At 41.2% G+C, this 288358-nt stretch overlaps 3 protein-coding genes across 4 annotated transcripts; 1 reads left to right on the top strand and 2 right to left on the bottom strand.

Annotated features, from left to right (window-relative positions):
* Positions 1-12222: 12222 nt before the first annotated feature.
* LRRC8C (leucine rich repeat containing 8 VRAC subunit C) lies at positions 12223-95871 on the bottom strand. Its single transcript, XM_089668910.1, has 3 exons — positions 95648-95871; positions 16166-16307; positions 12223-15041 (listed from the first exon to the last, which is right to left on the bottom strand). Exons 2-3 carry the CDS (start codon positions 16301-16303, stop codon positions 12777-12779), a joined length of 2403 nt encoding a protein of 800 aa, XP_089525036.1. The 5' UTR covers positions 16304-16307; positions 95648-95871; the 3' UTR covers positions 12223-12776.
* A 51975-nt stretch (positions 95872-147846) lies between these two features.
* LRRC8B (leucine rich repeat containing 8 VRAC subunit B) lies at positions 147847-208018 on the bottom strand. Its single transcript, XM_089668909.1, has 5 exons — positions 207941-208018; positions 184251-184363; positions 169336-171474; positions 164374-164662; positions 147847-163055 (listed from the first exon to the last, which is right to left on the bottom strand). Exons 3-4 carry the CDS (start codon positions 171454-171456, stop codon positions 164396-164398), a joined length of 2388 nt encoding a protein of 795 aa, XP_089525035.1. The 5' UTR covers positions 171457-171474; positions 184251-184363; positions 207941-208018; the 3' UTR covers positions 147847-163055; positions 164374-164395.
* A 205-nt stretch (positions 208019-208223) lies between these two features.
* On the top strand, positions 208224-278792 carry KYAT3 (kynurenine aminotransferase 3). Of its 2 annotated transcripts, XM_089668906.1 has the most exons (14): positions 208224-208333; positions 231209-231309; positions 232329-232387; positions 238724-238868; positions 244669-244818; positions 246981-247067; positions 249887-250012; positions 252167-252287; positions 255384-255460; positions 258928-259017; positions 272013-272199; positions 274750-274823; positions 275622-275708; positions 278562-278792. In XM_089668906.1, exons 2-14 carry the CDS (start codon positions 231211-231213, stop codon positions 278613-278615), a joined length of 1356 nt encoding a protein of 451 aa, XP_089525032.1. In that variant the 5' UTR covers positions 208224-208333; positions 231209-231210; the 3' UTR covers positions 278616-278792. The 2 variants fall into 2 exon arrangements, with proteins under 2 accessions (XP_089525032.1, XP_089525033.1); XM_089668907.1 differs by lacking the exon at positions 231209-231309 and having other exon boundaries at positions 208240-208333.
* The last annotated feature ends 9566 nt before the right edge of the window (positions 278793-288358 follow it).

Below are 288358 nucleotides of genomic sequence, written 5' to 3'. Positions count from 1 at the left end.
GTCTAAATGTAGCCCAACGGAAATCTTAGCTTTTTCTACGAGAACGGGTTTGCAGACTGCCAATTCTGCCAATTGCTTCCAATTTAAATAAGAATATTTTTCTAAGTTGTTAGGCTTGGTTCACACTCTATGTGGGTATGTGCTGTGTGTAAATTGCATGCTTTTCCGAACCTGCATCAAAAATGTGTTGCTGTAAGCAACCATTTTTTCTTAATAGTACTTTTATGCACTGAAAACTGCAGAATGTTGTCCTGTGCTGGGAACCTCATATCACTATGGGGTTTCCCTGTGGCTGCAATTTTGGAAAAATTAATGGGACCTTTACCCTTAATTTTCCAAAGGTACAGCAGCCTATTCATATGTGGCTTTTGGGAAATCGGCATAGTGTGAACCTAGGTTCAGAAACCAACTGAAACACAACTTTAGAGTCTTTGCTGTGAGCTTTGAGGATATTTGAGAATGAATAACTTCATATTGATGGCAGCTAGAGAGGTGAGTGATAGCTTGTTTTAAAGGGTAACTCCATGTTTGTGGGGGAAAAATCAGCAAATAAAAAAAAAATAATATACCATAGCATATACAATTGCTACAAAAACCATACTGCAAGTGAATGTTTTTAAAATTACCTTTTCTTTTTTCTGCGGCGCTGTATTTTTCTGTAGATTCAATGCAGTATGGCAACCTAGAGTTGCTCTGTACACCATTGGTGTATAGAATGCCCCCAGAAAATAAATTTCCAACTTGTGTGATTGGCTCAATGATTTTCCCAGAAATCTGCACTAAGATTCAGATTTTAGGAATCGTCAGCAACAAAAAATAGTTTTTTTTTGTGAGCTATTTACAAAGGGTTAATCATTTCTAAAGGGATGCAGACCCTGCATTTTGTGTATCAGTTGATTATTAATGAAAAAGTAACTCCCATTCAGATTAAATCTGCAGACAACAGCCATTTCTTCAGAGCAGATACAGGTAGAACTCTGCAGCGCAGTTTATAAAAATATCTGTAATGTAAATTGATAACCCAGACGGGATTGTTTTTTTTCTCAACAAAATTGGAGATACTCGTGTTCTTTAAGTTTAGGCTTGGTTCTTTAGTGGGTTCTTTAAGGGCCCATTCATTCTTTAGTGATCCATTTGTGTGCTACTTCGCATATAATGGGGGACATTTATGAAACCTGGAGCAGGTGTGCATTGCAACCGATCAGCTGTCTTAATTCTTGTGTCCTGAATGATCTTCCTTGTGTTCTGTGTTGTTTTTGGCTTCTATGTAGATATCGTCTTTCCTGACTTTCTGCCTGTTCCTGACTAAATCTGAATTCTACCTGTCCTAATCTTGTGCCTGGTTCCTTCCTGACTAAAACACTCTGCTGCCTTCCCTAATCCTCTGCCTGGTTCTTGACTACATCTCTCAGCTGCCTGCCCTATTCCTCTACCACCTGCCCTAATCTTCTGATTGGCTCTGACTACATATCTTTGCCAACTGCAACAGTCTTCTTGCTGGTTCTTGACTACAGTGCCTTGAAAAAGTATTCATACCCCTTGAAATTTTCTACATTTTGTCAGGTTACAACCAAAATCATACATGTATTTTATTGGGATTTTATGTGATATGCCAACACAAAGTGGCACATAATTGTGAAGTGGAAGAAAAATGATATATGGATTTCAAAATTTTTTACAAATAAATATCTGCAATCCATACATACAGAGAAACCAAAACAAATAAGTTTAAAATTTAAGTTATGTGTAATAAAATGGAGTGGCACAGGGAAAAAGCAGGTAAGGTGCAAAAAGGCATGGAAAGCCAAAATCTAACAGCAATTAGAAAGCAATCCTGCCCCTTGTGCAAATTAGTATCAGCTGGTTCAGTCTCAAGTGATGGCCTATAAAAAGGTGTTTCATTATCAAGGTTTCACACAAGAAACATCTCTTGATAGGTAAAACCAAAGCGCTCTCTCAAAACCTTCGCAAATGTATTGTTGCAAAACATACTGATGGGATTGGTTACAGAAGGATTTCTAAACTTCTGAAAGTTCCAATGAGCACTGTTGAGGCCAAAACCTGGAAGTGGAAAGAACATAATTTCACCATAACCAGCCACAACCAGGTGCTCCTCGCAAGATTTCTGACAGAATGACCTGGAATTAGCAGGTACAATTGTTTCAAAGAAAACAATAAGCAATGCACTCAACAGCCATGGCGTGTATGCACGCTCACCACGCAAGATTCCATTGCTGAAGAAAAAGCCTGTTGAAGCTCAGTTAAAGTTTGCTGCACAACATTTAGACAAGCCTGTAAAATACTGGGAGAACATAGTCTGGTCAGATGAGACCAAAATTAAACTCTTTGGATGCCATAATACACATTATGTTTGGAGGTCAAATGGCACTGCACATCACCCCAAAAACACCATACCAACAGTGAAGTTTGGAGGTAGGGACATCATGGTGTGGGGCTGTTTTTCAGCATATAGTACAGGCAAACTTCATATCATTGAAGGATGAATGGAAAAATGTACCAAGACATTCTTGATAAAAATCTGCTGCCATCTACCAGAATGGTGAAGATGTAACGAGGGTGGACATTTCAGCAAGACAATGATCCCAAGCACAAAGCCAAGGAAACTCTAAATCTGTTTCAAAGAAAGAAAATAAAGCTTCTAGAATGGCCCAGCCAATCACCTGTCTTGAATACAATAGAAAATCTATGAAAAGAACTAAAGATCAGAGTTCATAGAAGAGGCCCACAGAACCTTCAAGATTTGAAGACTGTGTGGAAGAATGGGACAAAATCTCACCTGAGCAATGCATGTGACTAGTTTCTTCATACAGGAGGTGTCTTGAAGCTGTCATTACCAACAAAGGATTTTGTACGAAGTATTGAAAAAATTTCAGTTAGCGTGTTCAAAAACTTTTTCCTGTGTCATTCCATTTTATTACACATAACTTAATTTCCAAACTTATTTGTTTTGGTTTCTTTGTATGTACGGATTGCATGGGTTGTTACCGACATGTGGTGAAAATTCCATGTCAATAGCACCTTTAGAAATATATTTACTTAGAAAAATGGTGATGTACTCAATACTTATTTTACCCACTGTATATATATATATATATATATATATATATATATATATGATATTGTATAAGAAGGCCTGGCTCGCAGTCTCCGCTCCAATTCATCCCAAAGGTGTACTATTGGGTTGAGGTCAGGACTCTATGCAGGCCAGTCAAGTTCCTTCACCCCAAAATTGCTCATCCATATCTTTATGGACCTTACTTTGTGCACTAGTGCGCAGTCATGTTGGAACAGAAAGGGGCCATACCTAAACTGTTCCCACAACAGATGCTGACGAGGAGGACTCTAAGATGATGTAACACCAAAGAAGTTCTCTGCCAGAAACTGAAGCCACTTTTAGCCCAATCTCCTGTAACCATTTGAAAGCAAGCCTGGGGTCCGCATTGCCTAGAGAAATTGTGTAGCCTCTACAATCGGAGCTAAGTAACTTTTACTATTGTATACAGAGCATAGTTTTGATAGGAAGTAGGTAGAATTTTTCTTGTTATGGGTATATCTGTCAGTCTTGTATTGTTTCCTGTAATTGTATTAAGTTGTATGTACAGCATTTTCATTTAGTAAAAATATTTTTAGGGTCCAGGTTTCACCCATCACTGTGGGCATACCCTTGAAGGGGTCTTCAATGTCTGGGTTCCAAAGGTATGGCCCATGGCCCTGTATAAAACTCTGTGGCTAACTACACACATTGCACCAAGTGCCAAGGTGAGCACCAAAACAGGATCCAGTGGACAAAACAACATTACACGCCATCCCCACAATGTAGGGCCTGAGTGTAGCTGCCAAGGTTTTGCCATGGATGGACTGCTACTTTTGTTGTATTAGAAGACAGTGAAGAGTTGTTTGAAGAATCCGAAGTAAAATAATAATATTAGTTAAGCTAAGAGTTTTTTCTCTGTAAAGGAGAATGGGTCCATCACCTTAGGACACTAGCAAAGAACTGTGGACTCACAAAGTGGCTTAGGGTTATATGGATATGACCAGGGGTGTGTCCTCAAAAGCTTTGTCAGTATCCACTCACCTCTCGGTACCCAGGGTCTATGAATATCAAGCCTGCATCCTACACTTTACAATTAAGATAAAAAAATGTGTTTGCTGAAAACTAACTGGATATTCCAGAGAACGTTTAATTATTTGGGAAAAGTAAACAGCAGTATGTGTTTAGGAAAAAAAATGTCAAATGAGTTCCATACCATGCCAGGAATTTATGCAGCAGAATGTCAGCATATTTATCTATGACCGAAAATGTATAAAAAGTTGGATTATGCAACTTTCCACAGAAGAAAACAGTAAAAAATCTGCATTTTAGATTAGCCAAGTAAAACTGGATATTCACTATTGCATTTTTAAAAATTCTTTGTATATTTGATGACTGAATGAATGTTGTTTGAAAGTACTTCAAGATTTCATTTGGTTTTAACATTCGATTTTGGAATAAATATAATTTCCTGAACGAAAACACATACACTGTTACAAATCTGTTCATTCAAGAAAAATTTTCCATCCCACTCCTTTGAATTTTCTCATCGCTATGATCAAAAACGAACTTCAATTTGATCTCACTAATGATTAGAAAATCGAATAAACGTTATTAAAACAAAACATTTCTAACAAATAATACTAGTGTATAGCCAGCTTTAGAGTTTATATTTCATTGTCTCATTGAAGTGCTGTGGAATGATCTGAGACAAGGTGTTCAAACAACACAGTCCAAAAAACACATGAACTGAAAATACTTTTGCATACAAACATGGGCCAAATACTTCCTAACTGCTCCAGAATGGGGTTGAATTACTAAAGGACAATAGACTGCACTTTGCAAGTGCAGTTGCTCCAGAGCTTAGTAAATGAGGTGAAGCTTCACTTTGCAAAGAATAACTAATCACATACAAGGAAAATAAAAAACAAAACAGCAGATTTGCTTGCACATGACTGGCTGATGGATGTCAGCAGAGCTCCCCCTCATTTACTAAGCTGTGGAGCAACTGCACTTGCATAGTAAAGTGATACTAAACACACACTGTCGGAATTACATTATCGCTTCTCGTTCTGTGTGTGGATGATGGGACTGTAATTATTTTAATAAAACAAAAACCAAAGGTAGGGTAGGAGGAGGAGCTTAATCATGGCGGTGTGAGAGAGGGCGATGTGAGCGCTCTCCATAGGATGACCGCCCTCCTTCCCTAGATGTTCCCCATGGAAGCTGCAAAGGTCCCCGGCTAAGAACTTGCGGATGAGGGGGGGTCCTGAGAGTGAAGCGGTGGAGACGGAGCTGCGGGAGTCCTGGACGGTGAGACGGCTGGGAACCTCTCGCTCGAGATTGCTGGGAGTGCGGGTGACAGGAGGCAGTCACGTGACCCGCCGAAGGGGAGTACTGGGAGATAGAGAGGCCGGCTGGCTTCCTGATTCAGGGGGAGACGCCGGCTCTCTCATCGACAGTGTAGGTGGACCCGGCGCATCGATCCGACTCAGCAGGAGAGGAAGGAGAGAAAAGCGGCTGGCCTTCTATGGAATCGAAGCCGCTGTTGTAGAGAGGTCCATATGATTGTCGGTTACCCAGGAGTGAAACGGACAGAGAGAGAAGAAAGGGACTCGGAGAAGCCCCCCCCCCTCCTCTTCTACCCCCTCTCCCCCCCCCCTCCAGTCGAAGGGATAAGGAGCAGAGCCACACCAGAATACTGAGAGCCTCACTGGAGTGAAGCAGTTGGAAGGAGGGTGAGTGAGAATATCTGGACTGTATATTAAACTTGTTCATGGATAGTTTCTTGGTGTGGCAGGAGAAGTATATATAGAGAAAAAGGGGGGACTACCAAATAGGTTGAAGAAATTAGAACTCACCTAAAGGACTTATTGTCAGCATATACCTTAAAGTGTAAAAGAAGAGAACCTGGATACATTTTAAAATATGAAGAGCAAAAATAGTAAAGGGAATGGCCCCAAACATGCCCAATCTGGAACAATTAGAAAATTTACATCCCAAGGTAATGTGACCCCAGAAAGAACTCAGGGGGCAGGTGAAAAAAGTATAATGGAAAACAGTATGGATAAAAGCGCCAGATCTCCAGTGGAAATGGATAATAACCAACAAATAACAGGGGAAATAGAGTTAAAAGAAAATGAAGGAGAACTACAAATCCCAAATAAAAAGGAGATGGCAGAAATGTTTAGAAATCTGGAAAAATCAATTAAACAGGAAATGGGAATTATTCGGAAAGATCTGGGACATCTCTTGACTAGAGTAGAAGAAACAGAAGAAAAAATCAATAAACATGCTCAAATTCTTCCTGAACTGAAAAATCAGATAATGGAGATTAGGCAAGAACAGAAAAAATTGGGATATAAATTGGAGATACAAGGTAATATGCACAGGAAAAATAATCTCAGGATAAAAGGAATTCCGGAGCTTGCACAAGATAAAGATTTAAGAGAGACGATACAAAAAATTTTAAACTCCATTATGGGTAGATCTAGAACAGAGACATTCCTATTGGACAATATACATAGATTAGGAAGGGCCCAACGAGATCGGGCGGAAGAGAGACCGAGAGATGTAGTGGTTCAATTTAATAAAATTGAAGAGAGAGAAGAAATATGGAAGAAGATAAAAGGAAGATATAATATTGAGTATGAAGGAAAAAATATACAAATCTTTGCAGACTTGACACCTGAGACATTATGGAGAAAGAGATCATTGAGACCTTTAATAGAACAGATGAAAAAACAGAATATACAGTATAGATGGAGCGGCTCAATGTGTCTAATCGGATGGAAGAATGGAGTTACTGCATACCTGAGATTTCCTGAGGAATTGAGAGACTTTTTTGACAAACTTAACATCCAAAGAGTAGGGATTCCAGGTTGGGAGGTAGAGGGAGGGGAAAATGCCGAGGGAAAAGAGGAATGGCAGCAAGTTAGAAGAAAGAATAAAGAAGGGATGGAAAGGGGAACATTGAGGGAAATGGAGGGAAGGTGAACCGTACAAGGTTAGAGTTCTACCTCAGGGCTAAGATCCAAGTGTGACAGTAAGCTCACAAAGGATCAGATGGCAAAAAATAGGCCTGGTGGGGGGGGGGGGGCGGTGGAAGGGGGAGGGTGGAGGGATGAGAGGGTTGCCGAGGGGGGAGGGGGGAGGAGGATGTTGGGGAGGGGGGAGGGGAAAAGGGAGGGTTGTGGTGGGGGAGGGGGAGAAGGATGGCATAGGGGGAAGGTTTTAAAAATACTCTGCATAAGGATGAGATGTATACAAGAATTATGGAAGATATAAAATTTATAACATATAATGTAAAAGGGTTGAATAGTCCTGGGAAGAGATTTAAGCTATTTAAGGAGTTGCAACATAGAGAAGCCTCGGTAGTGTTTTTACAGGAGACGCATTTTGAGATTAAATCAAATAAAAAATTAAATACTAGAAATTATCCAACATGGTTTTATGCAGATTCTCCAATTAAGAGAGCTAAAGGGGTGGCAATTGGGTTTGCTAAAAATATAAGGTGGGAGGTGGAGGAGAGAGAGACAGATCCTGAGGGGAGATTCTTGTTTTTGAAAGGTAGATTGCAGGAAGTAGAGTGTACAATAGCGAATATTTATTGCCCAAATAAGAGACCAGAGGTATACCTGAAAGGGATATTAAGAAAATTGAGGGACTTTAAAAAGGGAAGACTGATAATGGCAGGAGATTTGAATTTATGTCTGGATCCACAGATGGATACAACTTCTCGTGTGCAACGAGAGGGAGGTAGGTCTATGAGGATCTTGAAGAAGGAGATACATGAGGGTCAACTAGTGGATATATGGAGAATAATGCACGGAAAGGAAAGAGACTATACCTTCTTCTCTAATGCACACGAGATTTATTCGAGATTGGATTATATAATGGTAGAACATCAACTTATTGAGAGGGTGGTTAAAGTAGAAATAGAGACAATGACTCTCTCAGATCATGCCCCAGTTATAATGAAGGTAAGATGGGGGAGACAACTGACAAGAGGGGTAGGATGGAGGTTAAACGAGGCCCTTCTATTAGATCAAGAGACAGATCAGCAGATCAGACGGGAGATGGAAAGATATTTTCAGGAGAACGAAACAGGGGATGTCTCAATGGCCACTGTCTGGGAGTCCCATAAGGTATATATTAGGGGTATATTGATTGCGCTAGGGGCAAAAAAGAAAAGAGAAAGGAGTAAGAAAATGACAGGGCTCTTAAAAGATATAAACGACCTGGAACAAATCCATAAAAATAGAATAACATGTGAGATAAGACAGAAGATAATAGGAAAGAAGAAAGAATTGGAGATATTAATGGAAGAAGAGAGGAGGAGAGTACTCAATAAAGTTGCAGGGGAGAGGTATAGATGGGGAGATCGACCAGGAAAATATCTAATGAAAGCCCGGAGAAAAAAGAAAAATAGAAATTACATAGAAAAAATAAGAAACCCCAAGGGAGAAATGGCTCACTCTACTAAAGAGATTGGAAAGGTGTTCAAGGATTATTATAATAAGCTGTATAATATTAAGTCTCAAAACCTAGTAAATAATAGTGAAAATGAGAACAGAGAAAAAAGAAAGGCATACTTAAAAAATGCAGGACTACCAAAGATAGATGAAGATCTATTGAAATCCCTGGAATTAGAAATCACACAGGAGGAAATAAAAATAGCACTAAAAGATACTAAGGTGGGGAAAAGTCCTGGCCCAGATGGATATACCGTGAGATATTATAAAAAATATAGTGAACTATTAATACCAAAATTGAAGGAATATATGAATGCCCTGGGTGGAGAAATGGAGATTAGACAGGAATCCCTACAAGCCCATGTAACACTTATACATAAGGAAGGGAAGGATGCTACTCAATGTTCGAGTTATAGGCCAATTGCACACCTAAATGTAGATACAAAGTTATATGCAAAGGTTTTAGCAAATAGGATGAAAGACTTAATGCCAGAATGGATCCAGGGAGATCAGGTTGGTTTTGTATCGGGGAGGGAGGGTAGAGATAACGGAATTAGAACTCTGTTGTTGATCCAGAAAGCTAAGAAAGGGAAAGTCCCGGCAGTGGTTCTCTCGATCGATGCTGAAAAAGCTTTTGATAGAGTAAACTGGAGCTTTATGATGGATACCCTAGAGATCATGGGGGTAGGTGGTAGAATGAGGGAATGGATAGGAAAATTGTACAAAACACCATCCGCGGTTATTTTGGTTAATAGTGAAAAATCTGCGCCTATAAGGATGTCAAATGGGACTAGACAGGGATGCCCACTGTCCCCATTACTGTATGTGTTAACATTGGAACCTTTGTTAGAAACAATTAGGAAGAACGTAGATATAAAGGGAATACAAATAGGGGAAACGGAACATAAGGTGGCAGCTTTTGCAGACGATCTGTTGTTTTATGTGGGTAATCCTAGGATAACACTCCCGAATTTAATAAAAAGCTTAAAAAAGTATGGAGAAATATCAAATTTGAAAATCAACCCGACAAAAACCGAGATCTTGAATATAAATCTCCCGAATAGTGAGAAAGAAAAGATACAAAAAGAATTCCCTTTTATATGGAGAGATAGAGAGATAAAATACTTAGGAGTTAAACTTACTGCTTCATATACAAAACTGTATAAATTAAATTATATTTCCCTTTTAAACGAGATTAAGGAGGAATTGAAGAAATTGGGAGGAGGAATCCCTTCCTGGTTAGGACAAATAAATCTGATAAAAATGATAATTGTACCCAAAGCTTTATATAAATATCAAATGATCCCAATAAAACTCCCAGAGGCATTTTTTAAAGAAATTAAAAAGATGATAACAAAATTTATATGGAAAAATAAAAAATCTAGAATATCGTATGATTTGATGAGTAGAGGTAAAGAGAGAGGGGGACTGGGAGTGCCAGATTTTAGGAGATACTATAATGCTGTAGTTTTAACAAGAATTTGTGATTGGACACACAATATAAGGGGGAAAAGATGGGTGAAGATAGAGAATGATCTGAGTGGAGTCGACCTGAGTAGAAATATATGGGCACCAGCACAATATAGAGGCTTAAAAGAAACCACGAGTGTGTTTACCTTGAATGTCTTAAAGGTTTGGGATAATTTACACAAGTATATGCATTGGGATTTTAATTCACAATTAATGTCACTAAGGAATATGGAGTATTTTCCACCAGGTATTGAGGGGAGTATGGGAAAATGGATCAAAAAGGAAGACATTCAACTAAGGGATATTATGGATGGACAGAAATTGAAAACATTGAAAGATTTAAAAAAAGGTGGAAGGGAACTTTTTATTAAGATTGATGAGTGGAAATACCACCAATTAAAACACTTCGTTGAGGGTCTTCCGAAACCCATAAGAGGGAGAAAGGAGTGGAACTTGTTTGAGAGGTTGTTGGAATCACGGGGAGATGGAAAACGGGGCACGGCAAAAATTTATAAAATTCTCACTGAGTTAGTCACGGAAGTAAAACCAAGCTTTATAGAAAAATGGGAAAAGGATTTGGGGGTAGAGATAGATGAGGATAAACAGAGGAAAATATATAGACTTACACACGAGAACATTAGCATGAGAGAGGTGGAGGTAAATTATAAGAGTTTAGTAAGATGGCACATTACACCAATAGTGGAACACAAAATGGGTGTAGAGAGAGCACAGGAGTGTTGGCGTGGGTGTGGAGAGATTGGTACGTGGTTTCATATTTGGTGGGAGTGCCCAAGGATTCAAAAGTTTTGGGAGACAACGGTCAACTTAATAGAGAAAATCTCAGGAATAAAGATAGGATTAGACCCACAAGTGTGCTTATTACATAAAACAGATTTACCAGTGAATAAATATAAAAACTCGGGTATATGGTACTTTGTGAATGCAGCTAAGGGTTTGATACCTAAATTCTGGCATAGTGTAGAGGTTCCGAGAGAGAAGGAATGGGTAGAGAGAGTAAATCAGATTAGTAAGATGGAGAAACTGTACTATATCCAGGAAGATAAGATGGAGATATATAATAGGAGATGGGAGAAATGGGAAGATTTTGTACACCAAATGAGTATACATGAAGTAATGTTAAGAGAAGATTCTTAATTTTATAGGGAAGGAAGTAAGAGAAAAATGCAGAGTGGGAGGGTGGAGGGATGTGGTAGGGTGTAGGGGTAGAGGTAGAGGTAAGGGAAAAAGAAGAAAAAGGAGGTAATAGAAAGAGAATAAGAGTAAGAATTTTATATGAGAATGTAGATGAAATGTATTGTTATGTTCTTCTTTCTTGTTCCTCTTTTTTCTTTTTATATGTAATTATAAATATGAAAATTTAATAAATATTTGAATTAAAAAAAAAAAAAAAACCAAAGTACCTTCCTAATCGATATACAACTGTCACATGATCCAGCCTGTCTGCAGGGAAACAGTGGCAGGAGGACCATCTAGTCACATGTTTAAAATAAAAAAAAACACCTGTGGAATACAGATAAAATAAACAATCAAGATCACTAAACTGTTTTAAATTGTCACACAAATATATATTTGAAATCAAATCTTTATTATTTTTGGCAATAACATGGTATGGGCAGACTTCTGCCAGTCACAGGCTGTGCCATGCTCTCCAGCCTGTGTCTTTGAATAACAGGGCGGTGATGCCTCCGTCAATCAAGATGTAATATCCAACCCCTATTGTGGTTAGCTGGTTAGTGGACATTGAGGAGGAGGGTGGGCTGTCATTTACCACTTTGTATACACCCACATCTGTCACTCTATAGCCACATGGGCTGCTCAGATGTGATAGGGTGGAAATGCAAAGGTAAAATTACACTGTAAAACTGAGCATGTGCAGTAGCTGCCAACACTGTTCTGCAAAATCCTCAACTGCAGTGGGGACATGGAAAGGAGGGGGAGATAAACAACAGTAGGATCATTCAGGTTTTTTGCAGAATACAGAAAACGAATCCCATAGTGACTGAGTGAGTATGAACAGCATGTAATAAAGCATTTATTGATAGTTTTTTTAATTATGTTGGTTTATGACACTTCAAATAAGACTTTAGCGAAAATCAGAGAGAATTTTAGAGCCATTAATGTAAAAAAGATAAAAATTTTCAGGAGTTTGCCCTTCCCAAGAAGGCTAGCAGGATATGAGCCAAATAATAGACATGAATAGAAAGCTGTGTAAAACTTAAGCCTTGTATTTAGAGTACGCATTTTGATAGTCTGCCTACGCAATCACTTTAAGGCACAAAATAACATTACATTTTTTGGCATTCATTCACTTCACAGAAAAACAAATATAAGTAATAAGTAATGTATCAGTGACGTATTGGTCCCTATAACGGTAACAGAAAACACAAAAACTGTACAACAGGATATGGTCAAAAAACATTAAATGTTTCTCAGAGCCACATACAGTACCTGAGCACCTAAATATTCAAAAGTCTAGCATGTCCATAAAATGTATATTGCCCTGCAATAATTTTTAAATGCCATATGTTTAAGGTCAATATGCATGATGTGTTAAATAAAAATAACAAATTTTATACAGGAGTAATGCCCACTATGAAAGGACCAAGTCAGGAAAATAAAATCATAAGGCAGTTTAAAGTCTAAAATAAGGTGTAGCAAGAACGCTCATAGATTAACAGTAGTTTGTGATTTTAATTCCAAGGCCAAAAAGTAACAGACCAATGAGGTAGTGCTGACAGCTGCTGACAGACTACCAAGTGTTACTCTGATTTCATTTGTTCTCTAATATCAGATGGAAGTGTCTCAAACAAAGAGTCTTCTACAATAAATCCATTTTTCTTCAGGGATCTACAGTCCCCGAGTTCTGGCGGTAAAGACTCAAAATGATTACCTTTAACGTCCAGATGAGACAGGAACACTAAGTTTCCAATTTTTGGTGAAAGAGAGCATAAGTTATTTTTTCCAAGCTTTAAAGTTTTCAGTTTTTTGCAAAAGTATAGTTCATCTGGAACGCTTTCTACTTTGTTGCAAGATATCGAAAAAAACTGCAAGCTTTGGAGAACCCCAATCTCAGGGGGAATGAACCTGATGTCGTTATAACACAATTCTAAGTGTCGGAGTTTGTGACACAAGAACAAGTGAGAAGGAAGAACTTCAATTTTGTTATTGTTGAAGTATAGCTGTTCCAAACTGGAAAGTTTTTTTATGTGTTCTGGGATGTAAGTAATACTGTTGTGCCAAAGCTTTAAGGTGGTTAGTTTGCGCAAGTGTTGAAAACTGAGAATTTCTTCAATGGACTTGAGATTATTTTCCTTCAGATCCAGTCCTTGGAGTGATAACAGACTGAAAATAGCATGAGGTATGCGCTCTAAGTCACAGTGTATAAGTTGCAGCTCAGTCAAATTTACCATCTTCTTCAAATTGTTCAGCATCACGAGCTTGGTGCCATCATTATGCATACACAATTTTTGAAGATGTCCAGCAACATCAACAGCCCCTTGAGGAATTTTAGATAAATTACTTTTGATAAATAGTATTTTTAGACTCTTAAGCTCACGGAAAGACTCAAGGTTGATGTTTTTTGACAGATCAGGGCTTAAAGAACCAATGAGATAGAGTTCCTCTAGATTCCTTAAGCTGTACATCCAAGGTGGAAGTTGTTGAACATCGTCAAACTTTACTCTTAGTATCTTTAGGTTTTCTTTCAGAAATGCCAGTGCTGCTGTGTGAATTTTGATGGAGCACTGATACAATGTCAATTCTTGGAGATTATCAAGCTGAGCAATTGTTGCTGGTATCATGACGTTATTAAGAATTTCCAGCTTTAAAGACTGTAGCTCTGTAACCTCAAATACAGTATCGGGAAGACCAGAAAGCATAAACAGTTGTAGCTCCAAACGGTTGGAGGCATTTGTTTGTAACCTCTGCCTCAACTTATCTGCTGTCCATTCATTATTCAAGTTTAACTGCTTCAGTTTGTTTTCACTCACTTCTGAAAGGAACACAGCAAATCTTTTTGAGTACAGTGGGTCATACTGATCAATCATATGAAACAAAAAGGCAAAGTCGTTCTTGACATCCGGTATGTCATCAATTCCAGTCTCCTGACGAACATATTCAAAAGAGTATTCCCTTAAGGATCGGTAGAATAACCAGTAAAGTGTATAAAGGCACGTTAAACCATACACACCAACAAAGCACAGGTAACAAAAAGATAGCTTGGAGAACAGATGTGCCATTGTGTGGTTACAGGAAAAGTTGTTATAGCCGGTCATGTCTTGTATATCAACATTACAGTCCACTGTGAATTGTACTTTTGAAACAAGTGCACTATTATAGCAGATAATAATGAGGAATTTAAGAAGTTTTAAGATGGTCTGACGAACATACATGGCATATAGCAAATCCCCTTCCTCAACATGGAGCCGGAATTTTTTTACTTTTTCAAACAAGGCCTTGGCTTGCTCTCCTTCCTTTTTGTCCAGGGCCCCTGCAGTTGTTTTGTCAACCACAAATTTTTCTGGTATGGATTTGAGTGACTGAGTCTTAACAAGGGGACTCTCCACAGCAGAAGGGTTACTCAAGGACTTACTCATAGTATTCTTTCGATTGTCCTTCTCCTCTGGATCCTCACCAGACACTTCAGATAATGCTCGTGTTGTCCAGGGGGAGTCAAAACACTTTCCAAGTATGGAAATAAAGTGCTCGATTTTTGAGCTTGATCCGGGAAATTTGAACCAGAAGTTGCTACATACCATAAAAATTAAGGTGTGAATTAGCACTAAATAGGGGAAATACTTAGCGTACCAGTGAAGAGCACGCTCGTAACAAATTTGATTTATAAAACTGTACTGTTGAAGATCCAGATCTGTTTTTAACCCTTTCATTTCCACAGTCGCAGAAGGTGTTAATGGCTTGGGAGCTGGAAGAGGCACATTGAGAACAGGACTTGATGAGTTATAGACAGAAGTGTTGTGAACTGTATGAACTCTTTTTGGCAGACAGATTATCTTGTCCTGCATGACCTGAAAGTGAATGGTACAAAAGAGGTAGAATGTTTATTTAGGAATGACTCAATGTTAACATATACCAATACAAAGATACCATATATCATGGTTGTATTTTCTTAGATATTTATCCTTTTGCTTTCTGTTTCCAAGTTCGTTATATGCCAAAGTATACATTCCCTATTGACAAATGATTGTTCTGTAACAAACAGCACTTTATTTAGACAAAGAACAGTGAAAGTGCAGTAGTCAATAGCAGTGTGTCAGCTATCCTTTCATTCTTTTGTCTGCCCAAAACTGATAAGGGATGATTTCTAATTGGTTGCTAATGGAGCAACAATTTGCACACCATCACTGCCTTCTACATTGTCCTATCAAATAAGCCCAGTCATATGGCTCAGTGGTCAAAGTATAGCAACTAGCAAACTAGCATCACAAGACTGCTAAACAGATGAAACAAATGGCTCCTAGAGCTATGGCTACAATCTCTTTGCTACTAACAGATTTAGCCACTTGTTGGCAGCAATGTCATTCTAACGAGATAACTGTCACCAAGCAGTTCAATCTTTTAGTGCCAAAGGGGTTTCATTATCAGTGTAGCTGTAGGCTTATAGGTAAGCTCTGCCAAAAAAAAAAAAAACCTGGATGAATGAGCACAGGAGGCACAGCAGACAGCAGCATTGTCAGTCTGGGGGGAGAGTAGTGCTAAATGTTTTAGCACATTTAAATACAATAACAAATTGAAACCAAACTTCAGCTCACACTTTTTGTTACAGCAAACAGTTTTTGAAATTGAATTGAAACCCACACTTTATTTGTGTGTTACTGAAACATATAAAACTCAACTTCAGTACTGCCCATACAATAGATTATGGTGTGTCATGTTAAAAATAAGGTGCATGCCCAGTTTTCTTTTTATTGTCTTGTGTTGACAACTCATTCAAAATGAAAAGATGGCCTTAATGAAGGTTATCGCATACAGTACCATGTGAGGGAATGCACCGCAACACTGGTAGATGTGAAGTGGTCCTATGAATTGTAAGCTTTAACACACTGACATCCACCCAGAACTGAAGTATCACTTTTGGTTGGACATGGCCCTTAAGTCTTTACTGGCTATAGACAATTGATAAGTCGAGTACCTGCAGCGTACAGCCGAATACACCAATCATCAGCATGGCCACAGAGAGATATTCGGTGAAGACGTCCCACCAGGGCTTTAGGACACGAAACGCTGGTTGCTGTTCCGAGAACTGACGGAATTCAGTGACTGGAATCATTTTCCTAAAAAAAACACAAATACAGATGATATAAATCAGCCGCTCTCAGTGACGAGCATGCATGATAAGATTACATCTAAACTACAAGCCATACATTTACTGGAAATGATAAATTCACAGTCTAAACATACTGGAGTACAAAGATTAAATCTACATGCCCTGACGTTAGAACTTCCAGATCCTAAAAGTGCAATTACCGTTTTCAAACCTTGACACATATTTTACAGCAAGAAACAAAAGAAATTACAAAGTTTTAAAAGTACAGCTGATTATTATCAAGCTGATGAAACCTAAAACTTTGCTTTTATTGTTCAATTTTACTGTTAAGTGCAATTCTGGCTTGGAAAAGGATATTAAAGGAAATAGAATTATACTGCACAACGTTTCCTTTTCATTTACTGGACTTAGATTGATTGTAAAGAATTCCATCTCACTTTTAAAAAATAACAAATATGTCATACTTACCTGCTCTGTGCACAGAGCAGTCCCGATCCTCCTCTTCTGCAATCTAATCAGCTGTACTTCAGTGGTAAAGTGCGAACAAGCAGCATACTGATTAGAGCAGCAGAGAAATCAGTGTGCCTATTTTTTTCAAATTCTTTATTTAGAAAGAAAGTATCTAGCAAATCGCATCCAAATAGGAACAGCAGAAATATCTTATAAAGTACAAAAAAGGAAAATACCGTAGAGGTCATTTACAAATAAAACAACACAAGCACAAGGTATAAAATACAACTTGAAAATGTCAGACCATACTGAACAGTGTATATAAATTAGTGTAGCGCTTAAAAAATACCATAATTGTTAAACTATAACAAAATTAATGAATGTGACCAGTGCTGTAATCTTCACAGTGCTCTTATGCCACTAATAGCACTTAGACATTAATAAAACCATCAATATCAGAATATAATAATAAATGTGACAAGTGCTGTGGTCTTCTCAGTGCTCTAATACCACTGAGTAAGAAATAAGACCATAAATCATTAATAATTAGTGATAGTGTCACTTAAAACAATAAATAAATCAATAAATAACAGGTGACGGTGCCACTTCAACTTCATTCAATGTCCAATATTCCTATTGACATTCATCTGTTCGAAGTGTTCTTGATAACCATGCATAGTGTGTATAAATAGTGCCACACGTGAACCAACACACTCCTTATCCACTTTGGCTGCAATGCCTGCTCACCTCCTTCCTGCGACCCCAAGGGGCCCACAAGCCTTTAGGATCACCCTGGATCCTCAAGATTCCTGGTATTGGCACCTTCCTGATATTCCTCCTATCAGGTCTCCTCCACTCCTTCACTGCTATGCCTCCCAGGCTCCTCACCACCGATTGTCTGCAAGCTCTCTCTCACAAAGACAGTGAGTGAAAAAACAGATCCTCCATTGTGTAGTATTTCCAATCAATAGGGTTTATTCATAAATCGCAACAACAGGTGACTTACATTCGGTTGTACAGTCTCAGTGCGTTCCTCTCTGGGTAAACTGCAACCTCTGATAGTGACTTCCTGATAACCAGGAAAATGGCGTCCCACACCGGAAGTGCGACACTCCGGATACCGGAAGTAGCGTCTACGTATTGCCTACGCGTTACGTCACGTACCTCGTGACTTCTTCCGTAGAGGTCATTTACAAATAAAACAACACAAGCACAAGGTATAAATTACAACTTGAAAATGTCAGACCATACTGAACAGTGAACACTGTATTGATCAGTATACTGTGATTGAATCCTTCACTATTCAATCACAGACTGGGGGAGGGACAAGACCTGGAAATGTTAAGTTGCTTTCACACTGATCCATTTTTCTTCCACTTTTGTGTTAAAAAAATCAGATGAAAAACATGTGACCATATATTCCTATGGAACTCTTCACACTGATCTGTTCTGGGTCTGGTGCATTTTTTAAAATCCTGCTGGCTGCATTCTTGGTGCAGGTTTGGTACGGAAAATGTGGCAAAAAAGCATCAAAAACACACCTGTGTTGCGTTTTTGGTGTGGTTTTTGAGTCACATGTCCTTTAAAAAACGCACTGCACATGCGATTAAAACACGTCAATATACGTTTTTGCTATGGATTAGTGTGAAAGTGCCTTACCTAAGTGAATCAGAGAAAAATCAGGTCTCCTGCACTGTGCTCAGGAGCTGAGCTGTGGAAATCCAAGAACTAGATAGACAGAAATCCAAATCTTTTGGTGAATAAGACAAGTCCCTTATATCTATTTTAATTGTGTATTAGCTGGAATTCAGCTTTATCTAATTTGTTCATAGTGAATGTAAATGTGCCAGTACTGAGCTTTGGGATTTTTTGTCCCCATGCTGATAAAACCCAAATCATTTCAGGCATCAGTTTCAATATTTTATAATTATTTATAATTTTGCTTCTAGACTAGTGCATCTCAGACACTAGGATCACTATATTCCCATAATACCATGCCTTCTGAACATTTTTATAGTATACACGGCTGAGAAGAGATTTTACTGTGCGCTTAAAACAATGGTCTCCAAAATGCAGCCCCTGGGCTGAATGCAGCCCTTTGCTTGCCTCTATACAGCCCTCAGGGTACTATTCTTTCCACTGACACCAACAATGGGGCATTTTCCTTCCATTACAAGCAATGATGTGGCACAATTCCTCCCACTAATAGGAACAATTAGGCACTATTTCTCCAACTAATACCATTGATGGGGCACTATTCATCCCACTGACATCAACGATGGGGCACTATTACTCCAACCAATACCAGTGATGGGTCACTATTCCTCCCACTGACACCAATGATGAGGCACTATTCCTCCCACTGACACCAGTGATGGGGCACTATTCCTCCCACTGACACCTGTGATGGGGCACTATTTATCCCACTGACATCAATGATGGGGCACTATTCATCCCACTGACATCAATGATGGGGCACTATTACTCCAACCAATACCAAAGATGAGAAACTATTCCTCCCACTGACACCAATGATGAGGCACTATTCCTCCCACTGACACTACTGATGGGGCACTATTCCTCCCACTGACACCTGTGATGGGGCACTATTCATCCCACTGACACCAATGATGGGATACTGTTCCTCCAACCAATACCACTGCGGAGGCACTATTCCTCCCACTGACACCAGTGATGGGGCACTATTTATCCCACTGTCACCAATGATGGGGCACTATTCATCCAACCAATACCAATGATGGGGCACTATTCCTCCCATTGATACCAATGATGAGGCTCTATTCCTTCTACTGACACCAATGATGAGGCACTATTCCTCCCACTGACACCAGTGATGGGACACTATTCTGTCCACTGTCACCAATGATGGGGCATTATTCATTTCACTAATACCAATGATGTGGTACTATTCTCCCAAATAATATTAACCTCCCTAGCGGTCTGATTATGTAAATATTTCTGTGCTCAAAGCGGTAAATTTTTTGCATGGAAATAAGTTGTTTTTTTATTGTAGTCCTGTAATTTTTAGGAATAACTCACTGAAATCTGTCCGAACAAGAGTCTAGTAAACATCCCGGGTATGACAAAATTAAAAACACAAAATCATAAATATAATTTAATAAATAATCATTAAAAACAATAATATAATAATAATACATTTAATTCAATCATGTAATCAAACCAAAAACACTGAAATTTGAAATATAGCGCCAAGTTCGCACATCACTGAGCAAAGTCGCAAAATCGTTTTCAGTGTCTGATGACAAATTTCCCCACGAATCATTATCACTCAATTCTGCAAGTAGTTCTAATTTACTATCGCTGTTCTCTAGCTGGTCTAAAACCGCTTTTGACCTAAAGGGACACTTTTTGGACGCCATGGACATTTCTCAGTTTCCAGGCAGAAAGAACAGACAAAATGCAGGCAGGGCACAGGACAAAATGTATGTGAAATGGTTTGATCAGGGGCGGACTGACCATTTGGGAACTTGGGCACTGCCCGAAGGCCCGGGGTCAGTAGGGGGCCCCATGAGATGCCCCTGGTACCTTTCATAGGCTTTTTTGGGTGTGGTTTGAGTGTGGGCGAGGACACAGGGGCCCCATGATCCCCTATTTGCCGGGGGCCCCATGGGTTGTCAGTTCGCCCCTGGGTTTGATACAGTAATGTAATACTATCAGATTTTAGTGTATTTAGTAAATGCCACATTTTAACATTTTTTAATATCCCGCCAGTTCCGTCCCCCATATGTCCCGACACTCGCAGGGAAGGGAACCCGGAAGACGGATGCCGGCATTAGCCGGAGGAGATGGCCGGGGATGCTGCAGGGGGGACATCACGGGAGCGCAGGACAAGGTAAGTGCTGGAGAGATCCCTGAGCAACGCCGCATGGTAATCCTGAGTGTAGCTCAGGATTCTGCTTTTGCTACTGAAAGTTAACCCCGAGCTACACTCGGGAATACCGCCAGGGGGGTTAATGATTGGACACTATTCCTCCTTCCACTGATTACAAGCACTATGTCATTTTTTTTTTTACTCCCTCTGACGCTAAGACATTTTCAACTCCCACTGGCCACTCCGGCCCCCCTAAAGTCTGAAAGATAGTAAGCCAGCCCTTTGTTTAGAAAGTTTGGAGACCCCTGGCTTAAAGGGTTAGTTCAGCTTTACCAAAAACAATGTCTATGCAGACGGGACATCTGCAGATAAAAACAAACTGTGCATCTTTAACCAAAGTTGAATAATGCCCTTGCTGTACGTGTTACATTACAGTCAATAAGGTTGAAGTAAAGTGATACCAAGGCCTCGTGAAAATTGCAGCTCAAAATGTCTGTTTTACAGACCTTTGATGTTCTTCTTTCTCTGCCTCTAAAAGCCCCTGCATGTTAGCCCCTGTATGTGTCCATGCACACATAGGCATTTACAGGCGTTTAGAAGCAGAAAAAAAAACATCACGTGCCCGTTCTGGAGAAGAATGTTTGGGCTGAGAAAATCTTCAAATGCACATCAGCATGCATGTTTATGCACATTCATGTGTTAATACATACTAACGGCTAGCATTAATTCATGTTCTGGCCAATAGAATGTATTAATGCCAGATGCGCATACACATGCATGCAAAAACACGGCTTTTACCATGTTTTTGGAGTACAGCATGTGTGTGTTCCTTTGTAATCCATGCATACTAAGCAGTGTGGTAAATATCACAAGTCATGCTCACATTCCAACTTGGTTCAGAGGGAAAAAAAACAAACTACAGCCCAGGCTATTCAGCGACATGTACATTTAGGGCTCCTTTCCCATGGGGCGGACTCTGCCTGCAATCTGATTGCTCACCAGGGGATGTGTCTGCTGATCCCCACTGAGCAGGCAGATGACAGGTCTGTGTCCACTCCGCTTACACAGAGCAGACATGGACACAGCCCGCTCCTCTCTATGGGAGGTCAGATGTAAACAGACCTAACAAAAAAGGATTAAACAATAAGGATTAACAACATTTAAAGGGTACAAGCCCCCCCCCTCCCCTCTTGGACACCCACTCACTAATAGGTATTAGCATGGTTGTCTGGTCAAGGGAGTGCCTAGTTCCTTCACTACCTGATCAATTTATATTCAGTCGTGCCAATATACTGGAGTGCTCCTGGGCTAGAAGTTCATGTCAGTTGGGAATTGTTACATTTTCTTTGGCATAGCTTATTACAGCAGCCATGATAAATGCCACTTAAAGCAATGGTGTGTCAAATAAAAAATTAAGGTGTTCATCAGGGCAAAAGAAACACTGCTCACTGACTGCCCTGCCACTACACACTGTTCACTGACCGCCCTGCCACTACACACTGTTCACTGACCGCCCTGCCACTACATACTGCTCACTGACCGCCCTGCCACTACACACTGCTCACTGACTGCCCTGCCACTACATACTGCTCACTGACCGCCCTGCCACTACATACTGCTCACTGACCACCCTGCCACTACACACTGCTCACTGACCGCCCTGCCACTACATACTGCTCACTGACCGCCCTGCCACTACATACTGCTCACTGACCGCCCTGCCACTACACACTGCTCACTGACTGCCCTGCCACTACATACTGCTCACTGACCGCCCTGCCGCTACATACTGCTCACTGACCGCCCTGCCACTACACACTGCTCACTGACCGCCCTGCCACTACATACTGCTCACTGACCGCCCTGCCGCTACACACTGCTCACTGACCGCCCTGCCACTACACACTGCTCACTGACCGCCCTGCCACTACATACTGCTCACTGACTGCCCTGCCACTACACACTGCTCACTGACCGCCCTGCCACTACACACTGCTTACTGACCGCCCTGCCACTACACACTGCTCACTGACCGCCCTGCCACTACACACTGCTCACTGACTGCCCTGCCACTACATACTGCTCACTGACCGCCCTGCCACTACATACTGCTCACTGACCGCCCTGCCACTACACACTGCTCACTGACCGCCCTGCCACTACATACTGCTCACTGACCGCCCTGCCGCTACACACTGCTCACTGACTGCCCTGCCACTACACACTGCTCACTGACCGCCCTGCCACTACACACTGCTTACTGACCGCCCTGCCACTACACACTGCTCACTGACCGCCCTGCCACTACACACTGCTCACTGACCACCCTACAACTACACACTGAGCACCCTGCCACTACACACTGACTGCCCTGCCACTACATACTGCTCACTGACCGCCCTGCCACTACATACTGCTCACTGACCGCCCTGCCACTACACACTGCTCACTAACCGCCCTGCCACTACACACTGACCGCCCTGCCACTACACACTGCTCACTGCCTGCCCTGCCACTACACACTGACCACCATGCCACTACACACTGATCACCCTGCCACTACACACTGACTGCCCTGCCACTACATACTGCTCACTGACCGCCCTGCAACTACATACTGCTCACTGACCACCCTGCCACTACATACTGCTCACTGACCGCCCTGCCACTACACACTGCTCACTGACCGCCCTGCAACTACATACTGCTCACTGACCACCCTGCCACTACACACTGCTCACTGCCCGCCCTACCACTACACACTGACCACCCTGCCACTACATACTGACTGCCCTGCCACTACATACTGCTCACTGACCGCCCTGCAACTACATACTGCTCACTGACCGCCCTGCCACTACATACTGCTCACTGACCGCCCTGCCACTACACATTGCTCACTAAACACCCTGCCACTACACACTGACCGCCCTGCCACTACACACTGACTGCCCTGCCACTACATACTGCTCACTGACCACCCTGCAACTACATACTGCTCACTGACTGCCCTGTCACTACATACTGCTCACTGACCACCCTGCCACTACATACTGCTCACTGACCGCCCTGCAACTACATACTGCTCACTGACTGCCCTGTCACTACATACTGCTCACTGACCACCCTGCCCTACACACTGCTCACTGACCGCCCTGCAACTACATACTGCTCACTGACTGTCCTGTCAGTACATACTGATCACTAACAACCCTACCACTACACACTGTGTAAAAAGTCTGTTTGATCCTGTCTTCTCTGCCCCTCCGCTTGTTGAAATGACCACTTGATACAAACTGAATCTGTGGTCACATACACATGCTCAGTTTGGTGTGTATTGCTAGACAGGTTTTTTTTTTTGGCTTTGGAGAGTGCATGTGATCATCACAGGGCCAATCAGCACTGTCCAGACAGAGGTCAGGGGGGTTCACATCCTCCTAGAGCAGAAAGAAGACTCCTCCTACAAGCTTTAACCAGAGCTCTGCTGAAGTCCCAAGACTGCTCTAACTCCTGATGAGAAAAGGTATATGGCAGTTTATATTTACTAAACTAATGGCATTTCTATGTTCTGTGTACTGTGGTGGACCAGATATAGCGGTCCTCGGTTTAGTAACACTTTAAGATTTTTTCCTTTTGGGATAAAGGTTTTACATGAATAAATAAAACCTGATCATTGGAAGCACCTGTCAGTGGTAAATGGTTTGTCTTAGCCCTCTTACTGCTACATTTGTAAGGGAGCATATTCTGTTGAAAAACAACAGATTTACTGACTGGATCACCAGGTGAAAATAAAGGAGAAGCCTAAAATAGAAAACTAATGCAGCCACCACCTCTAAGAATTGGTAAGCTACAATAAAATAAATGTTTGTTTTTTGGATTAATACTGTTTTAATTAAAGTATGGCAATGATATGCCTTGTGTAAAATCACATCCATTTTAAATGAATGCCCCACCCCTAATTAAAGTAATTCTCCCACAATGGCTTGCTAAAAGCACAGTGAAAAAAGGCTTCCCTAAAAAAATTTTTTTAATTTTGGCAATTATGCCAATACAAAAAGTTCCAGGGGGTGGGGAATAAAGATTCTTAGGATGGGAGCATGCAATTTTTATATTATTACTATTATACAGGATTTATATAGCGCCAACAGTTTGCGCAGCGCTTTACAAAATGAAGGCAGACATTACAGTTACAATACAAAATGGTGCAAGAGGAAACAGAGGGTCCTGCTCGTTAGAATTTACAATCTAGGAGAATGATTAATTCACTGAACTTATGCCCCATACACATAAGAAAATTGTACGAAAAATTTTGTGGAACCACTGATTGAACGATTTTCTCTTCATTGATGAGCAGGATGTTTTAACCGATGACGATATTGTGAACAAAAAAATCTGGTTGAACAACAGTGAAAAATGTTGTCTTTTTGCATACGAACAACTGATTTTCTATGCGGTGGTATGACGGTCGTACAAAAAAAATCTATCAAGCGCTATCACACGAGTGGAAACAGAAGATGACCCAGATGTTTATGTCCAAGGAATCTTCGTAAACACAAACGAAAAATCCAAATGTTAAAAGTAGATTGGCCTAATGAGATAATGAAACCAGAATTCTGCATATTATATTTTATGTATCACTATTTATGTATATAGATAATGTAATAAACTATATTATACTCATTGCTGTTAATTGTGTATATCGCTCGTTCTGGCCGGAAGGGCGTGGCTACAAGGTCACACACACTGCATCACTTCCACTTGTAGGAAAGATGTCAACACTACGTATTGCCTGACGAATGATTTTTTTTAGATTGGTTAATGTGGGCCACGATTTTGACCAATGAACAAATGAAGGAACACCTCTCGGTTGTCGGATGACTGATCGGTCGATTTTCTAATCGGGTGTTCCCACCTTAAGGGTACAGAGGTAAGTCCTACTTACTCCACTGCTCTACTATCTTATGCACCAGTTGGTTTTCCATGAAGGTCTTCTTTTGAGAGACTAGAAAACAATTTATATTGTATATTAACGTACAGGAGGTTTATCCTATTACTTTAATGTAAAAAAAAAATCTCTTGGTCAATGGAACTAAAATAAATTACAGAAAGGAAGTCATAAATATATCCAGTTCTGAATGACTGATGTTTAGAAATAATGCATCCAGCGTCACTCTGCCTCCCTTAGCTTTCTGTTGATTACATTATACAGTATGTTCAGGCTAATACAATCTCATCGATTTGAGAAAGATGAAAATTCTTAAAGAATGAATACAGAAGCTCTATCAAGAGTTCAAGATAAATGTATTTGTATTAATAGCCAAACGAAAAAAAACAGTTGGTAATTATATTACCATATTTTGCAGGCTAGTAGTCTCCATGGACATGCTTATATATATTTTTTATATAAATCTGTAACTGCAATACCAATGTTACATGGAAAGCTCCAGTTAATTTATGGATATTTCAAGTCCGGGTGGATGTTGGTGGGTTACATGAACAAACAGCTTCTTATATTTCCGAGGAACTGCAATAATGAGGGCTGCTCTCTTGTTACAGCCATTACAAAAGCTCGCTCTCTGTTGAATTCCAAATGTATTTCATATAAAGCTAAATAAAACAGACAAGTCTCTGCTGCAGTAAGATGCAAGGGGTGCCGAATCAGGAATTCTACAATAGATCTCTGAGACATACAACAAGCTAGCAGGTGATTAACCCCACCAGCAAAATATTATTTTCAGGAGATCTCAACAATGATATGTTCATAACATGTGGCAAACAAAAAAAAATTGTATAAAATAAAGTTGTGATTAAGAAGTTGGTGTGTGGAGTGGGAGCAGACATGGTTGTGTCATACAGAGCACCTACCAGGAATCTGTACTGGGTGCACTTACAGACGCCCTGGCTACTGCAGCAATTTTACACTCTTAGTCCAAGATATGGGCAGTAGAGTGGCCAAATGGTTAGAACTCCTGCCTGGCAGTACTAGGTTCGTTAGTTCGAATCCCAACTATTGCACAAGCTGCCTGGAGTTTGCATGTTCTCCCTGTGCCTCCGTGGGTTTCCTCTGGGTACTCCGGTTTCCTCCTATACTCCAAAGACATGCTGGTAGGTTAATTAGCTCCGGTCTAAAAAAAAAAAAAATTGGCCCTAGCATGTGTATGTATGAATGTGAGTTAGGGACTTTAGATTGTACACCCCTTGAGTGTTAGAAACTGATGTGAACAATATATATGTAAAGTGCTGCATAAATTGAGGGCGCTATATAAGTACCTGAAATAAATAAATATGAGCACTGCAATTCTGATACAGAAACACTTCCTGGAGTGTCAGATTGAGTGATTTCCATTTGCCCACAATACCCCCTTCCCCTCTTCCTCCAACATCAGTGTGTTTTGGCTGCAAGTACAAAAAAATGTTCTGAGATCAGTACTGAAGGCTGCTGTATAGTAACTGACAAAGTAGGCATATTCGATCAGTGCTGATCAGTGTGTTCTAGTGGGGGGGGGGGTCCCCCTGTCAGAATACGATAGTACAGAGGGGAAGATCGCCACATTAACATTGCTTGTGTTAGTACAAAAAGGAACAGGAAGGTGCAAATATCTAGTGCATAATCAGCAATTTATTTGTATAAAATCCAATAAACACCAAGTGAAGGTAGAAGAGGAAAGAACATTAAAAGCACAAGATGCCACAGTATGGAAACCGCGTGTAAACATGCTAAGCTGGCAAGCTGACAGGTTTTCGGGGGCGCACCCCCTTCTTCAGAGCTGAGCCTGGCTTCCACTGTTTCCACACTGTGGAATTTTGCGTTTTTAACATTCTTTCCTCTTCTACCTCTGTGAGTATTCACTTTTGTTGGATTTTATACAGATAAATCGCTGGTAATGCACTAGGTGTTTACGCCTTCCTGTTCTTTCTTTTTGAAGTTGCTACAAGATCCCTTATCTGAGGAGGGCCGCACCAGTTATGCCTTCCCGGTGGAACCTATGGTCATCCATTTTTGATTCCTTCTATTAGTGGCTGCATTCTGAGCACTGGGAGTGGCTGTTTGTGTTATGTTCACTTGTGTTAGTACGGCGATCTCCCAGTTTTTTTTTCATTCAGCCTGCTTTGTTGTGTACCAAGCTTTAGGCCTTCAGTGTCATGAGCATGGATATGACCTTTCCTGGAAGTGACCAGTTCCCAGAGGGTAGAGTCTAAGAGATAGATGGTGCTCCACAAGAAACCCCCTGGACTTAGCTGCAAACTACCCCCAGGTCAACCAACAGGTCCTCCATTTGTGAAGCTGGGAAAGTGCTTGTAGAGCATGAGAAGTGGCCAACTATAACAGATAGTGAACCCTAGCAGGAGGACTGACACACTGTAGCAGGGGCGGGCTGACCACTCATGGAGCCCCCGGGCAATAGGGGATCATGTGGCCCGTGTCCTTGCCCAAACTCAAAAAAGCCTATGAAAAAGGTACCAGGGGCATCTCATGGGGCCCCCTACTGACCCCGGGCCCTCGGACAGTGCCTGGGTTCCAAATGGTCAGTCCGCCCCTGGACTGTAGCATACTATTCGTAGCTGGATAGGCTAGTAGCAGACCACAGCAAGACCAGTGGTAGCGGACTGCAACAGGATTAGCTGGCAGTGACTAGCAGACTGAGGGGGGTTCAAGTGTAGTTAGACTCACTGCTTGAGGACCATGGCTTCTCCTGCTTGATTTTAGTAAGTTGCTCTCTTCACGTGATGTGGCTGTAACTCCTCAGTTAATACCTAGAAGTGTCCACAGCAGTGAGCAACAGATGAGGCATCAGTGCTAGAGCATGCAAAGTAAGTGCCTATTACATTCATGGTCTATCTGAGTGAAAAAAAAATCTGTCCGGTCTCTAAAAAAACTTATAGTACTCCTGTAGCTAGAGAAGGGAACTTTTTCTTGGCCTAAGGTTTCATAAGGGCACTCAGGAGTGATGTTTGATCCTTATAAAGAAAAACATACTCTTTAATCAAGTTGACGTACATTGATGACTTTTTTTTTTAATAGATGCAAATCATTTGCCAGCAAAAGCTAGAACTAATATATCACAATATGACTGCTAGAAGTGCCTCAAATGACTGGAAATTATATAATGAAGTATAAAAAGCCTTAGCATTGTTCTCGGTTAGATAATGCATGTTCACCCCTGCACACTGCAGATAAGGAAGTCTGAATTCACAGGCTCCAGCAGGCCTACATCTCTGGCACAAATGAACTATAATGATGCTTAGAATTGACATTAGGATGCTATAGAAAATATACTTCCTGATATTTAGATTATATTTCACATACAGTGACTACAATTTCTACAGTAATCCTCTTCACATTATCCTAATAAAGGAAATGACATGTCCAATAAGGCTCATTTTAAAAACTGAGCATGCAGATGATTTATAGCTGACAGGCTTTGGACTAGAAAGATCTATCAATTGAGCATTATCTGGGTGTCCAGTGTCTTTTGATGTATTGTAGGCTTGGTTGGCAGTAGACCCATATCACTGAACACTCTGCATGTTAACCACTTCACTACTGTGCAACTTCACCCCCTTCCTGCCCAGGCCAATTATCAGCTTTCAGCGCTGTCAAACTTTGAATGACAATTACCCAGTCATGCAACACTGTACCCATATGAATGTTTTATCAGTTGTTTGAGATAGAGTTTTCTTTTGGTGGTATTTAATCACCACTTTATTCTTTGATACACAAATAAAAAGGCAGAAAAAGTTTTTCTTAGTTTCAGTTATAACATTTTGCAAATAATCTTTCTACTTGATGTGCACTAATGAAGCTGCACTGATGTGCACTGATGAGGCTGCACTGATGGGCACTGAAGAGGCTGCACTGATGGGCACTGATAAGGCTGCACTGATGAGGCTGTACTGATGGGCACTGATGAGGCTGCACTGATGGGCACTGATGAGGCTGCACTGATGGGCACTGAAGAGGCTGCACTGATGGGCACTGATAAGGCTGCACTGACGAGGCTGTACTGATGGGCACTGGTGAGGCTGTACTGATGGGCACTGATGAGGCTGCACTGATGGGCACTGAAGAGGCTGCACTGATGAGGCTTATCCTGATGGGCACTGATGAGGCTGCACTGATGAGGCTGTACTGATGGGCACTGATGAGGCTGCACTGATGGGCACTGATGAGGCTGCACTGATGGGCACTGAAGAGGCTGCACTGATGGGCACTGATAAGGCTGCACTGACAAGGCTGTACTGATGGGCACTGGTGAGGCTGTACTGATGGGCACTGATGAGGCTGTACTGATGGGCAGTGAAGAGGCTGCACTGATGAGGCTGTACTGATTGGCACTGATGAGGCTTGTCCTGATTGGCATTGATAAGGCTGCACTGATGAGGCTTGTCCTGATGGGCACTGATGAGACTGCACTGATGTGCACTGATAAGGCTGCATTGATGGGCACTGATGGACACTGATGAGGCTGCACTGATGGGCACCGATGAGGCTGAACTGATGGGCACTAATGAGGCTGCACTGATGGGCACTGATGAGGATGCACTGTTGAGGCTGTACTGATGTGCACTGATAAGGCTGCACTGATGAGGCTGTACTAATAGGCACTGATGAGGCTGTACTGATGGGCACTAATGAGGCTGCACTGATGGGCACTGATGAGGCTGTACTGATGGGCACTGATAAACTGCACAAATCTGCACTGATTGTCATTGATGGGGCTGCACTTATAATCAGTGCCCTGATTATCTGTGTAAACAATTTGCTGACAGCCTTGCCGGTCATCAGCTCTCCTTTCATCAGCTCTCCTTTCATCAGCTCTCCTTTCATCAGCTCTCCTTTCGGCACACAGCCACAGCATGGGAGGAAAGGATTGGTGATAACTGGCAAGTGTGTTTACATCTGATCAGCTGTGACTGGACACAGCTGATCACATGGTAAAAGGCTGCTGTGATTGGTCCTTTACCTCAATCTGTAATCAGCTGTGTTCAACGGACACAGTGGTCACAGAATGTGCCTGATGTGCACCCCAGGAGCTGTAGCAGTCTTTTGGCCATAGTGCAGTCGGGAAGTGGTTAAAGCAGATCTAAACTCTAACTAGATGAAATTTAGTTTGTGTTAAGAGTGGTAAACGCTCTCCCGCAATTCCCACAGCTGCTGTCAGACACAGTCCTATGTCTGTTGTGTGCTCTACATAGCGTTCTGTCTGCAGGCACTACTCAGCCATTCTTTCTTCCCGGCCTGATCATCAATGGTTGCCAGGCAATGGCCCAACACTGTCAGCCATGCCTCTGCTTTTACTTGCTGGCAGGGAGGTGTCCCTATTGCTAGGCAGTGGCTCAGCACTGCCTGTTCCACCTCCTCTACCCTGACTGACCATCATATTGACCAACGGACATATTTGAACATCACAAGCGCAGGGATTGTGATAGCATTTGCTACTTGGTGCCTGTACCTTGTGCCTTGCTTTAACTCTGGACGGCGTCCATTACTGATCCTTGTCTAGATACTGATTACTCTTCTGATTAACACTTGCCCTTGCTTGGGTATGAATACTCTTCTGATTGCAACCTGCCCTGACCCTTGCCTGTATACATATACTCTTCTGTTTGCTGCCTTCCTTTACCCCCTTTTCTGGATAACAAACTACACAGTAGTACAGCCTCATCAGTGCCCATCAGTACAGCCTCATCAGTACAGCCTCATCAGTGCAGCCACTTCATTGCCCAGCAGTGCCGCCTCATCAGATAGTAATCTTCTATCAGCTCAGATCACTGCAAGCTGGGTATCCTACCAGTCCTGTTCATTCCTGCACACAGCATTCTCCTTGAATGTTACCATCTAATGCCCCCTAATGTGGTATGTGAACTCTCTTACGGTCGCAGGGGAGGTTGACAGTTCTGCGAATACAGCACTCCACCTTAAAGTGGTTGAAAATTTCTACATATAACCAGTAAAGTGACTGACCTCAGGTGATATGCAGAGATGGAAAAAAATCCTTCTGTATAAGTTGTACCTGTTTATCTACCGCTGTCCCTAAATCCATTCAATGTGCAGAATTTACACTGGATCTCTAAGCTCTGAAAAGCAAGGGGCGGGGAGCTGAAATTACATCGGTGAGAGCTCTGAGAGCTGATTGGAGGGAAGAGACACACACCCTTCACACAGCACACAGGAACAGAGCTGAGGCTGTCAACTTGCTCCCTCCCCTGTCATCATTTCTCTCTTGGTGTCAGGAAAACTTGTCAGAAGTGATTCATGCTAATAGCAGAGGAACAAGGCAGTAGACAGCAATGACACTTAGTACTCTGGATTAAGACCAGTGCACGCTATAGCGGGATAGGCTTTGATCATATATCGTGTCTGAGGTTTCTTTAAGTCTTGGGGGCATCCAAGTAGCAGCAAGCATACTAGCCTTATGGAAAAGGTGACTGCTAGAACTGGAAATGCACAAAAGCCTTGCTATTTTTACAGAACACGACTTGGACTGACAAGTCTTACAGTTTGCAGAAGCACAGTGTATTAAAAACTGCAATTTTTTTTGTTTTGAAAAAACTTTTTTTTATCTTTTGTTGCATCTGCTTGAACAAGGGCAAAATCACCAGGAGGCAAAGCTCAGTAAAAAAAAAACTATTTAAAAAATCAGCTTGTGTTGAAATACTCCCCTTCATTTCAATTCTGTTCCCCGCAGTACTTTTATACAACTAGATGTTCTCAATCTTCTGAGTAACTTGCAGCCATTGTAATTCAACCCACTTCCTCTGAACCCAGGATGTCAGAGACCAGCCTCCAGCTAGCACCCGAGAAAAAGACTGGACAGTGAAAGAGAAGCAACACAGTGATGACCTCATTCGTCTGTCACTCTACTTTCTCATCCTATTAAACATGGGAGAGAGGGAAGTGCCTACTAAGTGTAGCATAAGGACTGTTTATTAAAAACACAAAATTGACAACTCACATAGTTGAAAGTCAAATGGGCTCATCAATAGAAACTGCTGTCCTGTGTGTGATCTCTGTCCCTCTGTGCGCTGGCTGGTTCTGTATATCCCGATAAATGGTGGAAAGATGGCACCGCGAACATCTGACTTCCAGAAATCACGTTGGAATGCACGCTGATAGAGGTGATATCACAGAAGAGGGATTTTAAAAATTGGCTACGCTTTTCGGAGCATCTGCACTCCTTTATCAAGCCAGTTGGAGAAATTGCTGTTTAAGGGAATGGTGCCGTGAGAAAGCCACAACGACAGTATACAGAGCCAGCCAGAGCACAGAGGGACTGAGACATCCACACAGAACAGAGGTTTCTACTGATGAACCTGTTTTGACTTTTAACTATGTGAGTTGCCAATTTTGTGTTTCAACAGTTCTTATGCTAGGGGGTGCGCGCCACACCAGGTGACACCTATCACCCGGGGTGACACCGGACCCGCTCCCCGAAAAGGTAGGTTTTAAAGCAAGCCGACGATCCCTGATCTGAGGATTGAGCATAATGGATCGGAGCCCAATCCATTATGCTTCCGAATCCGCAGATCTGATCCATCTTGCGGGGATCGTCGGCTTGCTTTAAAACTTACCTTTTCGTGGAGAGATCAGTTAACCCCATATAGGTTGCAAGCCGACGATCCCCGCAGGATGGATCGGATCTGCGGATTGGGGAGCATAATGGATCGGACATATTTGGCATATTTGCTTTTTTAAAACAAAGGCAAGCCCTTAGGACCACCACATGATGCAATGCCAAGTGGGCACACCAAACTCACATCACTATTTTAGAAAGGGATGTGCCAGATTTGGGGGATTAATGCCTATAAAGGCTGTAACTGTGATGCTGAGGTATTTCTGTGGGGTTTATATACTAAAGCTGGTTCACTCAGGATCACGCGCACTTCTGCATAGAAACCAGTCAGCTTCCAGGTTTTATTGCTAAAGCTTAATTGAACAAGCTGAGGTTAGAAGCTGATTCGCTACCGTGCACAGTACCACCAGATTCTGAGTGAACCAGCTTTAGTAAATATACTCCACTATGTACAATAAATGGATTTTGCTTCTACATATTATTCTCAGAACAGTGCTTGCTGGAATGCCCTTGAAATATTTGTTACAAAACAGGTTGCTGGGTGTTGCTGATTCTTACAGCTGGTAGTCATGCTAACTATGTCCAACTGATTCATGTTTGGCAATTTAATCTTAATGTAATTGGACAGAACCACTGACAGCATATTAATAGACTTGTTTTTCAGAATAATGTGACAAAGCATAAAAACACATGACATCTGCCAAGGGAAAATGGCTGCGGTCTAAGCCATTTTATTCAGTTTAATCTGAGTAAAACAATTGGTTACTCAACAGCTGAAGTCTAGCCATACACATTAGATAGAAAGGATATGTTAGGAAACAATCTAATATTTGAAAAAATAAACTGCTCATTCTTAAAACTCACATAAGCCTCATCATTCAAATATGTATGGACGTGACTTTTGTCATCATGGTTGCTTTTACCAAAAAGATATCCACTAGAAATACAGTATTCCACAAATGACAATGTGTCAAGGATATCAATTGCAATCAAGAGCCTCCTATGGTCTGAAAACTGTCTGAAAATTTCAGAATTATTAATATTAAAAAAAAAATATCCATGAGTATGTTCAAGTTGACCATAAAATATACACAAATTCCATGTGGCGCCATTGTGTCTAGAGATTAACTTTTTGAATCACTTCTATTGCCAGCAATTAAACCACGTTCACGGCATGAACGTCATTGAGACAACACATTTTACTCAATGAATGCAAAGTATTCTCTGGGTGAGATGGAAATCGTGACTTCTGCCTCCTACACTCTACCTACCAAATACAAAGTGTTCCCTGAATGGCTCCCATGCCAAGCCTGCAACCTTGAGTGGTGCCTACTACAGTGATTTCCAGCTTCCATGGGGATCCCACAGGTATGGAACATACCTATTGGCCCAAGATGGACCAATCCAACTATGTAATAATTGCCATCCCTGTAACTCAGATTTAATTGCTTGCCTACCCCTACCAGGCCAATTCTCTCACTTCTCACATGCATGTAAAAATTAGCATTTTTTGCTAGAACTTAGAACTATATATATATATATATATATATATATATATAATATATTTATTTATTGCAGAGGCCCTGGAGAATAATGGGTGTTGCAATTTTTTATGTAACACGGTATTTGCGCAGCATTTTTTCAAATGCAATTTAAAAAAAAAAATACACTTTAATTCATTTTATTGCACACAAACACTATAACTTTTTTGGTAAAGTGTAAAAATTGATGTTACGCTGAGTAAACAGAAACCTAATGCTTTTTTGGAATGGCGCCAAAGTATGGTACTTCATAGGCGACACTTTAAACTGATGCTAGAATTATTGCTCTTGCTCTGACATTCGCGACGATACCTCACAAGTGTGGGGGGATCACCATTTACATATGCATGCAGGACCTAAATATGCATTTGCACGTAAGACACTTAACATTTTTTTTTACATTTATTTTGTTAAAAACTTCTTTTCACATGATCTCTTTAATTTTTTAATTAACTTTATTGTTATCACAAGAGATGAACAATATCTATTGTGACAGCATGGGCCGTGAAAAGTCCTCCTTATGGAGAGATCTGGGGTCTATTAGACCCCCAGATCTCTCCTCTGGTCTCCAATGCAGCCAGTCAGACACAGATCGGTCTAATCAGCTACTTTCCTTGCCACTAATGGCCAGGTAAACAAAGAACCAAAACTGGAAGTGACAGAGAGGCAGGAACAATGTAATTTCTCTCTGTGTAGTGCAGTTGTTGCCACTAGTTGCAGTGGTCCCCAGCTCCCCAATCGGAGAGGAGAGCCCAGGAAAAGCGCAGTTACTCAAATAATTTCTTAAAAGCCCATTGCCAGCTGTAAATTTTGATACTGGGGTAATGCCTGCAGGTGCCGGCATTATCCCGTTATAACTACTTCCCTCCCAGGATGTCATATGACGTTTACCCGGAGAAGTGGTTAAAGGAAATTGATGTTTTGTCCATTTAGGGCAAAGAAACAGGTTTTCTAAGTAACTCCCTCCAAAGCAGTACATAATCACTCTTCCTTCACTACCCCACTACTCCATTCATCTTCCAGGAGCAAAACAAGGAAGCTGAAAACTCCCTCATGCAGGCCATACATGGATTGAATTCCGCATGAATTTTCTTTCGAAAATCGATAATTTTGTGCATTTTGTAATCCGATGGTGCCACCAGTGATGTCAAAATTAAACCAACCAAGCCTTCAATTTCACCTTCTGTTGCTACAGAAAATAATTTTTGTAGCCAAGAAATTTATTTTATTTCCAGTTCACAGCTCATTTATTTTTGTTTACATTTCTGCATGATTCTCCCATCATTGATTCGAAATTTGTTCGTTTTCCAAAAAACTTTCACCAACATGCCCGATCACTCAAATTCGATGGTTACAAGAGAATCATCCATTTCTGTGATCCAATAATGCTGTGAAATTCAAACGAAAATCCTTAGAAAAGATTTTCAAAAGAAAATTCTTTCGGAATTCGACCCATGTATGGCCAGACTTACCGTTACCAAGTGAAGCGCTTGATGAATCACCAGGTACCAGCACTGTCAAATGAGAGGAAGGAGAGTGAGTCACATACTTCTCAATACCCAGAAGTATTGGTGTAGAGGAGAGAGGGAACGTTATGAGTATGTGTTTCTAGGAATTCCGAATTAAAGCAAACCTGCTGCCTTGCCCTCTTAGTCCTCATGCATACTGGACGTTTTTACAGTGGCTGTTTTTGGCTTTTGACGTTTTTTTCTACAGCTAGTAAGCCCCCCCAGCATGTTATCCTATGTGTCCATGCACACACAGACTGTAATCAACGATTTTTGGCAGGGACGTTTTTTGGCTGAAAAAAAAACCCAGAACAGAGTTTGTAGAGGAGTTTTTAGCTGTAAAACCGCTCTAAAGCTAAAAAATGCAAAATGCAGTAAAAAGAGGTAAAATGCCACAAACCAGCATTTCTGGACTTTTTTTGACCACAAAAAAATGCAGAAAAACGTAAACGCTGAAAAACACTGCTAAACGCTAATACAAAAACACTAAAAAGTTGAAAAACTCACATTTTTAATGTGACTTGCAGGGAGCCTAAAGATAAAACACAGGTTTGCTTTAAAACAGCTTTATGTAAGTCAGAGCCATTGATCTGTAGTTGAGGCTATATTATGTACTGCAAACTAGGAGTTTATAATTGGCCATAGGGGTATATGAGAAATAATATATTTCTTACAGAAAAAATAAAATCTTGTTTTTGGATTGATGATGGAAGTAAAGGCCTAGGAGTTCCTTCAAGTTTAAAAATGAAATTATATACTTTATAACAAAATGGAGAAAAATTGTAACAGAAGAGTTTAATGTCCCTAGCAGCCAATCAGATTTCTTGTTCAATATCCCCCCCCAAAAAAAATATATTAGGGTGACAACTCCACCTTTGTTTCACTTTTTCTATTCTCTGTTTTCATACTTTAATAAATACCCTCCTTCATTAGTTTTTGTCCTACAATGATGCTAAAGCAGAACTCCACTCTCCGAATCAGCATTGATTTTTGTAATCCTTATGCTGCTAGCATTAGTAAATAGATAGGAAAGTTTATTATATTTATTTGTTTTAAATGTTTTTTTGTTTTTCTTTTACCTCCTGGTTTCCAGGCCTAGACAAATGATATCATACATCCCAGGAGCCTATAGGGGAGAAGGAGGGGTTTGTTGAGCTAAGCACACCCTTCTGCCTGCATGCCTGAGCTGAGGGCAGATTAATTCCAGGAAGTAAATGCTACATGAATCATCTGCCCTTACTTAAGATGGCCATGGCCAGAAATGCTAGGAGGTGTTTTTCAAAGTGATTTCTCAGCAAAATAACGCATGGAGACATGGATGGATGGGTGAGTTTGCTTTGAATAACAAAAATGAATTAAATAGCGTTTTTTAGTTTGTGGTGCTCAGATACAGTGTCGTTCCACTTTTAAGTTGTAATGGATCATTATATTGTAATTTTGTGTCTAACAAAAATCAGTTTATGATGTAAACACGTTTTTTATGCAACAAAGGGGGGAAATCTTCAGTAACTTGCAGCAAAGAGGTCTGAGAAATACAGTGGCCTGCTTACTTGTTGAATAAATTCAGCTTCAGGAGTAAGTAAACATTTATATTACTCATAAATGGAAAAGGAAGCATATACACGTAGCATAAGTGACTAAGGCACGCTTCCTGCGGTCTCATTTTTTTCAGTGTTAACTGTTTGAGAAATCTACAATCTGCAGATCTCTGACACATGCAGAAATATAGTCTGTAATCAAACAGCCTTTAGAACATACAGTTAGGTCCATATATATTTGGACACAGGCACAATTTTAGATTTTTCAGGTATTTACCAAAACATATTCAAGCTATAGTTATAAAATGGATATGGGCTGGAAGTGCACACTCTCAGGTTTAATTTGTGGGTACGTACATTCAAATTGGAGGAAGGGTTTAGGAATTACAGCTCTTAAGGGGGGAACTCTTAAAGCCATCCCCTCTTTTTAAAGGGACCAAAAGTAATTGGAGAATTGAATATAATCATAAATAAAATGTTCATTTTTAATATTTTGTTGAAAATCCTTTACTGGCAATGACTGCCTGAAGTCTGGAACCCTTGGACATTACCAAAGACTTTTCTATCAAAAGCTCTTGGGTTGCTTTTGCAGTGTGTTTTGGATCACTGTCCATCTGTACTTCCAAACTAAAATTGTGTGTCCAAATATATATGGACCTAACTGTAAGTAGTTTGGATGGTCTGAATGGCACACTACCTAGTTACAAGGAGACGGAGGGTCAGTTGCACTCAAGATTGCAATACCCCACAATTCTGTTTCTACAGTTTCATTAACCAAACAGGGGTTATAATGTTAATATGGTGGTCCCAGGGTTAATTCAGGACAATATTTGGAGCTAGGTGCAGGGAAAATGAAAAATTATTTTATTTCTAAACCAGGCCAAGCCACCCGTACACACGCACTAGCCCTTTTTGTTTTATTTTTTGAACTTTTTTTTGGTATGACAGAACCATGTGTAGTGGCCATTAAAGTGACACTAAAGGCAATTTTTTAATTAAAATAATAAACATGTCATACTTACCTGCCCTGTGCAATGACTTTGCACAGAGTGGCCTGAACCTCCTCTTCTAGGGTCCCCCCGCCGGTGATTTTGGCTCCTCCTCTTCTCTGTGTGCCCCCATAACAAGCCACTTGCTATGAGGGCACACAGTGCGTATTGAGCTGTGTGTGTCTATAGAGCCACACTCCATAGGCACACACAGTGGGGCTTAGCCCCACCCCCCACTCCATCTTCACTGCATTCGATTGACAGCACCAATAGTTTGTGCTGATGCTTAAGTCCTGTGTGAAGAGGAAGAGAGGGGAGAAGAGATGCAGCCATGCGAAGTGCTGGATCTTCTCCACTCTCTTCCCCTTTAGACAAGGAAGGGAGAAGACAGAAAGCAATAAAGTGTTTTTTACCTTAATGCAGGGAATGCATTAAGATAAAAAACATTTTGGCTTTAGAACTATTTCAAAGCGGAGCTCCAGTCCAAATGTAAAAAAATAAAAGTCAATAGCTACAAAACTGTAGCTACTGACTTTTAAAAAGCAGATACCCCTCTATCTCTTGATCCAGCGGTGTCCTCACCACAGCCAGTTTCACCAGCTGCCCCCTTTCCCCCATCTTAAGTGTGGGCACCCGGCTGTGACAGCCTGGGGCATCACAGCCAAGTGCCCACTGTACATGCGCTGTGCCTTTTGAATGTACTCGTAGTATTCTGGGACTGTCACATGTCCCAGAAGACTACGGGGGGGACGACACGAGGACTTCTGCAGTGGAAGCGGGGGTACCTGTCAAAATCAGGTAACCACTCCCCGAAAGTGCCAATCCTTAACGGGCAAGGACTTAAATTGGAACTTCCCCTTTTTTTCCCTCTTTTTGTATTGGCTTGGGTGATACATGTTGCTCTTTCTGATTCTCTTGTGTGGGGCCCACCATGGTTCCTGCAGTTGATGGTCAGAAAAAAATTGCAATTGACAATTATCAAAAAAAAAAATGTGCGGGAAAAAGTATAAGTGGTTCTAAAGGCTGAAGGTGAGCAGAGACTCAGGAGCGATCCTGCTTGGGTGCCCCCATAGCAAGCTGCTTGCTGTGGGGTCACTTGGCAGGAGGGATGGAGCAGAAGTGATGGCGAGGGACCCGGAAAGAGGAAGATCGAATCTGCTCTGTTTAAAACCACTGTGCACAGTAGGTAAGTATGACATGTTTGTTTTTAAAGAAAAACAAAAAAACTTGCCTTTATTATCACTTTAATTCATATACTTACCTGATCCTGGCTTCCACCTGTGACAAAGGTGACATTGTTACCTTTTCCAGCAGGAGCCTGGGCATTGTTGAGTATCCAACATCTCTACTGCACAATTCTGGAGCGTCTTCTCACAGGTTTGCAGGTCCTCAGCAATGCGTAGGATCTCGATGTAAATGATGGTGAGATTACACTCGGCACGGAAGCCAGAGTAAGGAAGTGTAATTATTAATCTGTTTTACCTAAAGGCTTTTTTAACGTTCAGCAGAGTTCCGTCCATGGGTGGCCATGAAAAAGCAGACTGTGCGTGGTAGTGCGAGGTCCACTTTAAGGAAAACATCTGTTTGGCACAAGCTATTCCACCCAAAGTTCAGTGTTTCTACTGCATTACTTCATTGTTGATATAATATTGTTTTAACAGTATCCAACCTTTTTACAAGCACATTTACAATGTTATAAGGGAATGGAAATTCATTGACTTTAGTATTATAGTTTCTTGAAAATAACCGGCATTCTCCCTTCAAGAGCACATTACTTGAAGTATAACTAAAAAGAAACTTTTTTTTTCATTTTGGATAGTGGAGAGGGATAGGAGCACCTGTCTGGTTTTTACTGATGTCCTTTCCCTCTTTAGGGAGATTTACCCTTTGTATTTGTCCTGGTTACCCTAACTAAGATATTTAGCCTTTGTATTTGTCCTGGTTACGCTAATTAAGAAATGTAGCCTTTGTATTTGTCCTGATTACCCTTATTAGGGAGATTTACTGTTTGTATTTTCCCTGGTTACCCTAATTAAGAGGGTTACCCTTTGTATTTGCCCTGGTTGCCCTAATTAAGAGGTTTATCCTTTGTATTTGCCCTGGTTACCCTAATTAAGAGGGTTACCCTTTGTATTTGTCCTGTTTACCCTTATTTGGGAGATTTACCCTTTGAATTTGTCCTGTTTACCCTCATTAGGGAGATTTACCTTTTGTATTTGCCCTGTTTACCATTATCAGGAACAGTGAAAGTAATGCAAAATCCCAAATTTGGGGTTTTCCACAGGAATAGAGGGGAAATCTTCCAATGGGGACACTAGTTCTGGTGACAACTTTATGATGCAGTTTCCTTTGACTTTCTGTTTTTGATTATGGAACCAGAAGTGAAGGGAAATCTCCCCAATGTGACAAAGATGGCAAAATAAAGAAAAAAAAAACTGACAAGGGTTAACCCCTCCTTTACTCTCTCCAAAATTAATGCATTTAGTTCTACTTTAACCTCCCTGGCGGTATTCCCGAGTGTGGCTCGGGGTACAGTTTCATTACCACAAGCGGTAACCCCGAGCTGCACTCGGGCTTACCATGCGGCGCTGCTCCGCAATCCCTCGGTCACTTACCTTGTCCTGCGCTCCCGCGTTGTCCCTCCTGCAGTTTCCCCGGCAATGTAATCCGGCGGATGCCGGCATCAATCATCTGGGTTCCGTCCCCTGTGAGCGTCGGGACGTACGGGGGGACGGAATGGTGGGAAATTTGAAAATGACAAAAAGTGACATTCACAAAAATCACTAAAATCACATAGTAAAACATTACTGTATCAAAGCATTTCACATACATTTTGTCCGTAGTGCTTTGTCCTGTGCCCTGCCTGCATTTTTACTGTTCTTTCTACCTGGAAACTGAGAAATGTCTATGGCGTCCAAAAAGCCTCCCTTTAGGTCAAAAGCGGTTTTAGACCAGCTAGAGAACAGCGATAGTAAATTAGAACTACTTGCAGAATTGAGTGATAATGATTCGTGGAGGAAATTCGTCATCAGACACTGAAAACGATTTTGCAACTTTGCTTAACCACTTGCCTACCAGGCACTTATACCCCCTTATTTACCAGGCCAATTTTCAGCTTTCAGCGCTGCCGCACTTTGATTGACAATTCCGCAGTCATGCAACATTGTACCCATATGAAATTTTGATCATTTTTTTCTCACAAATAGAGCTTTCTTTTGGTGGTATTTAATCGCCACTGGGCGCTTTACTTTTTGCGCTATAAATAAAAAAACTGCAAAAAATTTGAAAAAAAAAAAAGTTTCTTTGTTTCTTTTATAAAATTTTTCAAACAGGCATTTTTTTCTCCTTCACTGATGTGCGTTGATGAGGCAGCACTGATGGGCACTGATAGGCGGCACTAATGGGCACTGATAGGCAGCACTAAAGGGCACAGATAGGCAGTACTACTGAGGTGGCACGGATAGGCGGCACTAATATGCAGCACTGATAGGCGGCACTGATAGGTGACACTGATTATGGGTACTGAGAGACGGCACTGACTGGCATCACTGCTGGGCACTGACTGACGGCACTGACTGGCATCACTGCTGGGCACTGACTGGCGGCACTGACTGGCACAACCCCTGGGCACTGACTGGTGGCACTGACTGGCAGCACTGCTGGGCTGCACTGGTGGGTGGCACTGGTGGGCAGCACTGGTGGGTGGGCACAGGTGGGTGGCACTGGTGGGCACTGGTGGGTGGGCACAGGTGGGTGGCACTGCTGGGCACAGGTAGGTGGCACTTCTGGGCACAGGTAGGTGGCACTGCAGAGTGGCACAGGTGGGTGCACTGCTGGGCACGGGTGGGCAGAGCTAGTGGGCGCACTGCTGGGAGGAACTTGCGGGTGGCACTGCTGGGCACCGATCATCAGGGCACTGATCATCAGTGCCCTGATGATCGGTGCCGATCACCGCTCTGACAACTGCCGGTTCTCGGCAGTACTTTCCTCACGATCTGACAGCGTGAGGAAAGTGCAGCCGAGAACCGGCACTTGCATTTCCCTCTGATCAGCGTGTCATTGGACACCGCTGATCACGTGGTAAAAGGCCGCTGTGATTGGCCTTTTACCACATCACGTGATCAGCTCTGTCCATAGGACACAGCGATCACGGAGATCGCCGGGTGCGCGCCCCAGGAGAGCGCGTTCTGGGAGGACGTCATATGACGTCCACCCAGAACTGGCCGGCCGCAGTGCAGCCGTCATTCGGCTATTTGCGGTCGGCAGCTAGTTAATGATGTGCGAACTTGGCGCTCTATTTCACATTTCAGTGTTTTTGGTGTGATTACATTATTGAATTCAATTTATTATTATTATATTATTATTTTTTATGATTATTTATTGAATTATAATTCATGATTTTGTGTTTCAAGTTTTATCATACCCGGGATGTTTACTAGACTCTTGTTCGGACAGATTTCAGTGAGTTATTCCTAAGAATTACAGGCCTGCAATATAAAACGCCAAAAAAATGCAAAATAATGGTACCGCTTTCAGCACCAAAAATCTGAAATAATCATGCCGCTAGGGAGGTTAAATGAAAAAGCATACCGTGTATATAGATGTCTACTGCTGTAACCTTCTTTTGCTTCCCCTGTGTGATGAGACACCTAGCTAACAGGAGGGAAGTCTCACTTTCGTCATTCACTGTGTGCACTGCTAGTAATACAGAGTCATGTCAGAGCTTACTGAGCTTCAAAGAGGACCAACTGTTGGTGCCCGCTTAGCTGGTGCCTCTGTGACTGAAGTTGCCAATTTATTTGCCGTGTCGTGAGGTCCAGTATCAAAGGTTATGACGGCATATACAGTTTCCAGGAAAACGTTGTCTGATAAGCATAAACGTGGTTGACATGGTCAATTGACAGAAAGGACATTATGCAGGAATGTGACCCGGAATAAGAAGCCAATTGCTGCAAAAGTGACTGCAGAGCTCATTCTCAGTCTTCCAAAGCCCATGTCCTTATAAACTGTGTGGAGGAAACTACATAAGCAAAACATTCACGGGCGAGCTACAATTGCCAAGCCACTAGTGACCGATATTAATGTTCAGAAAAGGAAAGAGTGCTGCAGCAACCATAAATCGTGAACTTTCGATCAATGGAAGACTGTAATGTGGTCCAATGAATCGAGCTTAACACTGTTCTCAACCACCATACATGTTTACATGTGGGGAACACTGTCCCAGGCTTACAACCAGGACTGTCTTGTGCCAACATAAAGCAGCCATATCTTGGTATTCTGCATCATCATCTTGAAAGGTAGAGCCACTGCCTGCAACTAAGTACAATTTGTGCATTCCATAGTGCAGACATTGTTTCCTGAAGATAGGACCATTTACCAAGAAAATAATGCTCTGATTCACACAGCTGGTGTTGTCAAATCGTGGTTTGACAAGCATGCAGACAAAGTCTCGTACCTTCCTTGGGCGCTGCAGTCGCCGGACGTCAATATCATAGAGCCACAATGATTAATTTTGAGAGAGATGTATTGTTGACAGTTGTCATGCTACTAGGTGCCATCATAACTGCTTGACTCTACTGCAAAAATGAAGAACCACAACTAGCCAAACATCTGTTGCATTTTGTGGACCTCCTTGGCTAATTTCCATCCTCTTCTTTTCTGCTATGCAAATATCAATCACCTGCAAAACTGTTCCAGCCATGATGCACAGCCTCAGAAACTAATGAAATGGTCCTGGAGGAGACTGAGTCAGGTACTTGAGCAGGTCAATAACTTGTCGATATGTGTGCAGGAGAATACCTTGGGGACCAGGAGAGCTGTATAAGACATCTGACCAGCTATGCAGACACTTTGAGATGCTATACTATGAAAGTGTAGATTTTATTGTCTTTAATGGTCTAGAGTTTGCTTTAAGCATTCTCTCCACCATTGCAACCCCTTTACTACTAATATTTCAGACAGATATATTAAATATTCTCAGTACAGTTTCAGAAAAAAGCCTTAGGTTTTAGTAGATGTTTACTCCCAAATAAATGTTTTCCTTAGTTTCTTTCTGTATTTCAGCAATATAGATGGTCACACCACCTTTATTAGGAGATAGACTTTCCAGGGAAAGTCCCAGGTGGCATGCCTTCTTGCTACAAAAACCTAGATTACAATGAAAATTGTACTTACTAAACAATTTCAACAAATCTTGAACACCTTTTTTAGATTATAGATCTGTAATATTATCTATTTTCTTTCTTACATACTATTCAGTCTTTCAGGATGGAAGTTCCCAGCCCCATTTATACCCTCCTGGTTTACATATAAAATTAGGTTTCACGAGAATCAGTTGAAAAATGTGAAGGAAAATGTTCAGGCTGGACAAAAATAAGCAAGCATCTGCAAATGTGAAATAGACAAGCATCTGTAATCCTCCTTAAAAATAAAAAACGAGTGATTTAAGGACTCCAGATTCTCATTTCACAGGTAAACATGGCTCTGCAGCCTCTACAGTACATGTATTCTTCTCAACAGGATGCTGCTAGACCTTTTCCTGTTAGTGTGAATAGACACGGTCTTGTGTTGCTAAAGATACTGGGAGTCATTCTACATTTCATTTTCATGCAGAGGGAAATATATTTTAGTCTCCAGAAAAACTGAACACTAAAATGATAAGGTACAATATCTATTTTGGCCAGCCACAGACATAACGTCACATTTCCTCAAGTGAAATTTTTAGAGTCAATCCAGTAATAGTATGCTCCAAGTGTCCAAGTTACTGTGGGATTTATAAATAGATACCTATGTGTATGTATATATGTATATTACAAACACTAACAAGGGGGTAGCTTGCGGGGATGTAGCACCGGCATCTCATATCCCTTCCCTTTACATCCCCTTATTAGCACTCCCAAGTAAGAATAGTTGAAGAAGTGCTTTTTTTAAATAAAAAAATACAATGGTTTATGATACACAGTGCAAAAAGCAAGAGGTTTCAGAGCATGGGGTTTACATCTACTTTAAAGCCCAACCCCGGGCAAAAAAAAAAAGTTTTCATATGCAGTGGGGCTGTACCCTCACTGCATGGATTAACTGCTCTGCTTGTCTGGGGCAAACAGAAAGCTTATACTTACCCAATCCTCCACTCCACTGGCAAACAACACTCCCCCAGGATCCAGCGGTGAGTTGTTCCTGATGTCCTTACATCCAGAGCAGGTCTATGGGCTTGATAATGTCAGGAACAGTTCACAGCACAAGACCGCTAGATTTCGAGGGGGGGCGAGAGCTACAGGGACTGGTCTTGTGTGGGGAGGATCGGAGTATTAGGTAAGTGTATCTCCCTTCTCCAATCCCCTAGACAAAATCAGCACTTCAAGTGCGGGCTTTAAAGTGTAACTATAGTGTTTTGTTTTGGACACCGTATGAAAAGGTCAAAACCCTTATTCATTTATTTTTTTGAAAGGGACAAATCTTTATCTTCTTTGTGATCACCATCAAAATTTAAATACATAGTTTTATTACAGCCAATCCAACACCTAATGTATATCAACTCAATTGAAATATAACACATGGGACCCAGCTTGCATCCAAAACCACCACACAAATACCACATCTAAACAAGCACCAACATCACAAAGTTTTACAGCAACCACACACCAGACCACACAATAAAGAAACACAACCAGAACAGCATCCCATACACAACTAAGTAAAGCACAAATGTCCCCATGAGGACATAATCCACAAGCTTAAACCAATCACATCCAAAGACATGGAGGACAAACAAAACCAAAAGCCACAGAGAGGTGCTGTATTAAAATATTTAATGGAAGAGGAAGCTGCTGAGGATTGGTACTGAGTGATACTTCCTTACTCATCCCTGCTCTTGGTCCTGTTACATTCCAAATCAAATGGGAAGGGGCAGCAACTAGATGAGGTAGCAGTAAGCTCCCATTCACACCTGAGCATTTTGTTGTTCATTATCCTTGGCGCAATAACAGTTAACATAAAGAATTCAATTTTTTTACATTATGCATGTTCACATCTCAGTTGCTTACAGCTCAACATGTACTTGAAAAAGGTATATGATCTTGCCCTTTTTCAGGAAGAATTCAAGCATTTTGAGCCCTACAGACTTTAATGGGAGCATGCAAAAACACGTGTAGCACCCTCCTAGGTCAGCTAGGGGGAGCTAGATTCCAGTGGTTAGTCAGGAGCTGGTTAGCAGCTCAGGTGTGATAGCCAGAGGTTTGTGGTCAGGGCTGAAAGACTGAAAGAATTTCCCCCTGATCTGAGGCTTTCGGAGTTGGGCCTTGGAGGCAGTGGGTGGATCTGAGGACTGGCTGGCTGCACTCTTGAGGAACCTCAGCCAATCCACAAAAGAAGGCTTGGCTGGGGGCTGGGACTCCCTTGGAAGTGTGAGAGCCTGCTCAGTAGCAGGAGAGGGTAGAAGAAGGAGCAGGAAGATGTGGGGGCCTGGCGGGATGGGGCTTGCCTGCGAGCCTGGAGTTGGAGAGGAGAAAAGCTTGGGACTCACTGACCCCTGAGAGAGGACCACCTGTATGTAGCAGCAGTCATCCCACAAGTTGTACAGGAGAGGATCTGAGTGAGTACACCTACATCCCCTGGGCAGATGGGGAAGGAGAACTCTGGTGGGAAACCAGATTAGACCCCTACTAGTGATTGTTACCAATTTAAAGGAACAGGAGCCAGCTCAGGAAGAATTGCTGGGTGAAGAGTTGATCTAGGGTCTGGGGTGATACAACAAGGAGTTGCTGGCTAGCACTCCAACAGAGACTGCATCAGAGAAGAGAAGCTTGTGAATAGTTCAGGCAGTTGTCCTCAGTTATCATTATAAGTTTCCTTGGGCATCCTATACCCCCCCTTACCGTGTCCAAGTTCTAATACCCTCAATAAAATAACAAAACCAACACTCAAGGACTAATTTACTGACTCCAGATGCAAGCTTGTTTAGAAAGTGCTGACTGCCTGGCTATGCGGGACTATAGGGGGACCCAATTCAGGAGCAATCCCTTAGGGTAGTGCTACACAAGTGATCCTGCCCTCAAAAAGCATCTGAATGGCTCATCACTTCTAAAAGATCATTAGAGTAGTGGGCCAAGGACTGCACTAAAAGGGAATCAACACCACTCCAAAAAAGAATATGCACAAAATAACAGCTCCCAACCAGGGGCGGACTGACAATTCCCGAGGTCCCAGGTCAGTAGGGGGCCTGGTGAGAGGCTCACTGGGCACAATTCACTAAGTGGCAACTTCTGTGGGAACCCCTCTGACAGCTGAAACATTAACACATGGTTTTTCACTACTAAAGTACCGCATGACTTGATAAAATAACTCATGCAGTATTTTAGTAACTTTTTTTTTTTTTCTTTCTTTTACATTCTTCAAATAATTTTAAAAAATGGCATGGTACCCCGCCTCCATCCATACCAAGCCCTTCGGGTTTGGTATGGGTTTTGAGGGGAACCCCCATGCCATATTCATACTCATTCACATGGGGGGAACGGGATCTGGGGGCCCCCTTGCTAAAAGGGGCTTCCAGATTCCGATAAGCCCCCTGCCTGCAGACCCCCACAACCACAGGCCAGAGTTGTGGGGAAGAGGCCCTTGTCCCCATCAACATGGGGACGAGGTACTTTGGTGGGGGGAACCCCCCCAAAAGCACCCCCACATGTTGAGGGAGTCTGGTATGGTTCAGAAGGGGGGCCTCGCTCGTCCCCCCCCCTTTCCTTACCTGCATGCTCGGATAAGGGTCTGGTATGGATCTTGGGGGGGACCCCCATGTCATTTTTTTTTTTTTAAATTTTGGTGTGGGGGTTCCCTTCAAAACCCATACCAGACCTGATAGGCTTGGTATGAATGGAGGGGGGACCCCACAACCTTGTTTTATTATTATTTTTTAATTATTTTTAATGCCCTTTCTATGCAGCTGAGCTGCAAGATATAGGTTGGGTGTTGTGTGGGTGTGGCTTGAGTGTAGGCCCGAGACACAGGGGGCCCTATTATCTCTTATTGCCTGGGGACCCCATGAGTTATCAGTAGGCCCCTGCTCCCAACCAAGGTAACAGTAAAGGTATAGTGGGACTTTAATTGGAGAGTTGTCTCTCAGAGAAGGACTAAAACTCATAAACATTGTAGTAAAAACCATCTATATTAGTATCACTCCAACCTTATCAAACCAGGTTGGTGATTACATAAAAAACCTATACAGGTAAAAGGATTTAAAAACATACATGCGTTATGGTTAAATGAAAACATAACCCCTAATATTTACAGCACCATCCACAGCATAAATACAAAAGGCAGTCCATAGACGAGTCAAAAACAGAACATTCTGTAAATCGAAAAACGAAAATGGTGTATACAATTGTGCCATCAAATGTTTTGTTTCTCGAAACAAAATCTAGCATGTTGGATCAGTCACTTTCGATTGCAACACGAACAGCGCATGTCGCAGCTGGCACACTAATGATGTGAAAAACAAATGACCAAGAATTTACATTCGGTTGTTTTTTTGTTTTTACTCATCTATGGCCTGCTTAAGACATATAGCTGCCCTGAAATAAGGCCTTGAACACAGGCCCATCGGATACACAGCCTATATACATATATATATATATATATATATATATATATATATATATATATATTACACTTTCTGTCACAAAAAGTTGTGGCGAGATGGCGATGTATCAACGCATTTCTCAATATTGCTTCATCAGGAGAGGTGGTATTCAATAGAGTATCCCATTAGGTTCTAGGCCAAAACCACCAAATAGCCTCCACCATGGTGTGGGGGAAAGCGAGGCCCAGAAACATCACCAAATCCAGTAGAGAGATAAGGAGACGTATGGATATTCAGGACCACAAGGTTCTGGTAGGAAGAAAAAAAAATTGCCTAAGAGTGCATCATTCTGGTCTCCAATTTTTGTTTAAATAAAAAAAATACCAGGAGAACTATATCTATAACTATATAGAAGCAGCATTGAACCTTTTGACTTTGCACTTAATGCCCTTTTGCTTTTGGATATAAATAGGATATTTAACTTTTTCTCAGTTTAGTAATCCTGTACTTTTCATAGCTTCCCTTTCAAAACAAATGTGGTCAGATCTATGATGCCATGCTGACTGAAACTAGTAGTTTTCTTTGTGTTTTTGCAGTCTGGCAGAAGACCTTTTGCTGATTTCATTTGTCGTCTAATCGAAATGACTGCAATGCATGTTACCGTTACACTTACATTTTGGGTAATATAAGGTATAATGATGTCTCTTATACTGTACTATAAGGGAATAGAAAGTACTTTATCTCCAATACTTCTCAAAGAGTAATCTCTAAGCATTTGTTATATTTACTGACTGTGTGATATGTCTATAAGCTTTCAACTTCATATGGTCACATTTGGAAATACTCAGACTCCCATACAAAGTAAATCAGAGTATCCTGTATTACACAAGATTGTGTAGTATTGAGTCTAAAATAGCCTTTCTGAATCCTAGGGGAGCACAGAATAACCTGGTGATGAGCTGTGGTAGGAAATGCATCACTCTGCTTTTGAAGCAATCCCACATAAGGCTGGAGCCATTTTTTTACAGGCGCTGTAAGATGGCCATTAACAAGTTTTTTTAGGAAGCTGTCAAACCTTTTTCCATTAAGTGGCCTACAACTTAGAGGAAAGATGTGCAGTGCCCAGTCTAAAAGCCATTGAAGGTTTCTCAAATTCACAATCTTTACTTCATGTTTTAACTGAAAAAACCCTATATTTGTTCGCCCCTCCTGCTCCTATTATTATGCTCCTACATAGACCCCAAATGCAGGGTGGACCGTCTTCCCAAATACTGGACCACCACCAAGCTGGATGGTTTGCCTTTACTTTTTTGCAGGGTGTCAGTGCTGCATTGCCTTTACACTGCATCACAGGAGCCTGGTGACAAGACGTGTAAACAATTCCTATCATGGCACACGTGTGCTGGGGCATGAGAGATAGGAAGGGGTATGGATACCCATACAGAGTTCTTTTAGTTAAAAAGTAAACTTGTACTTTATTAAAAATCTAAGAAACATTTTGCAGAAGAGTTGGAATTAGGAGCAAAAGCAGAAAGCAATAATGGTCTTTTTTTGCCTTTGTTACAACTACAGCACACAAATGTTCCTCCCCCAAGGATCTGTAACAGTTCTTGGGCTCTGCAGCAGCCAATCAGCTTCTTCATTCCATCTTTAGAATTAAGTACAGATTGCTAAATTAATGTGTACACTACCCCAACATTTCATATTCCTGATATGTGCCTGCTGTTCCATGTACTTGTACAGTACCTTGAAAAAGTATTCATACATCCTTGAAATTTTCTACATTTTGTCATGTTACAACCAAAAATGTAAATGTATTTTATTAGGATTTTATGTGATAGACCAACACAAAGTGGCAGTTAATTGAGAAGTGGAAGAAAAATGATAAATGATTTTCAAAGTTTTTACAAATAAATATCTGAAAAGTGTGGTGTGCATTTGTATTCAGCCCCCTTTACTCTGATACCCCTAACTAAGATCTAGTGGAACTAATTGTCTGCAGAAGTCAGCTAATTAGTAAATAGAGTCCACCTGTGTGTAATTTAATCTCAGTATAAATACAGTTGTTCTGTGAAGCCCTTAGAGGTTTGTTAGAGAAAATTAGTGAACAAACAGCATCATGAAGGCCAAGAAACACACCAGACAGGTCAGGAATAAAAAAATTTTCTCAAGCTTTGGACATCTCATGGAGCACCGTTCAATCCATCATCAGAAAATGGAAAGAGTATGGCACAACTGCAAACCTACCAAGACATGGCCATCCACATAAACTGACAGGCCGGGCAAGGAGAGCTTTCATTAGAGAAAAAGTCAAGAGGCCCATGGAAACTCTGGAGGAGCTGCAGAGATCCACAGCTCAGGTGGGAGAATCTGTCCACAGGACAACTATTAGTTGTGCACTCCACAAATCTGGCCTTTATGGAAGAGTGGCAAGAAGAAAGCCATTGTTAAAAGAAAGCTATAAGATGTCCAGTTTGCAGTTTGCAAGAAGCCTTGTGGGGGACACAGAAAACATGTGAAAAAAGGTGCTCTGGTCAGATGAGACCAAAATTTTAATTTTTGGCCTGAAAGGAAAACACTATGTGTGGCAGAAAACTAACATTGCACATCACCTTGGACACACCATCCCCACCGTAAAACATGGTGGTGGTGGCAGCATCATGTTGTGGGGATGTTTTTCTTCAACAGGGACAGAGAAGCTGGTCAGAGTTGATGGGAAGATGGATGGAGCCAAATACAGGGCAATCTTAGAAAAAAAACGGTTAGAGAGTCTGCAAGACTTGGGACTGGGGCAGAGGTTCACCTTCCAGCAGGACAACGACCCTACACATACAGCCAGAGCTACAATGGAATGGTTTGGATCAAAATATATTCATGCGTTAGAATGGCCCAGTCAAAGTCCAGACCTAAATCCAATTGAGAATCTGTGGCTAGACTTGAAAATTGCTGTTCACAGACGCTCTCCATCCAATCTGACAGAGCTTGAGCTATTTTGCAAAGAAGAATGGGCAAAAATGTCACTTTCTAGATGTGCAAAGCTGGTAGAGACATCCCCAAAACGACTTGCAGCTGTAATTACAGAGAAAGGTGGTTCTACAAAGTATTGACTCAGGGGGGCCGAATACAAATGCACGCCACACTTTTCAGATATTTATTTGTAAAACGTTTTGAAAACCATTTATCATTTTCCTTCCACTTCACAATTATGTGCCACTTTGTGTTGGTCTATCACAAAAAATCCCAATAAAATACATTTTTGGTCGTAACATGACTAAATGTGGAAAGTTCCAAGGGATATGAATACTTTTTGAAGGCACTGTACTTTAAAGCAGACCTTTATTGCCCAGATCCACTTCAGCTCCCTGCACCCCCCCCCCTCTTTTTTTCTGGCTTGTTTAGTTTTTTTCTCCTTTATTGATTATATTTTTTGTCTGGCCCCCACCTCCATTGCTATTCTCACCTGGGCCATGTCACATATTCTAGGATTCTGCAAAAGCAGGGACCCACAGAGGCCAGTGGGTGGAGTTGGCATGCGTCACTGGGGGGGTTTGTTGCCTGAATTTTCAACAGGCAGCCGGCTTCCATGATGTCCATGATTCCTACTCTTTCCTCTCCCATTGCACAACAGAAACATACCTTTCCAGAGAAAACGCTGTTAAAGGTTATAGTTCTGGTCACGTGAACAAAAACCAAGGTCATATGATAATAATCCTGCTGATCATTATTTTGTAATATAAATATTTTGTTGAACTCATGGGCACATAAACCTTCATTTAAATACACTCTTCAACAGCCAGAAAGAATATACAGTAAATCCACTTTGTTTGCATCAAATGCCTTTGCAGACCCAGTAATTACCTTGTAAAAGTAGCAGTGATATTGTCAATATGCTGTACATAGCCTTTGCAGAGAGTAGAGCCGTGGGAGGGACCCAGAAGGCCCACTCACTACAGACTGCCTTCAAAAAACTACAGTAGGGGGTGGAGACAAGACCAGTCACCCTGGACAAGAATAGAGAGCAGCACTGACTGGTCTTTATTACAGGAAGACAAAGTTTCATACTACTGCACAGATCTGGAAGAAATATGCAAAGCACATCAAGATTCAAGTTATAATACATGTGCCTCTAGTATTTAGGGTATATCTGCTTATCCAGGAGTTCAGCTTTAAAACCAAATTATTTTCTGTTCAGATTTCCCAGCTACCTAACGCTTTTAGATCGTGTTATACTCCTGGGACAAAGAAGATTTGTACTTTATTAATGTTTTTTCCAGAACTTGTTATAGTTTCAGAGCTATCTGCTGTACTTTATTCCCTGGAACAGCTTATGTTAGCAGACATGTTTATAGACATTGGTCCTGTAGTTGAGGGATAGTCGTGTACTTATATGTCATGGCTGCCACTCACTTTGTCTTTCATATTCCTGGTACATACCACATTTGCATGACTGCTAGAAGCACTAACATCCTTCTCATAACCCTCTGTACCTTTCACAAGTACTGCTGTCCTGTGAGATAATGAAACTTTAAAAAAATCAATAAGCTTTTAGTTTTCATTATGGAATATAAATTACATTGCCAGTACATTTTGATTTAAAATAGAACTCCAGCCAAAACTTTTTTTAGTTCCCAAATAGATTGGAAAAGGGATTTTATTGCTTTTGGTGTTTCATTTAGGAGGATTTTTGTTCATTTGCTGTTGTCTTACTGCTAAAAAAAAAGACATCTAGCCTAAGGGGACAAAGATGGCAAAAAAATATTAGTAGGGTGAGGGGAGGCTGCCTATAGGGAGATTTCTATCTTACTCATTCTATTAGGCCTCATTTAAACTAGTGGTGCCTTCTGAAGAACAATCCGCTGTGAATTACTTTTCAGAGAGCATTGAAAGGCGGTGAGGAAGTGTTATGTTATTTTTTTTTAACCCATAAAAAAACAAAAGCCAACACTGCATTGTATACGTGTTCAGCACAGCCCAATCAGTACTTCCCTCCAAACACAACAGGGTGGATCATTTTGACTGCGCCGGAATGCAACGTATCACATCCCTGTCATGTACATCCCCCCCAGCCCAAGGGAGAGTGGTTGAGGGGGTGGTAAAAACTCTGTGTATTTTAATTTATCCCTTATCAATCAGCTCAATACAACATTTAAAGCAGAACTAAACCCTCTTATCCTTTTCAGCCAAGGAAGTTGCCATCAGCAACCTCTGTTTGTTCTGCATCTACCATGGTGCTGCACATGTGATCAGTTATGAAAGCAGCCATTTGATGGTTTGACAGTTTGGTTGAGAGCACAAGCAAATGCGACAGCTAGCATTCCCGACATGCTGGGAATGTAACTGTTTTTTTAAATCATTAAATCAAGAGGTTTAGTTTAATGTAACAAAGCCTTCCACAGGGTTGTCTGCTACTGCTGTGCTACTTAGCTAACTTATAGTGCTCTGTGGTCCTTTGTCAAGCATCAAATGTATACTTAAATAGAATAGTAAATAGAAATTGTATACATATATTAAAAGTAAATGATAACATTGTTTAAAAATATCTAAATAGTAATAAATACCCCCCCCCCCACCATTAAAGTTTCCTTTTGAAATGACAACCAGATCTCTGTCAACAATTTTTTTTTATAAGAATATATTCATCATTATTGCCTTACTTCAGCCAGGGCGGTGAGATTCACAGCTACCCAGTCTACAAAGTGTTACATGTGCTATTATCTCAGTGCAGACTTCATCCATATCTTCTGGACTTGTCCAGCTATTAATGACTATTCGGCACAGGTCCTGCACCCTGTTTATACGATTACGGCCATCAGGGTGACCTAGGACAGTGGTGGGCAACCTTTTTTTTCAACTGAGCCAAATCTCGCCAAAACCACGATTGAAATTTATTTTGAGAGCCACATTTTTAAAACTGAAAATACATAGGATGGTACACTGTTTTTAGTTTCAATAAGTTTTTATAGTAATTCATCCCCCATAGTAATTCATCCCCCATAGTAATTCATCCCCCATATAGTAATTCATCCCCCATAGTAATTCATCCCCCATATAGTAATTAATCCCCCATATAGTAATTCATCCCCCATAGTAATTCATCCCCCATAGTAATTCATCCCCCATATAGTAATTCATCCCCCATAGTAATTCATCCCCCCTATAGTAATTAATCCCCCATATAGTAATTCATCCCCCATAGTAATTCATCCCCCATAGTAATTCATCCCCCATAGTAATTAATCCCCCATATAGTAATTCATCCCCCATAGTAATTCATCCCCCATAGTAATTCATCCCCCATATAGTAATTCATCCCCCATAGTAATTCATCCCCCCTATAGTAATTAATCCCCCATATAGTAATTCATCCCCCATAGTAATTCATCCCCCATATAGTAATTCATCCCCCATAGTAATTCATCCCCCATAGTAATTCATCCCCCATATAGTAATTCATCCCCCATAGTAATTCATCCCCCATATAGTAATTAATCCCCCATATAGTAATTCATCCCCCATAGTAATTCATCCCCCATAGTAATTCATCCCCCATATAGTAATTCATCCCCCATAGTAATTCATCCCCCCTATAGTAATTAATCCCCCATATAGTAATTCATCCCCCATAGTAATTCATCCCCCATAGTAATTAATCCCCCATATAGTAATTCATCCCCATAGTAATTCATCCCCCATATAGTAATTCATCCCCCATAGTAATTCATCCCCCATATAGTAATTCATCCCCCATAGTAATTCACCCCCCCTATAGTAATTAATCCCCCATATAGTAATTCATCCCCCATAGTAATTCATCCCCCATATAGTAATTCATCCCCCATAGTAATTCATCCCCCATAGTAATTCATCCCCCCTATAGTAATTCATCCCCCATATAGTAATTCATCCCCCATATTAATTCATCCCTCATATAGTAGTAGTAAGTAAGTAGCAAGTAGTAAGCCAAGTCCCCCGTGTCAATTCACTTACCTTTGCTCCGCGCGTTCTTCTCGCCGTGTTCCCGCGCCGTTCCGGTCTTCAGGGCGGACTGTGAGAGGAGCCTAACTCCTCTCACATTTGTCACGCTGCCCCGCCTACACACATCCTGACAGCCAATCACTGGCTATCAGGATGTGAGTGGCAGCGAGACTGGCCAATCATTGCATTTGAGCGCGCTGCCCTGGCTGGTTTTTTTTTTGGATCACGCTCCGCGGGCCGGATTAAAAGGTCCGCCGGGCCGTAGTTTGCCCATTGCTGGGCTAGCTGCAGAGTCCTGACTTTTGGGGCGGCCGCCCGAGAGGAGGGAGGGGAGTGGGCGCCCGGCACACAGAAGAGCCGCATTAAAGTGTGTAAAGAGCCGCATGTGGCTCGCGAGCCGCGGCTTGCCGACCACTGACCTAGGAGATTGGTTACTGTTTAATGGGCCTTGTAGACTTCTTGGCTGCTGGAAGAGGGACCAGAACATTGCTTAATATTTAACGTTTTTCTCCAGAAAAGCTATTGTCCTTTACTGGAAATCCCCTACATCACCGACTCTATATAAATGGAAATCTGCAGTAAAAAATGTTTGTTCCTTGTATAGAGCCATACACAACAGCAGAGGTTGCTCTTCCAAATTTGATAAGGTGTGGCCCCAATAGCTTGAGAACCCTGACACTGCAATTGTGACTTGACTTCCTTTTGTATTCTGATTGGAAGGTAGGGCACTGCCCTACATATTAGGGTCCTTCTTTATGCGTCACTGACTTTCTGACTAAAGTTGAATTCCACCTGGAGACTTCCTATGGGACTTGTCCTCTGCTGTTTGGGGGCTTGATGTTTGTTCTGTAGTATTATGTCCTCTGTGGGTTTACAATGTGCTGTCTAGTCCAATGTTTCTCAACCTTTTTTTCAGTCAAGGCACCCTTTAAAATTATGGGTAGTATTGAGGCACCCCATTCTAAAATGTTAAAAACTATTCCAATTGTTTTATATAATGCAGCAACAGCCACACATCTAGGACACCCAACATTAGAGGTGATTCAGTCTTCAAAAGCAAATACACTTTTGCCCACTGGTTCTGAGCAGTATTCCAGTGTTTCTCTTCTCCCTCAGTTTTTCTCCATTACTGAGCTGATGTGACCCCAGCACTGATGGAGAGGGGCAAGGGGAGGGTCAAACTAGGATGCCGTGCAGGTAGCTGAAATCCTCCTTATCAAGTGATGATGTCATTGGTTGTCAGGACTCGGCTAGAAGGTTGTAATGGTGCACAATGAAAACCTGGGCTTTGTGTAACTAAAAGGCAGGCTTGTTCCATATGCTGGCTTGTATACAAGTATTGGGCAATTTCTAGACATTTTGCCAAGGAAGAATCCTGGGCACCCTGGTTGAGAATGACTGGTCTAGTCTATTTAGCGCTCTATTTTGTGTGTAATGTATTATCTCTTACATTTTCGTTGATTATGACAAGAGTACGAAGGGATTGGAGTACAATTTGTTTTTGTTACTTTCTCTGTCTTTTGTAGATGGACTCTGTAGTTTTGTACTTAATATATTCAATTTTATTTTTTGAGAACTCAATAAAATAGAATTTATAACAAAAAAAAAAGAAAAATAGCAACACAAATAATGTGTAGGTTTATGTAAAAACCTACAAGTACCAGAGAAAAGTCAGTATTAGCATATTTACTATATGTACTCCAGGCATATGGGTTCTGTACCCACTTCATATCTTGCGTCCCAACAGGCCCAAGGTAAAACACTGCATGCAGTACTTTTTCAGCCCTCTAAAGGGCATAGATAGCATTTGAATAGTATTTTTTGAAACAAATAAGATTTCAAATGCTACAAACTTTGAGTTAAAGTTCACAAAACTGTGTGTGAAGGTAGCCTCAGTCTTGTCCCATGTATATAACGTCCAGGTACACTTGCAGAAGTTATAATTGTAACTTCCATTAATGAACATAGCTGAGTAAGTATGAATTCGAAAAAAGGACAGTAATCATGATGCCACAGTTTTATGATCACCCAAGACCTAGTAGTAGAAGGGCTGGGTACACACCAAGCTTGCTATGACATTTAGTCATGGCTACATCAGTGGCTGTAAACACTGCTCGTTGTCTAACAATATAGGGCTTTTCAAGTGCAAACTTAAACTGTAAAGCCATTTTAAATGGCAGTTTTCTTTTTGCTATAAACTTTTTTTTAATTTTCTGGAATTTTTAGTGATGATAGCGGCCAAGTCTAAATTTTATTTTCCTTTTATCTGGATTCCCAATTTCAGATCATAAAGTACAACACTTAACATGCTGTAAAATATTTGGCAGGCATACTGAAGTGAATTAGCCATAAAAGCCTAATGCACAGACTGCAGACAGAACACTTGTTTGGATTCAACTGACTGCAGTAAAGTCCCGTTGGGCATATCTGTTCCTCATTGTTGCAAGGAGATTTTTGCAGAGATACTTATATATATGGACGTATATAATTTTAAAAAAACAAGACAGAATTAAAGTCTCTTCTGTTTTTTATTGATACACCCCAGTTTAGATTGGTCCTAAATCAAAATTAAACTTATGTTTTAGGTATGAGCAGCAGGAAGGTCATCATTACACTGGTCCCAGTCATGAGTAGAATCATGTATTCCTCTGGATATTTACTTTGTGCAAGGAAGGCTTTAGGAACTAAGAGTCAGAGCTGAGAGGCCCCTTGATGTCTACAAATTCTGGGCTGTCAACTGCCTCATATACTGTCTACCATCTTCTGAGTGTACAGGGACATCAGGTAGGGGAATTCTGATCCCAGCACATATACGTTAAAGTGTCAGTCTCAGACAAAGCAAGGAAAGCTAAATAACGGAACTTAAAATTCTATTTCAAAAGACAGTTGACAGAGCTATATTTAACCTGTTGCTGCCTGCACAATACATATGCGCAGCGGGAAAAGGGTGGGCTTTAACATGTCACTGAGCAGCCAATGTTTCAGTGCCAAGAGTGCGCTCCCTGCACACTCCCAACACTAGGACCGAGATGTCATAAACAGCTCTTGGTCCCCACTAACATCTGGTTGCCAACAGAACCAGCTCCTGATCATGTGACCACTGTGATAGCCAATCTTACCCCCCAGGCCTTCAAAACATCTTAAAGGGATGCCGGGGAGGGTGGGAAGAGGTTAAACTGTTTGTAAAGGCTCCATGTTTTTTACCTTCATGCATTCTATGCATGAAGGTAAAAAACCTTATGTGCAGCAGCCCCCCCCTAATACTCACCTAAGCCCCCTCTCGATCTAGCAATGTGCATTGGAGTTACGGCTATCCCGGGAGTCCATCTTCTTATCGGCTGACATAGCAGCGGGAGCCATTGGCTGTCAATCACAGCCAGTGAGCCAATGAGAAGAGAGAGGGGGTGGGGCCGAGCCATGGCTCCATGTGTGAATGGACACACGGAGCAGCGGGTGCCCCCATAGCAAGCTGCATGCTGTGAGGGCACCTGACAGGAGGGAGGGGCCAGGAGAGCTTGCATATCAGTGAATCACAAATTAAGTTTGTGATGAGGGTGCAGGAAAGACCCTTATCTTAATCTTCAAAAAAATGTGGTTACTCTTTAAAGCGGAGTGAAACGCTGGAGTTTTCTGCCCAGCCTTTTCTGGGTGCCAGCCGTCTTCATTGGCTAATGTGTGACGACATCACTCCTGCGCATGCTCAAGAGTGCAGCTCAAGTGTACATTCCAAAGAAGACTGTGAGCAGGCAGGTAAGTTTCTTTTATTGCATGTCTTTCTGAAATAAAGAGCCAGCTTGCTTGCAGATTTTGAAAGAGGGACTGCAATTCTGCTTTAGCTTAGGTTCAGTCTCCCGCAAAAAAAATGTGCATTTATTATTTTTGTCAAAAAGGTGAATGATTTATCCTTTAAGAATTGGAAAACCATACGCAGTTGAGATTGAAAATCAGGCAGTTGACAGAACACAACTCATCAGAGGGGCTCTCAGTTCCAATGCTCATTCTCAGAATAGAGCTAAATAAGGGGGTAAATATACATATTTTCAGGAAAGCCAGCAGAATTGTAATATTATAGGATAAAGGGCCAAGTCACATCAGCAATCCCCTCTCTAAGAACAATACACCAAAAACAGGATCCCTAAGGCAGGCCATACATTAATCATTTTTTTCTGTTCAACCAGCGGATTGATTGAAAAAAAATGAATCAATTCCCCCATCCATACATTCATTGTGGATGAAGAAATCTCTCCCTCTGAGCTATTGGAAGGCTCTCAGCCGACAGAATACAATGATCAGTATTGCTTTCCAGCTATAGCTGGTGGAACTAATCGTTTGGGAAAAAACACGACAGGCTGGCTGTACACAAATCGATTGATAGATCAAGTTGTGTAAAACCAGCTAGCCCATACATGGATTAAAATTCAGCCAGTCCCTGCTGAACGGAACATGTTTTGATTCAACTATGGCCAGCTTAAAGCGGAGCTCCACCCAAAAGGGGAAGTTCCGCTTTAAGCCTTTGTCCCCTGCTCCCCATTAAGGATTGGCACCTTTGGGGAGCGGGGGAGTGGGTACCCGAATTTGACAGGTACCCGCTCCCACTTCCGCTGCGATGGCCTAGGTGAACAGAAGCGGAAGTTGTCCTCCTACCCTCCCTCCCCGTAGTCTTCTGGGACATGTGACAGGTTCCAGAAGACTAGAGGGCCTTTCACAAAGTGCAGCGCTTCTTGCACAGGCACAGTGGGCACCGGGCTGTGAAGCCGCAAGATGTCACAGCCGAGTGCCCACACTGAAGATGCCAGCGCCAGGGAGAGAAGACAGCTGGTGAAACCAACGGTGGTCAGGATACTGCTGGACCGAGGGACAGGTAAGTGGCTGTATTTTAAAAGTCAACAGCTACACCTTTTTGTAGCTGCAAACTTTTATTTTTTTTTTTCAGCTGGAACTCTGCTCTAAGAGAGCAGAGAGAGCATTCACCGGCCCTATGGTGAGCTCACTCCCCAGCAAGGTGTTATTCTATGCATCCAGGTACACTACTTTAGGCTAGTAGCATTTTTTGAGCTTCAGATTCTAGGAGCAGAAAAAAAATTGTTTTTGTAGAGCTTTTTGGAGTGTTTTTCCAGCAGAAAAAGATGCTAAACGCTGCTAGATGCTACTAAAACGCCCCTAAGAGCTTTTTTCTAGCTTTTTTTCTCATTTTCCTCTACATGTACTGTAAAAACCCTAATAAAATGCTAACCCCCCTAAATGCTTCTAAACGCTACTATTAACAGCATTTTTTATCCAGTGTTATTTAGCTTAAAAAAAACACTAGTGTGCATTTGTTAATGTTCAAATTTATGCACGTGCTCGCTGGTGACTGGTTATCTCCAAATCTATAATTGAAAGATTACTGCACTGCATACTATGAGAGCTACGGGAAATCTTCTCCAACATTATCAGATTCACACTGTAACTAGATCAGGATAATTGCTGCTATGCAGTAATGATGTCATACAAACAGACAAGATTACCAAGCACTTTTGGTCACACTAAATATATGGCTCGCTGTTAAAGTACGCAGAAATCCTCAGAGCAGTGTGCAGGCTCACGTCCACAGACATGTCCTATTGAGGGGCATTTAAACTGCAGGTAAAGCTGGGCAATCATGACCTTTTCTTGCTCGTTTTCCATTTGAATGAAGCAGCATGTGTTCGAATGGCAAACATAGCATTTGACATTAATGCCTGTCGTCATGAGCCCCTAGAAAGTAAGGATTATATTTATATAATATAAACCCCTCTCCCAATAATTTCCTATGGCTTGTCATACATATCTGTAATAAATAGTGTATTCTTCTTGTATAACATGTTATGCAGTCTCAGTTCTGTCACTTTTGAATAATTTCATATCAGGGACAACAATTAGACATTGTAAGATCTTGGTGCAGGGACTTAGATGTTAAAGTGATATTAACTTCTTCACGCTGGCGCCTCCTGGCCCTTTAAGGGGTTTCAGATACCAGGAGGCTGGGCGGGGTTTTAGGGTCATGCGACCGCTGTGATTCGCTGTCACGGCAATCGCATGATCGGAAAAGGTCCCAATCGCAAGGAGTAGATTGGGACCTTTTTGTGAGACACCGACACATGTGCGGTGCACAGGGCACGTGCTCTCAGTACATATGTGTTTTCAAATGGTGTGCAAATATGCGGTCACTCGGCGTCAAGGCCCAGCCACCGAGAGGCTGTATATTTGCCTACGGTCGGCATCAAGGGGTTAAAGACAATTAATACAAAAATAACACATGTCATACTTACCTGCTCTGTGCAGTGGTTTTGCACAGAGCAGCCCTGATTTTGCTTTTCTTGGGTCCCCTGCAAGTGCTCCTAGCCCTTCCCTCCTGCCTAGTGCCCCCATGCAAGCAGTTTGTAATGGGGCCTCCCGAGCAGACTCACTCCCGAGCCGCTGATTTGCGTGTCTATTCACACACAGAGCCACAGCTTGGCCCTGCCCCTTCTCTCTGGTTCCCGCTATTTTCTCAGCCAATAAGAAGGAAGAGTTCTTTTTAGAGCCAAGGCTCTTGTACACATAGCAGGATTGTAATGGGGCTCAGGTAAGTATTAAGAGGGGCTGCTGCATACAGAAGGTTTTTTACCTTCATGCATAGAATGCATGAAGGCAGAAAACATTGAGCATTTACAACCACTTTAAAACTGAACTCCAGGCAAATCAATAAATACACCAATGAGATGCATATAAAACACCAATTTTATCTGCCAAGAGATTGGTATTTTTGTCCATCCACTGCTGAGATTTACACAGTTCTGCCACACAGACATGACCATTCTCTGCTACTGTTTAACTTTTAGTTACAAGTCTTTTCCCGCCTCAAGCCTATGACTAGGCACATCTTGTACGTGGTGGAGAGAAGGAACAGTGATGTCACTCTCTCCATCCCTTCCAATTAGAGAATGCTTTACATTCAGTGAAACAATACAAGGTGTTCTATGAATCACGGCAGTGTCATGCAAGCAACCCGTGTGATCAGTGTGCAGAGCGGAAGCCGCTCACACAGAACAGCAGCAAAGCCCAAGACTGGCTATCACTGTAGTAGCGCTGACTACTACAGTGATTTCTAGCTTCCCCAATGGCCCATCAGGTATGAGATATGTATACTTATATTGTGTCAAGCTGGAACAATGTCATTATGCAATACAGATCATTTCTGGAGTTCGGCTTTAAACAGTTCAGTAATCGGCAAGTTGCTTAGCCCAACGATTTCAGCATGGGGTGCTTTTGGCACCAGAAAAATAATCCAATATTACGAGGTTTTTAATTTTTTAAATTTTAAGGTTGGTACACACAGATTGAGATTCAGATGGTTCAGCAGGAACCCTCCGAATTTCAATCTTTATGTGGTCCTCCCTGGTTGACAGAAGTTGATTGTTAGATTGGCTTCTGTCAAACGGGACTATTGGAAAACCATCCAATCGGATGTAGTGCTGATCAGTGTATTCGGACAGTGGAGGCTTTCCAGCTGTCAGAATATAGTAGTGTAGCACTACCCCCTTAGGGATTGCTGATGAATTTGAGTCCCCCTATAGTCCTGCACAGCCATTCATTCAGCATTTTCCACACAAGCTTGCACTCAGAGTCAGAAATCAGTTCTTGAGTATTGGTTTTGTTTTTTATTGAGGGGATTAGAATTTGGATAGGGTAAAAGGGGTATAGGATGCCCAAGGAAACCGGTATCTAAGGACAACTTCCTGTACTATTCACAAGCTTCTCTTCTTCAGCAACACAGTCTCCAGTGGAGTTCTAGCCAGCAGCTCCTAGTTGAACCTCCCCAGACTCTAGATCAGCAATGGGCAAACTACGGCCCGGCGGACCTTTTAATCCGGCCAGCGGGGCTAGGCTCCTCTCACAGTCCGCCCTGAAGACCGGTGTAGCATGAAAATCTGTCTCCTATGAGGATCTGTCCCCCTCGACGTATCTGCGCATGTGCCGGAGATCGCCGATCGGCTGCTAATGCCTGAAACTGGCACATGCGCAGATACGTCGAGGGGGACAGATCCTCATAGGAGACAGATTTTCATGCTACACCGGAACGGCGCGGGACACGGCGAGAGGAACGCGTGGAGCAAAGGTAAGTGAATTAACACAATATGGGGAATGAATTACTATAGGGGGGATGAATTACTATATGGGGGATGAATTACTATGGGGGATGAATTACTATATGGGGGATGAATTACTATGGGGGATGAATTACTATATGGGGGATGAATTACTATATGGGGGATGAATTACTATGGGGGATGAATTACTATAGGGGGGATGAATTAATATGGGGGATGAATTAATATGGGGAATGAATTACTATGGGGGATGAATTACTATATGGGGGATGAATTACTATATGGGGGATGAATTACTATGGGGGAGGAATTACTATATGGGGGATGAATTACTATGGGGGATGAATTACTATAGGGATGAATTACTATATGGGGGATGAATTACTATGGGGGATGAATTACTATATGGGGGATGAATTACTATGGGGGATGAATTACTATAGGGGGGATGAATTACTATAGGGGGGATGAATTACTATATGGGGGATGAATTACTATATGAGGGATGAATTACTATGGGGGATGAATTACTATATGGGGGATGAATTACTATATGGGGGATGAATTACTATATGAGGGATGAATTACTATGGGGGATGAATTACTATGGGGGATGAATTACTATATGGGGGATGAATTACTATATGGGGGATGAATTACTATGGGGGATGAATTACTATAGGGGGGATGAATTACTATAGGGGGGATGAATTACTATGGGGGATGAATTACTATAGGGGGGATGAATTACTATGGGGGATGAATTACTATATGGGGGATGAATTACTATGGGGGATGAATTACTATGGGGGATGAATTACTATATGGGGGATGAATTACTATGGGGGATGAATTACTATATGGGGGATTAATTACTATGCTTACTATGGGGGAATATTACTATACTTACTATGGATGACACATACACATAATTCATCTACTCTTGGTCCAGCCCCCGGGTCCAATATATGAACCCATTGCGGCCCTCAAGTCAAAAAGTTCCCCCCCCCCTGCTCTAGATGAACTCTTCACCCAGAAATCTGGAAACTCCCTTCCTGAGCTGGGGATCTGGCTCCTTTTCCTTTAAATAAAGTGCACAGTCACTAGCAGATGGATATTATGGTTTCCCACAAGAGTGATCCTTCCCCTATCCGCCCAGGGGGTGCAGGTGTACTTACTTAGATCCTTTCCTGTACAACTTGCAGGATGGCTGCTGCTACCAGGCCTATCAGGTGGACTGCTCCTTCCCTGCCATACAGGTGGTCCTCTCTCAAGGGGCCAGTGAGTCCTGAGCTTTCTACCTCTCTGACTCCAGACTCGCAAGCAGGCCCCATCTCACTAGGCTTCCTGGCAACCTCCCTCTTCCAGCCTCACATCTTTCTGCTCCACACTCCCCCCCACCACCACACTCCTGCTACCGAGCAGGCTCTTCCATTTTTAATGGAGTCCCAGCCCCTTGCCAAGCCTTTTGTTGGGGATTGACTGAAGTCCCTCAAGAGTGCAGCCAGCAACTCCTCAGATCCCCCCACTGCCTCCAAGTCCCTCCTCTGAAATCCTCAGATCAGGGGGAAATTCCAGAGGGGTTGGCCTGCAGAGTCTCTCAGTCCTGACCAGACTTTGTCCCCTCTGGCTATCACACCTGAGCTGGTAACCAGCTCCTGACTAACCACTGGGATCTAGCTCCCCCTAGCTGACCTAGGAGGGTGCTACACATGTTTTTGCTTGCTCCTATTAAAGTCTGTAGGGCTCAAAATGCTTGAATTCTTCCTGAAAAAAAGCAAAATCATTTACTTTTTTCAAGCAGGTGTTGAGCTGTAAGCAACTGAGATGTGAACGGCATAATGTAAATCAATGGAATTCTTTATGTTAAGTGTTATTGCACCAAGGATAAGGAGCAACAAAATGCTCAGGTGTGAATGGGAGCTTACTGCTACCCCATCTAGTTGCTGCCCCTTCCCATTTGATTTGGAATGTAACAGGACCAAGAGCAGGGATGAGTAAGGAAGTATCACTCAGTACCAATCCTCAGCAGCTGCACTAAGAGGGGGTTACATTAGCATAATGGGAAGAACTCCTCCATCCACCTTCCTTGTGTGGATGAGGGAATTAGTTTGCTTTTGTTCTCATTTGACCCACCAGCTAAATAGAAAAAAAAGTGCATATACCCAGCACCCCCAAAACCACCCGCAGCCAAATCACACTGTTATTACAAGACACGCAGGGCTGTCATTCATTCTGAATGGCACCCCCATGCATCTCAGCCCGCAGAGCATTTGTGGGTGTGAGAACCACAGCAAAATCGCATGGTCAAAAAAGACCATGTGGTTTCCCTGTGGCTGCATTTTTAAAAAGGTGCAAGCACCTTTTTTTCTGCAGGATATATAGCCACAGCAGCCCATTCAAACAAATGGGCTGCCATGCCTGAGCAAACGCAGGCTGCATGGCTATCAGTAGGGTAAAGGCCCAAATTTTTTTACCTTAACCACCTTCCGTCCGGCCGTTGTATATAAACGGCCAGATGGTGGCAGTGCAGGGTCGGGTGGCCATTTATAAATGGCCTCCCTGCCCCCTGCTTGTACGTGCTCCCTGGGAGCACGCAGCACCGTGATCTGGTGCCCGCTGTGTCCTCGGGAGACAGTGGAACACCGATCGTCATACGGGACCTCTGTGCGAGGTCCCGATCATGTGATCACTGATTGGCCAATCAGTGATCACATGCAGAGTAGTAAGCAAGATGTCACTTCTGACATCATTGCTTACTACGTGTGAAATCTGTGAATGATCACAGAGGTCACATGGTACAAGGCTATTCACAACAGCCTTGTACCATGTGACAAGCTGTGACCAATGACAGCTTACACAGTATTTCTCAATGGCTGCAAGAATGCAGCCAGAGAGAAGGAGAAATGATTGCTGTTATAGCCTTTATGAGTATAAAAGCAATCAGTGTAAAAAAAAATAAAAATCTTCATCACCCCCCACAAGTAGTACAGTGTCACCATGGTGACATTGTACTGCTAGGGTGACAGTATGTAAAAAATAAATAAATAAATAATAATATAAAAAATTTAAATAAAAATGTTAAAAAAAAAATTTTAAATTATAATTTTTGGTTATAAACTAATTTGGGTTATTTTTTTTCACTAAAAAGATAACGGAATTAATTTTGGCCAAGATTTATGATAAAATATTATTTATTTGCAAAAGTTTATAAGAAAAACACTTGTTTTCAAAATGTTTGGACTTTTTCATTTACATAGCAAAAAAAAAAAAAAAATCCCAGTGGTGAATAAATACCACCAAAATAAAGCTTTATCTTTCTCAAAACAATGCTAAAAAATTCATATGGGCACAGTGTTGCATGACCGTGCAATTGTCAAAGTGTGATAGCGCTGAAAGCTGAAAATTGGCCTGGACAGGAAGAGGGTAAAAGTGCCCGGACTTGAAGTAGTTAATGCATTCTCTGCATTAAGGTAAAAAAAAGTCCCAGTAATTGTATCGCTCCCTCTCCCCCTGTATATCTTAATTCAGCACTGTGCACATCTGCAGTGGCTCTCTCCTCTCTCCATTTACAGAGATAGCAGTGGGAGCCATTGCATCCTGCTGCTGTCAATCAAATCCTGTGAGCAGAGAGCAGGGGGTTAGGTTGAGCTGCGTTGTGTGTATCAATAGATGCATACAGCTCAGGATTAAGCCCATAGGTGCACTCCCATAGGAAGTGGCTTCCCATAGGGGGTGCAACCAGAAGAGGAGGAGCTGGAGCACTGGCAGGGGACCCCAGAAGAGGAGGTGAAAAGTCTCTGAAGCCCATCCCTCTACTTTCCTGTGTTTTATATTATTTTGCTAATAATGGGAAACACCACTGGAAGTATAGGCAGTGTGACAAACGTCTGCTTCTGTCCGGTGCTTTGTGAAATCTTATCATACAATCTTTTCTTGCCAACTCATTATGGGTGTGTGATGTCACTTACATAACTGAGAAAGCCTTTGTCTATGCCTGATGATCTGTTCAATCTAATGGTCAAGGAATGTCATAAGCCAGAACACATCTGCTTCCTGAGGAAAAATAGCAACAATGCCATTGTTCAAACTAAATAGATCTCGACAATCAATAACACCCTACACTCTGATAATAGCCACTCTGCTGGACTGTTTGCCATACTTATTGGAAGCACATACATTAAGTGCTGGTCAGGTTATTCCCTCATTCCAGATGTTTATGATGAAAGCAGGGATAAAAGCAAATTAAAGAGATATTCTGCAAGGGGGACACAACTGTTTTGGCCCCCAAGTACTGTCTGACCTACTGACTCACATGCCACCATGTTTTCTGTATTTTCAGAAGAACGAATGTTTTAGGCCTCATGCACACTGGACATTTGGCCATCTCTTCTAGACATCTTTCCTCCTGGCAGCGTTATGGCAGAAAAAGCGCTTGTAAATGCGTGTAATGCATTTAGCTGCATCAAGTGCTTGGGCATTAACTCATTTCATTGGCAAAAGTAATAATTTTCTGGCCACTGAAATGAATTAACACCCAAGCACTAAATGCACCTAGCGTTAACATGCATTAGGTGTTTTCTTCTGCCAAAATACTTCTGCTGCTGGATGCGCTGACAGTGGAGTTTTTTTCTGCCTCTAAACTCTCTTAAAGGCCTATGTGTGCACGGACACATAGGCTAACATGCAGGGGCATTTAAAGGCAGAAAATAAAAGAGAAAAACTCCGGACACCTCTAACAGCAGCGCTAGAAACATCCAGTGTTCTTAAGGACTTAAAGTAACATTAAGACTTTTTTTTTTAATTAAAATATTAAACATGTTATACTTACCTGCTCTGTGCAATGGTTTTGCACAGAGTAGCCCTGATCCTCCTTCACTCTTCGGCAAGTGCCTTCATAGAAAGCCCATGGGGGCTAAGAATATGCATGCATCATACAAACTAGGGGGAGTACAACTGGGGGATTCAGTGGTGAGAAGGATCTGGGAGTTCTGGTAGATCACAAGCTTAATAATGGCAAGCAATGCCAAGCTGCGGTTTCTAAAGTGAGCAAAATCCTCTCTTGTATTAAAAGAGGTATAGACTCCAGAGAGAGAGATATCATATTACCCCTGTACAAATCATTAGTAACACCTCATCTGGAATATGCAGTTCAGTTTGGGGCATCAATTCACAAAAAGAACATTGGGGAACTGGAGAAAGTACAGAGAAGGGCAACCAAACCGATAAGAGGCATGGAGGAGCTCAGCTATGAGGAAAGATTAGAGGAACTGAATTTATTCTCTCTTGAGAAGAGGAGATTAAGGGGGGATAGGATCAACATGTATAAATACATCAGTGGTTCATATAGTGAACTCGGCGTAGAGCTATTCACCCTGAGGTCATCACAGAGGACAAGGGGGCACTCTTTACATCTGGAGGAAAATAAATGTAATCTCCAAACACGGAAAGGTTTCTTCACAGTGAGAGCTGTGAAAATATGGAATAAACTCCCTCAAGAGTTGGTTCTGGCCAGCTCAGTGGATTGCTTTAAAAAAGTCCTTTCCTAGATACACAGAATATAACTGGATACTAACATTTATAGGTAAAGTTGATCCAGGGAATATCCAATTGCCTCTCGGGGGATCAGGAAGGAATTTTTTTCCCTGCGAGAGTAAATTCGATCATGCTTTGCTGGGCTTTTTACCTTCCTCTGGATCAACTGTGGGTGTAGGATTTTAACTTTTTTTTTTTTTTTTTGTATGGTTGAACTGGTGGACTTTTTCTTTTTTCATCCAGACTAACTATGTGACTATGTAACCCAAGAACTCCCGAGCCACTGTCTATTGACACAGACAGGGTTGCTCGGTCTCACCCCCTCTCCCAATGGCTACTGCTGCTATCAATCTGCCCAGTGAGGAAGGAGATAGTGGCAAGAGCCGCTGCTTTCATGCGCATTGCTGGATCAGATTGGGCTCAGGTAAGAATAAGGGCGACTGGGGGGATCCTGCATCACAGAAGGGTTTTTATCCTAATGCATAAAATATATACGGTAAAGAAACCTTAAGGCTTTAGAAGCCAGCCATACATTCATTATTTTTTTTCTTCAACCTTATGTAAGGAAATATGATCACTTTAAGGAACAGTTTGCACCAAGCCCGCACATGAATCACACAGAAATGGGCTGTGCGATATACAAGTGGTTATGTGTGGTGTGATTTCAGCCCATTTATTTTGAATAGGCTAAAATCACACTCACCGCACCAAACGTAGTGCATGCACTACTTTTTAAAACGCACTACAACCGGATTGCATGATACAAAAGTACCATGCGATCTGATGTGGGCAGGTGCGGGCAAATGCACTGTACTTGCACCCTGTGATTAAGGTGCCGTTAACTTTGTACTGATGCCCACTGCAGATCGCAAATGGAGTGCATTTTGCATGTGGTCTGAATCGCACAGGAATGCACAGAGCGTTCCTGTGCGATTCATGTGTGGGCATGGTGTGATTAAGCTCTAAATATCATACAAACATAAAGAAATACATCCACTGGTACAATATTTGAAGCCTCTAAAATCATCCTAATACATAAAAAAAAATCCTTGTTAACATTCCTGAGAAATAAAAATTAAAGTGGAATTACATTGTATCTGAGCACCACAAACCAAATGCACTATTTATTTCAGTTATAACATTCAAAGCAAACTCCCCCTCCATCCATATGTCCATGCTTTATTTTGCTGAGAAAAGCACATCCCCTAGCATACCTAGCTGTGGTCATCATGACTAAGGGCAGATGATTCATGTAGCATTTACTTCCTAGAATCCATCTGCCCTTAGCTCAGGCATACAGACAGGAGGGTGTGCTTAGCTAAGAACACTCCCCCTCTTCCTGAAGACTCCTGGGATGTATGATATCATTTGCCTAGGCATGGAAAATAGGAAGTAACTAAAGAAATGTAAAAAAAAAGTTTAAAACAAGTAAATATTAATTTTTTTTCTATCTATTTACTAATGCTAGCTGCATAAGGATTCAAAATATTCAATGTTGATTCAGAGAATGAAGTTCCACTTTAAATAGTCCTTTTCAACCAAGTGTTTTCTTGTATATACACAGGTCAGCCATAACATTATGACCACAGGCAGGTAACATGAATAACATTGATTAGCTCATTACGATGGCATCATAAAGTGGGTTGGATGTATTAGGCAGCAAGTGAACATGTTTTCTGAAACTAATGTGTTGAAAACAGGAAAACGGGCAAGAATAAGGATTTGAGTGACTCTGACAAGGGCCAAGTTGTAATGGCTAGATGACTGGGTCAGAACATCTCCAAAAAGATCTTGTGGGATGTTCCTGGTCTGCAGTGGACAGAACCTACCAAAAGTGGTCAAAAGAAAGGGAAACCAGCGAACAAGCAACAGAGTGGTGGGTGGCCAAGGCTGACTGATGCAGGTGGGGAACAAAGACTGGCCCATGTAGTCTGATCCAACAGAAGCGCTACTGTAGTTCAAACTGGTGAAGAAGTTAATGCTGGTTCCGACAAAAAGGTGTCAGAACACACAGTGTATCACAGTATGTTGTGTATGGCGCTGCATAGCTGCAGACAGGTCAGGGTGCCCATGTTGACCTGTGTCCACAGCCAAAAATGGGTATGTCTGCATCAGAAATGGACCACAGATCAATGGAAGAATGTGACCTGGTTTGAGAAATTCAAGAACGGTTTGAGGAACACAATGAGTTCAAGGTGTTGACTTGGCCTTCAGATTCTCCCGATCTCAATCCAATCAAGCAACTGTGGGATGTGCTGAAAAAATAAGTCTGATTCATGGAGGCCCCACCTTGCAACTTTCAGGACCTAAAGGATCTACTATTGACATTTTGGTGCCAGATACCACAGCATACCTTCAGAGGTCTAGTGGAGTCCATGTCTCAATGGGTTATGGTGGGTGATCATAATGTTATGCTTGGTTGGTGAGTATTACGTTAGTTATCAACAGTTCCCTCCCACATTGTCTATTGTGAATTAACAATTGTGCACCCAACTCCAAAACAAACATGAATCTTCTTACAACAGATGGAACAAAGTATCTTCTTTGTGATTATATTGTGAATCCTTAAGCAAATAAAACTCCAAGTGCTCTCCCCACACCTGTACTGGGTCAGACTCACCAGAGCTATAGGCCTTACCAGATTTACAGAAGTTCCCACGTTTCCCTCCTGTTCCCTTCACTGTCTTGCATTACAAGGTGGTGCAATTAAAATAAAAACAAATATCCACATAACCTAAAACTATTAGGCAGATATTATAAATTGTTTTCATTTAACAGGAGTTGAATGATTAAAAATGCGTTAATTCCCGATCCTCGATAGCGGCCAGGTGATGGGTAGATCGCATCTCTGCATTGCCAAGTCCAAGATAAACTGCACCTTCCCAGTTATCGTATGTGCTCTCCAGCGCCTCAGGAAATGTTCAGCCAAAGGAAAGCCAAGGGAACAAGGACAGCGACAACCAAAGGAGATGCTTCAGGGGTGCAGCCCTCCTCAGATGGGGAGATCAGCCACTAGATAAAGAATAAACAGGTGGCGCACACACCTAGTGCATTATCCAAGGTTTATTGAAAGGTATAAAAGATTTGCCTTGGGAGCAGAGCTCCACCTCCTCTACTTGTTGTAGGGCGACAAGAACTCCTCACCCTACAACAAGTAGAGGAGGTGGAGCTCTGCTCCCAGGCATTTAGCCATGGTTATTTACCGCTTGACCTTCATACAGGCTGGTCAGTAGCTCTGAGGAAAGGGATTCGTCCCCAAAATGCATCAGCAATTTGACCACACTGACAGTTGGAACACCTTGCTTGTCGTTGTGGCCATCGTCATTATGCAAATGATTTTTAGATACATGCTTCGTCTGTGAGTAATTTTTTATCTTTTATACCTTTCAATAAACCTTGGATAATGCACTAGGTGTGTGCGCCACCTGTTTATTCTCTGCACCTTCCCAGTGGTGTACTGGGCAGACCATAGTTACATAGTGAGTCTGGCTGAAAAAAGACAAAAGTCCATCCAGTTCAACCATTAATTATAATCCTACACCAACAGTTGATCCAGAGGAAAGCAAAGACCAGCGTGAGAAGTCAAGCAGAGCAGGGGAGGAGATTGCTGGTGGGAGGATCAGGAAAGAAGAGAGCCTGCAGATGGAGCAGGGGAGGAGAGAGCATGGCAGGTGGAGCAGGTGAGGAGGGAACCACCAAATGGAGCAGGGGAGGAGAGAGACAGCGGACAGAGCAGGGGAGGAGAGAGCATGGCAGGTGGAGCAGGTGAGGAGGGAGCCAGCAAATGGAGCAGGGGAGGAGAGAGACAGCGGACAGAGCAGGGGAGGAGAGTCGGCGGACAGAGCAGGGGAGGAGAGACCATGGCAGGCGGAGCAGGTGAGGAGGGAGCCAGCAAATGGAGCAGGGGAGGAGAGAGTCGGCAGACAGAGCAGGGGAGGGGAGAGCATGGCAGGCAGAGCAGGTTAGGAGGGTGCCGACGAATCAAGCAGGGGAGGAGAGAGCCACCGGACAGAGCAAGGGAGAAGAGAGCATGGCAGGCAGAGCAGGTGAGGAGGGTGCCGGTGAATGGAGCAGGGGAGGAGAGAGTCAGTGGACAGAGCAGGGGAGGAGAGAGCATAGCAGGCAGAGCAGGCGAGAAGGAAGCTGGTGAATGGAGCAGAGGAGCAGAGAGCCGGTGAATGGAGCAGGGGAGAAGAGAGGCAAGTGGGTGGACCAGTGAAGGAGACTTGCTCTGGCACTGAGCTCCTCTCTCACAGAAGCAGCAAGTCTAGGCTCACTGGGGTTGTTGCAGCTGCCAAAGTTGCTTTACTGCTGTGTAACACAAAGAAAAGTCAGCCCCACTGAGCCCACACCTACTGTGATGCTTCAGTGAGAGAGGTAGTTCAGTGCCAGTGCAAGTCTCCTCCACTGCTCTGGACTTCTCAGTCTCAGCTGGGTGTCTTCTGTTCTTGCAGTTCCGTACCCTGGGGGGGTGAGAGGAAAGGGATGAAAGGGATTTCTATATTGAGGAACCTGAACTGGGAAGGGGGGTCTGTACTGGGAGGGGGCTGTGTTGTAAAGCTGGTTCGTCTGTACCAGACAAAGTCTGTACTGAGGGAGTAAGAATAAAGGGAGGATAAGGGATGTTATGTCTATCATGAGGAATATGTGTGGGGAGTGATATGCACTGAGCAGAGGGGGTAATTTTGGTGGTACTTTGTAAAGTGGTCTGTGAGTTAGGGCTTGTTCACACTAGTGGTTGGGGGGCAGTAAAACCCCTCAGCTGACCCGCATTTTTACTACCTATCAACCACTTCCCCTTTAGCTGCAGAGCCAGCGGCCAGTGGTGTACACACACTGTGGTCAAGATGCTTTGGTTCGTGGCCACAGAAGGAATTATAGGTCTTTACTTATTATTGGGGGCTTACTAGTAAATGTATTTTTCCATAAATAAACAAAAAGGTGCACCTCGGAGATCTTTGTTGTTCAGGTAGATCTCCCCCTCTTAAAAGTTGCCTACTACCCCTGCTTTAAATACTGAGCTGAATTAATCTGTGTTACTTGTATCTGCCTGGAGATCAGCTTTAAGTTGAGGGAACTTTGTTTCTGTAGCATAATTGCTGCATTTAATCCAAAGCATTAGTAACTCTGTGAATGCATTCAATAGTTGCCCAGAATGGCTCTTTATTAACAGAATGTACAGTAAATAACAGCTTTCACAGGTTCCCCATTCAGTTTAGGAGTGTTATGCAATGTCATTTTGAGAGGGTCTACCTATACTGTGTATAAGCTTTCTCACTGAGTTGTTAGTAATACACTTACTACAATGTTCTCCTTCATAGTGAAGATCATAGGTATTACCTAGGACTATTCCCGGAAAAGAAGATTGAATCATTGGACCTCTCTGAGATTGTTAAACACTTCAAAATCCACTTCTGAAAAAGAAAAAAAACCTTCCAAATGTCAGCAGTAATAGTTATTTCCTGAACTTCATCCTCTTTGGTCTCCTTTTATAATACCAATTGTTCATACTGATTAACGGCTTCAAAAACAAGTTCTGAGCTGGTAAATATGTCCAAGGATATTATTAATAATTTCCATGGCAACTGCAAAAGATTCATTTTGTGGAACAGCATGGATGTGTTTTCTGGGATCCCCGTAGGGCAGACAGACATAAAACCGAAGAAGAGCTTTCAGAAAGTCTGTCCTAAGAATCTCTGTATGGTGTCTGAACGTCATACTGTGTGACCACATCAACAAATCACTCAATTTATTTGAGACATGAGATGGCCCTACAAGTCAGATGTCACACTATACAGACAATTTCTATAATGACACAACACAACCTGCACACAAGAGCTCCATGAAATATCTTCGGAAAAGACAGAAAGAGAGGTAGGCGGAATATGTTGAATATACACTCACTTAATTAGGTACATCTTGCTAGTACCGGGTTGGACCCCTTTTTGCCTTCAGAACTGCCTTAACTCTTTGTGGCACAGATTCAACAAGGTGTTGGAAATATTCCTCAGATTTTGGTCCATACTGACATGAGAGCATCACACAGCTGCTGCAGATTTGTCGGCTGCACATCCATGATTCAAATCTCCTGTTCCACCACATCCCAAAGGTGCTTTATGGGATTAAGATCTGGTTACTGTGGAGGCCGTTGGAGTACAGGGAACTCATTGTCATGTTCAAGAAACCAGTTTGAGATGATTTGAGCTTTGTGACATGGTGCATTATCCTGCTAGAAGTAGCCATCAGAAGATGGGCACACTAGCACCCAGTTGTCTGATGCTGCTGTAGCCCATCTGCTTCAAGGTTCGACGTGTTGTGCATTCGGAGATGGTATTCTGCATACCTTAGTTGTTGTTATTTGAGTCACTGTTGCCTTTTTATCATCTCAAACCAGTCTGCCCATTCTCCTCTGACCTCCAACATCAACAAGTCATTTTTGTCTACACAACTGCGGCTCGCTGGATATTTTCTCTTTTTCTGACCATTCTCTGTAAACCCTAGAGATGGTTGTGCTTAAACTCTAGTAGATAAGCAGCTTTTGAAATACTCAGACCAGCCCATCTGGCACTTAAATTCCCTTTCTTCCCCATTCTGATGCTCGGTTTGAAATTCAGCATGTCTTCTTAACCACGTGTAGATGCCTAAATGCATTGGGTTGCTGCCATGTGATTGGCTGATTAGCAATTTGTGTTACCAAGCAATTGAACAGGTGTGCCTAATAAAGTGGCCAGTGAGTGTACATACTGACCTCTCTACTGTCTTTTTCAAGATCTAAGTCTACTAAAATCAAGGCCTTAGTACAACAGTACTGTTTGCTCAAAGCTTCAGGTCCTACATTAATTTTGAAGATTTCTTTTTTTTTTTTTTGCATATAAAACATACTATAAAATAGGAGTGTCAACAGAACAGCCAAGAAGAAAAGGAAAAAAAACCCTAAAAAAAAGCTCCACTCTACAGTGTAGTATGGAAGTCCGTGGCTGCTGTAAGGGGTAAAGTTACATATATACAGATCTTTGCATTTGAGTAATGTGCCATGAAGTAGGATGGCCACCAACACATCCCGCCATCCAGAGTCACCCCCGAACAGCCAAGGATGTCTATGAAAATAAAAAAAAGGGATCAGCCAAGGTTAAATCAAAGAACAAGGCCAAAACCCTTTAGAAGCAACTATCTTAACACATGGTCGCCGTAGCTGAATTTTCTAACCACTGGGGCCAAACTTTGTCAAATTTAGTCAGACATCCTCGGCTGTTGTAAGAGGCTTTATAAGGGAGAGCTGAGTCAACTCTAGACTTTAACCTGTCTAAGCATGGGGGAGAACAGTTTTTCAGAGGAGGACAACTGCTTTCTGCCATAGTATAACAAAATAATCAAAGATATTCTAGTGACCTTTCTATGGGCCAGAGGATCCACAAGACCCAACAGACATTTGGGTTCTACATTTAAACTGGCCATTCACCAGTAGAGTTTTGTTCAAAAATCTTTGTTTTCAAGATGTTTGTTTGATTTTTCAGTGGTTAGTGGGGTCAGAATGATGTTTGTTTTCCACTGCAGTGTTGGGAAATTTGAAAGAAGCGGGATGGAATTTTGTCTCAAACAAAAGATATTCTAACTGTGAATGTGGTTTTTGTACAATAAAAAATGTATACATTATAATGAAGATGATCTAAGCCAGGGGTGGGCAACTGTGGTCCTCCAGCAGTTGCAGAACTACAAGTCCTATGAGCCATTGAAAAACTGACAGTTACAAGCATGACTCCCAAAGGCAGAGGCATGATGGGACTTGTAGTTCACCAACAGCTGGAAGGCCACAGTTGCCCACCCCTGATCTAAGCACAAAAGAAACCTGTTTAATGCATGTGGGATCCAAGGGCTTTCAAACAAAATTTGTTGACTTAATTGTGGCAAGATCAAATGCTCTGATCAACCATTATTCAGAATTTCTGTATGACCATTCAAACAAAATTCTAACCATATATAACCAGCTTTAGGTACTGTGAACTTCTGAATAGAATTCATTTTTGTAAATGATGCCCCATTCCCTCTGACATTTAGATCTCCAGGCATGGTCATACATTCAAAACCCCTAAACTTACAGGGCAGAGTAAAGCAATTCAGTTCTGGGACTACAATCCTCAATCTCCAAGGCAGCAACCACATCAATCCCATTTAGGGGTTAGAAGATACTGCCCATACAAAACAAAGGGCAGGAGCACCTCTAGGAGTATATTCCAGATGTCCAAAGTGGATAGTGCTCACCATCAATCACGGAAAAACAAGTTTGAGAATAAATTCCCTCAGGAATCTTCCATGGATTAGTACAAATTAGTACATTAAGAGGGAAAGGCTCACCTAAGTAAGTGGCCATGTAAAAGTATCATCTTGGCAACAATGCTTTGTCAAATGTAGTAAGTAGAGCAGAATGAATGTAGAGGAACGATTCCACAGAAACAGTAGAGATTAAAACCTCCAGTTTTAATAAGATTAAAAGGAAATATTTTGTGTTTCAGGGTGACCTTACTCCCTCTTTAGGAGTTGTCTGGACAGAACGCATTTTTCTTTCAATGTTCTCCTAGCTCAGATCAGGGGAAGCAAATCGTGGATTTGGCCCCATCAAGGCTACAGAAGCCTTGACAGCTAGGTTCAAGATAACTTGAAGGATTGTCCCAATTTAGGAAAGAGATTGCTTACCAGGGAGCCCAATCAGAAACAAGTTGTCCAATTAAGGACAGAAAAGCAAATCAAGCACCTGGTTAGTTGCAATACTCTCAGTTTCAATAAATCACCTCCACTAATCCTTTGGACTATGTAATAATCCAAAACCTAACAAGGATATCTAGATAAGACAAGCTTTTTGAAAGCCTGCAACACAAAATATATTCAGCCAAAAAAGGTATCGCTTTTTTCACATTTACACACTCAAATTGGACCTATCCTCACCTTGGATCCAGCGATGCACTGTGCCGTATCTCACCGCCCGATCGCTGCAATCTTTGAGCGGCTGGCTTCCAGGTCTCAATTGCCAGCTACTGTCATTGGCCTGTCAAAGATGGCGTTACTCCAGCACATACGAGGGAGTTTGTCAGATTTGTCATTGCTGCATTCGTACAGTGAGCTGTGCAGCTCACTGTACAAGGGGCGGACAGGCAGGTAAATACCTTTAATGCATAAGAGACAAAGCATGTCTCTTCTGCATTGAAATTCCTGCTTGTTCACCCATTTTTTTACCTAAAGTTCCACGATATTGATGTAATAATGAATATAAAACTGAAATAATGGGTGACTTTTTTATCTGCCTGGAGTTTAGCTTTAAGAGAGGCAAGAAAACACAGTACTTTTTTTTTTTTTTATTTCAACTCAATCCTCCTGTACACAGAGAATCCCTTCAAGCATAGTGGACTAGTGTTGTCTACATGCACTGCAGCCATTAAAGAGAGAAATATCAAGCAAATGCCAAACTTTTTTGTAACTTGTTCTATAGTTGTAGCATTTTTTTATTCCTAAAATATGATGGCAAAGTAAAATTACAGTTGGCACGTGTATTAACAAATGCGTAAAAACTTGAATGACCAGTTTGTTTGTTTTTCTTTTGGGGGGGGGGGGGGTTTGCTATGTTGAAATCTTGCTGCAATCATATCTACTTAATTTACATGCTCCTAATCAGTTCTATGAGAGGAAACACAAACACTCCTGCCCACATCAACTTGTGCAAGCAGCACCCACCGAAAAATGACTGGAAATTATTTTTTGTTCAGTCAGATGTGGTCAACATGTGATCACCAAGAGGTCACCACACCGCACACCGTGACCACTGCTACAGCAGCTGCACAAATCAGGGGTGGACAAATTAATATGGAATTTGGGAACCAGCCTGTCCAATCCAGGAGCCAGCAGGGGTTTTTTTTTGGGGGGGGGGTTAGGAGCTAACTTCACTGACAACAACAACTAGAGAAAACCTCTATAATTCTTAAAATGCATTGGTTTTCTGACTCCTGAGATTTGTCCAATCCTGGCATAAATGGTTTAAACCCTAATTCCCAACATATGGCTGGAGTGGACTCCCATGTGTGGCCTGCTGAGGGTCAGGAACCAAAAGCTTTACTTGTCCCCAGGGCTGGCCTCATTGCAGCACCTACATGCCAGTTGCTGCCAGTGTGTAGGCTTGCTGATTTTTACCTTCCCACTGGCTTCCATAGTGCTGGCCAAACCCATGTAAAAATCAGCAGATGCTGCAAATTCCAGCTTTGTGTTCCCAGCTGTAGAGGGAGTCAGCCTACTGAACAGCCCTAGTCCGCTGCGGTGAGATAAATGCATGTGTTTACATGTGTTGTGTTATATGTTAACATGCATTGCCTTAGGGCAGCCTTTTATTTCAATGGCATGCCCAACACACCACAATGGACCAAAAATCATGCACGCAGTATTTTCCACAATGTACATTGCAAAGCACCACTGTAAGTAAGGTGCATTGAGGTATCATGCAGAACATCATGTACCATACGCTGACACAATACAATATTACAAAATTCAGTATAGTTATCTGTTTCTTTATATATCTGCCGTCTGTCTGCAAAGGCTTGTTCACACCACCACATTAAATGCATTAGCGCAATTCTGTGCCATTTATTCTGAAAGGATGTGCTTTAGCACTCAGCAACATACTAACATCCATTGCACAGCCAAAAAATGGTACATGCACCATTTGTGGCACTGCACTTTAGTTACTGGAGTTGTGCTACACTGGAACACACATCCATCAGCAAATGCAGTGGGGTGTTACTGAAAATGAATAGCACTATACTATACCATCTAGCAAGGGTTGGTGTGAGTTACATGCAGTAAGATGGATTGACTGGGCCCTAATTTAAACACAAATTCAATTGTAAGATCCTTTGGATGTGTTAGGAGCCACACTTGTGGCCCTCTGTATTTACCAGACTGATCACCAATACTCAGAACTAGCTTTCCTCAACCTTTTAAACATGGAGGGACCCTTGAAATAACTTTCTGGTCTCAGAGAACCCCTGCTGAAAATCACTATATCTACAACTCATAATACAGTAGTGTGATAGTCAGTGGGTAGAATACTCCCTAAGCGTAGTACACACGGGCTGAATGTTGGGTGGCATTGGCCGGTTCAATAGAAACTGTCTGATATTCGTTCGGCTGGCTTCTGTTGAAGGGGCATGACCAAAAAAGGTCTGCCAATCGCCTCCAGATCAGCACTCTCTGAAAGCGCTGACCAGAGTGTTCTGGCAGAGGGGCTGCCCACCCAACCAAAACACAATAGCACAGTGGCTCCTCCTTGGGAAGCATTACCACCTTACAGATAGCTAAAAAGATCATTGGTGTCAGTGGGAGTCCAAGGTAGAAAGTGCTCATTGCTCAAGGAACCCCTAGCAATCTCTGGAGGAACCTTGGTTGAGAAACCATGTAGAGCACCTTTCAAGGAACAGGCTCCATAGACACAAGATTGACGTATGATCTGATCATTTTGTGACTCAGGGCAGCACTACACTGAATTACAAGTCTACCTAAACTTTTTTATCCAGTTTTGTATAAAGCACGGAAGTGATAATCTGATGTCTCATGGGTGATTCAGCTGCTGGAGGCACATGTTAGTAGCAAAATCACCCAGAAGCACCTTCCACTTTCCTCTATGGAATCACTTCCTCTCTGGCCATAAATACACGAGCAAAGAGGCTGTGAAAGCCCACCTACCCAGCAAGCAAGGAGACTACTCCATAGAAACTGATAAACTATCTTATAGTGAGAGTGGAGTAATGAGCTGTCACGAACGAAAGGGTTGCTCATGTGACATGGTCTTTAGAACCTCAAAAAGGTTTCATCTTTCTCTGAATCCACTTTCAAAAAATGTCCTCCCATTCCCTGGTCTGGTAACTGGAATCCCAATAGATACCCAGACAAATGATGAAAGAGAGACGGTAAAGACTCTTTCAAATTTCTATTGTCTGTGTCCACATGGACAGATTTACCTTTGCCACCTTACAGAAGAAGTGAAGGAAATGTTCCTCAAAGAGGGTCATAGTCAAAAGTTACAGCAAAAAATTTTTTTAAGTACTTGCCCTCCAGAGGATTTATCCCTCTTCCTGACCAGGCCATTTTTCGCGATATGGCGATGCGTTACCTTAATTGACAATTGCGCGGTCATGCAACACTGCACCCAAATTAAATTTATGTCCTTTTTTACCCACAAATGGAGCTTTTGGTGATATTTGATCACCTCTGCATTTTTTATTTTTTGCGCTATGAACAAAAAAAGACCGACAATTTTGAGAAATAAACAATATTTTTGACTTTTGCTAATCAACATATCCAGTAAAAAAATGTAAAAAATCTAATTTCATCATAACTTTAGTCCAAAATGTATTCTACTACATGTGTTTGCTAAAAAAAATCCCAACACATGTAAATTAATTGGTTTACGTGAAAGTTACAGTGTCTACAAATGGCGGTATATATACTGGAATTTTTTTTTTTAAATTTTTACTAGTAATGGTGGCGATCAGTGACTTATTGCAGTCCCATCCCATAAATGCAAAATCACGTGTGTGTGTATATATATATATATATATATATATATATATATATACAAATTGGTCCAAGTTGGACCCATTAAACTATGTAAAAACACCATACCTAGAATTCTTCTTTAAAAGATAAGTGTACTTTAAGTCAAAATGCACTTATGCGTTTTGCCTCTTTGCCCTGATCTGACGTAACCCACCCATCCCTACCACGATTGTACACCTCAATCTGATAGCCATTGACTCCAGTGTATTGGTGACACACAGCACCACAGGTCTCACTCTCAGGGCCACACCTATGTATTACGGCCCTAAAGTCATCGTATGGGCTGTATCCCTAGGCTGGAGATGAAGGGATGTAGTTCAAGACAACCCCATAGAAGTATGTCAAGATATAATGCACAGGTTGCGGTCAGTATGTAAACAATCACAATGAGGCAATGGTTGTCAGATTTAGGTAAGTATACTTCTGTGAAGGTGGAGGATGAATTAGCTTAGATCAGGGTAAAGTGGCAATGAGGAAATTTGCACTTTGTTATAAAGTGCATTTCCTTTAAAACACAGGCAAAATTTAAAAAAGTAATATGCACTACTATCATTCTATGTATTATCAGAAGTGTTATTGCATTAGCAGTCTTAAAGTGGTTCTAAAGGCTGAAAGTGTTTTACCTTCATGCATTCTATGTCACCCCTTATACTTATCCGAGCCCGATTTTTATCCAGCAATGTGAATGAGAGCAGCAGCTCTCCCCGGTCTTTCTGTCCTCATTGGCTCCCACTGCTGTCAATCACCACCAGTGAGGAGAGGGTAGGGCTAAGCGGCTCAGGAGCAAGCATGTGCAAGTGCCCCCAGAGCAAACAGCTTGCTCTTGGGACACTCAGTGGGAATGGGGGGGACAAGGAGCACCAGTGAAGGACCTGAGAAGAGGAGGATCGGGGCTGCTCTGTGCAAAACCATTACACAGAGCTGGTAAGTAAAACATATTTGTTATTTTTTGTTAATACTGAGCCTTTAGTATCACTTTAAGAACTGATTTGTAGCCATTTCATAAAATGGTAACTGTAAGAACTCGTTCCCACTATTTGCAGTGCCTGGTAGTTTTCCTGCATTTGCTCAAACCAGTCACCACAAGGGCACCTAGAACACTGACATCAGGTGGGTTTACTGCATTGCAGAAATATATTGACATGCTATATTTTTCTCAAACCCACCAGAGGTCACCTGAAGTCATCATCTGATTTTAATAAAGTTAAAAAAACAAAAAGGAAATAAAAAGTAAATAGTGCGTGGCATTGTTACAATACTGGTCTACTAAAAATTAACATTTTAGCATGGGAGTAGTGTGAACAGAATATAATCCTTGTAAAGGAACCATGGGTGCTAAAAGTACTCAAAGTGGTGTAAACTGTCAGCCGAAAATTAAAAAGTGCAAAACTTCCAAAAAGAAGCCTCAAGGTACCAAAAAATATATGATCAAACAAAAATATGTATTCTGGGAGTCCCTAGACACCAAGTGAATGAGAAACTAACAGGAAAAGGACTAGTTGTGGACTCCAGCTGAATGGGAAATTCCCCATTCCGGTTGAGTCCACAACTAGTCCTTTTTCCTGTTAGTTTCAAATTAAAAAGTGCTCAGAATTTATTTCCATGTACTCTATATTAGATTGCACTTCCTTCAGTTTTCACATCTCCATTTCCTGGCAATTCCAGTATCTCTTTACTGAATGGAGGATTGAACGGACACACAGGGTCCCCTGTGTATATAAATCATGTACTACATCCTCACTATAAGAATAGGAACCTTCTAGAGTGATAGTGCTGAACTATACATTCCTATTAAAATATGATACCCCAGTAACTTCACAAGTAGCCAATTCATGAGATTCCTTGTCGATACGACACCATGGCACTGAGCGACAAATACATTTAAAGGACCATTGAACTTTTATAGAGAGTTATTTATAAAATGACCAAACACCTTTCCCACTTATTAACAGTAGCATATACTGTACGTATAAATCCTTATGGGACAAAATGAACAAGCAGTCTGGTGGGGGAGCAGGAACAGCTGAATGATGTAGTGTTCTGGATCAATCTCATATCTTTAAATAAAGGTGTTCAGTACATTAACCTCCCTAGCGGTCTGATTTTGTCCATATTTCTGTGCTCAAAGCGGTACATTTTTTTGCATGGAAATATGTATTTTTTTTATTGTAGGCCTGTCATTTTTAGGAATAACTCACTGAAATCTGTCCGAACAAGAGTCTAGTAAACATCCCGGGTATGTTAAAATTTGAAACACGAAATCATAAATTATAATTTAATAAATAATCATAAAAAATAATAATATAATAATAATAAATTTAATTCAATAATATAATCAAACCAAAAACACTGAAATTTGAAATATAGCGCCAAGTTCGCACATCACTGAGCAAAGTCGCAAAATCATTTTCAGTGTCTTATGACGAATTTCCCCACAAATCATTATCACTCAATTCTGCAAGTGGTTCTGATTTACTATCGCTGTTCTCTAGCTGGTCTAAAACCGCTTTTGACCAAAAGGGACGCTTTTTGGACGCCATGGACATTTCTCAGTTTCAAAGCAGAAAGAACACTAAAAATGCAGGCAGGGCACAGGACAAAGCACTAGGGACAAAATGTATGTGAAATGGTTTGATACAGTATTGTTATACTAGGTTATTTTAGTGTATTGAGTGAATGTCACAATATGTCATTTTCAAATTTCCCGCCGTTCCATCCCCCATACATCCCCACGCTTGCAGGGGACGGAACCCAGATGACAGATGCCGGCATCCGCCGGAGTACATTACAGGGGACACTGCAGGAGGGACATCGCGGGAGCACAGGACAAGGTAAGTGATTGAGGGATCCCGGAGCAGCGCCAGCTCGAGTGTAGCTCAGGGTTACCGCTTTTGGTACTGAAACTTTACCCCGAGCTACACTCGGGAATACCACCAGGGGGGTTAAAACAATGATATATCTAATGTGGAATCCTTGAAATAATGTTCTGGTCACAAGGAATCCCTGCTAAAAATTACTTCATCTGTAGCTCAGTGTACATTAGTGTGATGGACAAGGAAAGGAATGATCCTTACCTTTGTGGTCAATAGGAATAATCCACCTTTTTACATATAGCTAAATAGATGATTGGTTTCAGTGGCAACGTATCTGAGTGGGTAACTGCTCCTTGTACAGGGGACCCCTAGCAATATATAAAGGAAACCTAGCGCTCCATGGAACCCTGGTTGAGAAAGGCTGATGTAATGTATCATCAGATTCACATTTCAGGCACCATTTACTAAACTAGAATGGGTGGAACACTGGATAATATGGGTGCTATACTTAAAGCTGAACTCCAGGCACAAAAAACTTGAATTTATAGTCAACCTTCATTCATTCAATCAACTGCTTTTTTTTTAAATACTGTTTATTCTTTTTTTAATTGTACAATACATAAACATACAAAACACACAAGAAAAAATAAGCGGGGTCCAAAACCTGGCCTATCTATACAAAGATAACCTATGACCATGACCCCCGTGCACCCACCCTTCATTTTCAGACAGTAACATAAACGGAAAGGAGAAAAAAAAAAAGAAACACAATCAAGGGATTATAGCCTATATATACCACAAGGTACCCTTCCATCAGAAGATCATATGACTAGAGTGTAACCCCAAAAGGATCCTTCCTCTGAACAGCCAACAAACAATCAAGAGTACATTACTCAGTGGCATGTAAACCAAATCAATTAGTTACGAGTCAATGGGAAAGTCTCATCCAGCTGTAGACGTATCCGCCAACCAGCACTGCTAAACCATATTAAATTTTCATGGGCAATATTGACTGTTTTAAATCCTTATGCTGTTAGCAGGCTTGTGGATAAGGGGGTACCACCTGTCCCCATTATACAGGGCCCAGGCTAGCAGGAGGGTCAGGCAGCTGGGTGAATTGGATGTGGGCAGGGAAGGTGATAGGCATGGTGGTGGTGGTGGTGGTGGTGGTGGGGGGGGGCAATTACTGGAACCGACCACCTGTATGGATCTCTCTGCAGCAGCAAAAGCTGACTTATTCTCCTCTTCCTCCCACTGACTTTCAGCTGCCGCAGAGAGATCCATGTAGGGGATCAGTTGCACCAATTCCCCCCGCCATGCCCATCACCCTTTCTGTGCACTGTACATTTCCCCCTGCTGCCCAGGCCTCCCACTGACTTTCAGCTGCCGCAGAGAGATCCATGTAGGGGATCGGTTGCACCAATTCCCCCGCCACACCCATCACCCTTTCTGTACACTGTACATTTCCCCCTGCTGCCCAGTTCCCCTGTGTGCCCCCACACCTGCGGTGCTGCCGGGTTCCCTCCTCACCTTTGTAACGGCAGCTGCAAGCACACAGTAGGATCCTCCAAGATGGAGAGTGAGGGAAGGTTCGGGTAAATATGCCTCATTTATCAGCCACTTTCTTTTCTGAATGAACACAATGAGTGAGTGCTACCTCCCAGTATACCTAATGTCAGAATTACAATATACTCTGAGAAACTGGCAGCTCTAGCTGTCAAAAAGGAATCTGAATCAGTGTTTATAACAACACTGGGCAGAGACAATTCTACAACGATACAATGTAACATAATGTTACATGTGTATCTTTCTGTTCATTCACATGCAGATCAAAGGGCTTTACTTATATCTGTAGATGATGCCTGACAAGTACAAAAAAGTTGTTTTTGTTTAAAAGAAAGTTCCTCTGTTTAACCCCTTATTAACCACTAGTTTACTCTAATCAATCCTAAGTAACTGCTTAGTCTCCTTCTCTATTAAACTATTATTTTCCTGCAATTATTTTGTTTGTTTCTATTTTATTAACTATTAATATTTAAACTTTATTAATATTTTACACATTTAACATATATTTACACATTTCCTATTTAAGGCAAATTCACACTATTGTTTCCTATGTATCCCATTCACACTGCAATGCAGCCTTGCACTGTACTGCAATAAAATGCAGACATGCTGCATTTTAATGCATCATTTTACTGCATTTTAAGGAAGACATTCTGCATTATATTGCAGCGCACCAGCCTGAATCACACTGCAATGTCAGGCAGCGTGACACATCCTGCCGTACAACATTGCAGTGAATGAAGTGTATGTTTTGTACACTTCAAATAAAGCTGGTATAAAACAAAGAAAAAAGAAAAGGAGATGGTGTGGTGTGCGGAATCGCACACCACACTGCCCCCTAGGCAGACGGCAACGCAAAGTTGCTTGAGCACTGAATCGCTCTGGTTCTCTGCAATTTAACTCACAACCAATGTGAATTCACCCTTAAATAAGCACAAAATTAAAAAAAAAAAAAAAAAACATTTTATTTTGTTTGTGTGCGGTGCGATTGGAGCCATACATTTTGTATGGCTCTAATCACACCGCACTCGCACCAAAAACGTGCAGGACCCTTTTTTTGGTCCGCACTAGAATTAGATCACATGGGTATTCACACCCATGCGATCCGATTCTGCACATAACACCGCGTTTTACGGGCCACTTTCGGAGTGTTTTTAACTTAACATACACACCCACAGCGGTTTGCATGAACGGGGTGCAATTCTGATGCAGTGCGGAATTCGCACTGAAAATGCTGCAAATTCCGCACCGCATCAGTGTGCACCAGGGCTTAGTGTAATTTTAAACAGGACAAATTACAGTAAAATGTACACATTTTATGTGCAGTTGCACTATTTATTTTTAAACTAACATTGATCAAAACAAAAAAGAAAAAGTGTGTTTGTTTAGTTTTGTTGCATTTTATTGTCTAAGGATTGCTTAATCACTTGCAATCCAGAGGAATTACCCCCCTTCCTGACCAGGCCATTTTTTGCGATATGGCACTGTGTTACTTTAACTGACAATTGTGCGGTCGTGCAACGCTGCACCCAAATGAAATTTACGTCCTATTTTTCCCACAAATAGAGCTTTCTTTTGGTGATATTTGATCACCTGTGTCTGTTATTTTTTTGTGCTATAAACAACCAACAATTTTAAAAATAAAAATAATATTTTTGACTATTTGCTATTAAACATGTCCTTAAAAAAAATAAAAAAATCAAAATTAGTCATAAATTTAGGACAAAATTTATTCTATGACATGTCTTTGCTAAAAAAAAATCCCCATACGTGTAATTGGTTTACGTAAACGTTATAGTGTTTAAAAATGGCGGTACATATAGTGGAATTTTTTTTCTACTAGTAATGGCGGCGATCAACAACTTATAGTGGGACTGCAGCAGGCATTCTGACACTGGGGGGAACTGACTTGGTGTCACTGACATCCCCAGTGACACCAATACAGTGATCAGTGCTAATAAAAAAACACTTACACTGTACTAATGGCACTGGGCAGGAAGGGGTTAACATCTGGGGTGATCAAAGGGTTAACTGTGTGCTGTTTTACTATGTGTGCTGTGAGTGTGTTTCACTGTAAGCACACTGCTTTGTATGGCTCTGCATAGCAGAGCCACACAAAGCAGCGTGCGGGAGCTGACAGGGGAGAGATCTGTGTTGTTTATACACAGATTTCTCCCCAGTCGGTAATACACTAACCCTAACATTATTATTATTATACAGGATTTATACAGCGCCAACAGTTTGCTCAGCAACAATACAATAGTTCAATACAAGAGGGTTAGGAGACCCCTGCTCCTTGGAGCTTACAATCTAAGATCTAACTGTAGCCTTTAACACTTAACCCTAGCCCAAGCCCCTAACTCTAACATGCGACTTTGAACACATCAAGGTTTCTACACTACTTAGATGCAACTTTGATGATACTTGAGTGCCAGGGAGTGTAAAGTTGCATCAAAATCGAACTACATGAACAGAACTGTTATACTTTCCTATTGGCAAAAAAAAAAAAGCATCATAAAAGCATAAAAAACACAGCACTTGGTGAAGTGGTTTAACTGTTGAAGAAGGCATTCTCAAAACTTTGGAGAGCACTTTACAAATGCCTCCTAAACATGGGGAAATTACACATGTGTTTTAATGCCATATGTGATTCACAAACACGTGTCTCTGTTTAATGCCTGTGTAAGCTCAACCTAATGCTGACTGTATCAAAACCGGAGAATCTATGTTGCCATTAACCTTCTGATACTCTTTAACAATGAACACACTCTGGCCTTATGCACAGAGACATCAAAATACATGCATTCAGATACCTATGGAGGACATTTCTAAACACAGCTAGAGCCATGCAGTGCTTTGCCATGGCTGAATTCACACCTAGACATTTAGCTGCATCTACTGCATTCATTCTAGCTGAGTTGACACAACCAAGGATTTTGTGCATCCTGGGACTGTGCAGCCTGGTTTTCTGCAGCTAAACCTTCCAGATTTACCCCCCTTCATGATCAGGCCATGTTTTGCTCTATGGTGCTGCGCTACTTTAACTGACAATTGTGCAATCATGCAACACTGTACACAAATTTATATAATTTTTTTCACACAGAGCTTTCTTTTTGTGGCATTTGATCACCACTGGGTTTTTTATTTTCTGCGCTAAAAACTATAAATAAGACTGAACATTTTGAAAAAAAAAACAATATTTTTTACTTTTTGCTATAAAACATCCAATAAAAAAATTAAAAAAGCAATATTTTTTACTTCTTGCTATAAAACATATCCAATAAAAACATTTGTTTTTTTAATTTCTTCATAAATTTGTGCAACAATGTATTCTGCTACATGTCTTTGGTACAAAAAAATTCCAATAAGTGTATATTGATTGGTTTGCGTGAAAATGATAGCATCTACAAAAATGGCATAGACAATGGTAACAATCAGTGACTGTGATAGTGCAGCGGCAATCTGACACTAACTTACAGTGGGTGGGAATGGACTAACTGACACTAATATAGTGAGCAATGTTAATAAAAAACACTGTACTAATGGCACTGGACAGAAACAGGTTAACCAGTTCCCAACTGCGCAGTGCGGGCCAGCTGTGCAGAATCATGTATACGTGATTCTGCTTTTCCAGGTGGGGGGGTGCGTGTCCACCTACCAATGCTGTAGTTGGCTTCCTTACATGTCAATCACTGGCAGGAGCAAGTAACAGGAGAGAGATCTGTGTATGTAAACAACACAGATCTCTCTCCTGTCAGTGGAGATGCACCACTTTTTATCTCCCTGCAAATCAGGGAATAAAAACCAGCACATCCCCTAGTAAAACTGCACACAGTACCCGTAGTAAAACAGCACACAGTTAACTCTTTGATCGCCCAAGATGTTAAAAACATGTAAATGCAAGTGTATCGAGATGCAGGATTAATGGATTTGGAAAGCATAACATTTGTTTATAGTTCTCAGATCCAATCCTCCTGCAGGAGTCCCATGTGCATGAGGCCTAGGAGTCGGGAGCCATGGATTCCCCTAAGCTCACATTGGCAGCATGACTGCATTGCCCCATGCAAGAACAAGGCAATTTGCCTTTTGTCCTGAGGATCCAGATCACACCACTATGCAGCATTGGGTGTGCTGAAAAGACAAGGACATGTTGCATTTTTGCACAGCGTGTTCCGTCATACTGTAAAGCATTGCAATGCACATAAGAATCACATATGCCTTAACCACTTGCCGTCCGGGGACAATTTTGACATTTTTCACATACAGTTGTGTTCAAAATAATAGCAGTCAGACATCACTAACCTGATCAATCACTGTTTTTAGTAGAAATTATATTTCTACATGGCAAATAATTTACTAGCAGGTGTAGTAGAGTAATAGAAATCCAACAGACCCAACAGTCATGACATGCATGCTGCTGATTCTGTGTAATTGAATCACTAATTGAAAGGGACATGTTCAAAATAATAGCAGTGTGGAGTTCTATTAGTGAGGTCATTCATTCTTTGAAAAACAGGTGGCAATTATTGCCCTTATTTAAGGAAGGAAGGCAGCAAATGTTGTACATGCTGGTTACAGTGCATTTCTCTCTGAAATTCTGAGGAAAATGGGTCGTTCCAGACATTGTTCAGAAGAACAGTGTACCTTGATTAATAAATTGATTGGAGAGGGGAAAACATAAAGAAGTGCAGAAAATGATAGGCTGCTCAGCTAAAATGATTGCAAATGCTTTAAAATGGCAACCAAAACCTGAAAAACTACCATAAGAATAGATAGAAGAATAGCCAAAAGGGCAAGGACTCAGCCAACAATCAGCTCCAGGAAGATCAAAGAAGGTCTAAAGTTACCTGAGAGTACTGTTACAATTAGAAGACGCCTATGTGAAGCCAAGCTATCTGCAAGAAGCCCCCGCAAAGTCCCACTGTTAAAAAAAAGACGCGCTGAAGAGGTTACAATTTGCCAAAGAGCACCTTGACTGGCCTAAAGAGAAATGGTGCAACATTTTGTGGACTGATGAAAGTAAGATTGTTCTTTTTGGGTCTAGTGGCCGGAGACAGTTTGTCAGACGACCCCCAAACACTGAATTCAAGCCACAGTACACTGTGAAGACAGTGAAGCATGGTTGTGCAAGCATCATGATATGGGGATGTTTCTCATACTACGGTGTTGGGCCTATTTATCGCATACCAGAGATCACGGATCAGTTTGAATACATCAGAATACTTGAAGAGGTCATGCAGCCTTATGCTGAAGAGGACATGCCCTTGAAATGGGTGTTCCAACAAGACATGACCCCAAACACACCAGTAAACGTGCAAAATCTTGGTTCCAGACCAACAAGATTGACGTTATGGAGTGGCCAGCCCAATCCCCAGATCTTAATCCAATAGAAAACTTGTGGGGTGACATAAAAATTGCAGTTTCTGAGGCAAAACCAAGAAATAGAGAAGAACTGTGGAATGTAGTCCAATCATCCTGGGCTGGAATACCTGTTCACAGGTGCCAGAAGTTGGTTGACTCCATGCAACACAGATGTACAGCAGTTATCAGAAACAGTGCGACTACAACTAAATATTAATTAGGTGATTCAAAGGAAAGCAAAATCTTCAAACATTTTTCAGTTTATATAGTGGATGTTTGAGTTTGTAAAGAAGAATACAAACACTGCTATTTTTTTGAACAGTCTAGTATTCACTTTTCTTCAATTATTTTAGAGGAACAACACAAATTTGATATATTTTTCTTCATGTTTTGATTTGGAATAGAATGTGTAGTGTTCCCAATGCATTTGTGTGGATGGAAATAAAAGCTATTAGAAGGACTTTGAGCTTTATTCACTTTTTTCAAGACACTGCTATTATTTTGAACACAACTGTACAAGTTAAAATCAGCATTTTTTTTTTTTGCTAGAAAATTAATTAGAACCCCCAAACAATATATATTTTCTGAAAGCAGAGGCCCTGGAGAATAAAACGTTGATGCAATGCACTATATTTGCACAGCCATTTATCACATGCAAATTTTCTGGAAAAAAAGACAACTAAATGCATTTTAGTGCACACAAACACAATACCCAATTGTTTGGTAAAATATAAAGGAAGATGTTATGCCAAGCAAATAGACACCAAACATGTCAAGATTTAAAATTTTTCACACACGTGAATCTCCATAGGCAATGGTTTAAAAGCCTTTACAGGTACCAATTTAGAGTTGAACATGGGCTCTGGTGCTAGAATTATCGCTCTCACTCTGATCACTGGGATACCTCACAGGTGGTGCAAACACCATTTACATATGCGCGTGGGACCTACCTGTGCATTTGTATTTGGGCGTGAGCACAGGGGGACAATTTAACTTTTTTTTAAAATGAAATTTATTTTTTTTAATGTTTTTTATTTTTTCTTTGTTTAACTTCATTTCTATCATAAGGGATGAACAACATCCCTTGTGAAATCTTTGGCTGTGACAGGTCCTGCTAATGGAGAGATCTAGGGTCTATTAGACCCCTGAATTCTCCTCTGCCCTTCAATTCAGCTGATCTAATGGAGATCGTGTGAGTTATGGACAAGATAATACCCACTGTGTGGTGTGAATGGTAACTAAACAATACTACCAACAGTTTATCAACAATAACAGCATTATCAGATACAAGAAAGGTAAGTACCAAGACAGTGCAACATTTGTGACATAGAGCAACCTTTTTCAATGATGTTCATGTGAAGTCTTAGAGAACCCTGCTAACAATGATTATATTAAAAATATTTCTACAGCTCATGAGGCATTAGCAGGAACAGTAAATTGTAGATATAAGATGAAATGTGGCATACATAGTGTATGTGACTGCTCCATATAACAGAATTATTTTCATTAATAATGACACATATAATTATAATACTCAGGAATTTCAGCAAGTGAAACCGGTAGTGCTCCTTCAACTTGATGGTCAGTGAAAAAGTGACCCCTTACATGGGTGTCAGTGGGAATATTGCTTCTTATACTGGGAGGGTCAGAGGGAAGAGTGCTCCTTACATTGGGGGTCAGGTGAAAGAATAATCTTTACATTGGAGGTCAAGTGAAAGAATACTTTTTACATTGGGGGGGGGGGGGGTCAGTGGGAAGAATACTCCTTACATTGGTGATCAGTGGAAAGCATACTCCTTACATTGGGGTGGCCAGTGGGAAGAATACTCTCTACATTGGGGGTCAGGTGGAAGAATACTTCCTGCATTGGGGGATCAGTGGGAAGAATACTCTCTACATTGGGGGTCAGGTGGAAGAATACCCCTTAGATTGAGGGTAAGGTAAAAAAAAAACTCCTTACATTGGGGGGTCAGTGGGAAGAATACTCCATACATTGGGGGTCAGGGATAAGAATGTTCCTTACATTGGGGGGTCAGTGGGAAGAATACTCCTTACATTGGGGGGTCAGTGGGAAGAATATTCCTTACATTGGGGGTAAGGTAAAAAAAAACTCCTTACATTGGGGGGTCAGTGGGAAGAATACTCCTTACATTGGGTGTCAGGGGTAAGAATGCTCCTTATATTAGGGGGTCAGTGGGAAGAATACTCCCTACATTGGGGGGTCAGTGGGAAGAATATTCCTTACATTGGGGGGGTCAGTGGGAAGAATACTCCCTACATTGGGGGGTCAGTGGGAAGAATACTCCTTACATTGGGGGGTCAGTGGGAAGAATACTTCCTACATTGGGGGGTCAGTGGGAAGAATACTCCCTACATTGGGGGGTCAGTGGGAAGAATATTCCTTACATTGGGGGGTCAGTGGGAAGAATACTCCTTACACTGGGGGGTCAGTGGGAAGAAAACTCCTTACATTGGGGGGTCAGTGGGAAGAATACTCCATACATTGGGGGTCAGGGATAAGAATGTTCCTTACATTGGGGGGTCAGTGGGAAGAATACTCCTTACATTGGGGGGTCAGTGGGAAGAATATTCCTTACATTGGGGGTAAGGTAAAAAAAAACTCCTTACATTGGGGGGTCAGTGGGAACAATACTCCTTACATTGGGTGTCAGGGGTAAGAATGCTCCTTATATTGGGGGGTCAGTGGGAAGAATACTCCCTACATTGGGGGGTCAGTGGGAAGAATATTCCTTACATTGGGGGGTCAGTGGGAAGAATACTCCCTACATTGGGGGGTCAGTGGGAAGAATACTCCTTACATTGGGGGGTCAGTGGGAAGAATACTTCCTACATTGGGGGGTCAGTGGGAAGAATACTCCCTACATTGGGGGGTCAGTGGGAAGAATACTCCCTACATTGGGGGGTCAGTGGGAACAATACTCCTTACACTGGGGGGTCAGTGGGAAGAAAACTCCTTACATTGGGGGGTCAGTGGGAAGAATACTCCCTACATTCTGGGTCAGTGGGAGGAATACTCCCTACATTGACCTAATGATATGGGAGGTGTGTGGCCCTCGGGGCCCCTGTATACGACCCCATACAGGGGAGGGCATCCCTCTACAGAACACGGAGGAACATTTAAAGGAGCCAACCTGTAGCTGTCAGTAGAAGTTGGATGGGCCGTCCATGTGTCACCCAGGAGGACAGGACTGCCATCATCCAGACATCAGAGTGTGATGAGGAGGACACATGGCCGGTGTATGGAGGACATTCCCGGACACACAGGACCGCATACAGCCCGCTCCGGGCGGCTCCCCTCATAGAGGTCAGTGTACGGGGCCGGCTGTGTACACAAACTTCCCACTCACCCCGATCCCGGTGGACTCGTCTATAGTACACGGCTCCGCTCTCAGCCGGTCCTCATGTCTGCCCGGTGCGGTTTGACATCGTGTGATCCTGCCCGCTGCCCGCTCTCCGCCGCCTCCAGCCTCCCCTCCTCCCTCCTCTCCGCTCCTCCAGGACGATGCGGCCGATGCTCAGCCCAGCGGTGACGCATCCACTCCCCCAATACAGAGGAGGGGGAGGGGAGGGGGGTCCGGGCTCTGGTCTGCCCCTTGTCACCAGCTCTGTGTGTCCTGAGTAGGGGGGGGGGGGGGGATAGATAACAATATGAGGAAAACGGAAGAATCTGATCTATTTCTGCCTCAATGTCATCTACAGTATATGCATCATTATTAGGATGAGACGAAACCAATGCCAGGCTGGGAAGTTCTATCACCAACATCCACATTGGATCACTGACATTCACACTAGATCCCCTAACATCCACACTAGATCCCCAACATCCATACTAGATCCCCAACATCCACTCCAGATGTCCAACATTCACACAAGATACCTAACATCCACACTAGATCCCCTAACATCCACACTAGATCCCCAACATCCATACTAGATCCCCAACATCCACTCCAGATGTCCAACATCCACACAAGATACCTAACATCCACACCAGATCCCCAACATCCACTCCGGACACCCAACATCCACTCCGGACACCCAACATCCACTCCGGACATCCAGCATTCACAGCGGACACCCAACATCCACACCGGACACCCAACATCCACACCGGACACCCAACATCCACACCGGACATCCAGCATTCACACTAGACACCCAACATCCACACCGGACATCCAGCATTCACACTAGACACCCAACATCCACACCGGATATCCAGCATTCACACTGGACACCCAACATCCACACCGGACATCCAGTATTCACACTAGACACCCAACATCCACACCAGACACCCAACATCCACACCGGACATCCAGCATTCACACCAGACACCCAATATCCACACCTGACACCCAACATCCACACCGGACACCCAACATCCACACCGGACATCCAGCATTCACACTAGATACCCAACATCCACACTGGACACCCAACATCCACATCGGACATCCAGCATTCACACTAGACACCCAACATCCACACCAGATGGCTAACATTCACACCAGATGCCCAACATTCACACCAGACACCCAACATCCACGTCAGGCACACAACATCCACTCCAGATGCCCAACAACCACACTAGATACCTAACATCCACACTTGATACCTATCATCCACACTTGATATCTAACATCCACACTAGATACCTAACATTCACACTAGATACCTAACATTCACACTAGATACTTAACATCCACACTAGATACCTAACATTCACACTAGATACCTAACATTCACACTAGATATTTAACATCCACACTAGATACCTAACATCCACACCAGGGGTCCACACTAGACTCCTAAAATCCACACTAGACTCCTAAAATCCACACTAGACTCCTAACATTCACACTAGATACGTAACATCCACACTAGACACCTAACATTCACACTAGATATGTAACATCCACACCAGACACCTAACATCCACACTAGATACCTAACATCCACACCAGGGGTGACAACTCATGGGGCCCCCGGGCAATAGGGGATAATGGGGCCCCTGTGTCCTTGCCCAAACTCAAAAAAGCCTATGAAAAAGGTACCAGGGGCATCTCATGGGGCCCCCTACTGACCCCGGGCCCTCGGGCAGTGCCCGAGTTTCCAAATGGTCAGTCCGCCCCTGATCCACACTATACTCCTAACATCCACACTAGACTCCTAACATCCACACTAGACACCTAACATTCACACTAGATACCTAACATTCACACTAGATACCTAACATTCACACTAGATATGTAACATCCACACTAGAAACCTAACATTCACACTAGATATCTCCTAACATTCACAGTAGATACCTAACATCCAAACTAGACACCTAACATCCAAACTAGACACCTAACATTCACACTAGATATGTAACATCCACACTAGAAACCTAACATTCGCACTAGATATCTCCAAACATTCACACTAGATATCTAACATCCACACTAGACAGCTAACATTCACACTAGATACCTAACATCCACACTAGATAGATACCTAACACTCACACTAGATATCTCCTAACATTCACACTAGATAGCTAACATCCACACTAGATACCTAAAACCCACACTAGACATCTAACATCCACACTAGACACCTAACTTCCATACTAGATACCTAACATTCACACTAGATATCTCCTAACATTCACATTAGATATCTCCTAACATTCACACTAGATACCTATCATCCACACTAGACTCCTAATATTCTCACTAGATATGTAACATCCACACTAGATCTCCTAACATTCACACTAGATTCCTAATATTCACACTAGATATGTAACTTCCACACTAGATCTCCTAACATTCACACTAGATAACTAACATCCACACTATATTCGTGGCTATGTTCTCTTTCGGAGAGACAGAGTAAATAGGAAAGATGGTGGTGTCTGTCTGTATGTGAGAAGTGATCTCAGAGCGAGTGTGAAAGAGAACCTAGTTGATGGAGAGTGTGATGAGGCTGAAGTATTATGGGTGGAACTGCACATGGGGCTGCGTACTACAAAGGTAATCATTGGAATTTGTTATAGGCCTCCCAGTGTTAATGAGGAGGTGAAAACTCAGCTCCTTGCACAGATCGAAATGGCTGCAAGGGCTGGGACAGTGATAAAAATGGGGGATTTTAACTACCCGGAAATTGACTGGAGTAATGGTACAGCAGGAAAAGTTAAAGGGCAAACATTTTTAAACCTACTACAGGACAATTTTATAGTACAGTTCATAGAAGCCTCTACTAGGAATGATGCTCTGCTGGACCTGGTAATCTCAAACCATGCAGAGCTTATTATGAATGTCCATATAAAAGAACATCTGGGTAGCAATGACCATAAAATGATTTCATTTATTGTTAGCTGTAAACAGCGAGCACATACGGGAAAAATAAAAACACTAAATTTCAAGAGAGGTAATTTTCCAAGGCTGAGAGCTGCTCTCCAAGACTTAGACTAGGAGGGAATATTGGCATTGATGAACACAACACAAAAATGGGAGTTCTTCAAAAAGACTGTATGTGAACACACTGCAAAATATATTCCCATGTGCAACAAGTTTAAAAGGCTAAAAATCAAACCTGTGTGGCTTACGGCCAAAGTTAAAAAGGCTATAGATAATCAGAAAAGAGCTTTTATTCAATATAAAAATGAAGGAAAACTATAATCATTTAAACATTACAAAGAATATAGCAGGATATGCAAAAAGGAAATAAAGACTGCAAAAACTGAAAACGAACGACAGATTGCAGAAGATCGCAGGACCAACCCTAAAAAATTCTTCAAATATATTAATAGTAAAAAGGTCCAGTCCAAGCATGTAGGCCCTTTACAAAATAATCTAGAGTGGGTGACTGGGGACAAAGAGAAGGCAAATTTATTTAATACCTTCTTTAGCTCTGTGTATACAAAGGAGCATGGGGGAGCTCTTGTCCATAATGGGCATGGTATTGACACAGCTCCAGATGATCCACATTGGCTCACAATTGATATGATCCAAAAATATGATGCAGAATAAAGGTGAATAAAGCACCTGGACCAGATGGCATACACCCACGGGTCCTTAAAGAATTGAGCTCTGTCATTTCAAAGCCATTGTTTCTAATTTTTAGGGACTCTAATGACTGGCATAGTACCACTGGATTGGCGTAAGGCCAATGTGGTGCCAATATTTAAAAAGGGGTCAAAATCTTTACCAAGTAATTAAAGACCTGTTAGTTTAACTTCTATAGTTGGGAAGATACTAGAGAGTTTAATAAAGGACCACATAGATGAGTTCTTGCTAGAAAAAAATATTTTAAGCAACAGACAGCATGGATTCATGAAAGACAGCAGTCAAACAAATCTGATTTCTTTTTGTGAGGAAGTGAGCAAAACCTTGGACAGAGGGGTGGGGGTGGACATGGTATACTTAGATTTTGCAAAAGCGTTTGATACAGTTCCCCAAACATGGCTAATTTGTAAGGTAAAGTCTACGGGCTTAGAAAAATCCATAGGTAAATGGATAAAAAACTGACTAAAAGATCGTATTGAGAGAGTAGTGGTTAATGATTCATACTCTGAATGGTATGGGGTCATCAGTGGTGTACCCCAAGGTTCAGTGTTGGGACCTTTTACTTTTAATATATTTATAAACGATATAGGGTCTGAGATTAAAAATCCCATTTCAGTCTTTGCAGATGACACCAAGCTGTGCAGTGGAATAATGTCCTTACAGGATGTCTTCAATTTACAAGACGACCTCAATGCACTGTGTAATTGGGCAACTATGTGGCAAATGAGGTTTAATGTTGATAAATGTAAGGTTATGCACTTGGGGGCTAAGAATATGCATGCATCATACATACTGGGGGGGTACAAATGGGGGAATCAATGGTGGAGAAGGAGCTGGGAGTTCTGGTAGATCACAAGCTTAATAATGGCATGCAATGCCAAGCTGCGGTTTCTAAAGCGAGCAAAATCCTCTCTTGTATTAAAAGAGGTATAGATTCCAGAGAGAGAGATATCATATTACCCCTGTACAAATCATTAGTAAGACCTCATCTGGAATATGCAGTTCAGTTTTGGGCACCAATTCACAAAAGAACATTGGGGAACTGGAGAAAGTACAGAGAAGGGCAACGAAACTGATAAGAGGCATGGAGGAGCTCAGCTATGAGGAAAGATTAGAGGAACTAAATTTATTCTCTCATGAGAAGAGAGATTAAGGGGGGATATTATCAACATGTATAAATACATCAGTGGTTCATATAGTGAACTCGGTGTAGAGCCAGGGGTGGACTGACCATTTGGAAACTCGGGCACTGCCTGAGGGCCCGAGGTCAGTAGGGGGCCCCATGAGATGCCCCTGGTACCTTTTTCATAGGCTTTTTTGAGTTTGGGCAAGGACACGGGCCCTATGATCCCTATTGCCCAGGGGTTCCATGAGTTGTCAGTCCACCCCTGTGTAGAGCTATTCACCCTGAGATCATCACAGAGGACAAGGGGCACTCTTTACACCTGGAGGAAAAGAAATGTAATCTCCAAATACAGAAAGGTTTCTTCACAGTAAGAGCTGTAAAAATGTGGAATAGACTCCCTCAAGAGTTAGTTCTGTCCAGCTCAGTGGATTGCTTCAAAAAAGGCCTGGATTCTTTCTTAGATACACAGAATGTAACCGGATACTAACATTTATAGGTAAAGTTGATCCAGGGAATATCCGATTGCCTCTCGGGGGATCAGGAAGGAATGTTTTCCCAGCAGGTGCAAATGGGATCATGCTTTGCTGGGGGTTTTTTCCTTCCTCTGGATCAACTGTGGGTATAGGATTATAACTTTTTTTTCTTTTCTATGGTTGAACTGCATGGACTTTTTTTATTTTTTCAGCCAGACTAACTATGTAACTAGACTCCTAATATTCACACTAGATATGTAACATCCACACTACATCTCCTAACATCCACAGTAGATACCTAACATCCACACTAGACTCCTAATAATCACACTAGATATGTAACATCCACACTAGATCTCCTAACATTCACACTAGATATGTAACATCCACACTAGATCTCCTAACATCCACACTAGATACCTAACATCCACACTAGACTCCTAATATTCACACTAGATATGTAACATCCACACTAGACTCCTAACATTCACACTAGATATGTAACATCCACACTAGACTCCTAATATTCACACAAGACTCCTAATATTCACACTAGATAACTAACATCCACACTAGATACCTAACATCGACACTAGATACCTAACATCCACACTAGATATCCTAACATTCACACTAGATACCTAACATCCACACTAGATATCCTAACATTCACACTAGATACCTAACATCCACACTAGATATCCTAACATTCACACTAGATACCTAACATCCACACTAGATATCCTAACATTCACACTAGATACCCTAACATTCACACTAGATACCTAACATCCACACTAGATATCCTAACATTCACACTAGATACCCTAACATTCACACTAGATACCTAACATTCACACTAGATATCCTAACATTCACACTAGATACCTAACACTCACACTATTTTATTTATTTCAGGTACTTACAGTATATAGTGCCGGTAATTTTACGCAGCGCTTTACATATATATTGTACATTCACATCAGTCCCTAACCCTCAAGGGGCGTACAATCTAAGGTCCCTAACTCACATTCATACATACACATACTAGGGCAATTTAGACAGGATCCAATTAACCTGGACACTGATAGAAGTCACAAGACTGCTCTAACTGTTGATGAGAAAAGGTATTTAGCAGTTTAGGTATACTAAAATAACTGAAACGGAAAACGGAAAAACAGAAAAGGATGTAGTCCTTATCAGTTTTTTTCTAGACCTGGATGAAATTGTAGGTAGGAGAAGGTAAGTGGACATACTGTAAGTCCGTTTACATCCACCTGCCCATTGATCTGCATAGAGCTTATGATCTCCTGAAAATTGGCAGACCTGATCAGAAAGCCTATGTGAAAGAGTCCTTCAAGTGTAAGTTCATTTTTGCACAAAAAATGAAAAGATGAATTAAAACCCTACAATCTCCTCACCCCCTACTGGTTACTACTATACTTACCTCCATCAGTGATCAGTTGTCACTACCCACACAACCAGTGCAGTGGCCCTGGGATTTGAAAGCCCAGCTTTTCTTCCCCTTCTTTCCTCAGGGCTTCCAGAATGGATCAGAGCAATTTCAGTTGGTCCAAGTGGTCACATACCAGCACATGACCAGTCACAATTGTTCTGATCTGTCCCAGAAGCCCTAAGAAAGAAGAGGAAGAAGTGTGCCTTTGCTGTGATTGGTATTGGACAAATTAGAAAGTTGCAAGTCACCATACATAGGGCTAATGAGCCCTTAAAATAGAACCAAAGACAAACTTTTTTTTTCATTTTGGAGTATAGGAGTTTTATAGCCTCATAACATTTTTCTTTTTGCCGTCCATGTCCCACTGGGGAGATTTCCCTTCATTTCCTGCCCCATAGCTAAAACAGTAAGTGAGAGGAAATCCCTAAAAAGTGGGGGAAGCCCTGGTTGTCACCAGAACTAGTGTCCCCATTGGACGGTTTCCCCTCTATTCCTGTTCTGGTGGCCTCCCAAAGTTTGCGATTTTCTTTCACTGTTGGTGATAATGGTAAACATGACAAATGGAGAGGGTGAATCTCCTTAATGTCAGCACAGACAGCAATAAAAAGACACTGGAGGAATACAACTCTCGTAGTTGAAATATGAACCGGAAAGAAACACCGGATCGCATGAATTGGCTGGAAATCACACCACAATGAATTGCATAGGAATCACACAGGAATGTGAACCACATTTCTGTGTGATTCAGGCGTGAACCGGCCTTCAGGTAAAGAAGACATATTATTTGACAGAACCAAACTGGCTGCAATATAATCCTGACAGCTGTTCTCATTCCTCTCCACTCTGACCAACTGGGAAAAAAAAAAAAATTTACCTTTGTGAATGGCTAAACATCAAGGTTCAGATATGCATATGTTCTCCAACATCAGCAGCTCTGACAGTCTCATGTTTCAGACACTGGAGGTCAGGGGCAGACTGACCATTTGGAATCTCGGGCACTGCCTGAGGGCCCGGGATCAGTAGGGAACCCCATGAGATGCCCCTGGTACCTTTTTCATAGGCTTTCTTGAGTTTGGGCAAGGACACAGGGGCCCCATGATCCAATTGCCCGGGGGCCCCATGAGTTGTCAGTCCGCCCCTGCTGGAAGTATACAACTCACACACACATGCATATGGACGTACAAACTGATAACAAGTAAACAATCTCCTGTGTTTGGAAGTGGGATCTATTGATAACAGGTGTCTGTCTTCCCATCGTGGCTCTAATGGTCAAGCGTTGCCTTGGTGCCCTCCTAAGACTGGGGATGTCTGGATACACGAAAATCATAAAACAAGACAGAGGGCGCACTGGTCTAGTACTTTATCCCTAAAATATGTCTTTTATTAATACAACGAAGGTAAGTGTTATACTCACAAACAGACAGATGCATAATATCTCGTCATAAACAGCAACCTCCTATCTGCGATATCTCGTCACAAAATGCGACAGTAGCAATCCAGTTGGCTAACGCATTTCGAAGACTTGCCTCTTCCTCAGAGGATATACAACCCTGTACACAGTCTGTGTCCTGGATTGTACATCTACACACTTGCGCTTAATTATGCAAGTACCAACGTATACCCATATACAGCCAAATACAGTCATTGCTCTCTCTGGGTGACTATACGCAGCACCTAGAGCTCCCAGGCAAGGAAATACATCAGAAGTCTGGTTGTACAGCGCAATGAACTCATGTGCATGAGCCCTGTGTAATCAACTATGGCACCCCCTACTCAACTATGGTCCCTGTCAGCACATGTGCAGGAAGTGTTGGTTGGCTGTTCCCCCTGCAGAACTTTTTGGTTCCATCCACCAGCCCCTATGATACTACAGGACACAGCAGAGACATGTGAGTTGGTGGAAGAAACCACAGCGCACAGCAGGGAACATTTCAAGACTGGTGGCATGGGTAAAGGGACAGACAGGTATTTTAATTGTGGCCACACACTTTTTAATTTTATTGTTTGATTGCTGTGCGATTTGAACAAAATGATGTAATCAGCAAACAATTGAATAGGCATAACTTCCCTTCCTATCATTTTAGATTGGATTTAGATTGGATTTAATCAAACTGAGTTGATGGGTGGACAATTATCAATCATGTTTAGATTGTAATCTCCATGAGCAGGGCTCTCCTATTCCTTCTGCATTGAACTGTATTGTAATTGTACTGTCCCCCTTTATATTGTATAGCGATGCGCAAACTGTTGGCGGTTATTACTGCACTCACTGACATCAATGTTGGGGGTTATTATTAAGCCTACTGACACCAAGGTTGGGGGTTATTACAGCACTCACTGACATCAATGTTGGGGATTATTACTGCACTCACTGACATCAGTGTTGGGGGTTATTACTGCACTCACTGACATCAGTGTTGGGGGTTATTTCTGCACTCATTGACATCAGTGTTGGGGGTTATTACTGTACTCACTGACATCAGTGTTGGGGGTTATTACTGCACTCACTGACATCCATGTTGGGGGTTATTATTAAGCCCACTGACACTAACACCAATGCTGGGAGCTATTAGTACTGACAGTGAAACCAATGCTGGGGGTTATTATTGCACTCACTGACAAGAATGGTGGGGGTTATTGTTACTGACACTAACACCAATGCTGATGACTATTATTACTGACACTGACAACAGTGATGGGGGTTACTATTTCATCCACTGACACCAATACTAGGAATTATTATTACTGAAACTGACACTAATGCTGGCAGTTAATATTACTGCCACTGACATCAATGCTGGTGATTATTGTATTCCAACTTCTACAGTGTTCAATGCAATACATTTCAAAAATGCAGCAGGACTGAAATTTGTGGCCTTTGAGGTACATATGGTCCATTCATTTTGATCTATTTGATTCATTCATTCATTTGGAATGGGCCGCCTAACTTAATGCAATGCACCTCAGTTCACAAAAAGGGCTGCTGTTGTTGAAGCCTTTGGAAGTGTCAGGGGACGCATTTTAAGCTCTCTATAATTTTCAAGTTGACCACCACTGCACTAACCAATTCATTTAAATTGTTAGATTTTTTTTTTTTTGTACTATCAGTTGCTTTATATATGAAAAAGCTGATGAAATGATCTCACATGATTTATTGACCGCAAATAAGAATACTCTTGTGCTCTTGCTGGGATGAAGTTGTATGAGGCGCCAGTTTACTGTTGCAAGTGGAGTTTTATTAATACTTTATGGCATTATGGTTTACAGGGAGGCTCCAGCACATAAAATGTTTACATGATTCTGTTTGGTCAATTTGAAAATGTGAAGCTGAAATTCTATTAAAGTGATGGTCATTGGTAGCTATCAATCAGAATACATACATAAAACATAACGACCTTAGTTTATATTTCCACTTCTAAAAATCTATTCTTTGCTTAAGCTGAAGTTTAGGTATGCCTGCTGTAAAGGAAATTTGTAAATTCTGTATAAAATTGTATTTTATTTTGTATGCTTTGCCTGTGTATTGTACACTTCATTCCTTGTGCACACGGCACTAATAATGTTTTGATTACGGTTGCATTCCTTCAAGTCCTGATTAGAAATTAGCCTGCCTATGTAACACCCCTGGTTACCATAAAGGGGTAATAATAATGTGATACCTATGTAATCATGTGTAAAAAAAAACTTCAAACGCACCAAATAAACTGAACAGTGATTTAGAAAGATACTGAGTGTATCTTCTTGTGTCTCTTCCCTACTGCAATAGTTATTATTCATTTGGAACCACTGATCAATATGAGGATAGGATTTGCCTATCTATAAAATTTTCAGTATTAATTCCTGAACACCTGCATAGTTACATTTGTCCAACTTATACCTGAGCAATCCCTGTGGAAATTAATTAGTCACCACTACTACAGTAATAGTAGTCATCTAGGTCCAGAGTGTTGCTCACTCAGCTCTGTTGCCATTCACAGAGTGCCTTGAGTCTTCTTCCATGTGTGCAAGACATTCTCTGATTGAACAAGATGGAGATCATGACATTACTACATCACCTCTCCATCTGAGAATGCCGCTATTACCTGCAATTACTGGCTGTCAAAAAGGTGGCAAAGAATCGCATTGTATTATACAGCAAGGGTAGTTGTCAAAATGCAACAATTCCTATGTAAAATGACACTCCAGATAGTCTGCAGTTGACATTGAGTAAATACAGTACAATGTAACAATGTATTCTTTAATTGTATTCACTATTACAATCATACATAGATCAAAGGTAATGTCAAAAGCTCCTGCACATGGGTGTGGGAAACAGGGAACAGATTTTCAGTGGAACCCAGCTAACATGAAAATACCAACGGGTAGGCCATGTTTGTCTGCTGTCGTATATGACTGGGGAAGTCCAGAGGCAACTGCAGAGAAAATAAAACAAGAGTGCCCCAGCATAGCGCATTATCCCAGATACAAGTTCATCAAAGATTTGATAAGATTATACTCACGGACGAATGAACACAAATCACATAGTAAATCACATAGCAAGTAACAGTCACTGAATGTACATTCCATAGAGAGCCAAAGGCCCCGACATCAAAAAAGTGCCATCCGAGGGCCAATTAGAGCATGGCACGTTTTGAGGGAAACTCTCTTCCTCAGAGATCAAAGGTAACCTCTGATTGGCATACTACAAAACTTATAAGTAAATGCTGTAATATATATATATATATATAGTATTTGTTTATGTAACCCTATTTAACCCCTTATTAATTACACTAATTTTCCCTCTTCTCTATTATTTTTCTTCAGATTATTTGTGTTATTTCAATATTTTTTACTGTCAGTATTATTTTATTTCTGCTTTTCATTCCTGTGTTTATTTTTTACAGTGTCACATAACAACAAAATGCGCAAAATAGGAAAAAAAAAGCTTTTATTTCATTTGCAAATAACTTTGCCAGTTGCTCCAGAAACATCATTTTAGAACAACATTTATAATAAAATGTATATTTTTTATTTACAGTAAAGCTACTTTTTTCATCAAGGGCCCATTCACACCCGAACATGGTGCCGTAACTTGCGTTCCATGCCGATTTCCTGTGCTGCACTCCAATCGCACTGCCCTTGTGTTCTGCAGTGGGTGTGCAAAGTTAAGGACACCCCAAATGCACGTTGCATTGCCCACACCAGATCGCATGGTACAAAAGTGGCCCTCTACTCCAACGATTGCTCAGGTGAAACAAAAGATGACATGGTATATGACTCATGAAAAAATGGCTCTAGTATTTAAAGATAAGTCTCACAAATTTGAGAAGGTTTGGTCCCCATGGATAGGATATTATCTACCCAGAGATCTTAATAGGTCCTTACTGTTTGTGTAATAAGGACTATGACCCTATTAACTGGCATCTTTCTCTTTCTCTCTTTACCTAACCCTTCTTTAGTTGGCCATACATGGTTCGAAATTCAGCAGGTACTGGCCGAATTTCGATCAATGTATGGGCAGGGTGGTTGTACAGAAGCCAATCTATCAGTGAACTTCTGTACAACCACCCTGTCAGATTTTTACCGCTTGATCAGCAATGCCAGCTATAGCTAACAGCACTGATCAGTGTATTCTGACCGCAGGGAAGTCTCAGTAGGAGGATTCCCTCATTCACATTGAATGTGTGGATGGGGAAATCAAGTAATTTTTTAAATATTTTGTTCAAACACATGAGATGGCTCATACTGAAGACAATGTTAATTAATGCCTACATCCATTACAGTTATGGAAAGTAAATCGCTTGATGGGTGACCCATCTATGAGATACGTGAATAGCACCACTACCGGAGTGGGGGGGGGGGGGGGTCTGACCATTGAGCCATCATCCATGCAAGGACTGAGGAAGAATAAGTGGGTACCATCAACAAAAAGGTGCAGACGTCCTTTACAGGTTTGCAGGAGTTAGAGTATGAGTGGGATTCTCATTTTTAGGTGAAGGTCTGCTTTAAGTTGCATGTGTTGGAATATATTGCCAGCTAATACTGATCAGTATCCAAGATGCTGTGAATTATTTTAAATATATTTATATATTCCGATTAATAGATAGATGTTCAGTTCCTATGTAATATATGTAATATTTAAGTTAAAGCGGAACTCCACCCAAAAGGTTCCCCCCTCTTCCACAGCCACATTTGGAACTTTTTTTGGGGAGAGCGAGTACCTGCTTTTGACAGGTACCTGCTCCCACTTCTGGTCAGATCACCACAGCGATGATCAGCCTCTTCTCCTTCCCCTGCAGCCTTCTGGGACACATCACAGGCCCCAGAAAACTGCGGACCATTCACAAAGTGCAGCACCACCTGTGCATGCGCAGTAGGAAACTGGCTACGAAGCTGGAATGCTTCAATGCTGGTTTTGCATTTTGCAAGAGGCTGGCTCCTGCACCTGAAGCCAAATGAAGAATTAGCTTGGGTGAGGACATTGTTGGATCCCTGGACAGGTAAGTGTCTTATTATTAAAAGTCAGCAGCTACAGTATTTGTAGCTGCTGACTTTACATTTTTTGGAGGGAGACTGGAGCTCCTGTTTAGGATACAACCCCAGTTATATGAGCAATTATCCTTTTGATGGTATGCTTTGGACTCATTTTATTTCAATTAAAGTGGTAGTAACCTCTGATTTTAAACTTGTGCCAACAGGTAAGCTTCTAATAAGTCTTACCTGTGAGTGCCATGAATATCTACTGTTATATCTGCTGTTTAGTAGATATTCACATTTGCTCCAGCTGATGATGGTACTATGCATACGCAGTACACTTTGCATTCAGGGCCCTGAAGAGAGAGAGTGCATGCTGAGACTCCCATGCACAGGGCTGGTGCTAGAATATTTTACCAGCTACTTGTGCCCCCCCCCCCCCAATAAATAAATACATTTTAAAAACAGTAGAAAATATTAAATCAACAAAACATGAAACTGCTAAATTTCTTTTAATTTGCAAAAATAAGTGCCATAAAATGCCACCAGTACCAATATGCAAGACAAAATCAGTATCACGCACGGATTGTATCTGTGGCTGTCAGTGGCAAAGTGACAGTTGCAGTGAGTGGAGGAGGATGGATTCACACTCTGACAAAACACTGTGATAGCAGGCAGCTGAACTGAGCAATCCCACACAGTGACAGACCCGACACAATACACCACCACCAACATTGATACAGAGCAGTAGGCACTAGAAGAGCAGGCTGTGGGATCATGATGATGTCATCACTCATTGGCACATTGCACATGTGATGGAGGTCTGGCCGGGTCACACTCACACAGACATGAGACATCAGAGTCATTACCTTCCTCCGCAGGTGCAGCTCCGCCTCCACTGATGAATGTAAAGAGAAGGGCTGGAACTGTACAGCGATCAGCAGCTGCCAGCCAGCTTGCAGTAAGGGACTGAGTCTGAGAGGAACACTGGAAGGAGCAGCAGCTCAGCTGCTACACTGGCCCCAGAGACCCAACATCTTTCTCTTTCCTTTCTTCCACTCCTCTGCTGCCTGTCCTCTCAGCTGAAGGATTATTCATGATGCCTACACAGAGAGAGTGCTGGTCTGTGCTTTACCCAGGCGCCCCTAGGTGGCAGTGCGCCATAGGCAGCTGCCTAGTTTGCCTAATGGAAGCACTGGCTCTGCCCATGCACATGCGAGAGAGTGAAGTCATTATGCCTTGGCCATTCAAATGGCCAGGGAGTGCTACCCTGGAAGGAAACCGGGCAAAGATGCAAGTGCTAGGAGCAGTGACACTTCAACACTGGAGGGCTTTGTTTGTAAGGTAATTCTGTCACAAACCTGTAGAGGGCCATTTAAAAAATGAATAGAGTTTGCTACTGCTTTATAACAGCCACTAAGCAAAAGAAAAGGGTTGCTGCAAATAAACCTTCATAAAACACACCACAATAATTTATAAGCGCAGACCAGATCATGAGAAACAAAATTCAATTGTGAGACAGGTAAATTCAATATCTTTGTCTGCTGTATCATGTTCTGGGAATAAACTCAATTTCAGATGGTCAGGGTACAGCCTAACAGAATTGAAACCCTTCTTATTCGGTTACAGAATCTAAACAATACATCAACAAGTATGGAATTTAGAAGTACATCCCAAACTGATCTTTCAGTTTTGGTTGGGCAGTGTTGGACTGAATTATCTACTATCTTCAGGGCAGCCATCATAAATTTTGGGGCCTTTTACACAGCTTTAGGCCTGGGTCCCCTCGGGCCTGACCACCAATATTACCACGGCCCTCCCACTGGTCATCCCAACAAGTCTTTCACTGCACCCACTTTTATTTTAACACACTAACAACCTAATATATGAAAATGAAAAGTGTATTTCAAGTCATCAGTGCACCTACAGATCTCTATATAAGATCCCCTGACACCTACCAATCTCTATATAAGACCCCCCTGATACCTACCAATATCTATATAAAACCTCCAAATACCTACCAACCTCTATATAATACCCCCCCCCCCCCCGACACTTAATAACCTCTATATAAGACCTCCAAATACCTACCAAACTCTATATAATATCCCCTGACACTTAATAACCTCTATATAAGCCACCTTAACACCTACCTACCTACCTCTATATAAGACCCCCTGACACTTACCAACCCCTATATAAGACCCCCTGACATCTACCTACCCCTATATAAGGCCCCCAGGCATCCACTTACCTCTATATAAGACCCCCTGACACTCACATATCTCTATATAAGACCCCAGACACCTACCTGCTTCTATATGAGACCCCCTGACACCAGAGAAGTTTGCTGTCAGTTGGAGGATCCTGTGAGGGAGGACATGGTGAGGAGGACACACCACTTTACAAAATCTCTGTCACTTCAGAGGAGCTTCTATCTCCTATATCATCACAGAGGAGCCTCCATTTCCTCACACTCAGGGTCCTTTCACATGAGCGTTCTGTTTGTTTCATCAGTTTAGTCACGATTTTTCTAAGAAAAAAATGATCAGTTTACATCAGTTTTTTAAAATCCCAGAGCAATTTTTTTAATTTTTTTACATTTTTGGTTTACAGGATTAAAAAGTAATTTTAGGCCTGAAGATTATTTAAAACCCCCAAACATATATTTTCTGTAAGCAGACCCCCTAGAGAATACATTTGTGGTAGTTCTAATGGTTCATGTCACTTGATATTAGTGCAATTAGTTCCCTGGTTGGGGATCGGGTTTCTGAACGCCCGGGCTCCTCTGGACACCTGGGCCCCCTACATGTTTACTGGTGCCCCCCCTGGCTATCTTTGGAACTTAGAAATAAAATATAGCAGCAAGATCTCTGAGCTACCAGGTCAGTCTAACTAGTGTAACCATTAGGATATGTTAGGTCTTTTCATGAATTTTACATGATCATGCATGCAGCAGGAAGAGTAAGATCCCATTACATTTCTAGTCTTAAAGGGTATTTCCACTTTCGCAGTCAAATTTGAGAAAATCCCACTAAATGTTTGTGATGTGTTCCCATTCAAACAGCATACCTAAAAAAAATATATATTTTTTACCTTTAAGATATGTTTGGCTGATCGCAAGTTCTGGGCATCCTCACAGTGTCTTTGTTCCCACACAGAGTGAGCTATGCTTCAATAACATACAATGCAGAAGGACAGCGTCTACATTTTTAACCCTGTGTTAGGGCAGACAGTGTTCAAACCTAGTTGACAGCTGATATTGAAGAAGTGTGAACACAGCACATACAGGATTAATTATGTGAAACAATACTCAACAGCCCCCTCCCAAACATTACAAAGCATGTTCAAATGTTTAAGAAATTATAAAGCACTTAAAGAGGTAACCAGCATTTTTACAATATTTTCTAAGCCATGCTGTGTCAATCAGAACATGCAACAAATATAAAGTAGGTGTTATCCCAATTTGACTGCAAATGTGGATATACTCTTTACAGCTGAACTCTTGGATAAATACAAACACTGCAAGTTCTATTCTCATTTAACCTGGGGGATTATAAACAAGCTAGAATACTTACCTATATCCTCACTTCTCCTGGCTTATCTTCTCTCCATTTCTGCAGGTTGTACACTGCCCTCTCATAAAATACATGACTGCTGGCCCTTCAATGGATGTGATGACATCGGAAAGCCTGTGCCATCTAGTCACACAGAGTGGTGTAAACCTTCAGGAGCAAGGAATAAGGTAAGTACTGAAACTTATTCTTCTACCTGTAGACTTAAAGTGATATTAAAGTCTTGATTTTTTTTGTAAATAACAAAGATGTTATACTTTCCTGCCCTGTGCAGTGGATCTGTACAGAGCAGCCTCTTGTCGGGTCCCCTGCTGGTGCTCCAGGCTCCTTCCTCCTGCTGATTGCCCCCATAGCAAGCAGTTTGCTATGGGGAAACTGAAGCAGGCTCGCTCCAGAGCCGTGGCTCTGCATGTCCATCTGCGTGTCCATTCACACAGAACCGTAGCTCGGCCCTACCCCCTCGCTCTCCTGATTGGCTCACTGGCTGTGATTGACAACAGCAGAAGCCAATGGTGCTACGTCTGCCAATCAGGAGTGAGAGTCCTCGGAGAACCAAGGCTCATGTGGACATTGCTGGATCAAGAAGGAACTTAGGTAAGTGTGGGGGGGCTGCTACACACAAAATGTTTTTTACCTTCATGCATAGAATGCATGAAGGTAAAAAGCCTTGAGCCTTTAAAACCACTTTAACAAAGTTTACCCTTGCCATGCGGGAAGGCTCCACTGCAAGAGTAATTTTTGTTTGTTGTCTGCAGTGGTGCTTTTACTAAAAGAATGGGGCTGTTAAAAAGCAAGTATCACTGGTGAATACATGTGGTTGTTAAAGTGCTTAATTGTTATTTGGACTGTAATTGATAACTGCTGCGGGACTTCTTCCTTTGTTTCTGCTATTATCCTTCTGCAGTGTGGACAGGGTTGAAATGAATATTCATTAATGCAGAAGTGCAGCAGCCATCTTTAAGGAGTCCAGTTTACAATGTTCATCAATAGATCATCTCCACTGCAGGGGACAGCGATCTTGGCTGGGTTTGTTGGGAGAGACCTCAGGGAAGCATAAAGACTTCTCGTCGCACAGAACTTTACCTCAGAGACCAGAAACCTCCTTACAGGGAGGGTGTGAGGTGTATTTTGGATGCCTGGTGACATTAGACTGTACTAGAGAGGGGCATCACAGCAACATATATCCTTGTATGAGGACTTGAACTGAATCAGAGCACATATCCAAAGTCCCAGAAGAGGTAACCCTGGGTTTGGTAAGAGACTAACATCGCACAATTTAAGCTGTTGTCTGCTCGGAACTGTTGTGCTTTCTTCAAGGGCCCCAACTTTGCAAGCAAATGCCTATGTTTTTTTCTTTCATCAATCACTGGCCAGTGGAATAAAACTGTGACTTTTATAGAAAGTTATGACTGTCTTTATATACTATTGCTGGGTAAAAGCATTTCTGTTCTGTTAATTACTGATACTCAGACTACTGCATGTGTTTAACAATATCTCTCAGAGTTACACTGTTGCCTTATTGATTCTATAAGTACACTTGCTAAACCTCTCTTCTCTTAGGCTATGATTGGCTTAATAAATTATTTAAAATACTTCAAGGTATGGCGGTAAGGGCTGGGTGAGCAAGGTGTGTCATCTTTTGGTGAGCAGAGTTTGACAAAACAGTTCAGCGGCTCCTCTGAGAATACAGCTACATCATGAATATAGGAGTCTAGATAATGTAACCAACTGATATTCTGCCAAAGCTGAAATATGGTGAGTTTTTATGTCACAAGTTCAGGGGCTGTCATTCTGATTCTGGCTTTACTTCTCTGTGAGTCTCTGACATGGTACAAGCATGCAGATAGTGAAAAATCTTAAATTTAATCCTGCATTCTTGTTCTAGTTAGTAAGAGTTAGAATGACAGTCCTGAATAAATGCCTGTGGCAGTTGCCATGTTTCTATCCTCAAGGTTCAGATTAAAGATGTTTTAGCACAATGACTGAAATTGTTCTCACAACTTGGTACTGACACCACACTATATGATCTATTTAATAAACATTTGCTGTGTGAATGTCTCAAGCATCCATACAGGCATCTCAAATTATTCTCCTATTTTGTTTAATATTTTTACTTCCTGTGGTCAGCAGCTCCATCTAGTGGCCATAATGAAATGTTTTCCTGAAATATCCTAATCAGGAAAATACTGCATTCTGTCCACTAGACCAAGCTGAAAATCATAGGAAGTAAATATATTACAGCACACAAATTACAGGGATTATTTGTGACAGCTGTGCACTTGCTTGAGACATTTACACAATGAACGTTTCTTAAACAGATCCATATGCATCTATCCAGGAATAGACACAAAAAAGCCAATGGCTCTTCCTTTAGACCATGCATATATTACCCTGAATAGAAGAGACCCTACCACTGTACCTAACCCTTTCAGGATCCAATGAAAGCAACATACCCTTGATTTTAAATTTTGTTTTTCTTTTTTTCTTTTTTTTTGCTTAAAGTGAACCACTTCTAAGATTTGTTGTGCCATTGCAGAAGTCACACAGCTGAAACACACACACGTATGGCCATCTTGCCACTCTGTAGCTTGGACAGGGTCTGTCTCTGTTAGGGTTTCTCAAGGCAAATTCACTTCATGCTCCAAGCAAACCACTAAATACACAGTTGAAATACACATTCTGTAAATATTGTATATGCTCTTTCGAGTATCTCATTTGAACCCTAGTTGCTCTGACAAATGTTTCTGTGGGTGTCACACAGTTGGAGATATGTTGTATATTTGGTGGACCTGCTCATTTATGACATGTTCTGCCTTCTTAGATAATTATTTCACAGAGATATTTCTAAGAACCATTGGCAGACTCTCTTGCATACTACCTTTGGATCATTGAGTAAATCACAAAATACATTAACACATCATATTTTCTTCACAGCTAAGCAACAGACCATACCATTTCCAGAACTCAAGCAGAGGGTAGATAATATAATGGTAAATGAGCGTCCATGAAGTCTCCTAGAAGACAAGTATAAGACATGTTTACATATTTGGGACATCTGGATACAGTTACACCAGCCAGACATGGATATTGTTAGTCTTTGATTTCTCTGGTTGGTTTGGGAAGCTGGTCTGTCCCAGAAGATGGGCTTGTGGCCCAAATCGATTCCATACTCATTTTGTTTGTTGTGCTGTTGAGACTGTACAAAGCAGAACCCATCTCTTTCTGTCCTTGTCGTTACATTTCCTACCTTTCTTTTACTTTTGCTACTAACTACATCCTTACTGATGGTAGTCTCCAAAATGTTAGGAAACAGCCTTTGTATATATATTTCCTCTACAGGTTTTCATACTCAAAGATGAATTCTAGGTATGGCATTTCTTTTTACATATCTACCTTGGTACAGCTTGGACCAATGTAATTATGTATTTATTATCATACCTGTGGTATTCCTCTAGTTGGAAATCACTGTAGTAGACTCTACTACTCCAGTGACCTCCACTAGCTTCTGGGTCCCATGCGGAGTGGCTGCCCTTTTGCATTGTGAATACAGGAGGTTGGCTGCTTGGCACAACCACCACTCAGAAAACGCTTAGCATTTTTCAACCAATGCAAATAGTTCTCTGATTGGACGAGGTAAAGAGCGCAACATCACCTCTTTGCCTCCACCTCTCTCTACAGCCATAGAGACCTAATATAAAGCTTAACTTTGTACTCCTTGCTCCCCCCTTCCCCTCAATGACCATTTTCTCAGTTCCTGAAGCCTCAGCTGGCAACATTTGCTTTTTTTTTTACTTCTTAAGTTGTTGTCTGACTGTTCACATGGATCGTTGGGTCTTCATTCTGCCTAGTTCATGCTCCCAAAAGGGCCATGGCAGCCTTTCCTTATTCTTCTGGGTTGAATGATCCTGGGTGTAATTTAACCTGGAAGAGTGAGGACATATTCTGGCAAAGAAGAAATATTGCAGGGTATTTCTCCTGATGGAAGATGAGTATTGTACTCAAGGCTGCTTTTTATAATCATTGTGTGTGTGACTAAAATAAAAAAATGTCAGTTTCTGAGCTAATATCACATTGTGATCACATCAGATTAGGTGGTTGTGAGTGGTTACCAGGAGGATAGGTGCATTATGTAGGCTTGCTTTGCTGATGGCACTCTGAGCACAGTTAAATCAGAGCTCCACCCAAAAGGGGAAGTTCCACTGTAAGCCTTTGTCCCCCGCTCCCCATTAAGGATTGGCACCTTAGGGGAGTGGGGGGGGGGGAGTGGGTACCCACTCCCACTTCCGCTGCAATTGCCTAGGCGATTGGAAGCAGAAGTTGTCCCCCCCCCTTCCCATAGTCTTCTGGGACAGGTCCCAGAAGACTATGGGGCCATTCACACAGCACAGCTCTTCTCGCGCATGCGCAGTGGGCTCCCGCAAGCTGTCATAGTCGGGTGCCCACACTGAAGACAGCCAGTGAAACCAAACTGTCCCAGCCGGGTGCCCACACTGAAGACAGCCAGTGAAACCAGAGAGAAGACGGCCAGTGAAACCAGTGCTGGTGAAGACACCGCTGGACTGAGGGACAGGTAAGTGTCTCTATTTTAAAAGTCAGCCACTACAGTTTTTGTAGCGGCTGACTTTTATTTTTTTTTTAGGTGGAACTCCACTTTAAGCTGATTCATAAATGTATACCTACAGCCTTGAACAGCACTTATTTTAATTCTGAATTTTACATGGCAACTTGAGAATCTTTAGGAATAATTTATCATTAAGAAAATTGCTTTGAGAAAAATTAAATGGTTGTCATTGCTTCTTAATATTCTAATTGCCTTGATTCTCTCATTTAAGATGGAAAAAGTGTGTGAAAGTACTGACTCAGAAAATAACGAAGCCACTGATTCATTATTTTCAGGAAGGAATGTCAGCCTCCATACTACTTTGGGACCCAGTTTAACCTTCAGCCTAAGGACTCACAAGGTAAGGGGGATTTCTAAATAAATTTAAGAGATGCAAAATATTACAGTAAAACAGTAAATCTGTACTCTATGCAGATATAAAATACATAAATAATAATGGTCTCATCAGTGTGCTGCTTCTTCTTTTGCTGTCCAATCATAGGTTGGGGTCTGTCCAGGATGACCTGGGCTCATGGAAAGTTTATTTAATAATACTGGACATCAGGCTGAGGACATCTAGCGGCAGAAAAAAAGTACTAGAGGGGAAATTTCATATTTGTTTGTTGAATATTGCAGCAAAAGCCACTTTTGTTAGTTTATATTGTAATAAGCTATTTATTTTATTGTGTTATTTTTTGCTGCAGCTCTGCTTTCAAGAAATTTGGTATTTAAAACAAAAAAGTAGGGTACATTCACAGCTATGCATTTCAAAACACATTGAGAAGGTGTGTAAAAGACATGATGAGTTATATACCATGCTTAAGAATAAAACAATTTTTATTTTCATATTTTAATGTGTCGCCATTGAAAAATGTGTAGCCCTCTTATAGAGGAGGTGTTAGAACAAATGGCCCTCCCCAGACAGTATAGTGTACTTAACCTTTAGGTAAATAAGGGAACCAGAACCTTTGGTAAGTGGAAAGTGGATTTGATAATAACGTTGGCAGTGCCTCCATCCAGGACAGAGCCTCTGCAAACAAAAGGGATTCCCTTCCTGAGAAATTGACCAGTAATCTAATCAGAGTAATTGGGTGCAAAGGAACTACAGTAGCCAGCATATAACATTAACCATAAGTATAAAGATGCACATCAGTATGGATATAATACAAGCTTTATATAAGAAAAGATTAAAATTAATACATACATCCAATGTACAAACAGCAGCAAAGAGCCCAACAGGAGTCCTGGTGGAATTGTGCATATATACCTGGGTATATAAAATTGTTAATATAGATACCTCCAGATGAATGTTGCAGCAGAGTTCAGCTGCAGAAGCCCCTGAGAATGAAAATGATGATGCGTCCGTCTTGGTGGAGACCTGAAGACAAGATCAGTGATCATGAGGAGATCCTCCAGCCACTGCCCAAATAGCCTAGAATGCAGCTTCTCACCAGAAGAAACTGTGGTGTGGCACCGGAACTCAGAGTCAGCCCATCTACTCTGCATCTTAATCCCTTGTATCTTCTAATCTGCCATGCAGCTGGACCTCTAACTATCTTTGAACCGTTGGATGCCTAACCTGGCTCTAGCCTATGCTGGTTAAATAACTAAAAAAACTAAAACTAGCTGAATATTCCCAGAACAGAAGGGACAGGGTTATTAAAATAACAGTAGCTGTATTCAAACTCTATTGCAATGGACAGGTTCACCTAACAACATCCATTAAGGTGACCACTACACATGCATACTCTATCACATTCTTAGCTATCTGGTATAGTGCATATGAGATAGCAACAAAGGGACAGATATACTTCTTTCACCAGTCTTTAGATAGAAGCTATGGACTATAGTAAAATATTAAACATAGGAGTGCTTGCCTAATAATCCCTGCTTCTGGTTTGGATTGAGAACGGTTTTTCCATGAACAGGACAAGTGGACTCGGACTTTCCTTTTCTTCCTCCTTCTGGGGTTTTCAACACAACAACCCAGAGACAAGAAATGCTGTACATTAATAACTGTGTAACATTAGCAGCACAAAGAGTTGAGCTGATGCACCACGCCACTGCTAAGAGGTCCAGATGCAACTTTATTCCATTAAAGATCAGGAGTACAATTCAAAAAGTAGCCAGCACATTTCAGAGGTCTAAGTGTCCCCTTCATCAGGACTTGACTGGCAACAAAGTGAACAAACCACAAGTGAACTGGACCTACAATGATATTTTTTTTCCAGTGTGAATTATCTGCTTCCCGACCGCCCTATAGCAGATATACTGCTACGGGGCGGCATGGGTGTGCAAAATCATGTATATATGCGCGATTTTCCATTTCCGGGTAGGGGGCACGCGCACCCTACCTGTGCCACCATTCGCAGCCGTGGCTGTCATTCACCTGGTCCTGGCCGTTGATTACTCGCCGGCGCCCGGTGATTGCCGAGCATCTCTGATGGGGAGGAGAACTGTTTGTAAACAAAACAGTTCTCCTCCATGTCAGCTAGTGCACACTGCTTTGGATGGCTGTGCACAGCACAGCCATGCAAAGCAGTGTGATTACAGTGAAGCACAAACACATGGCTCCATAGTAAAACACACCCACCACACAATTAACCCTTTGATTGCCCCTCATGTTAACCCCTTCTTGCCCAGTGCCATTAGTACAGTGTCGGTGCTTTTTTTTAGCACTGATCACTGTATTGGTGTCACTGGGGATGTCAGTGACACCAAGTCAGTTCCTCCCAGTGTCAGAATGCCTGTTGCAGTCCTGCAGTCCTGCTATAAGTCGCTGATTGCCGCCATTACTAGTAAAAAGAAAAAAATTACAGTATATATATATCGCCATTTGTAAACGCTATAACTTGCACATAAACCAATTAATTTACATGTATTGTGATTTGTTTTAGCAAAGACATGTAGCAGAATACATTTTGGCCTAAATTTATGGCGAAATTCGATTTTTAAATTTTTTTTACTGGACATGTTTAATAGCAAAATGTCAAAAATATTGTTTTTTTCTCAAAATTGTCGGATTTTTTTTCTTATAGCGCAAAAAAATAAAAATCACACAGGCGAAAGACAGGCAAAAGAAAGCTCAATTTGTGGGAAAAAAAGGACATACATTTCATTTGCATGCAGCGTTGCATGACTGAGCAATTGTCAGTTAAAGTAACGTAATGCAAAAATGGCCTACTCAAAAAGGGAGGTAAATCCTCAGGAGGGCAAGTGGTTAAACGCATGGGCTAATCAGCTTGTTTGGAAGTAAAAATACAGACAGCAGAAGGCAGTAGGTCCCTACAGGTGTTAACATTGTTTGACATGCATTATAATGTGCATTAAATAGAAATGAATTGTAATGTGGTTGAACAGCTGGTGCTCTCCTTTTGCTCTCAAAATTTGGGAAGGTACTTGATATACTCATGTACAATGTAGGACAGCTGGTCCAGAATTGTATATGATGACATCAGCAAGGGAGCAGCCACATGACTAGAAGAAGAAGATGGCTCATACCAGTAAAAAGATCAAAAGTTATCATTACATCCTTTTTTTTTTTTTGATGCGAGAGTGCAGTTAACAAATATCCACAACATTTGACCAATAGAACAATAAAACATTAAAAGCAGTTTGTTAGGTAGTTTGAGAACCAGGTATCAGTGCTGGGTCAAAGGATGGACATTAAGAAACAAAAAGACAGATGGCAGTTGGGCTTACAACTAACTACCAGATGATGGAAAGAGGAGAGGCTTTAGCTGTTAAAGTATAAAATATATATTAATTTTAATTGGAGGGTAGGATATCAATGGCAGGGTCACTGGTTAACAGTCTGGTTTGAAACCATTGTGTATATTGAAAACATTGTACTATTGCTTGCTGGGTATCTGTAGGCAAGGTTTGAATGAAAGATTCCCAGATATCAAAGAATTTTTGGACCCATGACTCCTTAATGCAAGGAGGCCTCAACCCATTCCATGCAGAAAACATAAGAGAGTGTGTCTATAAACAAAGAAATGGTGGGGGGTCTGGGTAGATCCACTTATGTAAACTAATTTTTCGTGCTACAAGGGTGTAATGCAATACTGGACTAAAACACCAAGAACAAGTCACATACACCACACAGGTACGATTTAACCAGCATTTACACCATTATTCTAAGCATGTGAGAGACCCACTACCAAATGAACACCTGCCCTGGCACGTCATAGCATTCACTCGGAAATAACAGAATCCAACTGCAACATTCTTGCACTTGTCAAAACCTCCACTTTTATTATCACACAACACACAGGAGGATATATCTTATAGTCATCACAATCTGCATAATAACACACACCAATAATAATGTGAGCATTAAATAGACACATCTTTTGACAGCGTCACAGCATAGAATTAATACATTACCAAAGCTACCGGAAGACGGGAAGGAACAGACCCCAGTGGAACCATAATACATAGTGGGTCGCAGAGAAGCCTTTAAATAGGGGCGGACTGACCATTTGGAAACTCGGGCACTGCCCGAGGGCCCAGGGTCAGTAGGGGGCCCCATGAGATGCCCCTGGTACCTTTTTCATAGGCTTTTTTGAGTTTGGGCAAGGACACAGGGGCCCCATGATCCTCTATTGCCCAGGGGCCCCATGAGTTGTCAGTCCGCCCCTGCCTTTAACACAACCAATTCGATGAGCCCATATAGCCTTGGAAAAATCTCAGCATCAGAGTGTCTCCTTTCGCATAGGAAGGCTTCAAATTTGACAGAGTTCAGGCCTCTCATTAAATACTCTGTTAAATTCTTCCAGCAACTTTCCTGAAATGGGCAGGCACCACGCCCACCTCGGGATGAGTTAGCAGAAAGGTTCTGTTAGTCACACCCAGCCACTTTACTGGCAAACTGCGTCTTATCTCATAATATCACACTTTTGCCACAAATCAGCTCCGTATCTACCCTTAACTTAAAGATTTCTTACTTCTCAAACAAGTAAACATTTTTAAACACCCAAACAAGTTCTTATCTAATTTAAGCAGTCTAATGTAACATTCCTAGATGTCACAAACACGTTCAATCTCACAAACACTTCTTATCTGTTTTAAGCAATCTAATGTCTTGTGACTCTGTTCCTTTAGCCTAGAGAAATTATATCAATGTCATTTTTCGTGCTTCTGGCATTTGGGCACCGATGCTTTATTGAAAAAATTCCCCAAGAAACAAAGGGTCAAAGGCCAAAACATTTCATAGGCATTACAAAGGGATATGACAGTTAGGAGTTGTTTATATCCTCTTGAGATTTTAAATCCTGGTATGTTGATTAGGCCAAAGAGTTCCCATTGAGGGGTTAGAGGTAACTAGTTCAAGTGTGTGGTAGCTTATTGCACAACTGTGTTCCAAAATCATTTAATCTTGGGACATGCCCAGAAAGCATGGAACAAATCTGTTGTCTAGTCTAGTTTAATTGTCCACATTTTAGGCAGCAGGAGAAGCTTAGGCCCATAAGATATGAGCAATGTGGAGATATATAAGAATGATGGAAAAATTGAAGCATCATCTCACAGTACATTGTAGTTTTGATTATTCACCAAGAAAAACATAATGATTTTAAAAGTGTGTCAACCTGAAGTTGGGAGAAAGTCTTAGGCCATTTGGTAAGACCAGCTATAGTGGAGGTATAGTCCAGCGGCTGCCAGAACAAATTGTATATGGTGGAGATAGCTTTTTTACTTACTAGGGTTTGGACTTATCATTACATCTTATATATTTTCATATACAAGATTTTAATCTGACCACTGTTAGAGGTCAAGATGGCTTTCTTACCATCCTGTATAGCAAAATTGTTGAATATTGAACAGGATGTTTATTTCAACTTCCTCTGGACCAGAGCTGCTGGAATTGGAAGAGGTTGAACTTCATGACATCTGTCTTTTTTCATCCTCAGTCTGTAACTATATGAATCGGATGTCATTAGAAGAGGCTTTTCATTCCAATATACTGCTTTGCAGAAATATCTCCATATGTTCCTTATTATGGTTGATTAGTGTATTTCAGAGGAAAACATTGCATAAGTTTGCCTTGTGAATGCCTCAACAAAGCTTTCTAGATATCAGAGCAAAGAGCCAAAACTGAAGTATTAACAGACACTATCTAAGCTGAACAGTTTTCCAGTAATAAATACAATGAGTAGTCCTGGAAACAAAAAAAAACAAAAACATTTGTCTTCAGCACTTTGTGTTTTCACTTCTGAAGTATAGCAGCCCATAGATGAGTCAGTTTTTTTTCAATCAACCAGTGGGTTGAATGAAAAAAACTTACTGGATTTCCCCATCCACACACGCAATGTGGATGAGGAAGTCCTCCCCTGTGAGCTACTGTATTCTGAAGAGAGACTTCCCCGCCATCGGAATATACTGATCAGCATTGCAGGCTACAGCCCACAGTGCTGATCAAGTGGGGAAATCTGTAGATCAACTTCGATTCAATTGTAGTGCCCATATATGGACTGAAATTCATCTGGTCCCTGCTGAACCAGCTGAATTTTGGTCCATGCATGGCCAACTTAAGTGGTGTGATTCTGATAACTGTCCTAGAATTGATTATCTGTAGGAAAGGCTGATCATTTTCGGCAGTGTAACTCACAATGCTGTATAGGGGATTCAGTTTTAACAATAAGCGCCTCTCGGCATCATGGCACCAAGCAGCCAAATATTTGTGTACCATTTAAAAATACATATGTGCTGAGAACGTGCGCCCTGTGTGCTCCCAGCACATATGTCCGTGACTCACGGAAAGGTCCCGATCTCCCCTTGTAAGCGGGACCTTTCATATGACAGTAAATCACGACAGTCACATGTCCCTGAAACCCTCCCGGCTTCTGAAACCTCCTAAATGGCTGGGAGGTGCCAGCACAAAGGAGTTAAAGTCATTAAGTAGTCTAATGATTCAATAGGTGAATGTTACAAGCATTCATCCAGGCTGCATAAACTTTCCCCCATTTTCTCTACCACTATGACTTCCTATGAGCATCAGCTCCATCTAGTGGATGGGATGTTTTCTAAGTGAGGTAGATAAAAATTTACTGCATTTTGGCCACCAGATGGAACTGACGTTCATAGAAAATGATAGAACTAGATAAAATATGGGGACATTTTTTTCTTTTATTTTCACCTAGTGATCCAGCTAGTAATACACTTCCTGTGTTAGGGTGGCTACATTCCCTCCTCCACTGTATGAATGAAGAAACAAGGTAGACACCCCTGGACAGCAGCATTGTCACCCTGTAATATTCGTTGTAAGACAGTCTTTGATAAAATGACACTAAACATTGGATTTAAAAAAATCTATTCAAATATATATTCTTAAAGCAGAATTAAACCTTCATTTTACAAAGACTGCTGACAGGCAGGGTTTTGATGACAGATGTGAGCCTAATAATCTGTCCTGCCATACATTCTTCTTACTGCCTATCCTCAGTTATGTACACTAATTCATGCACAACTCCGAGTACTGGAAAAACAAGCACACAGGGGGCGCAAACACCAAGGTTTATAGGAAAATTAAAAACAAAAAACATACTCACAAAAAGAGATGCATATAAAAGCCTGTAAAACCACTGAGATGGCTCAACGTGATGGCACAGTACCCAACTGGTCATGAAGTGTGTCCCCTTCCTCAGAGCTGGAGCAGACAAAGCATTATGCCCTACTATATATGTGTGTCATAGGTGCCGCCTATCGAATAGCTTCTTCCCCCTCAAAGGGGCAGGGGATCAGTGACAATGAATGGCCCTGAGGAAGTCGTGTGATTTGTGACGCAACGCGTAGGACAGAAGCGTGGTGACGTCATTTCCAGCACCGACAGCAGCCGCCATCTTGGTGCACCTCATTGTAATACATCTTTGTGTTATTGCAGTTTTTATGCTCTTGGGTCTGCGGACCCTGTGTTTTTATGTGAGTGGGCACTTTGCTGTTTTTTTCTTATTTCAATAATTGTCTTTGCTTACTACACTATGGGGAGTTCTCTGATTTAATCTTCCATGTGGGGGCCATTTAAGAGGAGATTTTCTGGCTTTTTTTCATGAGGGGACATCACTACTGCTGGTACGCTCATGAGTGTTTACTGTTTTCCGCCAAGAGGATTGCCTTGATTACTGCCGAGGGGATATACAGGAATAGGATCGTTCTGAGTGTATGTTGAAGCCATTTGACCCCTGGAGGTGAGCGTGCACACTAGCTGGTAGTGGATTGCTCGTTGCAGTGGTCACCGGATTGTCACATGTTTTGAAGATACACAGATCTATTAGGACTGTGCACAGTAGATTTGTATTTTTCACTTTGTTTTCACATGGTTTATGCACATGTCACGTGATTCATCATCATCCAATGTTTATATTGTTTACACATTGGATCATGATTATTGATATGTCTGTTTTATGTATGTGGTATGTGATTTATTAATTATTCTCTGTTCACTTAATATTTGATTGCTCATTTTATATATTTATTTCATTTGCACTTTTATTATTATTTTTTTGGTTCATTTGTCACAGGGTTTGGATTTCCCCAGTTATTGGGTAGCACAGCATCATTTTTTCCATGCACTTTTAGGACACTATTGGTATTATAGGTAGGTGCTAGCAGCCATTCAGTTTTGTTTTAGGGGATTGGCAGTGCAGGAGGAATATTTATTGTAATGAGAAATTAAAGATTTAATTTAATCCAGCTCTGAGGAAGGGGACAAGTCCCTGAAACGCGTTAGCAGGCTGACTTCGCAACCAGTTGGGTTCTATGCCATCATGTTCGGCCATCTCAGCGGTTTTTGCATCTCTTTTTGTGAGTATGTTTTTCGTTTTTAATTTTCCAATAAACCTTGGATAATGCGCTAGGTGTTTGCGCCCCCTGTGTGCTTTTTTTTCCATTCTTTTGGTTGATCCCTCAGTCAGAGGAGGGCTGCACCACCAAGACCTGGTTCTGAGGCTAATAACATGTTTGATTCCCTAGTCTGTCTCCTGGCATTCACTCCTTTAACCACTTCAAGTCCGGACACTTTCAATCCCTTCCTGTCCAGGACAGTTTTCAGCTTTCAGCGCTATCACACTTTGAATGACAATTGCGCGGTCATGCAGCACTATACCCATATGATTATTTTTAGCATTTTTTTGAGACAGATAAAGCTTTATTTTGGTGGTATTTATTCACCACTGGGATTTTTATTTTTTTTTGCTATATAAATGAAAATGTCCAAAAATTTTGAATAAAAGTGCTTTTCTTATAACATTTTTCAAATAAATAATATTTTATCATAAATCTTGACCAAAATTTATTCAGTTATCTTTTTAGTAAAAAAAAAATAACCTAAATTAGTTTATAACCAAAAATGATAATTTTTAAACATTTTTTTACATTTTTATTTTATTTTTTTATATTATTATTTATGGGTTTTTTTTACATACTGTCACCCTAGCAGTACAGTGTCACCGTGGTGACACTGTATTACTTGTGGGGGGTGATGAAGATTTATTTATTTTTTTTTTTACGCTGATTGCTTTTACACCCATAAAGGCTGTCATTTCTCTTTCTCTCTGGCTGCATTCTTGCAGCCATTGAGAAATACTGCGTGAGCTGTGATTGGTCACAACTTGTCACATGGTACAAGGCTGTTGCGAATAGCCTTGTACCATGTGACCTCTGTGATCATTCACAGATTTCACACATAGTAAGCAATGATGTCAGAAGTGACATCATTGCTTACTACTCTGCATGTGATCACTGACTGGCCAATCAGTGATCAAATGATCTGGACCTCACACAGAGGACCTGTACAATGATCAGTGTTCCACTGTGTCCAGAGGACACAGCGGGCACCAGATCGCAGTGCTGCGTGCTCCCAGGGATCTCGCACAGTCCAAAATGGCGGGCGCCGTTTATGAACGGCAAACCACCCCTGGACTGCCACCGTCCAGCCGTTTATATACAGCAGCCAGTCGGCAAGTGGTTAAAGTGCTGGAGAGGTTCTTTCAGTACAACTCACAGTACATTTAGGGCACCGCTGTGTGCCATTATGAAGTGACTCATATGCATATGTGTGGGAGTGACATCATCGTGGCCCAGTCATTCAAGAGGCTGAACAGAGCGAACCCGGAAAGCAGGAGGGCCATACACAGGTTAAAGCAAAGAAAATTGCCCGATTCCTACATGAATGGAGTCTGTGTTGGAGGGGGAATCGCTCCCACTGTGCTATTGTATTCTGCCAGTGGATAGCACAGGGAGCCTTCCCTACCGGCAAAATACAATGATCACTGCCGGTGGCTATAGCCACCCGTAGTGATCAAGTGAAAAACCCAACAGACTGATCGTACTGAAGTCGATCTATCCATTGACTTTAGTACAACCAGCCAGTTCAAAGATGGATTGAAATTCAGCCAATTCCTGCAGAATGGGCAATTTTCGATCCATCCATGTCCAGCTGAAAACCAGGAAAAGATGGAAGCACCTAGGACCAGCCAGGGCACTGACAGTGCAGTGCTGAAGGGAATTGACAGATAAGTCTGCCATAATATGCTAAAATGCAGCATAAACCTCCTGGGGGCCCATTTGAAAAAATAATATTGTTTAGTTTAAAGTGTTACTAAACCTGCAATAGTAAAATCTGTCTGTATATGCAGTAAAGTATGCTTGTTATGCTCACTATGGAATCTGAGGGGTTAATTCTCTGCATTGTGTAAAAAGGCTGTTTGATCCTGACTTCATTGATCCTCCCCTACTTCCAGTGTCCCCTAAATATCTCCTGATAGAACAAAGGTTTGGAGTCACTCTGCACATGCTCATCTTGGTGTGTATTGCTAGAGAGGTTATTTTTTTCTTGGGAGAGTTCATGTGATCAGCGCAGGGCCAATCAGCACTCTCCAGCCAGATGTCAGAGGTCCTGCATCCTCCTAGAGGAGAATGAAAACTCCTCGTACAAGCTTTAACCAGTGCTCTGCTGAACACTGATAGAAGTCACAAGACTTTTCTAACTGTTGATGAGAAAAGGTATTTAGCCGTTTGATTTACTAAAATAATTGCATTTCCATGTTCTCTGTACTGTGGGAAACCAGATATAGTGGATTCGGGGTCCTGGGTTTAGTAACACTTTAATTCCACTTTACTTCAGGAAAGTCCTTTCTATTGCTCTCAGTCTCCTCCAAATCTCCAAATGTCTTTTCTTTGTTGCTGTGACTTGACTTCCTGTTCTTTCTCAAAGGTGTCACTGCATGTAGGAAGGTAGTCATCCTCTCTTGCTCACTCCCAAGATGGACTATACACTATAGGATTTGTAATGTGCACATTGCCACAACTAACATGCACTTTTTGTTCCAAACAAATGGAAGTGAGAGGGAAAAGAGAGGTTCGGGAGTTCACGGAGGCCATTACAAGGAGGCAGAAAAACACAGTAAGAAACAAATTCATGAAAATAGATTACAGGGCAATTAGGTAGTGGCTGTGTATGGATTATTTTTCGAGAATAGGGATTTAATTTAGTGTCACATTAAAGGTCACACAATCCTTATTTTTTTCTGGCCACTTCAAAAATTTGGGGATAAATCAGAAGCGGTTATTATTTCAGCATTGGACTGCTTTCCATTGAGAGATCACTGTAATCATTAATGGCGTTCATTCATGAATAAGTATCCCTTATTACTCATTGGAATGATGTCATTTCCTTCTTAGCTAAATCTGATTTTACATGAAATCCTTCTCTGCATCCATGTATTGTGCTACAGCTGTTTTCTTACACTTCAACAGATACACACAATAAATAAACGTCACACTGACAGGAAATAAGTATTGTTTCTTAAAGGGCAAATGTCACTTATTTGAAGGGAGTCCACGTGAAGTGATTTTTGTTGTGACTTTCACATTTTTACATGCTTGCTGAATGTCATAATGACATTTCAGATTGTAGCTTCTCCCTCTAGTGGCTGTCTGTATGTGTGTAGGCACCACAGTGACAGGCTAGATTCACACCTAAGCGTTTTCTGCAGCATTTTGCAGAAACGCAGTACAGTCCATTTAACATGATTTCCTATGGGACATGTTCACATCTGCGCATTTTCACCCAGTGCGTTTTTTGGAAAGGGTCAGGGACTTTTTTGAACACAAAAAGTTGCATTTTTGGTTCTGTAGACTTCAATGGAAACGCTGCAGAAAAGCATGTATTGTGTTTTTGCTAAATTTTTCCTGTATTTTTAATGCGTTTTGCATTTTAAATCTGCCTAGAAAAGTAAAAAAAAAACCCTGCAAAATGCATCACAAATGCAGCAAAAACGCGTAAAAAAATGCAGGGGCAAAAACCTTAGACAAACCTTAGACAAGGTTCACATCAATGTAATCCATGTTTGCACGGGCATGGAAGCCAATTCAGTTGATTGGACTGCTATGCCTGCAGTTTCATAGAGGAAAGAGGATCCTGCAAGTTTTTTTTTTTAGCTAGAAGGCTGAGTAGCAGCCTGAGTGATAGTCAGAAGGGTCAGATTCGGATCAGGGCTGAGAGGCTCCGCAGATCAGCTCACTGATGGCTACAAAAAACTGGTCACTGACCCAGGTCTATAACTGGCTTTTTCAACAGTGAACATGGACGGGCATCACATATGAAATATAAACAGGGCTACCCTGTTCAACTTACCAGCCAACCCCAGTCTAATAATGGCTTTTTTCAGCAAGGAACATGGATAGGTATCACTTATCAAAAAGGGGGATAAGAAAGCCAGTTCAAACTGCCAGCCAGTTAGCCAACTATCAGAAACCAAATTAACCTAAGAACATGCGTTTAAAAACTGGGGTTTAGTTAGCACACATTTGCAAATACATACATAAGCCACAGAGCCACATCACTGCACCCTGAGTATCTGTGGTCCTAACTCTATAAATCTTGAGAGTCCTCATTGATTATTTTTTTAAATTTATTTTTTATTTTGTTATTATTTTTAATTTTTTATTACATTTTTTTCTCTTTTTTAAGATTTTTTCTCATATTTCACTATGACCAAAGTAGTATAATGTTACCATAGTAACATTGTACTACTTTGGGGAAGTGATCAGAATTACTTTGCTATAAGCAAGCATTTACCTGAATGACATCGATTCATTCGGGGTTTTTTTTGTGCTTAGCTGTTATTTGGCCATGGCTAATCACATGACACAGCTGGGCTGTGATTGGCCCAGCTTGTGCATGTGATCGCTGTGACCATTCACAGCTAGATACACTTGTATACAATGGATGGTATGAAAGGAAGCCATCCATTGTATACAACTGTCATGTGAACTGCTGTGATTGGTCACAGCAGGTCACATGGTACCGGCAACGGGGCCGGTACTCAGATCTGTCATCGGCCGTGTCCAAGGTACACAGCCAGTGACAGATCGCACCGCAGAGCGGCCCTGCGGGCAGACAAACTCCGCATGCCTGAGACGTCCACCTGGAGGGACGAGGTGTTTTGCAGGCTGCCTTTATACTATTGGCCAGGCGGGAACCGGTTAAGATGTTTTGCATGACGATGGCCTTGTATTGTTTTTTGAACTGTATATGACATATGGGAGATGCCAATTGAATTGTTATTAAATCTACCAGCATTACCTCTGTGAATATGAATATATACAGTAATGGACCAATGAATAGTTAATAAATAGTGCAAAAATACAATATGGCTGCTGCTGTTACAAAGGTTCTATAACCTTCAATGAGTATTTAAACAAACTTACAGCACTGCCCTCTACTGGTATATACTAAGTATTACACATACCACAAAATGCATACACATTTCCAATGACTTCACATCAGTCCCTTGGAACGCATGCCGAGGTGGCATTTCCGGTTCGGCATTTTGCCTTTTCACTACTTTCTTTGTGAGTGTATTTTAACTTTCATATGGTTTAAATTTTAAAAAATGGATTTACACTATATAGATTTCTCTTGCTGTCATTTCTGTATACAAATACTGAACCTTAAAGCGGAGCTCCACCCAAGAGGGGAAGTTCCGCTTTAAGCCTTTGTCCCCCGCTCCCCATTAAGGATTGGCACTTTGGGGGAGCGGGTACCTGAATTTCACAGTGCTTCCCACTAGGCGATCGGAAGCAGACGTTGTCCCCTCCCCACTCTCTCCCCGTAGTCTTCTGTGTCACATGACAGGTCCCAGAAGACTACGGGGCCATTCACAAAGCGCAGTGCTTTTCACGCATGCGCAGTGGGCACCCGGCTGTGAAGCCGCATGCTGTCACAGCCAGGTGCCCACACTGAAGATGGTGAGGGCACAACTGGACCGAGGGACAGGTAAGTGTCTGTATTTTAAAAGTCAGCAGCTGCAGTTTTTGTAGCAGATGACTTTTATTTTTTTTTTTCAGGTGGAACATTGGTGCAAAGGAGTGGTGGATGATAAAGAAGAATAAACCCCAGCTTTCTCTATCTGGAGAAAAAAAAAATAATTTAAAAAAAAGGTTTTGACTTTACATACATTATATATCAAATAACAAATCAGATTATTATTTCATGTACTTATGTAGTGCCATCAATTTACGTAGCACTTTTACATACAGTATATATTGTACATTCACATCAGTCCCTAACCCTCAAGGGCATACAGTCTAAGGTCCCTAACTTACATTTATACATACAAGGGCCAATTTAGACAGGATCCAATTAACCTACCAGCATGTCTTTGGAGTGTGGGAGGAAACCAAAGTACTTGGAAAAAAGCCACGCAAGCACAGGGGGAACATGCAAAATTCAGGCAGGTGGTGCCGTGGTTAGGATTTGAACCAATGACCCGAGTACTGCCAGATGGAAGTGCTAACCATTTAGCCACTGTGCTGCCCTACATTCACTGTGTTTTAGAAACATTGCTTATTAGATAAATTATAACCATATTATAATGATCTGTGGTATGTAATTTTATATATTTTGTGCAACAATACCAAATTTTCAAATGATAGTGATACTCAATATAAGAGATAAAGCATAATTATGAAAAGCCCCGATTCCAGATCCCATGTACAGCACATACCAGTGCTCCTTTTTTTCAAATGCCACTTCAGCTTGCCATTACATATATGCAGCTTAGAGGATATGATCACAGAAACTGCTGGCCCCTTGATCTCCCTCCTTTCAGCCACTGCAACTAGAAAAGGAAGGAGCACACAATGCATGCATGTAGTTTGATTGAGCCAGAGCAACCACTATGGGAGGATACTTGTAGCTTCCATCCACCTTGCAAAGAGAGAAGAAATCGAGGACCCAGAAGTTTCTGCAGCAAGCCCCCAACCTTCATGTGTAATGGCAAGCAGGAGTGACAGTAGAAGCAAAAGGACCGCTGGTAGGTACTATTCTGGGGATCTAGAACTGCATAGGGGGCTTTTAAATGTTGCAAAAGGTGAACTTACACTTTATGGCCTCATGCACATGGGACGACAAAAAGGCCGCTTTTACAGACATTTGACATTTTTTTTTCTGCCTCTAAACCCTTCTCTATGTTAGCCTATGTGTCCATGTGCACATAGGCATTTAGAGGCAGGAGTGTTTAGAAGCAGAAAAAAACCATCACTTGAGCAACATTTGGGTAGAAAACCTCCAAACGCACATAAACACGCATTAACACGATTGATTGCTCCTGTGGATAGGTGTCTTTTATACAGGTAACAAAATGAGATTAGCAGCACTCCCTTTAAGAGACTGCTTCTAATCTCAGCTTGTTACCTGTATGAAAGACACCTGGTAGCCGTAAATCCTGCTAAATGATAGGGAATCAAATATTTATTTACCTCATGAACATGCAAATCAGTGCATAATTTCTTAGACATGCATTTCTTCTGAATTTTTTGTTGCTATTCTGTCTCTCAGTGTTACAATACACCTACCATTCAATTTTTAGACTGATCATTTCTTTGTGAGTGGGCAAACATTCAAAATCAGCAGGGGATCAAATACTTATTTCCTTCACTGTATTAGGTACTATTATGTAATCAGTGTTAGATAACAGATCATTTATACACTGTTAGGACTTGGAAGGCAATGTGTGAAGTCGGGAAGTTGACAGGGCAGCAAAAGTGATGCTTCAGTTAACTTCTGACACTCAAGCTAAAGTGTCAAGCTCAAACAAAGCAAATAAAGCTAAATAAGGGGGGATATGTAAACTTTCAAAAGCAAGTCTGCACAGTTAATTTGTGGTCAGATAAATGTGATCCTTAGGTCTCATTCACACATCTTGACCATGGTGCCACAAGTATACTGCAGATGCCTGCAGCTGGGATCAGGGCTGCTCCTAGAAACCACGGGTCCCCATACAGCCAACCGACAGGTCTCCCACCCCCACCCCAAAAAAACAGTTAATTATGCTTCAGTTATAAACGAACACAGTGAGTGATTAGTACCAATCACGTGCTGTGATCATTTAGGAAAGGATGGGGCTGGTATATGTGACAAGTGTCTCACTCTCCATCCTGAAGGATCATGTGCTTGCAGCTGCCGGTGGTAAGGAGGGGAGGGAAGCACTGAGGATGTGGGAACACACGGGGGGCCTGGGCAGCTGGGGGAAATGTATGGTGCAAAGGGAGGGTGAAGGGGGTGGTGGGTGGAAATTACTGTAACCAATCCCCTGTATGGTTCTCTCTGCAACAGCTGAAAAACAGTGTAAGGGAGAGGAGAAGAAGCCAGTTTTCAGCTGCTGCAGAGAGAGTCATACAGGGGATGAGTTCCAGTAATTTCCCCCCACCGCACCCATCACCCTCCCTTTGCACTACACATTTCCCCCTGCAGTAATTGTCCCCCTCCCCACCATGCCAATCATCCTCCCTGCCCACATCTGATTCATTCAGCTGCCTGTACAGGAGGACTGGTGGTACTCCTTTATCCATGGCCCTGGCTGGGATCCCAGGTGTTCCAATCACCAAAGGCCGCTGAGCCTATACAACTCAATGACAATGCAATCTGCCTGCATCCAAGGTCAGACATCTGTCCCTAACCACAGATCACTGCTGGATGTGTGATACATGCTTATACATGCTTACAGCCACGAACAGCCCCGGCTCATTTCAGCCTGTTATTGAGTTGTACAGGCTAAGCAAACACCACTGATCTGAAAACCTGGGATCCTAGCCAAAGCTGTCTCCTTCACACTTGCTGGCTGCCACATCATGGCCAATTTGGGGGCTTTAAGAAAACTATATGATATGAAACTTGTTAAATGTTTTGCATATGGTTCCTGCAGCTGATGCTTTTAAGATATGCATCTAAACCCTAGGTTTTCAATGTATTTTTAGTGAATACATATTTGGGTTTGTATTGCAGTTTTTATCTCAAAGTAATTTTTGATGAGACTTCTTACATTTTTTTTGCAAGCTTGTTCTTCCATATTTTCATAATGTATTCATAATAGATATTCAAAGTTTAGCCTCTAGAGGGAGTTCTTAGTGACTTAGTTCAATGGTTTTTGTCTCTGTTATACTTTAGAGATAAAGAGGCTGATTCAATAAAGAAGTAGGAATCCTTGCTGAAAAAAAATTGTATGAATATTTACTTCAATTATCCAATCACTTAAATTTAACATAACTAGAAATTTGCTTTTCACATACATGGATAATGAAGAGAATATTCATAGGATTGTTTGATGAAATGATTTGATATATGATGAAAGGACTAAGCTGTGCTGTGTAGAGTTCTACAGAAGCTCAAGGAGGTACAAGCTTGAAATGGAGCCCAAAGTCTTGTGGCATCTTTCACCCCTACCTTCATCCTGTGGGGATCAGCTGGTTCCTGCTGAACTGGACAATTTTTGGCCATGTGTACAGGGCTTAAGAAGCGGCTTCCATCAAACGGGCATACAGGAACCAGTATTCAATCAGTGCTTGCAGCCAACGGATGTACCAGCATCTGGTACTTAAGGATGTCTTGGGACTCTTGAAGGATGGGCTCAGCAAATGTATGAAATGATCTATCCAAATGATTGAACTGGACAAATCATACAGTTGGGCCTAATGTCACAATTTTAGATTTTGTAGTTTTGGGATATAGGATTTAGCCCATTCCGGGATTGCTTAAAGGATAAGTTCACCTTTTTGGACAAAAATATTAAATGCACATTTGTTTGCAGGTAAAAAATGTGCATTTGTTATTTTTGTCAAAAGGAGCCTGGAAGGCATTGCACCAGTGATCAGTAGATCGCTGATGCCATGCAGGTCTCTTGAAGATCTGTATGGGATGTACGGTCAAGCAGATAGACTGGCAGGTAGCTTCAATAAACTACTACGGTGCTCCACAGCGCCATGGTAGTTCATCGATAACTACAAGCCGACAGCCGCTAAGGCTGTTGAGACTTGTAGGCACTCATTCACAGAACTCTGTAAATGAGTGACACAGTTGTGTGGGCAGAGCCCCGCACGGCCGCGCTGTTTTTAAATCTCAGAGGCAGTACGGGGAGACTTCTCCCCGTATTATCTGTCAGAAGGAGGGGGTTGCCGGGCATGGCTGCAGCTATGGGAACATGTTACATGTTCCACCCTAAAAACGGGTGGAACATGTAACATGTTCCAAAGGTGAACTTATCCTTGAAACATTGAAAACACAGTAATTATTTCCACATGAAAAGGATAGAAAGTTATTATATATTTATGTAAATTATTACATTATTTTAGCACAGCCTATAAGTAATCAGCGTTGAATTATTTATTCAATAAATACCATTTTAAAGGCAAGTTCAGTTTGAACACATAAGTTATCTTGGATTGTTTGCCAAATTAATTTCTTTCTAGTTTCTGTTGGGCCAGTGACCATTTTTACATAGCCAATTGTTCCACGGCAATGGAAATAATAACAGGACAATTATAGCTATACATGACCCTGGGGAATAAACAAACATAACAAAAAACAAATAGTTCAAGATAAGAGTAGCAATGAGTAATTAAAAATATTTCCTCAAATTCCAGATTTACGTCATGTTTACATCAATAAAAATATAACAAATAATCCCAAAATACCGCATTTGAAGTTTGGCGAGGCAAATTCACAAAGCTGAGATCTGTGAGGAATTAAAGAGAGCTATATATAGAAATGATGTGTAAGAATGAAAATATGCAAAGAGAACCCGGAATCCGGTCATGTCTTGTTGAGTGATCTTTTCAGCACCCCCCATAGTGTGCTGATTTATTAAATTTAAATCTGAGCCTTTTTGAAAAACTGAAAAATAACCCCAAGCTTGTGTGAAGTCTGTCCTCTTGTATTACCTGGGGGCCTTAAAATGGTAGTAAAGCCAAACACTAACTATTCTAAAAAATCCCCCCGCGCTACGTATCCTGCATACCCTGTGTAAAAAAAAGATCTGTAACAAAACAAACAGAAGGCACACCAGACTAGTGCATTGTCCTAGGGATACTTTATTGTATAAAGGTTAAAACCATACTCACACACAGTGAAGATGTGATACAACATGTCAAGCCACTTTCTCGTGGCACGGTGAATAGTGGGACCCAGAGTAATTCAACACCAAGAATACGCCATCCAAGATCTAAAAAAGGCTTACGCTCTTCGAGAGTATGCCTTCTTCATCAGAGCCTCAGAGGTGGTGTAATCCGTTTTCTGGAACCCGGACAGCATTTTCTTGGTGTTGGATCATTCTGGGTCCCAATATTCACTGTGCCACGAGATGGTGGCTTGACATGCTGTACATCTTCACTGTGAGTATGGTTTTAACCTTTATATAATAAAGCATCTCCCAGAGTACTGTGAATCCAACATGTGTGATGATGGCCCCACTATTGAAATGAGTAAACAATATTATGTTGGGTTCACAGGAGGACCGCTGCTAGGGACAATTCTCAAACATAAAGAAGGCTAAGTAGAATGTAGAATTTTTTTGGAAAATTTTGTATTTATTTATTTCGGGTACATATATAGCACCATCAATTTACACAGCAGTCTGCATATGTAATATACATTCACATCAGTCCCAGCCCTCATGGAGCTTACAATCTAAGATCCCTGTCTCACATTCATGCATGCTAGTGCAAATCTAGACAGGAACCAATTAACTTACCAAAGTACAAAAACATAAAAAACTCTATAGTACAAATAGAGAGAGTGATTAGGTCCCAAGCAAGAAGCCATAGTCTCTGTATGGTACATCCCTGTGTATAATCCACTTCTATAATGACTGCAGCTCTTCTAACAAGGTATTGGATGTCTCTGTGCACTAAAACAATAAACAAATAGAAGGCGCCTCCATCTAAGTGTATCAATTAAATTAAATACAAGTAAAGGGAAGGGTTAAAATGCACTCAAAAGGATGAGAGTAAATGGGCATATCATCAGTGCTTACCGAGGCTTGCCAGCATATAAGCAGTGATGATATGTCCATTTACTCTCATTGTTGTGAGTGCATTTTAACCCTTCCCTTTACTTGTTTTTAATTAAATTGATAAACTTACAGTGGGGATCGAAAGTTTGGGCACCCCAGCTAAAAATTTGTATTAATGTGCATAAAGAAGCCAAGGAAAGATGGAAAAATCTCCAAAAGGCATCAAATTACAGATTAGACATTTTTATAATATGTCAACAAAAGTTAGATTTTATTTCCATCATTTACACTTTCAAAATAACAGAAAACAAAAAAATGGCGTCTGCAAAAGTTTGGGCACCCTGTAGAGTTAATATCTTGTACTGCCCCCTTTGGCAAGTATCACAGCTTGTAAACGCTTTTTGTAGCCAGCCAAGAGTCTTTCAATTCTTGTTTGAGGTATCTTTGCCCATTCTTCCTTACAAAAGTCTTCCAGTTCTTTGAGATTTCTGGGCTGCCTGTCACGCACTGCTCTTTTAAGGTCTATCCATAGATTTTCAATTATGTTGAGGTCAGGAGATTGTGAAGGCCATGGCAAAACCTTCAGTTTACGCCTCTTGATGTAATCCCCCGTGGATTTCGAGGTGTGTTTAGGATCATTATCCATTTGTAGAAGCCATCCTCTCTTTAACTTCAGCTTTTTCACAGATGGCATCAAGTTACCATCCAAAATTTGCTGAAATTTTATTGAATCCATTTTTCCTTCTACTCATGAGATGTTCCCTGTGCCACTGGCTGAAACACAACCCCAAAGCATGATTGATCCAACCCCATGCTTAACAGTTTGACAGAGGTTCTTTTCATTAAATTCTGTGCCCCTACTTCTCCAAATGTACCTTTGCTCATTCCGGCCAAAAAGTTCAATTTTAACCTCATCGGTCCACAGAACTTGTTTCAAAAATGCATCAGGCTTGTCTATATGTTCATTTGCAAAGTTCAAACGATGATTTTTGTGGTGAGGACGTAGAAGAGGTTTTCTTCTGATGACTCTTCCATGAAGACCATATTTGTTTACAAACGATTTTATTGTACATGAGTAGACAGTAAAACAACAGCACATTGTAAAAGTGATATTGTCAGCAAAAACAAGGCACTTTTGAAAAGTACAATACATAAAAGTATATTAACATAACAAAGAAGATAAGAAAAAAAGAGGAAGTTACGAGTGCATGAAGTACGTAAACGACAAAGTAAGTTAAGTGATACATCCGTCAACAGTATATGCCAGCCAACCCCTACTGGGGATGTTATTAAGCATGCAATAAGTGTCTGCAATCTCTCCAAGACTCCCATTTTTTATCGTATAAGTGCATCTTATCTAGTAGGGTATAATGAATGCGTTCCATAAGCATTACAGTGTCAATTCTGTGTAAAACGGAGTCCAAGGGTACAACATTGGACCTCCAATGTAGGGCAATAGACCATAAAGTGGCAATACATAATGTATGTATCAATCTCAGATTGGCATCAAAGACCCCTGGGATATGGGCCCCCAATAAACAGGTCTGCATGGACAATCGTATCGGGGTACCCGACAGTGAGGCAGCCACCTCAGAAATCCTACGCCAGATCAAAGATATAGTCCGGCAATCCCAAAATATATGAACCAAAGTACCTGTGCAGTCACAGCCCCGAAAACATAGAGGGGACGTTTGTGGAAACAATACATGTAGTCTTGACGGGGTATAATACCATCTGGTTAGAACTTTAAGGGCCGTCTCATGAACCGAAAGAGATCTAGAGCTCTTGCATATATTATCCACCATGGAATCCCAATCCTCATCTGAAAAAGTGATGCCACAATTCTCCTCCCATTTTCGTCTGTACAAAGGGGGAGCATGAAAAAGACAGATCAAAAATTGGTGATAAAGATCTGAGATAAGACCCCTACCCCTGGGAGAGTCACGGCTGATACGTTCAAAAAAGGAAATCGGAGAGGATGGGGTAAGGCCAAAGTGCGCATTAAAAAAGTGCCTAATCTGTCTATAACGAAGGTACTCACGAAGAGGAACATCAAATAACACGCGCAGCATATCAAAGGTAATGTAAGATCCTCCTCTTTGGAAATCAGATAATCTGATAAAAGATCGATCATACCACCAACGAAACATGTGAGGGGTAGAAAAGGCTACAACAAAAGTAGGATCACCAAAAAATGACACACCTGGGGGAATAGGAGAGACCAAACCCAATTTAGATTTGTGTTTGGACCAAAGCGTCAGTGAATGGGTCACTATGGAGTTACGAAAAACAATCAATCAGGGGGAGATGTTAGACCATAAAATTCCCGGTAAATAAAAAGGACGTATCGACTGAGACTCAAACTTGATCCATGGGATTTGAGAGTTAATAGTAGCCCATTGTGATAATTGCGCAAAACGAGCCGAGAGGTAATATAGCCAAAAGTTAGGAAGACCGAGACCTCCCGTCCATTGTGAGCGATACAAAATGGATGAGGCAAAACGTGGATGCTTATGTCCCCAAATAAAATTGTTAATAGTCCGCTGAAAGTGATCCAAAAAGGTTTTTGAGACCGGAACTGGAAGTGCTCTAAAAAGATAAAGTAATTTGGGCAAAATATTCATTTTAACCGCCGTGACTCTACCCAGAAAGGAGATATGATAACCGTGCCAGATCTTCAGTAGAGTAGAGAGACGCGATACACATGGTGGATAATTAGCTGCAAATATATCCGAGTATCTGGGAGTGAGGTTAATCCCCAGATAAGATATCCTGTCCTTGACCCAGCGAAATGGGAAAGAACTACGGAGAGATACACTTAGGGAGTCAGGAACATTGACAGGCATGATCACAGATTTGGTAAAATTAACGGTGAGACCTGACACTTTGGCAAAATCGTTCAATACAGCACACAAGTTAGGTAAAGAACTTGTGTGTTAGTAATAAAAAGCATAACATCATCAGCATACATGCTCAGCTTAAAATGTGAAACTAATAATGAATAGCCAGAAATATCCGAATGTGATTTAATCGCCAATGCCAAGGGTTCCAACACCAGCGCAAATAAAAGGGGTGAAAGAGGACAGCTCTGGCGGGTACCTCTACCCAATGTAAAGAAGTCAGAGTTACAGCCAGGAAGCCTAATTCTTGTTTTAGGAGAGTCGTACAGGGCATGTATGCCTGCCAAAAACCCATCACTGAAGCCCATTTTCTGTAGCAAGGAAAACAAGTAGGGCCAAAGAACACTATCAAAGGCCTTGTTTATATCCAGACTCATCAACAGAACCTCTTTGGAATGTAATTTGGCGTCTTGAATAACATTTAGAGTGAGACGAATGTTATCAGTAATAAATCTGTCGGGAATAAAACCCGACTGGTCTGGAGAAACCAAAGAGGAGATGATAGGGGCCAACCGGTCCGCCAAAATACGACTAAATATCTTTAGATCATTATTCATGACCGAGATTGGTCTATAGTTTTGTGGCAAACAGTGGTCTTTCCGTGGCTTGGGTATTAGAGACATGTTAGCCAACAACATCTCCTCAGGGAACTTACCCCCCTGCAAAACATCATTAAATAAAGTTATCAAGTATGGAGCCAACGTAGAGGCAAAATGTTTATAATAGCTAGCGGTAAATCCGTCAGGACCCAGTGCAGTAGAGCGTTTAAGAGCGCTTATCGCATGTGTTATTTCCTCTAAAGTACAGGGGGCATTAACAGAGACAATCTGAGAGGGTGTAAGGGCAGGGAGGGGTATAGAATCCAGCCATGAGTCCGACAGAGGAACAGAATCCGACTGTGGAGGAGCTAGTAGTTTAGAATAAAAATTTTCGAAAATACCCAAGACTTCCTGAGGTAGAGATGAGATAGTACCCGAATTTGTGCGTAATTTATACACGTGTGGGGAGCGCAGAGAGTGGTTCAACTTCCTTGCGAACATGGTAGATGCCGAGTTACTATGTAATAGGAATGAGGCCTTCGACCAGCGAAGGGCCTTTTCAGTGTTTTGGGAAAGCAGGGCATTCAGTTCCAAGCGCTTTTGGGACAGTAGCTGTTTATTAAGTAGAGATGGATTAGCGACATGGCTTCTATAGTGTGCTTCTAATTCTCGGGTTAGAAGTAGTATTTGCTGCCAACGTTTTCTATTTCTGGATGAGGCCATGGAGATAAGTCGGCCTCGTAAGACCACCTTGTGGGTTACCCAGAGTGTGGCTGGGGAAATAATTGGGGTTGAATTAGATTGAAAATATTCCTGAAGAGATGTAACCACCTCCTGGCGAGAGTCAATATCAGTTAGCATAGAGTCATTAAGTCTCCAAGAGAAGGGAGTAGGTGCCAATACCACAAATGTGATAGATAAGGCCATAATACTGTGATCCGACCAGGGGCTCAAATGAATGCAAGCTACCCTAGAATTAGCTAGTAAAATCGGGGTACAATATATATAGTCTAATCTAGCATAAGAGTCATGAGGGTGGGAATAAAATGTATAATCCCTGGCTCCTGTGTTATGCGCTCTCCAGGCATCCACCAACTGGAGGGCATCTAGTTTCTTAGTAAGGGATTTTGGGAAAGCCTGGGAAGAGTGCGAGGGGGAACTACGGTCCAAAAGAGGATTTGCCACCAGATTAAAATCCCCACCCACCACTAGATGGGGGGACAAAAACCTATCCAGAGCACCAAAAAATTTAGAAAAAAAGGTAGCTTGTGCTGAATTCGGTGCATAGACATTAGCAATAGTAAGTTCTCGACCTGAAAGGGTGCCTTTAAGAATGATAAACCTACTGTCCGGATCACGATACACATGTTGAACCTCAAAGGGGAATGAGTTATGTAGAAAGATGGCCACTCCCCTACTCTTGGAGGAATGCAGGGTATAATACCCCTGCCTTTAAGATCTATGAAAATATGTCGGGTGTTTTGCAGGTGCAAAATGTGTTTCCTGTAATAAGATAATCTTGGCTCCCAGTCGTTTATATTGAAGAAAGGCCGTTTTGCACTTGTTTGGCGAATTGAAACCCTGGACATTATGCGAAACACATTGAATTACCATAGTAAACAGAGCTTGTTACTATCATCATAAAAGTACACACTGCAGGGATATCCCCTAAAAGTAATCGGCTAGACATAGAAATCCGCAGGTCTACAGCAGACAGACGTACAGGTGGCAGAACCAGCCCAGGGGACCCCCCGGCCCCAACATGGGGGCCGTGACGTCCACAGACCGACACAACACCATCCTCATGCACTAAAGTTTTGAGAAAAAAGAAGACAAAAATCAATAGAGAGGAGGTTTGAACAGCTCCTACAATTAAGAGGGTAACTGAAAAACATGGATCAGGCTGAAAATTTGTCATACCTGATAAAACAAAAACTTCAAATATTAAGGGGCCAAATGGGCCCAGACCCTGTCTCCCTAAAACATGGAAAACGGAACCGCCACCCCACGAACGGGCGGCGACACCACCGGCCATGTCAGGAGGCAGGGTGGGGTAACGTGTCGAAGAGTTGTGAAACCATAAACCAATGGGCGTAATTAAGTGGGACCGAAGACCCTTGTTATACCTTAACTCGTCCAGCTATCAATGCAAGGCACACATAATACTCAGAATTATAAAATTAACATAGCAGTAACCATAGAAATACACATCCTGACAGCGTAAGATATAAAGAGCAAAATCCACGTGTCCCAATTCTTGGTAAAGTCATAAAAGACAATAGGCAGGACCAAGGACTGTCAAACAATAGGTAATAGGCAAGTGAGAATGGACCTGTCAACCCGGATCCTGTCTGACTCTCCGTCTATCTCTCCGTGGAGATGGGGTATGCCAAATGGGAGAGATACGAGGGGTGGAGGGTGGACGTTGAGGTGATGGGGTATCCGCTAGGCCTAATTTGGCTAAGATTGCTCTACCTTCAGAAGGGGATGTAGCTATATATGTGCTCCCATTATGTGGAACTGTCAACTTAAAGGGAAAGCCCCATTTGTAGCGGATACGAGCTGAGAACAGGACCGTTGTGACTTCTTTCATTTTTCTACGTTTCTCCAACGTGGCCGGGGAAACATCCGGAAAGATTTGTAAGACCGAGCCTTCAAAGGAGATCGTTGGGGTATTGCGAGCAGCTCGGAGTATTTCTTCTTTGGTCAAAAAGTCCCTCATGCACAGGACAATATCCCTAGGCGGCTTGTCAGTAGGAGGTTTAAGGCGCAGGGCTCTAGGGATGCGGTCACAGGCAAAAGACCCAGGGTCACGATCCGGGAGGAGTGATTGAAATAATTTGGTCAGGGTTAAGGAGAGGTCAGACACAGACTCTGGGATTCCCCTGATTCGCAGATTATTCCTGCGATTGCGATTATCAAGGTCCTCAACCTGCGCCTGTAGTTGAAAAAAGGCTGTTTGTAAATGATCATGCTCTCTGGAAAGTTCACCATAGGCCAGGCTAAGTTCATCATGTTTGGTTTCTAAGCGGTCTGTCCTGGAGCCCAACGTGGCTATTTCCTGAGAGAGAACATTAGTGCTTTTATGCAATTCTGATTGAAATTTGGCGGCTAGTTTGGCGTACATGGTTTCCAAGCAGGACTCCAAGTCCCCTTTTGTGAGTTGCTGTGTATTTTCACTGACCAAGGCCGATAAAGAAGCTGTGGTATCCTGTGTGGGATCGGACAGGGATGCTCGCTCTGTATTGACTAGAGACATGTCACAAAGCTCGTGTGCCTTAAGTAGGTATGTCGTCAGGGACTTCTGGGCTTGTCCCTTTTTTTTCTTTGTGGACGGCATACAAGGAGTCTCCTGGGGGTGATCAACTTAAAATAGGATAATGAATGGAGATTATAACCCCAGGGGACCTATAACGCCCAAAATAGGTTTAGGGTTGTAGTTACTTGAATGCGGTTAGATCCATCTGCGAGGACATTATATTGTAAAAATATTTAGCAAGCCATGGAAAGGTAGAGAGGACATAGATCGCAGCAACCCGCAGAGATATCACACCGGAGCAGGATGATGGCACCAGATCCCAACTTAGGACACAAGAGGGACAAGTGGGAAGCAGAGGACCTCCAGCACCGAGCACAGTGCCCTCCAGGGAGACACCCCACGGGGCAGTATCTAGGCCCCAGTAGGCCTCTGAGCCCAACAGGGGCTGTGGTCACGGAAGACGGCAGGCTCCGAGGTCAGCAATGTGAGGCCCACTCCCCAAGTCACTGTGGGGGGAGCTAATGATAGGAGGGCACCCGCACCCCCTACTCACTGCGACCAGATGAAGGAGGCTCCTGACAGATGATGTAGGCCGCAGATGCTGCCGCCACCACGGGAAGCAGAAAAACCCAGCGGCGTCACTCCCCCAGTCCCAGCAATGCAGAAGGCGCCGCGGATGTCCCCAGGCGATCTCCCACAGCCCGGATGGCAGCAGGTACGGATGGGAGAACTGATGGGTGGCGCCGGAGCCCCGGCCCACGCGGCTGCACCAGGCCGCGGATGTCAGCCGCCACGAGGGGCGGAAATATCACCCGGGGTCCAACTCCCTGGGATCGGGGATACTACCCGGGTCCTCCGCTGTCACTCCGTGATCCGCCGCCGCTCGGATGGCAGCGGATTTAGAAGCTCAGCACCGGAGCTCCGGATTATGCGGCCGCTCCGGTCGCCATCTTGGACACGCCCCCCCATGAAGACCATATTTGTACAAGTATCTCTTTATAGTGGAATAGTGTACCACAACTCCAGTGTCTGCCAGATCTTTCTGGAGTGATCGTGCAGTCAAACGTGGGTTTTGAATTGTTTTTCTCACAATCCTGAGAGCTGTTCTGTCTGATATTTTTCTTGGTCTTCCAGATCTTGCTTTAACTTCCACTGTTCCTGATGACTGCCATTTCTTAATTACATTCTGAACAGAGGATATTGACATCTGAAAACGCTTTGCTATCTTCTTATAGCCTTCTCCAGCTTTGTGAGCGTCAACTACAGTATTTTCAGTTTTCTAGACAACTGCTTAGAAGAACCCATGGTGCTGATTGTTGGGGCAAGGTCAGATGAGTCTGGGCATTTAAAACCTTTGAGACTGACATCACCTGGTCTTCCCAGACGATGATTGAGAACAATCCATGACACTGGCAGGTCTCAGCTTTTGCAGACGCCATTTTTTGTTTTCTGTTATTTTGAAAGTGTAAATGATGGAAATAAAATCTAACTTTTGTTGACATATTATAAGAATGTCTAATCTGTAATTTGATGCCTTTTGGAGATTTTTCCATCTTTCCTTGGCTTCTTTATGCACATTAATACAAATTTTTAGCTGGGGTGCCCAAACTTTCGATCCCCACTGTAAATGGCAGCACCTTCTGTTTGTTTATTAACAAGTAACCTACCAGCATGTCTTTGGAGTATAGGAGGAAACTGGAGTACCCACACAGGCACAGGGAGAACATGCAAACTCCAGGCAGGTAGTGCAGTGGTTGGGATTCAAACCAATGACCCTAGTGTTGATAGTAATGTTATTAGGTGGTGTTCTGAAAATAAGCAATTACTGTTTCCAATATGACTTCTCTGGGCTGTAGATGTGTCTGTTGTTCTTTGTCCACTTTTACTTCCTCTACATAGATGTTTCTGTTTCAGTTTACCACTTTGGTTCAAATTGCACAGCATGTCATTGTTCAGTACCACTTGTTTTCATGTTTACCTAAAGCTGAACTCCAGGTAGATATAAGACACAAATGAATGCAACACTGTAAATGTTAAAGTATCATTTAATTTATTTTTAAATTCAAGCAGTGTAAGTACCTGAATGTTTCTTGAGTTAGCCTCTTGCACCATACTGTACACCCAAGCCCAACCATAGCAGGGAAAGGTGGAGGGAGTAGCATCACAAGGAACCAATAGGCTGTGCTGCAGTGTAAGGAGCATGCTTATAGGAGGAAAGCACTGTCCAGTCATAGGATGGGGAGGAGATATGTAAATAAAATTAACTACAGCAGAAAAAGCACTCAAGCTTTATGAGGGTCTGCTATAGAGAAGCATTTTAGGGAGGGAATTGTGGGTTTATGGGGATGTGCAGTGTTTTGTTTAAAGGATATGTTCACCTTTTGTACCCCTATTTAGGGAGTAACATGTTGTGAATGGACCAACCCCAGCAACCTCTCCCCCCCCAATCCCCTGTTGTGACAGCTAGCAGGGGATCTTCTCCCCCCCTGCTGTGACAGGTAATGTACCCAGTTAACAGTTGTTGTATGCACAGCCTTTCCAGTATCAGACACCTAGGTTTGTGTGTCCTTTGGCTTCCCCAACTAGTCTTCTTCTTCTTGCATGATCACTCACTTTGGCCTTACCAATAGAATTCCCACAGATATTGTCAGGTGGTTTAACGCTTTGTCAGTTTTTGGTGGACTGGATTTAAGTCCATTTGGGTTGATTTACTAAAGAGATATACAGTATGCTGTTCATTTTGCAAGGGAATTTTCACTGCAAAAGAATAATTTTGTGGAAGGAAGATCAAAAAAAGTATTTTTGATTTTTTTTGCATATGATTGGATGATATAAGTCAGCAGAGTTTCTCCTCATTCACCAATCTAGGGAAAATTACCTTGCAAAGTAAACAGACTATTTGCCTTTGGTAAGTCAACCTCATTAAGTCAATATTAGAGAAAGGCAACAAGCATTTTCATAAGGGGAGGTCACCAATGGCAGCCTTCTCTCGTACAAGTTTTCAATTGAGCTATTGTAAAGTAGAAATACATATGTATACCTACACAGAGACAGGTTAGTAGGCTTTGGGTAGGTCATTTCCCAGCATTTACTTTACCTGCAAATTATGTTATCTCTTACAAATTGTAAAATGTATAAAGTGATCTACATTCAGATAATAAACCACTTATCCACTGAAACCATTGATATCTAAGTCAAGAATAATTTTACTGTTCTAAGACAGGTTAGTAGGCTTTGGGTAGGTCATTTCCCAGCATTTACTTTACCTGCAAATTATGTTACTCTTACAAACTGTGAAATGTGTAAAGTGATCTACATTCAGTTAATAAACCACTGAACCAATGAAACCATCAATATCTAAGTCTAGAATAATTTTACTGTTCTAAGCAATAAAAGTAAATGGTATTTATAAGTGAACTATTCAAGGGACGGGTCAGTAAAAGTAAACTTTAGTCCTCATGCACACTTGATGTTTTGATAACGCTGGTAATGTTAGCTGTATGTCACATTAAAAATGTGAGTTTTTCATCTTTTTTAGCATTTTTGCTTTAGCAAATTGCATTACTTTAGCAGTGTTTTCCCGCGTTTTTCTGCATTTGCAGTTTTTAGCAGATTTTTTTTACAAAAAAAATCCAAAAACTCTACTTTGCGGCCTTTTACCACGTTTTGCTGCGTCTTGGCGTGTTTTTCAGCGTTAGAATGTTTTTACAGCTAAAACACTCCACATGCTTAATTAAACATCATAGAATACATACACAAGAATAAGAACATTTTTATAATCCCTCTGTAGAACAAATTATCCCATAAATCTGCAATCAGTGCATGGCAACAAAGAATGTTTATTAGAAAATAAAAGCACATAAAACTTTTATAACAGAGTTACAATATGACAGCAGACACATCAGCTCACAAATAGCTTGTTTTTAAAGTGTAAGACCAACTGATCTCCTTTTGCTTTCGTTCAGTACATTTCAGCCATTATTGACCAATAAAAGGACATTATTAATATACAGGACATATTAAGGATTAAGGAAACTAAAAGGAGTCTTACAACGTCAAAGCATAGGACTTAGGGAGAGTGTCTATTAAACCTGGACATTTTTTTCAGTGAAATGCCAGTTTAACACAGTGCAATATTTCTATTCTAACAAATAGAAAATGGTACTAAATGCTTAAAAGGCCAGTTCACTCCACAGTGCTATTTTAGTTACAAGTTGAACATGGCAACACCTATTTTGGTGTTAACTTTCATAAGGAGGTATTTCCCCACCCATTGGGGAGATTTCCACACTTCCTGTTATGCCACTAGGTTAGAAAGTAAAGGGAAATTTCCCCCAGTGGGTACGCAGACAGCAATAAAACAAACAAGAGATCCCTGTGCTCAAATCCCAACAGCTAGTGCATGCAGACAACAATAAAAACCCAACAGGGGGTCTAACCCTTCCCCACGCTATTCACCATTTAGCGTTGTATTGATTTAAAAATAAATAAATATATAAATTCAGAGCTATTAATCCTGTAAAATTGCATGTACAATTTTATGTGCGAATGGGGGCTATTCAAAATTGTTAGTAGGCTATTTTCTCTCCAGATTGCATAATATTAACTCAAACAGAATCGAATCAATCAGGAAAATACCACATTGTGGCCAATAGATAGATATGATAGTTATAGAGAATAAATACTTATTACAATGATTGTTGGCTCCGCCTAAAGGCCATAATGCAGTATTTTCTCAAACCATTTTTTTAATGAATAAATACCAATTGACCCGGAAAGAAAATATATTTAAAACATTGCTTGCCATTTCAAAGGATAAATAGCTGTGCAACTTTTTTTTATTAATACATCCCCTTAAAGTTTTGGGGTTTTATTTTAAGGGAGCAGGAAGACCACAGCAGTGAGGAATACCTATTATTGGGCAACTTCAAGAACACCATTTGGTGAGCTTGAAAAATTCTAAAGTTAAAGCCTATTAAAGGACAAATGTATATCAAACTGCAGGCCTTAAATAGTTAAAATGGAAGCAAACCTCAGACATGAAAAATGAGCAAACTTCCAAGGCATTGAGTCTGGTTCCTCTCTGATCTCTCTTCTCTCTGCATGAATCACTTTAATAGACTTTAAGTCGACATAACAGCCTCGAGGGAGAAAGCCTGCCCCCCTCCAGCACCCAACCCTTCTATGAGCCTGAGTACAGGGGGTGTGGCCCTTTCCCCCACTCAGCTATGTGATAACAGGAAACTCTGTGCTTTATCTCTGCAGTCTGATCCCCTGCCCCCTGCTTTGTGCTGCTGTTAAAAATCCTTTGATCTGTGTGTTTTAGAAGGCTCTACAAACTCGCTCCAGAAAAACAGGTACAACTTAAGCAGGAAGATTTTTCATCCCTCTGTATCAACTGAGGCTAGTCACTTTGCTGGGTATATTTAAGGGTTTACAACCACTAAACTCTGAAATGCCTAGTCTGCTTTAACGGTCTGATGCTTGAAAGGTCCCTTGCTGGAGCCAGCATCTTCTCCCCACCTTCTTCTAGGTGCTGGTCTTCAGCCATCCTGATTGGCCAGTGTGGGATAAGGTCACTCCTGTGCATGGACAGGGTTTGAGTCACACATACACAACTCAATATACATTCTACAGAAGACTACAAACAGGCAGGTAGGTTTATTTTATTCCAGAAGAGACACTGAATGTCTCTTTTGCAATAAAGAGCTTGTCTGCTTGCAGTTTTTCTTTTTAGACCTTAGTTCCACTTTAAATGGCGCACTGGAATAGAAGGGGAGTGGTGATCCATCAGGCTAAAGGAAAATGGCCAGCTCAGCATACAACCTCTCCAAACCATCTACAGTTTCATGTCAATGTACAGTCCTGATGAAACATTCATGAAGCTAGAGGCTATAGGCACTGCACCGATCCTGGCAGTGCTAACCAGCATTTCTGGTAATGAAAAAAGGGAACATGCTTTCATTGGGCCCCTGGATTGCAGATACACATTAAAAGAGCCCAGTTTTGGTTCATATTTTGATGCACATGACTTGTTGCACAATTTGCTGTATAGAGTTTAAATAAAAATGCTACAGAGAGCAATGGTGATGTGCAAAATACCTCAACGCATAGCAACCGATTACATTTCACCATAATTTGGCTCGATTAGTAAGGGCTCATATTTATGGGTGTTCTAAAAAACTTCTCAGAACAGAACACACTGGCGATAACATTACTTCAGCTATTTTTAAAACATTTCCGATGCCAGAGCAAAGTTCTCCAGGTGCACACAGGACATCAAGAATAATAAAGCATCCTTCAGGAACTGGAAATCTCACAGTTAATGCCTAATAAGCTCTTCCCAGATGCTTAGCAGACATTTGCTGATTGTTTATTCACTGTTCCATTGACTTGCATTACAGGCGAAGATGAAGCTATGCTGCTGCTCTTGTAAGTGTTTCCATGTACACACTTAGACACTTATATAATAAATATTAATGTAAGCCATTGAGCATTGAGTAGGCTTTCGGAAAATGCAAAAAGTTCTGCGAGAGGACACCTATGTGTATTAGCCCAAAAAGTGTAATATGAAATAAAAAAAAATAGACACTTAAAGTATTCCTAAAGCCAAATATATGTTTTACCTTAATGTATTCCCTGCATTAACCACTTCCCGTCCAGCCCATGTGTATAAATGGCCGGATGGGGGCAGTGCAAGGACGGGTTGCCGTTCATAAACGGCGCCCGCCATTTTGGACTGTGCACGCTCCCTGGGAGTGCGTGGCACCATGAACACCGATCGCCGTACAGGACCTCTGTGTGAGGTCCCGAGCATGTGATCACTGATTGGCCAATCAGTGATCACGTGAATAGTAGTAAGGAAGATGTCACTTCTGACATTGCTTACTATGTGTGAAATCTGTGAATGATCACAGAGGTCACATGGTACAAGGCTATTCACAACAGCCTTGTACAATGTGACAAGCTGTGCCCAATCACAGCTCACACAGTATTTCTCAATGGCTGCAAGAATGCAGCCAGGGAGAAGGAGAAATTAATGCTTTTACAGCCTTTATGGGTGTAAAAGCAATCAGTGTAAAAAAAAAAAAAAAAAATAATAATCATCACCTCACACAAGTAGTACAGTGTCACTGTACTGCTAGGGTGAAAGTATGTTAAAAAAAAAACCACAAAAAAACATAAATAATAATATAAAAATAAAAATGTAAAACAATTTTTTGAACAATTATAATTTTTGGTTATAAACTAATTTGGGTTATTTTTTTTTACTAAAAAGATAACTGAATACATTTTAGCCACGATTTATGAAGAAATATTATTTATTTACAAAATGTTATAAGAAAAACACTTTTTTCAAAATTTTTGGACTTTTTCATTTATATAGCAAAAAAATTAAAATCCCAGTGGTGAATAAATACCACCAAAATTAAGTTTTTATCTGTCTCAAAAAAATTCATATGGGTACAGTGTTGCATGACCGTGTAATTGTCAAAGTGTGACAGTGCTGAAAGCTGAAAATTGGCCTGGACAGGAAGGGGGTAAAAGTGTCCGGACATGAAGTGGTTACGGTAAAAAATATCCCACTAGTTGTATTGCCCCCTCACCAACACATACTTAGTCCTATTTCGATCCAGTGCTGTTCCTGTCTGAGGAGAGGAACACAGACCTGCACCACTGCACAGGACGCAGGGGCAGCAGAGGAGAGAATGGGGGGTAGCACCAAGCCATGCTGTGCGTATCTCCTAGATTGTAAGCTCGAAAGAGCAGGGCCCTCAAACCCCTCGTGTAGTGTATTGTTACTGTCTTGTCTCATGTTATGTCCCCCTTGCTACTGTACAGCGCTGAGCATACCCTTTGGCGCTATATAAATACTGTATAATAATAATAATATGGACGTACACAGCCCAGCTTGGGAGTGAGCCCACAAGTGTGCCCCCATAGCAAGCGGCTTGCTTTGGGGCACACACACAAGAGGAGGAGCCGAGAGAACTGGTGGAGATCCAAGAACGGGGAGATTCAGGGACACTCTTTGCAATACCAATGCATACAGCAGGTAAGTATAACATGTTTATTATTTTAATTAAAAATAATGATCCTTTACAACCACTTTAATAAGACACTATAATATTTTGTATAGTCCAAATCCAAGTTGCAGTAAGAGTGATACAGCAAAACCCTAGTGAATGGAGACAGTTGCCTGCGTTTGGGCCATTTTTGATAAGACTGTGATACAAAGCTGCCAAAAACTTACATATCAGAGATATAAATGAGCTCATCATATACACAGCATTAAAAAAATGAACTAATTTTACAAAAAAAAAAGAATTTAAAACTCAAAATGTAAGCGTACATACATATTTTCCATGGCATGCTTTTATATAGCTGAACATTTTTACAAAAGATAAATCTAAATGATTAAAAATGTTAATGTATTTTAGAAAACATACAGAAACAGCAAGTTAGTTTTATTTTGGAAAGTGTTAACATTCATTAGTGCAAACATTTCAGCTGTTACAATGGACAAGTAATACAACTGCATAGTAAAAGTAAAGTGGAGCCCCACCCAAAATGTTTAAAAGATATTTGGTGGAATGACGTAGGGTTCCCCTATAAAGCATGAACTGATTATCAGCGAGTTCTTCTCCCTCTTCTCTGGCTGTGCTGTGATTAACAGGGCTATGAGTTTAACTTTAAATAGCTATTCCTAGAATGTCTGTATATTCTTTTGCAGTTTTTGCAATACTCTAAGAGTTGGAGATGCCAAAATTAACCTAGATGGGAACCATGAAGTTCAGCTGACAACCAAGACATGGTAGCACAATCTTGGGAAGATTCTCTCAGTAGGTCCATGCTAGTCCTGCTGCTGCAAGTTTTCATGAAGGCTTCAGTTTAGCTTTTACATTTATTTTCCAAAGGGCAGCTAAGCTAGCACTGGAGTGCGATATGTGGTCTATGGGCAACAAACTTATAAACAGTGCTCTAGTTGAAAGAAGGACAGTTGATTGGCCAGTTGATACAATCAAGAGTGCATTGCATCTATCACAACACAATTCAATACCATGAAGAACGCTAAGAATTATTTGCAAATAACATAGCTATACTGAATATAACATAATATGCTAGAAACAACATGGCTATGAATTCTACCAGATGCAGGCCGTGCATTTCACACCTAGGCCTTCAGCGATGTCCTACCTAAAATAATGGTTAAAGCAACAGTTTAACCTCTTCCCTACCGTGCTATAGCCGAAAGACAGCTACAGCGCCGTTGTCTAGTTCTGGGACAATGTCCATGGACGTCATTCCAGAACACGCCCCCTGCGCACCCCCAGCGGCATGCCCCTGGCATTTTACCACATGATCAGCTGTGTCCAAGGACACAGCAGATAACTAGGTAACTACAGTTGCCAATTATTGGATGCACTTTCCTCATGCTGTAACAGTGCAAGGAAAGTACTGCCGATAACCGGCAACTGTCAGAGAAGTGATCAGCACTGATCATCAGGGCACTGATTGTCAGTGCCCTGATGATCAGTGCCCAGCAGTGCCACCCACCTGTGCCCATCAGTGTCGCCCACCTGTACCCAACAGTGCCACCCACCTGTGCCCTGCAGTGTCACCCACCTGTGCTCAGCATTACCACCCACCTATGCCCTCAGTGCCACCCATCAGTGCTGCCCATCAGTGCAGCATCATCAGTACCCATCAGTGATGCCCATCAGTGACGCCTATCAGTGCCTCCTATCAGTGCCTATCAGTACTGCCTATCCGTGCCACCTCATCAGTGCCCAGCAGTGCTGCCTGTCAGTGCAGCCTCATCAACGCACATCAGTGAAGGAGAAAAATTATCTCTTTGCAAAATTTTATAACAGAAACAAAGAAAAACTTATTTTTTCACATTTTTTGCTTTTTTTTTGTTTATAGCGCAAAAAATAAAACACCCAGTGTCGATTAAATACCGCCAAAAGAAAGCTCTATGTGTGTGAAAAAAATTATAAAAATTTCATATGGGTACAGTGTTGTATGACCACACAATTGTCATTCAAAGTGCAACAGCGCTGAAAGCTGAAAATTGGCCTGGGCAGGAAGGGGGTATGAGTGCCCAGTAGGCAAGTGGTTAAAGCAAAGGTGGTTCAACAAAATACTGACACAAGGGGGTGATCCTTTTTCCAACTCAGTGATTCTGTGTTTGATTTATTTTTATTTTTTCTGACATGTTGGTGTTATATCTTTCTCTTTGATGTTATTAGTTGCACTGAGGAAATATAGCTGGAAAAACAAAAACTGTGTCTGTCTTCATTTCAGGCTACAAAGCAACAAATTGTGATCATTTTAAAGGGGGGTGATTCTTTTCTATACTCACTGTATTTATTATTTAATTGACTTCAGATCATAAGACCAAGACTCAAAATAATGTATTTACACAAATCTGATATATCAGCTATTTTCCAAAATAATGTTAGAATTCCTACAATAATATTCTATTTTTTCCTTTTTTTTGTTTATAGCGCAAAAAATAAAACACCCAGTGGTGATTAAATACCACCAAAAGAAAGCTCTGATTGTGTGAAAAAAAATTTAATTTTCTTATGGGTACAGTGTTGCATGACCGCGCAATTGTCATTCAAAGTGTGACAGCGCCGAAAGCTGAAAATTGGCCTGGGCAGAAAGGGGGTATAAGTATCCAGTTGGTAATTGGTTAATTGCCATTTACTGTAAGCCTGCATTGTTGATTCTGAAAGCCTCAAGGCAGATTTCTTTGACGCTGGCAACATGATAGCTATCATGGCTGAAACAGGATTGGATAAAAGCTCTAACATAAACATACACTACTGGAAGCAGTGAAACCAAAAGAAAAGCTATGAAATGAACAGACTACTGAGAATAACACATTCATGGAAAAAAATGTAAGTCAGTGATACTGACAGTTTAGGCAATGTTTAAGTAAGCAGATGAGGCCCTACTGGCCCTGACAGCCCACCACTGTGTTCTAATCAGTGTGTCATAGTCGAGAACCAGGGGAGAAAACAAATCTCTGCTACTGTGATGCAATGGGTGCTTCACTCACTCTCCATATAAGCTGAGGTGTCAGTCATGATCTGATGGGATCTGATGGGATGAGATGGCAACAAACATGGCCTTGATAATGGACCTAAGTACTGGAGTGCATCTTGGGTGATTTCACATTGCAAGGGAAGCAGATATTAGTAACTTTTCACAATTTTCTAAATTTGTAAACAATTTCTGATTTTCAAGGAATTCTGTATCAAGAGAAATGGGTAGGCTTGTATTGCTGAAAATGTTCTTTGCCTGAATAGCTGGCTTCACGACTCAGGGATTCAGTGGCTTAGAACAAGTATGCAACAAGCGGAGAGCTCTTGATCAGATATTTTAGTTTTCAGATTCCTGTTGTTTTTGGCATGGAAGTTGTGGAAGAAGATATTTCAGCATAAATGAACTAAATAAAAAAATATGAAATAAACTAACCATTAAAAAAAACATTAAGTTAGCAGAAAAGTGATGGTCACCTACAGATCTTTAATCTCCATGTAAACCCTACACAGTCTTAACATAATCTGGAGTTGGGCTTTAAAGGGTTACAATTATTTTCCAGCAGACTGAGTAGTCAAATACTTACAGTTAACATTTTTATAATTATTTCTAAATGCTACACAGTAAAAACACAGACATACACACATGCACACATTTCTGCAAGCTTTGTTAATACAGTAGTACATTACACTTCAACTGCTTCCGCGCCACCCTATAGCAGAGACACTGCTACAGGGCACCAGGGGTGCGCAAAATCACACACATATATATATATATATATATGTGATTTCGCAGTTCCGGGTATGCAGCATGCACATGTGGCCTACCCGCTCCACCGTTCGCGGCCTCAGTTGTCAATCACCGGGTCCCGGTCGGTGATTTCTCGCTAGCACCCGGTGATCGCCGAGTATCTCCGACAGTGGGGAGACCTGTGTATAGACAACACATATCTCTCCCCTGTCAGCTTCTGCACACTGCTTTGTATGGCTCTGCAGAGCCATACAAAGCAGTGTGCTTACAGTTAAACACAGCACAGAACCTCATAGCAAAACAGCACACAGTTAACCCTTTGATCGTCCCACATGTTAACCCCTTCCTGCCCAGTGCCATTACTACAGTGTCAATGCTTTTTATTAGCACTGATCACTGTATTGGTGTCACAGGGGATGTCAGTGACACCAAGTCAGTTCCCCCCAGTGTCAGAATGCCGCAGTTCCGCTATAGGTCGCTGATCACTACCAGTACTAGTAAAAAAACCAAACAAATTCCAGTATATATATATATATATTTGTAAACGCTATAACGTTCACGTAAAACAATTAATTTACACGTATTGGGATTTTTTTTTTAGCAAAGACATGTCGCAGAATACATTTTGGCCTAAATTTATGATAAAATTAGATTTTTTTAATTTTTTTACTGGACATGTTTAATGTTAAAAAGTTAAAAAATGTTTTTTTCTCAAAATTGTCAGTCTTTTTTTGTTTATAGTGTAAAAAATTAAAAATGCACAAGCGATCAGATACTACCGAAAGAAAGCTCTATATGAGAGAAAAAAAGGACATAAATTTCATTTGGGTGCAGCTTTTCATGACCGCGCAATTGTCAGTAAAAGGTAATGCAGCTCTGTATCGCAAAAAATGGCCTGGTCAGGAAGGGGAGTAAATCCTCTGGAGGGCAAGTGCTTAACCACCAGACAGCAGATATCCGAATGACGGCTTTACTGCAGCCGGCCAGTTCATATGACACCCTCTCAGAAAGCGCCCTCCCGCGCGCCCCCGGAGGTGCGTTCCCGGCGTTCTCTGTGTCCTACGAACACAGCTGATCACATGATGTGGTAAAAGGCCAATCACAGCGGCCTTTTACCACGTGATCAGTTGTGTCCAATGACACAGCAGATCACCGGTAAATGCAGTTGCCAGTTATTGGCTGCACTTTCCTCACGCTGTCACAGTGTGAGGAAATTACTGCCAATAACCAGCAACTGTCAGAGGACGGATCGGCACCGATCATCAGTGCCCTGATGATCAGTGCCCAGAAGTGCCACCCACCAGTGCCACCCATCTGTGCCCAGCAGTGCAGCCCACAAGTGCCCAGCAGTGCCACCCACCAGTGCCGCCCATCAGTGCCACCCACCTGTGCCCAGCAGTGCCACCCACCTGTGCCGCCCAGCAGTGCCACCCATCAGTGCCCAGCAGTGACTCCATTCAGTGCCCAGCAGTGCCGCCCATCAGTGCCCAGCAGTGCCAGCTCATCAGTGCCACCTATCAGTGCTCATCATTGTTGCAATCAGTGCCAGCTCATCAGTGCCACCTCATCAATGCCACCTATCAGTGCTGCCTATCAGTGCAGTCTCATCAACGCACATCAGTGAAGGAGAAAAATTATCTCTTTGCAAAATTTTATAATCGAAACAAAGAAAAACTTTATTTTTTCAAACTTTTTTTTTTGTTTATAGTGCAAAAAATAAAACACCCTGCCTCAAGTACATACCACCAAAAGAAAACTCTATTTGTGTGAAAAAAATTATAAAAATGGTATATGGGTACAGTGTTGCATGACTGCGGAATTGTCATTCAAAGTGCAACAGCGCTGAAAGCTGAACATTGGCCTGGGCACAAAGGGGGTATAAGTGCCTGGTAGGCAAGTGGTTAAATGACATTTTGCACTAACCAAATTCTAGCTGTGGGCAAGATGCACAGTATGATACCTTTTGATCCAAAATGAGTTTTAAGTATATTATAAAAAAGAAATATGTTGTCTAATAAATGCTGTACTATACAAACTTTTTCTTTCCATTAAAAGTCCAGTCCACTCAAAATCGATACTTCAGCAGTGGAAGGATATTGATGGTATGAATCACTTTCTCACTTCTTAGGGCTAAACTATATGGGCAATTTTAAAGCGGAAGTCAAGGCATCAAAACACATGGTTCAATAGAAAACCCCCTAGTACAATAATTAAAAACCTAATAAAAAAAATCTAAAAACTCTAAAATGAGGTCACTTGACCCTGCTGGTCTACTTTCTATTTCATAAGATGCAGCCAAGGAGGAGAGATTGCTGCAGAGGAGCATGTTTCTAACGTGATGTAGTCACCTTGCACTGGAAGGACATTTTCTTTGAAAAACACTCAGTACGCATGACACAGGTAGGTACTATGCTGTCAATCAACCTATATGGGCATAAGGACAGGTGTTGATGTCACTGATGGCACCACAAGTGACAGAACTGCTGCCATTTTACTCTGGTGCCACCCTTGCAGCCCATAGGGACAGCAACTCAAATTGGGGCTGAAATTTAGTGCCTGACATATGAAGTATGCTAGAATTGGAACAACAATGAAAAATGTAAGACACATTGATTAGGGATATGAATTGCTACACATGAAAATAATTGCCTTGACTTCAACTTTTTATCTCATGCTACTGAGTGATTTAACTTCTTTTGGTATTCATCACATCACAATGCACTAAAATCAATGTGCTATATAATGTACAGTGCAATTTTTAACAAGTGATTAAAATAACTCTACTCTTCTTAGGAAAAAAAAAGCATATTCCTTGGCCATTTACATAAATTGCAAGGATTTACAAAAACTTCATTGCAGTCCTGCTTGTGACTGTTTGTGCTGGAACTTATACACAGATTCCACTCACTTTTATTTCTTGTAGCCAATTATTTTTTCCTGAGTGCTAAGTGGTAGGGTCTTCATTCTACAGTTACATGGTCAATCCCAGTATCGTATAAGAGAACATCTGCTGGCAACAACAGCTCTGGGAGAGTTCTGCAAACCAACACGGTACCCTTCCACCCCTTTATACAAGAAGCAATATTTAAGTGTTTTGGTAGTCATAGAAAATTAAGGTTGGGTAATTTTAATAATAAAAAAAGGCAAGTGTAGACATTTTTTTTCTTTTATTTTTACAGAATTGGCATTTCCCTTTACGAAGGACCTACGGTATATTGGGCCCACTTAAAATCTCTTAGTGGCATGAGATTCATTTACCCATGTAGCTTAGTTATTTTACCGCACAAGGCCTTTAGAGGTTTAAAAGTGATTCGTTGAGATCCTTCAAATAGAGTTCCTTTCTTTTTCGCCCTACCATACCACTCAGATTTACTACCCCTACATTCACTACATTGAGTCTTTACGGTCTTTTCAAAATGTACCAAACACAAAACAGTGTTGTTATTATTATTATTATTATTATTAATAAAAGAAGCCTGCTTCAAACATATAAAAATCTGCTCAGAATATAAAACAGTCACTTTTGTACATATTTAGTGTAATAAAACAAAGGCTTATTTCACTTTTGTATAAGGGATGAAGGTGCAGAGATGCCCCACATACAGATAGGCAATAAAAATAACAAAGCAACAACACATATAGGAACAATCAATAAAAAAAACTTATGTAAAAATGCTAGGTGAAAGAGAAGCAAAATGTAACTAAACTTCATAAAACATTCTTCCAATGTATCCTGTTAAAAAATGGAAACAAACGTACACTGACATTCATATATAAAAAAACAGTAAAACCATTGTTAGTAAATTATAACAAGTGCAACTAAAATATCTTAAATATACTAATGGAACTTATAGCACATGATGTCAATTACAATACAAAATTAGCATTAACATTTTTTATTTGATTAGATCACTCTGCAGGCTTAAAACCCCATAGTAGTAAATAAACAATAAATATCTCTATTAAAACAGATACTAATAAATGAACAAAAGGGTGGGTCAGGTTGAAATAGTGTGTGTCTACAAGTACCGTATTTTTCGCCGTATAAGACGCACTTTTTCTTCCCCAAAACTGGGGGGGAAATGTCAGTGCGTCTTATAAGGCGAATATGGAGCGGCCGGTCCGGTATTTCCACCGCGGCCGTGTCAGAATACCGGGCCGGCCACTCAGCTCTGCAGCGGGACCTTACCTGTTCCTCTATCCAGCGGCGCGCTGTCTTCCGACTTCTGTAGTGTGGGCACTGGGCATGACAGCTGGGTGCCCAGTGTGCATGCGCGAGAAGCGGTGCGCTTTGTGAATGGTAAGGCGGTACCTGGGACACATGACAGATCCCAGAAGCCGCCGGACCAATCACAAAGCGCAAGTGCTTCTCGCTCATGCGCACTGGGCACCCGGCTGTCATGCCGAGCGCCATTACAGAAGCCGGGAAGACAGCGCACGGCTGGATCGAGGAACAGGTAAGATCAAAGAACAACTCCGCGGAAGTAAGAACGGGTACCTGTCAAATTCAGGTACCCGCTCCCCACCTCCCCAAAGGTCAGCAATCATCTGTACTGTCCGCAGTCTCTGGTCATCCCTGTGCTGTCCGCAGTCTCTGGTCATCCCTGTGCTGTCCGCAGTCTCTAGTCATCCCTGTGCTGTCCGCAGTCTCTGGCCATCCCCGTGCTGTCCGCAGTCTCTGGTCATCCCTGTGCTGTCCGCAGTCTCTGGTCATCTCCTGTACTGTGTCTGCAGTCCATTAGTTCAGAATTTTTTTTTTCCTGTTTTCTGCCTCTAAAACCTAGGTGCGTCTTATGGTCAGGTGCGTCTTATACGGCGAAAAATACGGTAATTCTAAAGAACAAACAGATTTTAATTGCAAATCAAAATGAGAAGGAATAAAGTAATAAATAGAAAGTACCTGTAGGCTGGCAAATAATAATGGGAGATTTGTGAAAAAGTTTATAACACCCAGCAAGAGGTCAGGAGCTCTGTCTAAGTATAAATGATATATAAAAAAAAAATAAAAAAGGGGGCAGGGAGTAGGTGGATTGGGAAGGGGAAATAAGGAAAGTGTATGTGCTGCTCTTTTTAAATACGAACAGAACCTATCCAATAGAATATATAGAATCCTATAGCAAAAAAAACCTAGAGAGGAGGTGAAAGCCTGGTACACCCTATAAGTTTTTTTTGGTTCATCCAGTGGGTTTGACAAACGACATTAGTGCAGCGATCTCCCCTACTGTGCTATGTGCTATTGTGTTCTGACAGGGGGACCACCCCCCCTGCCGGAACTCACTGGAAAGTGCTCGCAGCCATTGGCTGCAAGCACTGATTGGATGCTGGTTGGCTTCTGGTTTTAGAGCATGCTCGTTTGACAGTAGATGGTTGCGAGATCGGGTTTCTTTTGGACAGGCAGACACACAGGCAGAAAGGCGGTCAGTTTCTACTTTAACAGCTGATTTTGGCCAATATTTGGGTCACATAAAATCTCTTAGTGGCATGATATTCATTTAACTATGTTGTTTAGTATGTACCCGACATTACACAAATATGTGCAGCAATCATACCAAAACAACTCAATAATCCAAATAGTATTAGCAACAAAAAAAAAAAAAAGTAATTCAAACAGTGCTTGCACTAGTGTTTAGGCCCCTTTCATATAACGCAGACTCTGTTATGATCAGCAGAGGACCTGTCCGCTGATCCCCTGCTGATCAGACCACAGCAAGTGGATGATACAGTAGGTCCATGTCTGCTCAGTTTAAGCAGAGCAGACACAAACCGAGCCCACTCTGCTGTACAGACCAGCAGGTGTAAGCGTACTCCGCTGTCTGTTTACACCCGAGTGCCCTCCGAACTTCCTAGATGGAAAGGGACAGATAACCTTTCATTTTTTTCCAGCGGACTGGATTGGATTGGAGATAGTCAGTAGATCAATAGGGGTGAATGGAGGGTCCAATCAGTTCCATCTGAAAAACTAACAGGTGGACCTCATTTCATTACAAGAAGTTGCTTTTCTAAAAACTGAAGAAAAAAATGTGTCAACATTGTCCTTCGCAACAAATCAGATATCAGCTATTCTTTTCTAACTTGTACATACAAATGATGAATTTGACATGATTCATTGATATGAACGACACTTTTCTACAGGTTTCCAGTTAGCTCAGTTTTTTCTTAAAATATTAGTATCATTGTATGCCAAATGTATTAAACTACGTCATTCAAATATGTTTTAAAGTCACAGTCACCATTTACAAATGTCCATGTACATAGAATATCAATTCTATTTTTATAAGAACAAAATACTGTTTTGTTTTTTTTAAATGTTGCATTTCCTTAGGGATTAAAAATAAACTACTGTAACTGAAGTCCAGAACCCACAGCATGTTGATTGAATTAAAAAAATGACATGAGACTATTTTAATACTGTTATGGTTAAAGTATGGCTACTTCATAATTACGTGCTCCAAACTGAAGTGTAATGTAGGCGCTGGAGCTGTGCCAAAACAGTTTGTGCAAAATTCTGAAAATCTGTTCCTTAACAGACTTAAAGTTGTTTCCTTCAAAGTCAATCATCTGCATTGTAGTTAGACTAAAAATGAAATGTGGAATCTGTTCAGGGTCACAGATAAGTCAAAGCTAATGAACTTTGCCATCATTTTCAGACTTCATAACAGCAACATATGTTTTCATTTATTAAGGTAAGCTACTCCAAAATATGAAAAAAAAAACACATCCAAAATCACAGGAGGAATTCAGAAAAGAAATAACACTTCAAGTATGGTTCCTGAAGATCTTCCCTCTGTGCAAAGTTGTGGCTATCAAAAGATCCTAACCAATACTGTTCTTTCATATTCTTCAGATTGGAAAATTCAAAACAGAAATTTCTCAAATTAAGTTATCTTCAGATGCAGAGTTTTATGGTTCCCAGCTTGAAGTTTCAGGGCTTGTAAATCCACAGTAAGAGTTGAGTTCAACATCTCGCAAATTTATTTTTTGATCTTCATAGTCATTTTAAGAAGAACCGTTACATCTGATTTGGATACACTGCCAAATGATATATTTGTCTAAGCTTTCAGATAATTATGGGATTTAACAGAATTTTCACACCAAGGAGATATTCCATTGTAGAATACTGTCAGAATTTTAGGCTCACAATTTGCTAGGATTTTGATCATATTTAGAAGTAAACTGGAGGCCCCAAGGATTCAGATTGAGATAAATATGACAAGACCATAGATCTACAATTAAAAAAAAAAACAAGATTTCAAATTAAAATTTTAAATTAGCCAATGGCTGACTTGTCACCAATCCCTAGAATTGTAAATAAAGTTCATTATCAAAGAAAAAGTATCTGCTAAAATTAAATGGACTGCAGAAGGAATTTGGCAATCTTTCTTGTCAGTAATACCTAGGACACATGATGAGAATATTGGACGAAAAACACCACTTTCAGAGCGATTGTTCGATAATCTGACGTTAGTACACAGCTTTCGAGAGCCAATCATGACAGTTCATGTGAAATTATCCGAAGGGCTAAGTACAAAAATTTTTTCTTGTACAATATCAGAACAAGCGTTTTTAATTTAACCAGTACAGTATTCATCTGTAAAAACTGAGTGACCAAGACCACACGTGCTTGGAAATGAAAGATTACATTACAATACAAAAAATTACATCACAAAGTTGTATTCTGTCTAATGAGAATTTTCGTAACTTTGGTAACCTATTCATTTTCGATATGAGACTAGCATGCAAAAAAAACCCAAAAAAACATGGATGATCGTTCGTTCGATATTCTTATCAAGTGTACAAGGCTAAAGGGACCAAGTTTAAAGGAACTATCCACTGCTACTGGAACACTGTATAGTTTATGTTAGAAAAAAGTGCTAATACTTAAATAATATGCCAGATAATTAAAGCTGACTTTCTAAGATTGGATGACATTCTTGAAAATATATAAAACAAGAAGGTTAGATGCTAGAGAATAAATAACAAATGTGATAGGTCTTCCGTGGAGCTATCAGAGACCTGTGAATTTTTAGCTGATGATAGAAGCAGGCTTGGGATAGGTGTTGAATAATCACAAATTCTTATTTGGGTTTAAGGACTTTTTTTTGTTCTTATTCAAATACAGTATGTTGTATTGAAAATTGTATCTAGATCTTTTTTTGGACAATGGCAATGGGATCTTCCAAATTAAGGACATATTATTTGGTGGCATGACAATATGGAAGGTTTTTGAACTCTTCTGACCTCTTTTCTGCTCATAAAAACAATCATGCCTTTTTTATCTAACTGCCACCTTGATTTTGAGCTTTATACTGCCGAGAGATATACAGTCAGTTTTGTGAGATTAGAACAAGCCTTTTTAGTTTGAAACTTTATAACCTAAAAAACTTCCATAAAGTGTAAAATCTACATCGCATCCCTTCCTTTTTTCCAAAAAAGAAAAAGAACATTTTTTCAGTGATGGTTACACATAATAAAAAACACTGTTAATTTGAGAAGAAGTAAAAACAAAAACATTTTAGAACTGCAATAAACAAAATACAATACCTATCCTTCACCTTCCAAATTCTTATCTATGAGAAGATTTGTAATTCTCCTTTGCATACAATGGGAGGGTATGCAAGACAATGGGTTCCACAATGATGCAGCTTGGTTTCAAAGACTGGCAGGACTCAAGTTCAGGAGGAAGGGTTTCGATTTGGTTTCCTACCAGCTCAATCTTAATAAGGTTTGTCAGGTCACCAACTTGTGGGGAAAGGCTGGTCAGGCTGTTTTTTCCCAGCAACAAATACTGAAGCTTGCTACATTTAAACAGCCCAGATGGCAAAGTTTCAATCTACAATGAAAAGAAGAATGTTAGTAATTATAGCTAAACCCAGCACATAAATCATAATTTGATTATATTTTTCTTTTCAGGGAAAAATACGGCCCTGTCACTTTACTGATGGCTCTTATGTCACTACAATACAAAAGAACTGGCAGAAGAAACCACAGCATGCGACGGGAAAGCACACACACATGTATATCTGTAGCGGCTGGAGGGCAGAAAAGAGTGGGTGTTTGAAGAGACTGACAGTGGAAAAAAATATAGATGTTCATCTTTTAGGCCTCGTTTATATGGGGCGATTGTATTCTTGCCCTGTGCAGGGTGTTCTGTGCATCCCCATGCTGGCTCTTGGGACCCAATGGCTGCACAGACACAGGCGATGCATACAGCTGCAGGCATCATCCTGGTATACTGAATGGGGAAAGAACAAAAAGAGGGCGCACAGGCCTAGTGCATTACCATAAAAAATGTTTAATAAAAAATAAAGTAGGTGTTGTACTCACAAACTACAATATAGTCAAGGCACATCATAAAAGAACAGCTGGATCAACACCGCGCTGAGTAACAGTCCGCAATAGGGAGTTTGTGAGTACAACACCTACTTTATTTTTTATTAAACATTTTTTATGGTAATGCACTAGGCCTGTGCGCCCTCTTTTTGTTCTTTCCCCATTCAGTATATTTGGATTCCCCCGGTCCATTTGAGGGCAGCAAGGTGTGCATGTTCCAGGACATTCTTAATGTGGTTGTAGCATCGAGTCCATCCCCAAGCGCAGGAGCATTTGTGTTTGCTGGTTCTTTATCATCCTGGTATAACCACTCAAAGTCCAGTGATGTACCAGTACGTCACTGATCCTTGTTGGGTGTATATGCATTGTTCTTTTTTTTTATACAGCCTGTTTGCTGAATGAAAAAAAGAGAAGAAATCTCTGCCAGAAAAAGTGTGTGGTATGCCAACCATTAGAATATACCTCCCTGCATCCACCCACTTCTAATGGTAGGCACACATGAAATGTGCCAACAAATATTATAAAATATACATGCCGAAGCATAGGGGCCATCCACCCACTGGCCACCCCAGGCCCCCATGCTTCAGCATATATGCTCTTTTTTTTTAACTGCGGATGAAAAATCTCATCCAACAGCGCTACACACACCACTGTACATTCTGAGAGCAAGACCCTGTTGCTGTCAGAATAAACAGTTCGGTGCTGCAGCTGAATGGTGTTCCTGCAAACAATGGTTAACAATAAAACAAAGTAATAATAGAACATTAACATAAACCAACAAGTGAATAGTGTTCCTGTAAAGCAAACGGTTGACAGACACGACATTAATGCACGTAGAGAAATGGGAAAGAGATATGGGAAGAAAAAATAGAGGAGCAGGAGCAGAGGAAAATGTTCACACTAATTCACGAAAATATTAGTATGAGTGAAGTAGAAATAAATTATAAGTGTTTAAATAGATGGCACATTACCCCTAACGTGGAGCAAAAGATGAATACGGAAATGTCACAGATGTGTTGGAGAGGTTGTCGCGAGGAGGGCACGTGGTATCATATGTGGTGGGAGTGCCCAGAAATACAGGTGTTTTGGCGGAGGATAGTTTATTTGATAAGAAAAATTACCAAAATCAATATAGGATTGGATCCAGAATTATGTCTCCTCCATATCTCAGAACTTTCAACGAAGGTATATAAGAGTTCGGGGATATGGCATTATCTGACCGCAGCAAAGAGTCTGATCCCCAGGTACTGGAAGAAAAGAGAGGTGCCAACTGAGGAGGATTGGATGGGAAGAGTAAATCAGATATCTGGGACAGAAATATTGTATTATACGTATGAGGGCAAGTTGGAGATATATAATAAAAAATAGAAAGCCTGGGAAGAATATAAAGCAAAGGTGAAATACATGAAGAGATAATTCTCCTGGAAGTGGGCTTAGAATGGAGTTTAGAAACAACAGAAATATATGGAGTAAACGAGACAAGAGAAAGGGTGGAGCGTGGGAGGGAGGGGGGAGGAGGGGAGGGGATGCGGAGAGGGAGGGGGGGATGTATGGGAGGGGGGATGGAAAAGGAAGTTATGTATATAATTAATTAAATTATATAAGGAGAAATTACTGTTTAGATAACTATTTTAATAGAAATGTGGAAATGATTTGTATATGATTTGAAAAACAAAATAAATATTTATAATAAAGACAGACACGACATCTTCTTTGGGGTGACCTTTGGGTTGTAGTACCAGAGATGCCATCCGGAAAATGCCTCTCATGCAGCCGGCTAACTGCATCTGGATTGAGGATTGGGCCACAGTGCCTTCTGCATACAAAAGGGCTGTGATGATCTCTTCCTGAAATTTTAGGAAGGATCCACTTTGTCCAGTTGAAACTCAGTTCGTCATTGAAACAGGTGTTCCTGATCTGATATAACTATAATATTTTGGATTTCCCCATCCATTTTTGTCCCTGTGGCAATGGTCACCAAGACAAATATGGACACAGATCACAGAAGAGGTTTCCACCCTACCCCACCTTATTTAAACCTAAAATAAAACATTTTGACCATGGATACAATTTAATTGGAATGCATGGATATATTGGTGGGATCCGGAGGTGCTCTGTATACATACCTGTCTCTATGTCCACATAATGTAAGTGCTCAAATGGGCTGTTTTGTGGCTTTAACCTAAATAAAGCATTATTACACTGTGTATGGTTTTTTTTTTTAGTTGTCTGATTTATTGTGACATGGAGGAGATGGGAAATTGGTAATGAGCTGTGTAAGTAAGATTTGTCTGCTTTATGGTGACATGGGGAAGATGGGAGATACTCAGAGGAGCTGGAATAATAAAAGAGACACATTGTCACCTTTTTAATAATTTAAGAGAGCCATGTATTCCAACCAGAGGAAGTGGAGGTGACAGCAGACGTAAACACCCCACCCAATGCATTTTGTCTTCAGGGAATTTTCCTGAAAATGTCTAGTACAGACAAAACTCTCTGGGTGGGCTTTTACCCATGACATCACTTACGCTTATGCTGGTTAAAACACAGGGCCATATCTGTGAGGGCCAGTAGCGCTGCATATGCATACCAGAAGGGCTCATATCTGTGTTTCCACCTAATGTAAGTGCACACTTAGGCTGCTTATGATTTTAACCTAAATAAAAAAAAATTAATATACTGTGTATGTTTTTTTTCAGCTGTCCGCTTTATTGTGACATGGAACAGATGGGAAATTGATAATGAGCTGCATAAATCAAAAGATTTGTCCGCTTTATGGTGACATGGAGGAGATGGGGGATTGGTAATGAGCTGCGTAAATTAGAAAAGAAAGATACTCCAAGGAGTTGGAAGAATAAAAGAGGAGCATTGTCATCTTTTTATTAATTTAATGGTATATACAATCCAGTGAGCGTTTTCACAAAAAGGGAGGTGTAAAGTGGCACTGGATTGGTTTTTTCAGCATATTGAGGGTGCACTTGGATGTAGGAGCTCCAGGATTTCTTTGCACTAAAAAGGGACATGTGAATGTTGTGTTAAAATGTCTCCTGTATTCTTCGTATGTCTGGGCTATGGGGAAGAGTGGCAAGATGGAAGCTGGGTCTGGCGAGTGGGCCTTGTGGATGCTACTTGTTGCCATAGTTAGAAACTGAGCCATTAGGAACTACCTACCAGATACCCCACAGCCCTAAAATTGACTGAGGGCCTTATTGACAGCCTTAATGTGTGCCAATAGTCAGGACTAAAGACTGTTTCTTAACAGTTGCTGTCCTAAGGCCTTTTCTTTTTTTTAGTTAGTTAAAAAAGTACCTCTTACTGTATCCCAACCAATCCCTTAGAGTGCACTCTATCCTAGTGTAGTTTTATCATCATTTATACTGCATTTAATGTAATGTGTAATGTAATTTAATATAAACCCTAATTTTTGCCAATTTAACATATTTATTACTCTGTCTAGCAGACTATGTCATAATCTTTCAGCTGTGTGCTTTATGTTCAATTCTAACCCATATCAATATATTAAGAGCATTTACCACTAAATGGGTAAATGTCTATTTACTGGTAGTAACCCACATCCTGGATAAAGATATTTTACACTTGTGTATTTATCCATGCGTGCAGAGATTTTTAGTCAACCAGATGTGTCAGAGGTTGTTCTTGGAGTCGAGGCACAGAACAGAAAACCCAAAGTCACCAAGCGGTTCCTTCAGGGATGGCGCTACACACACTTCCATCATAACTGGCTGCATAAACCTGAAAACACTGGGATTGTTTGAACTGAAAAATAATCAGCATATACTCACTCTTGTTCCACTCCTCTATAAGATCTTTCAAACATCTGTACTCCCTTTTAAAAAATTTAGATTAATCTATATGAAACTCCTAAATTGCAGATTGCTGATGTTTTGTTTTTTTTTGAATGCGTGTAATTTAAGCACCAGTAAATTAATGTTACAATAAACTTCCATATGCAATTTAACTTGAAACAATAAACACATTTTTCAGTTTATTTTTTATAGCTTGGCTGTGTTATCTTTTTTAAACATAAGCATACTTTTAGGCAAAATGAATGATGTTACTTTGCTTCCAAAAAAGATTATTAGTTTACTTACTATTTATAAATTCAAAGGAAATATTAAAGAACAAAAAAGGTCAGTGGTGAAAAATACTTACATTATTTTTTGTCAGAGCAAAATGCTGGAGATTCTTTAAATGTTGGATTTCCTCAGGGATGAAAGTTAAATTGTTGTAACTTAGGTCCACAACTCGCAGCTTACTGCACAAAAAAAGCTGAAGCGGAACCATTTCAATATTGTTATTGTTTAAGTACAGCTGCTCTAAGCTGGCTAGTGCACCAATCTGAAGTGGAATGTAGGCGATGGAGTTGTGCCACAACTTTAGGCAAGTCAGTTTGTGCAGATGCTGAAAGCTAATAATTTCCTCAACGGTCTTAAAGTTATTTCCTCTAAAGTCAATTTCTCGCAGTTCAGTTAGACTGAAAATGGAATGTGGAATTCGCTCTAGGTCACAGTTAATTAGTTCTAAGCTGGTAAGGTTAACCATTTTTTTCAGACTTATTAATATCAACAACCTATTTCCTTCATTATTAATGCTAAGCTTTTCTAAAAATGGCAACATGTCAGTAACTACAGGAGGAATCCGAGGAATACTACTATTCAAGGAAAGATTTATCAGGTTTTTCAGGTCCTGAAGACCTTCAATCTGTGCAAAGTTGTGATTATCAAGAGGTCCAGATAAATACAGTTCTTTCAGGTTTTTCAAATGAAAAATCCAAGATGGAATCTTCTCAAAGGAAGTAAACTTCAGATGCAGGGACTCGAGGTTCTCTGCTAGAAAGCTCAAAGCTTGTAGATCCACAGTAAGAGTTGAGTGGTAAATATGAAGTTCCTTGAAGATGACCAGCTGAGTGATCATTGGTGTAAGTTTGGCATCTGGTATGAGTTCTAACTTCATAACTTCTATTTCATTGAGTTCAAAGACATTGTCTGGCAACCCATTCAGCATGAAAAGATGAAGTTCTACTTTGTCCTTGGAGCTTCGGGTTAGCTTATTTCGCAGCATTTCCACTGTCCATTCGTTGTTCAAGTTAATTTGTTTCAGTTTGTTCTCACTAACCTCAGACAAAAATATTGAGAAACGCTTGGCGTACAATGGATCATACTGGTCAGCTAAGTGGAGCATAAATGCAAAGTCGTTTTGGACATCTGGGATATCGCTGTAATTACTTTTTTCCCTGACAGCTTCAAATGAATATTGTTTCAATGAACTTCTTAGCATCCACCAGAGGCTATAAAAACAAGCAAACCCATACAAAAACACAAGAAGGACATAAAATGTTGCCAAAACCTTAAAAATTGCAGCAAGGGAATAAACACACTGATACCTCTTGTACCCTGTGAAAGCTTGAATATCAACTATGCAGTCAATTTCAAACGTTATATGCATCAAAAAATACGTAACGTATGTAATAATTATAAGTAGTGCAGCAACTTTAACAATAATCTGTTTCAGGTATAGCCTATAGATGATGTCTTTTTGCTCAACATGAAGGCGGAACCGACGTACTTTTTCAAATAAAGCTTTGGCTTGTTCTCCTTCTTTTTTGTCTAACAAACCTGAAGCGTCGTCTTCTACTGCAGTGGCCTCCACCCCTGACTGTAGAGGCTGTTTCCCAGAATCTGTGTCTTCGGCGTTGGAAGATAGGGAAGTCAGTAGGCGTGACCTTTTGCGTGTCTGATTAATCACAGTTTGTTCTGCAACAGTCTCTGATAAAGCTCGGGTTGTCCAGGGGGAATCAAAACATTTATAAAGAATGGAAACAAAGTGTTCCAGTCTGGAACTTGTGCTTGGGTAGTGAAGCCAAAAATTGCTGCAGATGGCAAATATAATAGTATGAAGAAACACCAGATAAGGGAAAAATTTGGTAAACCAGTGAAGCTGTTTCTCATAGCACACGGCATCAATATAAGAATATTGTTGGCGGTCCAAATCTGTCTGTATTCCTGTTGCGTTACCTAATTTTCCATAGGAACCGGCTGGCAAATGAATTCTTGAGATTACTTGCTCTAGAGGATGTGTACACTGATTGTTCACTTCCGCTTTGCAGGGAAGACAAAGCATTCGGCTTTGCGTGAGCTGTAAAGCACCTGCCAGCACAGCAATCATCAACATGACCATAGTGATGTAATACCAAAACACGTCCCACCATGGCTTTAGAATATGATAGGAAGTCTGGGCATCTGCCAAAAACCTCAGCTCTGTGACAGTTATCATGGCTCCGGGCTAAGACAGCTGTAACAAAGAAATTTACAAAAGTTATTACAAGTAGAATTTGACATGACCATCATTATAGTGACACTGCATATGGTACATCTAAAGCAAAAAGTAGTCTTTAAATCTGAACTCTAGGCAAATAGCTAAAAAAAATACAGACAGCTGTTTTAGGAATTGTACAAGAATTGGTATTTCTGTCCATCCATTCCGGAGATTTACACAGCCCTGCTAGACAGCACAAGTAGGTTAGTGTCCTTCTGGAAGCCCTAGGGATCGGAGTTAGAATGAGGGAGTATATAGGAAAATAGTATATGTATAGGGAGCCCTCCGCAATTATTACGGTGAATGGGGAAAGATCGGAACCTATTGAGATGTCAAATGGAACAAGACAGGGCTGTCCCTTGTCCCCATTGTTCTATGTTATGTCATTAGAACCCTTGCTGTCAACGATAAGGAAGCGTAGAGATGTAAAAGGAATCCAGATAGAAACTATAGAACACAAAGTGGCAGCTTTTGCAGATGATTTGTTGTTTTATGTGGGAAACCTCAGGATAACACTCCCAAACTTAATGAAGTTAATGAAGGAATATGGGGAACTATCAAACTTAAAAATGAACCCAACAAAAACTGAGATTTTAAAATATAAATATCTTAAAAAGCGAAAGAAAAGATACAAAAGGAATTCCCCTTTATATGGAAAGAAAGAGATATAAAATATTTAGGAATAAGACTCACTGCTTCATATAAAGACATGTATAAATTAAACTATATTTCACTGTTTAACGAGATCAAGGTGGAATTGAAGAGATTAGAAGGAGGAAACCCGTCATGGATAGGATGCATAAACCTGGTAAAAATGGTTATAGCACCCAAGATCTTATATAAATTTCAAATGATTCCAATCAAACTTCCAGAAGCTTTCTTTAAGGTAATGAAAGGTATGATAACAAGATATATATGGAGGAATAAAAAACCAAGAGCATCCTATGAAATATTAAGTAGAAATAAAGAGAAGAGTGGATTGGGATTACCAGATTTTAAAAGATATTATAAAGCAGTAATGTTAGTGAGAATTTTTGATTGGACACATAATCTAAAAGAGAAAAGTTGGATTAAAATTGAAAAACAATTGAGTGGAACTAACTTGAGTAAAATTATATGGGTACCAGCACAATATAGAGGATTAAAAGATGGATCAAGTTTCTATACTTTAAATGTTTTAAGGGTGTGGGATAATTTGCACAAACATATGAAGTGGGATTTTAATTCGATATTAATGCCACTAAGAAACACAGAATTTTTCCCTCCAGGTAGAGAGGAGATAACAGGTAGATGGTTTAAAAAAAGAGGATGTTCAACTGAGAGATATATTGGTGGAGGGGGTATTGAGACCATTCAAGGAATTAGAAAAGGAAAAAGGTGAGATCTTTATTAGGTTAGATGAGTGGCGTTATCATCAATTGAAGTGTTTTGTTGTGAGTCTTCCGAAACCACTGAGACCTAGAAAGGACTGGAACTTGTTTGAAAAGTTGTTGGAAGCACGAGGGGATGGGAAACACGGTATTGCAAAAGTATATAAAATTCTCACCGAATTAGACACAAATCATAAGCCAATGTATATAGAAAAGTGGGAAAGAGATATGAGGATGGTTTTTGATGAGGATAAACAGAAGAAAATATATAGGTTATCTCACGGGAGTGTAAGTATGAAAGAGGTAGAAATGAATTATAAGTGTTTGATAAGATGGCACATTACACTGAATGTTGAGCACAAGATGAGTGGGGAAAATTCACAGTGGTGTTGGAGGGGATGTGGTGAGATTGGCACAGTATATCACATATGGTGGGAATGCCCAAAAAATTCAAGTATTTTGGAAGTCAATAGTTCACTTAATTGGGTTGATAACAGAGACTGACATTGGGTTAAAACCAGAGATTTGTCTTCTACACAATATGGAGTTATCAGTGAGTAACTATAAGAAACTAAGTATAGGGGGTTATCTAAATGCTGCAAAAAGTCTGATACCCAAGTTCTGGAGGAAAACAGAGGTGCCGAAGGAGGAAGACTGGATAGAGAGAGTGAACCAGATTACTAGGATGGAAAAACTTTATTATATGCAGGAAGGCAAGATGGGGATATACTATGTAAAATGGGCAAAATGGGAAAAATCTGGATTTAATGGGAAATATAGGAAGGTATAGAGTGATTTGATGTGTTGGATTTTCTTGCTTTGATAAGGAAAAATAGAGGAGAATGCAGAGTGGGCAGAGGGAGGTGGGGGGGAGGCAGGAAAGGAAAAATGGGATGGGCGGGTATGGGGAATTGTGTTACAAAAGTAATATAGAAATTATTTTTTTTTATATTTAAAGTGAATATGTTGGAAAGTGTATTTATTTGAAAAATTAATAAAAACATAAATTAAAAAAAAAAAAAAAAGTAGGTTAGTGTTCTGACTTTTTTTCTACTATAGTTATTCAATACAGCTAGGTCATCTCCCTGTCCCAAGTCTGTAAATGATCAATAGAATTTACACAGCCCCCTCACATAAAACAGCCTAATGGATGACACCATGTACAGTTACTAAATATTGTGATGTCTTCCCTCTACCCCCAGCCTTCTGAATGGAAAGTTAAAGACTGGCAGACTGATGAGATTCTCCCTCTGCTCATTCTGCTTACTCCTCCTTATAGCATATTTCTTGTTAACACATTTGCATGCCGGCTTTCAGTCCTGCCCCTCCCTCTCTCAGTCTGAATGGTGCAGTATAACCACTTCCCGACCGGCCGTTGTATATAAACGGCCGGACGGTGGCACAGTGAAACACCGATCGTCAGACGGGACCTCTGTACCTCTGTACGAGGTCGCGATCATGTGATCACTGATTGGCCAATCAGTGATTACATGCAAAGTAGTAAGCAAGATGTCACTTCTGACATCATTGCTTACTACGTGTGAAATCTGTGAATGATCACAGAGGTCACATGGTACAAGGCTATTCACAACAGCCTTGTACCATGTGACAAGCTGTGACCAATCACAGCTCACTCAGTAGTTCTCAATGGCTGCAAGAATGCAGACAGAGAGAAAGAGAAATGATTGCTTTTACATCCTATATGGGTGTAAAAGCAATCAGTGACACTACTGCTAGGGTGACAGTATGTAAAAAAAATAAAAATAAAATAAATAATATAAAAAAAATATATATATAAAACAAAATGTTTAAAAATTATAATTTTTGGTTATAAACTAATTTGGCTTATTTTTTTTTTTACTAAAAAGATAACGGAATAAATTTTGGCCAAGATTTATGATGAAATATTTTTTATTTGCAAAATTGTATAAAAAAAACACTTTTTTTCAAAATTTTTGGACATTTTCATTTACATAGCAAAAAAAATAAAAATCCCAGCGGCGAATAAATACTATCAAAATAAAGTTTTATCTGTCTCAAAAAAATGGTAAAACATTCATATGGGTACAGTGTTGCATGACCGTGCAATTGTCATTCAAAGTGTGATAGCGCTGAAAGCTGAAAATTGCCCTGGTCAGGAAGGGGGTAAAAGTGTCCGGCCTGGAAGTGGATAAGGAAAACAAGATGTTGATATCAAGTCAAATGTAGGTACTTAAGAGGGAAACTTCTCTTTCCTGGGGGAAAAAAATAATATAGTGTATACAATTACTACACAAGTCATATTGTAATTGAATGTTATTAAAAAATTACCTTTCCTTTTCACTCTGCAGTGCTGTAATTTTCTATGCAATATGGCTACCTGGATGAGTTCTGTACACAGATGGTGTACAGAGGGCCCCCCAAGAAATGCTCACTGATTTTGCCAGAAGTCTGCACTAAGATACAAATCAGATTTTGAGCATCCCCTGCAACAAAAATGTCATTTTTGGTGAGATACTCCCAAAGGGAAATCACATCTAAAAGGATGCAGACCGGGCTTCTTTTCTCATTAGAACCCTGCAAGGGCAGCAGATGATTGCTAATTAAAAATCCGCTCCCATACAGATTCACTCTGCACATGGGCACAGACAAACAAACAGCTATTTCTTCAGAATAACAAAAGGTAGGAATCTGCAACAAAGTTTGTTGAAATCCTTGCAATATACACTGCTCAAAAAAATTAAATCAGATTTAATTTTTAATCAGCATCAAGTCAATTAAACTCCTGGGATATTGATCTGGTCATTTAAGTAGCAGAGGGGGTTGTTAATCAGGTTCAGCTGCTTTGGTGTTAATGAAGTTAACAACCAGTGCACTAGATGGACAACAATGAGAAGACCCCCAAAACAGAAATGGTTTTACAGGTGGAGGCCCTGACATATTTTTCCCTACTCATCTTTTCTGACTATTTCCCACTAGTTTTGCAGTTGGCTAGGGTCAGTGTCACTACTGGTAGCATGAGGCAATACCTGGACCCTACAGAGGTTGCACAGGTAGTCCAACCCCTCCAGGATGGAACATCAATATGTGCCATTGCCAGAAGGTTTGCTGTGTCTCCCAGCACAGTCTCAAGAGCATGAAGGATTCCAGGAGACAGGCAGTTACTCTAGGAGAGCTGGACAGGGCCATAGAAGGTCCTTAACCCAGCAGCAGGAATGGTATCTGCTCCTTTGTGCAAGGAGGAACAGGATGAGCACTGCCAGAGCCCTAAAAAATTACCTCCACCAAACAACCAGAAACAGACTTCATGAGGGTGGTCTGAGGGCCCGACATCCGCTAGTAGGCCCTGTGTTCACTGTGACGGGCGTGGCATCAGACCCCTGACCTTCTCACCAAACTCGTGACTAAAGGACTAGCCAATCTAACACCACAATGTCACGTGCGCAACAATACCACGCCCACCTGCACGATTAAGTATCAGGATGAAATCCTTGGACCCACTGTAAGACTCTACACTGGCGCAGTGGGTCCTGGGTTCCTCTTGGTACACAACAATGCCCGGCCAGTGGTGAGAGTATGCAGGCAGTTCCTGAAGGATGGAGGAATTGATACCATTGAATGGCCTCCATGCTCGCCTGACCTACATCCAGTAGAACACCTCTTGGATATCATGTTTCAGTCCATCCGACGCCAGGTTGCACCTCAGACTGTCCAGGAGCTCAGTGATGCCCTGGTCCAGATCTGTGAAGAAATACTCCATCCATCGTCTCATTATGAGCATGTCCGACATTGTCAGGCATGCATACAAGCACGTGGGGGCCATACAAACTACCGCGTACCATTTTAAGTTGCTGCAATAAAATTGTCGATCACCGAGTCTCGGCCAGATTCCCCACCGGCACCCGGTGATCGCCAAAGAACACTGACAGAGGAGTGGCATGCTCTACTGATCTAGCATGCGGCTTTGTTTTGCTCTGTGTAGCAGAGAAAACAAAGCAGCATGCTTACACAGTAAATCACACCTAGCACACATAGTAAAACTGCACACAGTTATCCCTTTGATTGCCCCAGATTTTAACCCCTTCCTGCCCAGTGTCTTTAGTACAGTGTCAGTGCTTTTTTTTTTAGCACTAATCATTGTATTAGTGTCACTGGGGATGTCAGTGGCAGTGTCAGAATGCACGCGCAGTCCCGCTATAAATCGCTGATTGCCCCCATTATTAGTATTAAAAAGAAAAAAAATTATAGTGTAGACACTATAACTTTCACGTAAACCAATTAATTTACATGTATTGGGGTTTTATTTAGGAAAGACATGTAGCAGAATACATTTTGGCCTAAATGTATGACGAAATTTGATTTGTAAAATTTTTTGACTGGATATGTTTTATAGCAAAAAGTCAAAAATATTGTTTTTTTTTTTCAAAATTGTCGGTCTGTTTTGTTTATAGCACAAAATATAAAAAAAACAGAGGTGATCAAATACCACCGAAAGAAAGCTCTATTTGTGGGGGATAAAAAAGGACATCGATTTAATTTGGGTGCAGCATTGCATGACCTTGCAATTGTCAGTTAAAGTAACGCAGTGCCGTAATGCAAAAAATGGCCTGGTCAGGAAGGGGGTAAATCCTCAGGAGGGCAAGTGGTTAACTAGTTACATTTAGAAAATGCATTTATTGATGTACTAATGAATACAGAGATGCATTCATTTGTGTCTTTGATATCTTCCTGGAGTTCCGCTTCAAATCAGTGGACATTTGTTCCTCCTTGCAGCTACCTTTTGTGACATGGCTACTAGGATCTTTTTATCCCAAAATGTATCCTATCTGTTGATAAAACTTTAAAGCTGAAGTTTTGTCAAAAATAACTTTGCTCCTTAAGCCCTGGTTCACACCATCGCAGCTTTGAAATTGCGCTATTTTCATGCAAATTTAAAGCCGCAGATAAGTACGATTTGCACCTCCGATTTCATTGCGGCTTGTGACTTCATTCAACAGAGTCTATGCAAGTCACAATGAAATTAGAAAAAAAGTAGTGCAGGAACCTTTTTTATAGTCACTGTGGCGATGTGAACAGTTCTATTGCTGGCAATGGGGTGAGACTTGTCATGCGATTTGGAAATGTCAAATCTCAAGACACACGCACCGGTGTTAACCAGGGCTTAGCTGCAGTTACATCACTTACCTGTAATGCCAGGCAGCTGGATTCTTCAGAAATCTTCTTTAAAAGTAAAGCCCCATGTACACAGGACACTTCTGAACGATGGAAACTGACTGCTGGAAAACGTAGGTTAAAAAACGTCTGTTTACCTGCGTTTGCATAACGTGTTTTTGTGCATTTATGAGCGTTGGCGTTTAGAAGTGTTTTTTAAGATAAGCACAGGAGACCTTCCAAATGCCCAGAATACACTGAAAAGTGGTAAATTATTAATTATTTCAGACTGTTTCAGAGAAATACAGAGAGTAGAAGCAGAGACAGCAGTATGTGTTGAGATAATTAGGCGTGAGTTGCTCATTAACATGTCTTTTGTTTCCAAGGGTGGGAAAGGTGTCTGCTGGAGTGAATCAAGCTTGGTAGGAACATCCTGTGAACAGTGTTTTGTCCAGATGAGTACCTTGAAAATGCTTTGAATGCATTTTTCATGATGAAAAAAGGCTCTGGACAGCATTGGGAACTGGAAGAGTTAAAAAACATTTTCAAACGCAAACGCTTATAAACGCTATTTGCCACATTTACAAGCGTTTTGCGTTTGAAACGCTGATAAAATTGACTGCTGAACGCAAGTTTTCTGCGTTTTTTTTCCCAGGAAAGTGGAGTTACCCTTTAAGGAGGAAGCTGTAGAATTAAGGCATATCTTTTGTCAAAATGTAAAATCTTTTATTAATTTCCACATTGCAGATTGAATCTGTATGAGAGTAGTCTTATAATTATCAATCAGCTGCTGAGCCTGCATGGCTCTAATAAAGAAATTGACAGGGTCTGCATCCCTTTAGACAAGATTTCCTTTTAGGAGTATCTTACCAAAAGTGACATTTGTGTTGCAGGGGATCCTCAAAATCTGTCATGTATCTTAGTGCAGACTTCTGGGAAAATCAGTAAGCCAATCACTCAAGCAGGAAATTACATTTTTCAGGGGGCTTTCTGCACACCATCATGTACAGAATGCCTCCAGGTAGCCATATTGCATTGCATTTTACAGAAAATTACAGCACTACAGATTGAAAAGGAAAGGTAGTTTTTTAAATATTTAATTACAATATGAGTCGCATTTGTATATGCTATATGGTGTTTATTTATTTGCTATTTTTTTCCCAGAAAAGTGGAGTTACTCTTTAAGGATGAGGCTGTAGAAATAAGGCATATCTATGGTCAAAATTTCAAATCATTATTCATTTCCACATTGTTTTTTAAATTATTTCTAGCTGAAGTCTGATAGTCTGAACAACCTTGGTTGGGTAAACTTTCTGTGTGAAGATCCACATGTTAACTTCCTTGAATTCCATAAGACGTATTCACTATGCCCTGTGAGTAAGCACTGCTGTGTCACAGAATTCACAGAGCCTGCCTTATGAACTACAGCTGAGAAAAGGAGTTGTAGGAGGCGAAGTCAGTACAGAAATCACTGCTTTCAGCAAGGTAAATGGGATTTGTAGTCCTTAGAAACTGAAAGTAAAAAGCAGAGAAGTTGCAAAGCATGCAGGGAATCCAGGATGTTGCGGAAAGAGATGGCCAGCAGACAGGCAGCACTCACAACATGAAAGGAGATTTTTCGAGTAAGCTTATATTGGATGGACAATAATTACTATTGTTTGTATTATCATTACAATGCTGATGTTATAAAAGGAAAATGTATACTGTGACCACATATCTCCTTTAATGATTAACCCTGTCTGTACTGTACTGGCAGAACTCATTATCAGTTTTCTAGGTATGTTGTGTAAATCAAAGGTCCCCAACCCCTGAGACATGGGGCAGGCAAGTGAGGCTCGATCTGTATTGGCAGCTGCTCGTGTGGCCGTCTGAGCTCTGGGTCAGTGGAGGGGGCCCAGCTGTGGGCTGCGTGTGCGGGGGTCTGGATTCTTGTGGGGGTCTAGTTCCTGGTGGTCTGGCAGGGGTCATGATGCCAAGATGATGAGCCAGTACGACCAGCGCTGCCACTGCCACCCTCCCACCACCACAGGGTGCCTGCTTCCTCTTATCCCAGTGCCACCACTCCCTTTTCTCTCTGTGATCACATCACTCAGCCAATGTATATTTCATGTATCTGTTTAGCTGACCACATGAAGTCAAATTATTATTACAGAAAAATATTATTATTATAAAAATATATTATATTATTGCGAAAAATTATTATTGTTATTGGAAAAAATATTTCTTAATCTTTAGTTCTATCTGTTTGGCTGATCACATGAGCTCAATTTATTATTTTTTTTATAAAAAAAATATTATTATGGAAAAAAAAATATGTTTTTTTTAATTTTTATTTGTATCCGTTTGACTGATTACATGAGCTCAATTCAATATCACTAATAGTATTAAATAATGCTTGTGATCAGTCAAACAGATACAAAAAAATATTTAATAAATACAGTGTATATATTTTGTTTCAATCGAAGTAATAATAATAATATTTTCTCATAATAATAATAACAACAACAAGTTTAGCTCATGTGGTCAGCCAAACAGATACAAAAAAAGATTAAAAAATAAATATATGAATGGTAGGTGAGGTGACAGGCTGCAAACAACTGACCAATCCCTCAATCCCCCCCAGAAGAGGGGCTGTCTCCCGGAAGGCCAGGCTTTGGTGACGTGGAGGTACCACATTTGTCCAATCTGAATTGCTATGGTTGGATTTTATATGATTATAGATTCATGTGCATATTGTACCTTCTCCAGAAGGTCAACTGATCTCAGGGTAAGAATCCACTGACCATGGTGAAGTTTTATTTTGGCCAATAACTTTCTCACGCCACCACCAAAGATAAGCAGATGCAGGTAAGTTACCCTTTCCACCAGGCCATACAAATGCACACTGGGGTCACTAGAGCATGTACTTTTAGAAAATGATCCTTTTTAGAATATGAAGTTGGTCATTCTAAGTTTGGATGTCCTGCAGTGCAGACGTATACAATACTATTAAAATAAGCAAAAACAAGCATTGAATTTCCAACATTACTCATGTGAACCCACTATTTATGTTAGCATTACACTAATATTTACTGTTAGAGTATAATTCAAATAAATCTGTGTTTGTGTATAGCAAGCTTTTGTAATCTTCCTATCAGAACTCTCTAAAATTTGCACCGGAATATGTTGTTCATTTAACAGTTTCGGGTCAAATGTATTTCTTTATCACGGTTTGCTTAGAAAGGCAGTGCCAAATAAAGGAGCTGCCTGAAGAAGAGAGGAGAAAAGGGCAAATAGAACAAATGATTTACAATAACATTCTGAGTAATAAAATACCTCTTAAATATACAAAAAGGACATTCAGTGCTACTAACTCATTCCCCCAAGAATTAATCAGCATGTGCATGGCACTGCTTCTGTTTGCTGAATACAGCAGTAAATTCCCAGTACATCTAAACCTATAATCTTACTAGTTTTCAAAAAGCAATTCATTACACTTACAGAAATGTATGGAAACACACTCCTTCCTTTACATAACTGGAAATAACAGATAATGTGTTTGACTAGTATGCGGTGCTGTTTGAAAGAAACTCTGGGGCAGGGGCGGACTGACAACTCACGGGGCCCCCGGGCAATAGGGCATCATGGGGCCCCTATGTCCTTGCCCAAACTCACAAAAGCCTATGAAAAAGGTACCAGGGGCATCTCATGGGGCCCCCTACTGACCCCGGGCCCTCGGGCAGTGCCCGAGTTTCCAAAGGGTCAGTCCGACCCTGCTCTGGGGTTACTTTACCTTGTACGCTGGTGTGGGTCCATAAAACATCTAATCATATTAGATGATCTTCAGAGCACCTAGGGATCACCAAAACCCCAACATTCTAGTAGGCAATTATTGACCACACAGCTTTCTGGATGATAACTGTACTTCCCACCTTAGCACTTGGCGTTGGTCCCAATGGCCGATAGTAAGGTTTGAGAGAGTACAGAGGCAAGGATAAGAGAAGGTTGGTCAGATAAACAGGATGCTATGTGGTCAATAATTGGATAAAACTGCTCAGGCACTATGAGAATTTTCGAAAGCTCTGAACATAAACTGAGCTGCTTTAAGGACCTTATAAGACAGATGAACCCAGGGTAAACCTTAAAGGATTAGCTCACTCTTACAATATAATTGCCTATGCATTCCAGATTTCCCAATACACTAAAAACACTGCTCAGGTTTTGAAAAAGAAGCCTGTTTTTTATGATCAATCTGGTAAAAGCTGTCTACATAGACATTAACAATAATGAAATACAAAACAGAGAATACAGAATTAGGTTTAGGGGGGAGAAGAATAAAAAGGGGAGCACAATAATATCCACAGTAAACAAAAAAAGAAAGGGGAAAAAAAAAAGAGGGGGGGTGAAGAAATAAATAACGTGAAATAGGAAAACAGACAAATAAATAAACAATAACATCCTGAAGCTAGATGACAACAGTAAGTGACAGAAAGTACAAAACCCACGGCCTATATAGTATAGGCAAATCTAGACCCCAAGGAGGTACAGATAGCAAAGGCAAGGAGAGCAACAAAGTAATAAAAAAACTGTGGAAGGCCTCACCATACCCGAAAACAGAGACCAGCCCGGTGGGGGGGGGGGGGGTTGGGGGGAGGATGGGATGTACCAGTGATATCCATCGCCTTAGCTTATCCAGTCTAGTGCCAGGGGAAGGAAAAAAAGGGGGGGGGACTAAAGGGGGAGGGGGGGACAAGAATAGGTTCACCTGAGGAAAGATGTCCAGGGGGATAACAGACCAGTAGGGATCAGACAGAAAAGAAAACTCCCATTCAAGCAGCCAAGAGGTCGCGCAATACAGAAGATTTTCTGCATGTATGTCAGAGGAGCCAGATCTGGTGTCGAAAACTCTTTTTTTAAAGTGGAACTCTAGCTAAAATACAAAAGTGCAAACAGACAGAAATTTTAATGCAAAAGAGACATACTTTGTCTCCGCTGCATTAAAGTTACTTACCTGCCTGTCTGTCTTTGAACACGCGCAGTTCACTGTAGAATATCTGCAATGCCGAAGCTTACTGCACATGCTCGGGACTGATGTCACCCCATGCACGGTCAATTAAAGCAGACGACAATCAAGAACCGGAAGCCGGGCGCCCAAAGATGTCAGCGGCCAGCGGGAAGCTCTGGGATGTATGTGTATGTACGCATGTAAGATAAGGATCTTAGACGGGCAGCACAGTGGCTAAGTAGTTAGCACTTCGCCTGGCAGTACTAGGGTCATTGGTTTGAATCCCAACTACGGCACAACCTGCCTGGAGTCTGCATGTTCTCCCTGTGCCTGCGTGGATTTCCTCCAGGTACTCCAGTTTCCTTCCACACTGCAAAGACATTCTGGTAGGTTACTTGGATCCTATCTAAACTGGCCTTAGTATGTATATGCATAAATATAAGTTAGGGATCTTAGATTGTACACCCTTTGAGGGTTATGGACTGATGTGAATGTACACCCCACACTCCAAAGACATGCTAATAAGTTAACTAGCTCCGTTCTAAATTGTCTCTAATATGTTTATGTATGAATGTGAGTTAGGGAGCTTAGATTGTATACTCCTCGGGGGCGGGGACTGATGTGAGTGTAAAATATATATGTAAAGCGCTGTGTAAATTGCACTATACAATTACCTGTAATAATAACTAAATAGGGATCTTAGATTGTAAGCTCCTTGAGGGCAGAGACTGATATGAATGTACAATAATATAAATACCTGTAGTAATTAAAATATTAATTACACTTTAACACAGACTTCTTTAGTCCAATGTACCAAAGACATGTTCCCCTTTAAAATGTACTGGGACTTTTGAGGCAACACAAACAAAATAGCTTAAACATATAAATTATTTTATTACAAAAAGCTTGTAATAAAATAATTCATATGTTTCAGCTATTCTGTTTGTGATTCCTTAAACGTCCCAGTACATTTTAAAGGGGAACATATCTTTGGTACTCTAGCATTTGGGATGTTGGCAACCAGATGATGATCCCTGTGTTGGACCCACCTAATTCTTTAGTCCAATGAAACATATGAAGTGCCCAGGTGTAGATAATGTACATTTATTTATGTCACTGTGCTTTGGTCACAGCTGTCTTCAGCATGCAGTTGCATCAGTACTGGACGAGAGTCAATACAGGACAATCTGGCAGACACATCCGCTCTATATAGACTCAGCTGTGTCTTTTCATTAGCCTTTATAATAACCTGTTGTGAACGCACCTACCTGTACACTGCAATCAGAAGCTGAATGAATAGTCTTCAGTCAGGGGGTCTGCATCTTTTAAACAGCCTCGGCCTCTTCATGTCTGCTTTCATTCTGGTGCCGCCATCATCCTCCTGAAGTGAAAAACATAAACTGTTGTAACATGGAACAAAATGTGCAGTTTTGAGACAGTAAGCAATTAGGAAATCCAGAGAAGGGATTGGCAAGTGTTCTCTCCAGGCTCCTGTAATTGTAGAGAAGTGCAATCACAAATGTTTTCTGACGCACAAAGTGCTGTACACAAACGTCTTAATGACCACATTTAGCAACTCTCTTAGGAAACCTGTACTGAAATGACTATTCTTTCAGGAGCATTTGGAGAATGTTGGAAAAGAGATGGTATGCTTTTATCAACGGCGGTGAAAGCTGCCTTTTTTAGGGTTTTCATACCTTTAAAGCAGACCATTCATTAAAGAATAAGTTCACCTTTTTAAAAAAATAAATAAATGTACATCTTTTTGCAGGCAAAAAAATGTGCAGTTAATATTTTTTGACACTGCCGCCTGTAAAGCATTAAACCTGTGATCAGCAGATCGCAGGTGCAGTGCCAGGATCCTGCAGACCCTCATTTAGCCATCTGCTTGTACCACCTGCAGGAAGAATCAATGAACTACAAGAGCGCTCAGTAGCACCCTTGCAGTTTATTGAGAACTACAAGCCGTTAGCCGCTGAGGCCGACAGTACTTGTAGTTCCTTCAGTTATAAAACCCTGTTTTTATCTACAGACTCCTCTTATCTACATAGGCAGTTTTTAGGTAAAGGTAAACTGTCTTTTAGGGCTGGTCCACAGCAGCACTCAGCTACAATACACGGACACTAGCATGCGCTGTGAGCAGGGAAATATGATGCGCTTTTACCTTTTTTTCCAACTTTATTGAAACACATCTTTAACCCTGTGACACCGATGTAACACAAATATGTGGCCTCACAGAACTGAGGTTGTTTCTGCGGGGCCGCATATTTGCATACCTGTCTTTCCGCTGGGAGCGCGCCGCACAGCGCGCTTCCAGCACAAAGACCGCGATGTCACTGAGAGCACCGGGTCCTGTTCTAACGATCGGGACCTGGGTCACACGATCACTGTGATAGCCTCTGATTGGCTATCACAGTGATCAGTCACTATACAGCCCGGCCCCCTTGTTTTTTTTCTCTCTCTATGAATGGAGGAGAGGGATACACAGTATCTCTCTAACTCATGGCATAGAGCAGCGGTTCTCAATCTGTGGGTTGCGACCACTTTGGGAGTCGAACGACCCTTTCACAGGTGTCGCCTAAGACCATCGGAAAACACATATTTCCGATGGTCTTAGGAACCAAGACACCGCTCCTCTATCAGTCTCCAGGCGGGTCCGCCCACATGCAGATACGCCCACATACAAGTACCCATCGTGATGACATCCTCGCGCCAACCCCATCACATACACCCCATACAAATACAGGTGTATGTGACAGGGTTGGCGCCATAATGTACTTATGTGGACCAGTCACACATGTGTAAAGAGTAGCTACTGTGTAGAAAGCAGCTGCTGTGTTGAAAGCAGCTACTCTGTTAAAAGCAACTACTGTGTTGAAAGCAGCAGTATTGGAGGTTAAAACGACACTTCATGAATTATAATTACTGGGTAAATGGTTTACTGTTGTTATATTAAAGACTGTTACCCATGATACACCATGCTTCAAGACAAAATTTCATCTATTTGTAATTAGAAATAAATATTTCACAATATATAATTACATATTGTTTTTGTGATTAATCACTATGCTTTAATTATGTTCAATTTGTAACAATGAAAATATATCCTGCATATCAGATAATTACATTACAATTCATAATAGTAGCAAAATTACAGTTATAAAGTAGCAACGAAAATAATTTTATGGTTGGGGGTCACCACAACATGAGGAACTGTATTAAAGGGTCGCGGCATTAGGAAGGTTGAGAACCACTGGCATAGAGGGGAAAAAAAAGATAAATAAATATTAAAAATAAAATTAAAAATAAAGAAAAAATACCTAGATCAAGGTTTGATCTAGTTCAGTGTTTGGGTCAAGGTCAGGGTCAAATGTCGGGATTTAAAAAAAACTGGTATCAGTTAGTGTGTTTTAGGTAAAAAAACAAAAAACAAAATGTGCACTATTGTTTCTGGGCTGTACTATGGGTACAAACAACAAATACCATACACATATACAGTCCGGTCCATAAATATTGGGACATCGACCCAATTCTAATTTTTTTGGCTCTGTACACCACCACAATGGATTTTAAATTAAACTAACAAGATGTGCTTTGACTGCAGACTGTCAGCTTTAATTTGAGGGTATTTACATCCAAATCAGGGGAATGGTGTAGGAATTACATCAGTTTGCATATGTGCCTCCCACTTGTTAAGGGACCAAAGGTAATGTGACAATTGGCTTCTCATCTGTTCCATGGCCAGGTTTGTGTTATTCCCTCATTATCCCAATTACAATGAGCAGATAAAAGGTCCAGAGTTCTAAGTGTGCTATTTGCATTTGGAATCTGTTGCTGTCAACTCTCAAGATGAGATCCAAAGAGCTGTCACTATCAGTGAAGCAAGCCATCATTAGGCTGAAAAAACAAAACAAACCCATCAGAGAGATAGCAAAAACATTAGGCGTGTCCAAAACAACTGTTTGGAACATTCTTAAAAAGAAGGAACGCACCGGTGAGCTCAGGAACACCAAAAGACCCGGAAGACCACGGAAAACAACTGTGGTGGATGACCGAAGAATTCTTTCCCTGGTGAAGAAAACACCCTTCACAACAGTTGGCCAGATCAAGAACACTCTCCAGGAGGTAGGTGTATTTGTGTCAAAGTCACCAATCAAGAGAAGACTTCACCAGAGTGAATACAGAGGGTTCACCACAAGATGTAAACCATTGGTGAGCCTCAAAAACAGGAAGGCCAGATTAGAGTTTGCCAAACGACATCTAAAAAAGCCTTCACAGTTCTGGAACAACATCCTATGGACAGATGAGACCAAGATCAACTTGTACCAGAGTGATGGGAAGAGAAGAGTATGGAGAAGGAAAGGAACTGCTCATGATCCTAAGCATCCCCCCTCATCAGTGAAGCATGGTGGTGGTAGTGTCATGGCGTGGGCATGTATGGCTGCCAATGGAACTGCTTCTCTTGTATTTATTGATGATGTGACTGCTGACAAAAGCAGCAGGATGAATTCTGAAGTGTTTCTGGCAATATTATCTGCTCATATTCAGCCAAACGCTTCACAGTGCAGATGGACAATGACCCAAAGCATACTGCAAAAGCAACCAAAGAGTTTTTTAAGGGAAAGAAGTGGAATGTTATGCAATGGCCAAGTCAATCACCTGACCTGAATCTGATTGAGCATGCATTTCACTTGCTGAAGACAAAACTGAAGGGAAAATGCCCCAAGAACAAGCAGGAACTGAAGACAGTTGCAGTAGAGGCCTGGCAGAGCATCACCAGGTATGAAACCCAGCGTCTGGTGATGTCTATGCGTTCCAGACTTCAGGCTGTAATTGACTGCAAAGGATTTGCAACCAAGTATTAAAAAGTGAAAGTTTGATTTATGATTATGATTCTGTCCCATTACGTTTGGTCCCTTAACAAGTGGGAGGCACATATGCAAACTGTTGTAATTCCTACACCGTTCACCTGATTTGGATGTAAATACCCTCAAATTAAAGCTGACAGTCTGCAGTTAAAGCACATCTTGTTCGTTTCATTTCAAATCCATTGTGGTGGTGTATAGAGCCAAAAATGTTAGAATTGTGTCGATGTCCCAATATTTATGGACCTGACTGTATGGTATTGCTGTGATCGTCAAGAGCTGGAGAATTTATTTTGGGTTGTTCTTTGGTGGTAGGTTATGGTATTAACAAAAAACACATAGCTAAATAAAAAAAATTATCTTTTTTTATTATTTTGGGCCAGTTTGAAAATAAAACAAAATCAGGAGATATCCATTACTATTTACCACCAAACGAAAGCCCAATTTGTCCTGAAAAAAACAAGGTATAATTTACCTGAATGTACAAAGTAGTTGTGATGATATGTTTTACTAACACAAGTCAACATTGCAAAATTGTGCTTAGGCATTTAGATTTGTTTTACCCTTAGGCGTGAAGGGGTTAAGCATCGCAGCACATTGCGATGTGCGTTAGTGCATTGCCACACACTGTGGTGAAAGAAATTAATACGTCCTAATTTTATTCATCGCAACAATGCTGTGAATTGAAGAAAAAGGGTATACAGCAAATTGCCTTGTCTGTGCATTGGGCAAGGCGTGCAAGTGAAGTCCAGTTATACTCATCTGCTACAGATTTACATATTTATCAGTCCACAACCCCCCCACCCCCCAAAAAAAAACAAACAAAAAAAAACAAATAATCTATGAAAAACTTGTGCTTGAGCATTTCTAGAAAATATATTCTGACCAATCAGTTTTTCAGTCCTCTAAACCAGAAGGATACTGCTGTGTCCTGGATAATATCACAGATACATTTCAGATTCATGTGAGCCAAGATGCTCTGGGAAGAGATGAAACATGGAAACAATTGAAATGATCCCACGGGAAAGACGTCTCCATGTTTTGTCTGTGGAAAACAAATGTTTATAGCAATACTGCAGTAGCCGGACAAGCTGCTATATACAGTAACAGTGAATGCTGCATATGATATATTTATATATAGGGCAAAATTCCTGATCTCTCCATAGCTGCCCCTTACCTTACAATAATATGTTCCTCCATACATTAATAGGTTTACTGAAAAAAGAACTCAATGTGAATGGAGCTAAAATGGACAGTGGATTTCAGATGTCTCATCAATTGTATTTAAGTGGATTAGTATATTTTTTATGAATAAAAAAAATACACAGGCTGCTTTTTTTCTGCAATAAAACCCCAATAAATCTCCCAACTCTTCTCCACTGTGCTTGAAATTTGACTTTAAAGGCAATATAAACCTTCCTACCTGCGCCTTGTGTTTTTTTACCCACATTAACAATGTAATTTCATGGTGTCATTTGTTGCTCTGTATGCACAACCTATAGTAGAGTAAATCTTCACATTCCTTTGGCAGCAGTGTTCAAACATGAGGCATGTGGCACGGCACTGCACAGGTTAATGAATAGCCTATGTCTGTAGTATAAGAACTGACACTTCCTGTGAAGAAACTACATATCCCACAATCCCTGGGTCTCTCTGTCTAGTCATTTTCAGGTGAGAGCTAATAACAGACGTTAAAGTATATGTAAACCTTTTCCTTGTAAAATAAGTCAATACAGTTTAAAATAGAAATTAAATATAAAACATTTCTGTATAGGTATAAAAAAATATATAAAATAGTTTGTTTCCCCTTTTTTATAGGGGATAACATACTCTCTGTTCTCAGCTGCATAGAGAGGTGGAGGGGGAGGAGAAACAGAAGCACACTAATCTTCCCAGCGAATGGCTGTGCAGGGGTGGGGGCTGCCAGCACACATTTGATCACTGGAGGAGAGCAGACCAAGTTCCCAGCAGAGCTAGAGAACTGACCACAATATGCTCTCATGCTTAGTGTGGTCAGTTTTTAATAGGAAACAGGATTAGTCTCCATACAAGTAAATGGTATAGCAGGCACATCTCAGGAATATGAAATATTGTGTTAGAATTTTCTTTAACATGCTGGAAGAGATGTGTTTTATCACATTAGCATTCACACATTTGTGCTGCAATACAATGACTAGGGCTGGCCATACACTATACAATTTTCTGTTAAATTCTGCCCAGTTTCCTTTAGATTTACCTTCAACTATGTAGCGCAAGGGCCCACTTAATTGGATAAAATTGAAAGTGTTCTTTAGGTTTTACCTCATATTATATGGTTTTTGGTAAATCTAAAGCAAAATTCTCAAGAAAATTTGTATAATGTATGGCCAGCCTAGACATGCACTGGATGTTATCAGAAAAGAACAAAACAGGGCGCACTCTCCTCGTGCATTAACGCAATAACCAAAAATGTATTAAAAAGATGCAAAAACAAACATACTCACAAGCCATAAAGGGTATTAAAAATTATATTACTCTGAGGAAGAGATTTCGACTCCCGAAACGCATTAGTACTTTACCCGAGGATGCATGCTGTCCACGATTGGCACCTTTGACTTCTTGTCTCTGTTTTTATGACCTTTTGTGGCTTGTGAGTATGTTTTTGCATCTTTTAATTTCATTTTTGGTTATTGTGTTAATGCACGAGGAGAGTGCACCATGTTTTGTTCTGCTAGTATCAAGATTCCCCGATCTATCAAGGGCGGCACCTCAGCAAGTGCACTGGATGCTATGTAACCCGGAACAAGAAAATCGATTGATCTCCTGTTTAACTCTTAACTGGTAACCTGCAAAGACTTTAATAGCATAGAGATTTTTAGGTACCATAAATTTGTCGCCGTTCCACAGAAGTATGCAATTTTAATGCGTGACATGTTAGGCATTCTATTTACTCGGCGTAACATCATCTTTTATATTTTTACCAAGAAATTTGGTATTATATTATTTTTGTTTGCATTAAATCTCATTAAAGTATATTTTTTGTGTTTGCTTCTGATAAGCCAATACGCAAATATCATGTGACATAAAAAATTGTAAGAACCACTTTATTCTCCAGGGCCTCAGCTTAAATAATATATAATAATTATATATTCTAAGTAATTTTTTCGTAGAAAAAAAAAAAATGCTGATTTTTACATTTGCGTAAGAAATGTCAGAATCGGCCTGGGGGTCAGGTGGCTAAAAACATTTACCATAAAATTAGCCTTTAACTCTGAGTCACACTGATGTGAATTTTAATGCTATTTGACAGTTCAAATCGCATGACAAATCGCATCCAATGATTGGCAATGGAACCAGTATAATCTGTGCCACTCTGACGATTAGAAAAGTGGTTCCTGCACTACTTTGCCAATTTACAGTGCGACTTGCATAGACGTCAAGTGAAGTCGCATGGTTTCAAAGTCGGATCCAGTGTGAACCAGGGCTTAGTCTGTGCAGGTCTGAAGGCAAGACAACCTAATGTCATTGACATTGGTCTTATTTTACCTAGTTCTTGCTTTAAAAAAAAAAAAAAAGATTCATAGTATTCAAATAAAAATGTATCTGTTTGAAGAAGTACGGTAGATGGGAAAAAAAAAAGGGGAGGGGGGTTTAAATTCCAACTCTGGATGAACATTGTCACAAATGTTTTGACAGGTAAAACTTCATATACTGTATCTATTTGTGTATTTAGTTTAGAATCCATCCATGTAGTGGCAACTATAGACTGCTTACAATGATTCAGATCCCAGAGGACACCACAAAGGCAGGTTGAAAAAAAACAGGGTAAATCTCACCACCTCCCACTTGAGTGATGAGTATCAATAATTCATTCATTTCCTGAAATAGAAGTAGGTCTTGGTGGTCATTTAATATGCAACGCAATGAGATCAACATGCTGCACATAATCACATGGGGTGAATCTTGCAGTAGGAAAGTGGTTTCTTTTTCTACTTTGTATTGTAATTAAAATAAATGTTCATTGCTAGTTTAATATAAAGTGATTCAAAAATATAGACTCCAAATATAGTCCCCCCTGCAAAGAAAACATAAATTCCTCATCTTTACTGTTGCCTATACAAACAATGGAAAAGAAAATCTCTGGCTAAAAATCATACGGAATCTGGCAAATTACTGGAAGTGGTGTCCCCTGCTGTGTGCTGTGGTTCCTCCAACCTCCCCTCCTCCAGGGAGCCACTGTATTTTGAATCTCTCTTTTCTTTTAAAAACAGAGCTGCTTTAAGAAATCGATTTGTAAATGCAGATAGTAATTTTTTGCCTCATAAGCTAGATTTGAATAGCTGATTGTAGAGCACCATGACACCTTCAGAAATATTACTGTTTGTCATTTCATTTCATTTGAACAGGAACTGGATGAATTTCTGTCCATCTATGGGCAGGCTGGTTGTACTTAAAGTGATTCTAAAGGGTTTTTTTTATAAAATACCAAATATGTCTATACTTACCTGATGTGTGTAGTGGTTTTGCACAAAGCAGCTTGAATCCTCCTCTTCCCAGGCCCCCCGCAGGCTCTCCTGGCCACTCTCTCCTGTCAGGTGCCCCCACAGCAAGCAGCTTGCTATGGGGGCACCCGCTGCTTCGTGAGTCCATTTACACACAGAGTCGTGGCTTGGCCCCACCCGCTCTCTCTCATTGGCTGACTGCTGCCATCTGATTGGCTGTTTAGCAATTTGTGCCACCAAGCAATTGAACAGGTGTACCTAATAAAGTGGCCGGTTAGTGTGTATATATACATACATACACACGCACTATAATATATATATATATATACAGTCAGGTCCATAAATATTGGGACATCGACACAATTCTAACATTTTTGGCTCTATACACCACCACAATGGATTTGAAATGAAATGAACAAGATGTGCTTTAACTGCAGACTGTCAGCTTTAATTTGAGGGCATTTACATCCAAATCAGGTGAACAGTGTTGGAATTACAACACTTTGCATATGTGCTTCCCACTTGTTAAGGGACCAAAAGTAATGGGACAGAATAATAATCATAAATCAAACTTTCACTTTTTAATACTTGGTTGCAAATCCTTTGCAGTCAATGACAGCCTGAAGTGTGGAACGCATAGACATCACCAGACGCTGGGTTTCATCCCTGGTGATGCTCTGCCAGGCCTCTACTGCAACTGTCTTCAGTTCCTGCTTGTTCTTGGGGCATTTTCCCTTCAGTTTTGTCTTCAGCAAGTGAAATGCATGCTCAATCGGATTCAGGTCAGGTGATTGACTTGGCCATTGCATAACATTCCACTTCTTTCCCTTAAAAAACTCTTTGGTTGCTTTTGCAGTATGCTTTGGGTCATTGTCCATCTGCACTGTGAAGCGTCCAATGAGCATTTGGCTGAATATGAGCAGATAATATTGCCCAGAACACTTCACAATTCATCCTGCTGCTTTTGTCAGCAGTCACATCATCAATAAATACAAGAGAAGCAGTTCCATTGGCAGCCATACATGCCCACGCCATGTCACTACCACCACCATGTTTCACTGATGAGGTGGTATGCTTAGGATCATGTGCAGTTCCTTTCCTTCTCCATACTCTTCTCTTCCCATCACTCTGGTACAAGTTGATCTCGGTCTCATCTGTCCATAGGATGTTGTTGCAGAACTGTGAAGGCTTTTTTACATGTCGTTTGGCAAACTCTAATCTGGCCTTCTTGTTTTTGAGGCTCACCAATGGTTTACATCTTGTGGTGAACCCTCTGTATTCACTCTGGTGAAGTCTTCTCTTGATTGTTGACTTTGACACACATACACCTACCTCCTGGAGAGTGTTCCTGATCTGGCCAACTGTTGTGAAGGGTGTTTTCTTCACCAGGGAAAGAATTCTTCGGTCATCCACCACAGTTGTTTTCCGTGGTCTTCCGGGTCTTTTGGTGTTGCTGAGCTCACTGGTGCGTTCCTTCTTTTTAAGAATGTTCCAAACAGTTGTTTTGGCCACGTCTAATGTTTTTGCTATCTCTCTGATGGGTTTGTTTTGTTTTTTCAGCCTAATGATGGCTTGCTTCACTGATGGTGACAGCACTTTGGATCTCATCCTGAGAGTTGACAGCAACAGATTCCAAATGCAAATAGCACACTTGAAATGAACTCTGGACCTTTTATCTGCTCATTGTAATTGGGATAATGAGGGAATAACACACACCTGGCCATGGAACAGCTGAGAAGCCAATTGTCCCATTACTTTTGGTCCCTTAAAAAGTGGGAGGCACATATGCAAACTGTTGTAATTCCTACACCGTTCACCTGATTTGGATGTAAATACCCTCAAATTAAAGCTGACAGTCTGCAGTTAAATTACATCTTGTTTGTTTCATTTCAAATCCATTGTGGTGTTGTATAGAGCCAAAAATGTTAGAATTGTGTCAATGTCCCAATATTTATGGACCTGACTGTATATAGCATCCATCTCCCAGGTTCCTTTCCTATACCTTTAGGGATCTCTGATATGAGGTCCAGTGCAGGATTTACCTCTCTCTGTGGGCAAGTAAATTCACCTGGGACCTTTAGCCAGAGCTCTCGGCCTGGGGATCAGACAAAGGACTTCTCTGATCCCCAGGCCGAGAGCTCTGGCTACAGGATGTGAGCTCTGGCTACAGGACATCTGGAGAGCTGAAGGGTTGGTGGAAACTAACAAGCTGTGTATGTTGTGGCTGACAAGTGGTAGGCTTGATCAGTCTGAGAGTTAGGACCTGCATTACTGTGTAATGAGAGCCGGGACATGGCTAGGTTTTTGTTTGATATGTTCTTGCCCTGTTTATTTTGGTTAAACACTGTACAGCACTTTGTATATAGTTTTGTAAATAGCACTAATTAATACCTTCACTGTTTGCCACTAATCTCACTGGATTTGGTATCTATGCCTGAAAGACTGCTTACCCCAGGAAGCATATACAGTATTCCGGCTGCCTATCCCCAGCTCACAATATATATACACACACATACATATATCAGCAAGATCGGTATCTGCTTCTTTGTACGAGGAACAGGATGATCACTGCCAGAGCCCTACAAAATGACCTCCAGCAGGCAACTGGTGTGAATGTCTCTGACCAAACAATCAGAAACAGACTTCATGAGGGTGGCCTGAGGGCCCGACATCCTCTAGTGGGCCTTGTGCTCACTTCCCGGCACCATAGAGCTCGATTGGCATTTGCCATTGAACATCAGAATTGGCAGGTCTGCCACTGGTGCCCTGTGCTTTTCACAGATGACAGCAGGTTCACCCTGAGCACATGTGACAGACGTGAAAGGGTCTGGAGAAGCCGTGGGGAACGTTATGCTGCCTGCAACATCGTTCAGCATGACCGTTTTGGTGGTGGGTCAGTGATTGTCTGGGGAGGCATATCCATGGAGGGATGCACAGACGTCTACATGCTAGACAATGGCACCCTGACTGCCATTATGTATCAAAATGAAATCCTTGGACCCATTGTCAAACCCTACGCTGGTGCAGTGGGTCCTGGGTTCCTCCTGGTGCATGACAATGCCTGGCCTCATGTGTCGAGAGTATGCAGGCAGTTCTTGGACGATGAAAGAATTGATATCATTGAATGGCCCCCATGCTCGCCTGACCTAAATCTAATAGAACACCTCTGGGATATCATGTTTCGGTCCATCCAACACCACCAGGTTGCACCTCAGACTATCCTGGAGCTCAGTGATGGTCTGGTCCAGATCTGGGAGGAAATACCCCAGGACACTATCCGTCGTCTCATTAGGAGCATGCCCCGACATTGTCAGGTATGCATACAAGCACGTGGGAGCCAAACAAACTACTGAGTACCATTTTGAGTTGCTGCAATGAAATTTCAGCAAAATAGACTAGCCTGCTGCATCATTTTTTCCACTTTGATTTTCAGGATGTCTTTGAATTCATCGTCCTATTTTTTATACAGCGTCTCCTCCAAAAATCCAGAACAAATGCACATCATAGTGTATCTCTTACATCCACCAATATTTATTAAAAATAAATTACACCCACATAAAAGGTGCCCAACTGGGACACTGCATTATAACAGCATGTATTCACTTTCCAAGTTCGGCATTCTTTGGTCACTCACAAGATGGTGGCTCGCAAACTTCCGGTTGTGTGGCTTGACATCATCGGCCCAACTTTTTAATAAATATTGGGGGATGTAAGAGATACACCATGATGTGCATTCTTTCTGGATTTTTGGAGGATTCGCTGTATAAAGAATAGGAAGATCGATCTGGATTAGATTGTGGAGGACATTGGAGGTTGGAGAGAATAACGAAATCATACCTACCCGGGTTATAAGGGAAAAGCGCTATTTGACCTAAATACATATAGGTCAAATAGAGGAGGTGAGAGTATATATGTGTGTTGGTGGAGGAGGAATGTGCATGGGTGATTTTCAACACGGCAGGAATGTGCATGAATATTTGATTATATATTTACATTTTAAACAAGGAGGACTTTGCAAAGTCATTTGGGAGTGAAAAATTGCAAGATGACTAATTTGTATATGTGATATTTGCACATTGGTTGTAACATGCACTTTATAAGGAGGATTGGCAGAAATCGCATGCACTGTATATGTTTTTAGCACGGTCCATAGCACATGCCTAATGCATGGCACTGCTTGTCAAAGTTTATCTGTATATATGGGAACACATATAGTGTCAGCAGCAGCATAATATTAAAGGAGGGATTGCTTTACTAGTATAATTGTGCTGAAGTACACTATGTCTATTGATAATTTTTATTTCCATCAAATGATGAGGCACCCTTACGTTCCTAACATATTACCCAGTGCATATCAGTATAGATATCCAGCATATTTTTCTCCATTGAGATCTAATGTGTTTTCAAAGTGTTTCTTTAGTTTTTTTGAGCATTGTCTATATAATCTATCTTAAAGGCGTATGTATATCTGAGTACTGTTGGGGAAGTTTCCATTTGCTTCCTGTCCCAGATGTGCAACAAAAAGTTAGAGGAATCTCTTAAAGTGAGGGGAATATCCATCTTAGTTGTCCCCTTCAGTCTCTGTGTGCAATATTAATTTACTGACATATCCATATGGATAGCACAACATTCTCTAAAACTCATTCTTTCCAAAACTGTGCTTACAATATTTCCTCCATCCCATGTCCCATCCTCCCACTTTTTCATCAAGATCTATAGCACAACTATCACTCTCTCCCCTAATGCTAGGGTGCTAGGGGTAATCCTAGACCCTGACGTCTACCTTCAGTCAAATATCTAATCACTGTCCAAATCATGCCACCTTCACCTCTGTAACATTTCTAAAATAAGACCTTTCTTAACCAGTGATACCACCAAAGCCAAGCAAGGCAATAACTTCACAGCAGGATATAGAAACTCTACAAAAAGATATCAATAAAATGGAGGCTTAGACAGACACATGGCAAATGAGGGTCAATATAGGGAAATATAAAGTAATACACTTGGGGGCTAAAAATAAATTTTGACCAAAAAAATGTTTATAATACCACTTTAAAAAAAATAAGCTTTTTCTTAGGGTAAATTTTAGTTTTGCCTCAATTTTAGTGCGATCTGGAATTCTGGGCAGAATCACAATTTTTCATTGCTTAGATGTGAATGGGCTGGTTCACATCACCACACGGCGTGAGAAAGGCACATTCTGTGTGTGTTTACCGCACCGCGCTAGAATGCGCATTTGGGGTACTGCTAACAAGACACAGCTTGCGATCAGCTGTGTCTTGTTAGCAGTACCCCAAATGCAGATTGCAAACGCAGTGCAGTACCATGCAATGTGGTGCTGCTCGTTTTTAAAAGTAGTGCATGCACTACTTTTTCTGCATTCTGATGTGCTTTGCAGACCATTCAAATGACCAGGCTGCAAAATTACACTGCACACGTGCGTATTAATATTTCAGATAGCTTTATTCCATAGCATACTAAAGTGTTACTAAATCCACAACAGTAAAATCAGTCTGTATATTCAGTAAAGTATGCTTGTTATACTCACTGTGGAATCTAAGGGGTTAATCCTCTGCATTATGTAAAAATGCTGTCTGATCCAGACTTCTCTGACCCTCCCTTTCTTCCAGTGCCCCCCTCTTATCTCCTGATAAGATATATCATGTGGAGACGATCTGCACATGCTCAGTTTAGTGTCTATTGCTAGAGAGGTTTTTTTTTTCTTGAGAGAGTGCATGTGATCCATACAGGGCCAATGGGCACTGTTTCGACAGAGGTCAGGGGTTCTGCATCTACCTAGAGCAGAAAGAAAGCTCCTCCTACAGCTGTAACCAGTGCTCTGCTGAACAATGATAGAAGTCTCAAGACTGCTCTGACTGATGAGAAAAGGTATTTTAGCAGTTTATATTTACTACAATAATTGCATTTCCATGTTCTGTGTACTGTGGGGGACTGGATATAGTGAATGCAGGGTTCTGGGTTTCTTTAAAAGGCTTGGTTGACCTTTTGCCTCCCCACCCCCTGAAAAAAAAAGTGTGTGATATATATATATATATATATATATATATTACATTATACAGATATGTTTGCATAAAACAAAAGGTGCAAAGTTGTGATCAGAGAATTGTAGGTGCAAGGCAAGGCTCCTGCAGACTCTTCCTTTAGCTCTCTGCCATATTGAGATATGGGCTTTCAGTTAGAGAGCTGGAGAATGTGTCAAGGGGCGACAAGTAATCACTACCCTAGCCATCTCTTTCCACAACTTCCTGGATTCCCCGCATGCTTTACAGCTTCTCGCCTGCTGTTTACGTTCCATTTCTAAGGACTACATACCCCATGGTACCTTGCTGCTTGACAGCAGTCATTTCTGTACTGAGTCCGCCTCCTGAAACTCCTCCTCCTAGCATCTCTGTAGTTCAGAAAGCAAACTCTGTGGTGTGGAATAGTGAATATGTGTTCGAGTTCAAGAAAGTAACTGTATGGGGACCTTCACAAAGTAAGTTTGCAAACTTCAAGATCGCTCAGTTACCTGTAAATAAGAGTAAGGTAGAAATATTTGAAATGCGATGTGGAAATGAATATATGATTTGACATGTTCACCATACACATGCTGTAATGCAGTCATTTGTAGAGGCAGCCTCTGGCATATGTCCAAAAAGACAAGTCCCTGCTCTGTATCATGCACACACCATGCAATGTGTCCTTCCCACAATTTATATCCATCTTTGGGTAACATCTGCAATTAAGCCATTTCTGACTACGGCCATTCTAAGCAGCAAACCTGAAAGCAAAATTTTTTCCAAGTCTGGAGGACGGTCTGTTTTGTACTTTGCTGAGAAGCTACACTGGGATGGTATTTGGCACAGATCATTTCACATCTCAGCTATTTATTTAGCACAGCGTCTGGACTATATAAGTGGAGAAAAACCATCAGGCTCAACAGCGGTACCTGCAGATGGTCCAAGAGAAATGATAAATCACTTACTAAATGCTGGAGAATCTGCTCCGACAGAACCCTAATCTATGAGCACCGATAATATAAATAAAGTTATAATTAGATAACTGAATTACAGAAACATATAGGCTAAAAGTGGAAATAAAATATTGCTTTTAAAATAAATACTATAAAACATTTGCAGAGATTAACCACAGACTAAATGTATCATCTCACCGCATAGCTACTCAAACTTCTTCAACCATAAAGTCCATCTGAACTCACAATGTTTTGACATGTAAGATGGTAGATGGCTTTATATAAACATTCTTTCCAAAACTGACTTCTGAATGCACATATCACAATGTGAAATTATATTTTCATTGCAGAAAGGGAAGCAGATTGCAGGACTGGGTATACAAATGTGCGTTCAGTGCATTAGACAGGAAGTGCTCAAAGGGTAAGATGAAGGAATGAATTTAGTGAGATAACATTAATCATATACAAAAACCCATTTGTTATCAACTGGGATAAACAAAGGCAGGAACTAACTTCTGAACCCTGTGTAGCTTACTCCTGACCCCTGCACCCTGCGTTGCTTACTCCTGACCCCTGCATTACTTAAGCCAGCCATACATAGATCAAAATTTAGTTAGGTCAGCAGGGACTGGCTACATGTATGAGCAGACTTGTTGCACCGATTGACTTGTGTACAACCAGCCTGTTGGAAAATTTGCTCTCAATAAGTGCAAGCCAGCTATGGACGGTGGTGTTGATGAGTGTTTTCTGGCAACACGGAAATATCCTTGCTGTCAGAATACAAAGGCACAGCGGGAGGGATTCCCCCATCCACATTGAGTGCGTCAATGGGGGAATAGAGCCATTTTCTTTCACTTAATCAGCAGGTTGAATGAAAGTAAATGACTCATGTATGACCAGCCCTACTCTTGATCCCTGCACTTTTTGTGTTACTTCCTCCTGACCCCTGTACTCTGTGTTACCCCTGCACTCTGCATTACTTACCCCTGTCCCTTTCACTCCCCTACTTTTTATTGGAGCCTTTGTACGTTAACCCCTAAAAAAAAATAAAAAAAAATGTGTGCGCTAATCTGTTCCATATTGTTCAGGTAGATCTCCACCTCTAAAAGCTGAATTTTTGCCCCCATATAACAGTGCTCTGCCCAATCACCAAATATCAGTGCTGTCACATGAGAGGAATGGGAGTGAGTCAAATGGTAATTGATACCCAGAAGTACTTGCATGGGTACAGCAAGTGAAGCAACAATACATCTCAGTAATGATCCCAATAAAACTGTTATGTGAACTACCCTTTGTGTTTACAGATTTGGAGAAGAGAATTATAGGATGATTGATTAACTAGAAGAAGAAATTATTAACCAACTTATAGTGGAGTTATTTGCTGTCACTGCTTTTTATTTCTACCATACATGTTGTATTCATTATGTTGTATTTTTATTGGTGTTTGCTATATTTTGATCGCATGCACTGCAGAACTGCAACAGCCAGTAGCAGAGAAGGGTTCCTTATGTAAGTCACCACAAGACAAATTCCATTTATTTTGTTGCAACATTCCAGACAACATTTGACAGTTGAACTCAGCTTTCAAGCCTATCAAAACTGAATATATCACAAACAACAGCTCTGCAATGCAAAGTGTCTGAAATGAGAAGCTATATTCTGTTGGGGCTATTTCATACCACATGCATCAGCATGCAATTTGCTGCATTTTCCAGTGCAAACAAAAACTGTTTTTCAGTAGTCTGCAAACACAAAGACATTCCATTACACTGCATTGAAAAACAGTCCTGTGTGTAACATTTTAGGGGTGTTGGGTTGTTAATGAAGTTTACTGCTCAAGTCAAATGGAGTCTATGTTATGTATTTAAACACATGTCAAAAGTCAACAAAATACATTAATACATGCATTGTGTCTTGGATAAAAATAATCCTAAACCCCAATGTTTGGAAAGTAGAGGGAGAATATTTTAGTGTACAATACAAGATGCAGGGTTTTTTGTGTTCCTGTTCATTAGAGAGTACAAAAGTTGCATGGTCAAGATGGACACGGGTAGCATAGTAAAACATAATGGGCAGCGTATTATCAAGCATTAAATAGGTGACATATAGCTCACCCTAAGAATAGGGAAGAGGAGAGTTTAATGTCAGGTTGGAAAAATGGGAGGGGTGAGGGAAATGATATTGGGGTGCTTGGAGAAGAAGGGATAGTATAAGGTTTTGGAAGGGGAGGGAGAGAGTGGACCTAGTAGCTGTACAGAATAACCAGCTTAGGACAGGCATACTAAAGGTCAAGTAGATGATGGTTAAATCCATTTGGTGGGAGACCCTTGGTTCCCAGAACTGTAGTTTCATCATCAATTTTTCAATAATTAATGTCCAGTGTAACCTAGGCATAAAGTGGAACTAAACTCTGCTATCCTTTACATTGAAGGAAGGTGCTATCTTAGCCCCTGTTCTGCAGTCATCATGGTGCTGCACATGTGATCAGTTATGACATCAGCCATTTGATGGCTTGACATTTCGGTTGAGAGCACAAGTAACTGTGATAGTTATCATTCACGGCATGCCTTGAAATGAACTGTCTTAGTTAAATTGATGGGTTTAGTTCCACTGCAACCTAAGCCACATACTAGGCTCTAGAGCAGTGTTTCCCAACCTTTTTTCAGTCAAGGCACCCTTTAAAAATTATGGGTAGTCCCAAGGCACCCTTTAAGCTTATGGACAGTCTTGAGGCACCCCATTCTAAAATAGGGTGCCTCAAGACTGTCCATAATTTTAAAAGGGCACCCCATTCTTAAAATATGAGAAACTATTCTAATAGTTTTTATAATGCAGCAACATCCACACTTGTAGGACACCCAACATTAGAGGTAATTTATTAACTAAAAGGCCTGTCCACCCACTGGCTTGCATAAAATTTTTGGGCAATTTTTAGACATTTTGCCAAGGCACCCCTGGAGAAACCTCAAGGTACCCCAGGGTGCCTGGGCACCCTGCTTGAGAAAGGCTGCTCTAGATAGCCACCCCTTAGCATTAGTCTGTTTTATTGCCTTCAGAACGTGAATCATAACTACGAACTGGTGCTTGGTCATGATTGTGTGCTAATATAATGTGAAACACAATGACCTTTTCAGCCCCTCATATCTTATTGCCCTATTATATTGTTTTTATGAATTAATAAAGGGATCTTTATTGGAGTGCAGCTGTCCAGATGTAGAACGTTCTCTGGTGCTTGGAAATACTATCAGGTTTCAGGCTAATACTAGCGGTTTTAAGCACTAAGTTTAATTGGAAATGGCTTTTGATGCAGAAATATTTGATCATTGAAGGAAGACTATCTTCTTCAAAGTTCCATTTTTGATAAGCTACTTACAGAGGTACAAGCCTAAGGGCCTTTTTACCTGGCTGAAAATCTCAGAAATATTCACCTCCAGCAATTCAGCAGTTGTCATCTTCTTGTCTGGGTACTGGGTTTTCAGCCTCTTGATTGGTGATGGAATGGCGTCATCCCACGTACCCACAGCACACAGGAATCAGTCATTCCGCCACAGCCGGAGTGTTTTCAGAATGCACGCTCAGCTGTTTGCTGCTGCTCAGTGTGCATTCAATAGAAGAATTCAAGCAGGCAGGTAAGTGTTTTTAATTACAGAAGAGGCATTGCATGTCTCTTCTACAATAATGAGTTGCCGGGTGATTTAAATGGGGTGACGAATAAAAAAAAAAAAAAATGCGCCTACACCAAGCGTGATTGCGATCTAAAGAGATACTTGGGGTTGAATATTTCCTATTTCCCAGCAGGCAGAGAAGCTTAGCACTTATTCTGAAACATCTCCATAGACCTAACATAACGGACAATTTCAATGTCTATCTATGCGGCTCTGAAAGAGCTCAGCAGGCCCAAAGTTAGTCATTTTAACAGGGGCGGACTGACCATTTGGAAACTCGGGCCCGGGGTCAGTAGGGGGCCCCATGAGATGCCCTTGGTAGCTTTTTCATAGGCTTTTTTGAGTTTGGGCAAGGACACAGGGGCCCCATGATCCCCTATTGCCTGGGGGTCCCATGAGTTGTCAGTGCACCCCTGCATTTCAACCTACATCTTTAAGAAGCTACAATAAACTTTGCTACATATATCACACAATATATTCATAGGCAAGCTGAAAATATATTTAGAACTTCTTTCTGGAAATAAAAGTTTAAATTCAAAACTAAATTTGTACTAGGCTATTTGGTTATCCAAGAAAAGGATATAGGTGGTGCCTGCTGGGAATCCTGTATGTCCTTATTGCTTATTATCAGGTCATAACCTGAATAGTTCCAGTTTTGGTGACTTAAAAGTTTTTCTTTTTACCATTTAGGAAAGACGATTGAGAGCGTTCAGGAAAATGAATAAGCTTCAGCTAAAGAAAGCCAGGCTCATTTCACTTTGGTCTGAATCTAATACACTGGCTGTCCAAATCTCAGAATATGTATGCCGCTTTACTAATGCTTCTTCGCACCTCTACAGCCATCTGGAGAGACTTGGGTTCACAATGTGCAATTCAGCAACTAAAACAGGGAAGTGGTTCAATCCATATCTCCATCTGGAGGAAATGTAAACTTTTTCTTATTTCTCACCACACTGCACTATAGGTACAGTATGTCACTGCATTCCTAAAATTAAAGTGTTACTAAGCCCAGAACCCTGCATCCACTATATCTGGTCTCCCACAGTACACAGAACATGGAAATGCAATTATTTTAGTAAACTGTAAATTATTTTAGTAACTGATAAATACCATTTCTCATCAGCAGTTATAACAGCCTTGTGACTTTTATTAGTGTCCAGCAGAGCACTGGTTAAAGCCTGTAGGAGGAGTTTTCATTCTCCCCTGATTGTCTTATAAGGCTGCATAACCCCTGACTTCTGTATGATTGGCTCTGTGCTGGTCACATGCACTCTCCGAAGAAAAAAAGCTCTACAATACACACCAAAATGAGCATGTGCAGCTTGCTCTAAAGGCTCTTTAGAGCCTTTCAATATCAATATCAGTAGATGCATTGGGGACAGTAGAAGAAGGGGGAAGATCAGAGAAGACAGGATTAAACATCCTTTTTACACAATGCGGAGAATTAACCCCTTAAGTTCGACAGTGAGTATAACAAGCATGTTTTACTGCGTATACTGATTTGTACTGTTGTGGGTTTAGTAACACTTTAACCTGTACTTTGCTCAAGCATCAACCATAATGTGAATTTACTGGCCTTTCACAAGCTATTCCGCCACTAGAGCTGACATTCCTGTGTACCTTCTGCACAGGCCTTAGCATTCTCCTTCCCACCCCAGTAACTGAGCAACCAGTGACTAAGTCCATGCACAAACACTAGCATTGCATACTGGGTGGCAAGGGAAGCACTAAATGTTCCTTCATATCAGTATGGATGTGTGAATATCCCATTGCCAGCAATTGTATTCTGATTACCAAACAGTGACTGCAGCTTGTGGTTGCAGTCATTGTTCAGCTGACTGTTCTCCATCCAACTTGCCATGTGCTTGGTAGAGGCTGAGCTGATGAGAGGGCTCTCCCTAACGCTTCTGTCCTGTCCCCCCTGAGGTTGATGACTTGGTATGACAGGACACAGAGTGGCAAGGGCACCTGTAACAAGTCCTGCCCAACAGAACTGGAACATGCAATGAGGCAAAAGCTGAAGAGCAGGAACTCGTTCCAGATGTTACAGTGCCTTCATACCCTTGAAATTGTCCCCATGTTGTCGTGTTACAACCAAAAAACTTAAATTTATTTTATTGGGATTTTATGTGATAGACCAACACAAAGTGGCACATAATTGTGAAGTAGAAGGAAAATGATAAAATGGTTTAAAAACATTTTTCAAATAAATATCTGAAACGTGTGGCATACATTTGTATTCAGCCCCTTTTACTGATACCCATAACTAAAATCTAGTGGAACCAACTGCCTTCAGAAGTCACCTTATTAGTAAATAGAGTCCACCTGTGTGTAATTTAATCTCCATATAAATACAGCTGTTCTGTGAAGCCCTCAGAGGTTTGTTAGAGAACATTAGTGAACAAACAGCATCATGAAGAACACACCAGACAGGTCAGGGATAAAGTTGTGAAGAAGTTTAAAGCAGGGTTAGGTTATAAAAAAAATATTCCAAGCTTTGAACATCTCACAGAGCACTGTTCAATCCATCATCCGAAAGTGGAAAGAGTATGGCACAACTACAAACCTACCAAGACGTGGCCATCCACCTAAATTGACAGGCCGGGCAAGGAGAGCATTAATCAGAGAAGCAGCCAAGAGGCCTATGGTAACTGTGGAGGAGCTTTAGAGATCCACAGCTCAGGTGGGATAATCTGTCCACAGGACAACTATTAGCCGTGCACTCCACACATCTGGCCTTTATGGAAGAGTGGCAAGAAGAAAGCCATTAATAAAAGAGAGCCATAAGAAGTCCTGTTTGCAGTTTGCGAGAAGCCATGTGGGGGACACAGCAAACATGTAGAAGAAGGTGATCTGGTCAATTGGGGCAACACATTGGCTAAATGGTTAGCACTTCCATGTGGCAGTACTAGGGTCGTTGATTCAAGACCCAACCACAGCACCACGTGCCTGGAGTTTACATGTTCTCCCTGTGCCTGTGTGGGTTTCCCCTGGGTACTCCGGATTCCTCCCACACTCACGCGAGCACTGGGGCACTTTAAACTTTTTTTTTGTTTGTTTGGTTTTTTTTTTACACTATCCCTTTAAAAAAAAAAATATATGTTTGTAATCACTTTTATTCCTATCACAAGGAATGCATGCATCCCTTGTTATAGAAATAACCAGTGACAGGTCCTCTTTATGGAGAGATATGGGATCAATAAGACCCCACATCTCTCCTCTACAATGTAAAGCATTAGATTCAAAAAAAGCATTGATCTAGTGCTTTTAAAAAAAAAACAATGGCCTGGTTTACAGGGCGCCAGAACCGGAAGTGATGGGATGACGTTGCTCCGGTCCTCCAAGAGCATAGAGATGAGTGGAAGCCATCTTTCCTTCTTTTATCTCTATGTCCAACGCCGGGATCGTTCAATGGGTTCGGCCAATGAAATTTCAGTGCATCTCTAGCATTTATTATTTTTGTCCAAAAGGTGAACTTATCCTTTAACTGAACAAAGTTAAAAGTCTGCTCCAGTTTTGATAAATCCCCACTGTCTTTATTATGGTGAACCACAACATATGTGTTTTAGGCCGCATTCTTATTTGGCGTTTCCATAAAGTGCAACAAAGCGCACAGAAAATATAAGTTTGCCACGTAGTTCAGAAACGCACTGCAAATGCGCATCTATCTACCCTTACCTCAGGCATACAGGCAGGAGGTTGTGCTTAGCGCCACTCTTCCCCTCCTGAAGACTCCTAGGATGTATTATTATTATACAGGATTTATATAGCGCCAACAGTTTGCTCAGCACTTTACAATATAATGGGAGACAATACAGTAACAATACAGTTCAATACAAGAGGGATAGGAGGGCCCTGCTCCTTGGAGCTTACAATCTAGGAGGGAGGGGCAAGTGGTACAAAAGGTAGTAACTGTGGGGGGTGGACTGGTAGGAGGAGTAGAAGATTCCATTATTAGCTGAGGGCAGGATAGGCTTCCCTGAAGAGATAGGTTTTCAGAGATCACCTAAAAGTGAGCAGAGTAGGCGATAGTCTGATATATTGGGGTAGAGAGTTCCAGAGGATGGGGGAAGCTCTGGAGAAGTCCTGGAGATGAGCATGGGAGGAGGAGACAAGGGAGCTAGAGAGTAGGAGGTCTTGCGAGGAGTGGAGAATGTATGCTACCATTTGCCTAGGCCAGAAACCAGGAGGTAATTGAAGAAATGTAAAAAAAAAAGTTTATAACATGTAAACATGATATATTTTCCCATCTATTTACTAATGCTAGAAAAATAAGGATTTAAAATAGTTCATTGAGAAAGTGGCATTCGGCTTTAATTATCATTTTAAAAAGCGGCACAGATTTGTAATATCTCCTGGGGCCCCCTTGCCTGCTTAGGCTATATTCTGGGAAAGGTGAACTCAGCCTTGAAGTTATATCTGAGAAGCGCCATGGACACAACAGAATGGCTTTCCATGGACTAGAATGAAACATCAGAGATCCATTCATCAGAAAGCCATCACATGCCTACAGATGGCCACCTACACAAAGAACAAAGCACATGCAGTGTGCTGGGCAGGACATGTGGGCATGGCTGCTGATTTCCTGTTTATGGACCTTCAAAGTGACATTGGACTCATTCCCATCACTGTGTGTACTGATGACAATCTCTGTACACATCCAGTACACAAGGAATACCACAAGTCACAGCATCAGAGGATCATTATCATGTAGGTGACAGTTCAGTATTTCTCATCCAGATACAGTCTGAGCTACTGACCCAACAATCCTATACAGAACAGCTTCCATCAGAGGCATCTCACCCTGTGATGAGTGACAGCACATTGACACCATTGTAATGTGATCTGATGATCCCACCCCCTGCCTGCTCATCAGAGTACACCTATAGACAGACAGCCCAGCACATTGCCTGTGTATGCTGACAACACCCCATCGGATGATCACTGACACACATACACAACATGGACACTTACATGACTCAGTCCCCATCCACCCCATCTGCCTCTTTTGTTGGCCTGTCAGCTGTTGCTTCCTACTGCATTACAGAATGCCCAACATCTACAGACTGGCCAATGGCAGCTCACTGTGTTCAGAATTCCTCGTATTATTGGTCTTTGGCTCCGTCAGTCATCAATCATTCTCCAATAGAAGGGAGCGGCGAAAAAAAGCTAAGGAGGGCGTGTACCTGGGCTGCCCTGAGTGGCTCCCTATTGGCTCACGGTCGCTTCATTCATTTCGTTCTCCAATCGCAGCTTTTCTTTACTGGAGGAGGGCGGGGATGAGTCCTTCCTTTTCCTCCCATGCCGGTCAGTGAACTTTGCAGGGGCAGGAGGACGCAGCTGATACAGTAATATCAGACGTGAGCAGTAAGTAGCTCCATTCTGTTAGCAGAGGAGATCACGAGGTGCTTATTGGGAGCACAATGACTGCTCGGTGATAGGAATAGACCGGGGCTGGACTGAGGGGATAGCCTGTCATCAGTCAGAACATGGGGGGCCAAGAAGTGCTGCAAGGGACACACGTGGTACAATGATATAGGGGGAGATTTTATTAAAACTGGAGAATCTGGGCAGCTGTGCATGGCAGCCAATCAGCTTCTACCTTCAACTTGTTCAATTAGGCTTTGACAATAAAACCTGGAAGCTGATTGGTTTGTATGTAGAGTTGCACCAGATTTTGCACTCTCCCCATTGCGTGCTTATTAACCCCCTAGGAGATCTATTATTATTATTCAGGGTTTCTATAGCACCAACAGATTATGCTGCACTTTACAATGTAAAGGCAGACTGTACAATTACCATACAAATGAATACAGGAGGGATCAGAGGGCCCTGCAATTGTAGAGCCTAGAATCTAAGAGGGAGGGTCAATTCATACAAAAGGTAATCACTGTGGGGGATAGGCTGTTGGAAAAATATATGTATACAGTTGCTAGGTGGAGTAGGAGATAGTTGGATACATTGGGGAAGGGAGTTTCAGAGAATGGGAGCAGCTCTGGAGAAGTCCTGGTGGCAAGCATGGGAAGTGGTGACAAGGAAGAACAATGCTTGAAAAACGGGGAGGGGGGGGACTTATTAATGTCTGTGCTGATTATTCAATCATGTAGATGTTTCAGAGAAAAAAATATAGAATGTTGTATGCCATTTTTCCTTGTATTGTAAAGCAGTATTAAACCAAAAGGCAAACATTTATTTTCTTGCAGCTTACCTGTTCTTAGCTGTATTAGTTTTATATTGCTGCTTACCTGTTCTTAGCTGTGATGGCTGCATTAGTTTTCTTTTTAGGCTTTCTTTCCTTTAATTTCACCTGGTGATCTGGCCAGCAGATCAGTTGTTCTTCAAAAGAACAATCTCTTCTGCGAATGTATTCGTTATAGAGATGAGACAAACCATTGACTACTGACAGGGGTACTTACAATGATCAGCTTTTATTTATCCCAAAAGAAAAATAACTGTTGCTGTAATTAATAAAGTGTGAGCTGGAGTTTGGCTTTTTTTTGTTTTTTTGTTTGTTAGTGTATCTAAATCTGCATCTAAAATTCTTCCTAGACAGACTGAGAATTTTGCTTTCCAAGGGTGCCACTTGTGCTCCTTCATCCAGAGTGGGGGCACTCTAATACAGAAGATGTGTTAGTGCCCAGATCACCAGCTGAAAACAAAGGGGGAAAAGTGAAAAAAAAAATGCAGCCATCACATCTGATTGGTAAGCTGCAATACATTACATTATTACATTTTTGGGTTTAATACTGCTTTAATTAAAGTGGATCTCTAATCACAACAAACTCACCCACCCATCTATGCTTTATTTTAAGAAATCACTTTGATAAATCCCCCCCCCCCCCCATCGTTTTGACCTAGGCAACTGAAGGAATGTAAAAAAAAAAATTTTTTTAAACAAGTAAATATAATCTACTTTCCTATCTATTTACTAATGCTGGCTTTATAAGGATTAAAAATAGTCAATGTTGATTGAGAGAATGAAGTTGCAGTTTAAACTGGACCTTCATCCTTCCTGGCCCCCTTTCACCATCTCATCCCATTCCCCCTATTCCTTTCTCAAAATCTGTTTTTTTTAAATGTATATTTCCTCTTTTTGGAGTAATTCTCTGCTGCTTTTTCTGTATTCTCACCTGGGCAAGCATGTTTCTCCTGCCCACAGACTCCTGGGATACCCATGTCACACATCCCACGGGGCTGTGGGTTATTCTACTACACAACAACTTTTTATCAGGGGGAAAACTTTCTGTTCCCAGTACTGTCTGGGAGCCCCATAATGACGCTGCATGCCTGTCATCAGGAGACTGGCAGCAAAAATCTGAAATAGATAATCCCCCAATATGACATCACGGAAGAAGATAGCGGCGTGGAATGTAGTAATGGCACAGCTAATCCTTACAGAAAGCCACTGAGTGTATGGGTATGTGTGTTTTTTGTTTTTTTATTTTTTGTTTTTTGGGGGGGGGGGGGAGGGTTTGTAGATTTCTCAGCATAAAAGGTAAGAGATGGGGTAATGAAGTTCCTCTTCGGATTAGTGTACAAACTCGGCATCTGTTGAGATGGATGAACTGCATGAAAGTGACATCATCTCAGCCTGGCCAACCAAAACAGCCGAAAAGCAGAACCCAAAAGACCAGTTGAAGATGTCAGTGAGTGAGATTCGGGAAACCACAGCACTGGAGCAAAGGTGAGTATAGTTCTGCTTTAAAGTTGTTTAACTTTCATTGTTCCAGGTGGGCCTCATATGACCTTCTCCCAGAATGCTCCTTGCTCAATCTGTCACCGACTGTGTCCACTGATCACTGTACTGGGCCAGTACCATGTGATTGCTGTGATCAATCACAGAAGATCATGATAAATTGTAAACAATGAATGGCTATGATTCATGCCATTCGTTGTGTACAATTATGTTGCCAGCTGTGATTGATCACATGGTACAGACAGGGTCAATCACAGCCCATCTGTACCATGTGATTTGCTGTCACAGCTAATCACAACAATACACACTGAATGAATTAATTTAATTCAGTAAAAATGGTTGCTTGTACCAGTAATATTCGCTGGTATAAGCAATCATAATGTGAAACAAACTAGGGTAACATTATATTGCTCTGGTCACAGTGTGTTTAAAAAAAAATAAAAAATAGGAAAACAAAATGAAAACAATGTTTTTGTTTTTTTTAACATATTGCCGCCAGTGGGTGTCCCTGATCACCGACACACCAGTTAAATGATGATGCTGTACTGCACTGGTGAAAAATATTTTTTTTAAATTTCTAATTTTTCCAAAAAATTATGATAAAAAAATTACATCTTCAAAAACCTTGCCATTCCTCTTACTAAATGCCTTGGACTGTCTATTTTCCAAAAAGGGGTCATTTGGGAATTTTTTGTACTGTCATGCAATTTTTGGGCCTCAAGAAATGAGGCTGGCAGTACATCACGAATGATCGCTTTTCAGATATATATCATAGTTTTTAAACTATAACTTTCCTATAGACTGAATAATATACACTGATTTGGGTTATTTTCACCAAAGAGATGCAGCAGAATACATTTTTAGCCTAAATTTATCAAGAAAGATTTATTTGCAGAATTTTATAACAAAAATGAAGAAAACATTTTTAATTTATATAGCAAAAAATAATCCCAGTGGAGATTAAATACCACCAAAAACTGAATTTGTGTGGAAAAAATGATTAAAATTTCATATGGATACAGTGTGGCATGACCAACGCAATAGTCATTCAAAGAGCAAAAGTGCTGAAAATTGGCCTGGGCAAGAAGGAGATGAAAGTGCCCGGTATTAAACTGGCTAAGGAATACAGGGTTGGTGTATAAAGCAGACCTTCCCCTCAGCTAACGGCGGTAATACATTTTCTGGTGCAAATATGGCAACAAGCTTATGGTTACTTGCATCTTTCTTTTATATTCAAGATTAAGTAGGTCTATACACCCCACACTATATTAGACCCGGCTGTCTCTTAAATAATTGCATCAACAGTGGCCAGCTTTTATTATTTATTACAGGTACTTATATAGGGCTGTCAATATACACAGCGTGTTACATATATACAGTATATTGTACATTCACATCGGTCCCTAACCCTCAAGGAGTGTACAATCTAAGGTCCCTAACTTACATTCAAGTACTAGGGCCAATTTAGACAGGATGTCTTTGGAGTGTGGGAGGAAACTGGAGTACCCAGAGGAGATCCACGCAGGCACGGGGAGAACATGCAAACTCCAGGCAGGTGGTGCTGTGGTTGGGATTTGAACTAACAACCCTAGTACTGCCAGGCAGAAGTGCTAACCATTTGGACACTGTTGCCCAGCTTTTACTTCCTTGGGCCAGGCCACCAGTTCTTGTGCATGCACCTGAGATCCAGCATGACTTGATTGTTTAGTTGTTGCTGAGTAACGTCATGTTAAAGCAGAATTCCAGGAATTTTTTTTCTTTGCTTGTGCAGTGGGGCTTTTAAATGCTCGTTTTGCTCTAGGGAAGAGGACGCCAAAGATATACTCACCTGACACTTCAATCATCCCTGCACGCCAATCCTCCCTGCATAAGACTGGTCCTTTTGGCTCCTGCTCTGCCCCCCCATGGTCCAGCGGTCTTGTAAATTGACTGTTCCTGACGTCCACACACTCAATGCATGCTCCATAAGCAGGAACAATCCACCGCTGGACCATGGGGGAGCACAGTTTTCCATAGGATTGGCGGGCCAGGTGAGCATGAGCTTAGTTCTCACCCCTAGAAAAAAATGCATCTGATCCGTGCAGTGGGGGCACAGTCCCACTGCATGATAAAAAAAAAATAAGAATTTTGACGAGTTCTGCTTCAACAACTTTTCCAAAATCTTGCTGTTCAGCTCCAAGAACTACCTGCAAGGCGCTGGTGACATCTGGGATACCCTGTTGCTGGAAGTCACCAGCACTCTCCAATTGGCCTTTAAAGTGGAACTATACTTGCCTCCATTAAGGCGGTGTGGTGTCCAGGAGCTCCCTGCCGGCCACTGACTTCAGCCAGTTGGTTTCATTTGTCGGCCTTGTTGATTTGCCAGGCCAAGATTATGTAACTGCTGTGCATGCGGGGGAGTTAATCTCGGCAGATGCTAAAATCATACACTGTGTACATATGTGTCAACAGGCAGGTAAGAATACTTTAGTGCAGAAGAGACATTATGTCCCTTCTGTAATAAAAAGCCTACCTAGTCGCATTTTTTTTATTTTTATTGAATAAACTTTCTCTCTATATTTCATTTTCTAAACTGTGTGGAATAAAGTGAAAGATAAGAAGCAGATTGGTTGCTATGGGCAACTGCACCAGTCAAGATAGAATTTTTCTCAGATGCTTTTTGTTAATTCCCTCATAACATAATAGACTCCACTTCCCCAACATAACACATAAGTACTTTTTCCATTCAAGATTCCATTTCTCAATTTAGGAGCAGCCAAGCATCATTGCCACAGCATCACAGGAAGCTGCATTAAAGTGGAACTTTACCCATAACAACTTTATAAAAAAGAATGTTCTTTAACAAGCAACATACATTAATGTTTATGCTACCAAAATAAGTGCATGCTGTAAACGGCCTCCAACATTGTTCCTGTTTCTTCTTTCTGGAGGCTGCTGTTTTGCTGAAGCCCAGAGCCCCTGAGCAGCAGTAAATCTTTAGGCTGTTAGCAGATCGGCCTATACATGTTTGGCACAGTGCTTAAAAATAGGCAGCAACTGAACATGTGCAGACAGTGAGACCTTGTATTACTGGATTTTACACAGTATAGGTACTTATTTTTAATGTTTTACATAACTCTACCTGCAAAAGGGGCCAGCCTGATGTGATCTAGCAGGACTTAATTTTCTGACTAAAGTTCCACTTTTTCCAGATTTCACTGACAGGTTTATCGGGTATTGTTGAGACTTTGCAGGATGAGTAAGAGAAAACTGTAAGTGCTGATGGCTTTAGAATAAAGTGTTGCAGCAATTTTTTTAATAGGAGTCCATAATTCTGCACTAACCAGCCCAGGAGGTGGGAAGGCCATGGCTGGAGCCAGTGAGCAGGAAGTCTGTTGTTCTTCGCATACAGTACACTAATAGTTTTTAGGGTACTATGTAAGCCCTAGGGTACTTCTACTGTGCCCACAAGTTTAACACTTCAGGGTGTATTTTTACAAAAAGTAATTGCCCTGAAAAACTGCATTTACATTAATTCTGTGTCAATACCAGCATTGCACCTGTGATCAGCAGATCACGGGTGCAATGTCAGGCTCCTGCAGACTGTCGGTAGAGCTGTCTTCCTAGACCGCTGATATGGGTGGACAGGTACTGATGTCCAGGAAGATCACTGAAATACGAGGATGCTCTCTGAGAACTACAATCCATCTGCTGCAATGGCTGAGAGTAATTGTGGTTCATCCATTCACAGAACTCTATGAATGAATGCCGTGACTGTGTGGATGGAGCCTCACGTGGCTGGGATTTGTTTGAACTGTGACACTGGGTGTGAAAGAGGATCCCCAGCCCACTATCATAATGCAGAATCGGGTTGGCTGCAGGTGGTTTAGTGACAGGTTACACCCTAGATGCTGAGTGTAGCATGTTACTAAAGGTGAACTTACCCTAAAGGGGGGAACCTCCTTTGCTGTCTTGTTTCCTGTGCCTTCAGTACTTTAAAAAAATTCTAAATCATATTCCATAAACATTTCTTCTTTTGGGCCCTTTGCACATGGGGCCTCCTGGTGTTTTAATGCACCCAGGAGGCACAGGTGCAACGTCAAGCCCTGATGCTTGCTTGGTAAGCTGAAATATGCTGCGGCTGGATGGGGCAGAACTGTACTGAGTGGTACTCGCATTTAGGGCTCTATGCGTTCAGGGACATATGCCTGAGTACTGTAAAAACCTTATTATGTACCATTAAAAATCTGTTACACAACATTAAAAATTACTCTCCGCATAGGGGTTCACAGAGATGTACATGCTACATTCCAGTCTACCCTACTGGCTGATATTACCCTATTACCCTAGGTTCTCATCTGTGCGGGTGGTGCCGCTGCAGATCCACACAAAAATCTGTGCAGTCGCACCACCCGCACAAAGGAATGCAGACATTATTTCTAAAGGCACGCCGCCAGCACTGGAAAATGCAACAGTACTGGGAACTGAGGTTCCCGTACGGGCTGCGTTTTCCAGAGAAGTGCAGGGACTTCTTCCCTGCGTGTCACAGGCACGGGGTCCATTCGTCCCGCGTTAGGGCTGGTCCACACCAGCACTCAGCTACAACACATGGACACTGGTGTGCGCTGTGAGCAGGGAGCTATGATGCGCTTTTTACCTTTTTTTTTTTTTTTTTTTTTTTTCTCCCCCCCCCCCCCCCCCCCAAGTTTATTGGAAATGCCAGAATGATACTTCCCGCATCTTTAACCCTTGACGCCGACATCACACAAATATGCGGCCTCACGGAACTGGGCTTTTTTACACGGGGCCGCATATTTGCGTACTTGTCTTTGTGCTGGGAGCGCGCCGCACTGCGCGCTCCCAGCACAAAGACCGTGGTGTCACTGAGAGCCCCAGGTCCCGTACTAACAATCGAGACCCAGGACTCCTGATTCCGGGTCACATGATCGCTGTGATAGCCTCTGATTGGCTATCACAGTGATCAGTCACTGTGCAGCTCGGCCCCCTTGTTTTTTTTTCTCTCTCTATGAATGGAAGAGAGAGCTACGTTGTATCTCTCGAACTCTTGGCATAGAAAGAAAAAAAAATTTTGTAAAAAAAAAAAAATATATAAATATTAAAAAATAAAAGAAAAAATACTTAGATCAAGGTTTGATCTAGTTCAGTGGCAGGGTAATTGTTTGGGTCAAGGTCAGGGTCAAAGGTCAGGATTAAAAAAAAAAAAATTGGTGTCAGTGTTTTAGATTAAAAAAAAGACAAAAACAAAATGCGCACTATTGTTTCTGGGCTGTACTACGGGTACAAACAACAAATAACATACACATATATGGTATCGCTGCAATCGTCAAGAGCTGGAGAATTTATTTTGGGTTGTTCTTTGGTGGTAGGTTATGGTAGTAACAAGAAACACACAGCTTAATAAAAAAAAAAAAATTTTTTTAATAGTTTGGGCCAGTTTTCCTTTCATAATAAAAAAAAATCAGGGGATATCCATTACCATTTACCACCAAATGAAAGCCCAATTTGTCCTGAAAAAAAATGCTGTATAATTCACCTGGATGTGCAAAGTAGTTGTGATGATATGTACGATTTTATTAAAACATGTCAATGTTGCAAAATTGTGCTTAGTCATTTAGATTTATTTTACCCTCAGGCGTGAAGGGGTTAAACATTGCAGCACATTGCGATGTGCATTACCACCCACCGTGGTGAAAGAAAGTAATACGTCCTAATTTTTTTCATCGCAACAATGCTGTGAACTGAAGAAAAAGGGTATAAAGCAAATTGCCTTGTCTGCAGTCCACAGTTAAAGATTAGCTGTGGGTTCCTGTATACTGATTCTGTCACATGGTCTCCCGAAGAAGGCTCCATGAAACGCGTGAAGTCCACATCTGAACTGTAATAGGAATCTTTGCATGTTGTGAACCTCTATGTGGAGAGTAATTTTTAATGTTGTGTAATAGATTTTTAATGGTAAATAATAAAGTTGTTTTTACGGTACTCAGTTTATCTTCTAAATGTCCACACAAAGTCCATGACTACATATTCTGATAATAGTTGCACATTTGCTGGGATGTGGACATATAGTACACAGTCTGGGTTTTTCTCCTGCTATAGATGAATCTTATATCTGGTTTCATGGTAGAATAGTCTTAAGTTAGATTTGGTAGTTTTGTATGTATCTTCAGTAAAAGAGATTTCCAACCAATCTGGGTGAACTAGGTTCAGTAGTCAGTGTTGTGTGTATTTTATTAATCTTTACTACCCTATTGCTGCTGATACAAGTACTTCTGCCTCTTGTAACTCTACTTTTGCAGAGTGTTGGTGAGAAGCTTTTGCATTCAAGACAATATTAAGATGAATATTTACAAATGCTAATCTGCAAATTCTTCCCTGTGCAACTTTGAGATATGAAATGTTCTCCAGGATGGGAGAACATGTGGGTAGGGGTAGCTTACTTTAAGGTCAGGATGCTAGGCCCGAAGGATAAATGCTTTTGCATTTGGTCCCCTTTACACTACCTTTGATGTTATGGCACATTAAAGTGTTTCCAAAGTCAAAAAGGTTTTCACCTTAAAGTGTTACTAAACCCAGGACCCTGCATTCACTATATCTGGTCTCCCACAGTACACAGAACATGGAAATGCAATTATTTTAGTAAATATAAACTGCTAAATACCTTTTCTCATAAGCAGTTAGAGCAGTCTTGTGACTTCAGCAGAGCACTGGTTAAAGCTTGTAGAAGGAGTTTTCTTTCTGCTCTTGGAGGAGGTGAAACCCCCTGACCTCTGTCTGGACAGTGCTGATTGGCCCTGTGCTGATCACATGCACTCTCCAAAGAAAAAAAACCTCTCTAGCAATACACACCAAACTGAGCATATGCATGTGACTACGGATTCAGTCTGTATCAGTTGGTCATTTCAACAAGAGGAGGGGCAGAGAAGAAAGGATCAAACAGCCTTTTTACACAATGCAGAGGATTAACCCCTTAGGTTCCACAGTGAGTATAACAAGCACGCTTTACTGCATATACAGACTGATTTTACTGTTGTGGATTTAGTAACACTTTAATGCATTAAGGAAAAAAAATCTTCCAGTTGCTGTTTCTCCATCCCCCCCCCCCTCCCTAAATGCTTAACTGTATTGATCTAGCACTGTGCCCAACCATCTCATCTGTTCTCTCTCTCCCCCCTCAAGCTTGGCTGAGAGCAGTAGGAGCCATTGCTGTCAGTCAAATCCTATGAGGAGGGGACAGGGGTTGAGGTCATACCTCGCTGTGTGTCTATGGACACACAGCCCAGCTTGGGGCGCGTGAATGCTGTCAGAGAAGAGTGAAGAGTGCCAACTGGGGACCCCAGAAGAGGAGGTTCGGGGGCCATTCGGTGCAATTTGTTTGCTCAGAGCAGGTGAGTATAACATGTTTTTATTTATTTTAAAATGGGTGGGGGACCTTGGTATAGCATGGCATGATCCCCTATAGTGTAAGTACGGTAATAGAAAATTCCCACCATCCCAGAAGGGACAGTGGGGATTTTTATGTTCCAAAACACAGTATAGAAAAGAAGAAATTATCTCAAATATATTTTTTATATTAAAGCAGTTGTACAGGCTCAAGGTTTTTTACCTTCATGCATGAAGGTAAAAAACCTTTTGTGTGCAGCAGTGCCCCCAGCCCCCTCAATACTTACCTGAGTCCAATCAAGATCCAGCAATGTGCATAACAGCCTCGGCTGTCCCCGGTCTCTGTCTGCTCATTGGCTGAGACAACACCCTGGGCAAACATTTTTTTATTTTTTTTTTTCTGGGCCCTGACCTCCCCACTTGCAATTTCGCTCTCCACCTGCTCTGAGACATTCCATAAATAGCAGCTAGACTCAAAATCCATTTACTTCAGCAGATCAGACAGCGATTGTGACTGGTTACCAGAGGTTACAGAATATCATTATCGTTCACTGATCGGTTGCTAGAGGTTACTGTACAATCTTACCACTCACTGGCTGCTGGAGGCTACTGCACATCACTACTGTTCACTGATTGGTTGCTAGAGGTTACTGCACATCATCACCACTCACTGATTGGTTGCTAGTGGTTAACAAGGCAATCTTTCTGTGGAGGGGCCCCTTGACTGAACGCGGCAGTCTTTCTATGGAGAGGCCCCTGGACTGGAGGTGGCAATTGCTTAATGAAGGTGCCCCTGAGCTGGAGGTAGCAATCTCTTTATGAAGGGGCCCCTGGACTGGAGGTAGCAGTCTCTCTATGGATGCCCTACATAAAGAGACTACTACCTCCAGTTCAGGGGCCCCTCCATAGACTACTATCTTCAGTCCAGGAGCCCCTCCGTAGAAAGACAGCTACCTCTAGTCCAGGGCCCCTCCTATTGCAGGGTGACATTAGAATGAAAAGTGCCTGGGATAGTAAATTCGTGCAGAGTGCAAGAACACTGTGCTCCCCCCAGCAGTGTAGGGGTTAAGGTGGCCGCCCGGTGTCTCTCCTGTATGTGGTGTCACCTGAGTTGAATTCGGTCTGGCTCTCTCCTCCTCCTCCACAGCGGTGCCAGTCAGGCCTGTCACTGTGGGCACAGGGCAGCATGGGGCACTTGCTGTGTGGTGATGGGATCGGTTGAACACTGTAACAGTAGGGCCTCGGAGGGGGGGGGTCGGTGCACAGAGGCAGATGGCCCCGTGCTCCCTGCATGCATCGCCACAGCAGCGGCAGCTCCCCCCACTGGAATTGAAGTCATGCGGGGAGCGGAAGAGGACAGATTACTCCATCCTGACAGGGCTGCAGCCAGAACTAGAGGAGGTAAATGTGGCTGACTGATCCATCCGTGGCCGGTACTGGCAAACCATGAAAAACGCAGGTGTAAGGGGCAGCTGCTTTGGGCCCCACAATAATGACTGGACCCAGGGCAGCTGCCCCTTTTGCCCCACGTTAAAGACGGCCCTGATTGGCTCCTGCTGCTGTCAATCACAGTCAGACAATGAGCAGAGAGAGGGGGCAGGGCCAAGCTGCAGCTCCATGTATGACTAGAGACACGGAGCAGCGGGTGCCCCCATAGTAAGCTGCTTGCTCTGGGGGCACCCAACAGAAAGGAGAAGCCAGGCGAGCCTGCGGGGGACCTGAGAAGAGGAGGAGCCAGGCTGCTCTGTGAAAAACCACTGCACACAACAGGTAAGTATAACATGTTTGTTATTTTGCCAAAAAGAAAAGTAACCTTTTAGTATCTTTTTAACATTAAAATCCATACATAATAAAAGCAAATATAGTCAGATTTATTTTTGAGCAGTTGTATCTATTATTCCTAGTGCCAGGTGTTTTGTTTTCTGTATGTGTACCTTTTTACAGACCTTCCCAGGTCCAAAATTAATATTGGTAGTAAAGGTAAAACTTTTTTTTTCCTTTTTTTTTTTTTTTTTTCCTTTTCCATTTTGAATGGCGTAAAAGGAGGGTTATAACCCTGTTGTGTGTTTTTTAATTTGGTTTCTTTTTCCCATTAGAAGATTTTCTCTCTATTACTTTTTTGGGGACAACCCAAAATTGGGATTTTGCTTTTAATTTGACTTTCAATGCTAATGGTAAACGGGACAAAGAGAGAGTAATTCTCCCTAATGGCGAAGAGAACCATTAAAAAAAAAAAAAAAAAGTTTTGCCTTGGGTTTGGCCCTCAAACAGTCCAATTTTCACATGTGGCTCTTTGGGAAAATTAATTGTTCACCCCTGCGCTAGTAGAATTTCTGTCAAAATTTTATGTGTTTTTCTAATCATTAGTGGGTCAAATTTACTTTAATTTTCAACTTTGTGACAAAAGAATTAGGAGCAAGATGGAAATCTCAAATTTACGAAATTCTAACAGTCTTAGTGGTTTTTTTTTGCTTTTAACATTCGATTTTGGAATAAATGGACGTTACCAAACAAAATTTCTGACATTTGAATGTACTGAGAATTTTTGTATGAATTTTTGTTTGAAATTCTGCTGGTGTATACCCAGGTCCAGACTGGCCATAGGACACACCAGCTATTTGTGGGGTGGGGCCGCCGGGCTGTATGTCCGTGAAGCTCAAGGCAGCTGGGCTGCTCTTTGAGCCCACGCCACTCCCCTTTCCTCTCTGCAGCCGGCCAGACCATTTAGTTCAACAGTTGGGGTGACGGAAACTACAGGTCAGCTGACATGAAGGGGGAGGAGCTGGAGGAGACCCCATAGCCTGATGTCAGGAATAGGTGTCACTGCTGCCACTACAGATTCCAGGAGCAGGGGAGAGAAAGTAAATGCAGACTACTGTTAGAAAAAATGACAGTTTAACTCTTTGTGCTGATATAGAGCTCTATCTCTGATGCTGGCATGCTGCCTTCACTTTACCTTCTGTTATCCTCTGTTCCATATATGCAGTAACCTCTAGCAGCCAGTCAGTGAGAGGTAGTGATGTGCAGTAATCTTTAGCAACCGATCGGTAATGATGTTCAGTAACCTCTAGCAACCAATCCACAAGCAGAAATGATTTGCAGTAACCTCTAGCAACCATTGAGTGGTAATGAAATGCTGTAACCACTGAGCCTAGCTGCTATTTTTTGCATGTCTCATAGCAGGTGGAGACTGAAATTGCATGGTGGAGAGGCACTGAGAAAATGTTAAATCAATATTTACCACTTGCCCAACAGTCATGTCCCTGGTACGTCATTAAAAAAGAAAAAAAAATGCCCGGGCCTATTTTTTTTGTCCTGGTCTGTGTACAGTTGTGACCAAAATTATTCAACCCCCACTGAAATTGAGTGTTTTGGCCAGTTTGACATTGCTTTTGATCATTCAGTCATCTTGCTTACATTTACATTAAAGAGGCACTTGTAGGTCAGACAAATATAACATAACAGTTATAATGAAATAACCACAAATGTCTTTTCTGTGCTCACAGCATTATCAGTTTTATTCAACCCCCAAGTGACATTCAATCTTAGTACTTAGTACAGCATCCTTTTACAGTTATAACAGCTTTTAAACGTGAAGCATAGCTTGACACAAGTGTCTTGCAGCGATCTACGGGTATCTTCGCCCATTCTTCATGGGCAAAGGCCTCCAGTTCAGTCACATTCTTAGGCTTGCGCACTGCAACTGCTTTCTTTAAGTCCCACCAGAGGTTCTCAATCGGATTTAAGTCTGGTGACTGCGATGGCCACTCCAAAATGTTCCAGCCTTTCCTCTGCAACCATGCTCTAGTGGACTTGGAGGTATGCTTGGGATCATTGTCCTGTTGAAAGGTCCAACGTCTCCCAAGCCTCAGGTGTGTGACGGACTGCATCACGTTTCCATCCAATATCTCCTGGTACTGAAGAGAATTCATGGTACCTTGCACACGCTGAAGCTTCCCTGTACCTGCAGAAGCAAAACAGCCCCAAAGCATGATTGACCCTCCACCATGCTTCACAGTAGGCAAGGTGTTCTTTTCATCATAGGCCTTGTTCTTCCTCCTCCAAACATAGCGTTGATCCATGGGCCCAAACAGTTCTAATTTTGTTTCATCAGTCCACAGAACACTATCCCACAACTTTTGTGGTTTGTCCACATGGCTTTTGGCATACTGCAGTCGACTCTTCTTATTCTTTGGAGACAGCAAGGGGGTACGCCTGGGAGTTCTGGCACGGAGGCCTTCATTACGCAGTGTGCGTCTTATTGTCTGGGCTGAAACTTCTGTACCCACATCTGACAAATCTTTTCTCAGTTCCTCAGCAGTCACACGGGGACTTCTCTCCACTCTACGCTTCAGGTAGCGCACAGCAGTCGAAGTCAGCATCTTCTTTCTGCCACGACCAGGTAGCGTTTCAACAGTGCCCTTTGCCTTGAATTTGCGAATGATGCTTCCTAAGGTGTCTCTTGGTATGTTTAACATCTTTGCAATCTTCTTATAGCCATTGCCCTTCCTGTGAAGAGAAATCACCTCTTCTCTTGTCTTCCTGGACCATTCTCTTGCCTTCACCATGTTTGTAACCACACCAGTAAATGTCTAGAAGGAGCTGAGTATCACAGTCATTTTAAAGCTGCCTAATTGGTGCTTATTATGCTTGATTGCTGCTCGGTGACATCCACAGGTGTTTTCAATACCTGATGGAAAGCACCTGTATGAACCTCTGTTCTTCAGAGTGGTAGTCTTTAAGGGGTTGAATAATTGTGGCAATGAAGAAACCACATAAGAACCATTTACTACTGTATTACATAAACAATTGATGTCATTTTAGTTGCATTTGGGTAGTTACAACGTCCTTGTAGGATTTGATTCTGAATACAATTCCAAATGTACACTATAGTCCCTAAACCCCTTTACAGCATTGGGGGTTGAATAATTTTGGTCACAACTGTATATCCAGCTTTGGGCTATGGTGTTGCCAAGTGATTACGATTATGAGATTCCTTAAGCTGTCCTGTAACAGAACCCTTTTGATATCACTTTTCCCCCCTGTCACGTATATTGACACACACCCGATTTACAATTTAGATAACTTGCCACCCTCTGCCATTTCTCAGTTAACTTGTCTGCTGTGCAACCATACACAGAAACGGATCCCTGGCACACTGACACTAATTTACATGCAATCCACGGTCACATGATGCAATTTCATACAAATCAAAAACAAATTTGTAACAGGCATACAGACACTGGTAACCTATTGTACCAATCTTTCTAGGGCTATGATTTCTAAGTTTTGTACACAAAAGACACTATGTACCAAGGTAAAAACAGAAGAAAAAAAGGACACAGAAATTTGGCTATATGCTACTAATTAAAAAGGAAGAAAAACAGAACATACCTTATTGTTGGGACAATATTGTGTTACATTGTTGGCGGGAGAATGTCATAAAGTTGTCTTTTAAAAACAGTCTCCCAGACAACTACAATGTTCAGTTTATAGCAGTATGGAATGGACTCTAACCTTTTGCCCAGTTACCTTTTTTAAAAGTTAACAGAGAGCTGCAAAGCATTGCTATTGGAATTTATTGGGTCTCTGATAAAGTTTACTTTCCATTTATTTTAAGCAGTTCAGCTTCCTTAACAACTTCCAGTCCGGACACTTTTACCCCCTTCCTGTCCACGCCAGTTTTCATCTTTCAGTGCTATCACACTTTGAATGACAATTGACCAGTCATGCAACACTGAACTCATACAAATTTTTTGGAGATTTTTTTGCTAAATAAATGAAAGTGCAACATTTTTGAAAAGCGTTTTTCTTATAAAATTTTGCAAATAAATAATCTTTCTTCATAAATCTTGGCCAAAATGTATTATTTTTTTTTACTAAAAAGATAACTCAAACTACTTTATAACCAAAAATTATATTTTTTTCAAAATGTTTTTATTACATATTTATTTTTTTTAGATTTTTTTTTTTTTAACGTACTGTCACCCTAGCAGTACAGTGTCACCATAGTGACACTGTAGTACTTGTGGAGGGTGATGAAGATTCCTTTTTTTTTTTTTTTTCTACACTGATTGCTTTTACACCCATAAAGGCTGTAAAAGCAATCATTTCTCCTTCTCTCTGACTGCATTCTTGCAGCTATTGAGAAATACTGTGAGAGCTGTGATTGGTCACAGCTTGTCACATGGTACAAGGCTGTTGTGAATAGCCTTGTGCTATGTGAGCTCTGTGATCATTCACAGATTTCACAAGTAGTAAGCAATGATGTCAGGAAGTGACATCTTGCTTACTACTATCATGTGATCGCTGATTGGCCAATCAACGATCACATGATCGGGGCCTCACACAGAGGTCCCGTACAGTGATCAGTGTTCCTCTGTATCCTCCGGACACAGCGGGCACCGGATTGCAGTACCGCACGCTCCCAGAGAGCACGTTTATGAACGGCCACTCGCTCCTGCACTGCTCTCATCTGGCCGTCTATGTACATGGGCTGGACGAGAAGTGGTTGATCATATCTCTGCTCATTGGATAGTTTTTCAGTGACATCACCTTTGTCCAGTGAGCATAGAGCTAATTTAGGAGGCAGTAATGGAAAACCAGAATGAAGTAGAGTGGTCTTACTGGCCTGTAGAGATGTGTCATCGCAAAAATGGCTGGCCAAAATGATGAATCTTTGGCAGATAAATGTGTAAAAGGCCCGATTGGGTCCACCTGTCTGTTTTTCAGGTGGACCTGATTGGCCCATCCATTGCCCTCTATGGTGCGTCACCTGCATCTGATGTGATCCACTAAAAACCGATAGATGAGGATCCGTTCCCCAATCGTCCTGTGGAACGGATTTGATGACAGTTGGATGTAAACAGATGGGGTCTGTTAACATCTGACCGCCCATAGAGAAAAGCGGCATGTGTCTGCTCTGCTTAAGTGGAGGGGACATGGACCTGTCATCCGCCTGCTCAGCGGAGATCAGCAGATTCCTGAGTCCACCCGTGTGAAAGGGACCAAAGTCACCCCTCCCTCCCTCCACACCCATATGAAAAGGGTTGAATGCTCCTTTCACACAGAGTGGAATCCAATTTGCTCAGCAGAAGATCTGTCCGCTGATTCCCTGTTGAGCAGAGCAAGTGGATGACCGGTCTGTGTCAGCTCAGTTTATGCAGAATGGACATGGATAGAGCCCACTCTGCTCTATGGGTGGGCAGGTGTAAACTGACTCAACTGTTCATTTTCACCCAACTGCCCTCCGATCCAATCTGCCTAGACTGAGGGGGGTGGATCCCTTTTTTTTCTAAATATGGGACTGGATCGGATTGGATGTAGGTAAGTGGGTGTAAACTATAAGTCCAGTTAAATCTGCCGGTCCATAGGGATACATGAACCATCTGATCAGGTCTGCCTAAAAAACTGTCAGGCAGACCTGATTTGGATTGCCCATGTGAAAGTGTCTAAAGCAGGGGTGGGCAACTGTGGCCCTCTAGCTGTTGGAGAACTACAAGTCCCATCATGTCTCTGCCTTTGGGAATCATGCTTGTAACTGTCAGTTTTGGAATGCCTCATGGGACTTGTAGTTCTACAACAGCTGGAGGGCCACAGTTGCCCACCCCTGAAAGCAAGGGTGCTCAACCTTTTGAAGAACGAGGGCCACTTAAGTGATTTGGTATCCGGTTGCAGGCAACAATAAAATGAAATGGTTCAGAATTTCTAATTTTTTTTATTTTGACAAGCATAATGAACATGTTTTTGCTGTAGACTTCTATCCTATCTATCTATATCGTACACTTTCAGAAAGTGCGTCAAACCCTCATGATATAATGGAAGTCTACGGATCAGTGCAGCTAACTCACAGGAAACCCAGAGGTGCACTGCGTTGTACCTGCGGATCAGTGTGAAAGCAGCTTAATAAACCTTTTTTAAAAGTGCTAATATGCCCATTGAAAAATTGTGATGTTTAACCCCTTCCCTTTGACAGTGACCCCACTGGATTGTTTTTTTTTTTTTTAATGGGGTCGCATATATGTGAACTGTCTTTGCTGCACTGCGTGCTCCCAGCACAGAAGCCAGGGTTTCACCTGGAGCCCTGGGTCCTGTACTAACTATCCAGGCCCACAACTCAGTTCCAGGTCACCTGATCGCTTTGATAGCCTCTGGCTATCACACTGATCAGACACTGAAGCCTGCCCAGGTGTTCTCTCTCTGAATGGAGGAGAGAGATAAATTGTATTTTTCTCTCTCCTTGCAGATAGAGAAAAAGAAAACTGTAAAAAAAAAAAAAAAAAATACCTAGATCAAGGTTTGATCTAGGTTAGTGTTTGGGTCAAAAATCAGTATATTTTGGGCAGGATTTTTTTGTAATTTAGTATCAGTTTCTGTGTTTGATGTAGGATTAAAAGAAGCAAAATGTGCACTATTTCTGGGCTGTACTATGGGCACAAACAACAACTGGTATTGCTGTGACCGCCAGGAGCAGAATTTATTTTGGGTTGTTTGTTGGTGGTGAGTTATGGTAATTGCAAGAAATACAGTTGAATTAAAAAATAAAAAAATGTTTTGTTCTCTTTGGGGCCAGTTTTCCTTTTGATAATAAAAAAACAAACAATCAGGCGATATCCATTACCATTGTTCTGAAAAAAAAGACTATATATAATCCACCTGGATGTACAAAGTAGTTGTGGTGATATGTTTTACTAACACATGTCAAAGTAACAAAACTGTGCTTGGGCATGAAGATTTGTTTTACTCTTAGGTGTAAAGGGGTTAATAAACTGACCTCTTTCTTTTCCTGCTTCTGCTGGCATTGCCAGGCTGCTAGAAAGTTCCCAGATGAAGTGCACTTGGTATCACTCTGCCCAGGACAGGAGCCGGCACTACAGAGGAAGCATTGGCTTAGGAGGCTCCAACTCCTTCCATGGCCGCTTGCCTCCTCTGCTTTCGGCTCTGTGCACTCTGATGCTCTGAGATGGCAGGTTAGCAACCTGCAGTCTGGGCTTGGTGACCCACCATACCAGAGCATGAGGTTGAGGGCCATGCATTGAACACCCTTGGTCTACAGTTTAGGTTTAAAGCTGAGGAATACTTACCTTATTCCTCCAGGCATCCTTCCTGCTGAATGACGGGTCTTATGAAGCTGCTTCTCTTCCAGTCAAGTGGCCTCCCCCTCTCTGATGTCATCAGGTACTGTGCACAACCATCAGTTCTGCATTGAACGTCAAGGGTCTTCCCCTTGTCCCTGGAGTAGAGAAGCGCACCAACTGTCAGGGTAGCAAGGAATAAGGTATTTCTTTGTTTTAAACCATCCGTAGACTAAAACATTTAACCCTATAGGAACGCCAAGCTAATGTCCAGAAATATTTAACCCCGGGGCTCAATAAGTATACGTGTGAAGGCAGAATTAGTATACTAGTTCCCTGATGGATTTCTTAACATTGGCTGACATCCCTCACTTCTCTGTAGATAGTTGAAGTGAGGAGACAGCCAGGTTCCATGTGGTCTGTGTCTGACATAAAATAGAGTTTAGTAGTCCCAACTCCAAGGAATATACGTGCAGATTTTATTGTGGAGCCCTAGCATTGAATTCCATGGCACAGCTTTTCAAACTAATGTGAGAAATAGGTTCTAACACTCTCAAATAATCTGGTAGGGAGTTACAGGTTAAAGGAGGGATGAATTTTAGCTATTTGTTTTTAGAAGCGTGATCAGTATTTCTATTTCCTCGATGTGAAAAATGACTGACGTGATTGGTTACTCAGGACAACGCCTCCGCCTAATTTTGTCTTCATTTTTTTCACCTTTTGGATAAAGGGCCTTTGAGGGTTAGTACGTGGTTCCATTTAAATACTTGATCCTGCTCAAGTAACTGCGGTTGTGTAACTACTTCTGCATGTGACAGAAGAATCTTGGTACGGGCAGTTTATAAATTAACAACATACCTTTGCTGACATCATATTACCAGGAACAAAACACACTCTTCACTGCCTAGTGTCACCTTGAGGGTGAATACATTCTATAATTATTCTCTCAGCAATACCACCTTGTGAGGCTTGACTTCTGTATGAATGTTAGGTGTTACCTAAGTTTAAAGACTAAGGGTCTGTACACACTTTTGCACATTTGTTTCCCTATTTGTATGCTCTCAATGTGCATCCATGAACCAAAAACACACCTTTATTTTTTTTTTCTTTACAGCACTGAATGGCAAGTGTATTAGTGCATTTGTTGGGGTGCCTGTAACTACTTGCTGCCCAGCCGCACTACATATCCTGCGGCTGGGCAGCATGTGCATGCAGAATCACATACATGTATGTCATTTTGCCTGCTCCAGTTTAGCTGCACTATGCGATCATATTTACAATTCAATCATAACAGCCATATTTCCTTTGCTGTGATTGGCCCACAGCTATCACACAGTACCTGAACCAGTCACAGCACTCTGTACCATGTGATTAGCTGTAGCCAATCACAGATCACTAGTGATCGTTCATGACAGCTGAAAATGTTGCTGTTTTTTATATATCTATTTCTTACAGGTACTTATATAGCGCCTTCGATTTACGCAGCGCTTTACATATATTTTGTACATTCACATCAGTCCCTAATCCTCAGGGGGCGTACAATCTAAGATTCCTAACTTACATTCATGCATACACATATTAGGGCCAGTTTAGATAGGATGCAATTAACCTACCAGAATGTCTTTGGAGTGTGGGAGGAAACTGGAGTACCCTGGAGGCACAGGGAGAACATGCAAACTCCAGGCAGGTGGTGCCATGGTTGGGATTCGAACCAACGAGCCTAGTACTGACAGACGGAAGTGCGAAGCATTTAGCCACTGTGCTGCCCACTGTTACAGTGATCTTCATTGTAACAGCAAACAAAGTATAAAAAAAAAAAAGCTCTATTTGTGTGAAAAAAAATTATAGAAATTTCATATGTGTAATTTAGCTGAAAAGCAAAAAAATGCCCTGGTCATGAAGGTGGTAACACATTCTGGGGCTGAAGTGGTTAACAATTCCAATTCACCACAACACAGTCAAAATCTGACATCTACCATTGTTTGGCTCTCTTACCTTGGCTTTTCACCTGGTGATCTGGCCAGTAACACACCTCCTACACTAGTGAAACACAACTCCTGAAGGAATGAGTACAAGAGGGACAGCATAATTCTCACTCTGAGGGGGGGAGTGTTAAATGTATTAGCAGATTTAAATAAATTGAAGCCAAACTCCAGCTCACATGTTATAATTAGTTACAGCAAACAGCTTTTTTTTTTTTTCCTTTTGGGATAAAGGTTTTACATAAATCAAAGCTGATCCTTTTCGTCACCCCTGCCAGTGTAAAAGTGACACTAAAGCCTTTGTTTTTTTACAATAAAATAACAAACATGCTCACCTGCTCTGTGCAGCTGCCCCAATCCTTGTCCCCCATTGGCGGTCCTGGTTGTTCTCCCCCCTTGACCAGTGCCCCCAGAGAATGCTGCTTTCCCCCAGCCCCCCCACTCTCTCCTCATTGGCTCACTGGCTATGATTGACAACCGTGGGAGCCAATGGGCTCTCCCACTGCTGTCTTGGCCAATGAGAAGGGAGCTGCCCCATACAGCAGGGGCTTTTGTGAACATCGGAGGGGGCTCAGGTAAGGATTAGGGGGACTGCTGCACACAGAAGATTTTTACTTTCATTCATAGAAGAAGCCTTTAGAACCATTTTAAGTAGTTTGTCTCATCCATGTAAACTGATACATTCCACTGGAGAGCTTGAGCTTCTGAAAACAGCAGACTTGCTAGCTTTATCACCAGATAGAAGTAAGAGCCTAAAATGTAAAACTAATATAGCCACCAAATCCAAGAATTGGTTAGCTGCAAAATAATACAGTTTTGCTTTTGGGTTTAATACTGCTTTAGCGTAAACCTTGCAGGACCTTCTAAAACTGATTTCTTTCTGAAAGGGTTTGGAGTCGCAATAATTACTGCCTCAGGTTTGTAATAAGAAAAGATGCAGAAAATAATGACTGATTGCAGATTACCATGAAAAGTGGAATTTATATTTAATTTGTTGCGTCTATAATACTTGTGCGGGTGACTTGGTGATTTTTTTTTTTTGGATTGGGGTTCTTTATTGGACACTTATTTTGTGTGACTGATTGATGTACCATCCTTTTTATCTCATCTGCTTATTAGTATCTTTAGAACTGAGATATTTTGTTTCCAGTGGGCTCAACGATTGCCTAATTTTCCTAAATCCGACTGACCACATATACTGTAGCTTCGGTTTCCAACTTCTGCAATGACCTTCTGGTTCTTTGTATTCTTCAGGATGCTTTATTGTGACTGCTGCCAAATTGGTCTGTGAACATGTTTTTCCCTGTATTGCTTCTCCCTGGAATGGACTCTGGGCTTGATTTTAGTGTTTCTTTTGCATGCCTCTATCTATACTAATCTGCTTTTAGTAGTTAATTTACATTGTATGTTGGTGATTGATTGAGATACATAGCTAGATAGATACATATATCTCAATAATTGTAATTGTCGCCCAATAATCCGCCTCAATTTAAATAGTATTTTGGCCTTATGTACTTTATTTCAAGGCTGGACAAATTGCTGCCAATTTACCTAAATTTTAATTTGGTTCCTTTGTGGACAATTAAATATCCATATCAAAATGTTACCGTTTACTGTATTTTTAAAATCTATCGGATCTTTTATTATATGTAGGGACTGCAAGGAATTTTGAAAGATATTTACTGTGCCATTTTATTTCCCTGTGCTTCTGGAACTGTCATATCAGGCCATTAGATGAATTGATTTGTTTATATTCAGCCTGTCTGTAGCCTGCATTGTACAATGCAGAGAGCAACATGATTGCAGAAATGGACAGAGAAATGGAAGACATACTATATGACATTCCTCCGGATTTGCTTTCTGGAGGCATATGGATGGAGAATGGCCAGGGAAAAGAAAAGGGTGGGACAAGAGGTACAGTCTTTAAGGTTGCACGGTGTTCCCAAACATGTTAATAGAAATGGTGTTTCACAGGTACACTGATCATTTTATTTAGCTTCTAAATTCTCAATTTTTCCAGCCTTTAATCGTATAGTCCATGTTGATTTGGCAACATCTTAATTGCACAATTTTCCTAATTCTATGCCTCTTTTGTTGACCTGTTCTGCAGGCATGTTGATTGCTTTTCGTGCTGTCTGCTGCCTTGGGAATGGCGCTCAATTGCTGAAGACAGTTCATTCCTCTCACTTCCTCAGGTTTTCCACTGCAGGAGTACGTATTGTCTCGTACATTCTGATAGACTCAATGCTTAATTGATTCTGGCATCGACGGTGTTGATGGAATATAATGGAAGGTTATATTTGGAAGTACAATTGCATCCTCAATGAGCACTCGAACATTTCACATTGTTTACTGTTGCTTGCAGATATTTTTATTGTTTTTTTTTTTTGTTTTTTTTAGAATTCTTTATGCCTTATTTTAACCTAATAAATGGAGGAGCCTCTTCCAAACATTATCATTAATGCTGAGGAGAAAGAACTTATTTTAAAATGTTGTTGATTTTTGACTAATACGTGCTGTTTATTTTATTCTAAATATACACAAATATGTGCTCATTGTGGCCAAAGCTGCATTAGAGATTTAACAAAAACATGCGTGGATTCAGATGATTTGCAAATCATTAAAAATGTTATTGGGTTGTTGTCTTATCAAAATGTAGGACGACATATGGCTAATATGGTCCATGGCTTTTACAGCCTAAACAAATAAGTAAAAGATCACAACAATGTCCTGTGTATTGTTTATGAGGAAATATCATGGTTCCAAGAATCATACTGTGTATCATTTTCTGGCAGGGATTGTTTGGGACACATTTGATAAAGATAATATGACATTGATTTGAACAGAGATGAGCAAGCTGAAATTTTTTTAGGTTAAAAGTGAGGCCTCATTCTCCCTTTCAGTGGAACCTTTTAAAGCGGAACTAAACTGTGTTGGAGCACAATGAACTGAAATCGTCGGCCAAAGCATACGCCTTGTTTACCATGCAGCAAATACACCCCTGACCATGATGCTTTGTTGCTAGATTCTGTATTTGAAAATACATGTTAAATAAATGCTTAGTCTGTCAGATACTGTACAAAATATTTCTGCCGTTTAGGAGTTGTTTTAATGCTCTGCTTGTTCAAAGTTGTTTTCAAAGTTGCAGGAATGATATTTGAAGAATTTTCATGAATTTTGATGTTTGCAGTAACATCCAATAATATTTTAGTCTTCCTTTTTACTTTCAGATTATGTCTTTAAGGCACAAAAATACTAAACGGATCCAGGGAATTGATGGCAATGTATGGTAAGTGGTCACTTTTGAAGCGTGAATTCGGTGATGTCTCTTAGAAGTTAATCCATTGATTAATTCAAAGACTGCTCATTACTATGCCCTTTGAGCAGATCTTTCAGCAGTTGGAATAAATCTTCATACCAGATTGCCTCCTGAGATCTTTGGCAAGCTTCAGCTTGATTTCTGGAAAAATACAATTAAGCAAAACCTTACAACAGTAATACATCATTTAAGCATTACACTTTACTGGAAGCCCTATTAACATGTTTAGACTTTTCCATCTTCGTAAGAATATAGGAGGATTTCACTTTGACAAGTGACACAGATAGCTTGGCTAAAAAGGCTTCAGATCTAAATGAGCTATCACAGCTTGGGTGGCAGTAGGTGTTGACCAACCTGTGGGTTCACAGACACTTGTGAAAGTCCCAACAAGACTTCTGTTTGCCTTGCTCTACCCAAAATTGGAAAAGAAATAGTTTTGGCCAAGTTTGACCTTCCATTTTTATATATATATATATATATATATATATATATATATATATATATATACTAATCTACTGTTTTACTTCTGCCTCTCCTGAGGCAGTGGTGACATAGTCAGTGCCTCCCAACTGCCTACTGGAAAGGCTGCATCACCGTTGTGTTCTGAGGGTATGTTGTAGTTAATTTGTAAGATGGCACAAGAAAAAGACTGTGTATGTGTTTTCTCAAGAGCGCATTTTGAAAGGAGTGAAAGAAAACAGGAAAGTGATGGTGATGGGGGGGAGGGAGGGAGTGAAAGTGTGCATGAAAGGGGAGGACTGAAGGAAACCATTAAAGGGGAGGGCATGCAAAGGGTTTCAAGGTGGTATTAAAGGAGGGTGTGGAAGGGGGATAAGGCAAGAGCATAAAAAAGGAAAGAAAGGAGGGCATGAAAGGGTGGGCTAAAGCAGAGCATGGAAGGAGGGATTGAAAGAGTGCATGGGGGGGGGGGCTGAAAACCCTCACACAAATATTGCACAAACTATATTGTTTATTTATAAAGCCACTGACGACAATAATACTCTTAACTTTGCATGCCTTTGAGTGTGTGAAAGGTAGAGGAGGCATTGCTCAGCTTAATTGGCTATTAGTGTGAGGTAGAGGGGACAAAGCTTAAAGTTAGGGGTATTGATGGATTTGTTTTTTATTTTTTTATTTTATGTATGTTTAAAATAATTGTTTTAAAAGTCTAAAAAAAGTGTTTATTATGTACACTGTAGAATAGTGCAAGGGTTTTTTTTTGTGGCATAAATAATAATGTTTCAGAAATTTAATTATTTTTGAGTTGTGACTTAAGGACAAATGTGGTTCCTGAGGTTCCACAGCTTTAGAACCACTGGTGTGGAGAACACAACCCTGTTCACTGGTGGTTTGACATAGATGGCCTCTTTCACACCTCTAATGTGTGCCTCTCATTCCCTCAATGGACTGTCCCTCTCCTTAAGGTGTAGGTAAACCACTTAGTCTCGACCCGTAGTTTGGACACATTGAGGAAGAGATAACCTCTATGGGGTTTTTATCTTGTCTTTTTGTGTCTTTATCAACACTGGGGAAATACCAGAACATGATGGAAATCTCTTCAGTGTGACACAGACTGGCATAAAACACACTTTTTAGTAAAATGTAGGATTAGAGCCTCTGGCAGGTTATTGCTATTTTGTGACAACCACTCCCACTCACTTCTGTACCATGGACAAGGAAGTAAGGTGAGATCTCCCCAACAAGGGGCATGAATAGCAATTAAAGCTTGACAGGAGTATTTACTTTCCCCAAGTCTAAAATTAATAACAAATGACATTACCCCCTACGTTCATTCAATATATTTGTTAATTTCTTAAAGGAAACCTGTACTGAGGACCTGTGAAGGCTGCCTTTACTAACCTCCCCTTTTGTAAACACTAGTTACATTGATGTACTGCTAATCCAATGGCTTTACTTCGAGTCACTGACCTGGCACATATACACTATATTGCCAAAAGTATTGCATTCAGGTGTTCCAATCCCCTCCATGGCCACAGGTGTATAAAATCAAGCACCTAGGCATTCAGACTGCTTCTACAAACATTTGTGAAAGAATGGGTTGCTCTGAGGAGCTCAGTGAATTCAAGTGTAGTACAGCGATTGGTTGCTACCTGTGCAGTAAGTCCATCAGTGACATTTCCTTGCTGCTAAATACACGGTCAACTGTTAGTGGTATTATAACAAAGTGTAAGCAACTGGGAACAACTCAGCCACAAAGTGGTAGGCCAGGTAAATTAACAAAGCAGGGTCAGCACATGCTGAAGCACAGAAGTCGCCAACTGTCTGCAGAGTCAATAGCTTAAGACCTCCAAACTGTGTGTGGCTTTCAGATTAGCACAAGTGTGTAGAGAGGTTCATGGAATTGGTTTCCATGGCTGAGCAGCTGCATCCAGGCCTTACATTACAAAGTGCAATGCAAAGAGGCAGATGCAGTGGTGTAAAGCACGCCGCCACTGGACTCTATAGCAGTGGAGATGTATTCTCTGGAGTGATGAATCATGCTTCTCTGTCTGTAAATCCAATGGACATGTCCTGTATTTGATGGTTACCAGGAGAATTGCCTGACTGCATTGTGCAAAGTGTAAAGTTTGGTGGAGGGAGGATTATTGTGTGGGGTTGTTTTTCAGGGGTTTTAGTTCCAGTGAAGGGAACTATTAAGGCATCAGCAAACCAAGACTTTTTGGACAATTTCATGCTCCCAACTTTGTGGGAACAGTTTGGGGATGACCCCTTCCTGTTCCAACATGACTGCGCACCAGTGCACAAAACGAGGTCCATGAAGACATGGATGAACGAGTTTGGGGTGGAGGAACTTGACTGACCTGCACAGTGTCCTCACCTCAACCCTATAGAACACCTTAGGGATGAATTAGAGTGGAGACTGAGTCAGGCCTTCGTCCGACATCAGTGCTTGACCTCACAAATACTCTTCTGGAAGAATGGTCAAACATTCCCATAGACACACTCCTAAACCTTGTGGACAGTCTTCCCAGAAGAGTTGAAGGTGTTATAGTTGCAAAGGGTGGACCAACTCAATATTGAACTCTCCGGACTAAGACAGGGATGCCATTAAAGTTTATGTGCATGTAAAGGCAGGTGTCCCAATACTTTTGGCAATATAGTGTGTATGTATGTGTATATCTATCCATCTAACTCTGTCTTTTGTTAGCACACATGCTTGCTTGGGGTCAGTGTCGCAAAAACATAGCCAGCAAACTAGTATTTTTAGGAGACGGATCGCAACCATATTATTTTCAGTAAATGTTTCCTTGAGGCTCTGTTCACATCAATGCAGGTGTGAAGACACGCACACACACGCATTAGGGCAGCCCATTGATTTCCATTGGCTGCCCTGCATGCGAAAAGCATACTTAGGGAGTGCATGACCCTTTTTAAAGATCGTGCTGCACCAAACCGCATGCACTGCTAGAAGGATAAGTTCACATTTTGTAAATAAAAATAATATATGAACGTTGTTTTGAAGAATAAAAAAAGTACTAATTTATTTAATTAATTAATTTTTTTTTTACTAGGAGCCTGCAAAGTATTGCACCCTTGATCAGCAGATCACGCATTCAATCTCAGAATCCTGCAGACTGTCAGTGTATCTGCTCGTACCTCATATGGGCGGACAGTTACTGAATGACAGGAAGCATCAATGAACTACCTAGAGCTCTCAACAGCGTCCTGGTAGTTCATTGAGAACTGCAACCTGTCAGCTGTCGGTAACTATAGTTCTCCCATTCATAGAACTCTATGAATGAATAACGCAGTTGGGTGGGTGGAGCCCTACATGGGCGCTTTTTAAATAAAAATTGAGACAGAAGGTGTGGAGAGAGGATCCCTGGCCTACTGTCACAACTGAGGATTGGGGGGTGTGGGGGCTGCTGCAACAGAAACGTTACAGGTTACACCCTGAAACCGGGCGTAACATGTTACAAAGGGTGCACTTATCCTTTAAGAATTAATGGCACCTTGCGTAACTGCAAAAAGGCTGTCCTTTTTTTTGTATATTGTTTGGAAAGCGTGCATTTTGTGCATATTTTTGCAACACACAAACGTGAACCTACCCTTAAAAGTGGTTCTAAAGGCTCAAGGTTATTTTTACTTTCATGCATTCTCTGCATCAACCCCCCCCAGCCCCCCCTAATACTCACTTAAGCCCCCTCTCGATCCAGCGATGTGCACTCGAGTCTCATCTGTCCCAGGACTCCCTCTCCTCATTGGCTGAAACAGGAGCTGAAGCCATTGGCTCCCGCTGCTGTCTATCACAGTCAGAGAGCCAATGAGAAGAGAGAGGAATCGGGGCTAAGTTGCAGCTCTGTGTGTGAATGGATACACAGAACAGTGTGTCCCCCCATAGCAAGCTACTTGCTGTGAGGCACCCGGCAGGAGGGAGGGGCTAGGAGCTCTGGCAGGGGACCCAAGAAGAGGAGGATCTGGGCTGCCTTGCACACAGGTAAGTACAGTATAGACATGTTTGTTAAAAAAAAAAAAAAAAAGCCTTTAGAACCACTTTTTAATATACTATAAAACTCCATGTCATGCAAAATACACTGATTTATATTTTGTAAAGTTCAAGCAATAAATCGGTACTGATGGTCTTTGTGATGCTTATAACTAGCAATGTTAGAGCTCGAAGGGCAAATAATAACAAATGTGTCTCTAGTGTGTAATCTGTCTCTTAACTCTTTACAGACAGCTTTGTTTGCTTGAGGCATATCTAAACCCTAACTACTTTTATTTGGTAAATTTTAGTATTTTAAATTTACCAGTAAAAGCATTTTATGTCATGTCTATTTGATAACTTCACACAATACCTGTTGATCTTACCAGAAGTCTTGGCATTCGCGGGGGCGGTTGGTGACGGATTATTAATGGAGTCGGTCCTCCGCACTGTAATGTAAAGGGGCACTGTGATATAACGGGACTGCACTGTAAAGGGGCACTGTATTCATTACAGTGCAGTCCCCTATATATCACAGTGCCCCTAGAAGTACGTTGATGATCAATCTAGAGTAGACCGTGATGGAGTTCTAACTCAATACTACCATCTGCTGGTGATAAAATATATATGTGTGTGTGTATATGTATGTATATATATATATATATATATATATATGTATGTATGTATGTGTGTATGTGTATATATATATATATATATATATATATATATATATATATATATATATATATTAGAAAAGAAAAGGACACAATGGCAGGTAATCTATTCAAACTATTTACTGTATATCTTCCCACTATTATTACTGAAAGCTGTTATTCTGTTAAATTATATAGTATGATCAGATTTCCTAGTATATAATTTTCACCTACACCATGTTTCTTTTTGCTTTTTAAACAGGTGTGTTCAAAGTGAAATGTAAAGTGCAGTAATTCATTATGAACTAAGCGAGCTGACTTTAGCAAAATAAAATTTGAATACAGTGTGGAACTGTGAACAGACATATCGTATTTTTCGCTCCATAAGACGCACTTTTTTCCCCCCAAAAAAGGGGGGAAAATGTCAGTTCGTCTTATGGAGCGGCCGGCTTGGTATTTCCACCGCCGCCGTGTCAGAATACCGGGCCAGCCGCACAGTTCTGCAGCGGAGATGACTGCTGACCTTTGGGGAGGTGGGGAGCGGGTACCTGAATTTGACAGGTACCCGCTCTTGCTTCCGCGGAGTTGTTCTTTGACCTTACCTGTTCCTCTAGCCAGCGGCACGCTGTCTTCCCGGCTTCTGTAGTGTGGGCGCTGGGCTTGACAGCCGGGTGCCAAGTGTGCATAACACCCCACCTTTGTACCTATGAGAAACCTCAGACAGAGATTTACTGTAAATCAGTACACTGGCCCCCGAATGGCTGGGCAGTGGCATTTAATACTCCCTCCCAATTTTAATTATTTATACATACAAAACATTAACTTTTGCAGTCTTTGGGTCAGTCACATGAGGGCATAGGTCTTTCCTTTTCTTCTTGCTTTTAGCCCAGTCCAGCTTGATGACACCCTCCATTAATCACATAGAGTGTGTACATGATGACTCACAAGATGTGGTTTGGGTGATACTTTGCATCATTCAGTCCAGAAGAGCACTGATACTGGGTCGCTGAGTTGAGTCAATGGGGGGCAAAGCTGGACAGAATGAGATGAGGTGGTTTTAGGTGTTAACATTTTTCTACAAAGCTTGTCAGGGAGGCAGTGTTTTAATTATAGGTGAATTTATCCTTGAAACGTACACAGTTTATTAATAAAGCAGTGTTTTCCTCCTTGCTTTTATCTGGGTAATGCTTCTATGTATCTCCACAGGGTTGAGTTTACAGCCCTTGCTGCAGATCCATCTGTAGTCAATCTTGGTCAGGGGTTTCCAGATATATCACCTCCATCTTATGTCAAAGAAGGTCTTGCTCAAGTGTCGGCTGTGGACAGACTGAATCAGTACACACGTGGCTTTGTAAGTAATTTTTTTTTTTTTCCCCCCCAACAATACCCAGTAATCAGACTGTTGCTCAGTGTAGATGGAAACTGGCATCATTAGCATTAGAGTTAGTATAGTAACCAAGAGGACAAAAACTGATTTGAATAAATATTGTATGATAACCCGCAGCACCTTGTAAGCACTCCTTACTCAGTACTTCTGAGTACTAACAATTTGATTTTTGGAATATAATATTTCACTTTGCATACAATCAGTGTATTTCTGGTTAAGCTCCGTTTCATGTTAGATTTGTGATGACATGAAAGGAAAGCTTGGGTGAGAGTTTATTGATGAAAGATTTATGAATGATTCATTAAAGAAGCACTGTGTTAGGCACTATTTCAATTTTATGTTGATAGATAAACCCAAATATATTGTTAGAACAATTGCAACCATTCAATGCATTCCATGAACAGGGAACATTTGCTTCAAGCGGACATACCTATGTGGAAGCATAAAATGTCATGTGTCAATATATTACAGAACTTTGGTGGAAATGAGCTCATTATAGTTTCCTTTACTTCTAATGGCCTGTCACCATAACCAGGTGATGTGCATAACTGTCAAATAGCAAAGCTTGTTCTGCAGTTGCGAGGGACCCCTAAATCTTGAGTGCATGCCATAAGCATCTCACAGCTTAATTGGAGCTCTGGCACTACCCTGTCCCATTTTACCTTCCACAATTCAGTTTTAGCACCCAAGAAACCTTTATAATTATATAGCCAGATCTCGGTTTTCTGCAAGTCAGGATTTGCTTACAATATATTCAGCTGGTCTCCTGAAACATGTAGATTAAGGTTTTTCTATATAATACAGATATTTGCAGACAAGTTATATATAACTTTTTGTTTAGGCAGTGAGGTAAATATAGAATGACTCTAGTCTATAGTAGCTGCTAGTCTCCAGATGCTTCACAGGAAAATCACCAGGAGTGGTGAAAAGAAGCAATCCTGAAACCAAATGTCCCAAAAGCACTTAGAGGTATAGGTGCTTGAATAAAAGTTGTCACCATGTCAATTCCAAGACCTGAATACTAATTAAGTCTCTGTGACCCTAAACTTGTAAAACAAGAGGCACAAGGCAAATTATTGTAGATAAAACACATGCACTGTACTTGATCAATGGTAATGTACCAGCCACAGCAAGGTGGGATAAAGTTCAATAAAAGTAGCAATGCACAATAAAGAAAAGCCATCCAGGGAGATGTAAGCTTGCATAACTTCAAGAGTGCCAGCAGTGAGCCGACGTTGGTAAACAGGACTGTATTCTAACCACTAGTGACTCTGGTAGAGCTTTAGGCACTGGTGAGATGAGAAGGGGTTATGCCCAAAACGTGTTGTCATGGTGACCGTTGAGGTCTTCATCCTGTGCGGTTCCACCCTGTGTCCCAGATGTGGTTAGCGGCATTCCTTCAGGAAGATCTTTGATGTCACTTCCGGTGCGCTGCCTCTGAGCCCTAGCAGGTTACCGAGAGACTCCCAGAATCCTAATGGACCCGTTGACGGTGGGTCCTTACAGCTCAACCAGAGTCACTGGTGGGTAGAACAGTCCTGTTTACCAACATTGGCTCACCTCTGCCACTGTTGAAGCTATGTAAGCTTACATCTAACTGGATGACTTTACTTTGTTGTGCATTTATTGCGGATTTTATTGAACTTCATCATTTTTTTTGCTCTGGCTGGTACATTACCATAGAGAGCAGGTGTTTTATTTGCAATAAATTAGCTTGTGCCTTATTTTACAAGTTTGGTGTCACAGAGACTTGATTGGTATTCCAGTCTTGGAATTGACATGGCGACACCTTTTATGCAAGAGCCTATCCTCTAAGTGCTTTTGGGACCTTTTGGTTTCATGTTATACAGGTGAAACTCGAAAAATTAGAATATCGTGCAAAAGTTCATTTATTTCAGTAATGCAACTTAAAAGGTGAAACTAATATATGAGATAGACTCATTACATGCAAAGCAAGATAGTTAAAGACGTAATTTGTCATAATTGTGATGATTATGGCTTACAGCTCATGAAAACCCCAAATCCACAATCTCAGAAAATTAGAATATTACATGCAATCAATAAAACAAGGATTGTACATAGAACAATATTGGACCTCTGAAAAGTATAAGCATGCATATGTACTCAGTACTTGGTTTGGGCCCATTTTGCAGCAATTATTGCCTCAATGCGGTGTAGCATGGAAGCTATCAGCCTGTGGCACTGCTGAGGTATTATGGAAGACCAGGATGCTTCAATAGCGGCCTTCAGCTCTTCTGCATTGTTCGGTCTCATGTCTCTCATCTTTCTCTTGGCAATGCCCCATAGATTCTCTATGGAGTTCAGGTCAGGCGAGCTTGCTGGCCAATCAAGCACAGTAATCCCATAGTCATTGAACCAGGTTTTGGTGCTTTTAGCATTGTGGGCAGGTGCCAAGTCCTGCTGGAAAATGAAGTCCGCATCCCCATAAAGCTCATCTGCGGAAGGAAGCATGAAGTGCTCCAAAATCTCCTGGTAGCCGGCTGCATTGACCCTGGACTTAATGAAGCACAGTGGATCAACACCAGCAGATGACATGGCTCCCCAAATCAACACAGATTGTGGAAACTTCACACTGGACTTTAAGCATCTTGCAGTGTGTGCCTCTCCATTCTTCCTCCATACTCTGGGTCCTTGGTTTCCAAATGAGATGCAAAAGTTGCTCTCATCAGAAAAGAGGACTTTAGACCACTGAGCAACAGACCAGGTCTGTTTTTCTTTAGCCTAGGTAAGACGCTTCTGACGTTGTTTGTTGTTCAGGAACAGCTTGACAGGAGGAATACTACATTTGAAGCCCATGTCCAGGATCTGTCTGTGACGATCGCGGCGTCAGACCCTAGCCCTTCTCACCAACTCGTGACCGAAGGACTAGCCAACCTAAAACAGCGCTGTCTTGTGTGTAACAATACCACGCTCAGCTGCACCCTGCACAAAGATTTTCCAGCTAATGGACCACAATCTATGTACCGCAGCCTGAGAGCGATTGTTACTGGGTCAGGTTAATTACGCAATTAACCCTTCACACTGCCACCACCTCCATTTTGTACAGAGAAAGAGGAAACTCACCAATATTAGCAATAACACTATGATGTTTGAATAATCGTCTGTATACCACTGTCACTGCAGGCAGAGATATATAGAGGTTTGGAACACACAGTAGCGCTCTTCAGAGACAGGGATTCTTAGTTTGCCTTAAGGAGCTTTGGAAACAGTTCAACACTTTTCAGATAATAGGATTTATTACTAAAAAGGGGTAATGGGTGCAATAAAAATATTTACAGAAAAAGATGTAGCCAATATGTATATATAAATACAGAGAGCAATACCACAACAGAGAGATAACAACATAAATTTAGAAAGGTAGAGTACTTGCCAAAAGTCCTGGGTTAAGCAGATTCAAGGGTCCTGAGCAAAAGGGTTCCGATGTTAAAAGGGAGTATTCTTCAACTGCTCCAAGCATAACAACCTTTTTCTAGGAACTCAGCAGGGTGTCTCCTTACAGCAGAGAACCAATCGCCTCACAAGTTTGGGGAGGGGTGTTGTAGGCGGGGGACTCAGGCTAGAACCAAAATCCCTCACAAGTTATACCAGGGCAATAACCTTCCCTAGGTACATGTACATTCTATCCATGGGTAGATTAATATGCAGAATCATCTGCTGAACGTCTAGATATCAAACATGCCATATTTGACTATTTCAGCTAGAACTATATGGCTTTCTGCTCTCCTGTAGACTTCCACTAAGGTGTAAGATATCAGATGACTCATTAAACTGAGCTATCCGAATATATGCTTTATGTTTATGTAATTATTTCCTACCTTAAGATATAAATATATATGGAAAAGTGGGTTTTAAATGTGAGGTTTGTTTTACGGCTAGCTGGAATGTCTTTTGAAGCCCAGTGAAGGACTGGTTTATGGTTTCATGATATCTCAGACTGAGAAGCTAACAGACACCCGGGCACCAGCTAATTTGGGATTTATAACCATGAAGCTCTCCAGCTGAGGCCTGATACCTTTTGAACTCCGCATACACACACAGACCACATTCCTGAGGAGGGGGATTGGAGTGAGAGAGAGATGCAAGATGGATGACCGCGTCCATCTGTGTACGTACGATTGCTACACCGTCTATGTGTGGTGGCTTTTGATGCACTGACTCTAGCCTCAGTCCACTCCTTGTGAAAGTCCCCCACACTTTTGAATGGCCTTTTCCTGACAATCCTCTCCAGGCTGCCATCATCCCTGCTGCTTGTGCACCTTTTTCTTCCACACTTTTCCCTTCCACATAACTTTCTATTAATGTGCTTTGATACAGCACTTTGGGAACATCCAACTTCTTTTGCAATTACCTTTTGAGGCTTTCCCTCCTTATGGAGGGTGTCAATGATGGTTTTCTGCACAACTGTCAGGTCAGCAGTCTTTCCCACGATTGTGATTCCTACCAGACTGAGAGACCATTTAAAGGCTCAGGAAACCTTTGCAGGTGTTATGGCTTAATTAGCTGAGTAGAATGGGACACTTTGAGCCGAGAATATTGCACCTTTTCACAATATTCTAATTTTCTGAGATTGTGGATTTGGGGTTTTCATGAGCTGTAAGCCATAATCATCACAATTATGACAAATCACGTTTTGAACTATCTTGCTTTGCATGTAATGAGTCTATCTCATTTATTCGTTTCACCTTTTAAGTTGCATTACTGAAATAAATGAACTTTTGCACGATATTCTAATTTTTTGAGTTTCACCTGTATTTGCCTGCTCTGTGTAATGGTTTTGCACAGAGCGGCCCCGTTCTTCCTCTTCTAGGGACCCCTGCCAGCGCTCTCGGCTTCTCCACAATAGAACATTTCAGCTTTGTTTCTGATTTCTCTCTATAAGGGAACCTAGGGACAGCCTTGCCTCTACACTTCCCTTCTTAGGATTAGTTGTTTACATCTATTTTTTACACCATATAGTGACATTGATAAAAAGAAACATTACATATAAGCCAGGGCTGTTCAACCTTTTGATTTTCCTGGGCCACATTGGAAGAAGATAAATTGTCTTGAGCCACACATAAAATACAGTAACAATTATAATAGCTGATGATCAGTTCCTCCTGCGGCTCTCAGAGGACAGGTGCGGCCGCAGGGCCTGTTCAGTTGAATGACAGATCGCTGGCAGCCGCATCTATTTGTGGCCCTTAGTGAAGCCAGTGATTACCTGCGGTGATCGCTGCTGGATGCAGACAAAGTGGGGTTTATTTACTAAACCTGGTTGACTCAGAATCTTGTCCACTTCTGCATAAAAACCAATCAGCTTCCAGGTTTTATTGCTGAAGCTTAACTGAACATGCTGAGGTTAGAAGCTGATTGGCTACCATGCACAGGTGCCCAAGATTCTGAGTCAACCAGGTTTAGTAAATAAACCCCAGTGTGTCCAGCAGTGATCACCACAGGTAATTGCTGGCTGTGTAGAGAGCTGCGAATAGGTGTGGCTGTCATGATAGTGAATACGGCTGGCAGCTGCACCTACTCTCCTGAGAGCCACAGGAGGAACTGCTGCTTAAAATCCATAGTGATTCTTTTCTGGCCACTTAAGTGATTCATTGTTCTTTTATTGAGCTTGTGTTTTCAAAAATGTAATTGGAAATAACTGAGATCTGGATATATTCAGTATTTGCATTAAGAGTTGCATTAGCTGAGTATCTTTGTAAAATCTGTTTGTCAATATTGTACAACTGATCTGCAATACTTTTTAAAGGGTCACCCACCACTGGTAGATGCCCTCTCTCAGGTTTATGGCAAAGTGACTGGAAGGAAGATCAATCCAAACAAAGATATCCTTGTAACAGTGGGAGCATATGGATCCCTTTTCAGTGCAATCCAGGGGTTAGTAGAAGAAGGTGATGAAGTGAGTTTCATTGTTGTCTTAAAGAAATCCTAAAGACTTTTTATTTATATATGTAAATGTGATAATCTACATGTTACTGTATCATTATGTATAAAATGTTGTGATTCTCCTTTTCCAGGGCATTTTTCAAGTTGGCATAATGGAATGATAAAGGTTTTTGTAGACTTTAGGTGAAAAGTATCCTAATTTTGCCATTTTTTTGGCCAAGATCAGGTGTTGCTCTATTATCTTTTAGGTAGTCTTAGACACTACCAGCTAACTTTCTACATTAAAATATATCAGGGAAATAGCAAGTGGGCACGTTAGAAAATCCTTTTCAGCTGCTACTGTTTTTCCCATTTCATTGGAAATGTCTGCAGTTCATCTCTCACCTAGTTTACATCTGACCACCTTTTACATTCTATGGTTAGCTTAAGATGCTAGTGAAATCATTTTGTGTTTACAGGTGTTTGAAAACAAGAGTAGCATGGTTTCTCGTCAATGTATATTATCCCTTGTCTCTTAATTCTTTATCTGGGAGCCAGTGGCTCTCGCTGCTGTGTCTCAGCCAATCAGAAAAGAGAGGCCTGGGACAGCTGAGGCTTCTGTGCACATAGCTGGATCGAGAGGGGGCTCAGGTGAGTATTAGGGGGGGCTGTGGGGAGAGCAGCACACATAGAATGTATGAAGGTAAAAAAACCTTCAGCCTTTACAATCACTTTAGGTGGTAGAATTCACGTAGGTAATAACATTTATACTTTTTATTGGGCCTCTGGGTGTGAGGACAGTCAGGACATATTATAAAGTTGTGGATAGTTTTCTCATACCTGAAGGTAAAATGCAACAGATGTTGGAAAACCCAACAAAAGAAAAGAAGGATAATAACATAAGTTCAGCCAGCCAATATAAGAGGAATATCTATGAGTTATGACAAATGCTTTGTATTTATGTCAGTCTCCTAGCCTCTAAAATGCCCCCTAGATTTTCCATGATGTGCCAAGTTGTAGATTTAAATGTAGACATTTATTTATCTAAGCCCTATTAAAGACTTCTCAATGCATTTCCGCCTATCCACATCCATCTTTTCAATGTAAAAAAAATATTACAAGCTTTGTCTAAGTTATGAAATATTCAGAGGGGAACCGGACTTCCTGCTTTTGTAATGCACCGTCTGGCTGCCAATGGATAGATGTGTGTCCACTGGAAGTCACATGGGTTGATGAAATTGGCTCTTTCCAAATATTCATATAGGAGTCTGAGGCCAAATCAAACCCATAATTTCAGTGATGTATTGGAAACCTTTTTTCCAAAAAGCATAGAATATGTCTACAAAGTCATAAGCAGTGAGTGAACATGGCTTTCGTCTCCTTACATTTTCTGATAAAATATATAAATTAGGATAAAATCCCAGGTATGCTGTGTGTAAAATTTTGAATTGTGTTTCTTTCTTGTTCTCATTGATCATCAATTGTCTAACACTCAAGTATCCTGAGATAATCTTATCTTTTAGAACATCAACTATTGTGTCTTTTTGCCAACATAGAACATTCGTTTTGATGATTAATTATTGGTTCAGAAACTTCCATTAGGCTTAGATAGAAACACGTCTCACACTAATTACATTGTCCAAAGGATTTAAGCGCAGTGCCTTCCCATGGTCAATAAGAAGTGATTTCCAATATCTCATAATTTGTGAGAATTATAAGAAGCTTTGTAAATGCTTGTGGTTCACATTGCTTTGTAGGCACGCATTTACAAGCCTGTGTACAAGCCTCTGGCTGATTTTTTTTTTTTTTTTTTTTTTTATGGCAAAGTTTATTGTAGCCTATGCAAATGCTGTAGTGGGGTCCAAAATCTGTACTAATTCCTTAGAGTTGGCAGTAAAATAACTTATTACACCACTACAAAGTTTGATCATGCACGTATGACCTATTATTATAAATCCTATATAATCATGTGTGGGATGGTTTGCTAGAGCTGCTTATTACACTTAGTGCACACCAGCTCTTGATGATTTCAAGTTCATCCATATATAAATCGGTGACTACCAAGGGAAGTGTTCTTTTTTGCGAAAGCAGTAGTTTTTCTTTTGTATACATCAGTAACAATGATCGTAACCATTGGTAGATACCATCACTATTTTATTTCATACTATTCTCTGCTTTTTATGTTTTGTGATACAGGTGATGATTATTGATCCATTTTATGACTGTTATGAGCCTATGATAAAGATGGCTGGGGCGATGCCTGTCCACATTCCACTGAGATATGTAAGTATTATATGAACATTTTTTTTTTATAGGAAAAGTCAGCTTTAGAGTTTAATTTTGAATTCGATTGTCTGTGAGGCACCATTGCTGATAAAACAACTGAAGGATCTAGTCACTTTGAAAGGGACTATAACGGGTAGAATTATTTAATATCTTGTCCATATATTTTTACTGGCTTAGTGGCTCTTTTTAGGAAAATAGGTGTTCTGAAACCTGAACAGGCATCTCTGGGTCCGTGTGAACTAGGCAAAACCGATGTTTCAAAGCTATGATATGGCAGACAAAATGAACAGTAGCTCAGTGTATCTGCATGACCAAGGCAAGGTGCTGCTAGCTGTTCAATGGCTCGGCTTCTGTGTGATCAGGGTGAAATTAGACATATGGGGCTGTGGGTCAGTCTTTGAACTTGAAGTAGGAAGTTCAGGCCAGGGACGGACTGACCATTTGAAAACTCGGGCATTGCCCGAGGGCCCGGGGTCAGTAGGGGGCCCCATGAGATGCCCCTGGTACCTTTTTCATAGGCTTTTTTGAGTTTGGGCAAAGACACAGGGGCCCTATGATCCCCTATTGCCCAGTGGCCCCATGAGTTGTCAGTCCGCCCCTGGTTCAGGCACTTCAAATGGCTGACATAATTATAAAAGTCTTAAGCTGGCCATAGATGGATATAATTCAGAACAAAAATTCTTTGGAAAAGGCTAGGGAAAATGCGTATGCTCATTAAACTGTTAGAAATTAATTTGTTTGTGTGAAACATTTTCCATCCTGCTGCTTAGAATATTATTGTCACTGCGTTCAAAAACAAATGTTGATTTGACCCACTAATGATTAGAAAATCAAACAAACTTTCTTAGAATATTACATGCAATAAATGTGGGTGGAGCTGCCTTTCAATTTTCTCATTAAGCCACTATCCCTAATTTCAATCAATTTCCGTAAAAAAAAAACTTCCAACCAGCAGTAGGGAGAATTAAATCCAGTGGGATTTTAAATGTGCCCTAATAGGAATATACAGTCACAGTGAGTTAAAATACAACAAGTCTTTATTACAATGATTAAAATAAATTAAAAAGGCATGCACTAAAGTGCATCAGCTGCCATGTTGTCATTACAATCCTTCTGTATTGAACTGTATTGTAATCGTACTGTCCCCCTTTATATTGTAAAGCGCTGTGTAAACTATTGGCACTTTATAAATCCTGTATAATAATAATAATTATATAAGTACAAATGTAACAATGGTGTAAGGGATTGAAGCTTTTCGCAGTCCAATTGCTTCCTCAGGATTCAGGCCTAAATTTTGAAGATAGACATGGCTTTACTCTTAGGTCATGGGAGAGAGCCACAATTCTCACCCACTGAGGATCTCATATTAAGCACCAGAAATAAAATGCCAGTCCACAGAATGTCCTTTATCCTGCAGGTGATACATTAAGGGGTCTCTTTTCAAACCAATCCAATAAGAAATTATGAGCCAACTTGGATCTATTTTCGTATCACACAACCCATTTTCTGGACAGTTGGGGGTTCTGATGGTGTCTCCACACAACATGTACAACTTACTATGCTGAGAGTGCGCTGCCCACATGCTCCCAGCATGGTAGCCAGCAAGGATTGGCAAGCTCCTGATTCATAATTTCGGGAGCTTTCCAATTGTGACAGCCAATCACAGCGGTCACATGACCCAGATGCCCTATCTAGAAGCTCTTAAAGACCGGGAGACGGCTGTGGGAAGGGTTTAAAGTCCTATTGGATTTTGTTCTCCTTACTGCTGTTTGGGAGACTTTTTATATGGAAATTTCTTAGAACAGTCTTTTCTTAAGAATTTACCTTTGAAATTGTACCCATCTTTGGCCAGCTTTAGCTTCTATCTGTGCAAGGCAAAATAAGTGCTGCAAGCCAATGTTTAGGATTGACCAGGGGAAATTAGACTCTCAAGCCTTTTACATGACATTGCCATCTTGTCAGTCTGAACAAGGTAAATTGTGATGCTTTTGGCCTTTGACATGGAACAAAAGCAATATACAGTAGTTTCCTATGTGAGCTGGCCAAAGCAGGCCCTTCAGGCTCTTTTATATAGCTGATAAAATGTATTTAACAACTGGTTCAGTAGCTATGGGGCCTGAAAAAAGCAGGCACATTTAGGCTTTAAAGTGGTTCACATACTGAGCTTAGTAGCTGTTTAGCCAAGGCAGAGCCTTGTGACTTCCATAGTGCCACATATATGCATACACTCGTTGGGAAGGTGTTATAGTCTAATTTCAGGCATTAAAAAAAAAAAAATCTACCCCCAGACTAGATGAAGGCTCTAGTGATTTTGTTTTTTTTAAGGAGATGGGATAAAACACAGTAATAATTACCTTAATTCGCAGTCCCATCACAGCTGGCAGTCAGGTCCACTACTTCCCAGCTCTGGAATGTGGACATTCAGCCATCACATCCTATTCTGCTGATCCTACACTGTACATGGTGACACTGCCAAGAGGGGCAGCAACAAGATTGGTCAGAGACTGCCAAGAAGAGTGACTTTGGGGCATCAGCTGACAGACTGGAACCAGTGGGGAGGAAGATTGCTGGTAAGCATTACTCTGTGTTAGCCTATCCCTGAGAAAAACAAGTGCTGAGTCATTCGTCTGCTGTGGAGAAAGGGGAAGACTGTTAATGCTTTAAGTACCTTTAAATTATGGGACAGTTGTGGCTGTAAACCGTTCATTGTCGCATGAAATGTTAGCAATTTTTTTTTTTTTCATATGGTGTATTATGTGTCCATCTTATACTTATTATATGGTATAATATTGTATATTTATGCTTTCCATACACAGAAGGATAGTGGAAAAGGAACAGTATTGAGTTCTGACTGGGTTTTAGACCCTGGAGAACTAGCCAGCAAATTCAGTTCCAAGACAAAGGCCATTATACTGAACACTCCAAACAATCCTATGGGCAAGGTAGGTACTGTGATTGCACTGTATTTCAGTAACAAGATTATATACAAGTGTGAACACCCTGGAATGGCCCGTAAGAGACCGTTCTGTTCTGTTTTTTCGCACAAGCTATCCATAGGACATTTTTTGTACAGTATCTCGGGATGTAAGATTTGTCTATTGTAATTCCAGTCACTTTTTCTGGTACAAATTCTAAACCCTGCCACTGAGTACTATGTACGGCTAGGACAAGTGTTGCCTTTGGCATGTATCCCACATTCATGCAGGTCACACACGTTTTCAGACAATTTCAACCAGCTTTTGATTGCCACCAACAAACTGCTCGTGAAGTGGTTGTGTTGATGTTCAGTTCATTTGAATTGGGTTGTTTTTGTGATTGTAAGCTGGTTGAAAGTGGTTAACTTTGCATGTGTGGTCATCATTACAGAAGCACTGACTTAAACTATTTTGATTGCAAAAATGGATGAATGTAGCCTACCGACAACAGTTTTAGTGCCACAAAATGGTCAGTGTATGTTGGAGTTTGATATAAATTGGTTTAGTGGTTTTTGTGATTGTAAACTGGTTAAAAGTGGTTGGAATTGCCTGAAAATTGCCATGGGTGGCTAGCATTACAGAAATACTGACGCAGAAAGAAACCATGTAAAATGTTTGTAATCCCTAACAATGAACATCTCTGTTTCCTTTTGGTCTGTTATATACCAGTGAATATGTTTTGTTATATCTTTATGAGTCGTTGCACTCTGCAGTATTATCAGTCCTAGCCAGTTCACTTGTATATGGACTACATACCTTCCCCTGTGTTTTGCTATGAGAAAAGTGAGAGCTGTAGTCCTAACACACATCCTGTCCTAGATTTACAGTGCCGCTACTCCATAGGTACAGAAGCTGCGTATGTGCCGAACATGAAGTGGGCATTGTCAACTAGGACAGGAGGTGTAGTATTGGCAGGATCCCCAGGTAAAAAAAAAGGGGGGAGGGCATAAAAAAAGAAAACAAATGCAGCCCCCATTCATAAAGACTAGTAAGCAGAAAAATTAAGATGGCCGCTGCGTCCCAGCGTGCATTTCAAATACCGGAAGTGACGTCAGCAGACGTTGCGTCATAAGCCCTTGACACGTTCAGGATTGTCTTCTGGAAGTACAAAAAAAATTCCCATTCCCATTCATAATATACAAAGCTGAATACACCTAGTGCCAGGAAAGGCAGTTTTTTTGTGAGTGGCATTTCTATTGTTTGACCCCATATTAGAGTTCTATACAGTTTTACACTATGGGATGTTTGGTTTTGTTTTAATTTATGCTGAAAATATGAAATACTGCCTGTGGAGGAGAGGAGTTTCCTAACATTGATACAGTCCTAGTGGAAAGTTATTGGTTATTACCAGCAACCATGGTTATAAGGGCGAAGGAATATCGGCCATCAGGACCAGATTGCATACTGGGATAATCCCAAAAGCGAGTGTGACTTACCTAAAGATACGTGGTCATGAAATGATGGTGAGTTTACATCTATGTGGGGCACCAGTGTGAACACAGTGAAGCACTTGTCATTTCAGTATGGAGATTCACCGTTAAAAGATACAGCACCGTTGCACCAATTATTCACATGTTGGGACTGAACATTAACATTGTATTTGAATTTTGCTCATTGTTATCACTTCAAAGATTGCGCACTTTATGAATGGTGTGACTCCATTTTGCTGAGCATATTCCCCAGTCAGTTACATTGGAAGGATTTTGCCAAACATCATTGGGAAAGCCTACCAGCTGGCATCTATATTGAAACTGGCCTATACACTCAGTTCCTTCTTCCTGAGTGCTAATTGGAGGGCTGTCCATCTATAGTCACATGATCATGCCTGGGGAAGCAGTAAAAGGAAAACTGTTAGAAGCGCCTGAAAGCCAATGGGCAGGAAGTTTCCTTTCTGGAATAGTGTACATCCACAATGTTCAGAACCCCCCAGGAAGGAAGCAATTTTTTACTTTGTCACTTTTTAGAATGTTGTAGCTGGCTGTACAATGAATGAACAAAAGTAATTTTAGTAACCGTAAAATTATACAAAATCTTTCGCTCTCCCTCTGCACCTACTTTTTGTTTCTTTAACGTTGGTTTTACTTACATTTGAACATTTTTCATTTTCTCCTGCTCTTTCAGGTATACACAGCACAAGAGTTACAGGTCATTGCAGACTTGTGTATAAAACATGACACACTCTGTATTAGTGATGAAGTCTATGAATGGTTGGTGTTCTCTGGAAGCCGGCATGTAAAAATAGGTAATGTGAAACTGATGCAATAATGTAGAACTATAGGCAAAACCTTTTTTTTTTTCTTTTTTTTTTCAATTTGGATAAAGCAAGGTAAGATTATAACCCCTGTCAGATTTTTTTTTTTTTTTTTTTTTTGTCATCTGTGCCCCATTGTGGAGATTTACTTTCACTTCCTGTCCCATAGCCGAACAGGAAATGGGAGGAAATTCCTATAACTGAAGGGAATTCCTTGGGGACCCTCAGGTCACCAGAACTAGTGTCTCCATTGGAATATTTCTGCTCTATTACTTTTCTGGTGACAACCCAAAATTTGGGATTTTCTTCAACTTTCACTGACAATGGTAAATAGAACAAATGGGGGGGGGGGGGGAAATCTCCTTAACAGGGACACAGACAGCAATAAAAAACCGACAGGGGTTCTAATCCTTCTCTATTCTATCCAAAACTGAAAAAAAAAGTTTTTGCCTTTTAATTATACCTTAAGTTTTGTTTATATTACATTGTAGCAAAATTAAACTGTGTTGCACATGGACAAATTAGGAAAAAACATCTCCAGACTACATTTAAGTAAAACTCTGGGAAGCATTATCTGGTAGTGTTTGGGGGAGTAAGTGCAATCTGCAAACTATTCTCTAACCTCTGTGGTGTGTTTCATTGGAACACTGCTGTAAATCACTTCTATCCCCTCTAACTGCTTCCAGCACATTTCTGTGTCTAGTGCTATTGTTTGAATTGAAGTCTTGTGAACTGACTGTAGCAGCATTCTCAGTTATGGACACCACGGAGAGATGTATAATTTACCCATTGCACACAATTTCCTGTCCATTGCAGTCTGTGCCTCCTGATGTACCCCTTTAGTAAGGTAATTCCAAGTCCCGGGATTATGCACAATTTGCAGGACTAAAGTGGTATGAAACCCACAGTGTTTTAGCTTAAGTAAAATAAAATAAAAACTCCCCTGTAAACTATTTGTCAAAATCTTTACCCCAGCGCTTGCAGTTTACATCTTTTAGTGGTCCTGGCTTCTGCTCTCTCAGTGCTCCTTCCCTGAAATTCTGGTCTTCACAGAAAAAGTTACCAATGGACAGTGCAGTCCCAAGCCAGTATTTTAGCTTGGAGAATGGGTGGGAGCAGGGGAGTGCCTTGCTAAGCAATGAGGTTGTGTGTTGATGCACCCAGTGTAGGGAGACATGGCTCTAGTCCCTGCATACAAGAGTGACCCCATAGGATGCTGCAGGAGGAAGGAGCCACTCTGAAAGAGAAGACCCGGGGCAGTCAACGTGGCACCTGCTTAAACTGAAACATAGAAAAGGATTAAAGAATAAGTTCACCTTAAAAAAAAAAAAAAAGCACATTTTTTTGCAGGTAAAAATGTGCATTTACTATTTTTTTAATTTATTTATTTATTCTTAGGAGCCTATAAAGCACTGGACCCGTGAACAGCAGATTGCAGGTGCAATATTAGGCTCCTGCAGTCAGTGTAGCTGACTGCCCATGCCTCTAATACAAGCAGTTACTGCAGACCAGGAAGCTCAACGGAATACAAGAGTGCTGACAAGCGCCCTTGCAGTTCATTGAGAACTACAAGCTGTCATCTGCAAAGGCTGACTGTACTTATAGGTATTCATTCACAGAACTCTGTGAATAGTTGACGTGGCCATCTGGGTGGTGCCACGCATGGCTGCAATCTTTTCAAATTGTGAAAGCAGGTGCTGGGAGAAGATCACCCTAAAAGCGGGTAGAACATGTTCCCGAAGGTGAACTCTTACTTTTAAAAGATAAAGAAGCTGCACATTCAGTAGGTGATTATATCTGCTGCTGAAAGTTCTTTAAAAACTGAGAGTTTAATATTGCTTTTAAGGGTCCACATTTCCCTGGTTTAGTGCAATCAGAACAATGAAAAAATAAAAAAATTCTTAGTGCTTTAACAAAACGTTTATTTCCAACTTTAATAAATGTCACAAACACCATTTTGTCCAATCATGCAGGCATTAAAGAAATCCCTAGTGCCCTTAGGTACTCCTAATACTGAAACTCCTGTTTATATATTCACAGCCCCTCCCTCCTTCCCTTAAAGCGGAGCTCCACCCAAAAGGGGAAGTTCCGCTTTAAGGACTGCTCCCCCGCTCCCCATTAAGGATTGGCACCTTGGGGGCGGGGGAACGGGTACCTGAATTTGACAGGTACACGCTCCCATTTCCAGTCTGATTGCCTAGGCGATCGGACACAGAAGGTGTCCTCCCTCCCTCCTTTCCTGTAGTCTGTTGGGACATGTGACAGGTCCCAGAAGACTACAAGACCATGCAGAAAGTGCAGCTCTACTCGCACATGTGCAGTGGGTACCCGGCTGTGAAGCCGCAAGCAGTCACAGCCAGGTGCCCACACTGAAGATGCCGGCCTCCTGGAATCCAGGATGGCCGGTGAAACGGGCTGCGGGGGACACACCACGGGACCAAGGGACAGGTAAGTGGCTGTTTTTTAAAAGTCAGCAGATACAGTTTTTGTAGCTGCTGACTTTTATTTTTTGACAGATGAGTGGAACTCCGCTTTATGAGGAGGGTATGTGCTGTGAGCTAGTTAGGCATCGTAGCATTGCTCAGCACTATCAGCCTAGTACCTAGAAGTGTTGAAGCCACTTTCCAGAGATGAAGATTACAGGGATGCTATAGGATATTACAAACATCTGGCAGGTTCACTGTTCAAATATTTGCATTTCAGTTAGGTATTTAGTTGTAAATATTATTTGAATTGCAGCAACTGAGGAAGTTGTTAGAAATGCAATAATAAATCTGATTGTTATTTTGCATTTGGCTGTCATTGGTGTAAAATCCTGAGCATTTGTAGCCAATATGCTTATGCAGATTCACAATGCAGTCCATAGGATAATGATGATTTGGCACACCAACTTCTGTTCTGTACTGCACTGCTTTGTGTTCACAAATCAGGGTCAGCTGCAGTTTGGGTATGTTGGCATTTGCCTTAAGAAAGCACACATTAATGCAAGAATTAACGTGCATTAATGCATCACAAAACTGTTATTCATGTCCTATGCTGCTGTTGTGATGAAACAGTGATTGCAGTGTCCTTTATTTCTTATTCCAGCAACTTTACCAGGAATGTGGGAAAGGACTATAACGATAGGAAGTGCGGGAAAAGCATACAGTGTTACAGGATGGAAGGTAAGTCTTGACCCACACGGAAAAGATCATTTTTCTTTTTTTATTACTCCTCATTCATTGTCATTTTGTGTAAGTGTCACAGCTTTTTGTGGAAGCACTGATTTTCAATTTTACTGTTCATTAATGTAACCGGTTTTCATTGTCCTGGCACCCAGAACTGGCGTACACTAGTAAAACCATAGGTGGAATGCAACTAAGTGCAGTAAAATAAGCAATCAAGTTAATAAGATACACAGCATAGAAGAGATCATCTTGCTGCACATATGCATTACAAATATTTGCAATCTGTGCGTGCTTGAATAAATGTCACGAGCAGCGGCCATAGAAGATGATCTCTAGATTCTGCAGTCAGTGACTCTATCTGGTATTGGCGGTACAGTGTAGGGAAAGTGGTGAACTGTCAGCAAAGATGACTGCTGAGCAAATACTATACTGGGTTGGCATAGGTCACAGTAATTAACCGCCTCCTGTCTACCCTATAGCAGAAGTACTGCTACAGGGCACCACAGGTGCGCAAAATCACGTGTGTATGTGTGTGTATGTATGTATGTATGTATGTATGTATATATATATATATATATATATATATATATATAATGTGTGAGTTTGCATTTCTGGGTAGGGGGCATTTTTTTATGTGGGGATGGTGGCCCTTTTTGTTCTTCCCCCATTAGCATTTTGAATCCTTGTGGGTTCCTTGTTGGACTTTCTGGTTCGTTTTGGTGCTGGTGGTCCGGAGTAAGTATCTGTTCTTTTATGGTTCTAGTCAGATTCATTCATTATGTATGTGGATTAGGATATCCGGCTATGCCCCCTGAAGAAAATCTAGACTCTTGATTTGAAACACATTGAGGCTTTCATCTGGATACTGTATGAGAACTATTTGTGAATTAATGATCAACCGTATTTTATAAAAATGTATATATACTTTTAAAGTCTCAAGGGGTATTGGTAGTGTGTTATGTATTTAGTTCATGGATGTGGTAGCTTTATGCTCTTTCAGGGGCTTTATTTATTTTTTTGATCTTATGCTTTCACATCTTGTGGCCGAGGATCAGCAGGCAGGAATGCACAAAATGCCAGTCTGTTTATGCATGTTTATAGCAGGTTAAAATAGTTGTCTGTGGTGGCTGCAGCTGTACCCACTATCATACAACTTCTGATAAATGAATATAAACGTTTTATTTTCTATTTGGGGTGTTTTTGCATTTATGTACAATTTAAAAAGATTTTTTGATGATGAACTGGAGGACACTGTGATTAACTCTGTCTGCACTTGACACTTCACTGCTGGTCACTGACACCTGCATTGGGAAATCCCACCTAATGCAGGCCATAGACGGAAAGAAAAACGGCCGATTTTTCTTTTAAAAAAACTAAAAATCGGTCGTTCAAGCGGCCGACGTTACCAGCAATGGTAAAAAAAATCGGCCGATTTTCATCCCGGCAAAAAGTGTCACTGCAGAGAGCTCTGCTATTTCTTTGACAGTTCCTTGACATTTACAGCAATAGCAACATTGTATCTATTTGTATCAATTTAGGATACAGATGTTTTTATTCAGAAACAAATAGATACAATGTTGCAACCGCTGTAAATGTCAAAGAACTGTCAAAGAAATAGCGGAGCTCTCTGCAGGGACACTTTTTGCCGTACTGGAATTCCTCTTATTTTTCATCCTTCTTCATCATCATCCTCATCCTCTTCTTCTTCTTCTTCTTCTTCTTCTTCTTCTTCATCATCCTCACCCTCTTCTTCTTCTTCTTCTTCTTTATCCTCATCCTCTTCTTCATCATCCTTCTTCTTCTGCTTCTTCTTCATCATCATTCTCTTCTTCTTCCTCTTCTTCATCCTCTTCTTCCTCTTCTTCATCCTCTTCTTCCTCTTCTTCATCCTCTTCTTCTTCTTCTTTATCCTCTTCTTCTTCTTCTTCATCCTCTTCTTCTTCTTCTTCATCCTCTTCTTCTTCTTCTTCATCCTCTTCTTCTTCTTCATCCTCTTCTTCTTCTTCATCCTCTTCTTCTTCTTCTTCTTCTTCATCCTCTTCTTCTTCTTCTTTTTGTCTTCCTCTTGCAGGTCACTGCTCATGCACAGATTTTTTACCGGTAAAAAATTGGCCGATTTGCCCATCATTGCCGCGAAAATCGGCCGATCGGCAAAATCGGCCGTTTTTTTTTCCAACTTTACCGATAAAAAAAATCTGCCAAAATACCGAAAAATGGCCGAACAAATAGCCCACTAACGATCTGAAAATCGGCCGAAAAATCGGCCGATTTTCGACCCATCTATGGCCTGCATAAGCGCCTATTTGTATGACAATTTCTATTTGATGTGTGTTGTCATATATCTGACAATTACACTTCCGATGGGAGACTTTAGACCACAGAAGATTACCTAGGAAGGACTCCCTTTGGGAGTAATGACTGTTGGCAGGGGTGATAATTTCTAGAGCAGATGGTCCTCCAAGGGAATTAAAAGGTTAGAATAATGCAGCACACTTTCACATAGATCCTTATAGTATACCAGAATCTATTTGTTTGTGGGAAAACAAGATTTTAGTGGTTAGACTTGTAACCAGACTGTCCTATTATATAAAGTGCTAGCTTTGCTAATGGAAAATTGTAATGAGAGAATCATAAAGGCTGCTGTTGCTGACATCTGTGAAAATGTTAAAGGCCTGGCTGTGTGCAGATCAAGATTCATGACTTTTCAGATTTGAATACATTTTCTGAGTGATTCACAATGTATTAAAGAACAAGTGCACAACCTCTGGATGGTAACCCTAAGTGGTGCCTTCCTTTGCACAGTGATGGCACATGGACTGTGAGGTTGGAAACACCTGAAGTGTGGTGTCATTCAAGTCTAAGGGCTCACTGCCAAGGGGTAATCGAGTTTGATGAAGATTTTGACCTGGAATAAATAAACCACAGAAGAGGCCGTTTCTGTCCTGCTGAGCTAAGTAAGACATTAGATGGGAAGTTTTTAGGTTAGGAGGGCTAAGGAGGATGAACTAGCATACCTTTTACTAAAAGTGCACTAGCATTTTCAAAAGGAGGTCAGCATTGGGATTTCTCTAATGACCAGTTACCTAAAAAGTAGTAATTTGACTATTTTAAAGAGAGTGTGTCGTGCAGTTTTTTTTTTTTTTTTTTTTTTTTAATGTGAGGAATGTTAAAGCCTGTCAGATTTGTGTTTAGGTTGATTGTCTTTGATTGGAAAGATTTCACTTTACCATGTGTACCTGTGACAGTGGTCACCCGAACAGGAAGTGTGGAGTAATCTCCCTATCAGAGACACAGATAGGAATAAAACCCTGACATAAGTTTCAACTCTTCTCTATTCTAGCAAAGATTGATAGAATATTTAAGGGCAGGGTGTATATCTATAGTGGTGTGATCAGAGTCTTAAAATATTTTCTTATTGCTAAATTAGTTGGTTTTTGTTTTTTTTTTGTTTGTTTTTTTCAAAGATTGGTTGGTCTATTGGTCCTGAGCATCTTATTAAACATTTACAAACTGTCCATCAGAATGTCTTGTACACCTGCGCTACTCCATTACAGGTAAGTGTAATGCATGAATTCCGAGTCAGGATCTAAATTTTAATTGCCAAAACATCTTGTTTTGATGTTTGCTGCTTAATTTCTTGAAAGTGTAAACCTCCAACGCGGACCATGGTATAGACACCTAGGTCCATAAAGAAGCTTGCTCTAATTGACACATATGACTTATATTACAAAAGTCTCAAAATATTTATTTATTTAGATTTTTCCAAATACACAAAGTTACAAAATTTAATGAGTAAACCAAATACCCTTCACCTCACCCTATAGGACTGGTTCACACCTATGTGTTTTTTCTAGTGCTTTTTGCAGAAACGCAATGCAGTCTATTTAACATGGTTTCCTATGCTTTTTTGAGTCACAGCATTGCGACTCAAAAAGACTTTTTTAAGCACAAAACGTTGTTTTTGGTTCAGTAGACTTCAATGGAGATGCTGCATAAAATGCATGTAGTGCGTTTTTCGTACATTTGATGTGTTTTTCACGCGTGTTTGATGCATTTTTTAATCTGCTTGGCAGCAAGTTGGCCCAAAAGAAAAAAACGCAAAACGTATTGAAAAAAGCATCAAAATGCATGTGCAAAAAACGCAAAAAGCACTGCAAAATGGGCAAAACCAGACCTTAAAAACTAGACAACATTGTCCTATTTACCTAGATAAACTTCCTGACATCATGGTGACCCTGCTTATGACCAAGCATGATAGTAAAAGTTAACCACTTCCAGTCCGGACACTTTTATCCCCTTCCTGTCCAGGCCAATTTTCAGTTTTCAGCGCTATCACACGTTGAATGACAATTGCGCGGTCATGCAACACTGTACCCATATGAATTTTTTTTTTAAATTTTGAGCCAGATAAAGCTTTATTTTGGTGGTATTTATTCACCACTGGGATTTTTATTTTTTTTGCTATGTAAATTAAAAAGTAAAAAAATTTTGAAAAAAGTGATATTCTTATAAAATTTTGCAAATAGTATTTCATCATAAATCTTGGCCAAAATTTATTCCGTTTATATTTTTAGTAAAAAAATAACCCAAATTAGTTTATAACCAAAAATTATAATTTTCAAACATTCTTTTTTACATTTATTTATTTATTTATTTTTACATACTGTCACCCTAGCAGTACAGTGTCACCATGGTGACACTGTACTACTTGTGGGGGGTGATGAAGATTTTTTTTTTTTTTTACACTGATTGCTTTTACACCCATAAAGGATGTAAAAGCAATCATTTCTCCTCTCTAGCTGCATTCTTGCAGCCATTGAGAACTACTGAGTGAGCTGTGATTGGTCACAGCTTCTCACATGGTACAAGGCTGTTGTGAATAGCCTTGTACCATGTGACCTCTGTGATCATTCACAGATTTCACATGTAGTAAGCAATGATGTCATAAGTGACATCTTGCTTACTACTTTGCATGTGATCACTGATTGGCCAATCAGTGATCACATGATTGGGACCTCGTACAGAGGTCCCGTCCAACGATCGGTGTTCCACTGATCGGTGTTCCACGGAGGACACAGCGGGCACCAGATTGCGGTGCTGCGCGCTCCGAGGGAGCGCGCACAAGCAGGGTGCAGGGAGGCTGTATATAAAAAGCCAACCCAACCGTGCACTGCCACCGTCCAGCCGTTTATATACAATAGCCAGACGGGAGGTGGTTAAAGAAAAAGCCAAAACATGGCAAACTAGTAATTCATCATGCCTTGCCCTTGTAGTTGCCAACTTGATGCAGCTACCCTGGTATAATAAACAGTACTTCAAATAATTGAAATAAATTTGAAAAATCGAATGTTCGTGCATAACGTACGTTTGCCACCAGATACTTGTGTACTTAAAGTAAAGAGAGGCAAGCCGAGAGCTATATAGAGCCAGGCACGTATGTAGCAGGTAGGAAGGCAGTTCATGTGCATGCAGGTATTCAGATTAGCCAGAGGGTAAATGTGTTGCATACATTGTCCCATCATGTGCGTAAACTCATTAATGCCACGTCATTCTTAAAGAGACCATCTTACCATTCCTCCCACTGTGTGCTTCAGTCATCCTGTGCTTCTCCAAGATCAAATATTTCTTTTGCCGGCTATGTTGGCAATCTCTGCGGTGGCCTGTCGGCACATGAACCGATTGATTTCCTTGACTCCGGGATGCAGGTTGTACTGTATGTGGTCAGTGTGTCATTAAATGCCAACATCAAAGTCTAGTGTAATGCAGCTTCGTCAGGACCTCCATGAAATTTCACGAACGTGTCCTTTTCAGTGAGTACATGATTTTCATTATAATTTTTATATAAAAACAAATCTTAAAATATATCTAAATAAAGAACATTTTATCTTAATCGTATTGTACAGGACACAACTAAAGTATTCATAGACCCTGGGTTATAGGCTCAAATCTTCAGGTGATTAGACTATGGCAACATTTTGGGGACACTCCCCCTTGGTGCCTCTCCTGTAACACTACCCCACTCCCTGAGTCCTCAGTTTTGTGCTCTTGTCCTAAGGTGAGGGACCTCTTCTGGTTCACAGAGAAATCACTCTTAATTTAAACACTTTTTTTTTTCCTGTATTTATTTTCATTTATTTAAATTAACTCTTCACTGCCTCCTAAAATCATAAAAAAAACTCACCCACTTCATCTCGCGTGGATGATCAGTTGTTACATCATGCCACAGGTCGCACATTTTACTGCCACTTCGACCGAGAGCCCTTATAGGGTACTCAGCTACTACATGACAAACTGGCCCACAGGAGCTCTCTATGGTGCTGAAACTTTATTTGTACACCGTTTTTTAGCACAAGGAAAATCTTGTTTTTGTTTTTATTGTTTCTTTACAAGTGATCTTACCTTTGACAACTCGTACTTTTATTTATTACAGGTGCTTATATAGCTCTGTCAATTTACGCAGCGATATATATATACACACACATTCACATCAGTCTCTAACCTTTAAGGAGCATGCAATCTAAGGTCCCTGACCTAAATTCATACATACACACACTAGGGCCAATTTTAGACAGGATCCAATTAACCTACCAGCATGTCTTTGGAGTGTTGGAGGAAACCCACGCAGACACAGGGAGAACATGCAAGCTCCAGGCAATTTTTGATTCTCTCTCACTTGTACTCGTGACAGTGGTTAACACCAAGACCAGATCTAGCCTGTCTAATCTGGAAGTGCAGATCTCCCCGCTGGCACAGGCTGTGTGTCACATAGTGGCACAGACATACTCAGACTTCTAGCAGACAATCCCTAGTCTTTTCCCAACAGGTCGGGTTTGCTGTCCCTAGGCTCTCTATTCCATCCTGCTTCAGTCTCTGGCTTTATTGGCATAGTTGTTGAAGCCTAGGTCATAAAAGATAGAGGAGAGGAGTCTTTTTCTGCATTTAGTAAGGTAGGAATTACAAACCCTAACAGGAAGATCTACTGTCATACCTGGAAATCCTTCTTTCCTGGTATGAACACAGGCACTTTAATTCCAGAGATTACTCAGTGTCTCGCATTCTGGTCTTCTTAGTCAGGTCTTGACCAGAACTTGGTCTTAAAGTGAATGTAAACCCTCACCTTGCAAAACAACTAATTCAGCTTAAAATAGAAATGAAAGGCAAAACATTTGTGTATAGATATAAAAAAACTTTATAAATACCCTTCCCATTTCCTCTGTTCTCTTTTTTTTTTTTTTTTTTTTTTTTTATTTAAATATTTATTAACTTTTTTCATATTAATACAAATACCCATAAAGGGAGACAATTCACATATAAATAGACATTTATATCATTTCTAAATTTCCCCTTCTAAAAACTCTTTTCTTTCCCAACCCACCCCCACCCTTCCCACCTCCCCTCCCCCTCCTCCCCCTCTGCATACTCCAACCCATTCTAATCTCTCGAGGCTTATTAATTTTTAGCTAACGTCCTAGTTTAAAGTTTCCTATATTTTTCTTTCAAACCTGCTTTTTCCCACTTTTCCTATCTCATATAATAAACTCCCATCCTATCTTCCTGCATATGGTATGATCTTTCCATTCTACCTATCTGGTTTACTCTATTAATCCAGTCTTCCTCCTTCGGTACCTCAGATTTCTGCCAAAACTTGGGTATCAAACCTTTCGCAGCATTTAAGTAGTACCATACACCTGACTCTTTGTATTTATTTACAGATGTCTCCACATTATGTAGTAGGCACGTCGTTGGGTCTAACCCTATGTCAATTCCAGTTATTTCTTCAATCAATTTGACTATTATCTTCCAAAAAACCTGAATTTTCGGACATTCCCACCATATGTGAAACACCGTGCCTATTTCTCCACATCCTCTCCAACACATTTTTGAATTTTCCCCATTCATCTTGTGCTCAACACTCGGTGTAATGTGCCATCGTGTCACACACTTATAATTTATCTCAACCTCTCTCATACTAACATTCTCGTGTACCAATCTAAACATCTTTCTCTGTTTGTCCTCATCAAACCCTACTTCCATATCCCTTTCCCATTTTGTTATAAAAATTAACTTTGTGTTTGTGTCTAATTCTGTGAGTATTCTATAGACTTTCGAAATACCGTGCTTCCCATCCCTTCGTGTCTCTAACAACCTTTCAAACATATTCCACTCCTGTTTTAATCTCAGGGGTTTCGGGAGATTTCCAATAAAACATTTCAATTGATGATCTTTCCACTCATCTATTCTAGTGAAGATATCTCCCTTCTTCTCTATTAATTCTTTAAGTGGTCTCAATTTCCCCTCCACCAAAACGTCTCTCAGTTGAGTATCCTCCTTTCTAAACCATCTCCCTGATATCTTATCCTTTCCCGGGGGAAAGTACTCAGTATTTGTGAGAGGCATTAATATAGAATTAAATTCCCATTTCATATTTTTGTGTAAGTTGTCCCATACCCTTAAAACATTTAAAGTGTAGATACTTGTGCTTTCTTTAATTCCTCTAAACTGTGCTGACTCAATCTAATTCCACTAAGATCATTTTCCATTGTTACCCAACTTTTCCCCTTGTGGTTAAATGTCCAGTCATATATTCTTGCTAAGACCACTGCTTTATAATATCTCTTGACATCTGGCAGACCCATTCCCCCTTTCTCTTTAGTCCTACTTAGTATTTCATATGCTATTCTAGGTTTTTTATTCTTCCATATATATCTTGTTATATATTCCAGGCCTCTGGAATTTTAATTGGTACCATTTGAAATCTATACAATATTTTAGGCATAATTACCATTTTGACTAGGTTTATACGTCCTATCCAGGATGGGTTTCCTCTTTCTAATGTTTTTAAATCTTCCCTGATCTCGTTTATCAAAGAAATATAGTTTAATCTATATAAATGCTTAGATGAGACAGTGAGTTTTATTCCTAGGTATTTTATCTCTTTTTCTCTCCATATAAAGGGGAATTCTTTTTGTAGTTTTTCTTTTTCATTCTTTGATATATTAATATTCAAGATCTCTGTTTTCGTTGGGTTAATTTTTAGATTTGATAATTCACCGTACTCCTTCAGAATCTTCATTATATTTGGGAGTGTTATTCGGGGGTTCCCCACATAGAACAGTAAGTCGTCTGCAAAGGCCGCTGTTTTATGTTCTATAGTTTCTATCTGAATTCCCTTTACCGATCCACTGTTCCTTATTATTGACAACAGAGGTTCGAGTGATAACACAAATAGCAAAGGGGACAGTGGGCAGCCCTGTCTTGTTCCATTAGACATTCCAATGGGTTCTGATCTCTCCCCATTTACCGTGATGATTGCAGTAGGCTCCCTATATAATTTACTTATCCACTCACGCATTCTATCACCTATCCCCAGCACTTTTAAGTTGTCCATCATAAAGCCCCAGTCCACTCTATCAAATGCCTTCTCTGCATCAATTGACAAGAGCACCACCGGGGCTTTCCCTTTTCTACTTTTCTGAATAAGCATCAGGGTTCTCAAGCCGTTATCTCTTCCCTCTCTCCCTGGTACGAAGCCCACCTGATCTCCATGGATCCATTCAGGCATTAGATCTTTCAACCTGTTTGCTAGAACCTTTGCGTACAGTTTGGTATCTGTGTTCAATAATGAAATAGGTCTATAGCTGGAGCACTGAGATGGATCTTTTCCCTCCTTGTAAATAAGTACTACATGGGCCTGTAAAGATTCTCTCCTCACCTCCATCCCACCTCTCAGAGCATTCATATACTTCTCCAGCTTGGGTAACAGTACTTCACTAAATTTCTTATAGTACTTAACTGTATAGCCATCCGGGCCTGGGCTTTCCCCCCCCCCCCCGTGCTTCTTAATGCTGTTTTAATTTCTTCCTGGAAAATTTCCACGTCTAAGGAGTTCAACTGTGCTTCACTTAGTTTTGGTAATCCCGCGTTTTTTAAATATATCATCCTTTTTTCATTGATTCCCTCTCGGGCTTCTTTTAGAGAACCTTGGGGACTAATATTATATAACTTTCTGTAATACTCCGTGAACACTTTAATAATCTCTTTAGTTGAGTGGGCCGACTCCCCCTTAGGACTTTTTATCTTTTCTATATAGTTCCTATTTTTCTTTTTATTCAAAGCTCTCATTAGATATTTTCCTGGTCTATCTCCCCATCTATATCTCTCATTTAAAACCCTGTTATATACTCTTCTCTTCTCCTCATCCATTAACATCTCTAGTTCATCTTTTTTATCCATTAACTTCTGTCTTGTATCTTTTGTTATTTTCTTCTTATGGATCTGCTCCAGGTCCAGTATTTCTTTTAGAAGCCCACTGACCCTCTCTCTTCTTTCTTTTTTCTTCCTTGCTCCTGCCGCAATCAAGAATCCTCTTGATAATTCCTTATGACTTTCCCAAACTGTAGCTATCGATACTTCCTCTGTTTCGTTCTCCCTAAAATATACCCCAATCTCTTTCTCGATTTTCTGAGCTAAATCCTCATCCAGAAGAAGAGCCTCATTTAACCTCCACCCTAATCCTCCAGTCCACCTTCTTCCCCATCCCATTTTCATTACGACCGGGGCGTGATCCGAGAACGTTCTTGTCTCTATTTCAATTTTAACCAGATGTTCTATAAGTTGATGGTCTATTAAAATGTAATCTAATCTCGAGTATGTCGCGTGTGCATTAGAGAAGAAGGTATAGTCTTTGTCTTTCATGTGCATTATTCTCCAGGTGTCCACTAGTTGATACTCGTGCATCACTTTTTTCAAAGCTCTCAGAGACCTACTCCCCTCTCTTTGCACAGAAGAGGTAGTATCCTTTTGTGGGTCCATACAGAAATTTAAATCTCCTGCTACTATCAAACGCCCTTTTTTAAATTCCATTAATTTTTTCAACAGACCCTTCATATACATCTCCGGGTTCTTATTAGGGCAGTATATATTGGCTAAAGTACACTCAATCCCCTGAAGTTTACCTTTTAAGAATAAAAATCTCCCCTCCGGATCGGTCCTTCTGTCCTGCAGCTCAAATCTCATATTCTTTGCCAATCCTATTGCAACCCCTTTTGCTCTTTTAATTGGAGAGTCTGGAGAGTCTATTATACCACATTGGATAATATTTAGATTTCAATTTCACATTTGCCTCTATCCCAAAGTGTGTCTCCTGTAAAAATACCACTGATGTTGCCCTATGATGTAACTCCTTAAACAACTTAAATCTCTTCCCTGGACAACTCAACCCGTTCACATTATAGGTTATAAACTGTAATTCTTCCATCCTTCCTAGTTTGCTCTATCTCTCTTCCAAATTGCCTCTTCCTCTTTATCCCTACTGTCATGCAGAGTGTTAACCCAATACCTCCCCCCCTCCCTCCCTCCAACCCAACTCCCATCCCCCCCCCTCCCCCCATCTCTCGTTCTTTTTTTTCCCCCTACCCATTTTTAGGCTTGAATACTGCCTATAAATCATTTGTGGATCTATTTCCACCACTGATTTAATGCTTTGGGCGTAAGCTCCACCCATGGCCGGCTAGCCTCTCCTTCGACCTCCCCAGATCCCCTCTCTCTATCCACAGGAGAATACAAAAATCTTTACTTCCCCTTTCAACCGAAGCACCCGAGGGATTACCATTTCAACAAAGGTGGGGTCTGGGGGGTCGAGAGAGATAGAGGAGAGAAAAAAAAATATATTTTTTTTTCTCAATTCTCCCCCCTCTCTCTCCCCACCCCCGGGCCCCCCCCTCCCCCCAACCCACTGCCAGTCCTCTTTTCTTGTATCTTCTGTTTCCCTTCTTTCTTTTTCTTCTTCTTCCCACCCCACTATCACCATTCTTTGCAGTTTCAGTCTGTCACAAAAATCTCTCAGTTCCTCCGGGTATCTCAAATATGCTGTTACGCCATTTTTCCAGCCAATTAAACAAGCTGGGGTACCCCATCTATACTGGACGTTCTGTTTTCTCATTTGTTCCAACAAGGGTCTCAGGGATCTCCTTCTCCATAGGGTCTCTGGTGTTAGGTCCGCATAAATTTGGATATTTAAGTCTCCATACTTAATTAATGATCTTCCTTTAATCTTCCTCCAAATCTCCTCTTTGACCCCAAATTTTTGGAACTGGACTACTGTATCTCTTGATCTTTCCTTCTCCGCAGCTTGATAAAGCTTTCCTATTCTAAACACTCCATCCAGTTTAATCCTGTCTGTTTCAGGTCTGTCTCTTATGGAGTTTAGAATTTTTACAACTAGGTCATATAGTGGTTCCCCTTTTACTTGCTCTGGAATTCCTCGAACTCTAAGGTTACATCTTTCTTTATTTTCTTGAACTTCCATCCTATAGAGCAATTTTTTCTGGGTATTCTCCAAGTAAGTTATTTTTTTCTCTAGATTATCTATGGTTTGGGCCTGGTTTTTAACTTTTTCCTCTGTTTCTTCCACTCTCATTAGCAGGTGTCCTAAATCATTCCGCACAGCTGTCATTTCATGTTTTATCATTTTTTCCAAATTTTAGAACATTTCTATCATCTCCTTTTTATTTGGTGCTTGTAGTTCACCGTCTAGTTCTTTTTTTTCCAAGTCCTCTGTTGTTAGGTGGCTACAGCTACTATTCATACCCATTGATAATCTAGGGCTATTTCCCAGAGTAATATCCATTTCCCCTTTTGCGCTTGCACCTTGGGCCCTTTCTGGCGTAATATTTCCTTGCGATGTAAATTTCTTTATCGTACCTGTTTGAGACCCTTTGAGCCCTGTTCCCTTAGGACCTTTGTTCTTCATGTCCTATAAATCTCGGATTTCTTCTCTTATTCTCAAGATGAAATTATATCAGTCCTTTAATTTGTACACCAGACTAGCCTGCTGTTATCCCTTATATTCTTACTCTCCTAGGACACCTGGAACTCTTCTCCTCTTCTCTTTCTTAACCCAGGGAATCCTCCCCTCCTCTCCTTCACCCCTGGATCTCCTATATCACTCGGGGATCACCCATACGATAAGCCCCCAACAGCTCTCACTCACCCTTCTTCTTCTCCAAACAGTGGCTCCGAGCTTTAAGATGTAGGGCTTTCGCAGCAGCTCAGTCCTAGGGGGGATTCCTCTGGGATTCACTTTTCTCCTCCTGTTTTTTGTTCTAGGTCTTCACAGGAAAGCAGGGTGGTTCTTTTTCCTCTATTGGGTCACCCAGACTCAGGATCGATCAGCTGGCCGGGGGGATTGAACATATGTAAGCCGGCGGCTCCCTCTTACATCGGGACGCCGGCTGGTTTCTTCCTTCTCCCAGAGATCCTCCGGGGCCGGTCACGTGCTCCCACCACGTCACCTCGCCTCACAGCCTCCCGGATCTCTCCCCCGTAAGGCGCCGGGCGGACCAGCGCGTCACTGCCACCTCCGCCCTGGTCCCATCTCCGGCTCTCTCTCCTCTCCTCCTCCGCCGTCCGACAGACTCCGGTGAGTCAGATCCCCAAGTCCTGCTTCAGAGGGTCACTAGGGAGGTCGAGTAGCGGCACTTTAGCAGGGAGCTATTGCCGCACGCTCCCCACAGCCGCCATGTTCAGGCTCCTCCCCTGCATGTGACCCGGCATCCACCTGCATTTCCTCTGTTCTCAGCTGCATAAGTAGCGGGGGAGGAGAAACTGCAACATACTGAACTTCCCAGTGAATGTCTGTGCGGGGGAAGGGGGGGTTGCGTGTCAGAACAAGTCTGATCATTGGAGGAGAGCAGGCTAGAGTACTCACTACACTGTGCTCTTCTAATAGGAAAGAGGGACTGGCAAGAACACCAGAGATTTCTCACAATGGGAGCTATACAAAGAGCATAGAATACTTTTTCATACAAGTACATGATACAGCAGGCACATAACAGGAATATGAAATGTTGGGTTTACATATTCTTTAAAGTGATATTAAAGGTTGTTTTTTTTTAATAACAAGCATGTTATACTTACCTGCTCTGTGCAATGGTCCTGCACAGAGCAACCCCGATCCTCTCCTTCTCGGGTCCCCTGCCAGTGCTACTGGCTCCTTCCCCCTTCACCAGCACCAGCCGCTTGTTATGGGGGTACTGGTGTATGCATGCTCCCAAGCCCTGCTCTATGCGTCCACAAGACACCTAGAGCCATGGCTTGGCCACGCCCCCTGCTATCTACTCATTGGTTCACTGGTTGTGATTGATAGCAATGGGAGCCAATGGCTCCAACAGCTGTGCCTCAGCCAAAGAAGAGAGAGAGACTCAGGACAGCCAAGGCTCCCATGCACACCACTGGGTTGAGAGGGGGCTGTGGGCGGAACAACACGCTCAGAAGGTATTTTCATCTTCATGCATAGAATGCAACCACTTTAAGCACCCTTAAAAGGCAGATCTCAGTCTTGTCTATTCACTTTCAAAGACCACTGGTTTCTCTCTCCCTTTGAAAATTTTTTTTTCAGGGTGTATCTCTTATTAAGGCCCCCTTGCAGCACCCCGTGTGTTCTTGGGATCTCAACTTGCATATCTGCCATGCAGAAACTACCATGTGAACCCATTAGGAACATTCCCTTAGCAACCAAAAAGGCTAGTTGCAGAAAAGATCTTCTATCACCACTGTCAGACGAGCCTGTGAGTTTGCAGCCTTTGCACTATATAGTTGGTGAATCTAAAAGAGATTGTACAGTACAGGTCCATGATACTTTTTTTATTTGCACTAACATACAATTTTGAGGACAAGCTTTCGGGGAATGTCCCCTTGTTTCTGTCGCAAATGCAGTAATACGGCTACAATCAACTCATACAGTACGGGTGAAACTCAAAAAATTTGTATATTGTGCAAAAGTTCATTTATTTCAGTAATGCAACTTAAAAGGTGAAACTAATATATGAGATAGACTCATTACATGCAAAGCAAGATAGTTCAAGCCGTGATTTGTCATAATTGTGATGATTATGGCTTACAGCTCATGAAAACCCAAATCCACAATCTCAGAAAATTAGAATATTGTGAAAAGGTGCAATATTCTAGGCTCAAAGTGTCCCACTCTAATCAGATAATTAATCCATAACACCTTCAAAGGGTTCCTGAGCCTTTAAATGGTCTCTCAGTCTGGTTCAGTAAGAATCACAATCATGGGAAAGACTGCTGACCTTACAGTTGTGCAGAAAACCATCATTGACACCCTCCATAAGGAGGGAAAGCCTCAAAAGGTAATTGTAAAAGAAGTTGGATGTTCCCAAAGTGCTGTATCAAAGCACATTAATAGAAAGTTATGTGGAAGGGAAAAGTGTGGAAGAAAAATGTGCACAAGCAGCAGGGATGAACGCAGCCTGGAGAGGATTGTCAGGAAAAGGCCATTCAAAAGTGTTGGGGACTTTCACAAGGAGTGGACTGAGGCTGGAGTCAGTGCATCAAGAGCCATTACACACAGACGGATCCTGGACATGGGCTTCAAATGTCATATTCCTCTTGTCAAACCACTCCTTAACAACAAAAAAAGTCAGAAGAGTCTTACCTGGGCTAAAGAAAAACAGACCTGGTCTGTTGCTCAGTGGTCCAAAGTCCTCTTTTCTGACGAGAGCAACTTTTGCATTTCATTTGGAAACCAAGGACCCAGAGTATGGAGGAAGAATGGAGAGGCACACACTGCAAGATGCTTGATGTCCAGTGTGAAGTTTCCACAGTCTGTGTTGATTTGGGGAGCCATGTCATCTGCTGGTGTTGGTCCACTGTGCTTCATTAAGTCCAGGGTCTACCAGGAGATTTTAGAGCACTTCATGCTTCCTTCCAGAGACAAGCTTTATGGGGATGCGGACTTCATTTTCCTGCAGGACTTGGCACATGCCCACACTGCCAAAAGCACCAACACCTGGTTCAATGACCGTGGAATTACTGTGCTTGATTGGCCAGCAAACTCGCCTGACCTGAACCCCATAGAGAATCTATGCGGCATTGCCAAGAGAAAGATGAGAGACATGAGACCAAACAATGCAGAAGAGCTGAAGGCCGCTATTGAAGCATCCTGGTCTTCCATAACACCTCAGCAGTGCCACAGGCTGATAGCTTCCATGCCGCGCCGCATTGAGGCAGTAATTGCTGCAAAAGGGGCCCAAACCAAGTACTGAGTACATATGCATGCTTATACTTTTCAGAGGTCCGATATTGTTCTATGTACAATCCTTGTTTTATTGATTGCATGTAATATTCTAATTTTCTGAGGTTGTGCATTTGGGGTTTTCATGAGCTGTAAGCCATAATCATCACAATTATGACAAATCACGGCTTGAACTATCTTGCTTTGCATGTAATGAGTCTATCACATATATTCATTTCACCTTTTAAGTTGCATTACTGAAATAAATGAACTTTTGCACACTATTCTAATTTTTTGAGTTTCATCTGTAAGTTCTAGTGTTTGTAGTGACATTTTACTTTGGAGTGACTCAAAGTGTTTTTTCTTGTTAAAAGTTTATTGGGATGTGTTTATGTATTTATTACTGGAATGTATTCCGAATTGGGGCAAAGACAAACATGCTACAGGTATACATACATCAAATAGCAATTGTTGGATTGGGTCCCATATGACAGCCACTTTTACTGTGTTGTGCAGGAGGCCCTGGCCCATTCTCTCTTCAAGGACTTCAAAAGGATGGATGAACCAGAATGCTATTTCAACTCACTACCCCGGGAATTAGAAGCCAAGCGTGACCGAATGGCTTGCTTGCTTCAGGAAGCTGGACTAAAGCCAGTTGTTCCAGAAGGAGGATATTTCATGATTGCGGATGTTTCTGCACTCGGTAACAAACTATGTTCACTCTGACTTTATTGCATATTAACTATTTACTTCTCCAGAGTACAAATGATTGAAATACCTGCCTTTCATGAACGATAGACCTATCTATAGTTGATTTTTACTGTTCTATCTTTTGAAATCACACATAACCTGCAGTTATTAGCAGTGTTTATGCACTAATCTTAAAGTGTTACTAAACCCACAACAGTAAAATCAGTCTGTATATGCAGTAAAGCATGCTTGGTATACTCACTGTGGAACCTAAGGGGTTAATTCTCCACATTGTGTTAAAAGGCTGTTTGATCCTGTCTTCTCTGATCCTCCCCTGCTTCCACAGTCCCCAATAAATCTGTTGATAATACAGAGGGCTAGTAAGCATGCTCAGTTTGGTGTGTATTGCTAGAGTGTTGGTTTTTTTTGGGGGGGGGGAGGGAGATTGCATGTGATGGGCACAGGGCCAATCAGCACCATCCGGACAGACGGTCAAGGGTCATGCAGCCTCACAGTCAGAGGAAAATAAAATTTCCTCCTATAAGATTAACCAGTGCTTAGCTGGACACTGATAGAGATTACAAGACAGCTATATACTGCTGATGAGAAAAGGTATTTAGCAGTTTATATTGACTTAAATAATTGCATTTCCATGTTGTGTAATGTGGGAGACCAGATAGAGTGAATACAGGGTCCTGAGTTTTTAGTAACACTTTAATGACTTGACTGAGCAGAGTGACAAATACTGACTTCTCTCTGTCATACGAATTATGAAACCTTGATGATTGGCCTTTAAAATCACACACCTATCTAAAGCACAGCTGTTCCAGTTTTACAGCGTAGGAACACACTGGGGTTTATTTATTTTATTACAGGTACCTCTATAGTGCTATCTATTTACGTAGTGTGTGTGTATATATATATATATATATATGTATATGTGTTGATTTACTAAAACTGGAGAGTGCAAAATCTGGTGCAGCTGTGCATTGTAGCCATTGTATCAGCTTCTAACTTTAGCTTGTTCAATTATGCTGTGACAAAAAATCTGGAAGCTGATTAGTTTCTTTGTAGAGCTGCACTAGATTTTGCACTCTCCAGTTTTAGTAAATCAAGCTCTCTGATTTGCTCTTGTAATGTTTTGTGTTAAAGAGCAGATATCCCTTTTGGTCTCTGTTATACTCTGCAAGGTTTCTCCATGCCGCAACCTGCATTTTACGGCCCATTCAAAAATGCAGGACATGAAGTTAAGCCTTCAGTGTCCTACAGAGTTCTCTCTACTTGATGAAGCATAGAGGACTCTGTGGTTGGAGTAGAGCCAGTCACATGAATATGACAAGTCAAATGATTCGGTTCTCTGGTCTCAGATTTGTAAAGCCAATCCCTGTGCTTTATAAATGTACCATACCACTCATGGCTCTGGGCCACAGAGGAGGAGTGACAGGACAACGGACAACATGTTATGCCTGCTTTAACATACGTCTGTTTGTTTGACCCATGTGGGTCATTATTTTGGGAAGGGGGTGACCAGAAGTGTAAATTAGGTCTAATGGAAAGCCGTGTGTAATCTACAGGTCGTTAAAGTTGTAGCTTACACAGGGCTATGATGTGTTTCTCCATACCTGAGTGTTTTCTTTGGCTCCCAACATTGAATGCAGCAACAAAGTGGATCAAAAAGTAAGTATATGCTATAATGTGGATCACTCTTCAGAGGGAAACTCAAGTGTAAATGAGGCTTTAAAGATTAAATGGGCAAAATACAGGTTTGCTTGAAGGAGAGGTAACTTTTGCAGTATTCTTTATGAATTAACATTCACATGGGTTTCATCCTAACACCACACTGACAGTGTTGATTGCTCCAGTAGTGGTAAAACAGTGACAGTGGTTGTACATCTAAAATGGTGTGAGCTATGTTAGGCGCTGTATGGAGTAAATGGCTAAACAAGAGGAAAAAGCTTCATGAAATAGACGATTGGCATCTTTGATTATCTAATGTAGTTCTTTTTGTGCTACAGTGACACCTAGTGCTCATTTAGTAGGCTTCAAAAGGCACTGAATACAGCATATTGAAAGTAAGTAAAGTGTATTGATTCCGAGAGTTCACAACCACACTAGAACAAAGTAGACGATGCAAGAGAAGCACAGTGGCACTTCTGCCTGGCAGTACTAGGGTCGTTGGTTCGAATCCCACCACAGCACCACCTGCCTGGAGTTTGAATGTTCTCCCTGTGCCAGCATGGGTTTCCTCCCACGCTCCAAAGACATGCTGGTAGGTTAATTGTTTCCTGTCTAAATTGGCCCTAGTATGTGTATGTATGAATGCGAGTTAGGGAGCTTAGCTTGAACGCTCCTTGGGGGTATAGTACATGTTCCTGATGTGCATGTAATATATATATATATGTATGTGTGTGTGTGTGTAAAGCACTTCGTAAATTGATCGTGCTATACAAGTACCTGTAAGAAATAAGAATGTAACAATAAAAATAACAAATATAATATGTAATATATCTGTGCTTAACCAGATCTCTCTTATATATGTATGTGTTTATTTTTTATGTTGAAGGTGTGGATCTTTCTGAAGTGAAAGATGATGAACCTTATGATTACAAATTTGTAAAGTGGATGATTAAAACTAAGGTGGGTAATGCAGCATTTATAGTATTGTTCAAGATAAGTCAAATTTACTTGCAGTGTACTCACATCAAAGCAAAGCACTTGGAACATTTATTTATTTTGCTAGCTTCTAGTGTAAAGCAGTGGTCTTCAAACAGTGGCCCATGGACTGGATGTGGTCCTTTGCATGCCTTTATCCAGCCTTTGGGGCACTGTTCCTCCTAGTAACGCCAAACATGAGTCACTATTCCTTTCACTAACACCAAGAGTGGAACACTTTTCCCTCTCACTGCCACCAATGATTGAGGCACTTTTCCTCCCACTGATACTAGTAATGTGGCACTATTCCTTCCACTGATACCAATAATGGGGCACTATTGCTCCCAGTGATACGAGGCATTATTCCTTCCATTGACATCAATGAAGGGGCATAATTCATTCTACTGTCACCAATAATGGGACACTATTCCTCTCACGAATACCAGTGATGGGGCGCTATGTCTTCTTTTACTGGCAGCAGACGCTGTGTATTTTTACTTACTCCCATTGACCACCAGAAGTCTAAGAAATTGTCCGCTCCCACTGACACTTTCTTTCTTTTCTGCTCCCACTGACACTCCCACCATTTTCTGCTCCCACTTGCCACTATCTGACCCCCCTAAGGTCTGAAGAATGCAAATTGGCCCCTTGTTTAGCAAGTTTGGAGCAGTATATGTAAGCAATCTAGTTAATCATGTAGACTCGCACAGCATGTTTTTTTTGTCAACTAACCGGGGAATATCTATAGCAAATAACATTTTATATCTTTGAAATATATTTTAGAAACTAGCTGCTATTCCAGTAACAGCATTTTGTGGACCTGAATCCAAGAAACAGTTTGAGATGTATATCAGATTCTGTTTTATTAAGGTAGGTCTATATGGTGTATTAAAATGGCCAGATGACATAAAGCTGTCTGTTATTTGTAATTCAGAAGTTTACATTTTTATAATTGTAAAATCTATATGTTTTCAAGCTTTATGATGAGGGTTGCTATTTTTGGCTAATATTTTTTTTATTAATACTATTGTTATTAAACATATTCCCTTTTTGCCCATTTATTTTGAATGGACACCAACCTAAATCACCCCTGCTTTATTATTTTTCATTGCAGCACATCACGATCTACATTACACTATGTCTAGCAGTGTGCCATAGTGCAGTTGTGTTCTGAATGTGTACTAGGGTGTTTTAAAACAAGATGTGTAAAGTGTATCGTACAGTGTACATTACTCCAGTGCACTATGAATGGGCTCGTTAAATTCCTGATGGTGTACTCTAATCAGACATGAATATTTTTCACATATACATAGAGGATACAACTCATCTATACAGATGTCTGCAGTGCCTGATATATCTCTAATGTTGGGAGAATACTTCTAGTATTTTCTAAATGGCTCTGTATACAAGCCTTTAAGATGAATGCTGTTATTGTGTTTAGAGATTTAGGTTCTGCATTTTTCATGACCATTGTAGTATCTTTATCCAGATTGGAAAGTGAGACTGAAGTTGCAAACACATGACAATGTTAAAGGAAACTGTAATTTCACCCAGATGGTTAATTGGTTTTCGATGCTGGGAACCCAGTGGTAGTAGATTTGGTACAAGGCTGTCAGGCCAAGCAAATCCTACATTTCTATATTATAAATACCAGCACTATCCTTCTTTACTTATAACACCCCACCAAGTCACTTTAACAGTCCTTCTCCTGAAGTCCATACATAAATAAATCAATCTTTAAGCAAACTTGATTCCAATAAACCTAAATTTAGTGTTTAAAGTCCCAAAATAAAATCCCAAAAAAATGTTAGTGCCGTAGCGGCCATCTTTGATCCTGGAACACGCGGCTGGTCTGTCCTGGAATCCTCCACATGTGGTTATGTTTATCTGGGGAATCTACCACCTATGATTTATTCCTCCTCCGGAGTGGTATGGTGAGGATACCTAAATACTACGGAGGAGGGGCACGATTGTGGAATCATTTTCTCTGTATGGAAGCTCATCTCATCATATTTTAATGTAAGTTGCTATAATAAAGTGTTATTATTATTTATGATATACACTGATCCCTGGTCTGTTTATGAGGTCTGTGGGAAGTGGCTGAAAAGGCTGAGGAAAAAAAGGTTGGAAATAATCTCATCTATATGATGGTCCCTATGATATCATCTTAAAGGTTTTTTTCTTTGAGGTATATGAAGATTTTTCTTGGATTATATTAATAATACTGGTTGGAAACACGAAGAATTGAGGAATCACTGATAAAGACTAACATTTTTTTGGGATTTTATTTGGACTTTTATGTGGACTTTATTTTGGGACTTTAAACACTAAATTTAGGTTTATTGGAATCAAGTTTGCTTAAAAATCCTACACTTCACTTCCTAATTGGCCTAAATATATAGAGCATCCCTAACACTAAAGCATATCCTAACATTTAAACTTCTTACTATCTGAACCCACTGACACTTTAACTAAACCCTAAAATGACATAGTTGCAAACATTGCTCCTATAGTTAGTCCGTTTGAAAAAAAGACACAAGTCTACTTATTTCATCCAATAGAAAAAAAAATTTAATAAATAACAAGAAAACCTAAATATACAGATCCCTTGAGACGTAACCCCAAACCTACCTAAATCCTTGCTTTCTAATATGGAACAGTTAAAGCAAATGTACTCAGCAAAATCATATATATATATATTGACAAGGTAACATAATTTAAAATTTTTAAAATCTGTAGATTTTATAAAAATAACTGGTTCTCCTGCCCTAAAAGTTGTAGTTTACCTACTTCCTGTTATGACAATGCTCTGTTCATCTGGCAGTTACACTCCTGTGTGGTCACCCTATGACATATGCTCCCAGGAGAGACTATAAGCAGCTATGTCAATGCTTTTTGCATAAGCATACTCTGCCATCGTCTCCTTCTAAAATAATAACCAAATAAATGACATGCAGCTGTCACTGAAGCGAGTGCGTATCACCAGGAAGTGGCTGCAAAGAGGCTTTAGGAAGTCAGTAGTACTGGAATGCAAGTAAAAATTTGTGGTGGGCACAGAATGTATTTTTTGTAGCCTGCCTGTCTAGCAATCCTTTAAACAGTTCTGAACACCTGGAGGTTGGGAAGTATTGGCGATCATGTGACCACTGTCACAGTGGTCAGTGAATCAGAAGCCAGTCTTTAATCCGACCTAAAAGCTGTCTTTGAAAGGTCAGTCTTTCAATCTTTGTGGGGACACATATTGAGCTCTATCTCAACATGTAAACATCAGTTTCCCAGCTACGCATCTGTGCAGTATGTGGGCGTTCAATTCAACCCTTTTGCAAACGCACATACTGTATGTGTTCGGTGGTCGTAAAGGGGTTAGGGGGAAAAAGACAACATGGCAATTGTTTGATGCACAGATTTTGTAGCAGAATAAATGTCACCCGTTGGGGTCAACATCTACTTTGAATTGACTCCTAGAGCAAGCAATAATCTTAAACTAATCCTTTCAGCAGAAGGGTGATGAAAACTAATGGAATAGACTTCCATAATCTGAGTTTTTAAATCTAGTAGAACTGTATTTAGCAAACTAAATGCCTTTAGCACAGTCCTTTTCTTACCTCGATTGCAGTGGTAGATCTGGTTACCTCCTTGGTGCACCGCATAAATTTTTGGATATGTTGCTTTAACAAAAGTTTATTAGAATGAGGGTAAATCCATTTTTTTTCTTTATTACAGCGAGATGAGACATTAGACGCCGGTGAGAAGATCTTGAAAAACTGGAATAAATGAAAATGACAGACTTGATTAGACCAATTTAGGAGCAATGGCTATATTAATCAACTGCATTCACTGTTCTCTTGCTGGTATCTGACAAACCTCAAATAATCAAATGTAATTGGTACTGCTGTTTTATTTAGATTATTGTTTTCATGGGAAGGGTGTGTAAATAAAATTATCTAATTTTTATATTGCTTATGAAGTGATCCTTCCTGGTATCTAGATCTCCAGGGCTGGGTCTGTGCATAAGCAGTGTGCTGTCCAATCATTTGTATGGAAAATATAGGCTCTTCTCTAACGATGGCTGCGTGGCAGTTCTTTGAGTGGGTTTCTTGAAGGGGACAACAGTGAACCATAGCTGCCAGACCACTTGTCTTCATTGGAAGTCCAAGTGACAGTATGTGAATGCAGTAGCTTAATGGGGAGAAAGGAGCCGAGCAATTTCCCCCTATAAAAAGTAGTACCTGACGAAAGACTTCACAGCAGGACCACCTGGTAATAATTTAATGAAAGCTGCACATTTAAAAATATTAAAATTGACATTTGGGATTACATTAACATGGTAACGGTCATATGAGATTTTAGTGATTGGGTTTATATACAGTGTATTAAAAGTTAGATTTTTAATAAGGTAATACATTTGAATAGGTCTGCACACACTGTGTTTGTTGAAATGCTAAGAAATCACTTCTGTAAAAACAAAGGCAGGAAAGCTCTAGTATTGAAAAAAAACAAAAACATGATGGTTATTGCAGTTGACCTTCTCAGGTGCTCTTTTATTCCCAATTTAGTCCATTTCCAATAACAGTGAGCTGGGGAGACAAGGGTGAGGATTTAGAGGGAATGAGGGCAAAACCCATGCAGAAACAGGAGAACCCCTCTTGTCTCCATATTGCCAATGTGGTCTATTGCACTGTGCAGTACTGAGCTGACAAAATGACCTGTCTCTATCTCTTATATGAAATTTGTTTGTTTAGCTTTTAAAGCAAATGCAATGTGATGGGTTATTCTCTATTCACACATCAATGTAGTTTATTGTATTGCTACATACAATCCCAATAAGTTGGAAAGCTGTGTAAAACCTACACAAAAACAAAATGCAATGATTTACAAATCTCATAAACCCGTATTTTAGTCACAATAAAGAATAGGTATCATATCAAATGTTTAAACTGAGAAAATGTACCTTTTTGAAGAAAAAAATAAGGCAATTTTGAAAAAAAGCTGGCAAAGTGGTACTAATAAGGAAGAGCTGGAAGAATGTTTTGCAACTGATTAGGTTAATTGACAACAGGACAGTAACATGATTGGGTGTAAAAATAGCATCTTAGAGAGTATCTAAGAAGTAAAAATGGGTATAGGTTCACAGTCTGTGAAACGTTGTGTCTAAAAATTGTCAAACAATTTCAGAATTATGTTCTTCAACATAAAATTGCAAAGACTTTAAATATATCATCTACAGTACATAACAATCACAAGTTTCAGAGAATCTGGATAAATCGTTGCGCAAGGGACAATGCTGAATATTGGATGCCCATGATCTTCACTACCTCAGACTGCACTGCATTGAAAACAGGCATGATTCCGTGATGAACAGCACTGCATGGGCTCTGGAATACTTCCACAAATCGCTGTGTGTGAACAAAGTTTGCCATGCCATCCAAAAATGCAAGGTAAAGCTCTATCATGCACAGAAGTAGCCATATCTGAACATGATACAGAAACGCTGCTGTCTTCTCTTGGCCAAAGCTCATTTAAAATGGTCTGTTGTAAAGTGTAAAACTATTCTGTGGTCAGATGAATCAAAATTTGACATTTTTGTTTGGCAACTGTGGGTGCCACGTCCTCCAGGCTAAAGAGAGGGACCTTCTGGCTTGTTATTGGCACTCAGTCAAAAGCCTGCATCTCTGATGCTTTGGGGGTGAATTTATGCGTATGGAATAAGCAGCTTGCACATCTGGAAAGGCATCATCCATGCTGAAAGATAAATCCAGGTTTTAGAGCAGCATATGCTCCCATCCATACAATGTCTTTATTCAAGAAGGCCTTGCATATTTCAGCAGGACAATGCTAAACCGCATACTGCATCTATGACCACAGCATGTCTCCTTAGTAGAAGAGTCTGGGTGCTTAACTAGCCTGCCTTCCTGAAGTGCACACCTTTTCACCAATTAAATATTTGGTGCATCTTGAAACTAAAAATATGACGATGAAAACCCAGGACTGTTGAGCGGTTGGAATCCTATATCAGAATATAATGAGAGGGGTCAGGACAGTCATCTATGGCCATCTGACACTTCTTCCCTTAGAAATTGACCCCTCCTCTCTTTTCCCATAGGGTGGTTCCACCCTTTATGGGATTCCTCCCTCCCCTTCTACCTGGCTGGAAGATTATTTTGCCCTTTTTCTTGGGCTTCCTCCCTCAAGGAATGAGTTCCTCCTTTCCTGTCTGAGCCCATTCTCCATGAATGCTCATAGGGCCTGTGGAAGTGATTGGGTGGTTGTACACCCACCTGGTCTTTTCCATCTCAGTTGGCTAGTCAGTCTTACACACATCCTTGGCTGTTACAGTAGGTGCAAAGTACCCAGCTTCTGCTGGCATATGACATATGTCAGTGGCAGCAAATAGGTTAAATACTACACCATAAAGACACTTGTTTTTCCCTTCTTCCATTTTAGAGAATACATAGAAACAAGCTCACTAGCCATAGGATCATAAAGGGCTTGTTGACGCTAGCTTTTCTCTTTGTAGAACCTCTTTACCACCTGCTTGAACCCTGCACTAGCGTGCCATAACTGTGTGCATTGTATGCGGTTGCGGGGTGCGTGCAGAGTGGCCCCAATCACTTGAATGGAGGTTGGGTTTGGTGGGCATCAAATGGGACAGGGGGTATAATTCCTTCCATAGCATGTGTACACCCCCTGGCAACTGCCTCTGCAGCTAAAAGAGGTAGCCATCTACTCTATCACTCCTCATGAAAACGCACATACAACTGCTAGAAGAGCTGGGGAAGATCAATAAGCAACAGTTTCTTCCCTCCCAAAAACTTTTCCATGAGTACGGCAAAAAAAAACGGGAGACTTCTAGCAAAGTCAGTCGACGCTAGATGAGCGGAAAAGATGGTGCACACCCTTTGAGACAACTCCCAGTAAGACCCATGTCATGACCTGTGATATCTCCACACAGTTCCAAGCCTATTAGACCTGATTACACATCTTAAAAGAATTCATGCATTGTCAACTGTCCAAGGAACATGTTGATCAGCTCAGAACTTCTGTTACCACCAATGGACCTCTGGCTATATCTAAGTCTTTAGCCAAAACATTAGAAGTCTTTATCACCTTTGAACAAATTCTCACAAGCCTTGAAGCAAATGTCACTGGGCAAGAGCCCTGTCCCCAATGGCCTTAACCGCTTTAGGACCACCCACAATAGATTTACTGCTACAGGGCAGCCCTTGTGCGCAGGATCACGTGTATATATACATGATTCTGCATATCCGGGTAGGGGATCAATCACCGGGTCCCAGCCGGAGATTACCGGCGATCACTGACAGGGAGGAGGGCTGCATTGTTTACCAACATCCCTCCCTGTCAGTTCGGGCACACTGCTCGGGATGGCTGAGCAGAGCCAACCCAATCAGTGAGCTTACAGTGAACCAAAACCCGCCACCCCCCCTCCCCCCTCCGAGTAAAACACTCCCAGCACACAGTTAACCCTTTTGATTGCCCCTCATTGTTAACCCATTCCTGTCCAGTGCCATTAGTAAAGTGTCAGTGCTTTTTTTTTTAAGCACTGATCACTGTATTGGTGTCACTGGGGATGTCAGTGACACCAAGTCAGTTTCCCCCAGTGTCAGAATGCCCACCGCAATCGGTGATTGCCGGCATTATTAGTATAAAAAAAAATTCAGTATCTATACCGCCATTTGTAAACGCTATAACTTTCACGTAAATCAATTAATTTACATGTACATTTTTTTTTTACTGGACATGTTTAATAGCAAAAAGTCCAAAATGTTTTTTTTTTTTCTCAAAATTGTCAGTCTTTTTATTTATTTTTTTATAGCGCAAAAAAACACAAACGCACAGGCGATCAAATACCAAAGAAGGAAAGCTCAATTCGAGGCAAAAAAAGGTGGTAAATTTCATCTGGGTGCAGCGTTGTATGACCGTGCAATTGTCAGTTAAAGTAATAACTGTAACGCAAACCGCTTCAACTGCTTCCTGACTACCCTATAGCAGAAATACTGCTACAGGGCGGCACGGGTGTGCAAAATTGCGTGTATGTATACGTGATTCGCACTCCCGTGGTTTTCACGCCCCTCCCAGATAGCGTCAGATTGCCCGTTAGTACACCAATAATCACATTTAACCCCTTGATTGACAGGAACACGCTCATACACAATAAACCTCCATTGCTAGCATAGTGTCTGAACGGATCAATATCTTTGGTCAGATCAACACTATATCAGCGTTCACATTAGTATAGTATCCCCAAAAACACAGCGTTAGCGAGATCAGCCCTGGCACCTGCCAGCACCTGCGTTTAGCCCCTACGCTTACCCCCCCTTCTCCCTCAGCAAGTGTAGTGTCAGTAGGTCACTGTCACTTGATACATTGCACAAAAACCGCAGTGTTCGCAGAATCAGGCCTGATCTCTGCTAGCACTTGCCCGTAAATTTTGATGACTCTCATATGCAGCAGATTGCCAGTACTAGTGCCATGTACCTGGTTGGGGAGCCTGATGTGGAGAGAAGGCATCCTCTTATGACTCCTGCTCAGAGCCCTTGATAGTGGGAACAGAGGGCGCAGAGCCAGGAGTGGCACGAGTGCCGGGTAGATCTGGAATGGCGGCAGGTAGCTGGGGACCCAGGCGCTCCGGATGTAGGCCAGGTGCGGATGCAGGAGTGTAGGTGCAGCAGCAGGCCGGTATGGCGGAAATCAGGATGCAGACTGGACTGAACACAGGAGCGGGGATGTGGCATGGGCAGGTATGGCTGTTACCAGGATGCAGGCCGGATACAGGACCGTGGGTGCAGCAGCAGGTAAGTATGGCGGTGACCAGGATGTAGGCCAGGTGCAGGACCATGGGTGCAGCGGCAGGTAAGTATGGCGGTGACCAGGATGTTGACCAGGTGCAGGACTGTGGGTGCAGCGGCAGGTAAGTATGGCAGCCGTCTGGATGCAAGCCAGGTTCAGGTACGGGTAAGTAGGTGCAGCAGAGTCAGACAAGCAGGGTCAGTATCAAGTGAGCAGATCAAGTACAAGGGAGCAGGCAAGCGGATGGTCAGGGATAGCCGAGGTCGGTGCAGGCGGAGTTCTTTCTTAGGTCAGATCAAGATACGGCAACAGAATCAGGTAATATGTGCAGGGACGTTGTAGACCAGGAGGCATTGATTTTACTGTTCTACAGGTTTAAATAGACCGCCTAGCAGTGACGTGTACACTAATGCGCGTGCACGCCCACATGCTCCCGCACATGCGCACTTGCACCTCCACGGCCCGAGGGGATCTGTCGCATGGCTGCGCGGCGACAGGATCCCTGACAACTAGTGCCGCTCTACGTTTTGGTGAACTGGCGAGCACCAGCGGCCTAGTGCATCCTGGTCTTTCACATACCAGCACTGCAGTATTACTTGGTGACGTGGCGAGTCCCATAAGTGGAGTACAAGCTGGTGCGGTAGCGAGCACAAGTATTGTCCTGCAACAACCAAGAATTCGCAAACAGGCCCGTAGAGCCCCTAGTTTCCTTTCAGATGTGCTTGCGAACCCCGATTGTCAGCCCACAAATTCTGCAGCACCCGTACTTACTCCATTCACTGCCCAACCCGGAATTCAGGTGGAAACAGCAAATTTAACTACTCCCCTTGATTTTTTTGGAGCTGTTTTTCACGGACGATTTGTACGCATTGATTGTGGATCAAAGCAATTTATATGCACAGCAGTTTATCGCCGCCAAACCAAATTCAAACCTTGCCAGACCATTCGCATGGAAACCCATTACAGTTTCCGAATTTACATTTTTTTTGGGCCTAACCCTCAACATGGGCATTACTAAAAAAAAATGAATTGCGGTTGTATTGGTCCACAGACCCGATTCATCGTATGCCCGTGTTCTCTGCTGCCATGGCCAGGCATAGGTATGATGTTTTATGCATTTCAATGACAATACACTCTGTCGTCCTTGTGGTGACCCTGAATTTGACCTGCTCCACAAAATTTGGCCCCTTGTAAATCACTTTAACCAAAAATTTGCAGATGTCTATACTCCCCAGCAAAACATCTGCTTTGATGAGTCCCTTATTAATTTTTCTGGCCACCTTGCATTCAAACAATATCTCCCCAGCAAGCGTGCCAGATATGGGGTCAAGATATATAAGACCTGTGAGAAGGCAACAGACTATACATATAAGTTTCGGATTTACGAGGGAAAAGATAGTCATGTGGAGTTCCCCGGATGCCCAGACTACATGGGGAGTAGTGGCAAGATAGTTTGGGACTTGGTGTCATCCTTTTTCCATACGGGGTACCACTTATACGTGGATAATTTTTATTCAAGCGTGCCACTATTTAGACATTTGTACAATCTTGGAATTGGCACATGTGGCACCGTGCGACCTAATGTGTGCCCACCATTAGAATTGGGCGGATGCAGGGCAGTATATTCTAATGGTAGGCATACCACACACTTTTTCTGGCAGAGATTTCTTCTCTTTTTTTCATTCAGCCCACAGGCTGCATACAAAAAAAAAAGAACATTGCATATATACCCAATAAAGACCAGCGACGTACTGGTACATCACTGGACTTTGGTTATACCAGGATGATGCCTACAGTTGCAGGTATCATCCTGGTATCATTTTCTTCAGCCGGCGATTGGCTTTACTGTAAAAGCAATCCTAGTGGCTAATTATCTGCAGGATTGCTTTTACAAGCACTAGGAGATGATGCCCCCCGCTGCCTTCCACGGCCTTCTCAGACAGTCCCGTGCCATCGGGGGAACCTGAGAATGCAGCTGGTGTTTCTGCAAGCTGACCATAGAGCTGATTGGAGACCGGAATGGTGCCAATCATCTCTATAGTATGAGAAATCGGACATTACAAGCATTTCATCACTTCAGTTTCGCAGGATATAAATACCGCTATTTGTAAATTGGGAAAGCATCTGATCACACCGATCTTGGTGAGATTATATATTGCATGGGCAGAGGAGATATCTAGAGTCTGATAGATCCCAGATTTCTCAACAAAGAATATATGACAATGCCCATTGAAGTTATAGGGGATATTTGCATTCCCTGTGATAGCATTAAAAGTGATAAAAAAGAAAAGGATAGTGTAGAAATAATTTTAAAAAATCTAAATAACTTTAAAAAAAAAAAAAAAACACCCTCGCATTGACTCTGTACCGATATGTAAACAGCGGTTGCACCACGCATGTGAAGTATTTCCGCGAATGGCAGATCAAAGGCAGTAATTCTAGCACTGGACCTCCTCTGTATATCTAAAATGGTAGCTTGTAAAGGCTTTTAAAGCGTTGGTTATGGATATTAAAAATGTATGCAGTTTGTCGCCATTGCACGGGGTATGCGCAGTTCTAAAGCATGTCATGTTTGCTATCTCTTTCCTCGGCATACCATCATCTTCTATATTTTACCAAATATTTGGACAATATACTGTGTTTTTGTGCACCCACCATTTTATTCACTAGGGTGTCTACTTTGAACCCCCAAACATTATATATATTTTTTAAAGTAATTTCCTAGCACAAAATACTGATTTTTTTTTTTCATGGGAACAATAAGTGTTAGAAAAGGCTTGGTCTTCAGGAGGTTAGAAGAATGAATGATGTGTGGCATAAACTTCTAATGCTGGGCATAAAAATTAAAAATGCCCCCCCCCCCCCAAAACGACCCCTTTCTGGAAAGTAGACACCCCAAACTATTTGCTGAGAGGCATGTTGAGTCAATAGAAGAATTTATTTTTTTTACCACAAGTTTTTGGAAAATGACAAAAAAATATATATATTTTGTCACTTAAATGATTTATTGCTCACACATGCCATGGGTATATGTGGAATTACTCCCCAAAATACATTCTGCTACTTCTCCCAAGTATTGGGGTGCCACATGCGAGAGACTTTTTGGCAGTCCAGCCAAGTACAGGACCCCAAAATCCAATAAGCACCTTCAGGCTTTTAAAGGGCTTTACTTCCTTATTACACCTCTTGACTACCTATCAGTTTCGGAGGCCCTGAAATGCCAGGATGGCGCCAACCCCCCCCCCCCCCCCCCCCATATGACCCTTTTTTGGAAAGCAGACACCCCAAGGAATTTGATAAGAAGCATGGTGAGTATTTTGCAGATCTCGCTTGTTGCCACAAGTTTTTGAAAATTGGAGAAATGAAACAAAAACATATTTTTTCTTTTTTTATATTTCAAAACCTTGTGAGGAAATATGAGATCTGCAAAATACTCACCCATGCCTCTTTTTAAATTCCATGGGGTGTTTACTTTCCAAAAAGGGGTCATTTGGGGGGGGCTTGGTGCTAATCTGGCATTTCAGGGCCTCCGAAACTGTGATAGATAGTGAGGAAGTGAAATGAGGAAGTTAAGCACCTACAGGCTTTCAAAGTTGTCATTGGATTTCAGGCTCCTGTATGTGGCTAGGCTCCCAAAAAGTCTCACACATGTGATATCCCCATACTCGGTAGAAGTAGCAAAATGTATTTTGGGGGTGTTGGAACTGACCCAGACGGCATTTGAGTACTTCCGTTAGACTACCGCTTCCCTGTCCGGACACCGACAACAGACACCACAGCAGACCATACAAGACTAGACAACACCAATCTTGAAGTAACTGAGAAGGTAGACTAGTTTATTTGAACACAGATACAAAATATATACACTCAGGGGACAATTCCCCCGTCCTGCATAATGACACAGGGTGGGGAAATCTACATTTAGTAACAAGAGACACTCAGCTATTCAAACTTCACACCAGCAGACAGTCCCATCAGGAGGGAGTACTGCTGGAGACACCCCCCACTAAGCAAATACACATACATCTCATAATAGTTTGCTCCCAAGCAAGACACACAATAGAACAATGGGATGCAACCACATGACATTAAACAATCAACAACCCCCCACCCCAATATTAAGACAGAAAACCCTGTACCCCTAACAGGCACAGGGTGATTTACACATAAGAGGGATATGAGGAGCTGAGACGGGTCTCCCCATCTCTCCAAAGTGAGCTGAGTTCTATGGGCCCCCCACCCAAAGTGACTCCCATCACAGGTGTCGTTCTACATACAGTGGGGATCGAAAGTTTGGGCACCCCAGCTAAAAATGTGTATTAATGTGCATAAAGAAGCCAAGGAAAGATGGAAAAATCTCCAAAAGGCAATAAATTACAGCTTAGACATTCTTATAATATGTCAACAAAAGTTATATTTTATTTCCATCATTTACACTTTCAAAATAACAGAAAACAAAAAAATGGCGTCTGCAAATGTTTGGGCACCCTGCAGAATTTATAGCATGCACTGCCCCCTTTGCAAAGCTGAGACCTGCCAGTGTCATGGATTGTTCTCAATCATCATCTGGGAAGACCAGGTTATGTCAATCTCAAAGGTTTTAAATGCCCAGACTCATCTGACCTTGCCCCAACAATCAGCACCATGGGTTCTTCTAAGCAGTTGTCTAGAAAACTGAAACTGAAAATAGTTGATGCTCACAAAGCTGGAGA

This window comes from Staurois parvus, unplaced genomic scaffold (genome assembly GCF_062004578.1).
Source record: "Staurois parvus isolate SC_StPar_1 unplaced genomic scaffold, SC_StPar_1.0 ptg000066l, whole genome shotgun sequence".
In the NCBI taxonomy this organism is placed as follows: Eukaryota; Metazoa; Chordata; class Amphibia; order Anura; family Ranidae; genus Staurois; species Staurois parvus.
The sequence above is the reverse complement of the archived record's forward strand: the minus strand, read 5'-3'. Positions and strand labels throughout refer to the sequence as shown.

Coding starts and splice junctions, on each gene's coding strand:
- LRRC8C (XM_089668910.1), bottom strand. CDS start 16,303: ATGATTCCAGTCACTGAATTCCGTCAGTTCTCGGAACAGCAACCAGCG. Junction 15,042..16,165: donor TATTCGGCTGTACGCTGCAG/GTACTCGACTTA, acceptor ATTCACTTTCAG/GTCATGCAGGACAAGATAAT.
- LRRC8B (XM_089668909.1), bottom strand. CDS start 171,456: ATGATAACTGTCACAGAGCTGAGGTTTTTGGCAGATGCCCAGACTTCC. Junction 164,663..169,335: donor TTGCTCTGACAAAAAATAAT/GTAAGTATTTTT, acceptor TTTTCATTGTAG/ATTGAAACTTTGCCATCTGG.
- KYAT3 (XM_089668906.1), top strand. CDS start 231,211: ATGTTGATTGCTTTTCGTGCTGTCTGCTGCCTTGGGAATGGCGCTCAA. Junction 231,310..232,328: donor TCAGGTTTTCCACTGCAGGA/GTACGTATTGTC, acceptor TTTTACTTTCAG/ATTATGTCTTTAAGGCACAA. Junction 250,013..252,166: donor CAAACAATCCTATGGGCAAG/GTAGGTACTGTG, acceptor CTGCTCTTTCAG/GTATACACAGCACAAGAGTT.